At 42.3% G+C, this 288,358-nt stretch overlaps 11 protein-coding genes, 1 long non-coding RNA gene and 2 pseudogenes across 47 annotated transcripts; 9 read left to right on the forward strand and 5 right to left on the reverse strand.

Moving 5' to 3' along the window:
• The first annotated feature begins 8,918 nt into the window (after positions 1 to 8,918).
• On the forward strand, positions 8,919 to 27,633 carry LOC112261680 (exocyst complex component 3-like protein 4). 3 transcript variants are annotated; one of them, XM_024437201.2, is made up of 16 exons: positions 8,920 to 9,045; positions 13,965 to 14,305; positions 14,819 to 14,947; positions 15,417 to 15,626; positions 18,634 to 18,762; positions 18,965 to 19,177; positions 19,433 to 20,060; positions 20,182 to 20,299; positions 20,459 to 20,587; positions 20,729 to 20,829; positions 21,043 to 21,141; positions 22,479 to 22,602; positions 22,901 to 23,023; positions 25,601 to 25,753; positions 25,977 to 26,095; positions 26,985 to 27,633. In XM_024437201.2, the coding sequence occupies exons 2-16, from the start codon at positions 13,981 to 13,983 to the stop codon at positions 27,205 to 27,207; spliced, it is 2,823 nt and encodes a 940-aa protein (XP_024292969.1). In that variant the 5' UTR covers positions 8,920 to 9,045; positions 13,965 to 13,980; the 3' UTR covers positions 27,208 to 27,633. The 3 variants fall into 3 exon arrangements, with proteins under 3 accessions (XP_024292971.1, XP_024292969.1, XP_024292970.1); XM_024437203.2 differs by lacking the exon at positions 26,985 to 27,633 and having other exon boundaries at positions 8,919 to 9,045; positions 25,943 to 26,095; XM_024437202.2 differs by lacking the exon at positions 8,920 to 9,045 and having other exon boundaries at positions 13,223 to 14,305.
• Positions 27,634 to 33,297: 5,664 nt separating this feature from the next.
• Positions 33,298 to 43,465, forward strand: LOC112261682 (tumor necrosis factor alpha-induced protein 2). Of its 2 annotated transcripts, none has more exons than XM_024437204.2 (12): positions 33,298 to 33,485; positions 38,662 to 38,877; positions 39,132 to 39,783; positions 39,882 to 39,993; positions 40,852 to 40,974; positions 41,106 to 41,200; positions 41,333 to 41,428; positions 41,524 to 41,650; positions 41,795 to 41,920; positions 42,050 to 42,205; positions 42,293 to 42,414; positions 42,657 to 43,465. In XM_024437204.2, exons 1-12 carry the CDS (start codon positions 33,452 to 33,454, stop codon positions 42,802 to 42,804), a joined length of 2,007 nt encoding a protein of 668 aa, XP_024292972.1. In that variant the 5' UTR covers positions 33,298 to 33,451; the 3' UTR covers positions 42,805 to 43,465. The 2 variants fall into 2 exon arrangements, with proteins under 2 accessions (XP_024292972.1, XP_024292973.1); XM_024437205.2 differs by lacking the exon at positions 33,298 to 33,485 and adding an exon at positions 37,679 to 38,156.
• An 11,930-nt stretch (positions 43,466 to 55,395) lies between these two features.
• Positions 55,396 to 57,048, reverse strand: si:dkey-196h17.9. The gene is made up of 4 exons (XM_042330589.1): positions 56,950 to 57,048; positions 56,193 to 56,345; positions 55,931 to 56,052; positions 55,396 to 55,789 (listed from the first exon to the last, which is right to left on the reverse strand). The coding sequence occupies exons 1-4, from the start codon at positions 57,016 to 57,018 to the stop codon at positions 55,636 to 55,638; spliced, it is 498 nt and encodes a 165-aa protein (XP_042186523.1). The 5' UTR covers positions 57,019 to 57,048; the 3' UTR covers positions 55,396 to 55,635.
• Positions 57,049 to 57,178: 130 nt separating this feature from the next.
• LOC121847820 lies at positions 57,179 to 57,959 on the reverse strand. Its single transcript, XR_006084684.1, has 4 exons — positions 57,857 to 57,959; positions 57,655 to 57,755; positions 57,444 to 57,545; positions 57,179 to 57,349 (listed from the first exon to the last, which is right to left on the reverse strand). It is a non-coding gene; the product is annotated as an uncharacterized LOC121847820 (long non-coding RNA).
• Positions 57,960 to 69,514: 11,555 nt separating this feature from the next.
• Positions 69,515 to 76,272, forward strand: LOC112261683 (eukaryotic translation initiation factor 5). 5 transcript variants are annotated; one of them, XM_024437207.2, is made up of 12 exons: positions 69,515 to 69,787; positions 69,984 to 70,175; positions 71,221 to 71,497; positions 71,681 to 71,762; positions 71,912 to 72,084; positions 72,585 to 72,696; positions 72,803 to 72,924; positions 73,098 to 73,256; positions 75,033 to 75,194; positions 75,335 to 75,499; positions 75,643 to 75,783; positions 75,925 to 76,272. In XM_024437207.2, the coding sequence occupies exons 3-12, from the start codon at positions 71,426 to 71,428 to the stop codon at positions 76,021 to 76,023; spliced, it is 1,287 nt and encodes a 428-aa protein (XP_024292975.1). In that variant the 5' UTR covers positions 69,515 to 69,787; positions 69,984 to 70,175; positions 71,221 to 71,425; the 3' UTR covers positions 76,024 to 76,272. The 5 variants fall into 5 exon arrangements, with proteins under 5 accessions (XP_024292975.1, XP_024292976.1, XP_024292978.1 ...); XM_024437208.2 differs by having other exon boundaries at positions 69,984 to 70,145; XM_024437210.2 differs by lacking the exon at positions 69,984 to 70,175.
• Positions 76,273 to 77,355: 1,083 nt separating this feature from the next.
• LOC112261684 (MAP/microtubule affinity-regulating kinase 3) lies at positions 77,356 to 109,739 on the forward strand. Of its 14 annotated transcripts, XM_024437224.2 has the most exons (19): positions 77,359 to 78,063; positions 80,386 to 80,568; positions 83,134 to 83,187; positions 86,105 to 86,153; positions 86,776 to 86,841; positions 87,532 to 87,602; positions 88,165 to 88,221; positions 88,907 to 89,143; positions 89,306 to 89,446; positions 90,133 to 90,232; positions 95,039 to 95,151; positions 95,256 to 95,403; positions 95,560 to 95,777; positions 95,879 to 96,003; positions 97,942 to 98,208; positions 98,989 to 99,015; positions 106,857 to 106,936; positions 108,566 to 108,610; positions 108,995 to 109,216. In XM_024437224.2, the coding sequence occupies exons 1-19, from the start codon at positions 78,013 to 78,015 to the stop codon at positions 109,069 to 109,071; spliced, it is 2,109 nt and encodes a 702-aa protein (XP_024292992.1). In that variant the 5' UTR covers positions 77,359 to 78,012; the 3' UTR covers positions 109,072 to 109,216. The 14 variants fall into 14 exon arrangements, with proteins under 14 accessions (XP_024292994.1, XP_024292992.1, XP_024292993.1 ...); XM_024437225.2 differs by lacking the exon at positions 98,989 to 99,015; XM_024437214.2 differs by lacking the exon at positions 106,857 to 106,936 and having other exon boundaries at positions 77,360 to 78,063; positions 89,306 to 89,425; positions 108,995 to 109,739.
• A 67-nt stretch (positions 109,740 to 109,806) lies between these two features.
• ckba (creatine kinase, brain a) lies at positions 109,807 to 121,126 on the reverse strand. 3 transcript variants are annotated; one of them, XM_024437227.1, is made up of 8 exons: positions 121,101 to 121,126; positions 113,315 to 113,502; positions 113,022 to 113,176; positions 112,743 to 112,875; positions 111,040 to 111,211; positions 110,624 to 110,747; positions 110,272 to 110,461; positions 109,807 to 110,104 (listed from the first exon to the last, which is right to left on the reverse strand). In XM_024437227.1, the coding sequence occupies exons 1-8, from the start codon at positions 121,109 to 121,111 to the stop codon at positions 109,926 to 109,928; spliced, it is 1,152 nt and encodes a 383-aa protein (XP_024292995.1). In that variant the 5' UTR covers positions 121,112 to 121,126; the 3' UTR covers positions 109,807 to 109,925. The 3 variants fall into 3 exon arrangements, with proteins under 3 accessions (XP_024292995.1, XP_024292996.1, XP_024292997.1); XM_024437228.2 differs by lacking the exons at positions 113,315 to 113,502; positions 121,101 to 121,126 and adding exons at positions 114,831 to 115,032; positions 115,673 to 115,794; XM_024437229.2 differs by lacking the exons at positions 113,315 to 113,502; positions 121,101 to 121,126 and adding an exon at positions 115,673 to 115,763.
• Positions 121,127 to 121,381: 255 nt separating this feature from the next.
• LOC112261687 lies at positions 121,382 to 133,165 on the forward strand (annotated as a pseudogene).
• A 15,159-nt stretch (positions 133,166 to 148,324) lies between these two features.
• LOC112261689 (BAG family molecular chaperone regulator 5) lies at positions 148,325 to 164,174 on the reverse strand. 7 transcript variants are annotated; one of them, XM_024437243.2, is made up of 4 exons: positions 163,903 to 163,920; positions 152,715 to 152,879; positions 151,182 to 152,033; positions 148,325 to 151,058 (listed from the first exon to the last, which is right to left on the reverse strand). In XM_024437243.2, the coding sequence occupies exons 3-4, from the start codon at positions 151,997 to 151,999 to the stop codon at positions 150,521 to 150,523; spliced, it is 1,356 nt and encodes a 451-aa protein (XP_024293011.1). In that variant the 5' UTR covers positions 152,000 to 152,033; positions 152,715 to 152,879; positions 163,903 to 163,920; the 3' UTR covers positions 148,325 to 150,520. The 7 variants fall into 7 exon arrangements, with proteins under 7 accessions (XP_024293011.1, XP_024293010.1, XP_024293009.1 ...); XM_024437242.2 differs by lacking the exon at positions 163,903 to 163,920 and adding an exon at positions 161,613 to 161,754; XM_024437241.2 differs by lacking the exon at positions 163,903 to 163,920 and adding an exon at positions 156,634 to 156,862.
• A 256-nt stretch (positions 164,175 to 164,430) lies between these two features.
• On the forward strand, positions 164,431 to 172,938 carry LOC112261690 (cytochrome c oxidase assembly factor 8). Its single transcript, XM_024437246.1, has 5 exons — positions 164,431 to 164,710; positions 171,357 to 171,554; positions 172,202 to 172,265; positions 172,366 to 172,456; positions 172,787 to 172,938. The coding sequence occupies exons 1-5, from the start codon at positions 164,564 to 164,566 to the stop codon at positions 172,902 to 172,904; spliced, it is 618 nt and encodes a 205-aa protein (XP_024293014.1). The 5' UTR covers positions 164,431 to 164,563; the 3' UTR covers positions 172,905 to 172,938.
• An 853-nt stretch (positions 172,939 to 173,791) lies between these two features.
• Positions 173,792 to 221,610, forward strand: LOC112261688 (kinesin light chain 1). 7 transcript variants are annotated; one of them, XM_024437232.2, is made up of 17 exons: positions 173,792 to 173,887; positions 174,385 to 174,482; positions 196,832 to 197,102; positions 197,372 to 197,602; positions 197,715 to 197,793; positions 205,884 to 206,112; positions 207,222 to 207,309; positions 207,834 to 207,935; positions 211,122 to 211,295; positions 211,442 to 211,541; positions 211,775 to 211,827; positions 212,257 to 212,324; positions 212,416 to 212,524; positions 212,763 to 212,927; positions 216,847 to 216,977; positions 218,577 to 218,643; positions 219,549 to 221,610. In XM_024437232.2, the coding sequence occupies exons 3-17, from the start codon at positions 196,833 to 196,835 to the stop codon at positions 219,612 to 219,614; spliced, it is 1,932 nt and encodes a 643-aa protein (XP_024293000.1). In that variant the 5' UTR covers positions 173,792 to 173,887; positions 174,385 to 174,482; position 196,832; the 3' UTR covers positions 219,615 to 221,610. The 7 variants fall into 7 exon arrangements, with proteins under 7 accessions (XP_024293000.1, XP_042185933.1, XP_042185934.1 ...); XM_042329999.1 differs by lacking the exon at positions 173,792 to 173,887 and adding an exon at positions 174,074 to 174,092; XM_042330000.1 differs by lacking the exon at positions 173,792 to 173,887 and adding an exon at positions 174,074 to 174,092 and having other exon boundaries at positions 212,763 to 212,900.
• Positions 221,611 to 226,729: 5,119 nt separating this feature from the next.
• Positions 226,730 to 234,322, forward strand: LOC112261691 (zinc finger FYVE domain-containing protein 21). 2 transcript variants are annotated; one of them, XM_024437247.2, is made up of 8 exons: positions 226,730 to 226,897; positions 229,803 to 229,853; positions 230,055 to 230,223; positions 231,715 to 231,790; positions 231,982 to 232,073; positions 232,446 to 232,499; positions 233,461 to 233,591; positions 233,772 to 234,322. In XM_024437247.2, exons 1-8 carry the CDS (start codon positions 226,772 to 226,774, stop codon positions 233,805 to 233,807), a joined length of 735 nt encoding a protein of 244 aa, XP_024293015.1. In that variant the 5' UTR covers positions 226,730 to 226,771; the 3' UTR covers positions 233,808 to 234,322. The 2 variants fall into 2 exon arrangements, with proteins under 2 accessions (XP_024293015.1, XP_024293016.1); XM_024437248.2 differs by lacking the exon at positions 232,446 to 232,499 and having other exon boundaries at positions 226,735 to 226,897; positions 233,772 to 234,321.
• Positions 234,323 to 240,408: 6,086 nt separating this feature from the next.
• On the forward strand, positions 240,409 to 281,600 carry LOC112262456 (annotated as a pseudogene).
• LOC112261692 (BTB/POZ domain-containing protein 6-B) lies at positions 254,471 to 257,759 on the reverse strand. The gene is made up of 5 exons (XM_024437249.2): positions 257,378 to 257,759; positions 256,864 to 257,149; positions 256,574 to 256,664; positions 256,360 to 256,478; positions 254,471 to 255,902 (listed from the first exon to the last, which is right to left on the reverse strand). The coding sequence occupies exons 1-5, from the start codon at positions 257,466 to 257,468 to the stop codon at positions 254,870 to 254,872; spliced, it is 1,620 nt and encodes a 539-aa protein (XP_024293017.1). The 5' UTR covers positions 257,469 to 257,759; the 3' UTR covers positions 254,471 to 254,869.
• Positions 281,601 to 288,358: the final 6,758 nt, after the last annotated feature.

Below are 288,358 nucleotides of genomic sequence, written 5' to 3' on the forward strand. Positions count from 1 at the left end.
TCACTAGAGTTGTGTCTAGCAACAGAGATGTATTGGCTGTTCAGAGATTTTTTTTTAAATTGTAAAAAAAATTTAACCTTTATTTAACTAGGCAAGTCAGTTAAGAACAAATTCTTATTTTCAATGACGGCCTAGGAACAGTGGGTTAACTGCCTGTTCAGGGGCAGAACGACAGATTTGTACCTTGTCAGCTCAGGGATTTGAACTTGCAACCTTTCGGTTACTAGTCCAACACCCTAACCACTAGGCTACCCTGCAAGGAGGATGCGCAGCAATGGAGAAAGGGTTAAATACCAGTACTTGTGTGTATATGTTCCTTGTCTGTTCAGCTGCCCGAGCCTTTACGTGAATAAAGCTTTTATAGTTGTCCATCAGTTTTTACCCTGTTATTTAGAACCCAACAATGTATTCCCTTCAGCTCCTAGTGAAGAAAATGGCCTCAATGGTGCATCTCCAGCACACTCTGTTCTGGGAAGTTTTTTTGACCTCATTCCAGGTTCCTGCCTTCTTCATCGCTTCCTCATTTGTCCTTCTCCATGGCTTCTTTGGCAATGTAGACAGAATGACAGATTGAAAAGCGTTTTACTTATTGTTAATGGATTTTTTATCAATAATGACTAATTATGTATACATTTCAATCAGGACTGACTAATCAGAATACAATTATGTTACTGTATAGATGTATGAATTTTCTTTTAACCCAAGTACTGAATATAATGTGTGTAAATATAATCAAGAATTAGAACAATGACTGTCTGTTCCTTGGTAGAAATGAATGAACTATATCGCCAGACTGGCTAGAATGCTTATCTACACAGGCAGACCTTGGCTCGGATCATAAATTATCTAAATTAGGAGAGACGATGTGGGAAGGCTTGAGAACTATACTGCCATTGTACTAGAGTGGAGATGAGATGGGGTAGTACAAAAACTAATGATGTCATTTTCAGTTTATAACCTGTGGTAAACTGTATCATGTTCAGTCCTCTCAAGAATAAATGCTGCTGGTTGATTTTGAGACTGGTCTCTGCCCATTTTATGCAAATAAGAGTCTTACAAATTCTTAGGAATTGACAGAGTGTTTAATTTTAATTGGATATTAAAACAGAGGAATTTAATTCCTGTAACACTTATCCTGACAAGTGAATCACACATTTTTCTTTTACAATAAATTACTTCACCAAGTGGTGATCAAAATGAAGTGTAGAACTTTAACTCAGGGAACCTAAAACTGTAACAGGCGATTCAGGTTTCACAGTGTCAACAGATGAAAGCATTGATGTCATACAACACTGTAAAGACCTCCTCTGACAGAGAGCACTGACTAAACTATTTAAAGCTCTTACACTATGTATACAAAAGTATGTGGACAACCCTTCAAATGACTGGATTCTGCTATTTCAGCCACACACGTTGCTGACATGTATAAAAACTGTAAATGCTGTTATTCTGAAGTTGAAATGTCTAGGAGCCACAACGGCTCAGCTGCAAAGTGGTAGGCCACACAAGCTCACAGAATGGGACCGCCAAGTGCTGAAGCATGTAGCGCATAGAAATCGTCTGTCCTCAGTAGCAACACTTACTACTGAGTTCCAAACTGCCTCTGGAAGCAACGTCAGCACAAGAACTGTTCCTTCGGGAGATTCATGAAATAGGTTTCCATGGCCGAGCAGCTGCATACAAGCCTAAGAAAACCATGTGCAATGCCAAGCATCAGCTGGAGTGGTGTAAAGCTCGCCACCATTGGACTCCGTAGGAATGGAAATGCATTCTTCGGTGAGATGATTCACGCTTCACTATCTGGCAGGGCGACGGACGAATCTGGGTTTGGCAGATGCCAGGAGAACGCTACCTGCCCGAATACATAGTGCCGAATGTAAAGTTTGCTGGAGGAAGAATAATGGTCTGGGGCTGATTTTCTTGCTTCGGGCTAGGCCCCTTAGTTCAAGTGAAGGGAAATCTTAACGCTACGGCATACAATGACATTTTAGAGGATTCTGTGCCTCCAACTTTGTGGCAACTGTTTGAAGAAGGCCCTTTCCTGTTTCGGCATGACAATGCCCCCATGTACAAAGCGAGGTCCATACAAAAATGGTTTGTCTTAGGACCCATTCCCAGGCAGCAAGCCACCCGGTGCATGTTGAAAGCATGTATTTAAACCCCGGACTCATTGTACTCTCTGTTTTGTTCATTAACACAGGCGGTCCGAGGAGCCGCCACACCAACACAGAGTGACCCACCCATTACCTGAGAGGCCTTTCAGTTGTATTTCTCACCCCCCGTTCCCCCCAAACTTTATTAAAGAACGACATTTGAGCACCGCAAAATGGTCTCAGTTTTGAGCACACCACAGAGAGAGAGCGATGGCCCAAGGAGGACTGGGCTGGCAAAGTGGCCCACTTTCTGACTGGAGAAGCCCAGAGGGCACTAGCGGACGTCGGTGGACGTTGACAACTATACTGCTCTGAAAACTGTCATCATGGCTCATTATGGGCAGAACCTACCAACCTGGGCCCAACGGTTCCACTCCTGTGCCTATGATGGCCACGCCCTGGTAAGACCTCAAATATCTGAGCTGGTTAGACTAACTCGGAGTTGGCTTACCATGGGAGACGAGCCATCAGCAATAGATCGACTGGTAATGGACAAATGTTTCCGGGGCTTCCCCACCGACGCTAAACGCCATGCTGCGTGGTAGAAAGGGAGACGCCTATTTGAACCCCTCTTCAAGATGGCCTCCTTTTACTGAACCCAGATCACCCTTGAGGTGATGGCCACTAATTGGCAGGGACCAGAGAAGGTGTTATACCTGTGGCCAGAAGGGACACTTGGCCTGGAGCTGGCCATAACAGTGGGTTGTATACATGGAGACACGAAAAGTTACCCCACCTGCCATGTGGAAGTGCAAATCCCTCAAGGTAGCTTTGTGATTGTAGCCAGGGTAGTACATAAATTGCCAGTAGATGTCCTAGTGGGCTGGGACTGCTCGATTCTCCAGAGATTCTGGAGCAGAGGGGCCACAGCCCCTAGGAGAACAGCTTCGGGGAAAAGGAGAACGGCTCCCCAACGTAGAAGCGTCGTACCAGCCCTTGCCACCGCTTCCCTCCCACCTCTGCAGACTGTGTGGAGGCACCAGCCGATCCCCCTCGACTCCCCCCGGCACCGACCGAGAGGAAGAGAACTCCCCTGGAGAAATGTTTTCAGAGTTTCCCTTTGCGGAGGAGGGAAAGGGAGCCTCCAGTTTGGCACCGCCCAACTCACCGATCCCAACTTGGAGCAGGCGAGTATGTTTGTGGGAGGTGTCGGTGGAAAACCAGTAGACGGGGTGAGTGATCGTTCCTTTCCACATTTTGCAGTAAAAAATTATCAATTTTATCAGGTTGTGAAAGTGGGAGACTAAATAGTTGAACAGCTCAAAGCGACTTGCAGACTTATCTTAAAATAAAAAATGTAAGCTTAAATGAATCCTTCAAAGAGGCAGGTTTAACTTCTGCTTAGTACTGTTTGTGAGGGAGCATGGACTATTTGGAATATCTAAATGAAGACCAACATGCACTACAGAAGCCAGCCAGACGAATACTTGTCATTTTAACGATGGGTGACATTTTAAGTTCTCCACAGAATGACGTGATGTGTCCATTTTGGTGTCTGACGCATATTTACAGTATTATAAAAATATACATAAAAACACTAGACTATAAGACTTAACTTTCCTCTATTTATCAGCTTAAGAGTATTCATTATGAATAATGGGAATTTAGGGAGCTATAGAGCTCAGAAGTACCAAAACTGTGCAGAACTAAAATCAATATGCAACAATGTCAAACCCCAATAAAAGTCAAATAAACTCTCTGGCGTAATTGCGAGGGTATCTGTATTTATAAATAAAAATACTGTTGAGGATTAAAGTTGCACATTTTGGGTAATATTCAGAGGTGGAAACTTTCTGTGGGAATTAAAGGGAATTTATGCAAATTAATATTAATTCCATTTAAATGTAGATGTTTTTTGCATTGGATATATTTACCATATCATATGGAGACAGATACATAAACCTTTTACCTTATCATAAGTAGACATAATTGCAAATGGTTATATCCTTCCAAAATATATATTGTTTAAAAGATTTAGTTATGAATTGAACTTTAATTAAATGAGTTGACTCTTCACATGGGGTGATTTTACTGAACAACAAAAAATTTGAATTATTGAATGATCCCCAATGATCCATCGCATCTCCCAAAAACGTTTTTTAACATACATCTGTAAAATGATAGTCTAGAAACTAAAGCTTTGGTTGTCTTCCTCTCAGGCTTCCATGTCTTCTCCCTGGACCTCCTCAATGTCCACCTCTTGAACATCAGACTCTGAGGCCTCATCTTCACTGTCACTTTCCAACCTTGTTGAGGATGGCTCATTGTCAGGCTCAAAAAGCCTCAAATTTGCCCAGATGGCCACCAATTTTTCAACCCTTGTATTGGTCAGCCTGTTGCGTGCTTTGGTGTGTGTTCCCAAACAAGGACCAGTTGCGCTCGGAGGCGGCTGATGTTGGTGGGATTTGGAGGATGATGGAGGAAACAGGGGAAAGGGCTCAGATCCACAAAGTCCCTTCCACCAGGAGGCTGATGAGATATGTTGGCATGACTGCCATATTGCATCTCCATCCCAAAGCCCTTGCTTGAAAGTGTACTTCGCCAGACTGCCAAGAACCTTGCCCTCCTTCAGGCCAAGGTGGCGAGACATGGTAGTGATGGCACCATAGGCCTTGTTGATCTCTGCACCAGACAGGATGCTCTTGCCAGCATACTTGGGGTCCAACATGTACACTGCGGAGTCTATGGTCTTCAGGCAGAAGTCTTCACACTTTTTGATGTATTTCAGAACTGCAGTTTCCTCTGCTTGGAGCAACAGTGAAGTGGGCAGGAAAGTATGGTTTCTTCTCTTACATCTGCAAGCAGAGTGTGAACATCAGACAGGATGGCATTGTCTCTCTCAATCTGTGCAATGACTACTGCTATAGGTTTCAGGAGTTTCAGGCTGATTACCACTCTTTACCCAAATACATAATCCAGGAGGATGCTCTTGATGGGGCTGTCCATATCGGCAGACTGTGATATGGCCATTTCTTGGAGAGACTCCTTCCCCTCCAGGAGACTGTCAAACATGATGACAACACCACCCCAACGGGTGTTGCTGGGCAGCTTCAATGTGGTGCTCTTATTCTTCTCACTTTCCTTGGTGAGGTAGATTGTTGCTATAATTTGATGACCCTTCACATACCTAACCATTTCCTTGGCTCTCTTGTAGAGTGTATCCATTGTTTTCAGTGCCATGACTGCAAATGTCCAAATGAGGTGGACTTCAATCAAGAAAGATCTGAGTAGCCTGCCACCACAAGCTCAAAGTCAATACTGCAGCCTGCACAAAAAAACACAGGATTTAGTTGGGAAGCTTGTTATTGTGATGTATGATGACCAACCTTTCGTCGGCCAAGTACTTGATCTGGTGGGGAATGAAATCGAGGTGAGCTGCATGAGATAAACTTGGGGAAATAACTCATTCATGCCACCAGAAACGAGCGATGTGATCTTTTACTACATATCTGATGTGAAAGCAGTCATCTCAGAGCCAGAGCCATCCACCAATCGCAGCTCAAAACTATGCAGCCCGGGCTGGGAACATCAAAGCGATGTCATAACTCAAAGGCTCCAGCAAAAATGGGGAGAATACACCACAGATTAGGTATTTTGTAGCTTAATTTAAAGTGATGGTTATAAGGTCATGTAACAGAAGTCAAATGAGAACAGAAAATATAAAGTAAAAAAAAGTTATTAATTTAAGTTTTAAACCAACATTCCAAACGATAAACAGGTAGTGTTATTCTTTCATAGCCATCCTCAGTCTTGTCAGTTGGATAAGACACCAACCAGGATTTTGTTAATTCGATTTTCAATTCAAGTTCATCACATTTTGCTAATTTATTCAATCAAAATGTTATACTTTTCAATGTTTCAAAATGAATTGATCTTGACTTCTAATATGCCTTTTCCATGTGCCTTTTCTCCATTTACCTTACAAAAAAAAGCTGATTAAAACTGATTGACGGAGCCTCTTATTTTATATTTAGTATGTTGCTGAGACAGTCTTTTAGGATAATCCAATGTGGAGTCTCACAGTATGTCATTCAGTAAAACAATGCCACAGTCAGATGGTGTAACGCAGGTTTTTCACATCATATTACATCATTTAGTTTTGTCAAGCTGAGGATACAGTAACAATCTTTACTCCTTTACAGAAAAACCTTTTTTGAAAGTTCCTGCTATTTTCACTTTCGAGCTGAAATTGTGGGTGCTAAAATCAACAAATGAGCTCATGTTAGTAGAAAAGCCAAAATGTATGATATTAATTATAATGCAATTTCGATTTTCAAAGCAGTATTACTATCTATCAACAGCTGAATGCTAATACTGGTAAATAAACAAATAATTTGAAAAGCCATTGACGTTACACCGAATTACATTATTCATGGGAGAAATCATTTGATTCAAAATGAAAATGCATGCATTTAATTATTGGTGACTTAAACTTGTTGAAATATATACATACAACACTCTAATGAAGAACTTTAATTTGCATTTTTAACAAATAAAAAAATTATCCCATTTTGAAATGCTTATTCGTCATTGACCCTGTGAATACAAGGCTGATGTACATGCTGTACTTCTTTGCTATCAGTTTCCATTGTTCAGAAGCAATGATTCCTAAACGGCAGTCAAACTGCCATAAATAGCTTCCACCACCTGATGCTTCCTCCACCCTTTACATTCCTCTCTCCTCCACCACTACCTACAACACAGCAGGCAGCTGAGGGAGGACAGCTTATAATCATATCTGGAATGGAGTTCATGGAATGGTATCAAACACATGGAAACTATTGTTTAATGAGTTCCATTCTATTAATTCCGTTGCAGCCATTACTATGAGCCCATGCCACTGGTGTGGAGAGGAGTAGACAGGAGGCAGTCACAGGTTTAGAACTACTGAGTTTATTTAAGCACCATATATCAAAGTGGGACAAAACCCAAAAGCTGTTGTGCTCAAAATATATCTTCATAAACAAAAAGGCACAGGGCAAACCCAAAGCGCAAAACATAAAGTACTCAGGAAATAGTAGGAGAGATTCCCCTCAGGAAACCACATAACATTTGCAATGACTGACAAAGACAAATTGCAGAGGGAGATTATATACAGTGATAGAGTGGGGATTGAAACCAGCTGTGTGTAATGATGACGAGAGTCCCGGGATTGATGAGTGAAGGGCGTTTTCCAGCAGTGGGTTCGACGCTGAACGCCTGAGCTGGACAGGAGGGGGAGCCAAAGCGAAGGCTGGTGTGACACCCATCCTCTCCAACTAAGGTTTCACCAACCTCCTGTGACCTCCAAACCTCTATTCTACCACTGTCTGCAGGAAGTCATCCTCTCTCATCCTCTCTCCCTGCCTCCTCATGAAAATCTCCCACCAGGCTTTTGAATAACTGCTGTGGTACCCAGAGGCACTCCTCTGGTAGAGGAGATGGAGTAGTACGTGGAAGATAAGATGTCAGAGGAAGTGTTGTCAGAGCTCTGCATCAGCCATCAAAGCTGCATTGGCATGACACAGCAAGTATAGCCAAATCATCAAACTAACTAATCATATGATACCTTGTAGTCATGCCCAAACCCCAAGCCCTTGACCTGTAGTCCAGTAACACATTGTCTCCAAAATGTAATCCAAGGGACATCTGGTCTGTGGGCACACAACTCTCTCACGCATGTAGGTCTATACACAGACACAAACATGAACATAACAATGCTCACATATGCACACACATTCACATACACACACAGCTGAGTGATGACATTGTTTGTCCACGGACACACAGTTATTAATTCCACATCTTGGCTGGAAATATAATGTACAGAGGAGTTCTTATATCCTGACATGTCCTTGACTGTAGGAGAGACTGTTGCCCACACAAGATAATGTTTTTCAGACTACTTATCCATATGGGAGAGTGACTATTATATAAAGCCTATAATAATTTACGATATGAAACTGTTGATATGGAGACGGTTGTCTTCCAAACCATAGAATAGGTTATACACCACCCTATCGGAGAAAATACTATGGCTACACAATACTTTGGCTACAAAAATAGGTGCTATCTAGAACCTATAAGGATTTTTCAGCTGTCCCCATAGAACCCTTTTTGGTTCTAGGTAGAACTAGTTTGGGTTCCATGTAGAACCCTTTCCACGGAGGCTTCTACATGAAACCCAAAAGGGTTCTACCTGGAACAATTAAGGGTGCTACCTGGAACCAGAAAGGGTTATCCTATGGGGACAGACAAACAACCCTTTTTTTATGTTTATGTGTGTGTTTGTCTTCATGCATTTTGTAATTGTGTGTATTGTATATTTTAAGTGCTTGATGTGTTTATGCAGGACTCATCTGTAAAAGAGACCATAGTCTCAGTATGACTTTACCATCAAAATATGTTAGCAGGTGTTATGGCAGGTGCAATCAATGCAGTAAATGCCAAACAAGCACACAATAACCAACCATTCAAAAATAATCCAAAAGTTGTTTTTCTGAGCAGTTGTTTGTTATTTACAGATAGACCTGTAGCGTATCTAGTCTACTGTAGAACTCCACTTTGTGATATCTCAAAACTAAGCCTGTATGAAAGTTCAGTCTGGTTTAAAAGCATCGTCGTTCGACATCGTGTGTAATTGTTTTGCCACGGATTTAGGCCACGGATTTAGGCCTAGCTTCAACAAATAGTAATGGTAATGTAATGATTAACTTTCTAACAATATTTAATCTTTGCTTCTGTCATGCGCAGGTTGTCTCGAGCCCGCATTTTTGCTGCGATATTGTTGGTTACACAAGACTTCTGTAGCTACCTGTCACTACTGGTCGAGGTGAACATGAAAGTGAAAGCAGTGAAATCCCCAGATTGTTAGGCCTAGTCACCGCTCCAGACAGTAAAAGGTGTTGCTCAGGTGAGTGAGGCTATATTCTTTTGACATTTGAAAGGGTTTATGCTTATGAGAAAAATGTATCTGTATGTCTGTAATGCTTACCCCTATAGAAAATAAGAGCAGAGGATTCTGCTGAGGCAGATTGTTTTTACAGACTAGGTTTCATGCAAATTGGGGCATTTGTCATACAATTCAACTCTTTAGCCTCTGCATGCTAAGTATTGCTTCGAAAATGGTGACGAATGTACTATAAGGCTATGCAGAGACATACTTCAATAGATACCAAGCGTCTCTTTCCATTTTTACAGGCACGTTTTAACATGTCACTGCAGCTATCAACAAATAAGCTGTCTCTCTCATGGAAACTTAAGTGGGGAGGATGTTTATTCATCAACAGTGTTGGGGAGTAGTGAACTACTGTACATTTCAACTAGTAATGTAATTACATTTTGCAGTAGCTTGGCGGTAGTTGTACTTCAAATCTTGGTAGTGTTTCCAGTAGTATCTTGCTAGCGTTTTGTACATTTTTGCCATGTAGTGATAACTACTGGAACTACACTACTTTTATTTGTAAAAATAATAATAAAATATGGGTGAAGTAGGCAAGAATGTCCTTTCTTTTTCATCATCAAACTTGCCTAATTCTCACTTGAAACACCTTTTTGTGTGTGCCTAATTCTCACTTTTGTTTTTAATAGGCTTAATTACACATTCTGTTAACATCTGACTCAAGAGTGAACTGTTCTTGCAATTCGTAGTCTATGACATTTCATATTTAGATATGGTAATTTTTACAAAGTAGTTTGGATGTAGTTAACTACTTTTTCTAAGTAAGCTGTATTTTTCTTAAGGGTAGCTTTGGACACTCTTACTGACACTCTTACTGACAGTTGTGGCTGTTTCGCTTGATGTATTGTTGTTTCTACCCTCTTGCCCTTTGTGCTCTTGTCTGTGCCCAATAATGTTTGTATCGTGTTTTGCGCTGCTGCCATGTTGTGTTGCTACCATGTTGTCATGTTGTGTTGCTACCATGCTATGTTTTCATGGCAGATGATTAAGGGGGCTGCTTTATATAATTAACATTTCATTATTATTTATTTTTCCATATTTTCTCATTGTTTCTGTGATCAAAAAAAACGAACTTGTGGATGGGTCCTCCCGAGTGGCGCAGCGGTCTAAGACACTGTATCGCAGTGCAAGCTGCGTTGCTGCAGATGCTGGTTCGATACCTGTCTGTGTCGCATCTGGGTGGGAATCTACGGTATTGCTCTCGATTGGTTCAGTCATATTTATGTAACTTACATTTCTCAGTGAGCATGGGTGGTTGAGTATCGTCCCCAGCAACTATTCACTATGGTGTCCCTCAGGGGTCAATTCTAAGCCCCATCCTTTTTTCCCTGTACATGTGTCCCCTTGGCGACATCATTCGCGATCACAAAATTCAGTTTCACTGCTATGTGGATGACACACAGCTTTATATACCAATCAGATCCAGTGATCAAGCTAGCGTAGCTACCCTTCACAAGTGTCTTGTTGATATATGTTGGATGTCTGACAACTTCTTCCAGCTCAATGACAAGAAATCAGGTTGTTTTATTTGTCCCTCACCTTGCTAGAACCCAGACTGAGAATAACCTTGGTCCTTTGTCCACCAATGTAAAGCCTAGGGCCAGAAACCTTTGTCTTCTTTGACCCTAATCTAAATTTCGAGTTGCATGTAAAGAAGATTGTCCAGTCCTGCATTTATCGTCTTAATATAGACAAAGTATTTTATTTCAGTCACTGATCAGGACAAAGTTAATCATGATTTTATTTCCTCACTCCTAGCTTACGTTAACTCTTTATATACACATTTATTAGTCAGAAATAACTCCGTACACATATTTCAAAATGATGCAGCTTGGCTTTTAACAGGCACTAGAAAATGTACCATGTCACACCTATTTTAGCTTCAATACACTGGCTGTCACGTTCATCGTATAGAGGAGACCAAGGCGCAGCGTGATATGAATACATCTTCTTTAACTAAACGAACACTTAACTATACAAAACAACAAAACTAACGTGAAGCTAATACAACGAGTGCTGACATGCAACTACACATAGACAATAACACACAGATAAACCAAGGAATATGGCTACGTAAATATGGTTCCCAATCGCACATAAACAGCTGCCTCTGATTGAGAACCAATCCAGGCAACCATAGACATATAAACACCTAGACTAGAAAAACCCCTAGACATACAAAAAACCCTAGACAACACAAAAACCCACATACCACCCTCGTCACACCCTGACCTAACCAAAATAATAAAGAAAACAACGATAACTAAGGTCAGGGCGTGACACTGGCTACCAATCACTTTTAGAATAGATTTTTCACTTGTATTAATCATGTTTAAGGCTCAGTTTAGCCCTATCCTATATCTCAGATATTTTATCTCCTTACGAGTGGGGACGCAGCCTGAGATCTTCTAGCAAAGCACTGTTGACCATTCCAAAGTCTAAAATTGCCATTAAAGCGCCTAGACTTTGGAATGGTCTGTTAGAAGAGATCAGGTTTGCAGATTCAGTGCCCCTTTTTAAATCCCTACTGAAGACAGACTTTTATAAAAAAATACATTCATAGCAGTGACTTGTGAATTGTTTGTCCCTGGCCTAGCGACATATTAGAATATAATACTCCCTACATAGTTAAAAAAAAAACATATTAAAAAACAACATATGGAACAGCGGGGACTGTGAAGCAACACAAACATTGGCACAGACACATGCATACACACACACACACGTTAACATATGCACTATACATACACATGGATTTAGTAGTGTAGATATGTGGTAGTGGTGGAGTAGGGGCCCGAGGGCACACAGTGTGTTGTGAAATCTGTGAATGCATTGTAATGTTTTTAAATTGTATAAACTGCCTTAATTATGCTGTACCCCAGGAAGAGTCTGCTGCTTTGGCAGCAGCTAATGGGGATCCATAATAAATAGAAATACAAACTCGTCAGTCCATTCTCTTTCGGAAAAATTAAGGCTATTCAATACGAGAAATTATACGAGATCTTCAGTTTCTTGGCAACGCTGTGTAGTACTCCCTTCACAGAACAGCGCAAATTGCCTCTAACCAGAATAGAAAGAGGAGTGTGAGGCTCCGGTGCACAACTGAGCAAGAGGACAAGTACATTAGAGTGTCTAGTTTGAGAAACAGATGCCTCACAAGGCCAGCATCCCGGAATTGCCTCTTCATTGTTGACATTGAGACGGGTGTTTTGCGGGTACTATTTAATGAAGCTGCCATTTGAGGACTTGTGAGGCGTCTGTTTCTCGAACTAGACACTCTAATGTACTTGTCCTCTTGCTCAGTTGTGCACCGGGGCCTCCTACTCCTCTTTCTATTCTGGCTAGAGCCAGTTTGCGCTGCTCTGTGAAGGGAGTAGTACACATTGTTGTACGAGATCTTCAGTTTCTTGGCAAGTTCTCACATGAAATAGCCTTCATTTCTCAGAACAAGAATAGACTGACGAGTTTCAGAAGAAAGTTCCTTGTTTCTGGCCATTTTGAGCCTGTAATCGAACCCACAAATGCTGATGCTCCAGATACTCAACTAGTCTAAAGAAGGCCAGTTTTATTGCTTCTTTAATCAGAACAACAGTTTTCAGCTGTGCTAACATAATTTCAAAATGGTTTTCTAATGATCAATTATCTTTTTAAAATGATAAACTTGGATTAGCTAACACAACGTGCCATTGGAACACGGGAGTGATGGTTGCTGATAATGGGCCTCGGTACGCCTATGTAGATATTCCATATAAAATCAGCCATTTCCAGCTATAGTAGTCTTTTACAACATTAACAATGTCTACACTGTATTTCTGATCAATTTGATGTTATTTTAATGGACAAAAAAATGTGCTTTTCTTTCAAAGACAAGGACCCCAAACTTTTGAAAAATAATGTATGTCACTCCCTTTGGTTCTTTCCCTAGGCATTATTGTTTCTGTTCCTGTGACTCTGTTTGTGTTCCATGTCTGTACACTGCTTGTATTTCTTGTTTTGTTCCATGTTCGTTTATTTATTAAATTATTCACTCCCTGTATTTTCTTCCCGACTCCTCCCATCGTACACGTTAGAGAGTAACACCTCACCAAAGTGGAGCATCAGGGATTTACATTTTTTTTTTTGTGAGTGTGGGTGACGTCGGGTCCGGGTGCCGCAACCGGGGATGCCTCAGCTGGCTCGACCGGTTTCCATGCCTCAGCCGTTTCATCAGGTTTACAAGATGCGGTTGGCTCGGCAGTCTCCAACTCCTCAGCCAGGTCGGCAGGCTCCCGTGCCTCAGAAGAAGCAACCGGCCCGCTCCTTGTCCTCGGGACCGTCCTTCTGGTCAGCGTCCTGCGGCTAGAGCCGCGCATCGGGGAGGGGGTACTGTCACATACACTCCCTCTCCGGCATTCGAGGTCGTCAGGCTGCTCATTATTACGCACACCTGTCACCGCCATTACGCGCATCAGCGCCTCATCAGACTCGCCTGGACTCACTCACCTGCCTGATGACCTTCCCTATATATGTCACTCCCTTTGGTTCTTTCCCTAGGCATTATTGTTTCTGTTCCTGTTCCTCTGTTTGTGGTCCATGTCTGTACACTGCTCAGGTTTCTTGTTTTGTTCCATGTTCATTTATTAATTAAATTATTCACTCCCTGTCATTGCTTCCCGACTCCCAGTGTACACGTTATACTGTCCCTGTCCCTCTTACCTTCAAGAGAAAATAGCATGTTGTCTGTAAACAGAAGCTGTTCCTGATGACTGCTGAGACAGTCACCAAAAGCTACAGGCACTTTTAACAACACATTCCACAGACACGGCCTTACCTGACTCAAGAGATTTATTTTTTGAGACATTTTTCATCTTTCCCCTACATTTTTATTTTAGTAACCAGGGACATTCAATGGCAAGCGGTGATCAGATGGCAGAGATTGGGGAACCTGGGGACATGGAGGAGGTCAATGAAGCTCAGGGTCTAGAGGACGGATCCTCCCTCAAATCCACCATGGAGAGGAATGGGAAGACTCAACCCGACGGCCCGGTGAAGGAGAGGAAACTGGGGATGATGAAGCAATTCAGGGAGAGCATGAAGCGGGTTGGAGAGAGGAGTCCTCTGGCCTCAAACAGCAAAGGGTCAAAGGACAGACCCTATTCAGACCAGGGGGGGGACAGTATTGACCCTGAAGTGACATCTCTGACCCATCAGCTGCCGCCCACTCACTCACCAAGTAAGTTTTACTCGGGTTTATCCCTCTGTCAAATTAAGTGAGTTATGAAATATCCTCTTTAGTCAAGAAATGGCTTCCCAAGGTCATGGGAAGAGGAAGTCTCAGGAGACATAGGATGACAGTATAAATTACAGGAAGGACTCACCTATGCACTGTATTGGGGACTTGTATTTATTTATTTTCAGCCTGACATAGGCCAGACTGAGCAGGGGGTTTTCCTCATTACTCAATAACTTACATTCCTATCTTAATCAGAAAACAGCTCCCAACCAAGCAGGATATACACTAACATATCTAACCTTCGTACAATAACAAATCTGGCAGAAGGCTGCTTAACCAGTTGCCAATGTAGTATCTTTTTTGTGTTTGTGCGTGTGTGTGACTGTACGACTTTCCGTTTGTTCGCACACACACAAACAGTCAGCACACCCACTATTACACTGAAAAAGTAGTTACATTTCTACCGGTATTCATTGTCAAAGAGATCAGCAACTCTCTCTCTCTCTCTCTCAGGTTTGAGTGCTGGGTCTCCTGTGGCCTCTCCCCTGAAGAGTCCAGGTGAGTTTTTTCAAAGGAAGGAGGGAGAAGAGAGTGCAGAAGATTCACCACCATCCCAGAAAAAACACTCCAGAACACACTCAGGTACACTGCTGTTAACCCAACCGACCAGAACTTGTTCTTGTCAATGGTTGTTTTTAAAGGCTGTTTGCACTAGGCATAGATGCTGTTCAAAGACAAGCACAAATACATCTCTTTCACTGAGAGAATTCTAGAGAGCTTTGTTGGGATACCCTTCTGTAATACAGGCGTTCCTAAACTTTTACTGCACATGACCCCAAATTGACACCAGAAAATGCAGAGGACCCCATTTGGGAAAATTATATTCCCCTAGTTAACGCTGTATGTTCATATTTACAACATGTTAGGTCCCGCAGGCTGTTCCAACACATAATAATGACATGAAAGTACGTTCCAATAGTGTAAGAGGTCCTTAGTTGACACTAAAAGGTTGTATTCGTATATCTATTTGAAGATAAATGTTATTATTTTGTTTGATAAGATTAAGTTTGGGAACCACTGTCAATCTGTTTTCTACATTGGCCATCTATAGACCCATCAACCATTGGGGACTCTCTTCTGAAGAAGGGGGCTTCCATTCGACGGAGTTTGCGACTTGTGAGGAATAAGAAGGACAAGACCCTCAAACAGGAGCCGCTCCAGTCTGTCACTGAGATCACAGTGGAGGAGAAGAGGGAGAAGAAGAAAGAAGAGATCAATGAGTCATACATACTCCCAGAGATACCCCTCATACCCCCCTCAGGTAAGGCTCTGTCTGTCTCTCTCTCTTTCAGTATCAAAGTCAAAGAGATCACCCAGCTAGGACATTTGGTTACTTGGAAGTTGTGGGAATGTATGATTTTCCATTGATTCTTCAAAAAAAGCGATACTTTTCCTAACCGGTAAAACTTTTTTTTTTATGTTCTGAGAACGGAAGTGATAATTTCGACTGTTCTTGGAATGTACATTTTTAGGGTGCAGGAAGGTTATTAGAACATTTTACAATGGTTCCCTGAAAGTTTTCCTGGGAGGTTTTTATTAACGTTCCGAGAACATAAATTATAGGTTATTTGAAGGGAATTAAAACGACAATATGTAACTTTTTGGGCGACCCAACCAAATTCACATAGAAACGTGCGTTATAGATCTGTCATTCTCATTGAAAGCAAGTCTAAGAAGCGGTAGATCTGTTCTATGTGCACTATTTCTATGCTTCCCTTAAATTTAATTTTTGTCTTTTCCTTTTGTACACCAACTGAATATTTAAATGCAAGATTTTCTAGGGATTTAGATGGTATAATGATTCTCTACACTATACTTGCTTGTTTTGTCACATTAACTGAAAGTAGGCAAACTATTATACAGTGGGGCAAAAAAGTATTTAGTCAGCCCCCAATTGTGCCATTTCTCCCACTTAAAAAGATGAGGCCTGTAATTTTCATCATAGGTACACTTCAACTATGACAGACAAATGAGATTTTTTAAAAATCCAGAAAATCACATTGTAGGATTTTAATGAATTTATTTCCAGAAAATCACATTGTAGGATTTTAATGAATTTATTTGCAAATTATGGTGGAAAATAAGTATTTGGTCAATAACAAAAGTTTATCTCAATACTTTGTTATATACCCTTTGTTGGCAATGACAGAGGTCAAACATTTTCTGTAAGTCTTCACAAGGTTTTCACACACTGTTGCTGGTATTTTGGCCCATTCCTCCATGCAGATCTCCTCTAGAGCAGTGATGTTTTGGGGCTGTTGCTGGGCAACACAGACTTTCAACTCCCTCCAAAGATTTTCTATGGGGTTGAGATCTGGAGACTGGCTAGGCCACTCCAGGACCTTGAAATGCTTCTTAGGAAGCCACTCCTTCGTTGCCCGGGCGGTGTGTTTGGGATCATTGTCATGCTGAAAGACCCAGCCATGTTTCATCTTCAATGCCCTTGCTGATGGAAGGAGGTTTTCACTCGAAATCTCATGATACATGGCCCCATTCATTCTTTCCTTTACACGGATCAGTCGTCCTGGTTCCTTTGCAGAAAAACAGCCCCAAAGCATGATGTTTCCACCCCCATGCTTCACAGTAGGTATGGTGTTCTTTGGATGCAACTCAGCATTCTTTGTCCTCCAAACACAACGAGTTGAGTTTTTACCAAAAAGTTATATTTTGGTTTCATCTGACCATATGACATTCTCCCAATCTTCTTCTGGATCATCCAAATTCTCTCTAGCAAACTTCAGATGGGCTTGGACATGTACTGGCTTAAGCAGGGGGACACGTCTGGCACTGCAGGATTTGAGTCCCTGGCGGCATAGTGTGTTACTGATGGTAGGCTTTGTTACTTTGGTCCCAGCTCTCTGCAGGTCATTGACTAGGTCCCCCCGTGTGGTTCTGAGATTTTTGCTCACCGTTCTTGTGATCATTTTGACCCCACGGGGTGAGATCTTGCGTGGAGCCCCAGATCGAGGGAGATTATCAGTGGTCTTGTATGTCTTCCATTTCCTAATAATTGCTCCCACGGTTGACTTCTTCAAACCAAGCTGCTTACCTATTGCAGATTCAGTCTTCCCAGCCTGGTGCAGGTCTACAATTTTGTTTCTGGTGGCTCTTTGGTCTTGGCCATAGTGGAGTTTGGAGTGTGACTGTTTGAGGTTGTGGACAGGTGTCTTTTATACTGATAACAAATTCAAACAGGTGCCATTAATACAGGTAACGAGTGGAGGACAGAGGAGCCTCTTAAAGAAGAAGTTACAGGTCTGTGAGAGCCAGAAATCCTGCTTGTTTGTAGGTGACCAAATACTTATTTTCCACCATAATTTGCAAATAAATTCATTAAAAATCCTACAATGTGATTTTCTGGATTTTTTTTCTTCTCATTTTGTCTGTCATAGTTGAAGTGTAGCTATGATGAAAATTACAGGCCTCTCTCATCTTTTTAAGTGGGAGAACTTGCACAAATGGTGGCTGACTAAATACTTTTTTGCCCCACTGTAATTTTTGCCAGAAAATCGCAGTGAAATCTGCATAGTGCACCTTTAAAAATTGTTCTGAGAACATGTTTCAGTAATACTGTTAATAGTACTGCTAGATTAGTTTGGGTTAACTGTTTTGAACTCCAAGCACAGATGGGACACACAGAAATTATTTTGCTTCGGCATTAATCATGCAAAAATATTTATTATTTATTGCGGCATGGCGTCAGTGAGATTCTAACCTCTGATCTTCTGTCTTCTATCCAAGGAATTAGTCCTCTGCGCCACCAGGATGGAGCTAGCGTGTCATTTTTTAAACTCATATAAAACTGTTCATTTTACTCTATTCAAACAGACCCCATTTCAAAGGAAACAAGCACTCATTAAGATCAGGTGTGGCCAATTAGTGGAACACTTAAACACACTTAACAAGATAGGGGATAGAGAGAGTTTTGTTGAAGCTGAGAGTGGAATGTATATGTTTTTAAGTAGCATTCTTTGAACGTTACTAGTGTTTTCTTGTGGTTTTATTAATGTTCTGAGAACATGATTTTAAGTAGAACCATGTAGGAACCTGTAGGAAACGTTATGCTGAAATTCCCACCTAAGAAACATATGGTTTTCAGAATGTTATGTGCTACCTGGCTATCCTGCACCCTTCCCAGATCATTGTGGGTAGGTTGTATGTAAAATAACCATAGGACAACCACGCTCTCACCAAGCTGTAAGAAACATATGATTCTCCTGGCATTAGGTGCTAGCTGGGCAGCAACTCTCTCTCTCTCTCTCACTCAGGTTTGAGTGCTGGGTCTCCTGTGGGCTCTCCCCTGAAGAGTCCGGTTGGGTTCTTCCAAATAAAGGAGGGAGGAGAGATTGCAGAAGATTCACCACCATCCCAGAAAAAACACTCCAGAACACACTCAGGTACACCACTGTTTACCCAACCAACCATAACTTGTTTTTGTCAATGGATGTTTTTAGAGGCTGTTTGCAGTAGGCATAAATGCTGGTCAAAGATGAGCACAAATACATATTTTTGACTGACAGAATTCTAGAGAGCTCCGTTGCGATATCCTGAGTCTTTTTAAGGTCTTCATAATCTGATCTCTGTATTGGCCATCTATAGACCCATCAACCATTGGGGACTCTCTTCTGAAGAAGGGGGCTTCCATTCGACGGAGTTTTCGACTTGTGGGGAATAAGAAGGACAAGACCCTCAAACAGGAGCAGCTCCAGTCTGTCACTGAGATCACAGTGGAGGAGAAGAGAGCGGGGGAGGAGAGCGTAGAGATCAAAGAGTCATACATACTCCCAGAGATACCCCTCACACCCCTCTCAGGTGAGGCTCACCCCCCCCCTCTCGCTCCCACCCTTTCTCACTCACACTCTCTTTCTCTCTCACTTTGATTTGTCTCGTCCATATTTCTTTGTTTTAGCAACAGAGATCACAAGAGATCTTATCTGTGATGTAAATCACTATGCTTGTGTGTGCAGTATGTGTGTATTAGGTAAAACAGCCTGAACTTCCACAGACGGATAACAAAGTCGTCTCTCTATGCACTAAGGCCTTCACTCTGTCTGCTCTTGATTGCAGTGATGCAGATCAACGAGCTGATTAAGACTGAGGTGCTGGAGGAGGCCCACCTGAACCTCCTCTCCCTACGCCAGGAGTTCCAGCGGGAGAGGGATGAGTGCAGGGAGGAGGCCTCCCCCATGGAGCTGGCAAAGAAGGAGAAGGACCTGAGCATCCTTTACAGAGCCATGCAGGAAAAGGTGAAGGAGATAGTGCGCAACTCCAACAGCCTTTCCTCCCTCAACAAGGAGCTCCTGATGCATGTGGCCCGCATCATCCAGGAGGAGGAGAAGAGGGAGGCAGAGCCTGGGGGCGTGGTTGTGCTAGGGGACTGGCGGGGTGCCTGGAGGGAGGCTGTGAGCGAGGGGGTCGAGGCAACATTGAAGAGAGTTCCTCTGGACAGGCCCGAGCAGAATGCCTCCTGGCTGGCTATCCACCTGGGTCTGCTGGGCAAGGCCATCGTAGAAGACTTGGAGAAGGTGAAGAGAGAGCTGCAGGGCTCTTACCCACCCAGCTTCAACGTGTTCAGCACCTACATGAGCTGTTACCATGGTGCTGTCAGCCAGCACCTGAACACGCTTCAGCAGCAGGTGACAGATCTGAAGGACTACTACGCCCTGCTGGACTGGATCATCAATCGCTATGAAAGGTGAGGAAGACTAAAAGTCATTGTCTTGACTAAGAATTACAGTGTATATAAACTAAATGTTTTCTAAGACTCAAAATGGTGAGTATTATTGTATCTGAGAGACACCATCCCTGTTGAACAGTGAGACGATAATGAGCAGTCCTTCATTGAGACCAGAGATGGAGGCTGAGAAAACAGGCCTCTCACTGGAGGAGGGCTTCCTGGACCAGCTCAAGGGGAAGTACTGCATGCGGGCTAAGGTAAGGGATCGAACACTCCTAAGAGACAGATGGAAAGATGTTTAGGAGGAATTCAGATTGAAAGCAGGTACACTAGAAGAGTTTACAAAACTTTTTGTTATATTTTGCTCATCAGTCCTTTAGCCTTTATTATTCTTTTGCTTTCCATGTCTTTTCCAGGAGGACATGAGAGCTTCGCTGGATAAAATATTAGAGCTTGAAAATGAGGACATTTGGATAAAGAAACAGGCACCAGAGACCGATGATGAACACTTCTTGAACTCTGACATACACATGGATATTTGGACGGTATTGTTTTGTCATGATTTCACATGTTGCAATACTGTCGTATCTCCATTAGAGGGCAACATTGCCTACTTAGTTACATTTTGATTGTCGTGACAGGCTACAACTTTGTAAGAGTTGAAACTGATGTTGCTTTCTTTGTAGAATGTTAAGAGCAATGCTGTTAACTCCAAGAGGATTGATGTGAACCTGGAGATGAGAGTAGTCTGTTCCTGCCTAGAAGAGTTACAGCAGTTTCCCAAACGGTATGCTCTGCAACAGACCTGCAACAGCATTTCGATACACTCGCAATAACATCTGCTAATCATGTGTATGTGACCAATAAAATGTTATTTGATTTGAGTCTGCTTTTTCTATCTCTATCCTAACCATTATTCACTGGAAAAACAAAACCGGGCCTTCTCATTTGCTTGTTAATAACCCCATGCCTTATATGTTTTATCTCACCATCTCCATAGATTTGAGACTAAATTAAGGTACTGCTGTAACAGTGTGGAAAACCCTTCACTTTGGGCTGACTATCAGATAACCTACATCAACAGCTTTACAGCTCTTATGTAAGTCTGACTCCTCCTTCACTACATCCGGTAAACAACACTACCCCCGAATGCGTAAGAGGCATTTCAGTTGAATACATTCAGTTGGACAAATGACTAGGTATCCCCCTTTCCCTTTCCGCCACCCACAATGTAGACTAGAATGTCCTGGACAACAGTTGCTAGGCAGTCAGTTCAGCTTGCCAGACACTTTGGGGTACATTCACCAAAGGAAGGTGTGAATAAGCGAAACATTTGACTGCTGCCTAAAAGGTTGACCTAAGAACAGAAGTCTTGGATCAGAAGAACAGTGTCCGTAACAATTAGTTTAATACTATCTCAGTGATTTGATGCACATTTTTGTTTGCAACCATATTTTAGTGGTATAAATGTCATGCATTTAGGTACAAGTTTAACTTCACTATGTCTGATTTGAAGTTGCCACTTATGCAACAGAAGTGTGATGGAAAACTGGGACGATTTGAACAACTATAAGACAGCAGTTATTTCATGTGCATTTTCTATGGAACCAAAATATGGTAATTTAGCCTGCCTGCAAGATGCTGTTCAAGATAAACATAAAAAATACAGAAGTCATGTTGAATTATGGATAAATATGTACAGTATCTTACAAACCAACTCAAACACACTAACATGCAGGCTCAGTGGCACACTATATCATATTATTGAACAAGTGAAAGTGTATTGAAGAGCAAAGCTGTTTCCAGGTATTTCTGAAGTATATCACTGCCAGTCTAAAGAGAGAAACACCACGTGGTTTCGGGGAAACGAAGCTGCGCAAAATAACTGCCTAGGGGTTTAAGCTGTAGAAAGAGAAAGACCTCTCTCCATGCTCAAAGAGCTGGTAATGCCACTGAATCAATCCACAGCATGCCTATGCCAGTCAAAAAAGAGGAACATAGTATTAGAAATGGGCAGAAAAAGTCAGAATTCTCTCCTGCAGATTTAGTTATTCATGTTCAAGGAGACAGGACACTCAGATGGCCAGATATAACTTTATACTGTTTAGCCATATTTTCTACTATTGGCATAATGTTTGTTTGGATAATCTCATCACGCAGCTCTATCAAGACAGCATAGCCCTTCTTCCCCAGATTACCAAATCCATCTGTCACAAATGTTTCCAAACAGACTCTGAAAACCCCCCAGTTTCACAAGAAACATCACATAGTTACACAAACAAAACATAATTCTGACAACCCCTGTTGAAACCCTCATGCCATTCCCCCTTCACCCCCCCCCCTTCCCCAACGTAGTGTTCTGCTGAATTGAACATAGGTGTGTAGGAATGACAACCTGACCTGACCTCTTTCATTTCCCTCTTTCTCTTCCTCTAGGGAGCATATGGAGGGCTACAGGGAGAGCTGCCCAACACAGGTGGACCATCTCAGCAGAGAGGTGGATGGCCTGGTCCATAGACTGGTCCAGAGCCTGGAGGACCAGTTTAAAAATGATGTTAGGGTAGGTTAGGGAGGGTATTTTGATTGACCTTTGACCTTGTCCTCATTCTACAAATGCCCTGATAGCCTGAGTTGATCAGAGTGTGAGGTGATTGAGATCTGTCTTTGCTACTTGTCTCGGGTGACCTGGAAGTTACTTAGTTTTGTAGCCTACTGATTTCCTCCTTGCACATGTTTCTGTAAAGGCTTTTAAACTAAGCTCTCAATTGCTCCTGCTGTCAATGTTATAGATGGGTGATCAAACAAACAAAAAAATTAGTGAGGGAATGGGTGGGTTAATATGCGTCTGTTTCTTCCAGCCCTACCTCAGGAGAATGATGACGAGGAAGTGGCTCTCCACAGATGAGGACTTCCAACAGCTGTATAGCAGGACAGAGAAGCTGACCCATCGCTGTTCACAAATGAGACCTCCATATGTACAGGTAAGGAATCGGGAAGTGCTGTTCATATTGTTTTAAATGAAGGATATACAGTGCCTTGCGAAAGTATTCGGCCCCCTTGAACTTTGCGACCTTTTGCCACATTTCAGGCTTCAAACATAAAGATATAAAACTGTATTTTTTTGTGAAGAATCAACAAGTGGGACACAATCATGAAGTGGAACGACATTTATTGGATATTTCAAACTTTAACAAATCAAAAACTGAAATTGGGCGTGCAAAATTATTCAGCCCCCTTAAGTTAATACTTTGTAGCACCACCTTTTGCTGCGATTACAGCTGTAAGTCGCTTGAGGTATGTCTCTATCAGTTTTGCACATCGAGAGACTGACATTTTTCCCATTCCTCCTTGCAAAACAGCTCGAGCTCAGTGAGGTTGGATGGAGAGCATTTGTGAACAGCAGTTTTCAGTTCTTTCCACAGATTCTCGATTGGATTCAGGTCTGGACTTTGACTTGGCCATTCTAACACCTGGATATGTTTATTTTTGAACCATTCCATTGTAGATTTTGCTTTATGTTTTGGATCATTGTCTTGTTGGAAGACATCTCCGTCCCAGTCTCAGGTCTTTTGCAGACTCCATCAGGTTTTCTTCCAGAATGGTCCTGTATTTGGCTCCATCCATCTTCCCATCAATTTTAACCATCTTGCCTGTCCCTGCTGAAGAAAAGCAGGCCCAAACCATGATGCTGCCACCACCATGTTTGACAGTGGGGATGGTGTGTTGCTTTTACGCCAAACATAACGTTTTGCATTGTTGCCAAAAAGTTCAATTTTGGTTTCATCTGACCAGAGCACCTTCTTCCACATGTTTGGTGTGTCTCCCAGGTGGCTTGTGGCAAACTTTAAACAACACTTTTTATGGATATCTTTAAGAAATGTCTTTCTTCTTGCCACTCCATAAAGGCCAGATTTGTGCAATATACGACTGATTGTTGTCCTATGGACAGAGTCTCCCACCTCAGCTGTAGATCTCTGCAGTTCATCCAGAGTGATCATGGGCCTCTCGGCTGCATCTCTGATCAGTCTTCTCCTTGTATGAGCTGAAAGTTTAGAGGGACGGCCAGGTCTTGGTAGATTTGCAGTGGTCTGATACTCCTTCCATTTCAATATTATCGCTTGCACAGTGCTCCTTGGGGTGTTTAAAGCTTGGGAAATCTTTTTGTATCCAAATCCGGCTTTAAACTTCTTCACAACAGTACCTCGGACCTGCCTGGTGTGTTCCTTGTTCTTCATGATGCTCTCTGCGCTTTTAACGGACCTCTGAGACTATCACAGTGCAGGTGCATTTATACGGAGACTTGATTACACACAGGTGGATTGTATTTATCATCATTAGTCATTTAGGTCAACATTGGATCATTCAGAGATCCTCACTGAACTTCTGGAGAGAGTTTGCTGCACTGAAAGTAAAGGGGCTGAATAATTTTGCACGCTCAGTTTTTGATTTGTTAAAGTTTGAAATATCCAATAAATGTCGTTCCACTTCATGATTGTGTCCCACTTGTTGATTCTTCACAAAAAAATACAGTTTTATATCTTTGTTTGAAGCCTGAAATGTGGCAAAAGGTCGCAAAGTTCAAGGGGGCCGAATACTTTCGCAAGGTACTGTAACACTCAATTAAGCAAATACTCTGAATTTTACTTGGTGATATGGTGCTGCTAGTGATAGACAACATTTAGAGACAGAATACAGACACCGGAGTTTAAACAAAGTTTACATACATTATATAATACAACTAGGTAGAGTGAGCATAGAGCTACAAAATAATTAGCAGTTTTTTCAGCTGCCGCAAGTAGTACATCCGCTGGTGTTCCTTCTTGGTGACCATTGTGATGTCCTTCCACTTGCGAGAGTTCAGGAATTCAGTGATCCAATGACAGATGGTGCTGGACACATTCAGCTGGGAGAGTTTGTCTTGTAGCAGTTCTGGGATGATGGTATTGAATGCAGAACTAAAGTCCACAAACAGTATCCTTGCATATGTCTTTGGGTTCTCCAGGTGTTTGAGGATGTAGTGTAGGCCCATGTTGACAGCATCATCCACAGACCAGTTAGCTCTGTAGGCAAACTGCAGTGCGTCGAGGAAAGCATCATTGATGTTTGTGAGATGGAACCGTACCAGACACTCATTGGTTTTCATGATGACCAAAGTGAGTGCTACAGGTCTGTAGTCATTCAGACAGGAACAGTGCATTGCTCTAGTGACTGTTTGAATATGTCCGTGAAAACGGGAGAGCTGGTCAGCGCAGTGCTTAAGTATGGCTGGAGAGACCGTGTCCGGGCCAGCAGCCTCCCTGCTATTCTCTTTCCTAAAGAGTCTGTTGCTGGAAGGTGACCATGCATAGAATGGAAAATGGATTCAAGTAGCTTCTTGAGTTGATGTGGAAATGTCAGTGAACTGCCAGGAAAAGCAGTAAAAGGGAGAGGAGGATGGATGTCACTTAGTTGATTAGGATGATGTCAGTCATGTGAAAGCGAATGTAAACTGTGAAAACAGCAGACTTTCATTTCTCTTTTTAATTATTTTCTCTTGCCCCGGTGTTCCTCTGCATCAGACCTTTTTGAGCTGCTTGCACTACTACGTGGTGAAAGAGTATGTCTCCCAGCTGATGAAAAACAACTACTCCTGTAAGAACAGGAAGCATGACAAAGCCGCCACCAAGATGAGGGCGCAGTGGAATAAACTCAAGGATCTGTTTGAGGAAATGGTAGCTAACACTTCTTCAATTTACATTCACACACATTCCACTTTTCACGTTCATTCAACATTGTTTAAAATGTAGAATACTACAGTACATCGATTTGTTTCATCGTTATGTCTTTTGTGTTTTGAGGAATGTTACTTTGTATATTCAGAAAGGCTGTCATAAACAAATTACTTGTTATAACCATTCAAGACTACAAGACACACATACTTTCCTCTTCTATAAGACAACCCATGACTGGCTCCACCCAGTAGGAGACCACCTGAGTAACATCATTGGGGAAACAAACAAGAGGGACATAAAGAACCACCTGAAACTTTTAGTTGCTGACTACCCAGACATCAGGTAATACCATGCATCTTCCTGTGGTCATCTTGTATCTGTTGATTTTGGTGATCAACAGAGTATACCGGTGTAATATGCACACAGTATAAATGACCAAAAAAGAGCAAGTTAAAAAAACATCATGAATTCTACTCTGACTCTGTTATGGCCCTGTTGCTGTGAAGAGAGAACAGCAGTGGAAGATAAAGTAGGTCAGTGGTTAGCAGTGTTCATCAGACAGGGGAAGCATGTTGACTGTAGCAGATTGAGAGGGAGCAGAAAGCATTGTTGATTCCTGAGAGCAGTAAATGCATGATGTACATAGGAGGGGCAAGACCCGCCTGAGCCTGGTGAGTGGTACTTACCCTCAGATTACACAGACCCACAAAGATTTCGAAAACAAATCAATTTTTTAACAACTCCCATATCCATTGGGTGAAATACCACAATGTGCCATAACAGCAGCAAGATTTGTGACAAGTTGCAACAAGAAAAGGGCAACCAGTGAAGCATTGTAAATACAACCCATATTTATGTTTATTTTCCCTTTTTGTAACACTGTCCATAATGACATTTGGAAAGTCTTTATTGCTTTGAAACATTTGTGAGTGTAATGTTTACTGTTAATTTTTTGTTTATTTCACTTTTGTTTATTATCTATTTCACTTGATTTGGCAATGTTTCCCATGTGAAAAAAGCCCATTGAATTGACTACAAAGCAGGGTTGACAGTGGGGGGGGTGTTCCCCGATGAGGCATGTATGTTGATGAGGCCCTTGTATGTTGTGCTGTACTATCCCAGAACATTGTCCTGGTCTGGGTTTTTGTTCAACAAATGATGTCAGAGAGGTTATTTGAACTTTAGTAAACTATATATCAAGATTCACTTTATTTTTTGTCTCGGTCTGCAGTAAGAAGCACCTGTCGGCTGTGCTGTACTTCAGGGGCTTGATGCGGGGCAGGGAGAGACAGGTGATCCTGCAGCGTCTCACTGAGCTGAAGAGGGAACTGGGAACCGCAGGGAACATTGGAGATAATAGAAGAGCCCTCTTCAGTGATATGCAGGTCACCGTCACCAATACAGACCGTCTGGCTGACATTCCGTTCTTCTGCTTCCTCCTCCCAGACAGCTAATAAACGGACCTAGATACAGAAGCCTACGACAGAGATGATAACCTAACCAAACTGTCTGAGAAAAAGAACATACTGTATCACAAGTAGGATCACCTCGCACAAATCAAACTGAGAATATTGATTAATGTAATCAAAGGGATGCTTTAAGACACCTCGTTTGTTTTCTATCATGTATTGTTACTACAGCCCACTGTCGCAAAAAGAAGCTTAGGACACAAATAATAATGGGGCTGATTTGCTAAATGAAGGAACAGCTTTAATATAGCAGATTGTGGCTTCCCTCAATGTAATTGTCTGCATTTCCAATCCCCAATATCTTTATTTGTAAATATGTCTATTAAAATATATATATATATATATATATATATTTTTTTTTCCCCTAACCCTACCATCCCTCCCCTAATTGGCATAAACTAATGGACAACAACACTTAGGCTTCTACTTCCAGCTTATACATGCTATATACATTTTACGGACACAGTATATTTTACAATAGTTATCTTTTTGTTTTTAGTCCCATCCTTCAGCTCCACTCAACCCTTCCCATCGATCTCTGAACACCATCCAGTTTTGCCATATATTGAACACCATGTCATTTGCCATATTTTTGAACTGTGCTGGGATGTTTCACAAAACTTCTGAATCTTTCTATTCTCATAGATTCTACATATTGTAAATAAATAAATACTAATTTGTCTAAGAGTATTATTATAATATTGATCGATTGACTGACTTTTTGAATCACCCAGCAGTGCTATTTGCAGAGGGGGACATAACTTGGCCGGAGGTCTCGGGGCCCTCACATTTTGGGGGGCATCTAAAGCACATTTCCTGCATTTCTACACAATCTAATATGACCCATGGCACTTCTAGCCGTCTCTCTTTAGAACAACAAAAAGTAAGCAAAAATGCCCACAGTCATCAAGCTAGAAAAGAGATTATTAAATATGTTTAAGTGATTGATAAGCCTGAACTAGATCCATGATAATTCAATAATCAATGTTGTGTTGCACCTTTTAACCAATAGCCTAACAAATAAACAATGTTTAAAACTTTTGATTTTCTTTAAGACATCCTCTATATAAAATTTCAGGCAGACCACCCAGCCGACCCAAGCCGCCTACATGCCCGACCCCCACCAGTCTATTCAATAACTCAACTCTCCCCAATGCAACATCCTTCCCATCTTTTTTTTGTCTCAAGGAAAAGCTTTGGAAAACAAAAGTTGAATGAAAACACACATACACCTACACATAACAATATACCCTCCATATAATTCATATCATAGGCCTAATAGTTCTGTAGAGCTATTTTTACTTGCACACAATATAGCTGGGTCACCCCGTCCTGCCCCAAGGGATCCAATCAAATTGTCGGAAGTTTACATACACCTTAGCCAAATACATTTAAACTCAAGTTTTCACAATAACTGACATTTAATCCTAGCAAAAATTCCCTGTCTTACGTCAGTTAGGATCACCACTTTATTTTAAGAATGTGAAATGTTAGAATAATAGTAGAGTGATTTCTTTCAGCTTTTATTTCTTTCATCATATTCCCAGTGGGTTAGAAGTTTACATACACTTATTAGTATTTGGTAGCATTGCCTTTAAATTGTTTAACTGGGGTCAAACATTTTGGGTAGCCTTCCACAAGCTTCCCACAATAAGTTTGGTGAATTTTGGCCCATTCCTCCTGTAATTGAGTCAGGTTTCTAGGCCTCCTTGCTCGCACACACTTTTTCAGTTCAGCCCACAAATGTTCTATAGGATTGAGGTCAGGGCTTTGTGGTGGCCACTCCAATACCTTGACTTTGTTGTCCTTAAGCAATTTTGCCACAACGTTGGAAGTATGCTTGGGGTCATTGTCCATTTGGAAGACCCATTTGCGACCAAGCATTAACTTTCTGACTGATGTCTTGAGATGTTGCTTCAATAAATCAACATAATTTCCCTTCCTCACGATGCCATCTATTTTGTGAAGTGCACCAGTCCCTCCTGCAGCAAAGCACCCCCACAACATGATGCTGCCACCCCAATGCTTCACGGTTGGGATGTTGTTCTTCGGCTTGCAAGCCTCCCACCTTTTTCCTCCAAACAGAATGATGGTCATTATGGCCAAACAGTTCTATTTTTGTTTCATCAGAACAGAAGACATTTCTCCAAAAAGTACAATCTTTGTCCCCATGTGCAGTTGCAAACCATAGTCTGGCTTTTTTATGATGGTTTTGGAGCAGTGGCTTCTTCCTTGCTGAGCGGCCTTTCAAGTTATGTCGATATAGGACTCGTTTTACTGTGGATATAGATACTTTTGTACCTGTTTCTTCCAGCATCTTCACAAGGTCATTTGCTGTTCTGGGATCGATTTCCACTTTTCGCACCAAAGTACGTTCATCTCTAGGAGACAGAACTCATCTCCTTCCTGAACGGTATGATGGCTGCGTGGTCCCATGGTGTTTATACTTGCATACTATTGTTTGTACAGATGAAAGTGGTACCTTCAGGCGTTTGGAAATTGCTCCCAAGGATGAACTAGACTTGTGGAGGTCTTGGCTGATTTTTAATTTTTTTTCTCATGATGTCAAGCAAAGAGGCACTGAGTTTGAAGGTTGGCCTTGAAATACATCCACAGGTACACCTCCAATTGACTCAAATGATGTCAATTAGCCTATCAGAAGCTTCTAAAGCCATGACATAATTTTCTGGAATTTTCCAAGCTGTTTAAAGGCACAGTCAACTTAGTGTACGTAAACTTCTGACCCACTGGAATTGTGATACAGTGAAATAATCTGTAAACAATTGTTGGAAAAATGACTTGTGTCAGGCACAAAGTAGATGTCCTAACCGACCTGCCAAAACTATAGTTTTTTAACAATACATTTGTGGAGTGGTTGAAAAATAAGTCTGAGGACCCATGCCAAATCTTTTCAGTCTCCTGAGGGGGAATAGGTTTTGTCGTGCCCTCTTCACGAGAAAATAAGTTTTGAACGGTCATCCAACTCGGAATTGCAAGTCAGGAACTCAGGCCTTTTTCTAGAGCTCCGACCTGAAGTTTACTGAGTTCCCAGTTGTCTTGGAAGCACCATAAATTCAGAGAATGGCCAAATTTGCCCACGAAGGACAGCCGCGCCACCTTCCTGTTCAAGTGAGCACAGCACAACAAGGTGAGTCCAAACATGTATTTACGCCCAATTTCAGTTTTTGATTTGTTAAAAAAGTTTGAAATATCCAATAAATGTCGTTCCACTTCATGATTGTGTCCCACTTGTTGTTGATTCTTCACAAAAAAATACAGTTTTATATCTTTATGTTTGAAGCCTGAAATGTGGCAAAAGGTCGCAAAGTTCAAGGGGGCCGAATACTTTCGCAAGGCACTGTATGTATACTGTCGCTAAGAAAGTAATACTTAAGTGTATGTTGTGTAGTAAGCTGTTAGTGGCCCACGTGCCTCATCCTAATCATTTGGTCCCTTTCCCCCTCATAATTTAGCCTACTGTTCTGACTTGGTGGTGCACATGTAGTCTATAGCCTGTTTTAGATAAATGTAATCATTGAATATTGTAAGAGCTTTCATTGTCTGCTTTTATGCCCCCTTTATTTATCCTACAGTTCTGACTTGGTGCCCAGGGAGAATCGTGTATGAACGGTCTATGTAATGAATTCTGTTGCTGTACATTTCAAAAGTGCTGAACAATTAGTTATATTGACTACGGCCGTCCTAGCTCGCTCATTAATGTCTTAATCGAAATGACGGATTGCCTCTTATCCGCTCGTCATCCCCTTATGCCATAATGTAGTTTGTACATCTCAATTTTCAGTAGAAACCACATTTGTTTAAGCAAGTCAGCCATATCAGCTATGTTTTTTTAAGGCAGTAACTGAGGCTGAATGAACTGTTTCGCTGCCAGACAAGGCTCCGCTAATAGCCAGGTGTAGCAGTCGTAAGGTGTTGGGACTCTTCTGTTGGGACAGCTTTATGTAGGCCCTAACAGTTTGTGGGCACCGTTTGTCACAGTTATAGTTCAATTAATGTGTTATGTAGTGGTTTTGCTGGTATGCATTTAAGAGAATGAGCAGAGAAGCACGGGACAGTTATCTTTCCAAGGAAATGTACTTTCTAAATAGGCCTATGATTAGGCTATAGTTTACTACATTGCCTAGAAAATGCCTAAATATTGATCACCTATATTTTTCCACCTGAAATTCTTCCCACTCCTAAAAGGTAGGCAATACAAATAGCTCAAGAGTTAGTGCAAGTCTTTCCAACTCTGCTCTCTTCAAACTACATCTAGCACATTGGCTGATAAGGGCCATGTGAGAATCTCTGGTAGTTTAACCTATTTCTTAAATTATTTTTGCGCATTTGAAATTGCCTATAGGGCGCAAAATTGCTGGGACCATGGCTGGCAAGTGAACTGCATCACATACGCCTAAAATAACATTGCAGGACAGAGGTTGGGTTTGGGACCAGTTCTTGCGGTAGCGGGTGGGAGTCGGACAGAAAGCCAGCTGGTGCAGGTGAGAGCTGGAGGAAGAAATTGGTCTGGTGCAAACCTCTACTGTGCAGCACCATGATAGTAAAGCCTGTAACGTTAGAGCTGTTTATTACTGTTAGTGTGAAAATAAGGGAATTAGCTAGGGAAACTGACAGATCAATAACGTTACATTGACATACTGACTAATACAACCCACATTGCACTGAAAAAACATCCGAATATCAATCTTCAATCGTTTGGCCGATGGTTTCATTGTTTGAGTCAGGTCTAGTTAGATTGAGGCAAAAATAATAGCTAATGTAAGCCAACTTTTGGCCAGCTATCTCTCTATCAATTGGCAAAAGCTTGCCAAGTTAATTTACTTCTGAAACGTGACAAAACAAAGGCTACAAAACATGTCCATACAAACAACTGCTGTTTAATGTAGTAATAATAGCCACCTCATATTGCTATCTGACAGATAACTAAAGACTAGAGCTGACCTGGCTGTGGTAGCTACTCACTAGCGTAGCTTATTCATTCACCTCAGTCGAGAGGGGATGAAACATTAGCTAACGTCACATGTCAGTTACAATACTAGCTCAGCACTGTGAATAAACACAAGTTTCATTTTTTCCCTGTTAAGTTAAACAGCAGTTACCTTGCCAGCTACATCAGTCAACTAAAAAGTAGCCAGTTTCTGTTCCTTTCACAACTTAGGGAAAGAGCGTAACACGTAATCATCACGTAACTATGCTCAACTCTCCCATGTTGGTCCAGCCAACCTTCCAGAAGCTTTGCCTTCACACAGCCTGTCAGCCCGCTCTGTGGTGTCCGAGTGGTCCTAAATCCAGTCGGATAAACACTCCAAACAGCTTACCCGACCGCTTGGAGGTGTCCGTATGGTCCTAAAGCACACCGTTACCTCTTTCATGATAAAACTGGGGGTAAAAATGCAATTTCAGAATGTGGGGGGGACATGCTCCCCCCGTCCCCAGTGAAAGTTGCACCCCTGATGTTCAGTGTTGAAAAACTTTACCATTGACGAAAGTGAAAGTACAGCTATTTCCGGGCTACTTAGATGCATTTCGTTGCAGGTATTATCTAGCCTATCGTTCTTTTTTTAGGGGGGACCCCACAGTCCTGTTTTTGTGTAGTGAGGTTTTGAAATATAACATATAACATGAGAATTAAACCACAAAACAAATGCAGTCTTCTCCATTTGTTAGTTAAGTGAAAACTTTAGTTTCCTTCCTTTGTACTCATGTGTCTAGTATGAGTCCATCCCAAAGAAATCCATCCAACATCTACTGTATACTGTTCTCATAGTTCACTGATCATTTGTGTCAGCTTATTCATTATATTGTAGCTATAATGATAAGCAAATGTGTCATAAAGGTAATCATTATCTTGTACATAAAGTTTTATTTGAAGTCAATACATATTTGCCTGTTTATCATGTGAGATGCATGCAGGCCAACCCAGCACATGGTAGGATTGGGAAATATGTTTGAGACTGTTGAGACATGCTCTATGAAAACAAACTGCAAAGCATCAGATCACAGAAGCCAGCTACACCTACAGGAAAACCCATATCGTCATATGAGGAAGGAAGCAATGTTGCTAAAGAACAGCTCAACCGTCTTATAAAAGACAGCTCAGTATCCTCCTGAGCTGTCTATTTCTAAGCAACATTCAGTTCAACTGGACCACATGCAGTGGAGGTAGAACACTTGACCCATCATTAATATTAGCGCACACTGTGGAAGAATGAAGTTATTTCGAGGGTTGAGGGATGAAGCAGGTAAGGAATGATAATTTCTCAAGTCTAGAACTCAATGACATTGCATAGCGGAAAAATAAATCTAACAATTAAGCTTTCACTTCTTTAGTAGTTATTATTGACATAGCTATGCAATAGTTTATCTGTTTAAAACAGGTGATAAATTACATAGCCTCAAAGTGTTTTATGGCTGATTCAATCAAATCCGCTTTAGCCAACATCCACATAGCTGATGTTTTGACGGTGTTGGAGGTGAAACTGCGTTAAGGCAGTCAAATCCACAAGCTCTCCCCGCATTATCCCTAAAAGCGAAATTGCTGTTAGCTGAAATTGCTGTTGGCTGCACGGAATTGGATTAAAAGAAATCCCATGCAGCCTTGTTTACAAGTACGAACACTGAAATGTGAGATGTCATCTCACCTCGAATAGGCTGATATAAATCCTCATTATTTTGTTTAATAATTTTTCATTTGAGCATAATTACTGTATTTCTATATAACCTACACTTTCTCATTCTGGACTTCCACAGAAGTGGGATAGGTGTCACGTTCTGACCTTTTATTTCCTTTGTTTTGTCATTATTTAGTATGGTCAGGGTGTGAGTTGGAGTGGGCAGTCTATGTTTGTTTTTCTATGATTTGGGGATTTCTATGTTTCGGCCTAGTATGGTTCTCAATCAGAGGCAGGTGTCATTAGTTGTCTCTGATTGAGAATCATACTTAGGTAGCCTGGGTTTCACTGTTTGTTTGTGGGTGATTGTCTATGTTAGTTGCTTGTGTCAGTACAGTTCTCATTATAGCTTCACGGTCGTTTATTGTTTTGTATAGTTTGTATTCAGTGTTCAGTGCTTTCTTTAATTAAAAAATCATCATGAACACATACCACGCTGCATTTTGGTCCGCTCCTTACGACGATCGTGACAATAGGTGTGACTTTGTGAGATATTTTTTAGGTGGTTTGACACTTTATTCAGGCAGTAATGAAATAAGGAGACAGGCAAATGCTAGAAACAGTGGGAAGGTTGGAAGCAGGCAATGATCCCTGTTCTCAGGTGGAAGGTTGCATGCACCACGTGCCTGGGAATGTTACCACTACACCAAGGCTCTACACAGGAAATAGTAATAATGGTTGATGGCAGTGGCTAACCAAATCATAGTTTGCAGATTGCAAACATTTTGTATATTGTAATTTGGGTGAACTCTTTAAAATAGGGGTGGAAGAAAATCCTGCTTGCTCTCCAGGAGGGTTGGGAACCGCTGATCTATGTTTCCCAAGAGTTGAGTGTTTGAAAATGTTCTTGTTATAATAATACATTTCTCAAAATCACCAAACCTTCAGGAAGAATGCAATGAATATCAATATTCAGGTGGTTTAGGCCTACTAGTTGAAGATCCTTGACATCCTTTTACTCTACATAGACAAAATATGTGTTTATGAGTTGTGAGTGTTCCATAACTAGCATGTGCACAATACTAAAATCTCAGAAATTATATTTGATTCCTGGAGAAATGCTTATTTGTATGACTTATTCAAAACTGTCCATGAATGGCTGCAAAAATACATAGCCTCATATTATTCATTTTCAAAGACAAGTAGAAATATGAGATTTTAAACATTACACTGGCACACTGATTACACTGGCATAATTGGGAAGAAGTGGAATAACAAAGTAAGTGTGGGAATAACAGTAGGGTTCTTTCTGACAAGCACAGTAATTACCCTATATTTTAGCCAATTGTTAAGAATGACAATTGTTCCATGGACCAGACTAATTAAAGTAAATAGATAATAAAATCTCCTGAAAACAAGTTGTCATCTAAAACAGGCTATAGGCTACATATGCACCACCAAGTCAGAACAATAGGCTAAATTAAGAGGGGAAAAGGACCAACTGATTAGGGTGAGGGACATGGGCTACTAACAGCTTACTACACAACATACACTTAGTATTACTTTCTTAGCTACAGTATACATATCTCCCTGGTATGTTACATAATTTACGCAACAGCATACAATACATTTTTGGACTCACCTTGTTGTGCTGTGCTCACTTGAACAGGAAGGTGGCGTGACAGTCCTTCATAGGCTAATTTTGTCATCAAATTCTGGTATTCACTGGATTTATGGTGTTTGAAAGTTGAATCATGGGAACGTCACATATCAATGCAAAAATAACATGCAAAACAGGTGGGGCTCAAAACCCCCACCTGCCCTGAATGACGGGCTGCCACAGCGTCTTTTTACAGTTTTATAAACTCTGCAGAGAACGTTCTCTGGCTACGTTTCAAACTCATAAAAGACACACCCTCGTCTACTTACCCTTGCCTTATGCCCTTGGGGGAATCCCCGCGGCACGCGGCCATATTTGTCGTCGTTTCAAATGATTAGCCAAGCAAGGTTAAGTTTGCAACGTAAATTCCTCAGCCCTCGTTTTTAATTGTTCATCCACTAAGAAGAGTCAGACAAAACTTAAAACCTCAACGTCAATATGGTATATGGAGTCAACAACCAGCGTAAATCAAAACGAATGTAAATCAGTTAGAAATTGTGCTACTAATGCACGTAAAGGTCATTGTTTTTGTTTGGTTAGTTTTTGAAAAATGTAGAAATTAAACATTTTCCTTCTTCAGAAGTTCCAGCTAGGCAGGCTAATGTTAGCTAACTTAATAATTTGCTAGCTATCATACTGTAGGCGTATATTAATAATTATATAACGTTAGTTAATATAAGTAGACATGCAATCATAATTGACAGATGTATTTATTTTTTTCATATTTCTTTTGTCATTTGTATATTTTTAAAATTAGTATTCTTGTTTTTTATTGCAAAAAAAAACAGTATACATACAATAAGTATACAAACAGACAATTATAACATATGCTAGGGGCTACAAACAATTACAGATTATAGAAAGACTTGAAAAGATACACACATTGTTTTAACAGCTTTCTTATTAGAAGAATGTAGAATGGTCTTAATGTACTGCTCGAATTCCTTATAGACAACACGGAATTATGTTTTTTTATTCGTGAATTTACATTTGTGAATATTACATTTTATACCATCAGCACAATTAGATTCATGAGGTAAAAATGTTTCTTTATCCTTATTATAGTTAAGGAAACTGAGCAGCACATTCTCCCATAAAACAACAAGACATCAAGAATATTAACAATTATAAATACTATGAATATATTTCCATCATTTCTTTACATGTAGACAATGCCAAAATGAATGCAAAACTGTTTCTGGGTGCTTAACACAAAAAGTACAGTTAATGTTAATGTATTTTTTGTTTCTTCAGGTAATGATTTGCAGGGTAATACTTATGGATCATTCTGAAAGAGACCTCTTTGACCTTGTTATTAACAAGCAGGTATTTGTGTGGTAATAACCAGACTTTTTTCCAACAGATATTATTGACAAATGTATTCCAGTAAGTTGTGACATAAGGAATGGATAAAATATCCCTTTGAAATAAAGCATGTATAGATCTGTTGTTCTGAGGGAGCAAGGAGAAACACAGTTTTCCTATTGGAGAGTCAACTGGATTAAGCAAGGGTAGGTCAAGAAGGAGATGTCTGGTTACATCTTTAAACAACAGAGTTCCAAATAGAATAGCATCAAAGACTATGGCAAACTCTCTAGGTGTAACAGGGATATTGTGATAAGATAACAAGATAACGAGATAACAAATTCCTCATAATTGAGTAACAATCCTTCTGCATTGAAAAGTTCACTCACCAGCAGGATATGATTATTGAACCAGTTCTTAAAAAATAAAGACTTGTTTCTATACCAAATATCCTTATTGTTCAAAATGAAATACCTATGTGGGGAAAAGTATGTTTATATATTAACGACCACTCTAAGGATACTTGCCTATGAAAAGCAGATCATTTTGTAGGAATCATATGAATGTTATAGTTACAAAGTTACATACAATTGAAGCCACCTAAATGGGAGAAGATTTAATGAGGGATGAAATTCCAAATTGAATTTCGATTCTTTAAGAAATGTTTAGCCCAATTTATCTTTAAAGTAATATTCAGATTATTCAAAAAATTGAGATTTTTTTTTGTGGAATCCCTCTGGCTGTTCTGCTTTTTGTGTTTCACATGTTACTGTTTAATACAAATAAAAGTGTAAACTCGTCAGGCGTCAGGATCAGAAGTGTTCACTTAATTTGACGCTTGAGGGGAAGAGGGTGTGTTTTAAGTTTTTGGAATGCCGCCTTTCTCTCCATTCAGCGCCACTCTAATCTTGAGGGGCGTTTCTTTAAAACATGCAACCAATTATCTTGATCCCTTAGATATTTAGACCAATCATATTCTTCAATGTGTGGCCGTTGACAGTGTGTGGCAGGGCAGGACCATTATAGATGTTCCGCTCGTGATGTTAAATTGCAGGCGCATATATGCTCCGATTTCAGAATGAGTTGGAGCACAGTTGAAAAGTTAAGGCGCTGACTATATAATCGACTAATTACAAAATAAATTCAGTACTTTTCAATGCGTGAGATATAAGACGTGTGCCGTGCGAGCGTGAGAAGAGGGTCAATGCGTGTATTTCACGACCAATGCGTGAGAGTTGGCAACTCTGGTTCTACGCTATACAAGTAAAGTGGTCAGTCCTGTCGGGAGAGTAGAGCTATTCCTTTCGGTTCACACTTATTTTTCTATCAGGCTTAAGGTATGTCTATACTGAATGCTTTCTTTTACACATACTGAACGTTTGCTTATGATCTCAAAATTCTAATTAACAAAATATACATAGCAATGATATCTGCAGAATATATATCTTATCTTTTACCCACTTTTTTAGGGTAACGTTAGATAAAGATATTGCCAGATAAAAAGGCCTTACATTTTTAAATATTGTAGCGAATTTGGGGGGGTTAGCCACGACCAGGACCCAACCCTGTTCAGCGACTGTCAAACTAACACCTTAATCAAATCAAATAGTATTGGTCACATACACATTTTTAGCAGTAGCGAAATGCTTAACCGTTATACTAAACGGTCCAAACTGATGAGTTCGCTATGTGTTGTGTTAATGTCGCTGCAACATTTAACAGCGCAGCAGATTGAATACCATCAGTTTACTGCACATTGTGTCTGTAAAACACCCCCATCGGCATGCCACCTCTGATGATAATGCAGTAAGTGTCCATCTGTCTCTGACTGTCTTTCTATAGTGATGAGGACCCTCAGGACTAGAAACACAGTCTTGGGAACAGGATCCACTGAGCCAAACTCTTCAGTGGAACACAGTGGAAAGACAACATCAGATGGAAGAAAGTTTAAACCTTTAACATTGCCCCGGATCCTAAGACGGAATTCCAAGAGTAACACCAACATCACTGCTCCAGATGTCCCCAACACATCCAGTGTTATTACTGCCCCTCTGGAGGGTGAGTAAACACTGCAATGAGTTCTACCTTTTATCTGTCATTGCATCGTATTTTCAAATGATTCCTTTCTTGTCAAAGTTTATCAAAATCCCTGTGGAATTTACATTTCCCTTATGACTGATTCATTTGTTTATTTAACATCTGTAGATGGTTAGTATAACCAATATCATACAGTACATTCATATGCAAATGTTTTATGGCATATAGTTTAGACACTGTAAACACTACACAGTCTTTGTTGTCTTTCCCCTCAGAGTTGTTGACTTTTGAGCAGAACCTTGAGAGAAATTGCCTGTCTGCTGCTGGCCAACAGCTGATTGAGAGAGAGGAGCGTCTATATGGACAGATCTCAGAAGAGGTGGTTCAGTCAACCACAGAGTGGGAGAAGGAGGAAGAGCAGTTCACCAGAGATCACAAAGCCCTCCTCAGCCACATAGACCTGGTTGTAAAGAGTTCTCTCAGTCCAGATGAAGACAGTCTTGAGGCTCTGAAGTCTGCAGTGAAAGCTATCCTACAGGAGGAGGAGCAGGATAGGCGATGGCTGAAGCAGGTGGGTAAACAGCCTGCCTGGAGGCCCAGTGAGTGTAGACGTCACCACAACACTGTCCTCCAGAGCCTGGTGGAGGAGCGTATGGACAATGCCGAATTGCCTCCTGAAGAGAGCAACAAGCTACGCTCCTCCCTGCAGAGGGATATCTGTGGGAAGGGCAGGCGGCTGCAGAAGGACCTGCTGAGGGTGGTGAAGGATGTAAAGGGCTGCTACCCAGAGGACATGGATATCTGCAACTTCTATGGAAAGATGTATCACCAAGCCTTCAGCGCAGGGATGAGGAATATTGAAGAGTATGGGCTGGGCATGGATGACTGCTCTTACCTCCTGTATTGGGTGAATGTTGCCTACCCAGAGTGAGTGATGTCTTGTTTGTGTTTGGTTATTAAAATACTATATAATGAGGTTAGGAAATGTGACTGACTAGCATAGTAACTCCTGGTTTTTGTCTTAGAATTCTACAAAATCCGGAACTGACCAAGGTGATTAACCCTGAAATGTTAGGAAAGCTGTTGACTGAGGAGTTGACAACACCATTGGAGAATCAATGTCTTACTTACAAAGAGGTAAATATGATTTCAATTAAAATGTGTCCTGCAAACTGGACCACAGCTTTCTGACCCATGTGTTTATGTTTTTGTACAGCAAAAGATTAGGGGCTCTATTCAGTCTGTATTGCTGAAGAATTAAAGATTGTGCGTTAGAAATGTGAAGGTAATATCTGATTGAGCCGACATATGCAGCGTTTATCTTGAATAAAGTCTTCACTAACGCAAGAACATTGCCTTTAAATTTCAATCATGCTGTAACGCTGAACTTCCGCAATATGGTTTAAATAGAGCCCTAGATTTGCCCATCTACAGATGTAGGATCTTGCAACAACAAAAAACGATTCAGTTTAAAAGGCTTCTAAAGTTAGTAATTTCCACTTAAAATGTTCAGACTTGATTTGCCCTTACTAAAAATGTATCCACCTCTCCAAAAATGTCAATTTATAATCCACACAATAATTCACATTTCCTGTTGCTGCAGGATTATTTTCCTGCTGTCAGATGCAGGCTCAAATTAAGATCCTACATCTGGAGATGTAAAAGATGGCTTGTGGATCATTAAAAAAAGTTTATGGTAATAAGCCAACAATGTTTTTGGTTCCAGGTAGAACTATTTTGGGTTCCATGTAGGATCCTCTGGGGAAAGGGTTCTACATGGAACCCAATAGGGTTCTATCTGGAACCAAAAATAGTTCTTCTATGGGAAGAGCCAAAGAACCCTTTTGGAACCCTTTTTTCTAAGTGTCTGAGCTTATTACATTAACTTTTTTTATGTTATATTTTAGGTTATAGATAGCACCGTTTTTTTCTAAGAGTGCAGAGATAAATGTTTCCCTTGTTAGATGCATTGTTTTGTTGATGCCCTGTTTTCAGACAGAGGTGCAGACATTGATCAACAAAGTGCTGATGGTGGAGGAGCAAGCCTGGATGGAGGGGTCTGTGCCTGAGCTCAGAGACGACTGTTACTTTAGCCCCTTGGCCATCGACGTAATTCAGGTAGACATTATATAGGAAATATTTGGCATCCTCATGCCTTTATTGCTCTAACTATTCCGTTAGTCACAAATTAGGTTGTTGATTTTAACAGGGATTAATTTAATACATTTTCTATTTCACTGTCCCTTTAGTTTATTAATGCTGCAGTGAAATCAATAGAGACAGTTTTGGGAGCCATGTCCAAAGTCCAGATAATTGTGTGCCTATTGAAGGACTTCTTGAATAGGTACTACAGTATACACTTTTTGCAGGAAATAATTGCATGATCTGAAGTTACAATGCATTGTATTGTATTCTACTCCAAATACTATCAAATTATGATTATCTATTACTAATATACCAAATTACACACTTGCAGCTATAAGAAATTCCAGGAGAAAGTTCTCAAGGGAAGCAACAATGGAAACAGCAGAACTGTGATAATGGCCAATCTTGCCTGTGTTGAACAATTTAGGTATGTTTTACTTTTCTTTTCAGTTTTTTATATCCAAATTGATTGGACCACGATGACATCTAGTCATCTAATTTGATGTCTATGATTTCACACAGGGACTATATTGTAAACAAAGCCGATATCTTCCCAGTGGATGTAAAGGAATGCTGTCTGTCCATAGTAGCTGAAATGAAAAACATTGGCTACACATTTTTAACAAGCCTTATACACAAGGATCTCAAGGTAAAGCTGACTTACACAATTCATCTCTCTTTGATTTTGCGTCTGAGTCAAGTAATATAAAGTGTAATGTACCTACTTGCCTGTCCTTGCTCTTAATTCAGTACTGATCTATTGTCTATCTGCCCTCGCCACACACACACACAGTCTCAGTACAGAGATCTGGGGACGCCTGTCTGGTTGGAGAAGAAGAAACAGGTGTTTGAGAAGCTGTTTGAAGGAATTAACAAACACACCCAGGATCTTAAGGGCTTGACTAACTCCTGTCATCAGGTAAATTGATTAACAGATTGATTGAGAGATTGAATGGCTAATTTCCTGGTTGGTTGGTAGGTTGGTTAATTGATAGATTGAGAAATCAATTGGTTGGTTGGTTGATTAATTGGTCGAATGGTTATACAGGAGCTGCTGAGCCAGCTGCACTTGGAGGTGACAGTGGAGTATGTGAGGAGGCTACTGAAGAGGAAGATCAAGCTGAGAGACAAAGAGATGCAGGAGCAGGCGGCCAGGTCGGTGTGTGAGGATGGCCAGAGACTACACAAACTGTTCACTGAAGCGGTGAGAATACACTTACACACACACACACACACACACACACACACACACACACACACACAGAAGATCATATTGTGTTTGTTGTCACAGGGTTCCAGGGAGGAGTGGCTAAGTGACATCCTTCCCAAGATTGCTGAAGTGCTGAAACTCCAAGACATTTCCTCCATACAGCTGGAGATAGTGACTCTGAGTCAAGCTTACCCTGATCTCAGGTTAAACTTTCATACTTGTTATTCACATAACTGTTGTTAGACAATACTGTAGCTATGTGATTTTGTATTTCCTTTGCATATTCTAATGCAGTGATTGCTTATATTGATACAGCTGAAACAGTTCCTTTTATAATGCTAAATTCAGTTACAGTGCCTTTCAGAAAGCCAATAACACACGGCAGATGATGCTGTGTTTGCGTTGAACACCCAGTGAGCTCAACCTTTTCCACTTTGACCCACAGTGAATTCCAGGTGTCCGCCCTGCTTAGCCTCAAATCCAACCTTTCTGCCTCTGCCGTGAGGAGGGTAAAGAAGACCCTCCTGGACAACCAGGACACCACCAGCTCCCAGGATGTCCCATCTTTTTTCTCCAAGGTACAGGTCAAATGAGTGTTGAATACTCTTAATGGGTCACGTCTGCAATGCTCTTGTAAGGAAAGTACCCTAAAGAGGGGACTAGCGTGGTTCTGGTTCCGGTTCTGACTGAAATGTTCGCTTATAAATTGTTCTGTGGACACCATAGATTGAAATAGCATGCATTCAGCGATAGACCTAGATTTCACGGACTCGGGACTATATATCTTCCACCTGTATACCTCAGGCTGTGAAATCTGACATCACTTGAAGCTGGGATGTCCTGCCTACCATTTCATTCACTCTTCCAACTCTCCATCAACTCCTGGCTGAATGCTACGTCACTGCCGTTGACAAAGCACATGCCTGCAATCCTTAGATCCTAGCGTAGCAGGAGAGAATGGTTTCATCAAAGTCATCAACAATAATTCAGAGATTTTAAATAAATGTTTTTTCTGTTTGCCATAGACAGACGAGATTAATATGAGAAGAATGGCCAGTTCATAATGAGTAGAGAATATGCACATTTTCTCTAACATGAAACCTGTATTTTACAGTTATAAGGAAGTTGACATTTTATAGTTAGTCGTTTTAGAATTTGATTGTACTATATTTAGAAAGCATATCCGTCATTTCAAGCCTCATTCATACATTTGTGTAGAATAGCAAATGCATCATAAAATATTTAATATGTGTATCATATTTGTACTGTGTACTTGAGCGTGTGTCCTCGAAAGTGACTACACCTCAGCAATTTTTTTTTAAATACCAGAAAGGTGGGATTTTAATCTTTCTTGGAGTATTCTGCATTACACATGATTGTTTATTGCCATCTCATTATAAATAATTACTTGTGGGTACATAGATTATAATTTAGATGACATTTTCCCTTGAACCACATTAACAGCCTTGTCGCGTTTACACGATAGGCATTTCAAGTGAGTCAGGCTGCCAATTCTTCCAGGTTAATGTCCCTATATCCCCTGGAAGACTGTCAGTTTTGATAATAGTTTGTGATAAGGATTTAAGGGAAACACCATTCTTTGATATCCTCTGGGATACCATTGAGGAAGCATGTTGTGTATGGGACTGTCCATTGAAAAAGATCAAATAAATACCATCCTAGGTCTCTAATGGGGCCATCCAAAACGCATTCAAATTGACTTGCTGATTACTGTATGTGTTGTGAATTACTGTACATTTTGGAATTTCCAATATCGGAGTACTACTCTCACAACCCAAAAAGACTGTTAGGGATTTCCTTCTCAGCGGAAGAAGCACAATCACTGATAGCCTTACTGCCGTTGTCTCCATCTACAGGGCACTAATGGTTCTAAGTCTTTCCATTAGGCATTTTTGATGAGGATTAAAACACTTGACCTGAAAATGATAAACTTTGGGTAGTTTTAATTCCAATTTCTCTTAAGAGTAAATAATAACTTGCCATATAGTACCTTTTTAAAAAGTTGACAAAGACATGTAAACAGAGTTCCAAATATTGTGCAGTAGAGTGAGAACCTGATGGTCATGTTGTTTAGAATGGGGGTCGTTATTGTCCTCTACCTGAGACTTCCCAGTTCCCACACTCAGCAGTAAAAAAGGCAGCCATACCAGGCTGCAGACTGGTTTGGGACAGGGAAATGGAGTACACTTCCTGGCTTGCCTCGAGAACTTCCCAGGTCTGTCTCTGTGACAGTCCTCCCTTCCAATGCAGCAGGGTAGGCAGGTGCTCCATAGTACTACAAGAGAGGTAAACATATAACAATACATCATATTGGAGATATCAAGCCTGTACTCAAGCTAATCCCTATGGAGTAAATTAGTCAGTGCTGTGGATCATGCAGACTTTGGAAACCCTGTGGCATACTCATCTGTGTGAAGTGGGGCTGTTTAACTTTGTACTGCTTCTTAACGATTTTATGTTGTATTTTGCATGTTGAATTATTTATGTAATAAAAAGAGCAATTCATTACATGTATGTGAGGCACCTCTGTGTAGTTGACATTTCTCAATTTCTCCTTCATGGATTCAACAATTGTGGTTATTTAGTATTTTCTGCCTTACTCAAGGATTTCCCTTCAATTGGTTAGTCAATGATTCCAAGTAATTGTTACCATTCTGTCAATTAAAATGGAAAGTATACACTCTAAGCACTTGTCTAGCCAACCATGATTTATTTTGTGTATCAGTTCCAGGTAAACACTCACTTTACCAGTAAGCTACACTACCGGTCCAAATTTTTAGAACACCTACTCATTCAAGGGTTTTCCTTTATTTTTGCTATTTTCTACATTGTAGAATAATAGGCCAGTTCATCTGATGCAGCTCTCCATCACTCTCCGTCTTGGTAAAATAGCCCTTATACAGCCTGGAGGTGTGTTGGGTCATTGTCCTGTTGAAAAACAAATTCTAGTCCCACTAAGCCCAAACCAGATGGGATGGTATATCGCTGCAGCATGCTGTGGTAGCCATGCTGGTTAAGTGTGCCTTGAATTCTAAATACATCACAGACCGTGTCACCAGCAAAGCACCAACACACCATAACACCTCCTCCTCCATGCTTTACGGTTGGAAATACACATGCGAAGATCATCCGTTCACCCACACCGCATCTCACAAGGACACGGCAGTTGGAACCAAAAACCTCAAATTTGGACTCCAGACCAAAGGACCCGTTTCCACCGGTCTAATGTCCATTGCTCGTGTTTCTTGGCCCAAGCAAGTCTCTTATTATTGTTATCCTTTAGTAGTGGTTTCTTTGCAGCAATTCAACCATGAAGGCCTGATTCACACAGTCTCCTCTGAACAGTTGATGTTGAGATGTGTCTGTTACTTGAACTCTGAAGCATTTATTTGTCCTGCAATTTCTAAGGCTGATAATTCTAATGAACTTATCCTCTGCAGCATCCATCCTTCCATTCCTGTGGCGGTCTTCATGAGAGCCAGTTTCATCATAGCGCTTGATTGTTTTTGCGACTGCACTTGAAGAAACTTTCAATGTTCTTGAAATTTTCCGTATTGACTGACCTTCATGTCTTAAAGTAATGATGGACTGTCATTTCTCTTTGCTTATTTGAGTTGTTCTTGCCATAATATGGACTTGATATTTGACCAAATAGGGCTATCTTCTGTATACCACCCTTACCCTGTCACAACACAACTGATTGTCTCAAATGCGTTAAGGAAAGAAATTCCACAAATTAACTTTTAAGAAGGCACACCTGTTAATTGAAATGCATTCCAGGTGACTACCTCATGAAGCTGGTTGGGAGAATGCCAAGAGTGTGCAAAGCTGTCATCAAGGAAAAGGATAGCTATTTGAAGAATATCAAATATAAAATAAATGATTTGTTCAACACTTCTTTTTGTTTACTCCATGTTTCCATATGTGTTATTTTATAGTTTTGACATCTTCACCATGATTCTACAATGTAGAAACTGGTAAAAATAAAGAAAAACCTTTGAATGACTAGATGTTCTAAAACTTTTGACCGGTAGTGTACCTATGACTTTGGAAGGAGGAAGGAAACCACATTAACAGCCTGGTTGTTAACAGGATAGATGTTTCAAGTGAATCATGCTGCCAATTCTTCCAGGTTAATGTCTTTATCTCCACTGGAAGACTGTCAGTGATTTGATAATAGTTTGTGATAATGATATAAAGGGAAACACCATACTGTCCATTGAAAAAAAAGATAAGCTAAATACCATCCTACCTCTCCAATGGAGCCATCCAAAATGCATTCAAATTGACTTACTGATTACTGTATGTGTACATTTTGGAATTTCCAATATTTGAGTACTACTCTCACAAGCCCAGAAGACTGTCAGGGATTTCCTTTCTCAGGGGAAGCACAATTACCGATAGCCTTACTGCCTTTGTCTCCATCTACAGGGCATGACTCACTACCATGAAGTCTTTCCATGAGGCATTTTTGATGAGGATTAAAATCACTTGACCTCAAAATGAAAAACATTAGGCAGTTTTAATTCCAATTTCAGACACATATTTATTTTCTTCTTTAAGACATTAAATAATAACTTGCCATATAATACCTTTAAAAAGTTGACGAAGACATGTAAACATAGTTCCCAAATATTGTGTTGTCGGTTGAGAACTTGAGGGTCATGTTGTTAGAGTGGGGTCGTTATTGTCCTTTGCCTGAAACGTCCCAGTTCACACACTCAGCAGCAAAGAAGGCAGTCAAACCAGGGTGCAGACCTGGTTTGGGAGAGGTCAATGGGGTACACTTCCTGGCTTGCCTCCAGAACCTCCCGGGTCAGTCTCCATGACAGGCCTCCCTTCCAGCGCAGCAGGGCTGGAAGGTGCTCAGCAGCACTACAACAGAGATAAACATTTATCAATACATAATATTGGAGATATCAAGCCTGTTCTCAAGCTAATCCATATGTAATAAAATTACATTCAGTGCTGTGGACCATGCAGACTTTTGAAACCCTATGGTATACTCTGTTTTACCTTGTATTGGCGTTGTCCCTCAGTATCTCACTGACTATTATCTTGAGACTTTCAATGTCGCTGCACTCCAGCACTTCTCTCACTTTAATCAGTATCATGTTCCACTGTTTAACATCAGGATTCTGAAAGAAATCACTAATGTCAGTAGAAGAATGTTGACCTTTTAAAGTAATTACACATTCTGAGAAGAACCAGCTGCATCTTATCAGGTAGAAAGGCGGCATTTATAGTAATTGGTGTACAACAGGACTAGCTTTTTGTTTCATCAAAGTCATCAACAATAATTCAGAGATTTTAAATAAATGTTTTTTCTGTTTGCCATAGACAGACGAGATTAATATGAGAAGAATGGCCAGTTCATAATGAGTAGAGAATATGCACATTTTCTCTAACATGAAACCTGTATTTTACAGTTATAAGGAAGTTGACATTTTATAGTTAGTCGTTTTAGAATTTGATTGTACTATATTTAGAAAGCATATCCGTCATTTCAAGCCTCATTCATACATTTGTGTAGAATAGCAAATGCATCATAAAATATTTAATATGTGTATCATATTTGTACTGTGTACTTGAGCGTGTGTCCTCGAAAGTGACTACACCTCAGCAATATTTTTTTTTAAATACCAGAAAGGTGGGATTTTAATCTTTCTTGGAGTATTCTGCATTACACATGATTGTTTATTGCCATCTCATTATAAATAATTACTTGTGGGTACATAGATTATAATTTAGATGACATTTTCCCTTGAACCACATTAACAGCCTTGTCGTTTACACGATAGGCATTTCAAGTGAGTCAGGCTGCCAATTCTTCCAGGTTAATGTCCCTATATCCCCTGGAAGACTGTCAGTTTTGATAATAGTTTGTGATAAGGATTTAAGGGAAACACCATTCTTTGATATCCTCTGGGATACCATTGAGGAAGCATGTTGTGTATGGGACTGTCCATTGAAAAAGATCAAATAAATACCATCCTAGGTCTCTAATGGGGCCATCCAAAACGCATTCAAATTGACTTGCTGATTACTGTATGTGTTGTGAATTACTGTACATTTTGGAATTTCCAATATCGGAGTACTACTCTCACAACCCAAAAAGACTGTTAGGGGATTTCCCTTCTCAGCGGAAGAAGCACAATCACTGATAGCCTTACTGCCGTTGTCTCCATCTACAGGGCACTAATGGTTCTAAGTCTTTCCATTAGGCATTTTTGATGAGGATTAAAACACTTGACCTGAAAATGAAAAACTTTGGGTAGTTTTAATTCCAATTTCTCTTAAGAGTAAATAATAACTTGCCATATAGTACCTTTTTAAAAAGTTGACAAAGACATGTAAACAGAGTTCCAAATATTGTGCAGTAGAGTGAGAACCTGATGGTCATGTTGTTTAGAATGGGGTCGTTATTGTCCTCTACCTGAGACTTCCCAGTTCCCACACTCAGCAGTAAAAAGGCAGCCATACCAGGCTGCAGACCTGGTTTGGGACAGGGAAATGGAGTACACTTCCTGGCTTACCTCCAGAACTTCCCAGGTCTGTCTCTGTGACAGTCCTCCCTTCCAATGCAGCAGGGTAGGCAGGTGCTCCATAGTACTACAAGAGAGGTAAACATATAACAATACATCATATTGGAGATATCAAGCCTGTACTCAAGCTAATCCCTATGGAGTAAATTAGTCAGTGCTGTGGATCATGCAGACTTTGGAAACCCTGTGGCATACTCATCTGTGTGAAGTGGGGCTGTTTAACTTTGTACTGCTTCTTAACGATTTTATGTTGTATTTTGCATGTTGAATTATTTATGTAATAAAAAGAGCAATTCATTACATGTATGTGAGGCACCTCTGTGTCGTTGACATTTCTCAATTTCTCCTTCATGGATTCAACAATTGTGGTTATTTAGTATTTTCTGCCTTACTCAAGGATTTCCCTTCAATTGGTTAGTCAATGATTCCAAGTAATTGTTACCATTCTGTCAATTAAAATGGAAAGTATACACTCTAAGCACTTGTCTAGCCAACCATGATTTATTTTGTGTATCAGTTCCAGGTAAACACTCACTTTACCAGTAAGCTACACTACCGGTCCAAATTTTTAGAACACCTACTCATTCAAGGGTTTTCCTTTATTTTTGCTATTTTCTACATTGTAGAATAATAGGCCAGTTCATCTGATGCAGCTCTCCATCACTCTCCGTCTTGGTAAAATAGCCCTTATACAGCCTGGAGGTGTGTTGGGTCATTGTCCTGTTGAAAAACAAATTCTAGTCCCACTAAGCCCAAACCAGATGGGATGGTATATCGCTGCAGCATGCTGTGGTAGCCATGCTGGTTAAGTGTGCCTTGAATTCTAAATACATCACAGACCGTGTCACCAGCAAAGCACCAACACACCATAACACCTCCTCCTCCATGCTTTACGGTTGGAAATACACATGCGAAGATCATCCGTTCACCCACACCGCATCTCACAAGGACACGGCAGTTGGAACCAAAAACCTCAAATTTGGACTCCAGACCAAAGGACCCGTTTCCACCGGTCTAATGTCCATTGCTCGTGTTTCTTGGCCCAAGCAAGTCTCTTATTATTGTTATCCTTTAGTAGTGGTTTCTTTGCAGCAATTCAACCATGAAGGCCTGATTCACACAGTCTCCTCTGAACAGTTGATGTTGAGATGTGTCTGTTACTTGAACTCTGAAGCATTTATTTGTCCTGCAATTTCTAAGGCTGATAATTCTAATGAACTTATCCTCTGCAGCATCCATCCTTCCATTCCTGTGGCGGTCTTCATGAGAGCCAGTTTCATCATAGCGCTTGATTGTTTTTGCGACTGCACTTGAAGAAACTTTCAATGTTCTTGAAATTTTCCGTATTGACTGACCTTCATGTCTTAAAGTAATGATGGACTGTCATTTCTCTTTGCTTATTTGAGTTGTTCTTGCCATAATATGGACTTGATATTTGACCAAATAGGGCTATCTTCTGTATACCACCCTTACCCTGTCACAACACAACTGATTGTCTCAAATGCGTTAAGGAAAGAAATTCCACAAATTAACTTTTAAGAAGGCACACCTGTTAATTGAAATGCATTCCAGGTGACTACCTCATGAAGCTGGTTGGGAGAATGCCAAGAGTGTGCAAAGCTGTCATCAAGGAAAAGGATAGCTATTTGAAGAATATCAAATATAAAATAAATGATTTGTTCAACACTTCTTTTTGTTTACTCCATGTTTCCATATGTGTTATTTTATAGTTTTGACATCTTCACCATGATTCTACAATGTAGAAACTGGTAAAAATAAAGAAAAACCTTTGAATGACTAGATGTTCTAAAACTTTTGACCGGTAGTGTACCTATGACTTTGGAAGGAGGAAGGAAACCACATTAACAGCCTGGTTGTTAACAGGATAGATGTTTCAAGTGAATCATGCTGCCAATTCTTCCAGGTTAATGTCTTTATCTCCACTGGAAGACTGTCAGTGATTTGATAATAGTTTGTGATAATGATATAAAGGGAAACACCATACTGTCCATTGAAAAAAAAGATAAGCTAAATACCATCCTACCTCTCCAATGGAGCCATCCAAAATGCATTCAAATTGACTTACTGATTACTGTATGTGTACATTTTGGAATTTCCAATATTTGAGTACTACTCTCACAAGCCCAGAAGACTGTCAGGGGATTTCCTTTCTCAGGGGAAGCACAATTACCGATAGCCTTACTGCCTTTGTCTCCATCTACAGGGCATGACTCACTACACATGAAGTCTTTCCATGAGGCATTTTTGATGAGGATTAAAATCACTTGACCTCAAAATGAAAAACATTAGGCAGTTTTAATTCCAATTTCAGACACATATTTATTTTCTTCTTTAAGACATTAAATAATAACTTGCCATATAATACCTTTAAAAAGTTGACGAAGACATGTAAACATAGTTCCCAAATATTGTGTTGTCGGTTGAGAACTTGAGGGTCATGTTGTTAGAGTGGGGTCGTTATTGTCCTTTGCCTGAAACGTCCCAGTTCACACACTCAGCAGCAAAGAAGGCAGTCAAACCAGGGTGCAGACCTGGTTTGGGAGAGGTCAATGGGGTACACTTCCTGGCTTGCCTCCAGAACCTCCCGGGTCAGTCTCCATGACAGGCCTCCCTTCCAGCGCAGCAGGGCTGGAAGGTGCTCAGCAGCACTACAACAGAGATAAACATTTATCAATACATAATATTGGAGATATCAAGCCTGTTCTCAAGCTAATCCATATGTAATAAAATTACATTCAGTGCTGTGGACCATGCAGACTTTTGAAACCCTATGGTATACTCTGTTTTACCTTGTATTGGCGTTGTCCCTCAGTATCTCACTGACTATTATCTTGAGACTTTCAATGTCGCTGCACTCCAGCACTTCTCTCACTTTAATCAGTATCATGTTCCACTGTTTAACATCAGGATTCTGAAAGAAATCACTAATGTCAGTAGAAGAATGTTGACCTTTTAAAGTAATTACACATTCTGAGAAGAACCAGCTGCATCTTATCAGGTAGAAAGGCGGCATTTATAGTAATTGGTGTACAACAGGACTAGCTTTTTGTTTCATCAAAGTCATCAACAATAATTCAGAGATTTTAAATAAATGTTTTTTCTGTTTGCCATAGACAGACAATATTAATATGAGAAGAATGGCCAGTTCATAATGAGTAGAGAATATGCACATTTTCTCTAACATGAAACCTGTATTTTACAGTTATAAGGAAGTTGACATTTTATAGTTAGTCGTTTTAGAATTTGATTGTACTATATTTAGAAAGCATATCCGTCATTTCAAGCCTCATTCATACATTTGTGTAGAATAGCAAATGCATCATAAAATATTTAATATGTGTATCATATTTGTACTGTGTACTTGAGCGTGTGTCCTCGAAAGTGACTACACCTCAGCAATATTTTTTTTTAAATACCAGAAAGGTGGGATTTTAATCTTTCTTGGAGTATTCTGCATTACACATGATTGTTTATTGCCATCTCATTATAAATAATTACTTGTGGGTACATAGATTATAATTTAGATGACATTTTCCCTTGAACCACATTAACAGCCTTGTCGTTTACACGATAGGCATTTCAAGTGAGTCAGGCTGCCAATTCTTCCAGGTTAATGTCCCTATATCCCCTGGAAGACTGTCAGTTTTGATAATAGTTTGTGATAAGGATTTAAGGGAAACACCATTCTTTGATATCCTCTGGGATACCATTGAGGAAGCATGTTGTGTATGGGACTGTCCATTGAAAAAGATCAAATAAATACCATCCTAGGTCTCTAATGGGGCCATCCAAAACGCATTCAAATTGACTTGCTGATTACTGTATGTGTTGTGAATTACTGTACATTTTGGAATTTCCAATATCGGAGTACTACTCTCACAACCCAAAAAGACTGTTAGGGGATTTCCCTTCTCAGCGGAAGAAGCACAATCACTGATAGCCTTACTGCCGTTGTCTCCATCTACAGGGCACTAATGGTTCTAAGTCTTTCCATTAGGCATTTTTGATGAGGATTAAAACACTTGACCTGAAAATGAAAAACTTTGGGTAGTTTTAATTCCAATTTCTCTTAAGAGTAAATAATAACTTGCCATATAGTACCTTTTTAAAAAGTTGACAAAGACATGTAAACAGGGTTCCAAATATTGTGCAGTAGAGTGAGAACCTGATGGTCATGTTGTTTAGAATGGGGGTCGTTATTGTCCTCTACCTGAGACTTCCCAGTTCCCACACTCAGCAGTAAAAAAGGCAGCCATACCAGGCTGCAGACCTGGTTTGGGACAGGGAAATGGAGTACACTTCCTGGCTTGCCTCCAGAACTTCCCAGGTCTGTCTCTGTGACAGTCCTCCCTTCCAATGCAGCAGGGTAGGCAGGTGCTCCATAGTACTACAAGAGAGGTAAACATATAACAATACATCATATTGGAGATATCAAGCCTGTACTCAAGCTAATCCCTATGGAGTAAATTAGTCAGTGCTGTGGATCATGCAGACTTTGGAAACCCTGTGGCATACTCATCTGTGTGAAGTGGGGCTGTTTAACTTTGTACTGCTTCTTAACGATTTTATGTTGTATTTTGCATGTTGAATTATTTATGTAATAAAAAGAGCAATTCATTACATGTATGTGAGGCACCTCTGTGTCGTTGACATTTCTCAATTTCTCCTTCATGGATTCAACAATTGTGGTTATTTAGTATTTTCTGCCTTACTCAAGGATTTCCCTTCAATTGGTTAGTCAATGATTCCAAGTAATTGTTACCATTCTGTCAATTAAAATGGAAAGTATACACTCTAAGCACTTGTCTAGCCAACCATGATTTATTTTGTGTATCAGTTCCAGGTAAACACTCACTTTACCAGTAAGCTACACTACCGGTCCAAATTTTTAGAACACCTACTCATTCAAGGGTTTTCCTTTATTTTTGCTATTTTCTACATTGTAGAATAATAGGCCAGTTCATCTGATGCAGCTCTCCATCACTCTCCGTCTTGGTAAAATAGCCCTTATACAGCCTGGAGGTGTGTTGGGTCATTGTCCTGTTGAAAAACAAATTCTAGTCCCACTAAGCCCAAACCAGATGGGATGGTGTATCGCTGCAGCATGCTGTGGTAGCCATGCTGGTTAAGTGTGCCTTGAATTCTAAATACATCACAGACCGTGTCACCAGCAAAGCACCAACACACCATAACACCTCCTCCTCCATGCTTTACGGTTGGAAATACACATGCGAAGATCATCCGTTCACCCACACCGCATCTCACAAGGACACGGCAGTTGGAACCAAAAACCTCAAATTTGGACTCCAGACCAAAGGACCCATTTCCACCGGTCTAATGTCCATTGCTCGTGTTTCTTGGCCCAAGCAAGTCTCTTATTATTGTTATCCTTTAGTAGTGGTTTCTTTGCAGCAATTCAACCATGAAGGCCTGATTCACACAGTCTCCTCTGAACAGTTGATGTTGAGATGTGTCTGTTACTTGAACTCTGTGAAGCATTTATTTGTCCTGCAATTTCTAAGGCTGATAATTCTAATGAACTTATCCTCTGCAGCATCCATCCTTCCATTCCTGTGGCGGTCTTCATGAGAGCCAGTTTCATCATAGCGCTTGATTGTTTTTGCGACTGCACTTGAAGAAACTTTCAATGTTCTTGAAATTTTCCGTATTGACTGACCTTCATGTCTTAAAGTAATGATGGACTGTCATTTCTCTTTGCTTATTTGAGTTGTTCTTGCCATAATATGGACTTGATATTTGACCAAATAGGGCTATCTTCTGTATACCACCCTTACCCTGTCACAACACAACTGATTGTCTCAAATGCGTTAAAGAAAGAAATTCCACAAATTAACTTTTAAGAAGGCACACCTGTTAATTGAAATGCATTCCAGGTGACTACCTCATGAAGCTGGTTGGGAGAATGCCAAGAGTGTGCAAAGCTGTCATCAAGGAAAAGGATAGCTATTTGAAGAATATCAAATATAAAATAAATGATTTGTTCAACACTTCTTTTTGTTTACTCCATGTTTCCATATGTGTTATTTTATAGTTTTGACATCTTCACCATGATTCTACAATGTAGAAACTGGTAAAAATAAAGAAAAACCTTTGAATGACTAGATGTTCTAAAACTTTTGACCGGTAGTGTACCTATGACTTTGGAAGGAGGAAGGAAACCACATTAACAGCCTGGTTGTTAACAGGATAGATGTTTCAAGTGAATCATGCTGCCAATTCTTCCAGGTTAATGTCTTTATCTCCACTGGAAGACTGTCAGTGATTTGATAATAGTTTGTGATAATGATATAAAGGGAAACACCATACTGTCCATTGAAAAAAAAGATAAGCTAAATACCATCCTACCTCTCCAATGGAGCCATCCAAAATGCATTCAAATTGACTTACTGATTACTGTATGTGTACATTTTGGAATTTCCAATATTTGAGTACTACTCTCACAAGCCCAGAAGACTGTCAGGGGATTTCCTTTCTCAGGGGAAGCACAATTACCGATAGCCTTACCTCCTTTGTCTCCATCTACAGGGCATGACTCACTACACATGAAGTCTTTCCATGAGGCATTTTTGATGAGGATTAAAATCACTTGACCTCAAAATGAAAAACATTAGGCAGTTTTAATTCCAATTTCAGACACATATTTATTTTCTTCTTTAAGACATTAAATAATAACTTGCCATATAATACCTTTAAAAAGTTGACGAAGACATGTAAACATAGTTCCCAAATATTGTGTTGTCGGTTGAGAACTTGAGGGTCATGTTGTTAGAGTGGGGTCGTTATTGTCCTTTGCCTGAAACGTCCCAGTTCACACACTCAGCAGCAAAGAAGGCAGTCAAACCAGGGTGCAGACCTGGTTTGGGAGAGGTCAATGGGGTACACTTCCTGGCTTGCCTCCAGAACCTCCCGGGTCAGTCTCCATGACAGGCCTCCCTTCCAGCGCAGCAGGGCTGGAAGGTGCTCAGCAGCACTACAACAGAGATAAACATTTATCAATACATAATATTGGAGATATCAAGCCTGTTCTCAAGCTAATCCATATGTAATAAAATTACATTCAGTGCTGTGGACCATGCAGACTTTTGAAACCCTATGGTATACTCTGTTTTACCTTGTATTGGCGTTGTCCCTCAGTATCTCACTGACTATTATCTTGAGACTTTCAATGTCGCTGCACTCCAGCACTTCTCTCACTTTAATCAGTATCATGTTCCACTGTTTAACATCAGGATTCTGAAAAAAATCACTAATGTCAGTAGAAGAATGTTGACCTTTTAAAGTAATTACACATTCTGAGAAGAACCAGCTGCATCTTATCAGGTAGAAAGGAGGCATTTATAGTAATTGGTGTCCAACAGGACTAGCTTTTTCACCAGGACTGAGAAGATGGAGTGAAGGAGTTCGGCATCATGCATCACTCTTTTGTTCACATAATCCCATCTCTTCACCAGCTTCCCATGGTTACTCTGCACCAGGTGTTGGAGGTACAGAAGGGTGATGCACTGATAGGCTTTGTTAATCACAGTCTGCAGAGAGAAGGGACAGAGATGTATAAAATAATATACTGGAAAGAACAAGAGAGAAGTGTTGAGTATTTCACATTACAGTTTCGTTATAAGAATGTAATAGGTGGGGTCTCCCGGGTGGCACAGTGGTCTGTGCCACCAGAGACTCTGGGTTCTAGTCCAGGCTCTGTCGCAGCTGGCCGCGACCGGGAGGCCCATGGGGCGGCGCACAATTGGCCCAGCATTGTCCGGGTTAGGGAGGGTTTGGCCAGCAGGGATATCCTTGTCTCATCGCGCACCAGCAACTCCTGTGGCAGGCCGGGCGCAGTGCACGTTGACCAGGTCGCCAGGTGTACGGTGTTTCCTCCGACACATTGGTGCGGCTGGCTTCCGGGTTGGATGGGCATTGTGTCAAGAAGCAGTGCGGCTTAGTTGGGTTGTGTTTCGGAGGACGCATGGCTCTCGACCTTCGCCTCTCCCGAGTCCGTACGGGAGTTGCAGCGATGAGACGAGACTCTAACTACTACAAATTGGATACCACAAACGTGGGGAGAAAAAGGGGGTACAAAAAAGAAGAGGAATGTAATAGGAATGCTCTCACACCAGATGTGAACAGTGAACACACCTTTTGCGTATCCTTGTCTTTGGGAAGCTCTTGGAAAATAAATGTAATCTCTTTCATTAGATTTTCCATTTGTTCATCCTCTCTTTTGAAATACTTCTTCAAGGAAATCTGGGGATCACAAAACATTGTAACACAGTTTCCCTTAATTGTTTCAATATAATTTAATAGAAATGAAGATTACAAAATGAATGTGTTTCTAGGATGAAGTTCATATTGGAAGTGGGAACTTGTGGATTTTGAACAGATAGGCTTGTCTTGCTATAGTATTTCTATAGGGGGGGTTAACCTGTGCAAGTTGAATTGGTTTTTCCAAGAAAGAGCTTCCAACCCCTTAAGTGTTGATATGGTTTTAACACAGTCTAAGCTTGTGTCATCTTTGGCAATCCTTGAAATATACAACCTGCAACAGATACATAATCATAATGATTATCATGATTCAACAACAATACATGAGATTTGATTTCATAGCATAAATATAAACATATAAAACTTACTTGAGTTCAATGCAGGTGTTGAACGTCTTAAAGAAGTGCATTGTACCTGACGTTCCCATTCCTGCTTGTTTCTGAAGGTGCTTCTTTTCAACATTGACATACCTGCACAATAAGAACATTCATTCAACATTTTGCCTGGTCTCAGTGTATTACCAGACAAACAGCAAGACAATGAAACAGTAGAGTGGTACTTAGAAAAGGTGACAACTACCTTTCCACAAAGTCCTGTAGCTCTTGCCAACAGACTATTTGGACTTTGCGCATCAGAGTTTGGCTCATCATCTTTGCTTTCTGGAGAACAGCATTGATGCACTATGTGGAGGAGGAAGAGTCACCGGGAGAGAAAGGGCTTAGTATAGATTTACAGTGATACACTTTATTATCCCTTTACACATCACTGCTGGTTGAAGTACCTGGATGACATCCAGATGCAGTTTGATAAAGGCCTCATCTCCAGAGACACACACCTCTCTACCTGACTCCTCGTTCTGAAGGATCCTCCTCAGTGATGTGGAGATGTCCTCCTACAATGGGTCAGACAGAGAGACTGAAATATGTAAAATCTTCACAGGAACTTCATGGGTTATTATCAAATAAAATAGGTTTAAAAATCAATACATGATGGAAATCTAGCCCTCAAGAAGTGTGCTTGTTTTGAGATGACATCACATCACCTTTAGGTGATTCACCTGCACAGTGGCCAAGAGTTTCTTCTCAGCTTGTGGGATCCAGTCTGTCAGAAGGAGAAGGTCAACTGCATGTAGAGCCTCATCCCAGATGTTGGGGTGTCCTAGCAGCTCCTCACTAGAAAAACAACCCAGAAAATGTATGCCATTACTGCTTTAGTATCAGAATCAGTACTACACCATCATAGTGAGAGTGAATGAGAGAGAGAGAGAGAGAGAGAAAGAGAGAGAGAGAGAGAGAGAGAGAGAGAGTGTGTGTGTGCAGGTGGGACAGAGTACCTCAAGTATGTGCGTAGTACCCAGTCAAGAACTGTGAAGGCCTCTTTTTTTGTGTTGACATGCTGAAGGATCTGCTGTAGACAGTCAAACATACGCTGATGATAGCAAGCAATCAAATGCTTCCGCAACTGAGCCTCTTTGAGCAGGGGTGCCAACCTCAGAAGCTCCCCTTGCACAGTTATTTGCACTTTTATCAGGTAGCCCTCCAGCTGATTCACAGTGTTCCCTGCTGGCAGTTTGGGGAAGTGTTTGTCCACAGACGCTTCAATAAGATGAAAGTACCTTTGGAGCAAGACTTCTGGGTGTGTATCGTCCTTCTTCTGAGCTTCATGGCACATAATCTCTTCTGGTGGCCCCTCCAAATTAGCTTTAAGTCTCTCTTGAGGGCCAACATGGCTGACCCTCAAAGCTTCTGCAAGTACACTGAGCAATGACTGTCCCTTCTCCTGACCCCCCTGATTGCCCAACTCCTGATGATTGTTAAAGCCATTCTCCAAGTAGGGATTCCCATACCCCACATTCCCGGTTTGTTCCTCTTCTGTGAATATACCAATAATGCAATGCATTTGAATGAGTACAGTGCTAAAAACAATATGCAAAATACCATTATAAAACCATTAATGTATTCTTAGTTAATTCATTATAAATTGAATACTGTTTGTTTTGGTCATGCTATTATTACATTAAAATAACAAATTTATCCCAACAAATGTAGACATATCTTCTTGCTTATGGAACAAACATGACGAATGACAAAAACTCAGACAAACAATAGATAGACCATAATAATAATAATAATCTGGACCTCACCATCTGTAGGCAGCGTACTGTTCTTAATCAGAGGACTCCCGTCCTCTATCCCCAATGGCCTACTCTTTCTGCTCATGAAGTTTAATTTCTTCATGGTTTTCTTCTGGGTTGATTGCCTGACACACTGATTGCCACAAAAGGGACCACTGCTGAACTCAACTGGTCCTTAGTCAGAATCCAAGTAGGTGGATATGATGATGGAATATCTTGAGAGGATGTAGCAAGTACATGTACAGTAGTCCAAATGAGGAATACTGTAAGTCACAGTTTGTCAACCAACCACCAATATCCATACAATTGACCGTTTACCAAACTATATAGAGTGGTGCTGGAGCAGGAAATTTCCCATTTTCTGATTGGAGACACCACAGTCAGTGTTGCTTTCAGTTTCTGTGGCCGCATTGTATTGTCCTGCGCACCTATATACCATTACATGTTGAACAATACACTCATTGTGAAGACTTTTTTATGAGAATCCTGTTAATAGACCAACTGATCTGTTAAATGGACTAACTGATGACAGGAAACAAAACATTTTAAGGTAAACATGCTGGAGGTTATAGTCTGAACAAATTAGCATTATGCAGCACTTTCCTATCTGGGTGATGGTATGAATCAACTGTTTTGAATTCCCCAAAACTTTCCCAGGTCGGGAACGTTTTCAAAGTGTGGGGGAATATTTGGTATATTCCTTAATAACAACTGATCTACCTGGTTGTTTCATTCAACGTTTACATAATCAAATTCCCCAACCATGCCTCCTGGAAGGGGCTCTGGATAAACGTGATTGCTAATCCACTCATAACAGGCCCATAACAAGCTGTTGGTCTGGTTTCATAGGAAAAAAATATGAAATATTACTGTAGGCCTATTTGTGTCTGCCACAGTAGACATAATTATGGTTGACTGAGAAATATAATTTATTGAAGTATGAAACCAAAGGCTGTTTGTTTTATAACAGGTAACCAGAGATGTGGGTGGGGCAGTGGGTATGGTAGTGCTTGTGTATCAGGATAAAGGGAATTTTCCCAGGTGAACGCTAAACTTTTCCCCTTATTGTTGACATGACAATCATGATTATTCAAAGATGAGATAATGATGATGCAATCATTTTATCAGTACCAAAGAGGAAGAGGCAAAGCCATAGACCACCTTTGTCAGTACTAATCACAAGGGGACATGCTGTTGTGGGCACTGAGCTAGACATGTACGGTGTCTTCAGAAAGTAATCACACCCCTTGACTTTTTCTACATTTTGTTGTGTACAGCTTGAATTTAAAATGGATTCAATTGAGATTTGTGTAACTGGCCTACACACAATACTCCATAATGTCAAAGTGGATTAATAATAAATAATAATACAAAAAAAGTCAATAAGTATTCAACCCCTTTGTTATGGCAAGCCTAAATAAGTAAAAGAATGTGCTCATTAAGTCACATAATAAGTTTCATGGACTACTCTGTGTGCAATAATAGTGTTTTACATGTTTTATGAATGACTACCTCATCTCTGTACCCCACACATACAATTATCTGTAAGGTCCCTCAGTCGAGCAGTGAATTTCAAGCACAGATTCAACTAAAAAGACCAGGCAGATTTCTCAATGCCTCTCAACAAAGGGCACCTGTTGGTAGATGGGTAAAAAATAAAAAAGCAGACATTGAATATCCCTTTGAGCATGGTGAAGTTATTTATTACACTTTGGATGGTGTATCAATACACCCAGTCACTTCAAAGATACAGGCGTCCTTCCTAACTCGGTTGCCGGAGAGGAAGGAAACCGCTCAGGGATTTCACCATGAGGCCAATGATGACTAAAACAGTTAGAGTTTAATGAATGTGATAGGAGAAAACTGAGGATGGATCAACAACATTGTGGTTACTCCACAATACTAACCCAATTGACAGAGTGAAAAGAAGGAAACCTGTACAGAATAAATATACAGTTGAAGTCAGAAGTTTACATACACTTAGGTTGGAGTCATTAAAACTTGTTTTTCAACCTCTCCACAAACTTCAAAATAAATCAGTCCTCAGTCAGACCTCAGAAAAAAATTGTAGACCTCCACAAGTCTGGTTCATCCTTGGGAGCAATTTCCAAATGCCTGAAGGTACTACGTTCATCTGTACAAACAATAGTACGCAAGTATAAACACCTTTGGACCATGCAGCCTTCACCCCGCTAAGGAAGGAGACGCGTTCTGTCTCCTAGAAATGAATGTACCTTGGTGTGAAAAGTGCAAATCAATCCCAGAACAACAGCAAAGGACCTTGTGAAGATGCTGCAGGAAACAGGTACAAAAGTATCTATATCCACAGTACAACAGGTCCTATATCGACATAACCTAAAAGGCCGCTCAGCAAGGAAGAAGCCACTGCTCCAAAACCGCCATACAAAAAGCCAGACTAGGGTTTGCTACTGCACATGCTGACAAAGATCGTACTTTTGGAGAAATGTCCTCTGGTCTGATGAAACAAAAATAGAACTGTTTGGCCATAATGACCATCGTTATGTTTGGAGGAAAAAGGGGAATGCTTGCAAGCTGAAGGACATCCCAACCGTGAAGCATTGGGGTGGCAGCATCATGTTGTGGTGGTGCTTTGCTGCAGGAGGGACTGGTGCACTTCACAAAATAGATGGCATCATGAGGAAGGGAAATTATGTGGATATATTGAAGCAACATCTCAAGACATCAGTCAGGAAGTTAAAGCTTGGTCGCAAACGGGTCTTCCAAATGGACAATGACCCCAAGCATACTTCCAAAGTTGTTGCAAAATGGCTTAAGGACAACAAAGTCAAGGTATTGGAGTGGCCACCACAAAGCCCTGACCTCAATCCTATAGAACATTTGTGGGCTGAACTGAAAAAGTGTGTGCGAGCAAGGAGGCCTAGAAACCTGACTCAATTACAGGAGGAATGGGCCAAAATTCCCCCAACTTATTGTGGGAAGCTTGTGGAAGGCTACCCAAAATGTTTGACCCAAGTTAAACAATTTAAAGGCAATGCTACCAAATACTCATTGAGTGTATGTAAACTTCTGACCCACTGGGAATATGATGAAAGAAACAAAAGCTGAAATAAATCATTCTCTCTACTTTTATTCTGACATTTCACATTCTTTAAATAAAGTGGTGATCCTAACTGACCCAAGACAGGGAATTTGTACTTGGATTAAATGTCAGGAATTGTGAAAAACTGAGTTTAAATGTATTTGGCTAAGGTGTATGTAAACTTCCGACTTCATCTGTATTCCAGAACATGCACATGTTTGCAATAAGGCACTAAAGGAAAACTGCAACAAATATGACAAAGAAATTAGCTTTATGTCCTGATTACAAAGCTTTGTTTGGGGCAATTCCAACAACACATCACTGACTACCACTCTTCGTATTTTCAAGCATGGTGGTGGCTGCATCATGTTATGGGTATGCTTATCATCGGCAAGGACTAGGGAGTTTCTTGGGATAAAAAGAAACATAATAGAGCTAAGGACAGGCAAAATCCTAGAGGAAAACCTGGTTCAGTCTGCTTTCCAACAGACACTGGGAGACAAATTCACCTTTCAGCAAGACAATAACCTAAAACACAAGTCCAAATATACACTGGAATTGCTTACCAAGATGACATTGAATGTTCCTGAGTGGCCTAGTTACAGTTTGAAAATCTATGGCAAGACCTGAACATTTTTGTCTCGCAATGATCAACAACCAGTTTGACAGACCTTGAAGAATTTTATAACGAATAATGGGCAAATATTGCACAATCCAGGTGTGCAAAACTCTTAGAGACTCACAGCTGTAATCGCTACCAAAGGGGATTCTAACATGTGTTGACTCAGGGTGTTGAATACTTATCTATTCAAGATATACTGGTGTTATTTTTCATGATTATTTGTTTTTACAAATGTTAGACTTTTTCTTCCACTTATTGAGTATTTTTGTAGATCTTTGACAAGAAATTACAATTAAATCCATTTAAATCTCACTTTGTAACACAACAAAATGTGGAAAAATTCAGGGGGTTTGAATACCTTCTGAAGGCACTATATTTTGGCGTTGGGGGACTGCAGGGGAGTGATATGAGGGAGGGTCCTTCACCAAATACATTTGAATTGAAACTGCATAGAGAAAGTTGTTTTTGTTTGTGTAAACTAACTTCCAGTATTCTCAACATCAGTACTATTTCATTGAATAGTTTAACATGTGTGTTGTTTTTTTATTTGCTTGATATGGTCATTGTGTGTAAATAGAGAGAACTCTAGTGAAGGATTAGACAGAGAGGATTAATTACTTCCTCCCTGTCTCTGATGCACACTCCACTACATCAACCCCATCGAAGAAGAAGGATTTCTCCAATGGATGAAAGGGGAGGGCGGGGATAACCAGTTGTGCAGACAGTTCACATTTTGGCTACAGAGGAATTTATCCCATCAGACATAGGTCTAGCATTGAAAGAGAAGAATGAGGAGGCATTTGCAACATTTCCATGGAAACTTACTCCCCACACCAGTGTGTCGCCAGTGTTTTACATTAATGTAAATTCAAGTGTAATTGTGTTTCCAATAGGAGTGTGAAACTAAAAACTTGGGGAGAGCAAAATCAACAACCACTGCATCATCTAAATTAAATCACATTTTTATTTGTCACATACACATGTTTAGCAGATGTTATTGCGGATGTAGCAAAATACTTGTGTTTCTAGCTCCAACAGTGCTGTGATATCTAACAAGTAATATCTAACAATTTCACAACAATACACACATTACACACAAATCTAAAGTAAAGGAATGGAATTAAGGAAATATAAATATTTGGATGAGCAATGTCAGAGCGGCATAGACCAAGATGGTTATTTTGTGCAAAGGTGTTCAAATTCACAGTGAGCCATTGTTATGTAGATTTTATTTTTTATTTTATTTATTTATTTCACCTTTATTTAACCAGGTAGGCTAGTTGAGAACAAGTTCTCATTTGCAACTGCGACCTGGCCAAGATAAAGCATAGCAGTGTGAACAGACAACACAGAGTTACACATGGAGTAAACAATTAACAAGTCAATAACACAGTAGAGAAAAAAAAGGGGAGTCTATATACATTGTGTGCAAAAGGCATGAGGAGGTAGGCGAATAATTACAATTTTGCAGATTAACACTGGAGTGATAAATGATCAGATGGTCATGTACAGGTAGAGATATTGGTGTGCAAAAGAGCAGAAAAGTAAATAAATAAAAACAGTATGGGGATGAGGTAGGTAAAAATGGGTGGGCTATTTACCGATAGACTATGTACAGCTGCAGCGATCGGTTAGCTGCTCAGATAGCAGATGTTTGAAGTTGGTGAGGGAGATAAAAGTCTCCAACTTCAGCGATTTTTGCAATTCGTTCCAGTCACAGGCAGCAGAGAACTGGAACGAAAGGCAGCCAAATGAGGTGTTGGCTTTAGGGATGATCAGTGAGATACACCTGCTGGAGCGCGTACTACGGATGGGTGTTGCCATCGTGACCAGTGAACTGAGATAAGGCGGAGCTTTACCTAGCATGGACTTGTAGATGACCTGGAGCCAGTGGATCTGGCGACGAATATGTAGCGAGGGACAGCCGACTAGAGCATACAAGTCGCAGTGGTGGGTGGTATAAGGTGCTTCAGTGACAAAACGGATGGCACTGTGATAAACTGCATCCAGTTTGCTGAGTAGAGTGTTGGAAGCAATTTTGTAGATGACATCGCCGAAGTTGAGGATCGGTAGGATAGTCAGTTTTACTAGGGTAAGTTTGGCAGCGTGAGTGAAGGAGGCTTCGTTGCGGGATAGAAAGCCGACTCTTGATTTGATTTTCAATTGGAGATGTTTGATATGAGTCTGGAAGGAGAGTTTACAGTCTAGCCAGACACCTAGGTACTTATAGATGTCCACATATTCAAGGTCGGAACCATCCAGGGTGGTGATGCTGGTCAGGCGTGCGGGTGCAGGCAGCGAACGGTTGAAAAGCATGCATTTGGTTTTACTAGCGTTTAAGAGCAGTTGGAGGCCACGGAAGGAGTGTTGTATGGCATTGAAGCTCGTTTGGAGGTTAGATAGCACAGTGTACAAGGACGGGCCGGAAGTATATAGAATGGTGTCGTCTGCGTAGAGGTGGATCAGGGAATCGCCCGCAGCAAGAGCAACATCATTGATATACACAGAGAAAAGAGTCGGCCCGAGGATTGAACCCTGTGGCACCCCCATAGAGACTGCCAGAGGACCGGACAGCATGCTCTCCGATTTGACACACTGAACTCTGTCTGCAAAGTAATTGGTGAACCAGGCAAGGCAGTCATCCGAAAATGAGATGAGGGCTGAAAAGTACCAGTGGCCTGGCTTTGGCCCCAGGTGAAAGTGGATCCACCGGAGCCATGGCCCAGTGAGACACGGGTGCTGGTGGAAACAGAAAAGTCTGCCTTTTGGGTAAAACACTGGGGTAAATCCTGTATGAAAATGAGCCATCTGGGAGAATCTCAATAGCATACTCCTCAAGTCTTCTCTTCTTGCCATCTTCTCAAATCCCATTGGATGAGAAAGCCAGAAGTCCATCCCCTCTGACCTTTTCCAATGGGTTTTGAGAAGGAGGCGAGGAGAAAGGATGCAAGAGCCTTTTGTCATTTGGGAAAAAGCTTGTCAACCAGCCTCTATCTTCAGTGACCTAGAAACCAATAAGTTGTCGGTGGTTGAGGAGAAGTCGATTTGTTAGTAGTCGAACAGAAGATTGTCCTCCCCTCCTTGATAGCCATCTTTCATCAAGGATGGTCATGTGTATCCTACCGGAGTCCTTCGCGGAAGAGTTTTGATATCTGCCACACCCCCTTTGAAGCAGTTGTTGTTTTATGGAAGGAGAAGTATGCTATGTATCCTTTTATCTATAAAATGTCTTGCAACACTAGCTACATTTCTTTTATCAATATACACATTTATTTGGGGATTTCACCCCTGTAAATGTAATTTCATACAAGTGGATTTTCGTCAATGTTCCTTCTACCCGCCGCCTATCCTCGATTAGGCCTACCTTTGACCTTTTTCAAAAGGAGAGAGAGGAAGGAGGAGAGAGGACGCAGGAGTTTAGCAAATCTAATTGAGAAGGAGTATGGAGTTGAGATTCTCCCTCTGAGTGGGACCAATGGCGTTGAGGTACAGGCAACTCAGAAAGATGGCGGAAACTGGAGACGGTGATGAACTTCAAACTTATGGTGGTAAAAGCAAGGAAGATTGGACAATGGTCCAAAAGAATAGAAAACGGACCAAAGTAGTGCTGGGAAACAAAACAGGTCATTCTGCGAATGCCCCTTCTTATCTTGCAGGAGTGTGGTTTGTTGAGGAGGGGAGGATTGAGTTGCCAAACCTGAGGAATCAATTTGAAATATCCAAGCTGGTGGAAAGAGTGATGGGTGAATGCAGTGAGGATTACAATAAGTGGACTTTTTTTGATTTCGTGTACTTGATTTGAGAAGGTTACCATGTCGTGCGTAGCTCTTCAGTGCAGTGCACCTCTCAAGGGGGTAATATCTGGCGTTCATAGGAAGTCAAGATGGAAGAAATAACAAATATCCCTGGAGTGATTGATGCACATTGGATGAATCAAGTAGTTAATGGAGAGAAAGTGAAGAGTCTATCTGTAATTTGTTTTTTGAACCGGAGTCCCTACCTACCGAGGTGAAGAGCGTTTGTCCTAAGATTGTTGCAGTGTAATCACTATAGTGCCTTTGGACATGTGGAAAGTGTCTGTAGATGAAAGAAGCAAAGGAGTGAAAGTTGTAGAGATCACATTGAGTGTGGTTTGAGTTTTGATCGTGTGAAATATTTCAATTGTGGTGGGAACCATGTAGCTTCATGTTTGGCGTGCCCGACGAGGGTGAAAGTAAATGAGGTGGCTAAAGTCAGGGCCAACCAGAACATATCATATGCAGCAGCTGCCAAGAGGGTTGAGGAGGCGAATGGTCCTGAAGGGCCAACGGTGGTGGATAGGCATTCACTACAGGCAGCAGGGGTTGGCTCTCATCATCAGGACCCAGATATTCTATAGGTTAAGAAGGTGGACTTTGTCCTTATGGCTATGGTGATCAACGGCACTGCCAAAGTGGAGAAAAAGTCTTGACAGATGGACATCATTGTGGATGCGGCCGAGCGGTTTCTGAGATTGGAGGACTTCTCGGCGATGGAGTTACATGAAAGGCTGTCACGAGCTGTACTACCCCGAGTGAGGAGATATGGAACTTTGAAGGATGGAAGAAGTGGGAGTCTGTTCTCTTTCAGTTGGTCACTCTGTATAACATACTATGGGGAGTCAACAACCAATCACATTCACCTGAAGAAAACTAAAAACATGCCCAAAGGGCAGAGCCCATCCCCGGAATAATAACTACTAGTTGGCACTGCAGAGTGGCTTCCTGGCTATAACACCATGGCTAGCATTCATTTCCTCAATTCTTCGCTCTTCAGCTCACACAATTTACAAGTGTCTTAGGTGTCTGTTAGTGGGGAGAGATTATTCGTCCACCTAGATGTTGCGAGTTTGGGGTCTAGTTATTGGTTTTTGTGTTTGCTAAAAGCAAACTACTTTCTGCTCATGTAGCTAATACTTCCTTGCTTGGGTAGGATTTGTGTTTGCTAAAAGCCTAGCACTTCTGCTTTGCTTGTGTAGTTTGTGCTTCCTTGCTTGAGTAAGATGGCCAGTGGTAAGAGTAAGCCTAGGGCATGATACTCACAAGTGCTGTCCTGTTTGCCTGGGGTGGAAACACACTCAGTATCACCAGAAGAGTTCAGACTTATTTGTTCACTGACTTCTTAGAAAAATTGGGGTTACTGGAGAAGGGCCTCTCTTTTTTAAATCAGTGTTAAGGGGGCCTCCTGGCTGCAGGAGACAGGGAGAGTGTGTGGCTACTCTGAAAGGGGGGTTTGGTCGACAGAACTAAGAGCACTGCATATCAATTACCTGGAGCTACTTGCTGTTTTCCTGGCTGTGAGGAGTTTTCTTACAATAACTACTAGTTGGCACTGCAGAGTGCGTCATCAAATGGCACGAGTGATGGGAGACGCCATTTTGATATTATTAGTTAAGACATATGCAAATGTGTGTGTATGATAGCATGTTAATCTTTCTACATGGAAACCAAGTATTTGATACGATTCAGCTCCAGCCCTTACCATAAACCCGTCCTCTCCAATTAAGGTGCCACCGACATCCTGTGATACAGGCCTATATTTTCATAAGTGCAAGGTAACTGCAATAGACAGGTCGGAATGTCTTACTGAAATACGGGACAGATCAACCTTTTTGTTCTACATTAGTGGTGTTTGGTTGCGGGAGACCGGACAAAGGCCAAAATTGCGGACTGTTGCTGCGTTCACATGCTATTCGGAACTAAGAAACTCTGAAATTTCCGAATTGCTAACTGGTTGCAGTTAAACACGTGTTGCGATTAATGATTCTGCAAGCTGGACATTTCCTAGTTTCCTAGTTCCGACTATATGTGAACGTGGCATGCCCAGTACAATAAAATCATAGAGATCCTATTAAATTACTAGTTCCTAATTATATGCATAAAACCATAAAGATAATATTAAAGATACACTATGCAAATAATTTCAAACAATTTATTTTAAGCAAACCAGACAAGTTTTCTTGTTTCTTTAATTTACAGATATCCAGGGGTCACACTCCAGCATTATTAACAAACAAAGCATGTGTGTTTAGTGATCCACCAGATCAGAGGTAGTAGGGATGACCAGGGATTTAGTCTTTAAGTGCATGAATTAGACAATTTTCCTGTCCTGCTAAGCATTCAAAATGTACAAAGTAATTTTGTGTGTCGGGGAAATATAAAGTTGTATAAAGTAGACCATTTTATTTAGGAATGTAGTGAAGTAAAAGTTGTCAAAAGTATAAATATTAAAGTACAGATGCACAGAAAAACAACTTAAGTAGTACTTTAAAGTATTTTTACTCTACACCACTGGAAAGAGTGCAAATAGAAACAATATACAGTTTCGCTTCTTAGACTTGCTTTCAATGAGAACCTATAACACAAATTTATATGTGAATTTGGTTGGGTCACCCCCAAAAATGTAGCTTTAAATCCTTAATTCTATGTGTAAAACCATGCACCATAATAGGATGTATGGTGCTGCGTTCAAAATAACTGGGAACTCGGACTTCTCCGACTTCAGTGCGTTCAAGAACACCGGATACTCTGAAAAAACGAACGACGGGGAAAAATAGTTTTTAACTTGGTCATCCAATTACGAAATCTAGTTGTCCTGAAAGCACCATAGGAATTCGGCCAAATTATGAAATCACTGATCTTTAGGTCGGAGAAGTCGAAGCTCTAGGATGATCCCTGAGTTTCCGACTTGGAATTCAGAGTTGCATGACAAACTATTTTTCAAAGTCGGAACGCGTTCCCAGTTGTCTGGAACGCACGGTAAAATCTGATGTCGGAGATTCCCGAGTTCCATGTTCCCAGCTGTCGTGAACGCGGCAATAGTTTGTAAGTAAAACCCCACAGAAGAAGCAGAAGCATTGGAAAATAACCTTCGAGAGGTAAGCCATTTTACTGTCGACCATCTGACTGTTGTCTAGCTAGCAATTGTTGTGTTATCAACATGTTATATTTAGCCAAAGCTAGTTAGGCAACATACAAAACAACAGCTAAAGTTAGCGTGAGAGTATCAACGTGCTAGCTATCCGCATTATCTAGTTAGCAAGTTTATACTGACTGACTTTCGCGTTTCCTTAGGTATCCCCACTCTGAGGGCGTCCAGAATATTTTCACAATAGGGGCAAGAATCAGCTGGATCGTGTCACCTCCGACGTTCACGACACTTATTTTGCCACCACAAGCCTAGCAACACATCACAGCTATTGGCAACCGTTCACTGCGCCTCTTGGACGACCAGCGGTGTGTTTATGTCTTTGTTTTACGAAATCGGTGAGTGCATTATGACTATATAACGATTAAGGTGCTATCGTAAATGTATTTATATTTTAAAATGACATTTTCTGCGTCTTAACATCAAAATGGCGTCTCCCATCACTCGTGCCATCTGATGACGCACTCTTCAGTGCCAACTAGTAGTTTTGGCGCGTTCAAAATAACTGGGAACCCGGACACTTTACGAGGTCAAATCATGACGTCGGAGCTCTAGAAAGAGGCCGGAGGTGGAATTCAAATCTATCTTTCCCAGTCGGAGCGCGCTTTTTCTTCTCCAGATTTCCCAGTTGTTTTGATCGCGGCATGAATGACGCTTTCACGATAACTGGGAACTCGGAAACGAGGTCGAATCATGACGTCAATGCTCTTCAGTCGGAACTCTAGATAGATGCCCGAGATTCCGAGTTGGATGACCCTTAATGACAAATACCAGTCGGAACTCGGTTTTTGCCAGTTGTTCTGGACGTCCTGAAGTCGGAGATTTCCGAGTTCCCGGTTATTTTGAATTCTGCTACGCTAGCTTCATCAGTCAGGTTTTCTGGTTGCTAATCTACCCATCTTCGTTTGTAAGGGGTTTGTATATCGAAGTGAAATAATGTGTCGTTAAATGTATTAGCTAGTTAACGGTAAAGCAAAATCAATTGGCTGGCTAGCGTAGCTAGTTAACAAACCCAATGACATGTGAGATTAACTGCTCTAGTCGTGAAGATGGCTAGCTCCGTAGGTTAGAGTAATTTTTGATGCCGAATTTGATGTCTTCAACTCGTGACTTGACCACCTCTATGGCAATGCCTGGTCGGAATTGGAGGACAATGAGCTAAATGTCAGACTGCCTTTTCGTCTTGTCTAATTGTCAACGGTGATATTTTAGTCACACTATGGACACATTGGGTAGCTAACAATATACCTATACAGATTGTTATTAAAAGGTCAAGTCATAGAATTATATAGGATACTTGGGTATTCAATAAAAGCCATTGCCATCATTATCAGAATCTGTGGCACTAGAGCTGATGTCTGTGCCTTTCGCCCTTTCTTTCAGAGCTGTTGTGCAGCTGTTGGAACCTGTGTGGAAACCTAGTCTACGAGCAAGGAGCTTGCAGCCACTTTGGCAAAATATTTTTCATGTCAGAGACGGTGGATGCTTGCAGTCGTTTATGTCATCCTCTATTTTCCAGACAGAAGATTCCGAAACATCTCCATTCAATATATTTTTATCTTACTGATAGTGCTAGTAGCCAGCCAAAATGTCTGTTAATGTCAACCGCAGTGTGGCAGACCAGTTCTATCGCTACAAGATGCCCCGTCTGATTGCTAAGGTGACTATCTGGTATAGTATGATCCTGTAAGAGAAATTACTTTCATATATCAAGAATGTTGAATGACTATCTTAGGGTGTGTTTCTTTTAGTTCTTTTCCAGTGAGATGTGCAGGCCTCAAGGGTGATCTGCAAAATGATTCTTAAAATTTTGTTTTGTTTTTGTGGTCGGATTTGTGTCCAGGTTGAGGGCAAAGGAAATGGAATCAAGACCGTCATTGTCAACATGACTGATGTTGCAAAGGCACTGAGTAGGCCTCCAACATGTAAGTTGACCTCCCCACCACAAGTGTTTTCTGAAGTGCTAACATTGACTCGCACCATACATTGATACCTTGACGTGGCTAAATGTTAGTGTGCATTTACCATCCATTAGCTTAGGGGATGTTGATTTTGACTCTTATCCTCCTTGCAGATCCGACCAAGTTTTTTGGTTGTGAGCTTGGTGCTCAGACCCAGTTTGATGCAAAGAATGACCGCTTCATCGTCAACGGATCCCATGAGGCAAACAAGTTGCAGGACATGCTAGATGTATTTATCCGGAAATTTGTGCTGTGTCCTGAGTGTGATAACCCTGAAACTGATCTGGTAACTATTTCAGGAACATATTTGTGGTGTACGTTTGGGTAGTAGAGGGGAACAGGAATGAAGTGTGCCGAGCGCATTGATCTGTGGGACTTTGCAATTGTAATTTGACCATTATACCAACGTCACAGATGGTCAGTTTTCCCGGTAATGTTTTTTAAATCTTTTTATTTTTTTATATTTTTTTTACTCCGCGTAATGTTGTATCAAGGTCCCTCCTGAGGCCTGTAGATATGACAGCCCGGGTCAGGTTTTTGTATATAGATATATTTGATGTCCTGCATACCTTGTGCTACATCTGTAATTTTGGGTTCTGCTTGTTCATGCCGCAGCCATTTGGATCTAATTTTGTATGCTACATACCCTGCATTGAGTGATCAATTGTCTTTTTGTCTTGCAATACAGTTATGGTCTGTTGGGTAAATTATTACTTGTCTGTTATTGGTGGTATAGTCACTGTCATTAGGGTGAATATGCTAATTTGTTTGACCTTTTCATTGCAGCATATCAATCCTAAGAAACAAACAATCGGTAACTCCTGTAAGGCCTGTGGGTACCGTGGCATGCTAGACACACGACACAAGCTCTGCACATTCATCCTCAAAAACCCACCAGGTAAGCACACAATAAGAATTTGCCCATAATTTGTTTCCTTACTAATCCAAAAGTCAAGTCAGATATGTGCCCTATTGAGTCAAAGCGCCGGTGGCTTTTTCATCAGAAAATGAACCTGGGTCTGTGGAGAAGAAGAAAGATAAGAAGAATCGTAAGAAGGACAAGGAGAATGGTTCTGGCAGCGTTGAGGCTGGGAACCATAACGACATAGATGCCCCTGATGCCGTGGTGAGTATCCTCATTAATGTACGCAAACCATGCCAGTTAATGTTAGCGGTTGAATAGGGAGAACAACTCTCCACCTGCCTCCCAAGTTATTATTGGTCTGAGGGACTAGTTTGTCAGTATCTCAAGCCTGCCATCTAGCAGCATTTACCCAGTGATAATATGTTGTGTATCAGGACGGTGAAGATGATGAGGATTGGGCAGAGGAGACCACGGAGGAGGCACAGAGACGAAGGATGGAGGAGATCAGCTCCCATGCGAAGAACCTGACCCTCAGTGAGGACCTGGAGAAGACCCTGGAGGAGCGGGTCAACATATTCTATAACTTTGTCAAAGTAAGTTGTGCCTGAAACTAATTACAAGGCTAATGAAAGTTTGTGACTGATTGTGAAATTCTCTTTGATATGGTGTAGGTGACTTTGGTCCTAGAGTGCCATAAGCACTTCATGTTTTTGATTTAACCAGACCAGGTGTGTTGATTAGTTCAGTGACGGACTAAATGCAATTAGCTCGGTTGGTCTGGTGTGGGGCGTAGTTGGGACAAGCTCCTGTAGTACCTGCGGTAAGGGTGTGAACCTTTAAATGAAGTTGGGATCCTTAACGTTAAGAAAAATCCCTAGCTTAAAAACAATGTTTTTGTATTCCCCCCCACTTAATTGAAATCGCAGTGCAGTTATTTTCTGTTATAGGCTATAAAGGCCTGGGAAAGTTGTGTAAAACCAGAGGAAGAGGAACTTTTTAGGCTACTTTGGGGAATTTGCAAGACAAGACATTGCGAGATGCACATTACCAAAACATATTAGCATGTTTCTGCTGCCTCTCACCCACGCTGGCCTGTCTGCTCTCTTTTTTACTAATGATGCAAATGTGTGATCAGTCTTCTGTCTGTTGTGTGTAGAATATTTTCGCCTATTCATGGTACAGGGCTCCAGAGTGGCGCAGGGGTCTAAGGCACTGCTTCTCAGGGCTAGAGGTGTCACTACAGACCCTGGTTCAATCATGGGCTGTATCACAACTGGCTGTGATTGGGAGTCCCATAGGGTGGTGCACAATTTGCCCAGCGTCGTTAGGGTTTGGCTGGGGTAGGCTGTCATTGTAAATAAATAAAACAGATTCTGCCGGGATACAGTAGCCTCTTCGGGACAGTTTTGCGAGCACAGGGTAGCCTATTCTTCGTTTCTGCCTCATCTGAAATTACAGAAGGCTACCGGGAGCCTTTATCGATTTACCCTTTTCAGACGTAATGGAATGTGACCCCTTGAACGCACTGCAGCTACGGCATGTTTGTCTGCTAGGGTAGGGTACACTATGGCTTTTTAAATGCCGGCACTAAACTTCTGGAGATATGAATGGGCATTGTACTTGTCTGTAAAGGAATAAGGCTTCTGAAGCAGAACTAATGTCCATCATTAGGCAACCAGAACTGTCAATCAAATCCTGAGTTGCTGTGTGCAGCCTGCTGCCTTGCCTGCGGGCAGACTATGTCCTAAAAAAGTACTTTTAAAGTTAGTTAAATACTGTGACTAACCAAGACATTTAATAGAAATTAAACTTCTAGCTACCATGCCATAAAAAATTAAAAACACAGCAGCACATCAGTCAGCAACGTTTATTGTTGGGGAGAAAATACAGAACATTTTATGCCAGAGCAGAATTCTGTCACTTATTTATTTTCTTGGTCTGCGACGTTCACAATTGTCGCTATCGACATGTTACTGTAGCTGTGTTCTATGTCTGTAAAGGTTTGCCGTAGACTTCACATCACTTAATTGCCCGGTCCAAGCGGTCATACATGGGTAATAGAACCATTAATCTGCATTGTAAATTGACGTGGATTAGATTTTTTTTTTTTTTTTAGCATTTTTAATGGAAAACAAAGAGGAATGGCAGTTTAAACATTAAGCTAAATTGTCCATTTGTCGTGGAACTCCAGGATCAGGGTCTCCTATAGGGTAACAATGAGAGTGAACGTTTTATGACCGGGACCAAGAAGTGTTGCCTAGTAGTCCTGTTCCACACTCAAATCTTTGTTGCTAGGCTTCTTGGGGTCTATGTTGAAGACCATGGTGTTAAAAAGCGTTCTTGTTTGTGGTTACTTTCCCCGTCTCCAGCAAAAAAGGGAGGACTGCGCCGTTGATGCAGCAGATAAGGAGATCTTGGTGGAGGCAGAGCGTCTGGATGTGATGGCCATGGGACCGCTGATTCTGAGCGAACTGCTGTTTGACGAAAACATCCGTGACCAGATCAAGAAATACAAACGCCATTTCCTTCGCGTGAGTCTTCAAATCCGTATTGTTACGTTTGACCTCTGTCTTAACCTCATAACTCAGTGGTAATGCATTCAAGAGGGGACAGTTGACCAAAACCATCTCAAATTGATTATGGGTTTTGTTACTGTTCCTTATGACTTCAGTTCTGTGTGAATAACAAGAAGGCCCAGAAGTACCTCCTGGGAGGCTTTGAGTGCTTGGTGAAGCTGCACCAAGCCCAGCTGCTGCCCCGTGTGCCTGTCGTGCTCAAAGACCTGTATGATGCTGATTTAGTGGAGGAAGATGTCATACTGTCCTGGGCAGAGAAGGTGTGTGGTGAAACATGTACATTGCTCGCACACACTTCAATACATTTGAATGTCCCACTTACGTAGCTTCTTGTAAAATAAGTGATGTTTAATTTTCTGTTTGCTCGGTTCTCTAAGTCTCGTTGCTCATGACTCTCTTTCAGGTGTCCAAGAAGTATGTCTCTAAGGAACTTGCCAAAGAGATCCATGCGAGGGCATCTCCTTTCATCAGGTGGCTGAAGGAGGCGGAGGAAGAGAGTGAGGGCAGTGAGGTAGAGGAGGAAGAGGATGATGAAAATGTGGAGGTACTGGTTAGACTATCCCCTGATTTCACAGCTTTTCCAGTTTTATACTGTTTGAGTTGGGCTACTAGGATCTGTTTAGTCAAAATTGCAGCTAATGCAAGACTCACTGTAATGTAACAACTCTTATTTTCTCATACTCAGGTTGTGTATGATTCTTCTGCTCGGGAACTAAAAGTGGAGACAGTAAAACCAAACAAGCCTGACGAGGAAGAGGACGACTTCGATATTGATGCAATTTAATTAAACAAGGATGCCATTTTTGAGAAGTTGTAGCTTTGAATCACATTTTTTCATCTTGTTAAATCACCAGCCCTCCTTTCCTTTTCTCACACCCTCACTGTTTTCTGGCATGATTAACATGGCGCTATGCACATTTCCTCTGTAATTTTGAGATGTATCCGATCTGAGATATGGGTCAGTTTTGGGGGAATTACTTGACTGGCATGAATTTCTTCCCTTTTTTGTCATTAAATGTTTTACTGTCCACAACTATTTTGTTCCAATTGAATTATTAGATGGTATTCTTGATATTGTCAGCTCTGTGGTATGTGTAAACTGTGCATAACCTCTGGATGTCACTCAGTGCTCAACACACTTGTGGTATTCCCCCTCTTGACAAGTCAGCAATGCCATTGCAGCATATTTTTGAATTGATACAACTTTTTGGAATAATGAGTGCACAGAACACACAACTATATGAAGCTCATCAGGGTGACTCCTTAACCCCCCCCCTGATTTGTATTCAGTATATTGCATCAGTATCTATTATAGGCCTACTTCACTTGGATGAGGCAAATATACACTGAACAAAAATATAAACATTTTAAACAGTCCCAACAAAAATATAAACAGTCCCATTTTTCATGAGCTGAAATAAAATATCCCATTTTCATACTCCCAGAAAGCTTATTTCTCTGAATTTGTGCACATTTGCTTTTGAGGGAGAGTGCATTTGGCATTCTGAATGCAGGAATGTCCACCAGAGCTGTTCCAGAGAATGTAATATTAATTTCTCTACCATAAACTGCCTCCAATTTAGTTTTAGAGAATCTGGCTGTACATCGAACCTGCCTCAACCGCAGACTATGTGTATGGCGTTGTGTGGCGGAGCGGTTTGCTGACGTCAATGTTGTGAAAAGTGCCCCATTGTGGGGGTATGGGCAGGCAGGCGTAAACTACGAACACAATTGCATTTTACCGATGGAAAGCTGAATGCACAAAAATACCGTGACGAGATCCTGAGGCCCAATTTTTTTTTAAAGGTATCTGACCAACAGCTGCATATCTGTATTCCCAGTCATGTTAAATTCATTGATTGGGGCCTAATGAATTGACTGATTTCCTCATATGAACTTGTAACTCGGTAAAATCAATGAAAATGTTGCATGTTGCGTTCTATTTTTGTTCAGTATATTTTCTTTATGGGAGGGACCTGCCATCCTGCCATAACCCAGCTACGTTTGCAAGCACAACCACTGACTCATGGTTTCTGTAGGTAAAGGCATGAACTTGTACACAAGAGAAAGACCTGTTATTTCCTATCTGTCATTAATGTGAATCACTGAGTGGTGACTGCGCTATCACCGGCTGTATTGCGCTCCAATGAGCGCCGAGGGACGCCTGTTTCCTCACTTCCTCTGCTGTTCTGACAGGATTTGGCCCGATCCAACCCGTGAGTAGCCATTTTGGTCCCACCTAAAACACTAGCCTCATTCTGAATCGGAGATGGAAGAAATTGAGCCGAAAGCGAGTCAGAAAGATAAACGCTATTGAAACTCAGGAATACAGACGGACAGGACATCAAGGCACACAAGGATTGCGTTACAAAAAGGAGCGATTTTGGGACGGGTGACAACAACCATCTGCCGTCCTCTCTGTCCGAGTGCTATTCTAACCTAGATTGGAGCCAGTCTCTGATAATTACTTAAATTTAAGAGGCCATGTATGGAATTTTTCAAATAAAAATATAGCTTATCAGCCTTCATTCTCAATATAAATGACTATATACCGAGTGAGCGTTATAGGGAAATAGATGTCATCATCACACTTTTTCTGCGTCCTCGGGACACCTTGAGACACATTTGGATTGGATGGACCGATGTTGAGTCAGTATCCAGAACCCATGGTTTTGGTCCAGAAGCAAGAGTACAATCGCCACCCCTTGTATTGCCAAAGAAGGTGCAGAATTTAATCATCCGGGAAATAGAGGCAACATTCATCGAGAATAAAATGTCAACAAAAACTCCACTACCTACGGTCAATGAGAAAGAGGCGGAAAGCGTAAGTAAACGTATTATTAAGTAGTTAGAGGTGTATTGTGTCTGACAATACAAAATAACCACTCTCCCTGTTCCATTGTATCATACCATTTTACTTAGGCTACTGGCTACATTGTATCTGAGTGTTCGATACATTGTGTCACACGGGAGATGGGCATATGTTCCTCTACTGTGCATGCCCTGGCTGTAATCTCCTATGTTGCCTGATAACACGACATATGCTGTGTTTGGTCTGTGGACAATGATAGATCCTCATTTGTATCTCCATCCAAACCTTACCTGTTAGAAGACTGGTTTTTAAAAGTGTCGGTCAATAGAGGTGCCAATTGCTCGCCTACCAATGGGCTTACACAGTTCCCACCCCTTTCAGTTCAAAGGCAATCGTCTGTCAGTTTTCATTCTCGTTGAGAGGATCGGGCAAGCACGAGGGGATCTATGAGTTACCCCCACAAAAACGAGAGAGTTATCTGGTTAAATGGCATTCAAATTGCCAGCACAAAAATGACAGGGTCTCCGTCGATGAAGAGACCCCCCATCACCATAGTAAGTAACGATTTATTAATAAGAGAAATCTCTGCAACTCTAGGCTACCTGAAATTTTCATTTGGCTAAATGAGAACGAAACACTCTTGGAATGTCTGTTAGTGAATTTGATCATTTTATACTGTTGTATGAAGTTTCCTTCATTTGTATCTGGTTAATCTGGAATTGACATTATAGTGAAGGAACATACACTGAGTATACAACATATGTATTACCTTTTCCATGGCAGACTGTCCAGGTGAATCCAGGTGAGAGCTATGATCCCTTATTGATGTCATTTGTTAAATCCACTTCAGTCAGTGTGTAGATGAAGGGGAGGAGACAGGTTAAAGAATGATTTTTAAGCCTTGAGACAGCTGAGACATGGATTGTGTATGTGTGTCATTCAGAGTGTGAATGAGCAAGAAAAAATATTTAAGTGCCTTTTAAAAGGGTATGGTAGTAGGTGCCAGGCGCACCACTTTGTGTCAAGAACTGCAACAATGCTGGGATTTTCATGGTCAACAGTTTCTCACATGTATCAAGAATGGTCCACCACCCAAAGGACATCCTGCCAACTTTACACAACTTTGGGATGCATTGGAGTCAACATGGGCCAGCATCCCTGTCGAACGCTTTCGATACCTTGTAGAGTCTATGCCCCGAGGAATTGAGGCTGTTCTGAGGGCAAAAGGTGGGGTGCAACTCAATATTAGGAAGGTGTTCCAAATGTTTGGTATACTCAGTATATTGCCAGGTAATAATACTTTAAGTGTGATCTACTTAGAGAAGGTTTATGAGAGAGTTGAATTGTTCTCACATTTAGAGGTGTTGTGTTTAGGTTGTTGTCTAGGTTGGTAGTGGATCACAACAGAAATTAAAACATGTTGCAGCAATGGGACAAGACTGTAACTACCAATTGGATGTCACGAAATTGGGGAGAAAAAAGGGTTCCATTTAAAAAATGTTTATTATAGCATCCCTGCAAGCGATAACAGCACTGTAACCCAGTGTTATGGTTGGCTTTGTAGGAAGTCTAGCCTGATCCAACAGACTGACCAGCACAGCGATCTGTCTGGTTTACGAGGCTATTGGTCGTCTGCTGAATCTAGTGCATTCTTACTGGTAACATCCTGATCAATGCAAACATCAGAATCTTATTAGCCTATGCTTTTCCTTTTCTTCCAGTTCAGCGCTGTATATCTTTTCCCACAACTGAAATTGTCTGTGTGGCCAGGGAACCACTGATGCCCAGGTTAGGGGTGGGGTTGTTAGGGCGGAGTGAGAGCATAGAGCAGGCCCTGTTGAGGGAGCTGAATGAGGGTGGAGAGTCGATAGTGACCCATAGAAAAGTCTCTATCTGATTTTGGGATGGGGTGTTGTGGGCTTTTAACCATGGTCAGAGGATCAATACGCTGGACATACACTGGATAGTCAAACTGCACTACAGTGAGTCACCAACACTAGGGTTGCAAAATTCCCTGGTTTTCCAGAAATCCTGGTAGGAGGATTCTGGATTTCCTGCTTATTCCCTCTTCATTCCGAGGGAATTTATTAAAAGTTCCCGAAATTTTGCAACCCCAACCTACACTAACCTTTCTTTACCCTCTTGGTTTGCGTGATCAGAATCTTTTCAATAAACATGTAATAAACAGGAGAATTGTTTTGGATCCTGACAGATAATGGAATGCCCCAGCATGAGCCACTGCTAGTGCAGAGATGTTCCACTCCTGTCTGTCCATCAGTCTTTCTGTCTACAGCACACTGTTTCACTCATGTCTGTCCGTCTGTCTGTCCACAGCATACAACTCACAGCAATGGGCGCCAGGAAGTCACCACGCGCTCTGTCCGCTCGGGAGTCCGCACCCGAAACTCTGGTGCCGACGAGCAGCCTCATGTGGGGAACTATCGCCTCCTGAAGACCATTGGGAAGGGCAACTTCGCCAAGGTCAAGCTGGCCCGCCATATCCTCACTGGCAGAGAGGTGAGAGGAGAGACCTGCAGCATGACAGGCTGCTGTAGCCCCTTTCTGGTTTACCTAGCTTCACAGACAGGTAGCCTAGTGGTTAGAGTGTTGTACTAGTAACCGAAAGGTTGCAAGATCGAATCCTTGTACTGACGAGGTAAAGATCTGTCGTTCTGCCCCTGAACAAGGCAGTTAACCCACTGTTCCTAGGCCGTCATTGAAAATAAGAATTTGTTCTTAACTGACTTGCCTGGTTAAATAAAGGTAAAATAATTTTTAAAAAATAGACTCTTCTTTCCCCTCTCAATAGCGTTGTTCTTGTTGTGCAAATATGAATTGTATGTTTTTCATCAGTAAGTGACATAAAAAAAGAGAAGCAATGTACATTCACCAGCTAGTTTATTAGGTACACCCAGCTAGTACTGGGTCGTACCCCCCCCCCTTTCCTTTAGGACAGCCTGAATTCTTCATGGCATGGATTCTGCAAGGTGTCGGAAACGTTCCACAGGTATGTTGGTCCATGCTGACGCAATGGCATGACACAGTTGCTGCAGACTGGACGGCAGGACATTCATGCTGCGCACATCTATCTCATCCCGTTCTCTCTCATCCCATAGATGCTCTATTGGGTTTGGTCAGCAACAATGTTGAGATACGCTGTAGCGTTCAATCGTTGCTCGTTTATATCAAGGGACCTAATGTGTGCCAGGAAAACATTCCCCACACCAGTACACCACTGTCACCACCGCATTACCTTTGACACCAGGCAGGATGGGGTCATGGACTCATGCTGCTTACGCCAAATCCTGACTCTGCCATCAGCATGATGCAACAGGAACTGGTATTTGTCGGACTAGGCTATTTTTTCCCACTCCTCAGTTGTCCAGTGTTGGTGATCGTGTGCCCATTGAAGCCACTTATTCTTGTTTTTATCTGGTATGAGTGGAACCTGGTGTGGTCATCTGCTGCAATAGCCCATCTGTGACAAGGATTGACAAGTTGTGCGTTCCGAGATGCCGTTCTGCATACCACTGTTGTACTGTGCTCTTATTTTCCTGTTTGTGGCACACCTGTTAGTTTGCACGATGAGCTGCTTTCACCCACAGGACTTCCGCTGGATGTTTTTTGCTTGTCGCACCCTAGACACTGTCATGCGTGAAAAGCCCGGGAGGCCGGCTATTTCTGAGATACTGGAACCTGCGCGCCTGGCACCGACGATCATACCACTCTCAAAGTTGCTTAGGTCACACGTTTTGCCCATTCTAACGTTCAATTGAAAAGTAACTGAATGCATCGATACCTGTCTGCCTGCTTTATATAGCAAGCCACATGACTCACTGTCTGTACCTAATAAACTGTCCGGTGAGTGTATGTACAGTTGAAGTCGGAAGTTTACATACACCTTAGACAAATACATTTAAACTCAGTTTTTCACAATTCCTGACATTTAATCCAATAAAAAATTTCCTGTCTTTGGTCAGTTAGGATCACCACTTTTAATTTTAAGTGAAATGTCAGAATAATAGTAGAGAGAATTATTTATTTAATCTTTTATTTATTTCATCACATTCCCAGTGGGTCAGAAGTTTACATACACTTAATTAGTATTTGGTAACATTGCCTTAAACAATTTAAACTTGGGTCAAACGTTTCGAGTAGCCTTCCACAAGCTTCCCACAATAAATTGGCTGAATTTTGGCCCATTCCTCCTGACAGAGCTGGTGTAACTGAGTCAGGTTTGTAGGCCTCCTTGCTCGCACACGCTTTTTCTGTTTTGCCCACATATTTTCTATAGGATTGAGGTCAGGGCTTTGTGATGGCCACTCCAATACCTTGACTTTGTTGTCCTTAAGCCATTTTGTCACAACTTTGGAAGTATGCTTGGGGTCATTGTCCATTTGGAAGACCCATTTGTGACCAAGCTTTAACATCCTGACTGATGTCTTGAGATTTTGCTTCAATATATCCACTTAATTTTCCTCTCTCATGATGCCATCTATTTTGTGAAGTGCACCAGTCCCTGCTGCAGCAAAGCACCCCACACAATATGATGCTGTCACCCCCGTGCTTCACGGTTGGGATGGTGTTCCTCGGCTTGCAAGCATCCCCCTTTTTCCTCCAAATATAACGATGGTCATTATGGCCAAACAATTATATTTTTGTTTCATCAGACCAGAGGACATTTCTCCAAAAAGTATGATCTTTGTACCCATGTGCTGTTGTAAACCATATTCTGGCTTTTTTATGGTGGTTTTGAAGTAGTGGCTTCTTCCTTGCTGAGCGGCCTTTCAGGTTATGTCAATATAGGATTTGTTTTACTGTGGATATAGATACTTTTGTACCTGTTTCCTCCAGCAGCTTCACAAGGTCCTTTGCTGTTGTTCTGGGATTGATTTGCACTTTTCACACCAACGTACATTCATGACCCACTGGCATTGTGATACAGTGAATTATAAGTGAAATAATCTGTCTGTTAACAATTGTTGGAAAAATTACTTGTGACATGTACAAAGTAGATGTCCTAACCGACTGTTTATACTGGTATTTCGTCTTCTACACACCTTGTTTTTGCTCTCTCCTCAGGTGGCAATAAAGATCATCGACAAGACACAACTAAACCCAAACAGCCTTCAAAAGGTAAGGATCCTCCCCGTGTGGCTGCGATTCACAGTACACTTATTGAGGTGGTGTGACAAAATGTATAATTTGTGAGTGTGGCTGTGCAACCCCTGACCTTTGTAGTTTTGGCCTGGTTGTGGTTGTTGCCAGTCAGAGGCCATTATTGATCTGACTGATGTGCTGTAGCAGGCAGGGTTTTGTAGCAGGCAGGGTTTTGACTCTTCTGTTGACAACCTCCTTGTAGGTCGTTATAAATAAACCCTAGGAGTAGTCATGTTGATTTAACTCATTCATAGCAATGCAAAGCTACAAATATCATGCTTAAATGTCCCCTTTGCCAGTTGAAATTCCCTTGTCTGACAATGCTATCAGAGACTTTGATTTGTGAACAATAGAAACTCTACCTCTCTCTGACACGGACCATGTTTTGATTTATTGTCCCAATAACCGAAGCCACCCGCATTTGTAGTCTCCTCTTCTCAGTGTACATTGGCCCTTGACCTTTGTAGTTATGTAATTACAGGTGTTGGATGTGAAGTTTGTTTTTCATCCCAGTTTGGAAGAGAGGAGGCCCAGCTCACATCTGTCACAAGCTTATTGTGATTTTATTTCGCCTCCCTCTATCCATCCCTAGCCCCCCCCCCCACACACTTCACTGGAGGTCACATGACCAGACCAGGCTGTTGTTGCATAGGTTAGAGGGCAACGGTTATGGAAGCCCTTGATTAAAGGTAAACAGTTTGTTCTCAAATGTTGGTGTGGCGTCTGCTTCTACTGCTCTCCTACTCTGTTCTTCTCAAGTCACCACAGAGCAGCACTAGTCTCAGTATAGGCTAATGAGAGCAGAAGCAGTGCTCACCAGTAGATGTGGAACTGCCTGTTAGAAAGTGACCCGTTGTGACAATTAGCATTGCACAAGTAAAGATTAATGATCCATGTATTAGTGCTCTGGTATAGCTGCATTGATTGCAACAACATCTAGAAGTGTTGTGTCTCGTGATGTTTTGGCAGACTTCTTAATGCCCTGGCCTGATAGTTCCCATGTGGTCTGTGTCTATGCCTCTACGCACACTCTGGATGTTTCTTGATGTAGACTGAAGTCTAACGTGTGTGTGTGTGTGCGTGCGTCTGTGCATGCGTGCGTGTGTGAGAGTGAGAGAACTGACCAGTTCCGCTCTTTGTCACCCCATAAGCCTGTCATTAACTGCTGTAATATAGTGTTATCTGACCCCCATAGTTTTTTCTTTGGAAACAATGATACGCCTGCCTGCCTTTCCATGACATGGAAAATGGCCTTTGATTTTTTCTCTCAATATTTATGCAGAACTATGACAATATTTTGGGTGTAATAATGGGTAGAGAGATGTAATGGGAAAAGTGAGCTTAAATTTGAACCACTCCGGTCTTCATCCTCCTCTAGTGTGGCCTGTGTCTGTCTATCTTTCTGTCTGTGTTTGTTGATGGCTTAACAGTTATTTTTGTATGTTTTTAACAGGCAGATCAGCTTTAATATTGCAGATAGATTGTGGGTTCTATCTATGTAATTGTTTACAGAATTTCCTATCCCCCATATACAGTGCATTCGGAAAGTATTCAGACCCCTTGACTTAATCCGCATTTTGTTACGTTACAGCCTTATTCTAAAATGCATTACATTAGTTTTTTTCTTCATCAATCTACACAATATACCCCATACTGACAAAACAAAACAGGTTTTTAGAAAATTTCACAAATAAAAAAACAACAACAACAACTGAAATATAAATGTACATAAGTATTCAGACCCTTTACGCCTCCCTAACCCCAATCAGTTGGGACGGCCAGCTCAAGGAAGTCTTGGTGGTTCCAAACTTCTTCCATTTAAGAATGATGGAGGCCACTGTTTTCTTGGTTACCTTCAATGCTGCAGACATTTATTGGTACCCAGATCAATGATACCCTTGTTTTTAAGCCCTAGATTTCTAGCCCCTTGATATTAATGTTGGATCTGATTTTAATAGCTAACATTTCTATGGCCATAATAAATAGATATGCTGATAACGGACAACCTTGTTTTACTCCTCTTGCCCTTTTTTAATACTTTCTGAGAAGTAGCCTTTAACCCATTGTGCAACACTAAAATAGTCCAATTATATATAAGTTCTAGTCGTACTTTATCCAAGGCCTTTTCAAAATCAGCGATTAATGCCAGGCCTGGTTTCCCAGATTTTTTTTCTAGTGTTCTATTGTGTCAAGTACTTGTCTTATATTATCTACAATGTATCACCCATGTAAAAAAAACTGTTTCATTAGGATTAATATTATCTGACAAAACCTTTTTAATTCTAAGCGCTGTACATTTTTCTAGGATTTGAAGTGAACTGAAGTGCAAGTGGCCTCCAGTTTTTTAGGTGGACTGGATCTTTATATTTGCCACCTGGGTCCTGTTTCAGTTACAGTGAAATTAGACCTTCTTGCTGAGTATCTGATAGTTTACCATGTGAGTGGTTCAATTTTTTAAATAACGGACCTTTGGGTGAACAGTTAGGATATGTCTTTAAGCTGCAACTTTCAGACATGGTGATATACTGTATCTCCTCTAATGCATTGTTTATGTCTACTGCAGCACTATTATGTCTTGAATAATGCCAGCCGCACAGTAGTATGGCACAACATCAGGCATGTGTCCTGTTCCATTAAAGATGGATGACTTTTATTATTTTATGGATGGGATGGGAGCACAGCTAGCTATAGTTAAAGGGAGATCAATCAAAACACTGCACATGGCTCTGACACAACTCTGTCATGGTTATGGAGCATCTGTCTAGTGTATGTGTGCACATCCTGCTCAAATTAAGTTGAAAATGGTCAAGTCTAAGGTTCCCTACTCTCTCTCTTCTCTGACACATCCAGTCCAACACTGAAATATGAATTCATTTATTTTCTGTCCTTCCAGCTCTTCAGAGAAGTAAGAATAATGAAGCTTTTAAACCACCCAAATATAGGTAAGTAGAACACACACACACACAATTGCAGCTGGGGGAGTAGACAGGATTCTCTGCTAATTTAGTTTGATTTTGTACCCCACGCATGCCATGATTTCTAAAATCTGATTATAATGACATACACAATGATAACCATCTAAAAGAGAGAAAGAACCGCTTCTACATCCCACCTCTGCTATATATAGCCCTGGAGCTCAGCCATTCTTCATCCAGAGACTGTTAGATCAGCTCACGGAAAACACTGCAGGGAAGACGACTTTACAGTATATACCCAATAAGCATGTGTGAGTGCCCTACAGTATATGCACACGTGAGATATGGTAAGCGTTAGTCTATGACTGGGTCCCACACACAGGCATGCATGCACAAAAGGAAATTAGAAATGTCTTCAGTTTCCTCAAGGCTTTCAGCAGTAGAAAATGTAAGTTATTGGATTCCTTGCTTTAAGTTACGACAGCTTGCTATTTATACTGAGGAGCAGAAACTCCCTAGAACCATCTTGAATGCCCCGTGCGCTATCCAGGACAAGCATTTTACAAAGTTGAGCCAGAAAGATGCAATGTATTAGTTGTTATTGCGTGTGGGCCAAAGACAAATAGTTTTCTTTCTCTTTCCCCCTCAGTCAAGTTGTTTGAGGTGATCGAGACAGAGAGGACGCTGTACCTGGTGATGGAGTATGCCAGTGGAGGTGAGCAGTATTACGCCTTGGCTTCTCAGCCCTCATAACTGCTGTCATGGTAAAGGGCTTGGTGAAGAGTCATACATATCATACATACATACATGGGGGGTGGGTGGGGGGGATTATTTATTTAAGATGTTTGAAGAGGTAGGATTTCAGATGGGCAGGGACTCTGCTGTGCTAGCCTCAGGGGGAAGCTGGTTCTTCCATTGGAGTGCCAGGACAGAGAAGAGCTTGGTCTGGGTGGGAGAGCCAAGAGACACACACACACACACACGGACATGGACACACACACACACTTACTCCCTGCCTCCGGTCAACACTGAGTGTGTGTGGGAGGGTTTTGAGGATGCAGAACTAGAGGTTTTATGGGGAGAATTGTGTTGATGCAGCCCCCCCCCCACAAAGACACAGGTGCGTGGGCTGAGGAATGCCTCTGATGTTGTAGCCATACTCAGAAGCTTGTGCCTTCAGGACAGAACTACAGTATATTAATTAGAGTTCTGTTTCCCTCTGTAGGCATGAGGAACAGTTAGGCTCACATGCTCCACATACCGTTTTTCAAAGTAGTTATTGACTTTAAAAAAAACATTTACCTCATTTGATGTACTGTCTGAATGTTGACGTTTTAAAACTTTTTTTCCATTTGAAATATGCAACCTTTAATTTCAGCTCCTAACTTTTTCATTTCTCTTGCAGGAGAGGTCTTTGACTACCTTGTTGCACACGGAAGGATGAAAGAAAAAGAGGCCAGGGCTAAATTTAGACAGGTAAGTACAGGACTTTTCCCGCAGTGTGCCTGATTCACACCTTGCCTGCCTGGCCATACGTCACAAGTCAGTGTCCTGACCCACACAGGGTATGAGGTGGGGTTATGAGAACTGTGGAGTTGTGGAGTTATGAGAACTGACAAAACACAGAGCTCCCCTCATCTCTTATCTCTCTGTCACTGACGGTGAAACACTGGGGGTGTGCTGCCTACACACAGTGCTCTGCAGTGGAAGGAAAGGCACACTCAGAAATGTCTAGGCTATAGCTTCCTACTTCCCTGGTCTCACTGCAGGTTCATCTTACTGCAGCGTTTCACTGGGGGCACTGATATACTGATACATCTAGAGCAGATGCTCACACAGGAAGAGGGGACACAGTTTTCTCCCAGCTAGAGATGTCATGTCTACACCTTGTGTCTGAGATACTCTGTGTCTCTAGCTGTATCTTCTCACTCTACACCACATCTCCTCACCACATCCTTCACCCGGGGGGGAGGGGTGTGTGAAAACATTGTCAGGTGGAAGACTGTAACTGTCTGTCTATCTGTCTATTTCTATGTAGATTGTATCTGCTGTGCAGTACTGCCACCAGAAGCACATTGTCCATAGAGACCTGAAGGTAAGGAACCAGTGAGGGCCTGGCTGGGGGGTGTATGTGGGGGAGAGGAGGATGAAGTCAGGTGGCCGGAGGCAGGCTTTTTACCTGCTCCCATGTTCTCCGCTGCACAATATACTCACGTAAAGCAATCATTCCATTTAGCCAGTCTATGTTATGCTACCACATGTAGAATAAATATTGATGCTATTTTAATCACGGTTAGTGTGAGTGGGTCGACCTCGGTGGGAGTGACTCTGTTCAGAGTTCCCATCTCCTCTCCTCTCCTCTGGCGGCAGCCGCGTGTCCACACTCTGCTTCCTCTGTAGAGCTTCATGAATGATCCATGAGGACAGAGATGTGAGAGCAGAGAGCATCCATCTCCACCCTGTGTGTTTGTGTCACTGGGGAGAGGAGGAAACACAGTTAAACTTTACACGCGACACTAACTTTGACTTGCAGAGCACTTTGTTTTTGTGGGGGGGTGTTCTGTAAAGGACCCTCTTCAGGCATCAGTTGATCTTTTTGTGCCTCTGACATCTCTATATCTTATTGGAACTCTACTGTTATCATGAGTCTTTGAGTTATTCAAGTATTTGCTTTTACCTGTGACCCAGTTGGTCTGTTACCTACATCTATTCTATTTCACTGCTATTTCTCACCTCATCCTCACGTCCTTACATCTCTCCCTTCCCTCCTGTGTCTCTAGGCAGAGAACCTGCTGTTGGATGCAGACATGAACATTAAGATAGCAGACTTTGGTTTCAGTAATGAGTTCACCATGGGGAACAAGCTGGACACGTTCTGTGGCTCCCCACCCTACGCCGCCCCAGAGCTGTTCCAGGGGAAGAAGTACGACGGGCCCGAGGTGGACGTCTGGAGCCTAGGGGTCATCCTTTACACACTGGTCAGCGGCTCGCTGCCCTTCGATGGGCAGAACCTTAAGGTCAGCAAAAATACTATCACAAAAATACTTCCATCCTCAGATTCTTTGTCATTGGGAGATTCATAGTCAATGAAACATATGGGTACAATTAGAACTTACAATTTCAAAGATGCCCTCACTGCCTGTCTCATTCACTCTTTCTCCCTGTCTGTCTCTCTGTAGGAGCTCAGGGAGCGGGTTCTGAGGGGGAAATATCGTATCCCCTTCTACATGTCCACAGACTGCGAGAACCTCCTCAAGCGCTTCCTAGTGCTCAACCCGGCCAAGCGGGGGACTTTCGAGGTGAGGGACGACAGCGAAAATGTAAATATTCTACACTTCTTTATTCACGCCGCCCATGGCACTCCAGAGCATTTCTTTCCACCCGCCACCTCTCCATCCATCCACCACCCCTCGGCCTGGCATCTGCTCGACACTCTCTTTTTGTGCTTCATATTCTCCCTTCTCTTTATCTCTCTCCGCTGTTGGCACAGTACATAATTCATGATCACTCTTATTTTTTTAATCCTTTTTGGTTCTGAGAACAACACAGACGTTGTCTTAGTTTCTGTGTTCACATTGTGTGTGTAGAATCCACCCTCATCCCTTTTGTCACCAGATGTTGAGATGAGCTATAACCTTGCATTGAAAGATGTCATTTAGAATAGGTGTCGGCCTCGTGATTGTACATTTCCTATTATCTTGTAAACCCATCGTACACGACTGATCTATTGATTGGCGAGTTTGTTTGAAAATTACATTATGCAGAATTACATAAATGGCGATTCTGGTTTCAAACAGTGGAGCGTTGCATCGAATCAAAGTCTCTATCCAATCTTTTTCAAGGAAACCACAATTCACTTTATTTGAGTTCAATGATGGAAAAGTGGATTTAAGACGGTTCCTTATGCTACACACATCCATGTGTATGTATGACTGATCATGATGTTAAAACCCTGTACTAAGAGGACCCTGGCCTGTATTACAAGGACTATTTATTTTTCTTTCAGCAAATCATGAAGGACCGCTGGATCAACGTGGGATCGGAGGAGGACGAGCTTAAGCCTTTTGTAGAACCAGAACAGGACATCACGGATCAGAAGAGAATAGGTACTAAACAGGAGAAAAACTGCTCTTGTTATTGCGCTTCAGAAACTCGAGTGTGTAGGCAGCAGCAACACTGCAACAGAATCACTCTCAGCATTTAAACACTTTGAAAAGAAAAAGAAGAAATGCAGCATAAAAGCAGCCCTGTTTCTGCGAGAGCCCCTGAGAGAGGGTGAGACACATGAGACAGAGAAAGCCTCCACATCCTGCCCTGGATAAAAGCACTATGGCGGGAGAGGGAGGGGTAGAGAGGGCGTATGCTCTGAAAGATGTCCTCTGGAGTGTGGGGGTATTGCATAATAGCAGCTGGGATCTCCGTCAGAGCACATGTGTTAGAGGGAGATGCCAGTCACCTAGCGCACAGAGAGAAAGAGAGGGGGGAGATTGGATGGAGCACATGTTTCACTGAGGGCTCTGTAGTCTAGTGGGGAGAGATCACATGTTTCACTGAGGGCTCTGTAGTCTAGTGGGGAGAGATCACATGTTTCACTGAGGGCTCTGTAGTCTAGTGGGGAGAGATCACATGTTTCACTGAGGGCTCTGTAGTCTAGTGGGGAGAGATCACATGTTTCACTGAGGGCTCTGTAGTCTAGTGGGGAGAGATCACATGTTTCACTGAGGGCTCTGTAGTCTAGTGGGGAGAGATCACATGTTTCACTGAGGGCTCTGTAGTCTAGTGGGGAGAGATCACATGTTTCACTGAGGGCTCTGTAGTCTAGTGGGGAGAGATCACATGTTTCACTGAGGGCTCTATAGTCTAGTGGTGAGAGATCACATGTTTCACTGAGGGCTCTGTAGTCTAGTGGGGAGAGATCACATGTTTCACTGAGGGCTCTGTAGTCTAGTGGTGAGAGATCACATGTTTCACTGAGGGCTCTGTAGTCTAGTGGGGAGAGATCACATGTTTCACTGAGGGCTCTGTAGTCTAGTGGGGAGAGATCACATGTTTCACTGAGGGCTCTGTAGTCTAGTGGGGAGAGATCACATGTTTCACTGAGGGCTCTGTAGTCTAGTGGTGAGAGATCACATGTTTCACTGAGGGCTCTGTAGTCTAGTGGTGAGAGATCACATGTTTCACTGAGGGCTCTGTAGTCTAGTGGTGAGAGATCACATGTTTCACTGAGGGCTCTGTAGTCTAGTGGTGAGAGATCACATGTTTCACTGAGGGCTCTGTAGTCTAGTGGGGAGAGATCACATGTTTCACTGAGGGCTCTGTAGTCTAGTGGGGAGAGATCACGTGTTTCACTGAGGGCTCTGTAGTCTAGTGGGGAGAGATCACATGTTTCACTGAGGGCTCTGTAGTCTAGTGGGGAGAGATCACATGTTTCACTGAGGGCTCTGTAGTCTAGTGGGGAGAGATCACATGTTTCACTGAGGGCTCTGTAGTCTAGAAAGAGAAAAGGATGGATAGCTAGAGAGAAGGATGGATAGCTAGAGAGAAGGTTGATAAAAATAGAGAAGGATGCAGAGATAGAGAGAAGGAGTGATAGATAGAGAAGGAGGGATAGATAGAGAGAAGGATTGATAAAAATAGAGAAGGATGCAGAGATAGAGAGAAGGATACAGAGATAGAGAGAAGGAGGGATAGATAGAGAGAAGGATGCAGAGAGAGAGAAGGATGCAGAGATAGAGAGAAGGATGCAGAGATAGAGAGAAGGATGCAGAGATAGAGAGAAGGATGCAGAGATAGAGAGAAGGATGCAGAGATAGAGAGAAGGAGGGATAGATAGAGAGAAGGAGGGATAGATAGAGAGAAGGAGGGAGAGATAGAGAGAAGGAGGGATAGATAGAGAGAAGGAGGGATAGATAGAGAGAAGGAGGGAGAGATAGAGAGAAGGAGGGATAGATAGAGAGAAGGAGGGATAGATAGATAGAGAGAAGGAGGGATAGATAGAGAGAAGGATGCAGAGAGAGAGAAGGATGCAGAGATAGAGAGAAGGATGCAGAGATAGAGAGAAGGATGCAGAGATAGAGAGAAGGATGCAGAGATAGAGAGAAGGAGGGATAGATAGAGAGAAGGAGGGAGAGATAGAGAGAAGGAGGGATAGATAGATAGAGAGAAGGAGGGAGAGATAGAGAGAAGGAGGGATAGAGAGAAGGAGGGATAGATAGAGAGAAGGAGGGAGAGATAGAGAGAAGGAGGGATAGATAGAGAGAAGGAGGGATAGATAGATAGAGAGAAGGAGGGATAGATAGAGAGAAGGATGCAGAGAGAGAGAAGGATGCAGAGATAGAGAGAAGGATGCAGAGATAGAGAGAAGGATGCAGAGATAGAGAGAAGGATGCAGAGATAGAGAGAAGGATGCAGAGATAGAGAGAAGGAGGGATAGATAGAGAGAAGGAGGGAGAGATAGAGAGAAGGAGGGATAGATAGATAGAGAGAAGGAGGGATAGATAGAGAGAAGGAGGGATAGATAGAGAGAAGGATGCAGAGATAGAGAGAAGGATGCAGAGATAGAGAAAAGGAGGGATAGATAGAGAGAAGGATGCAGAGATAGAAAGAAGGATGCAGAGATAGAGAGAAGGAGGGATAGATGGAGAGATAGAGAGAAGGATGCAGAGATAGAGAGAAGGAGGGATAGATGGATAGATAGAGAGAAGGATGCAGAGATAGAGAGAAGAATGCAGAGATAGAGAGAAGGATGCAGAGATAGAGAGAAGGATGCAGAGATAGAGAGAAGGATGCAGAGATAGAGAGAAGGAGGGATAGATAGAGAGAAGGATGCAGAGATAGAGAGAAGGATGCAGAGATAGAGAGAAGGAGGGATAGATAGAGAGAAGGATGTAGAGATAGAGAGAAGGATGCAGAGATAGAGAAGGATGCAGAGATGCAGAGATAGAGAGAAGGATGCAGAGATAGAGAGAAGGATGCAGAGATAGAGAGAAGGAGGGATAGATAGAGAGAAGGATGCAGAGATAGAGAGAAGGATGCAGAGATAGAGAGAAGGAGGGATAGATAGAGAGAAGGATGCAGAGATAGAGAGAAGGAGGGATAGATAGAGAGAAGGAGGGATAGATAGAGAGAAGGATGTAGAGATAGAGAGAAGGATGCAGAGATAGAGAGAAGGATGCAGAGATGCAGAGATAGAGAGAAGGATGCAGAGATAGAGAGAAGGATGCAGAGATGCAGAGATAGAGAGAAGGATGCAGAGATAGAGAGGAGGGATAGATAGAGAGAAGGATGCAGAGATAGAGAGAAGGATGCAGAGATAGAGAGAAGGATGCAGAGATAGAGAGAAGGAGGGATAGATAGAGAGGAGGAGGGATAGATAGAGAGAAGGATGTAGAGATAGAGAGAAGGATGTAGAGATAGAGAGAAGGATGCAGAGATAGAGAGAAGGATGCAGAGATAGAGAGAAGGATGCAGAGATAGAGAGAAGGAGGGATAGATAGAGAGGATGCAGAGATAGAGAGAAGGATGCAGAGATAGAGAGAAGGAGGGATAGATAGAGAGAAGGATGCAGAGATAGAGAGAAGGATGCAGAGATAGAGAGAAGGAGGGATAGATAGAGAGAAGGATGCAGAGATAGAGAGAAGGATGCAGAGATGCAGAGATAGAGAGAAGGATGCAGAGATAGAGAGAAGGAGGGATAGATAGAGAGAAGGATGCAGAGATAGAGAGAAGGATGCAGAGATAGAGAGAAGGAGGGATAGATAGAGAGAAGGAGGGATAGATAGAGAGAAGGATGCAGGGATAGAGAGAAGGAGGGATAGATAGAGAGAAGGATGCAGAGATAGAGAGAAGGAGGGATAGATAGAGAGAAGGAGGGATAGATAGAGAGAAGGATGGATAGATAGAGAGAAGGATGCAGAGATAGAGAGAAGGATGGATAGATAGAGAGAAGGATGCAGAGATAGAGAGAAGGAGGGATAGATAGAGAGAAGGATGCAGAGATAGAGAGAAGGAGGGATAGATAGAGAGAAGGAGGGATAGATAGAGAGAAGGATTCAGAGATAGATGCAGAGATAGAGAGAAGGAGGGATAGATAGAGAGAAGGATGCAGAGATAGAGAGAAGGATGCGGAGATAGAGAGAAGGATGCAGAGATAGAGAGAAGGAGGGATAGATAGAGAGAAGGATGCAGAGATAGAGAGAAGGATGCAGAGATAGAGAGAAGGAGGGATAGATAGAGAGAAGGATGCAGAGATAGATAGAGGGAACTGATGTATTATTAAGGGAGCTGATGTATGATGGAACTACAGCTCCGGGATCTTCCTCACCTGGCATGCTCCTCTCAACGTGATGCGAGCAGCACAGCGGGGGTGGAAGTGATTGGTCGGGAGGCAGATGGAAAATGGGGAGTGATTGGTTGGAAGGCAGCGGGGGTGGCAGTGATTGGTTGGGAGGCCTGTGTGTTACCCACTCCTCCCCTCCCCCCAGCACTTTTCCTCTGCTGATGGATGGGGCGAGAGGGAGGAGGGGTGATAACACCTGAGCTGGAATGCAATGCTGACTCACTCATGATGAGGTTTCTGCTGCATTTAATAAGTGGTGGATTCGCTCTTGTCGTTATGGTGGAATAGGAAGATATAAATACACCATTGCTTTAAATGAGTCAGAGGACAAAGTGTGCATAATTGCTCATGAATTTTGTATTAACTATGTAGAACACACTAAGGATGTGGGCTGTTTTTGGTTGCTGAAACTTGTGAATAAAGATATTTTTGTTATTACGTTTGTTAACATTTTGGGTTGCAGGATTGGGGTCAATTTCATTAAAGGAATAGTCCCTGAAAATGAGAAAGTTGTTGACAATGGTTGTATAGGTGAGGGCTGTGTATGTGAACCCATGTCTCTGTACTGTTCCAGATGTAATGGTGGGGATGGGCTTCTCTCCAGAGGAGATCCAGGAGTCTCTGGCCAAGATGAAGTATGATGAGATCACTGCCACCTACCTGCTGCTTGGGAGGAAGTCTTCTGAGGTCAGAGCAACACTATAGATAGTTGTTTATATCTCCGTTCTAGTGCACAGTATATCCAGAGTCTTGTCTTTTTAACATGTGTTCTTGTGACCTTTGACCCTTAGCTGGAGCCCAGTGAGTCAACCTCCAGTAGCAACCTGTCCCTGGCCAAGCCCCGGCCCACCAGCGAGCTCAATGGCCAGTCTCCCTCCCACCTCAAAGTCCAGCGGAGCATCTCCTCCAACCAGAAACAGAGACGCTACAGTGACCAGGGTGAGACACTCACAAACATTTAGAGGCAATTCTCATCTTTGACTCATGCTTTTCAGCTCAAATGTGAGGCTAAAGATATTCAATTCTATGTAGGCCAGTAATGTTTCTTTCTATATCCTTTGACTATTTCTTCCTCGTTTTCTCTCTCTTCTCCAGTGGGTCAGAATGTTCCCCAAGGGTCCGGATACCCCAAGAGGAGCCAGACCAGCACGGCCGAAAACAACATCAAAGAGGAGGGAGGGGTGCAGCTACGCAAACCCAATACCCCCGGCGGGCGCAGTGTCCCCCCCTCCAGTCCCCTGCTGGGGAACGCCAACAACCCCAACAAAGCTGATATTCCCAATGGCAAGAAGGGTGTTACCCCCGTCCCCAATGTGAGTGTCTGCTATTCCATTCAATGATCGATTCTAGAACAAATTATGACACTTGAAGTGGGAATCCCTCATTCTGATTTGATGATGATGTGCTGAATCAGCGCTTCTGTACCACCCTGCAGAATAACACTGGCTCAGGCGGGATGACAAGGAGAAATACGTACGTGTGCAGCGACAAGAACGCTACGGACCGGCTCTCTGTCATTCCCAATGGGAAGGAGAAAAGGTAAGGAACAGGCCCGAATGTTGCAGTGTTCACTGGCTGCCTGCACTAAACCCCTAGTGGCCCCTTTCACAGGAACCCTCTACATGGCATCAGCATTCAACACAGCACCTTCACTGTCCATCCCCCCAAGGCCTCAGAGGAGAGAACTATGTGTAGTAATACTGTTATTATTATTGAGAGAAGTTATTAAAGAAAAACACAACAAGGCCTTTAGGGGAGAAATACCATCAATTTCTTGCTCTTCTTTTACTTGCCTTTCTTAGCTCCCTTTTTCTTCTCTTCTATCTATCTGGTTACCTCTTGGTCTGGTTGTGTCCCAGTATAACTGAGATGTCTGCCTGTGTGACGAGTAGTCCGTTCTCTGGCTTTGCCCCCGTGTTGGCTGGCTCGTCCAGCTGAGGTACCAGGCCTCTGGCCCTCTCTCTGCCTCCCTCTCACACTCAGACTGGGCCACACTGCCCCACTCCCACTTTACTCTGGACTTCTACAGGCCCAAGTAAGACGGCAGGCAGGGAGTCCAACTGTCTGTTTGATCTCTCCCCTCCCACGTGTAGACCACCTATTTCACTGTCTCGGGCCCTCTCTAACCCACGCAACGGCCCCACATCGACATCCATCCCTTTTATGGACTATCTCTAACCGTTGTGATGGCAACATCTCTCCCTCTCTGTAACCTCTTGTAGGAGACAGCCCCACCCTTTATTATACACACAACTCTGTTCCCTAATCTCTCCATCCTCTGTTTGGTCCTTGGAGCTTTGGTCTGACCCTGGTATGGCACTGGGTTCCCAAAAACATCTTCATTAACGTTGCACTTGAAAACGCTCGTAATGTAACGCCTGCCTATGACCACTTGTAGGACAGCTAAGTGCGATGTTTTTTTCCCCCACCCGTGTCACTTTATACACAAAAGATCTCCGCTAAACATAGAATCACATGGTTTATCTTTCTCGCTGTGACCACATATAACTTAGAACAAAGTTGCCCATGTCTTTGCAATCGATACAAACATGCGATATATGAAAAGATGCTTCAATTGAAAACCGAGATGACTGCATCAAATTATAAATACAGTAGGTTAAAGGCCTATTTCAATCATATTGAAATACATTTCATGTTCAATAAATTGTGGTTTATTTTGCTACTGTCTAAAGACTACTGTCTTTAATTTGTCTCAATATACTCTATTTCATGGTGTGTAACCTAACATGTGTGCAATGATGTGCCAAATTAGTGATTTAGTGCATTTTTTTCGGGTTAGCAATAGAATAAGCCGCCTGTCATGGATTCCCCCGGTACTGCTGCTCATTCCGTGCACCGGCTCTGGAGACTCCGTCACAATGGCCTTCAGCATCACTGAACTGTTTCATTACGCACACCTGGTTCCCATTCCCCATGATTAGTAATTGTATATATGTGCCCTCTGTTCATCATTGTTTTATCGGTTATTGTTCCCATGTCCGTTGGTCTGTGAGTACCTGTGCTTTGCTATTTCGGCTTGCGTGTATTGTGCACTAGTTATTACGGGTGTTGTGCATTTGTCATTACGGGTCTCACCCCGTGTAGTGTATTGCGGGTCTCATCCCCTGTATTTATTAGAGGTTTAACCTCACTCTTTTGTTTGGGTTACATCCCTGTGTTTTTGTACGTGTTTGTTGTGGGCTTCGTCCCCGTGCCTTTTCATGGCATGTTGTTTTCCCAAACTGTTCATGTTACCTCTCTCACTTTAATAATAGAACACTTTAGGGAACTACTAGGATTATTCTAAATTAACATAATTAACACAGGTTAGATTTAATTTGAGAGTTTGGGGCTTGGAGGTAAGGTTTTGGTGATATGGTAATGGCCCAGCTGGTGATGCTATGTATAGAACTGGTATGTACTGCCAGGTGTAGTCTGTCTTCTCTGTATCATCTCTTCCCTCCGTACTCCCTGTAGTGTGGCCGTGTCTCCTGGCCAGCGGAACCCTGTGGTGTCCACCCACAGCATCACCAGCGCCACCACGCCCGACAGACTACGTTTCCCACGAGGCACAGCGAGCCGCAGCACCTTCCACGGCGGCCAGCTGAGGGAGCACCGCACGGCCACCTACAATGGGCCCCCAGCCTCACCCACGCTGTCCGACGACGCCGCACGCCTTACCCAGACTCGCAGCCGCGGCTCCAGCAACCTCTTCTCCAAACTCACCTCCAAACTCACACGCAGGTAGGTGTCAGGGACAACGGCTCCATGCCACTCAATTCAGCCGAGTCCAAGCCCCTAAAATATACTCGGACTATATCGAGCTACTGTATATCAAATCAAAACAACAGGTGTGGACTAACAGTGAAGTTCTTACTTATATGGTTTGTTTTTAATCCTTTTAATCCTTTGAACACTGTTCCTTTTAGCATCCTGAATCACATTGTGTGGAACGTTCACAGTCCTACTAACAATAGATTGTTCCAAAAGCACTGATAACGTAGCCTGGGTGCCAGCCTAAGAAATACATATCATTACATTTATCTCAAGTGTAAACCAGCAGGGAAAACCCAATTTGAGTTTTTGTCCAGACTGACTAACACATCTCAGGCGGGCAGCCAGGCTACTGACAACAATTTAGGGATGTCCCAAGACTAACCTGACATTAGGAATAGAAATCAACATCTGTCTTTTGAACCTTCTCCTTCTCACCATTGATGATTCCAACCACCCTGCAATCTTATTAAAAAAGGGTTCCAAAAGCGTTCTTCGGCTGTCCCTATAGGAAAACCCTTTTTGGTTCCAAGTAGAATTCTATTGGGTTCCATATAGAATACTCTGTGTAAAGGGTTCTACATTGAACTCAAAAGGGTTCAACCTGGAACTAAAAAGGGTTCTTCAAAGGGTCCTGCTATGGGGACAGCCGAGTGTGATTTTGTTCACTAATTTCAGCCAATCAGTCGTATTCCTTCAGCTGTCCTTCCTCATGTTCATGTTTCTTTGTGTTTCCTGATTCTGTTGTAGAAACATGTCATTCAGGTTTACCAAAAGGTAGGACCCCCTTATTCCCTTCAGTGTGTGCAATTAATCAACTAAAACTCTCTTTAACCAATAATTAGCTGGAACTGACAAACTAACACACTGCTTAGAACCTTTGTGATTGGTCTCAGGCTTCAAAGATGGGGTATATTCTAAGGGCAGTGTTGTCCCCTTGATCAGTCAGTAAAAAAATCCATCAACAGCAAACAGAAAGCTTGCCACTAATCAATCTACAATGCATGCTGTGGGGACGGGGCTGCTTATGTAGTTGCTATTGACTGGTTTGTTTTTCACAAAGCAATGATTGGTTAGTATTGAACTGTTGTTCCAGGTAAGTTTGTGTGTTTTATGTAGACTGATATGTGTTTGAAAGGTAGACAGATTCTGGTGCTCTGTCCAGTATTGGATTTTGTTGTACGTTTATGGGTTATGCTCGACGGTCCCTGTGATAACTTGGCCGGCTTGTAGCAATGTGATCGACTTTGTGATGTGATGAGGCATGATATAGATCCCTCAAATTCAACTCTGGACCTCGAAGCCAGTTCCACTGCTTTTTTTCATTCTTCCCCTCTAATCACGTACTGATTTTAGATCGGGGACACCAGGTGGGTGCAATTTAATTATCAGGTAGAACAGAACCTGCAGGCTCCGGATCTCCAACTAAGAGTTGAATACCCTGATATAGATTATTCTGATAATAATTATTGTTTATAAGACTTTGGGAACTTAAGTTTGTGGAATATGGTTTGTGGAGTCATATGTACACTGTTAGGGAACCAAGAGGGTTCTGAAATAAATTATTGGGTAGCTTTTTGTGAACAAGTTGTACTGCTAGCAAGATCAGATGCAATTCACAAATTCAAAGGGAATTATGTCAATTTCTGAACATTTACAAGCGGATGGTCTGGCAGCTCAGGAGCAGTTTAAAATAAAAGCAAAGAAAAAGCTCTCCCAATATACCTCCTCTTCAGAGAAAACCTTCTGGTCCTCAGTCTGATTCAAGACGTGTTTACACTGCTCCTTAGCCCAGGGCTCAAATCAAATCAAATTTATTTATATAGCCCTTCGTACATCAGCTGATATCTCAAAGTGCTGTACAGAAACCCAGCCAAAAACCCCAAACAGCAAGCAATGCAGGTGTAGAAGCACGGTGGCTAGGAAAAACTCCCTAGAAAGGCCAAAACCTAGGAAGAAACCTAGAGAGGAACCAGGCTATGTGGGGTGAACAGTCCTCTTCTGGCTGTGCCGGGTGGAGATTATAACAGAACATGGCCAAGATGTTCAAATGTTCATAAATGACCTGCATGGTCGTATAATAATAAGGCAGAACAGTTGAAACTGGGGACAGCAAGGAGTCATCATGTCAGGTAGTCCTGGGGCATGGTCCTAGGGCTCAGGTCCCCTGAGAGAGAGAGAGAAAGAGAGAATTAGAGAGAGCATATGTGGGGTGGCCAGTCCTCTTCTGGCTATGCCGGGTGGAGATTATAACAGAACATGGCCAAGATGTTCAAATGTTCATAAATGATCAGCATGTTCGAATAATAAGAAGGCAGAACAGTTGAAACTGGAGCAGCAGCACGGCCAGGTGGACTGGGGACAGCAAGGAGTCATCATGTCAGGTAATCCTGGGGCATGGTCCTAGGGCTCAGGTCCTCCGAGAGAGAGAAGGAGAGAATTAGAGAACGCACACTTAGATTCACACAGGACACCGAATAGGACAGGAGAAGTACTCCAGATATAACAAACTGACCCTAGCCCCCGACACATAAATTACTGCAGCATAAATACTGGAGGCTGAGACAGGAGGGGTCAGGAGACACTGTGGACCCATCCGAGGACACCCCGGACAGGGCCAAACAGGAAGAATATAACCCCACCCACTTTGCCAAAGCACAGCCCCCACACCACTAGAGGGATATCTTCAACCACCAACTTACCATCCTGAGACAGGGCCGAGTATAGCCCACAAAGATCTCCGCCATGGCACAACCCAAGGGGGGCGCCAACCCAGACAGGATGACCACATCAGTGAATCAACCCACTCAGGTGACGCACCCCTTCCAGGGACGGCATGAGAGAGCCCCAGTAAGCCAGTGACTCAGCCCCTGTAATAGGGTTAGAGGCAGAGAATCCCAGTGGAAAGAGGGGAACCGGCCAGGCAGAGACAGCAAGGGCGGTTCGTTGCTCCAGAGCCTTTCCGTTCACCTTCCCACTCCTGGGCCAGACTACACTCAATCATATGACCCACTGAAGAGATGAGTCTTCAGTAAAGACTTAAAGGTTGAGACCGAGTTTGCGTCTCTGACATGGGTAGGCAGACCGTTCCATAAAAATTGAGCTCTATAGGAGAAAGCCCTGCCTCCAGCTGTTTGCTTAGAAATTCTAGGGACAATTAGGAGGCCTGTGTCTTGTGACCGTAGCGTACGTGTAGGTATGTACGGCAGGACCAAATCAGAGAGATAGGTAGGAGCAAGCCCATGTAATGCTTTGTAGGTTAGCAGTAAAACCTTGAAATCAGCCCTTGCTTTGACAGGAAGCCAGTGTAGAGAGGCTAGCACTGGAGTAATATGATCAAATCAGGGCTAAGGGAGATTTTAAGCCCGGGGCCAAGCGAGTGTTCATACTTGCACATTCTAAAGTGGACTAGCACCAACTTTAGCCCAGGGCTAGCTGGCCCTGCTCCGGAGCAGGTTAGAAATGACTTTTCGGGGCTAGCCCCAGAAACACGGTGCCAAAATAGCCCGTGTGAAACAGGGTCATTGCATTTTGGTACACCATAAGTACTTTGGAAGTACTTTGGAATTTCCATTGGAACACTGCGTTTGCCTTGCAGCATTGTATTGCAGTGCGTTGTGTTGGATTTACCAAAAAACAGCTTGACAGAAATGGTAGCAGAAGGTGAATGTTGAACTTTTGCTGCACACGTATCCAGATGATGCTGCGTACCATTTTATGAAATGACGCTATTGCTATGATTGAGACATTAAGCTCAGGGCCCTGTGTCTGAACCCCACCCTGTGCAACTGGTTCCTGGACTTCCTGACAGGCCGCCCCCAGGTGGTGAAGGTAGAAAACAACACTTCCACTACGCTGAACCTCAACACAGGGGCCCCACAAGGTTGCGTGCTCAACCCCCTCCTGTACTCCCTGTTCACCCATGACTGCGTGGTCATGCACACCTCCACTTCGATCATCAAGTTTGCAGACGACACAACAGTAGTAGGCCTGATTACCAACAATGACAAGTCAGCCTACAGGGAGGAGGTGAGGGTCCTGGCAGAGTGGTGCCAGAAATGATGTCAACAAAATGAAGAAGCTTCAGGAGACAGCAGAGGGAGCATCTCCACAGCGGAGATTGGAGTATCTGTCCATAGGACCACTTTAAGCCGTACACTCCACAGAGCTGGGCTTTACTAAAGAGTGGTCAGAAAAAAGACATTGCTTAAAGAAAAAAAAAGCAACACCTGACAGGGGCGGCCTGTCAGGTGTTTGTCAAAAGGCATGTGGTAGACTCCCAAAACATATGGAAGAAGGTACCTTGGTCAGATGAGACTAAAATTGAGCTTTTTGGCCATCAAGGAAAACGCTATGTCTGGCACAAACCCAACACCTCTCATCACCCTGAGAATACCATCCCGACAGTGAAGCATGGTGGTGGCAGCGTCCTGCTGTGGGGGTGTTTTTCATTGTCAGGGACTGGGAAACTGGTCAGAATTGAAGGAATGATGGATGCCGCTAAATACAGGGACATTCTTGAGGGAAACCTGTTTCAGTCTTCCAGAGATTTGAGACTGGGACGGAGATTGACCTTCCAGAAGGATAATGACCCTAAGCATACTGCTAAAGCAACACTCGAGTAGTTTAAGGGGAAACATTTAAAGGCCTAGTCAATCCAATTGAGAATCTGTGGTATGACTTAAAGATTGCTGTTCACCAGCGAAACCCATCGAACTTGAAGGAGCTGGAGCAGTTTTACCTTGAAGAATGGGCAAAAATCCCAGTGGCTAGATGTGCAAAGCCTATAGAGACATACCCCAAGGGGCTTGCAGCAAAAGGTGCCTCTACAAAAGAATTGACTTTGGGGGGGTGAATAGTTATGCACGCTCAAGTTTTCCGTTTTTTTGTCTTATTTCTTGTTTGTTTCACAATGAAAAATATTTTGGATCTTCAAAGTGGTAGGCATGTTGTGTAAATCAAATGATACAAACCCCACAAAAATACATTTTAATTCCAGGTTGTAAGGCAACAAAATAGGAAAAATGCCAAGAGGGTGAATACTTTCGCAAGCCGCTGTTTATACTGTATTCTGGTCAATTGCATCCTATTCAACCTTTGCTGAATACAGTATATACCATTCTATCCTACATATTCTACAGATATACTAAATATTCTATCCACATACCGTCCATAATGTCAATGCATTCCATAATATACTGTATATATGCAGTACCAGTCAAAGGCTTGGACACATCTACTCGTTCCAGGGTTTTTCTTTATTTTTACTATTTTCTACATTGTAGACTAATAGTGAAGACAAACTATGAAACAACACATATGGAATTATGTTATAACTAAAAAAGTGTAAAACAAATCTAAATATATTGTTTATTTGATGTAGAAAATAGTAAAAATGAAAAACCCATGAATGATTAGGTGTGTCCAAACTTTCGACTGTTTTCATAGCTTTTCTATTGACATTTAATTAGATCAATGATAATAATATTGTTGCATTATTTTTGCCTGGATCAGAAAAATGTGTCTCGTCTATGCACAGCATTCTCTGTACCGGGCAAAATCACATTTCAACAGTACAGAATAGAATTTAGAATACTATTTAGAATACTAGAATGAACCTTCTTATGATGGTCCAAAGGTCAGCCATGTTAGTCAAGGGAGTTGGTCAACCATGGTTTGCCAGGGTTGTGATAAGATATTGTGTAAAACAATGAATGTGAAGAATTGATCTGCTCTGTATGTGTGTTAGCTACCTAGGCAGACAGTTTTAGAATAATTATTCCATAAATGTTTCTAATTAAACTGCCAATATGCAAACATTCAAACAATGCATTCCATCCGCAGCCATACACTGGCGCAAACAGTTGATAGGACTTGGACAAGTTGTAAATGCAACAAGTACTGATATTTTGTCATATAATAGCGCTCACAGTTTTCCAAGAAAATAGAATCTGAGACATTTATGGTCTGTTTACATATGTTTTAGAGGCTGTTTATACAGAAAATGTCTCAGATTATAATTATATGACTATTTTCAATTGACTATAATTATTCCATTACATTAAATTCTGATACATCACATGCCTTTTATTTTCCTGCGTAAGTAAATGAGTGGTTTTGGATTTCTCCCTGACCAAGATGGCTGACATTTTGGTGCCATTATGGAACTTTGAGGGTTTATGATATAGCCCCTCTAGTAATTTAATTGGATCTGTATGAGTGAAACATTGTTTTTGAGGTCAGACAGCCAGACATCAAGGTTTACAAACCAACACTGTTGGAAATCAAATGCTAGGCTGGAAGCAAGAAGACATAATGTGTTAATAAATGTCTTACTTAGCAGAGAGATTGTTGTTCGCATGTTGTGATTGTCTGTTAAGGTTACCACAAGCTCCACTCTGTTGATCTACCTGCGTGCATTTTTTAAATTTCACCTTTATTTAACCAGGTAGGCAAGTTGAGAACAAGTTCTCATTTACAATGTGGGATTTTGGAGTTAGCGGACACCTTTTGGTAACACAATATACTCGCCGGTCCTCGCCGGTCCCACTCGTATTCACAAGGGGGCGATGACAATGTATTATCTTTTTCATTTTTTTATTTAGTGAAAACAAGGAAGAGTCTCCTTCCCTTGCTGGTAGTAGCAAGCTGGCAGCTAAAAACATAGCAAGCGAGCTAGTTTTTCTTAGCTTCCCTTATAATCAGATTTATAGTTAAAATATCCGGCAAATATTCTTATACTTGACCATGTGACCTAGAACATTATCCCAGTTTGATATGCTGCTTGAATATATTCAATCCCATATCAACTAAAATAGAATGTCATGTTTTGGTTGTGGAGAAAAAGCATATATCTCACAGCTGTTTTTACCAGTGTTGGAAAAAATACCCAATTGTAATACTTGAGTATTCAGTAAAAGTAAAATACCTTAATAGAAAATGACTCAAGTCACCCAGTAAAATACTACTTGCGTAAAAGTCTAAAAGTATTTGGTTTTAAATACACCATACTATCAAAAGTAAATGTAATTGCTAAAATATACTTAAGTATCAAATATAAATGTCTAAATCATTTCCAATTCCTTATATTAAGCAAACCAGACAGCACCATTTTCTTTTTTTATAATTTTTTTTACGGATAGCCAGGGGCACACTCCAACACTCAGACATAATTTACAAACAAAGCATGTGTGAATTGGACACATTTCCTGTCCTGCTAAGCATTCAAAATGTAAGTACTTTTGGGTGTCAGGGAAAATATATGGAGTAAAAAGTACATGGTTGTCTTTAGGAATGTAGTGAAGTAAAAGTAGTCAAAAATCTAAATAGTAAAGTACAGATACCCCAAAACACTACTTAAGTAGTACTTTAAAGTATTTTTACTTAAGTACTTTACACCCCTGGTTTTTACCAGTAGCCTGGTGTCCCTAGTTATTACATCTAAACAAAATACATTTTGGGTGGGATTCTAAAAAGGCTCCAATGTTTAAAAAACATTATTTTTTAAATATATTTTTTAGTCACTGAGATTATTATTATTATTTTCTTAATGTAAAATAGGCTACTTTGATGCATAGCCTATAGCAAGGGTACTCAACTCTTACCCTACGAGGTGCGGAGCTTGCTGGTTTTCTGCTCTACCTGATAATTAATTGCACACACCTGGTGTAACAGGTCTAAATCAGCCCCTGGTTAGAGGGGAACAATGAAAAAATGCAGTGGAACTGGCTTTGAGGTCGAGTTGAGTTTGAGGGACCTATAGGCTATAGATCAAGGAACCAAGCAAGCTTCATTGCCTACACAACCAGTGCTTGATTTGTGCAGGAGCTCACTGGAGCTGAGGACTGGCACCTAAAATGTTCTACTGCTTGAGCTCCTGTTCCTCTTGTAAAATATTAGGTTGAAAGTATTGTGGCGCTCCTGCACCTAAATATAAACTGTACTGGTACCCAAAATGAGTACCGGCACCTATTTCATTCCAAGTCAAGCACTTCACACAACACTGCACCCACGGTTTCGGAAGGAATGATATGGCGTGTTACAATTTTCATGTGGCACTGCCCCTTTTGTGATGTAAAACAACATTTCCACACTGCGTTACGCTCCGTCGGCTCCGTTTGCATATTCTGTGTAGACCCCTTTAGCCCAGGGCTTTGGAATACAAGTGTGAATCCTTAGCCCAGGGCTGAAGCTTAGCCCAATATCCCTAGGTGAACAAATGCTTGTGTGAACACAGGATAAGATAGCCCAGGGCCAGCCTTAGCCTGGGGCTAAGAACAATGCAGTGTGAAAAGGCCTTTAGTGGCACACTGAGATCAAGTGGCGACCAGGAGTTCTACATCTCAGGAAGTTCCGTCACATTTGCAACCCTCCCATCTTTCTTCCTTCACCATGTCCTTGTCACTCATTTCATTTCTCTGTCGAGTGATTCTTATTTCTGCGACAGCATCTTAGAAACGATTGGTTGAAGTATAAGGAAGGAAGTCTTAGCAGGGAATCTCTTGCGCTTTGCCCTCCCTTCACACTTCTCCTCACTTTTGTATTGCTGTGTGCCAATGTCTCCCTGACCTTTCTGTGCCCTTTAACCTTGGACCTTTCATTGCTCTTCCTCCCCTCAGGGTCAGTATTGACCCGGCCAAACGGCAGACGGCCAAATCAGGGCCTGCCATCCCTTCTTCCCAGGGAGCAAAGACTCTTAGTAAGTCTTCTGTCCACTCATCTCTCCTCTTCTCTTTTCCTCTTCCTCGTCATCCTGGCATTATCGGCCTGTGATCATGTCATTTTTTCTTACTCTCTTTTCATGTATCCGTAAAAAATACACGCTTTTCAAGAGCGGAAGATATAGAACGTTATAGGAAGTCGCAGATGGAGACCTAAAGTAAGGGATCATTTCAACCCTTATGTCCCCACAAGAGTTAGGCTCAACTTTGTATGTCAGAGTTCTGTGTGGAGAGAACAAACTCATATACAACATGGTTACATGGTCACATTCCCTTCTCTCTAGAATGTGTATGTGACACTCCCAGCCCCAGATACAGTCTCAGTACTTCTCTTGTCCCTCATCCCACTGGCTAGAGGCTTCGTTCTTGCCCACTAACTAAACCCTCCAGGAATCAAACTTTCTCTACCCTCCTGTAGACTCATTTCAGAGCTAGTCTGCATGTCTGCAGCACAAAACTCATTAGGGTCTGTGGACATGGTATGCAGTCCGACAATGGCCCTGTAACTGCTTGCCTAATTGTCTTTCAAGCCAACCCCCTCTCCTCTAAATATAACCAGTGTCACATAGAGGGAAGAAACATGGGACATGTTAGAGGATGTCTAGAGGACCTCTGTCCTGCTGTCTGTCAACCTCGAGAATAGACTGCATGAGAGCTCCCACAACAGCCCCAGTCTGCATGCACTGACCCTAATACACAATGTGTGTATTAGACGTGTGGGTGTGTGGACTATAGTTCCACTGTATGGTTTTGTTTTTGTCTTGTTTGGGTGAATCTCGTCATGTCAAGAAACGTATCCAAGCTGTCATACCGTCACTCAACACATTTCCATTCCTGTATCCCCTTGCTCTATGTGGTCTGTTGAAGCACTTTTTGTTAGTTTGAACACCGGCGAGACTGATCAGTGTGACCAGTTCAAAGTCTCTTTTCCCATTGATTCTGCACAGGGTTCATGTCAACACTTCCATATTGAGGTTATAGTTATTTGGTGGTGGCTTTCTTGTTTCTAAATACTTCTACACCAATGTGGATGCTACCATGATTACGGATAATCCTAAATTAATTGTGAATAACAATGAATCCACATGAATGTAGAAGTGTTTAAAAACATATTCTTATTTACAATAAAAGTGACTCCAAAATGACACACAATACATTATTTACAATTCATTTCTATTGGGTACTACAAAATCATCTGAAACACAACCAAAACAAACATCAAATGCATCCAACAAATGTATAGAGTCGAGCTTTGCGTGTTGTGAATTTGGGAACAATGAACTATTTACTACTTTAATATAAATAAGTGAATTTGTTCCAATACTTATAGTCCCCGATAATGGGGTGGGGAGGACTATGTACAAAACGTGCTGTAATTTCTAAACGGTTCACCCGATATGGATGAAAATACCTTCAAATTAGTCATTGTCATTTCAAATCCAAAGTGCTAGAGTACAGAGCCAAAACAACAAATGTCCCAATACTTTTGGAGCTCACTGTATGTTATATATCTCTCATCCTTGAAATGACAAAATACTCTCTTTGGAAGTCCACATGTGTTTTTTCTCTTTTTCCTAATCTTGCTCTGCTTCCTCTACAACTGTCAGAGTCTCAACCGAGTTTGAGAGAAACGGGAGATTTGAGGGCTCAAGGTGAGGTGTATGTTGTTGCTTTCGCAACCTGATATTTCTGACAGGCTTGATATCATTTCACTCCCAGCTCTGTTCTCCATTCTGTCAGTCAACCAGTAGTCCCATCTGTCTATCCATAGGTCCTTCTCCCTCACCTTTTCCCCCATAGAAGTGGTCTCTGTATGTGATGAAGGGTGTGGTTATTTTGTGGTTTCCTCATTGAGTGGTGTGCTCCTCGTGTGCTGCATGACCATCTGTTTACTGTATGCTTTGCTAATTTGATCAACACCTTGCATTAGTTTGTCTATTCATGATACCGAGCCATAAACAGATATGACAATGACTAAACCTAGGGGAAAATGCAGAGCTTTAGATAATTCAACTTCTTTTTCTCCCTCTTATCAGTCGCAATGTACCTGGGGATCAGAAAGGGGAAAGTAAAGACGGTAAACCCCGCTCCCTCAGATTCACTTGGAGTATGAGGACCACCAGCTCCATGGAGCCTTGCGACATCATGGAAGAGATACGCAAGGTGCTCAACGCCAACAACTGCGATTATGAACAGCAAGAGTGTTTCCTACTGCTCTGTGTCCATGGTGATGGACATGCTGAGAACCTTGTCCAATGGGAGATGGAGGTGTGCAAGCTGCCCCGCCTCTCCCTCAATGGCGTGAGATTCAAGAGGATATCAGGCTCATCCATCACTTTTAAAAACATTGCATCTAAAGTCGCCAACGAGTTAAAGCTATGAACGAAAGGGTAAAACTGTCTGGAAAGTATTTAAGCTGTACAATGAATAAAGTAGCAGTTTCCATTTTTTTTCCCCCCTCCACAAAAATACAGTATGTATTGAATGATAAAATGCCAAAAGCATTCCGCTATACAATAATCACTGAATTACTAATAGCTACAGTATATATTCTGGTCATGTTAGACCATCATAACAAATTGAATATAGTTGGTCATGCTGTGAAAATGGACAAAGCTTTGTCTTTATTTATTTCATTAAAGTTATCTTTGTTTTCAGTGTAAATAATGTATCTTACTTTCAAGACAGCTACACATTGTTATACTCAGTTTGATTTTAGGTGGAATTTATGTAAATGTTCATTAGGTAAGAACACCCATGTCAATAAAATTGTCAACTTGACTCAGTACATTTTAGTTCTAAATGAGGATGTGCAACATCAAATGGGGAAAGAAATAGAATCAAAACATGGAAGAAACTGTTTTTATTTTCAGATGTCCTCTTTCAATGAGAGTGTAAGTGCTGTTTATTACAGAGTACATTCCAGGATGTCACATTCAGATGACAAGGGGGAGGCAATCAAGAGTGTCACTTCTGGGCAGGCATGAGGTCATCAATAGACTGTCCCTTCTCCAGCTTCTTCTCCATCTCAACCAGCAGCTTGACACCGTCCACAACCATTTGCACCAGCTCCACCTCAGAGAAGCCCAGGCGGTCTGCGTTGGAGATGTCGAAGGTGCCACCCACAGCTGCGGTGTCCACCCCACCTGGAATGGAGACAACGTCAGAAGATGGACTTAACAGCTACAATACTCCTTCGAGAAATTACAGCTTTCACGCTAGAACTACCGCCTTAATGTGCTTGTAAGTTACCCTGAGCAACAGCGAACAAACAAAAGTAGATATCTGGTTCTGTGATGGATAAATGTTTTACCGGTTCCACGTTTCTGGAGCCTTAGCCTCTTGAGCACTTCCTCAAATTTGGCATGCTTGCTCATGTTGGGGATCTTGACGTGGACTCCAGCACGTAGCCCTGTGCCCAGGTTGGATGGGCAGGTGAGAACGTAGCCCAAGTGCTCATTCCACATGAATGAAGTGCCCTTATCTTTAAACAGGGTTTCAATCTGAGGAAAAGAGTGTCAAATTTTAAGGAAAGTAATACAAACACCATTGATTGATCATTGCCAGCATGTTTTTACACAGAGCATTTTTAATATGGCAACAGCAAATTATCCTTATTTAAATTCTCTAAACCTTGAAGGTATTCCTCAGATATTCACTCTCACCTTTGTGAGGCCAGTGCAGAAACGGTTGAACACCTCCTTCATGTTGCCACCCTTCTGCATGGAGATGACACGCAGGTGGTCCTCCTCATTGACCCAGACCAGAAAGGTCTTGGTATCGTTGTGCCTTGACCGATTAGAATAAATAGATGTTATATGGTCCTCTTACAAGGTCATGGACAATGGCTTATGCCACCACCAGTGTATAAACTTATTAACTTTTACCCTCTGACTTAGCAAAGATTAAGGTACATCTAGTTAGAGGTCATTTGAGAATTTACCATTCCCTTCCAGCAGTCATTTACTTGAATAAAGTAAGGTTGGAGAAGTGAGAAAGAGACTGGTGAGTTAGAACAAAACCAAATTCTAATACCTTTGAGGAAACCTAGAAGTGTGAGAATGAAAAACCGTCCTCTCACCAGATACCCCTGCCATCAGGCCAGTCCCGGGCCATGCCAGAGGCCAGCAGCAGAGGAGACACAGGCTTGTCAAACAGAAAGTGGTCATCAATTAGCTGCTGCTGCTCAGCATCTGTCATGTTCTTCAGGGCATAGTACTTCCCCTTCAGGTCACCGGACAGGGAGTCCAGAGCTGCAGAGGAACAAAATCAGATGTCAGATACATTGGCTCTGTATGAGCTTACTGGATGAGTGAATGTGCAGTCTTCATTACATGGCTTTCAATCTAGTTGTTTTACAACCAGAAATTACCTCAAGGAAGAAAGGATCAATTCAATGTATAGAAGTATGTCCAGACAGTGATCTGCAGTCTAAAGCAGAGGTTGTCAATGTTTCCTTGTCCAGGGACCCAGATCATGTCAAAATGTGTTTCTTTCCCCCCACGCCTTGTCGTCCGGTGAATAATAATGGAAAGGACAAGTATAAATCAACATTTTAAATTGAATGGGTTTGGTAGATAGTGTTATTATTTTGACATCCCCACATTATAATTGGAAGCAGTGTCAACTAACATTAGCTAGAAAGGTAACTCCAACTAGGGCTGTGACAACTGACATTTGGGTAACGATTGTCATGCAAATGACCATAGATAGTAATAATTGTCATTTTTGTTTAAGTGTTTTGAGCTTGTATGCATCATTTAGACATACATAAATGCAGAAGACACATTTCAGTTGTACAACTGATTAGGTATCCCCCTTTCAAATACATCGTAAGCTTACCCAATTCATACAACGCCACTTTGGTGACACTCCTTTCTCAAAAACAAATGTCTGACAAATTAGAACTTTTGGAAATTAATTAGGTCAACTACATATCCACACTTGTATATAAAGTTGGAACCCCCCTTCTCCTAAAATGTATATATTAAGACTATACCATAATTGTGCCAGCTCTGCGCCAAACATGGTCGCTATTAGCAACTGTTTAAACAAAGGTTTGCCATGTGCAAATTGATTTCCAATTCAAGAACGCTTACCAGCAGCCAGCACTTGCCGTGAAAAAAAAGCACCTGTGATTACCAGTCAAACCCTATGTCAGATACTCCATTGAATGCAATTTGCACTATTAGGAGTTGAGAAATAAAGTTTAGAGAGATGATTTACCTCTTTTCCATTTAGGTATGTAATTCAAAATGAGTCTAGTCTTGTTGCTAGTAAAAGTCATAAAACATTGAATAGTTTCCCACTTTTTTTAAATACATTTTAATATTTTTTCACAGATCCCCTGCACTACCTCTGTGGAAAAATAGATAAGTGTACAAATATGTTTTTTAAATAAATACTCCTGGTATATGATTACCCTTGGTCTGAAGTCATCTTTTGTCAGTAACAGACATATAAATTCACATAGTTCACCACTAGAGGGGACCCTCCACACAGTAATGTTGCAAGAGGGAACTGGCATCATTCTAGGCTGGCATCCACTCAGAGCCCCAGACCCTACTGCAGTACTGGATTGCAAATCTCTGCACCGCTCCACCCCACAGTTCAAACACAATTCTAGTTCATCTGTCTACAATTCTACCATGCATTAAACACACCATCCCAACCCCTCAAGACATTGTTTCTACACTTCCCATCTTCACAATTTATTGGGTAAAAACATTTAGAAAATATGTTCAGTCCATCTTGATAGACTTTTAGGTGGGTTGAGGTAAGTACCTTCGACTGACATTTTCTCAACACCCCTTCGCTCTCCACGGCTGCAGTGTGGGGGCAGGCAGAACCCACGGATGCTCCTGCCTGTTCGGACACGGGAGCTAATGACATAGTTGGGGTCCAGGTCATCTCCACCCTGTAAAAAAACAAAAACAAAATGAAAACAAAGTTATCCTCGAGTTACCTGTAACCTGACAACACTGGTCTAGTTTCCTGCAGGGTACACAGTTGAACATTTGCCTTATACCACAGTCAAACAGGTACCCATTTAGAGGGCAGTACCTTCAGGTTGTCTGGGTTGAGGTCAGTCTTGTGCTTGTCTGTAGGCTTGTATCCTCCATGTCTGTCCTCAATGATGGGATCCAGCAGCTCCTTGAAGACCTCGTACGTCTCCTCATCTCCAGCCACACAGCCCACAGTCATGATGAAGGGATGGCCTGGGGTAAAAACAAACAGGGGAGTCAATTAGGAGACAAATTGTAGAGCATGACAAACATTAACAACCTCAATAAATAATAGATAACATTTCATCAGACTCCAAAGGCGGAGTCAGACTCAGGATGGGTTCGTTTTACCAGGATTATCAATCCCCGTCTGAATGACACCATCTATGGTGAAGCCGTTGGGGGTGGCACGGTCTCGGAGTTTGGTGTACATGTCCTGGGTTAAGACCTTGGCCATGTGGTTGTTGTGCTGGCTTAGGTCAGGGAACTCCTCCTCAGGTGACAGCCTCTTGATGGTCAGTTTAGCCATTTTATCATTGCTGAACAATAACACACACATTCTACAGGGTAAGCCACCTGCTATGCTTAAATGCATTTGGACTATCTACTCAGCGCCTCAGTTCCCCTCAAAAAGGGTTGGACTATACCATTTTAGTTCAGATGGAGTCACCAGATTGTCACTTATTGCAGTGACAATCAATGATAGTGTCTGTATTGATACATTATTATGGTATGCTAGACCAACAAGCATTATTCCCAGCAGAATTTGAAAGGCTACCTGAAACGAATCATTGAACCATTGTGCTTTGGGCATTTGGTATGGATGCAGGCCAATGGAATACACGCATCCTTCTTCCTATTGATTACAGACTCATATAGAGTTATATAATCCATCAACAAGGTCACTGTGCAGAACAAAAATGTATGAGCGCCTCCCTAGAGTGTGATGCTGGAGCAAAGATGGAAACTCGAGTGAGTCAGACTCGAGTCACAAAGAAAAAGACTTGCGACTTGACTTATGATCAATTGACTTGAGACTTGACCTCTAGATGAGACTCGTGAACAATGAAGGTCAGTACTGGGATACGTTTGTTGTGCATTCTGTCAGATAACATGGAACAGGCGGCATTGTAACAGAAAGTAGTTTGATACAGAGGGCTGAAAAGTGTTCTAGAACATCTGCGTGCCACAAAAAAATATGCAGACAAGGATGTATCTATTTCAATGGGAGAATAGTACTTACTCATATTTGCACTTTGTCCTTTTGATTGAGCGGACATTGTGTATGCTACTGCTATGTAGTTAAACGACAGGAACAAGCAAACGTTAATCTTAAGTAAAGCTTGTTAAAACAAGCAAGTAACTAGTGTGTATGTTAAATCATGTCATTTAAATATGCTGTAAATTATATAATTATGACAGTGTTTGGCAACTAACTTTAAATGTATTTAATTGTTCCCAAAAATAATGTAGGGAATTATTTGCAAGACCTATGCCGTTCTGTACCATCACTCATTCATATCTTTATGTACATATTCTTTATCCCTTTACACTTGTGTATAAGGTAGTAGTTTTGGAATTGTTAGGTTATATTACTCGTTGGTTATTACTGCATTGTCGGAACTAGAAGCACAAGCATTTCGCTACACTCGCATTAACATCTGCTAACCATGTGTATGTGATGTGATGTGTATGTGACAAATATATTTGATTTGATAACCCACGGCAGGCAGAAAGTCCCTGTTGGCAATGGCTTGACCTTTACCTCAAAGACTTGTGAACATCTCTGTACTGGACGCCCTCACTAAACGCACTTTGAAGAGGCAGAACACATGGCTTGATGGTTGAACGCTGCATGGGTCTTTACCTGGGTTATCAATCCCGGTTTGAATGACATCATCCAATGTAAATCCACTGGGAGTTTGTTTGCTCCTTAGACGCTCGTAGATGGCAGGGGTCAAGATCTTGGCCATATGATTGTTGTGCTGGCTGAGATCTGGGTACTCCTCACTAGAAGCATACTTCAGCTTTAGCACGTTGTGGGTGTTTCCGAAAGGCATGGCTGATCCCTGGACGCAACACGGAGTGGAGGAAAAACGGGTGAATGTGAGCTTGAAAATAGTACAACATAACTGTCATATAGTTGTTTTATTATGCGACTGCATGGATAAATATGCGCATTGTGTAGTAAGCGAATGCACCGAAAGACAGTCACGATTATATAGGCTAGAGGAAAATATCGACAGAAAGTTGCTAAAATAAAAAAGATCCCTTTACTCTAGAGGCGGAGTGATGGAATGCAAGTCAAATGCTAAAGATTGCGCAGCAGTGTCATTCCAAGCCAACTAACTATTTCACAGAGCTCTAGTCTAGAGTGGTATTTTGCTTGTTAAATCCAAGTCGTTCAGAACAGTAAAGTAGGGTAGGCTATGCGAGATAATAACAGGTGCGGCACACTAGACTAGAGCAAGATCATCAACATAACGAGGTCTCCGGCTCGATCACGGCTACAGATATTACTTTTTTGCGTTGTCTATTATCGATATTTCCCCGAAATATGTAAAATATATGAATGATATCCTTTTAAATCTAGCCTCTGCTAAAAACGTAAAAAAGTATTTGCTAATGAGTCACTAATGTTCTGATTTGGGGTTAAAACCACTGATGCCATTCTGATCATCCTCGAGTGAGTAGAAATAGGGGTCCTACCTGCTGCCGAGGCTGGTCACTACTACTAGGGGAAGACACAAAGATCCCTATTTTTCCGACCGTGACGCGCAATCACCAACGTTATTTGGTTCTCCAGTAGAGGAAAATGGTCTTGGAGATGGTTCTTTATAGTAGGCGAACTCGGCTCCCATTGGTCAGTGTTTGGATTCCATTCATTCTATTGGTCGAACACTAGGCTATACTCCGAGTTGTATTAATGTAAAAAATAAGGAATCCCCTTCGACTGCGCCCACAAAACAAACGTTCTTTCCAATTGACCCCCAATTTAAAACAGGCAACTTAGTAGTATATTTATAGTTATACATAAATAACAAAACATTCCGAAATGCTGCTGTGTTATTCAATGTACAGGCTAATTCTGTGTGGAAGACTGGGAAATGTTGGGATCAGGTGTCCAAGTAGGCTACACATAGCTAGCTATGCATGTTGAAAACGTTTAATCACAGGTAAGACATTTAACTTGTTTAGTTTAGTCTATTTGTAACTCCTCACTACTTGTAGCTTTATAGTCAGGTTGGTAACTAGCTAGCACTCACTCACATGGCTGCTAGCATTGTCAAGAAAAGGGCATGAGAGAAGCCCTACAGTATTACGTTTTTCTAAGTAGTGAGAATTCTAGGGAGCAAGCAATGTTGAAAAGTCATATTTAGACATGTACTTTTCTTGAATGTAGTTTGTAATTGGTTAAAACAAGCAAACAAAAAGAAAACTGCATTTGAAAGTTTTTGCTGTGAGCTAATTTAGTTACCTAGGTAACCACAGATTGTTTTACCCACAGGTGGGTGGGGCCAGGAAGCTCCATCTAATACCTACTGGTACTATACCGGATTGCAGTTTTTAGATGTTCCCTTACCTTCGCCTTCACACTTTTCTCTTGAAACCTTTTATATGTAACTACATGTAATCGAAAATGTAATCTACTTAATCCCCAAAAGTAATGTGCATACTCCAAGAAAGGTTGACTTTTTTTTTTATACATTGCTGAGGTGTAGTCACTTTTGAGGACACAAACTCAGGTACACAGTACAAATATGATAAAAATATGAAATATTTTATATGATGTATTTCCTATTCAACAAAACTGTATGAATAAGACTTTAAATGAATTATATTTTGTCTAAATATAGTATAATCAATTTCTAAAATAACTAACTATAAGATTTAACCTTCCTTATAACTGTAAAATACATTAGTCTATTTACTGTTAGAGAAAATGTGCATATCTTCTGAAGGTCTCTCTTGATCAAAACGTCTGCCCCCATCGCTGTGAACATCTCATTACGATGTAAGGATTCCAGACATATGCATTGTTAGTGGCTGTGACCTAGGGTTCAGCCAGGAGTTGATGGACAGTCGGAAGAGTGAATTAAATTGTAGGAGGGACATCCCAGCTTCAAGTGGTGTCAGATTTCACATCTTGCTTCATACAGGCAGAAGAGACATGTGTCCATGAGAATCAGGGCTACTGCTCAATCTATGGTGTCCACATAACGATTTATAAGCGAAAAATGTCAGTCGGAACCGGTACCTGGACCACGCAGGTCCCCAAAACAGGGTACTTTACATCTAAGAGGTTTAAAGGCCCAGTGCAGTCAAAATTGTGATTTTCCTCTGTTTAAATATATATTTCCATACTATGAGGTTGGGATAATGTGAAAGTGTGAAAATGATGATAATGCCCTTTTAGTGTAAGAGCTGTTTGAAACGACCACCTGAAATTTCAGCCTGTTTTTGGTGAGATGACATCACCAGGCGGTAAATGAGTTAAGGGACCAATAAGAAAGAGAGTTCCAAACCTCTCTACCAGTAACAGCTAGCCCCTCCCCACTCAGACCACTCCCAGACAGTCCTAGTGAAATTCTTGCTTGAGGAATTGCTCTTTGCTAAGAAGACATTTTTTCTTCTTCTTTTTGACCATTGTTATCCAGAAATGATTTAATATTGAGATAAAAAAAATGGCTGCATTGGACCTTTTACGGTTATACATATGATATAACAATGTAAAAATGTGATTTTTAAAAATAGAGGGCTTATCTTCATATCTATGGCATGAGAGCGTCTGTGACAGCATGGGCAGTGCCATTGAGGTTACAACCCATATGAATCCCCACCCAGTTGACTACTTTGAAATTAATAAGCATGGTGGAAGCTCTCAATGGCACTGCCCAAGGCCAGGTTAATGCAGGGACTTACCGGGGCTGAAGGGCCCAAGAGGCAGCTAAAATAAAATAAAGGAAATGTATACAGTAATATGTATGTATATACAGAAATATATATGTGTATATGTGTGTATATATATATGTGTATTTATATTATATGTAATATATATGTGTAAATATGTGTATATATATGTGTGTGTATCTATATGTGTGTGTATATATATATATATATATATATATATATATATATGTATGTATATTATATATACAGTATATATTATATGTAATATATATATGTGTGTATATATATTTGTGTATATATATATATATATATATATATATATGTGTATGTATATATATATGTGTGTGTGTATATATTATATATAGTATATATTATATGTAATATATATATTATATGTACTATAAATATATATGTATATATATAATATATACATTATATTATATGTAATATATATATATGTGTGTATATATTTGCATATATATATATATATATATGTGTGAGTATATATGTGTATATATATATGTGTATATATATTATATATACAGTATATATTATATGTAATATATATATGTGTGTATATATGTGTGTGTATATATGTGTATATGTGTGTATATATATATCATATATATATCATATATATACAGTATATATTATATGTAATGTGTATATATATATATATATATATATATATATATATATATATATATATATATATATATATATATATATATATATATCTTTTTACAGCAACTGCCAACCACAGGAAGATTCAGGAGCCCACTCACAATGAGTTTAGACAGCCTGCTGCTGCCGCTCTGCTAATCTTCAGATGGGGGGGAGGAGGCCTGCCATGATTGGGTAACTGGCCCTGCCTTGATTGGGTAACTGATTATTGAAGAAAAAAAAGTTTTTACTGCATAATAATATACAGTGCATTCGGAAAGTATTCAGACCCCTTGACTTTTCCCATATTTTGTTACGTTACAGTCTTAATCTAAAATACATTTTACATGTTTAAATCCTCAGCAATCTACACACAATACCCCATAATGACACAGCAAAAACAAGCTTTAGAATTTTTTTTAAATGTATTGAAACAAAAAAACAGATACCTTATTTACATAAGTATTCAGACCCTTTGTTATGAGACTTGAAATTGAGCTCAGGTGCATCCTGTTTCCATTGATCATCCTTGAGATGTTTCTACAACTTGATTGGAGTCCACCTGTGGTAAATTGAATTGATTCGACATGGAAAGGCACACACCTGTCTATATAAGGTCCCACAGTTGACAGTGCATGTCAGAGCAAAAACCAAGCCATGAGGTCAAAGGAATTGTCTGTAGAGCACCAAGACAGGATTGTGTTGAGGCACAGATCTGGGGAAGGGTACCAAAACATTTCTGCAGCATTGAAGGTCCCCAAGAACACAGTGGCCTCCATCATTCTTAAATGGAAGAAGTTTCGAACCACCAAGACACTTTCTTGTGCTAGCTGCCTGGCCAAACTGAGCAGTCAGGGGAGAAAGGCCTTGGTCAGGGAGGTGATCAAGAATCTGATGGTCACTCTGACCATCGAGAACCTTCCAGAAGGACAACCATCTCTGCAGCACTCTACCAATCAGGCTTTTATGGTAGAGTGGCCAGACGGAAGCCACTCCACAGTAAAAGGCACATGACAGCCTGCTTGGAGTTTGCCAAGCGTCACATCTGGAGGAAACCTGGCACCATCCCTACGGTGAAGCATGATGGTAGCAGCATCATGCTGTGGGGATGTTTTTCAGAGGAAGGGACTGGGAGACTAGTCAGGATTGAGGAAATGATTAACAGAGCGAAGTACAGAGAGATCCTTGATGAAAACCTGCACCAGAGTGCTCAGGACCTTCCAACAGGAGAACAACCCTAAGCACACTGCCAAGACAACGCAGGAGTGGCTTCGGGACAAGTCTCTGAATGTCCTTGAGTGGCCCAGCCAGAGTCCGGACTTGAACCCGATCGAACATCTCTGGAGAGACCTGAAAATAGCTGTGCAGTGACGCTCCCCATCCAACCCGACAGAGCTTGAGGATCTGCAGTGAAGAATGGGAGAAAATCCCCAAATACGGGTGTGCCAAGCTTGTAGCGTCATACCCATGAAGACTCAATGCTGTAATCGCTGCCAAAGGTGCTTCAACAAAGTACTGAGTAAAGGGTCTGAATACTTATGTAAATGTAATATATCTGTTTAATGCTTTCTTAATCTGGCCCTGGCGCTGCCCCTGCTAAAACTGCATTTTTCCCCCTAGTGGCCTCAATGATTCTCTGTTTTTATCCCATGTAAAATTATATGAACTGACTAGCTTTGGGACACAACATCGAGAGTCAGTGTGTTGGTTGGACTCCCTGAGTGGTGTCAGTCCACTCAATACACAGATGTTGTCCCAAAAGCTATGAACTGACCTTCTTTGGCGCATGTAAATAGACCTAACTATTATTTGCTCAAACTGTTTGCAATTCCTAGGGATTCATTAACAAATATAGGGCTGTCGTGAAAAAGGCTGAAAGTCAATTATGATTCACTAAATTGCTTGTTCTGCCATTTTACGAAATCCTAAACGTCATCAACTTGAGCCTGCACAGCGCAGCTGTTGAAGAGCATTTAAAAAGCACCGCGTGTGCGCCTTTTCGCAGATGTATATACCACCTGAACTGCCTCATTCATTGCACGATTCAGTGGATTACTGCGAATGAACCGAAGTCTCGTCTGGTCAGTCTCAGTGGTATCTAACAAATCCACATGTGCGATCTGCGAGAGCATGTGAACAGCAAGTAAGTTAGCTAACAAGGCTGAATCATTAACCTTTCGACATATAAATCACTTCGAATATGATCTTTACTTCGCTTTTATACAGTAACGTTACTAGAGTTAGTTCCAAGTAGCTACGTTTATGGCGGGTCAAAGTTTGCTAACACGTTCGTTGCCGTGACTGTTCATTGCCTGACTTTAGCTAATGTTATCTAGCTAGCTAACTAATGAATGGCGTCTTGATTGCTCCCCCCATAACATTGAGAAGTTTTGCACAGTGAAGTTGCCGAATAGTGTACTTGGAAAAGCAATATTACATTTGTTGTCGAACCAAGCTAGCTAACGATGAAAGGTTGCTAAATTGCATTTAACTAGATTTGTTAATTTACTAATGTCTTCGCTAGGTATGTACTTTTAATATGAACAAACTGTTTTTCACTTACATTTTCTCCATGGTTGTGGCTGTTCTTAGGTGGAGGCAGTCAAATAACTGAAGTAAAGTTTCTCCACTGTTCTAATTCGAAAATAAACAACGGTCGTTTAGATTTAAATGATACTTGTTTTTAAAACAAAATATACAACTCGCACGTGCAACTGTTCTGAGTATGAAAATAAACAAACTCATTTTGGAGGGATTTTGATGTCCAGACCACCTAACTACAGGAGACAACTAATGTTTAGCTTAACACCGCTATGTCGCCCAATACATTGTACAAGCTTGTATTTTTATGCATTTGTGAATAGTGTTATGTTTGTCATGGGGGGAAATGTTCACTAGTTTCCACTCTTTTTGATAGTCTTTGTGGTGATAACATCTGGAACTCTTTACCTTGGTTCCCCCCTGTGATAGAAGACATGAGTTTTGTAGAGTATTCAGAGTTTATCCAGGAGGGTGATGTTGCCATTATCTTCCTGGGTTATGACTTATGATGCCAGTCAAGGTGCAGCAGGGTTCCCAAACACAGACACGATATGGAGTCATTTGCTACTCCAAGGACCTAGGCCAGCGCTTTGGCACAATGGTCTCTTGATCTATGTGATGCACCCCACCCCTGAGCTGTGGACCCTCAACCTGCCCCTACACAATAGACATTGCCAACATTATCATGATGCTGGAGCTCAAGCCTGGCTCTGTCGTTTGTGAAACTGGTGAGAGGGACAAAACCTGCTGATTTCCAACTTTGTGTAAGCTACTTTATCGGAGGACATGAATAATTTGAAACTTTCCCAAATGTCACCGTTTCACAGAATAACTGCTTAGCATATGACATACAGTATGGATTGCATGTTTCATGTCCATGTAGGAGAGGGTCACAGAGAGGGGACCTGGAGGAGGAATGTGTCATAGACTAGTGGGAAACCACGCACTCAACAACAAAAGGCTAAATTTGACACCAATGATTCTTGTAACAGAGGGGCCAGTTAGTGAAAGCTCTCACTCGAGCTAAGTGGCGGGGACAACATCACACTTGGCTTTTGATGATGCATGTCAAGTTGTCATGATTATCTACCTTTGAAGAAAGCCGTTGATGTCTGTTTTCACTGGGACACACCGTGTGGAGTTTTATATCCCATTTCTTAGACTTCGAGTGCCCACAGGTATCAAATTCTACTTCAGCTTTCTCTCTTGACAAATTCAGTAAAGCGGTCAGTCATGAGAATGATCTGAACTAGACGTGAGATGGAACACCACAGTAGTACCATCTAGAAATCTCCCCCGGTAAGGAGTGTCCACCGGTTGAATTAATTTCAGAAGAAAAATGATTGTGTGTGGGTGGTTAATGGATGGCTGCTGCAGCCTTGGCCGTGTGTATGTGTCTGGAGGCAGACGGCTGCTCTTGCTGCAGTGCTTCATCATGCTTTACTGCTGTTCTGTTCCTTCCCAGTCGGGCAGGTTATTGATGGAACATCGGTAAATGTGTGTGCCGACTCAACGGCGTATCTATGAACAAACTGTTTGCTCATCCTCCACTCGCCCTCCCTGGCATAATGGGGAGCCGCAACATTTCCTGCAGTGTTGCAATGAGCCTATCTGCTGATAAGCACTTATTAATATCAGGGTTGACTTATTTTGTCTTGAGCGACTTTGGGACTGAGCAATGTAAACAGGCAGTGATAGGTGATTATCAGTTGCCTGTTCTGTGTGCACCATGTGTTGTAGGGAGAATTCAGTCACTAGAGGAGTCACCTTGTGGCTAGATTGCACTGAAGTTCAGCAGGCTAGCACAAGCACAAGGTCTCCTGTTATGTTCTGCTGCCTCTCATGTTCAATTTCTTCCCTCTGCTGCCCGCTGACCAGGCTCCATCCTGCTGCCGGGATTACATGCTGACTAGACTGGGAGCGCTGTCGAAAAGCATTAAACATTCATGGCAATTTAGCTAGCTAACTCATTTGTCCTGGGATATAAAAAGAAAGTAACTCCTGAATGATTAGGTGTCCAAAAACTTTTGACCGGTAGTGTGTGTGATTATTTGATACTTTTTTTTTTACAGTGGAATATGTAAGTAATGTGTCCTCAGTGTACTCCATGCTTAGGCCTTCGTGTACCCTGAGGGAATGTTCCTGCTTGATATTACCATGGAAGGTGACTGGATGTTTTGCATACTTGCGATTTGAAGCTATCCCCATAGTGCTTAAGGATTGTCATAGTAGAACATCACACACACTGGAGCAGAGTTGTGAATGAAATTGGGGAGTAAACTACAAAGCCTGGGAAATGGCTTACCATGCAATAACACTACCCACACACAGCATCAGATTACATGCAGTAAGTAGTTACCAGGCACTTGTCTGTGCCCCTGGCTCTGACGTCAGTCATCCGGTCGGTCAAACGACGTGGCGTTTAGCAAGTCAATGTGCCGCTGTGGGGTAAACATTGCACCCATTGTTGCCATGAGAACAAAAGCAGCAGTGATGCAATGGGAGGAGAAAGGGTCACTGTAGCCCATCACCATGTCCCCCTGCACTAACCACGTGTCACAAGATCGCTTCAGACGCAATCAGACAACAGCAAGTATTGTTGTGGTCATATAGTATGATGTACAGTCCAATATTTGATTACTATTTTGATGTTTGCACAACTACACAAACTCTATGTACTGTACATCAGACACGTTTATGGAATATGACATGAAAATGGTATTGATCTGTTTTTGACATTTCTCGTTGTGAAAATGCCAGCCATCTATGACACTGCCACTCGTCGCATACCCTTTCTTAACCCATTCCCTGTTTGTTTTGTTGTGGTTGTAGGTATGGGCAGCAGGTCTCTGTCCCACGCCATCCTGCGCCCACAGGCCACCTGCACACTGGAGTTCCACCAGCAGCATGCTGAGAAGGTGGCGGAGGAGTTCAGGGAGCACCGCGTAGGCTACCGTCCGTAACCAGGACATCTGCAAGGAGGGTGATATCCCCTCTCCCTGGGAGGCCGTCCAACATGCCAAGATTGCCATGAGGAGGCAGGGTAAGACACGAGGTTGTGTGTGGAGAAAGCCAAAAACATGGTCCCAATAACATGACTTTGGCCTGTCCACTCTGAAATCCCAGCAAGCCTTTGTTCCCTGGCGGTGTAGTGCACTCTTCCATATTGTATTTTGATCTGGGTCTGCAGAGTGCTTATTAAATGGGTCCTTGGCTCGCATGGGTTCCTCCCTGTTTGTTTCTTCCATGTCACACGGACACAGAATAAAGTGACCTGATTAAAGTGCATGCAGTGTTCTCCGTGCAGACCACGCCCATGGTGCAGTGGGGGCAAGTTTGTGGCTTAGTTGGGTGGTCAGTCTCTGCGAGCGTGTGTGTTCGTGGGCTAAAGGTGGGACATGCATAGAATGCATCAGGGCTATTATTCACATAACCCTAGCTTAGTACAGTTACTTACTTTGGATCACTGGTTTATGAACTGCTTTGTAAAAGATTGAGTTGATTTTTATAATCCTGAGGCCCATGAACTGATCATCTTATTAAACGGAAGCCTCCATAAGAAATGGAATGTGGCACATGGACTAGCAACAATGCAAAGACTCCAGCACCCTTTCCTACATTTTCTCCTGCAGTAGTTGTTTCACTCCTCCCTTTTATGGTTTCACTTCTGCATATTCCTCTTTAGCTATCTGACTCCCCCTTACACACACAGCCAGATATCTGGATATAGAATTAGTCCCATGACCATACAGGGTTATGTGCTGTAGGGAGAGGTTGCATGAGTCTCCTTTAGGCAAGGCACAATTTATTTCCCTCTGTTCCAGTCTTAGAGACTTGAGTCTGGCCGGTAGCCTGACGGGTAGGAGCATTAGGCCTGTAACCAAAAGGTTGCTGGATCGAATCCCTGAGCTGACAAGGTAAAAATATGTCCTTCTGCCTTTTCCCCGGGTGCCGTTGATGTCGATTTAAGGCAGCCCCCTGCACCTCTTTCATTCAAAAGGGTTGGGTTAAATGTGGAAGACACATTTCAGTTGAATGCATTCAGTTGTATAACTGACTAGGTATCCCCAGTTCCCCATCTCGCTCTCATTCACTCTAGAGGACTGAACACTATGGAGCTGTGTCTCTGTGCTTCAGCCGAGGGTGTCCAGCAGTTGACCAGTCAATTATACTGCCCCTGTGAGCTTCACATGCTCCTGCACAGAGCTTGTATAACCACTAATAATAAAAGTGTGTTTTCCTTTCCCCTGCTTTAAATTTGGTCATGCTATCTGAGAACCAGGGTAAGGGGCAGAATGTGAAGAATTTCTTTTTTTCTCACTGTAATTCTTTAAAAAAAATTGGCCAGTGGCCTGCCCCTTTTTATTTAGAGAAGCTGTGCTCCGAAGACCCTGTATCCTGGCACAGACCCCCCCCCTCCCCTCTTCCAGGAGACATGGGGCCAATGGGGGATGTCTTTAGAGCTGTCTAGCAGGAGAAAGGCTGCTCTTGTTTGTCAATGGAACGTCCGCTATCTAAGAGATCCCACATTTCCAAGATTAGACAGTTTTTTTTTTGTGAGTGCTTGTCTAATATATTACTTTTCTTCTACTGTGTGTGTGTGTGTGTGTGTGTGTGTGTGTGTGGCACTTAATAGTAAATGTCTGCTTGTGTTGCTTGTTTTATTTGTAAGGCAAAAAAGCCACCTCACTGTTCCTACACTGTTAAATCTAAAATCAAGTCTTCTCACAGTGAGACCTAGGCTTCTGTAATAGGCGTGTGATTTAGGCTGCATGCTTTACTCAGTCTCTCCAGGTTAATGAAGATATCTTGGCAAGCTGCTCTCATACCCTGCTGTGGGGCTTGTATTTAGAGGGAAATCCTTTGCATTTTGCACACATTCTTGGATGTTAGTTAATGATGTGTGTAGGCTTTCTCTGGATGCATTATCTCAGTGGAAACGCATGCATAGTCTTGTGTGTTTGATTCTACTCATGTATTCGTACACACGTTCTGCCTCGGCTCTTTCAGTTCTGTGAAGTTCAACACTGGTCCTGTCACTGCTTCCTTGTCACCATAGAAACACACACACACACACACATTCTTCTCCCTGGAGCCTGAGTGTTGCACGTCCAGGTTTTGGCCAGAGGAGGAGATGATCCTGGGTTAAGTGGATCTGCTGTGATCCTGGTAAACTAAACTCATGAGCAGTGGTGGAAAAAGTACCCAACTGTCATACTTGAGTAAAAGTAAAGATACCTTAACAGAAAATGACTCAAGTAAAAGTCACCCAGTAAAGTTCTATTTGAATAAAAGTATTTGGTTGAAAATATACTTAAGTATCAAAAGTAAATAGAATTGCTAAAATGTACTTGAGTATAAATCATTTAAAATTCCTTATTAAGCAAACCATATGGTACCATTTTCTTGTTTTTTACATTTACTGAAAGATGGCTTCACACTGAGACATCATTTACAAATAAAGCATGTCGGTTTAGTGAGTCTGCCAGATCAGAGGCAGGAGGGATGACTAGGTGTGTGAATTTGACTTTTTTTCCCCCCCCTGTCCTGCTAAGCATTCAAATTGTAACGAGTACTTTTGGGTGGCAATGAAAATGTAGAGTAAAAAGTACAATATTTTGTTAAGGAAAGTAGTGAAGTTAAAGTAGTCAAAAAAATACATTTTAAAGTACATATTACCTCCAACTATGTTTTACTTAAGTACTTTACACCACTGCTCATGAGTGGCAGACCTGTCCCTCTCTCTCCCACTGCATTTGTTCTGCTCCAACCCCTTTCACTCAATCTGTCCCTACACAACCCTCTTAACCTGATTTAGACCTGGCCACACAACACACACAATGTCCCTACTTGAAGATGAGACAATTGGCCCAACCTTGTTTGTTACTGACCTCTCTATGCAGTGTCAGTATGCACGGCTGACCTGGCCCGTGATATATTTTGACTAGTTGTCAAATACCTTGAACAGTAGCTTTCACACACTCCTTGGATCAGTGTTGTTGACAGCCTGATCACCACTAGCTCCACCTCTTCTGCTTCTCTCAATCAATGATGGTTGCTGTTAATGTGAGTGTAGCGAAATGCTTCTGTTTCTAGTTCCGTCCGTGCAGTAATATCTAACAATTTCACAACTACCTTATACATACAAGTGTAAAGGAATTAATATGTACATATAAATATATGGATGAGCGATGGCCGAATGGCATAGGCAAGATGCAGTAGACGGTATATACAGTCGTGGCCAAAGGTTTTGAGAGTGACACAAATATACATTTTCAGTCTGCTACCTCAGTTTATATGATGGCAATTTGCATATACTCCAGAATGTTATGAAGAGTGATCAGATGAATTGCAATTAATTGCAAAGTCCCTCTTTGCCATTCAAATCAACTGAATCCACAAAAAAAAAAAAACATTTCCACTGCATTTCAGGTCTGCCACAAAAGGACCAGCATATCAGTGATTCTCTCGTTAACACAGGTGTGAGTGTTGACGAGGAGAAGGCAGGAGATAACTCTGTCATGCTGATTGAGTTCGAATAACAGACTGGAAGCTTCAAAAGGAGGGTGGTGCTTGGAATCATTGTTCTTCCTCTGTCAACCATGATTACCTGCAAGGAAACACGTTCCGTCATCATTGCTTTGCACAAAAGGGGCTTCACAGGCAAGGATATTGCTGCCAGTAAGATTGCACCTAAATCAACCATTTATCGGATCATCAAGAACTTCAAGGAGAGCACCCAGGGCACCCAAGAAAGTCCAGCAAGCGCCAGGACCGTCTCCTAAAGTTGCTTCAGATGCGGGACCGGGGCCCCACCAGTACAGAGCTTGCTGAGGAATGACCGCAGGCAGGTGTGAGTGCATCTGCACGCACATGAGGCGAAGACTTTTGGAGGATGGCCTGGTGTCAAGAAGGGCAGCAAAGAAGCCACTTCTCTCCAGGAAAAATATCCGGGACAGACTGATATTCTGCAAAAGGTACAGGGATTGGACTGCTGAGGACTGGGGTAAAGTCATTTTCTCTGAATCCCCTTTCCGATTGTTTGTGGCATCCGGAAAAAATCTTCTCCGTAGAAGACGTAAGAGCTACCATCAGTCCTGTGTCATGCCAACGGTAAAGCATCCTGAGACCATTTGTGGGGTTGCTTCTCAGCCAAGGGAGTGTGCTCACTCACAATTTTGCATAAGAACACAGCCATGAATAAAGAATGGTACCAACACATCCTCCGAGAGCAACTTCTCCCAACCATCCAGGAACAGTTTGGTGACGAACAATGCCTTTTCCAGCATGATGGAGCACCTTGCCTTAAGGCAAACGTGATAACTAAGTGGCTCGGGGAACAAAACCTTGATATTTTGGGTCCATGGCCAGGAAACTCTCCAGACCTTAATCCCATTGGGAACTTGTGGTCAATCCTCAAGAGGTGGGTGGACAAACAAAAACCCACAAATTCTGACAAACTCCCAAGCATTGATTTTTGCAAGAATGGGTTGCCATCAGTCAGGATGTGGCCCAGAAGTTAATTGACAGCATGCCAGGTCGGATTGCAGAGGTCTTGAAAAAGAAGGGTCAACACTGCAAATATTGATTCTTTGCATCAACTTCATGTAATTGTCAAAAGCCTTTGACACTTATGAAATGCTTGGTAATTATACTTCAGTATAATCACAGCCGTGTATATCCCCCCCCCACGCAGACACCTCGCCGGCCCTGAAAGAACTTCATTGGACTCTATGTAAACTGGAAACCACATATCCTGAGGCTGCATTTATTGTAGCTGGGGATTTTATCAAGGCTAATCTGAAAACAAGGCTTCCTAAATTTTATCAGCATATCAAATGCACGACCCGGGCTGGCAAAATTCTGGAACATTGCTACTCTAACTTCTGTTACGCATACAAAGCTTGCCCTCCTTTTGGCAAATCTGACCACAACTCCATTTTGTTGCTCCCAGCCTATAGACAGAAACTAAAACCGGAAACGCCCGTGCTCAGGTCTGTTCAACGCTGGTCTGAACAGTCTGATTCCACATTTCAAGATTGTGTCGATCACGTTTACTGGGACATGTTCTGGATAACCTCAGACAACCACATTGATGTACACGCAGATTCGGTGAGCGAGTTTATTAGCAAATGCATCGGTAATGTTGTACCAATAGAGACTAAAGCCTTCCCCAACCAGAAACCATGGATTGATAGCAGCATTCGCGCAAAACTGAAAGCGCGTACCACTGCTTTTAATCATGGCAAGACGAACGGAAACATGACTGAATACAAACAGTGTAGCTATTCCCTCCAAGGCTATCAATCTAGCTAAGCGTCAGTGTAGAGCCAAAGTAGAGTCGCAATTTAACAACTCTGACACGAGCCGTATGTGGCAGGGTCTACAGTCAATCACGGATTACAAAAAGAAAACCAGCCTCGTCGCGGACGCCCATGACTTGCTCCCAGACAAACTAAACAACTTCTTTGCTCGCTTTGAGCACAATAGGGTGCCACTGACATGGCCCACTACCAAAACCTGCGGGCTCTCCTTCACCGCAGCCAACGGAAGCAAAACATTTAAACGTGTTAAACCTCGCAAGGCTGCCAGCCCAGACGGCATCCCTACCCGCGTCATCAGAGAATGTGCAGACTGCTGGCTGGTGTTTACGGACCTATTCAATCAATCCCTATCCCAGTCTGCTGTTCCCACATGCTTCAAGCGGGCCACCATTGTTCCTGTTCCCAAGAAAGCTAAGGTAACTGAGCTAAACGACTATTGCCCCGTAGCACTCACTTCCGTCATCATGAAGTGCTTTGAGAGACGAGTCAAGGATCATATCACATCCACCCTACCTGACACCCTAGACCCACTCCAATTTGCTTACCGCCCCAATAGGTCCACAGACAGCGCTGTCACACTGCCCTGACCCATCTGGACAAGAGGAATACCTATGTACGAATGCTGTTCATCAATTACAGCTCAGCATTTAACACTTGGCTTCAAATCAATACACAAGTGTATATATTTTTAAACCTGCATATTTAGTTAATATTGCCTGCTAACCTGAATTTCTTTTAACGAGGAAAATTGTGTCTCTTCTCTTGCAACAGAGTCAGGGTATATGCAGCAGTTTGGGCCGCCTGGCTCACTGTGTGGAGACTATTTCTTAAAGACAGCCAACTTTGCCAAACGGGGGATGATTTAACAAAAGCGCATTTGCGAAAAAAGCACAATTGTTGCACGACTGTAAACATCAATGCCTTAAAATCAATACACAGATCTTTTTTTAAACCTGCGTATTTAGCTAAAAGAAATTCAAGTTAGCAGGTAATTATTAACCAGGTGAAATGGTCACTTCTCTTGCGTTCATTGCACGCAGAGTCAGGGTATATGCAACAGTTTGGGCTGCCTGGCTCGTTGCAAATTAATTTGCCAGAATTTTACTTAATTATGACAACATTGAAGGTTGTGCAATGTACCAGGAATATTTAGATTTATGGGTACCACCTGTTAGATAAAATACGGAACTGTTCCGTATTTCACTGAAAGAATAAACGGTTTGTTTTCGAGATGATAGTTTCCGGATTCGACCATATTAATGACCTAAGGCTCATATTTCTGTGTTATAATTAAGTCTATGATTTGATACAGCAGTTTGACTGAGCGATGGTATACACCAGCAGGCTCGTAAGCATTCATTCAAACAGCACTTTAGTGCTTTTTGCAAGCAGCTCTTTACAATGCTTCAAGCATTGCGCTGTTTATGACTTCAAGCCTATCAACTCCTGAGATTAGGCTGGTGTAAATGATGTGAAATGGCTAGCTAGTTAGCGGGGTGTGCGCTAATAGCGTTTCAGAAGTCACTCGCTCTGAGACTTGGAGTAGTTGTTCCCCTTGCTTTGCATGGGTAACGCTGCTTCGAAGGTGGCTGTTGTCGATGTGTTCCTGGTTCGAGCCCAGGCAGGAGCGAGGAGAGGGACGGAAGCTATACTGTTACACTGGCAATGCTAAAGTGCCTATAAGAACATCCAATAGTCAAAGGTATATGAAATACAAATCATATAGAGAGAGTCCTATATTTCCTATAATAACTACAACCTAAAACTTGTTACCTGGGAATATTGAAGACCCATGTTAAAAGGAACCACCAGCTTTTATATGTTCTCGTGTTCTGAGCAAAGAACTTAAACGTTAGCTTTTTTACATGGCACATATTGCACTTTTACTTTCTTCTCCAACACTTTGTTTTTGCTTTTTTTTTTAACCAAATTGAACATGTTTCATTATTTATTTGAGGCTAAATTGATTTTATTGATGTATTATATTAACTTAAAATAAGTGTTCATTCAGTATTGTTATAATTGTCATTATTACAAATTTAATAATTTATCGGCGTTGAAAAATAATCTTAAACATAGCTAGAGGATTCTCCATTAGGGATGACGTTTACATAGAAACTCAGGACGTTTACATAGAAATTGCCTAGAAGCAAAGTGTGTGAGATTCAAACAGAATAATTGACTCCCTTTTGTTTGATTTACCCTTTGTCTCCATCCTGTAATCCCCCTGTCTCATTCTCTCTCTCCCTCTGCAGGGGGACGTGTGTGTGTGTGCTCCTCCCCATTTATTGAGCAGGTGCAGAAGACGTGTGAGGCGCTGGCTGATGATGGTTTCGAGGCCATCAGCACTCTGGAGGTTCTGCTGAAGGTGCATGACGTGCGCACCGTCATGCTCCCCCTACCAGCCTTTGGTACTGACCGGCCCCTGGAGATCCCCACCGACACCCGGGGACCTCTGTTCTCTAAGACAACTTTGCCCCCCAGGGAGATGGCAGGGCACACAGGCTACTTCACCTTTGCCACCAAACCCCGGGTGTAGAGGACTGACTGCTGGAGGTTGTAGATACCGTTGGTCTAGGAGGCTATGTCAGGAGAACTCCAAGATCTAAATACATTGCTGGTGACTTGAGTCCTAACTTGACCTGGGTGGAAAACCTCTGTTCACAGACTGATTTCCTGTATTTCCCTTCCTCTCCCCTGCTCAGCTAAAACTCTACATTTCACAGTCGACATCCTCTTCGGGAGAGACGTGATTGAGAAATTGCTGCTGTTTTAGTCTTCTGTGGCCTTTGATGAATGTGTGCATACACACGTACCCACACATACTCAAACACTCTCACGGAGGGAAGAGAAAGCTAAATGGGATTTTATTAATAGGCAGCTGAGAGTCTCTACACAGGGCTGTGGAGCGCTGTCTGAGATATGCTCTTAGTCTGTTATGTACAATCACTCTTATCATGCCACCGATATCTTCTTGCATCATTCAGGATTGAAGTAATACTACCTTATTTCCAATTGATGGTTACAATCTCCCATTACTACCCAGTTTGTTTCTAAACATATTTGTTTTGTGTTTGGGAGATGGTGTTTTGTCTCAGCCTCGTTACAGCATCACCCTCTGCGGAGTAAGCACCTTACTATCCTTTCTACTGCCTTAGTTGTACTGTGATATGTTTTCTTTAACTTATGGTGTGCTATTATCTTCATTACTGGACAGAGCTGTGGCTCCAGACCAAAACAGGCAGAGGAATGGCAGCCATTCAGGCTGGGAGGAGGAGGTGCAGATGTGCTCTACTTCCCTCTCTTCCTCTGTGTGAGGGACTGTAAACCATTTTACTGTAGAAGAAACAGACTATTACACAAAGGAAAACCTCTGCCCAATGATTTTGTACATTGTCTGTACTCATCACACATGACCAATGAGTTTGTGTACAGGTCTGCTAATAAAAAAAATTAAAAAAATATCAGTGGGTTTAACACTTATTTTCCCCTAACCCTACCACCCCTATTCAAATTGGAGTAAACTAATGGACAACGACACTTAGGCTTCTATTTCCAGCTTAGACATAACTAATGTAATATATATCTTTTGTTTTTAGTCCCATCCTTCAACTACCCTCAACCCAATGTATCTCTGAAGACCATGTAGTTTTGATTTGTATTTGCCATATGTTTCAGCTGTGATGTTTCACAAAACTTCTGAACCTTTCTGTTCTCATAGTTTCAACAGATTGTAAATTAAAGATGAACATTTTTGCTAAGAGTATTATTGCTTGATTGACTAGGACTTTTCAAATCACTCAGCAGTGCTATTTGCAGAGTTGGCTCCAGGTAAATGTTTCAATTCTTCAGCCATTCCAGAACCTGTAACTAAAAACAACCTACATATGGACAGTACCAAAACAAATGATCAAATTATTCTCTCTTTGCAGCAACATCTGCAGAGCTGGGACGGTTTTGAATCAAGTGTCATTGTATCAGTTCATAAACCATGTGCCATGGAATCGGTACATCAAATCTCTTCACAGCTATTTTGCAAGCTGTATGGCACAGCTGTATATGTTTTGGTCCTTAAATGAAACTCGTATACTTCTTAATTTATCACAATTCTCTTGACTTAATTTAGGTCTTTAATGCAGGGCCGACAGACAAGTTCCTTACTTTCTCCCCCTTCCAGTTGCCTCTTCCATTTTTGCGGTAATGCTCCAATTAAGTGGTTGTAGTTTTGGATAGAGCAGACATTTCCATATCCAGTCATATTTATATGATTTTCAAAGATTATATATATTTTTTTTATCAGTTAGTATATTTGAGTTTAACCATAATATTTGTAGGCTTTAGTGAGAGGTCTAATGCTTTAATATTTAATAATTTCTGCCCTTCAAATTCATATTATATAAATCAACTTGTTTTTATTTTCTATGGCTTGCATTTCCAAATAAAATGGTATAAATAACAAGTTAGGTGTAGGCAGGGTCATAAGCAAATGTGTCAACTGGGATATAACTAAAGAATTTCTCCCATAAATAGACAGGTATTTTCCTTTCCATGGTAGCAAGGTCTTATTTTTGGTAACTTTCTCTTAATGTATTGCAGTGATATCATTTCTTTAGGGATATGAATACGGATTATGTCTACTGTCAGACCATTTTATAGGTACATTTCACAGTAATGTATAAGTTTTATTTTTGAGTGAACAATTACAATACAATAAATTCCAGTCGTACTTTATCATAATCCTTTTCAAAGTTAGCTATGAGTACCTTATCTCCAAAACTGATTTGAATGAATAATATCGTCCGTACCTTTTTTTAAATTATTTGCGCTATGCATTTTGCATCACAACACTGAAGTGTAAGGGAACTCAAATGTTAATATTACCTTTATTTAACTAGGCAAGTCAGTTAAGAACAAATTCTTATTTACAGTGACGGCCTACCCAGGCCAAACCCTAACGATACTGGGCCAATTGTGCGTCGTCATACAGGACTCCCAATCACAGCCAGTTGTGTTCCAGCCTGGAATCAATCCAGGGTCTTTAGTGACGACTCTAGCACTGAGATGCAGTGCCTTAGACAGCTGCGCCACTCGGGAGCCCAATGGACTGGACCTCCAGTGGACTGGATCTTTATACACTGCTCAAAACAATAAAGGGAACACTTAAACAACACAATGTAACTCCAAGTCAATCACACTTCTGTGAAATCAAACTGTCCACTTAGGAAGCAACACTGATTGACAATACATTTCACATGCTGTTGTGCAAATGGAATAGACAACAGGTGGAAATTATAGGCAATTAGCAAGACACCCCCAATAAAGGACTGGTTCTGCAGGTGGTAACCACAGACCACTTCTCAGTTCCTATGCTTCCTGGCTAATGTTTTGGTCACTTTTGAATGTTGGCAGTGCTTTCACTCTAGTGGTAGCATGAGACGGAGTCTACAACCCACACAAGTGGCTCAGGTAGTGCAGCTCATCCAGGATGGCACATCAATGCGAGCTGTGGCAAGAAGGCTTGCTGTGTCTGTCAGCGTAGTGTCCAGAGCATGGACGCGCTACCAGGAGACAGGCCAGTACATCAGGAGACGTGGAGGAGGCCGTAGGAGGGCAACAACCCAGCAGCAGGACCGCTACCTCCGCCTTTGTGCAAGGAGGAGCAGGAGGAGCACTGCCAGAGCCAGGTTTTGGTAGCGGGCTGCGTCAGTGCCACTGTGTTGTCCTCAAAGCGAGCAAAGAAGTTGTTTAGTCTGTCTGGGAGCAAGACATCCTGGTCCGCGACGGGGCTGGTTTTCCTTTTATAGTCCGTGATTGACTGTAGACACTGCCACATACCTCTCGTGTCTGAGCCGTTGAATTGTGACTCTACTTTGTCTCTATGCTGATGCTTAGGTTGTTTGATTGCCTTGCGGAGGGAATAGCTACACTGTTTGTATTCGGTCATGTTTCCGGTCACCTTGCCCTGATTAAAAGCAGTGGTTCTCGCTTTCAGTTTTGCATGAATGCTGCTGTCAATCCACGGTTTCTGGTTTGGGAATGTTTTAATAGACGCTGTTGGTACGACATCGCCGATGCACTTGCTAATAAATCCGCTCACCGAATCAGCATATTCATCAATGTTGTTGTTCGCCGCAATGCGGAACATATCCCAGTCCACATGATCGAAGCAATCTTGAAGCGTGGAATCCGATTGGTCGGACCAGCGTTGAACAGAACTGAGCGCGGGAGCTTCCTGTTTTAGTTTCTGTCTATAGGCTGGAAGCAACCAAATGTAGTCGTGGTCAGCTTTTCCGAAAGGAGGGCGGGTGAGGACCTTATATGCGTTGCGGAAGTTAAAATAACAATGGTCTAGGGTTTTGCCAGCCCTGGTTGTGCAATCGAAGTGCTGATCAAATTTAGGGAGCCTTGTTTTCAGATTAGCTTGTTAAAAAACCCAGCTACAATAAATGCAGCCTCAGGATATGTGGTTTCCAGTTTACAGAGTCAAATGAAGTTCGTTCAGGGCCATCGATGTGTCTACTTGGGGGCGATATATGCGGCTGTAATACATTTTTAAGATTTTCTAAAAACCTGTTTTTGATTTGTCCTTATGGGGTATTATTTGTAGATTTGATGAGGAAAAACAAAACAATGTAATACATTTTAGAATAAGGCTGTAACGTAACAAAATATGGAAAAGTCAAGGGGTCTGAATACTTTCCGAATGCACCCTATATGCTGATTATTTGATCGTCCGACTGCATTCTGTCCCCTATCAACACTTTTTTTTACTTGGAAGTTTTATGTTCTTTAAATAAAGCCCCTACCATGTTTAGAATAAATCCCCCAACCATGTTTAGAAAGTGTATATATGGGGTGGGGAGTTAATGACGCAATCCTGGCAGCTTTGTGGGTTATCAACAGCTCTATGTGGTCAGGTTGTGTCGAAGCTGACCCTGTTGTTATGAGATATAACGGTCTCACCTGTAGCCCGGGTGTCATCAGCCTGTCCCCAGCTAGAAAGGGTCTAATCTAGAGGATGGAGGCTGGGAATAGCAACTCTGAGCCCCTGGAAATTCCACTCCTAATCAGCTTGTCATCTGCCCTCCTGAGCTGAGATATGGCACAGGCACAAATCACAGAGCACTGACAGACAGGCTTGTGAAAGCAGTCATTAGGATGGAACCTAGAACGGACCTCGGATGGAAGAGAGGGTGCGTCCAGCATCCATTAATGGTTAAAAAGAGGGTTGACCCACTGTGAAGACCAGGGTTGAGCGTTTGTGGGGTCCAAGCACAGAAAATTGTGTTTTGGCCACTGTTCTTTTCTTTGATGTTGAGCTATCGTTGGAATGTGTATGTGATGGGATCTATGATTTATATTTATGCTCTGATCTTCAAGGACATCCCAAATGTGTTTCTGAGTCCATCCAGCTGTCCGGACAAAGACTACAAATGGTCCTACCACTTTGAACTGATGACTGTTGACTTGTAAACAGATCCCATCTCTCTCTTGCGCCACATCTCTGTATCTCTTGTTTCTCCTCTGTCCCCTCTCCGCACTGGGAGTTTAAACCCCATGATCTGGTGCGGCTTGGTGCTTTAAAAAACTAAATACAATTATGTAGCATTGATGAGATTACAGAGGAAAAGCTGTGTCTTCTTGTCGGTATTGTGGCTATTAACCCTCTTACAGAACCTGCTCTGGGTTAGGACAACCATCCCATATCAGCGACACTAAGTGCTCCTACCTCTGTCACAGGGTTTGCTTCTTCAACTCAAGCAATGTCAGTAGAGACCAGTCATGTTTCTATGTTTCACACATAGCTAGCTATCGCCTGTAAACTGAGCTGCAAATTATACTGAGCAAAAATATGAACGCAACATGTTAAGTGTTGGCCCCAGCTTTCATGAGCTGAAATAAAATATCCCAGAAATGTTCCATATTCAGGTGTGGCATATCAAGAAGCTGATTAAACAGCATGATCATTACACAGGTGCACCTTGTGCTGGGGACAAAAGGCAACTCTAAAATGTGCAGTTTTGTCACACAACACAATGCCACAGATGTCTCAAGTTTTGAGGGAGCGTGCAATTGGTATGCTGACTGCAGGAATGTCCAACAGAGCTGTTGCATGAGAATTGAATGTTCATTTCCCTACCATAAGCGGCCTCCAACGTCGTTTTAGAGAAGTTGTTAAAGGAGGGATGGAGGAGTGCTGAGGAGTATTTCTGTCTTTAATAAAGCCCTTTTCTGGGGAAAAACTCATTTTGATTGTCTGTGCGTGGCTCCCATGTGGGTGGGCCCCTTCCCAGTCATGTGAAATCCATAGATTAGTGCCTTATTAATTTATTTAAATTGACTGATTTCCTTCTATGAACTGTAACTCAGTAAAATCTTTGAAATTGTTGCATGTTATATTTATATTTTTGTTCAGCATAGTTCTATGGTCATAATACTGAGTCTGATAAACATATCTGAAAAGTAGTTAAGCAAATTAAGACAGTGGACACCTCTCCATGAAAAGCTGAATGTTTTGCATTACAATTCTGCACACAATAACAACATAATTATTGAGTTCTGAGCCCTTTGGTGCGGGAGAGATAGGGGGTTGCTTTAGGTTCTATTTTTGTAGGTGCTGTCAGAGGGGAAATGGAACATGATTGTAGAGCAGCCTTTTCCTATAGATAATGGACCACAGACATCAGGGTCATTGGTCATAGAGACGTTCCAAACAAAATAAAAAAGTAGGAACTGCTTGGTGACTGTCTCATCTCACAAGGCAATTAGTAAGTACCCTACTATTACTACTACTTACTTACAGTGGGTGCCTGTCAAATCCATAGATCATGAGCAACATTATTTCTAAATGTGAAATATGATTTAAATTGTAAATCTCACACACAATCACATGTTTTGAACTGCATGCTTTACATTGAACCACACTACCAATCAGAGGTGATTAGTGTGTGGTCTGTCAGGTTGAGGTCAATACTCCTGGTCACTGGATTAGACAAGCCTGATTATTCTACAGTGCTGCATTATTCTTTCTGCTGATTGGTTCTCCCAACAGGCAAACATTTGTCCTCTGTACATCCATATTTTGTATGTGAGGTCATTTTGGTTTTGGAAAGAGATTGATTTCCAAATTGATTGGTTTTGTGATGAAAGGCCAATGTCTGTTTACCCCTGCCCATAGGCTAGGGCACACTTCACACAGGCTGTGATGAGATTATTCTAAACCAAGGATGAGAGCCAAACAGATACAGTAGAAACTATTCCTGTATCTCTGTCGTAAAAATCCCCTGTCATGCTTTCATACCCTCTCCTTTTATACTTTTCAGCCCACCTCGTTGCTATTACTCTTTCCATCCCTTTTATCTTAGCTTTAATCTTACCAGCAAGTGTAAACAAAGTGCACATTCCATCTTTATTGACACAATGCCACCATGTTGAGTTCTGGCTGCCTGCATAAGAGCTGTAATAGCAAATAGATTTTTGCAGCTACTACAAGTGTCCTGTACCGATTCCCTAACACAGCATCAGTTCAGTAAAATCATCCCACGCCCATTAAACATGGCCGTGGGATGATTTTACTGAACTGATGCTGTGTTAGGGAATCGGTACAGGACACTTGTAGTAGCTGCAAAAATCAAGCACTGCTACACACAGCAGGGCATCAGGGTCGGATGCTGCTCTTGTCTTTATAGCTTAGTCAGCTGGTGACCTGCTGAGATAAAGAAAGCGAGAGAGACGCCATGACAAGATACTTTACCCAAAATGCTTCATTATTATACTTTGATCATGCAGCTGAATGCTGATAGTCCTCTAAGAGCTTAAATTAAAGGCAGTCTTCCAGCTGATGGTTCTGAGGCCTCTAGGGCACACTTCCAAGCAGGGTTGCACAGGGTTAATGTGCTGGGTTAATACGCAGGGCTGCATTACATTGGCTCAGTGATCAGGGATGGGCACCTGCTGGGTGAGCTGTGATAAGATCCTGGCTCTGCAGCAGGAGGGAAGAGGGGTGAGGTGGGGTGTGATCCATGACTCCTGTCCCAGGTGATCCCTGTGTTCTAGTGACAGTGAAGGCTACCAGTTCTCTGAAGCATCAGGAGCACCCCCTTGCCACTCCCTACCCTTCACTTTTGAAGCACCACAATGCACACACAGATTTGAGAGAGGAAATTGCCATGTCTTTAGATGTGAATGGAGACAGAGATGTCTATGTTTTATCAGTAGTCACTTCTTTCGGGGTCAGCGTCGATGCTTTGTTCTCTCTGGCACAGACGTCATGGCTAGTCTGGGAGCTGAGCAGGAAGGTGCTGAGACTGTTATCTACTCTGAAAATGTCACATTTATTCTCCACAACTGGAACGTTGCACAACTGTGCCCAGTGCAATATAGAAGACACGTTTACTGCGGATCTGAATAGCACCAAATGTTTCCCTTTTATTTCAACTATCCCTACGTTACTGTAATAACTGAAAACAGCCGACCAAGGCCCACCATTTTACTTAGGTTGTCCAATAACACTCCACAAAATGCCCACACACTGCCTGTTCCCTACCACTAAAATAGAATGCTGTGTGACTTATTTTCACCATGGGTCATATGAAACATTTGTCCACCACAACCACTTTGGAACTAACGTGATAGATTTGAAGTATAAACAGGTCACACAGAGGAGCTCTTCTACCGAGGACTTGTGGGCATTCATAATCTCAATGAGTGTTAATAAAAATAGCAAGACAATTCACTGAGTAGACCTATAAAGATTATGGTGCCCTGTGTTGGACAACCATATCTGTTGTTATATGTACACTGGCTGCCTGGACGTACAGGCTACCCAGTCATGCAGTTTGTACAGATAAGATATTACCAGTGTATTTTTCCTTTGGTTCCTAGGTCAGTGTTTTCACAAGACAGGTTTCACTATTACACATAAAAAGGGAAGATACGTTGTTATAAAGTCATTATGTCAGGCAAATTTGCTGCAAATGATGTAATAGGAATTATGGTTGAACATTGTACTTTTCAGGAGGAAAAGCCATAAAGTTTATATCAAACACGAGCCTTGTGTCACACATGCCTGGTCACTATCAGCCTAATCACAAAGTAAAGGACTTGTTTGAACGTGACCAACCTTGTGACAACACCACTGTGCTCGCCACTGGCCCTTATAAAAGGGCATTTAAGTTTGCCCTCATAACATGTGATGGGCTCACTTTTTTAGTTCTGCGGCTATGAGACTCATTACATGTGATGGGCTCACTTTTTTTAGTTCTGCGGCTATGAGACATACATACATACATACATACATACATACATACATACATACATACATACACACATACATACATACATACATACATACATACATACATACATACATACATACATACATACATACATACATACAAATACAAAAACATCACAACATACTATCCCTTCCCTCCCACACTCTCATTTCCCCTGTTGGCCAAATTTATTACTCCTGATCAATAGAAGGCAACTGTTCAGAAAAGGAAATTAAAGGCTGGCATCTCAAGAAAACGTTATCAGTACAACCTCTCAAAGTGTATTTAATTTTTATCTAACTGTAGAAAATACATTAGATCTTTCAACCAGGCTGATACAGTGGGAGGTTTGGAGGATTTCCAATTAAGCAAGATCTGCTGGCGGGCTATGAGGGAAGCAAATGCTACAACGTCTGTTTTACTTTTAGTGAGACTAGGAAACAGAGATGGAACTCCAAATATAGCTATCAAAGGACAAGGCTGCAGGTCAATATTGACAATGTTAGAGTATTAAAAAAGGATGACCAATACTCAGACAGCTTAGAACATAAATAAAACATATGGGTGTGGTCTGCTGGAGTGATTGAACATCTGTCACGCCATTTGTGTCTGGGAGGAATTTACTACGTTTTCTTTGGTGTAGTGAATTCTGTGCAAGTCCTTGAACTGAATTAAACTTAACCGAGCACATGAGGGTGTGGAGTTAATCCTAAGAAGGTCAAGTTCAAGTTCGCGACTACATTCTGTCTTCATTTTGTTTATTGGAGAGGGTTCAGAGGAAAGTATAATGTGATATAATCTAGAAATCAGGTTAAATCTCTTCTAGCAACGTCTTGGGAGGTAGTTTAGGAAAGGTGGAAAAGAGCGAACAAAGAAAATAGCAGAAAAGATTAGAATGAGCCAGATTACATTTAGCTACGAGATCATTAAAAGTGTCAAACTTCCCATCTAAAAATACATCTTTGAAACATACCAAACCTCTCTCTCGCCACAAAACAAAAGCCTGGTGGAGTTTGGAGGGTAAAAATAGGTGATTGTTACAGATAGGGCTTAGAAGAGAAAGGGCAGAAAGTCTAACATGTTGACCAAATTGTCTCCAGATCTTCAGAGCAGAGAGCACAATGGGGTTTCCAGTATACTTTGAAGGACTCAAGGACAGTGGGGCACAAGCAAGAACAGAAAGGGAGTATGATTGGTAGGAGTGTGCTTCTATTGAGCGCCAGTTCTTACTTGGAGCATTACCACAAGACCATAATCTAGTAAAGCAGTACATTTGGAAGTGCCAATCCTCTATCTTGTCTCCTTCTTTGAACTATTGCTCTACGTAACCTAGGTGATTTGCCTGCCCAGATAAAATGACTGATGAGCCTATCCAACTTGGTAAAAAATTATTTCGGCATTAAGATCGGAAGACATGGGAAAAGGGTATAGAAACCTAGGTAAAATTGAGATTTTAACAGATTGGATTCTGCCAGCTAAGGAGAGAGGCAAACTATCCCAGCATTGTAAGTCTGCTTCATCTCATGTGACTAGACTTGCAAAATGTGTTTTATGGAGGGTAGCCTGAGAATGTGTTATATTCACACCTAAATAGGAAAAACCAGAGGGAGACAGATGGAAATGCAGGGCTCCAGGGGAAATTTGCTTGGTTGATCGGAAAACGTTAACTTTTCTGGATGTTCAATTTGTAACCTGTGAATGATCCAAATGTGTTTAAAATATGCAGTATGTTATTGACAGAGTTGACAGGGTTAGTGATCTATAATGTTAGATCTGTCACGTGTACTCCCTCTCCAGCCTCTAGTGTCATCAGGCTGCTGATGATCCTGCACATCAGTCACCATCATCAAGCGTACCAGCACCTCATGACACTCACCTGGACTCCATCACCTCCTTGATTCTCTTCCCTATATCTGTCACTCCCCTTGGTTCTTTCCTCAAGTGTTATTGACTCTGTTTCATGTCAGTGCGATTTGTATTTTGTTTTTATTGTTTTGTTTATTTATTGAAGCACTCACTCCATGTACTTGCTTCCTGACTCTCAGCGCACCCGTTACAAGCTCATCTGCATACAGTGACACCTTGTGTTCTTCACCAGCTCAGTGGATTCCAGTGAATGATAATTTTAAGACCAAGGAAAGCGGTTCTATCACAAGTGCAAAAAGGAGCGGGGACATAGGGCACCCTTGACGGGTCCTTCTGGAGAGGGGGAAGTATTTTGAATATTGAGAATTGGTGTGTACGCTAGCCGTAGTATCAGAATAGAGCAGACATATCCATGAGATGAAATTGGACCTAAAACCAAATCTTCCCAAAATCTTAATCTATTATGATTCTTGTGTAAGGACGTTGGTACTGTTCTATACTCCCTACAGCCACCCAGTGGCTGTGGCAGCCCCTCTGGTACCTCCGTGATGGATGTTGTTTACTGGGTACAAAAGTTGCTTTTTTTGCCCAGGGACCTTGGAGCAGAAAAATGTATATTTTTATTGTCTTGTCCCCATACCCACAACTCCAGGCTGTCACAATATCTGTTGATATGGTAAGGCAGGGGTTGGTGGACTTTAGCCTGCTGTTTTAATATGCCATTTGCTCCAGGCAGCTCCTCCCTTGCCACTGGGTTTATGAGGAAGTCTACCACTGGTGAAGTCTGAAGGGCACCTGCCAAACTGCACGTAACTGTTCTAAATACTGCTTCCTCCAGTTAGTGAAGTAGCCAGTGTGGAAGGCTGGATGGACCACATCTCATCAGAGACAGACAGCTATGTAGACATGAATGCAGTCACTGAGTCATTGTTTGTCTCTGTGTTTCCTTTCTTCTGAGAACAGCATAGTCGCTGGATACTCTAAGTTCCAACTTGGTAGGTTTGTCCAACAGATTCCACACTGAGACAGCTAACCCCTTGCTAAGAATAGAACCACTATTTGTTTAGCACGGGTAGTGGTGAGAGTTGGGGTGTGGGTTTCTATTTTCTACTCCATTTGAGCATTTCTCCATTTGAACAGAGACCAAGGTGTGCCACATTCCTCTTAGTATTCCTAGACAGACAGTAGGCTATGCCAGTGTCCAACAGAACGTGCTGAAGGGCAGGTGAACACTGTAGAGAGAAGGAGAATCTGAAACCTGGACAGATCCTTTGAGACGAATGAGAACACTTCAGGTTGGGGGAACAATGGCCCCTGAAATACAGTAGCTAACACATCAAGACACTGTGTTGCTTTCTCCATTCCAAAGCCCACTGTCCAAGGTGAAATGTTCGCCCTGGCCTGACCGTGGTAGGGATGGCACAATGATTGACTGCCCCCTGGAGCATGAATGAAGATGTGCCATCCTCTAAGATTAGACACTACCCAATGCCAGATACAGTGTAAATAGATGTGGCATGTCTTGTATGTGTTCTCAGCCTTAAGCATGGCTTTTAAGGGAACTGAGAATGTAGGACTTGGTTTTGAGCTTGCCGCAGAAGGGATCTGTTTACAAAGGTTTCAAACATAGATTGATGCTTACCAGAGAGTGTAAACACAGCAAAATATGCAGTTGAAACAAGACAGGCTGTGTAGAGCCACTGAAGAGTCCACTCAGAAGACAGTTATGTTGTTGTAGAGCTGAGCTCTCTTGTCCAATGGAATAATGCTTTGCTCTGTTTTGAGGGTGATTTAATGACAACAGTAAATATGTGGAGATGCCTTACCCTATCTTTAGGAGCTGTGTATGTCTGCATGTGTGTACTCTGAGTCCCTGAGGTTGGGGTGAGGGATGGGCATCAGTACATTTGTGGGAGTGGAAAAACAGAGCAACATCCACAGTGCAAACAAGGGCCAGTTTCCTTGGAGGAGTGAGTAATTCCCGCTGCTGTGGCAACCAGCCAACTGCTACTCTACTCCCATCATTTATGAGCCTTGCAGCTCTGTCCTGAGATTATCCCTATCAGTGAATTGAACCGGGATATAACAGACGTCAGCAGTCCTTGTTGCTCCGGATAGTTTCTGGCTTCCCTGCAGCTGGTTAAGTTATGTACATCAGAGCAGAATATCTTCCCTCTGACTGGCTGCCTCTCCTCCAACTGTCTCCTTCCAGCTCCCCACTCTCCTCCAGCTGTTTCCTTCCAGCTCCCCCACTCTCCTCCAGCTGTCTCCTTCCAGCTCCCCCACTCTCCTCCAGCTGTCTCCTTCCAGCTCCCCCACTCTCCTCCAACTGTCTCCTTCCAGCTCCTCCACTCTCCTCCAACTGTCTCCTTCCAGCTCCCCCACTCTCCTCCAACTGTCTCCTTCCAGCTCCCCCACTCTCCTCCAACTGTCTCCTTCCAGCTCCCCCACTCTCCTCCAACTGTCTCCTTCCAGCTCCCCCACTCTCCTCCAACTGTCTCCTTCCAGCTCCCCCCTCTCCTCCAGTCTGTTCGCTGTGACTTCACCGTTGGAGGTGTAATCATTTCTGGAAACCCACAGAATTTCTCACAGGGACCATGTGGGGGGATTAATTTCACAGCTGTCGTCCTTGAGTTACGTGGTTATTTGTCGAGGTCCGGCGCAAACTCAATTCACCATAACCTACTTACAGACAGATGGGGCTCAGACCCGGGCCAATGAAGAGAATCCACTGGACGATCATGAGACCTCACGTTACCCTGTCTTTCTATATAGAATTATAATACATTTCATGTATGTAACTACTCTAGCGTCACATTACATGACATGAGTCACAAAATACAGTATAGAATGCTCCAAACTGTTTATAAACACACATAGCAAACAAGAGCACCCACATACTACACTATTCATTCAAGTGAGGCCAAGCTCTCCAAGATCAATATCAGGCGGTGTGGTAGGAAGAAAAATCGTTAAAGACTCCAACCACCCAAGCCATAGACTATTCTTTCTGCTTCTGCAAAGCAAGCAGTACCGGTACCGGTGCAAGTCTGGCACCAACAGACTCCAGAAAAGCTTCTATCTCCAAGCAAAAATATCTGATAAATAGCTCACAAAATAGCTACACAGACTATCTGAGTTAACCTTCCATTTTGGTACTGTCTCTATGAGCACTCACAGGGCCTGACACACTCACACACACACACTCACTCCATCACCTGCTCACTCACACATAATATACTCATACATTTATACTGACTCTACACACATGCACACCCACTCACATACAAGCTGCTGCTGTTTATCTTGTACCCTGTTGCCTAGTCACCTTACCCCTATACATATCTACAGTACCTCCATCACTCCAGCATCCCTGCACATTGTAAATATGGTACTGGAACTGACCCTGTATATAGTATGCTTACTTACTTACTTATTGTTTTCTTCATATTTCTTCTTATTTCTAGTTTTTTTCCCTAGTATTACATTGTTATTGATTATTGGGTGGAGGGAGGCAGGCAGGCAGGGGGATTGATTTGACTAAGCAGCTAGCATGCCCAGACCGTGGAGTCAGTAGCCTCATCATTGACAGGTTGTTGCACATAGCGTTACCGTGTAGCAGCACTGAACCATGTTGTGAGGAACCGAAACGCTTGGCATGTTTTTACGTGAGTGCGACACACTAATGCAGTCCACATAGAGACACCAAGTTTATACACGCTGCAGGGTGCAGTCCATATGTGTGAGTGGGCCTCGCCCTGATTAACAGCACACACACCCTCTCTCTGGGAGTTGACAGGGTCACTGGGTGTGTGCGTGGCCTGTTATCTGGCTCTCTCTAGTGGCCATAAGTAAGAACAGTTGTGCCCTATGGGAGAAAGAAAAATATAGACAAAAAATAACTTGGCACAGTACCTATGAAATTACCCCGTGTTTAAGTTGGCAGGCACTCTCAACTGATACTGTAGTAATGCTATAGTGATACTGTACAGAGTTGCAGGTGATGGAGCGGAAGTGAGCCGGTGCTGAAACACCCTGTCGTGTGAAAGGTCATGACCCCACACATGGGGTTTACATTTGGACGTGATCCGTGTGGCCAGTCACCCTGTCCCTCCCACAGTTCTGCTTCTGAGCTAATGCTCTTAAAAGCCTTTATATGATGGACTTTTAATGTAGAACGCTGGGGGCTTTTCTGAAATCCATCAGTCAGCCTCTGTGTATGTGTGTGTGTTGAGGCCAAGGTCACTGACGTCTTTATGAAGTGTGGGCGTTGGGAGGAATCTCGGACTATGGTTGATTGGATACTTTGAGTTCAGGTAGAGGTCAAGGCTGGGCAACAGGCACTTTAGTGCCCCAAAACTCATACCACTTAACGGTCTACACCTCAACTCAAGCTTCTTTAATCAATCAATCAAATGTATTTATAAAGCCCTTCTTACATCAGCTGATGTCACAAAGTGCTGTACAGAAACCCAGCCTAAAACCCCAAAGAGCAAGCAATGCAGGTGTAGAAGCAATGCAGGTGTACCCTTAGTTCCTATCTGTCCTTATGCAAAGCTATACTATAACCTGATGGAATGTGACCATATACACTACCTTGCAAAAGTTTGGGGTTCAACAGTTAAAAGTTCAACAGTGAAGAGGCAACTGCGGGATGCTGGCCTTCAAGGCAGAGTTGCAAAGGAAAAGCCATATCTCAGATTGGACAATAAATATAAAAGATTAAGATGGGCAAAAGAACACCGACACTGGACAGAGGAACTCTGCCTAGAAGGCCAGCATCCCAGAATTGCCTCTTCACTGTTCACGTTGAGACTGGTGTTTTGCGGGTACTATTTCATGAAGCTGCCAGTTGAGGACTTGTGAGGCGTCTGTTTCTCAAACTAGACACTCTAATGTATTTGTCCTCTTGCTCAGTTGTGCACTGGGGCCTCCCACTCTTTCTATTCTGGTTAGAGCTAGTTTGCGCTGTTTTGTGAAGGGAGTAGTACACAGCCTTGTATGAGATCTTCAGTTTCTTGGCAATTTCTCAAATGGAATAGCCTTAATTTCTCAGAACAAGAATAGACTGACGGGTTTCAGAAGACAGTTCCTTTGTTTCTGGCCATTTTGAGCCTGTAATCGAACCCACAAATGCTGATGCTCCAGATACTCAACTAGTCTAAAGAAGGCTAGTTTTATCGCTTCTTTAATCAGAACATTTTCAGCTGTGCTAACATAATTGCAAAATGGTTTTCTAATGATCGATTAGCCTTTTAAAATTATAAACTTGGATTAGCTAACACAACGTGTCATTGGAACACAGGAGTGATGGTTGCTGATAATGGGCCTCTGTACGCCTATGTAGATATTCCATCAGCCGTTTCCAGCTACAATAGTCATTTACAAGATTAACAATCTATTCACTGTATTTCTGATCAATTTGATGGTCTAAAAAAAAAAAATTGGGGGGGGGGTCACATTTCTAAGTGACCCCAAACTTTGGAACGGTAATGTATGTACATACATAAATGGGTGATACAGTGGGCTTCATTTGGGTGGCCTTTCAAATCTGTAGCAGACTAAAAGCAGATAAAAAGTACATTGGCAGTACAAATCTAGCTAGATATACTACTCCCAATGGAAACTCTTCTAAATATATTATTGATATTTTGAAGGTTAACAAATTGTAGTTGTTTTTATACATGGAGTTTTGTAACCTGTCTACTCATATGATAGTGTTGTCATGGGAATGGAAAAACCGGGAATAAAAAAAACAAAAAGGTCTTTACACAACTAGATCCGGGACACACCTTTTTTTATTTATTTTGGAGTGGGAATAAAAAGTCAAACAAACCTATTATTGAAGCATTCACACATCATTTAAACCTCAGTGTGCGTTTGTACACGTGCATCTTGTATGAGAAACACAGCAGAGCCTGTCACAATCCACTTAGTCAAAGGCGACTGGAGAAACAGATCGTCAAATTAAAACATTTAATACTGTACCCCACAGACACATTCCTGCCATTTGCAAAATAAGCAAACCAAAAGGTCCACCACAGAGTAAAGAACATAAAAAAGTTTCCTTGAAATAAATCAGCTTTGGTATTCTTCACTGACAAAATTATACATTCTACCCCTAAAATGTTCAATGCATTTTCAAACACTGGATGCAACTGATGAATATGTAGTTCAGATAGAACACCTTGCATTGCTTTCAGATAAGAGGTGTGTTCAATTTTTGCAAGGTTGTGTGCAACTGTGTGTTGATAATCACACCTACTGGTACGTGAGCAGATCCAGAGGAGAATTATAACAGTAGCTAGTGTTAGCCTCTGATCTGGCAGGGTTGGTTGTTTTGAGACAGCATTAGGTTTGCTGTGTGAACAAACACCCATTACATGAAGGCCACGCTGAACACTGTCTAATCGAATCATTATCTCACTTATGAGTCAGACATCCCATGTCTGTGTAGCTGGATTTCACTGTTTTTGTGCCATATGTTTTTCAACAGCAGCAGGGGAAGGGTTGAATAACCCCTGTCATGTTGAGAGTCTGGGAGTTCTGTGGGAGTTAACTGAGGACTGTTTATGCTCTGTTAGTACTTAGGGCTATCTACCAGGCATGCAGGGGTCCATTTACAAACAGTTGAGGTATAATACTGAAAATTTGTAAAAAGTACAAATTTCTCACGGTGACAATAGCCTAGGCGCTCCTCAGTCACCCATTTAGTGCTTTTTCTGGTCTTTGTGCAGGATCAGGTTCAGGATTCTTTTGTAAAAGGTAGCAGCCAGTCCCTCCCTAGCTTGTGTGTGGAGTATGGTGGGGGTTGCTTTGTTTGGGATAAAAACACCAGAAGGGGGGGAGACAGATTTTTTTTTTTACTAATAGCTCCCTACCTCTGCTGAAGCGGTTTTAGACTGCCCTGTCCACTGTGATCACTGTCAACAGCTATAATAATAGTAAGGTAAAAATCAGTGACCCTGACCAGGGCTCCCAGACATACTCCTCTGACAATAGAAAAGTCACAGACAAAAACAAAACCACCTCCACACTCTGTTTTTCCCCTTCACTAAATTCAATGCAGACAAGATATAGCCTCGCAAACACACAAGTCACAATCAACATTTAGCTACAAATTACAGACAAACATAGTAATTTATCGTGTCTACAAATATTCATTCTTTATAACTAGGCCTTTAACTAACCCTCCAAGTTGACAAAGGATCTCACAGGCCGTTTAACTTCACTGAGTTCCATGCCCATGGAGGACAGTGGGTAAAGCCATGAAGAAGCTCTCCTTTTCATTTGTCACCTGAACAGTTGCCAGAGACTGGTGTGTCCAGCCATGGTTATGGGGAGTTTGCCTCAGAAGTGTTGATTAAAGGAAGAAAGAGAGCAGAGGATAAGCAAAATGAACAGGTGAAGATCTTGTCTCACAGTGCTGATGTACACTCTCTGTTCATCTCGGTAAAGAAGTATTTTGAGACATCACAGACATCGTTTGGCTGAGTTAATTTACAACTGACCTCCAAAGTAGTCAAGCAAAACATGGATACCATTGAGATGTAATTACTCTAGTCCCACTCCTGCTTTTGAAAAACAGACGACGTGACTGGATCTTAACTACTCTGACCACCACCATAACAGGCTTCAATGCTTTTGGCCGCAGGCTTTACAACCACACAACAACACTGATCAAAACTCATACACATACAGTAGATTTCAAAAAGATGCTCAATAAACTTTCAAAAGCACGTCATAACACTTTTCTCCAAATTGTATTTCACAAAATGTTTCTTGGGTTGTTGTTTTTACCCACAGGCCAGCGACAATGACAACAAAGAGACCAAAAGCGCTGCTGCAGTGCATTCTGGGATTTAGTCAAAATGTACAGACCCCAACTCTTAAGAGTGATGATACACCAATGTATATATACAATTTAATAGGTTGGCGTACGCATACTTCAGCTATGTATAGTCTTTTCCAGTGGATCAGTATTCCCACTCGTCTGTCTTCATGTCCAGATAGCTGAGGATGTTCTGGGCAAACTTGACTGCCTGCTTGCGGGCCACTTTGGTCATCTCATCACCCTGTGGGTCAACTGCATCCAGGGCCAGCAGCTGTTTAGTTAGAAGCTCCTCAAGCAATATGTAGCTCTTGTCGGCCCGCTTGCCGTTGAAGCAGAGTACCTGGGCCTGGAGGTCTGACAGGCTGCCCAGGACCATCCACACAGCCCTGTGTTGTGGGGGCTCGTTGGAGCCAGGCTGGCGGCAGATCAGGGCCTCACGGAGGTCCAGGAAGGTGATGACAGCCTGGACCTCCAGCACAGCACGTCGGCGGGCCTCACGGATACAGGGGTTACGGGCCGTGTCCACCTGGTCCAGGTGTGTGAGGAGACTCTGGAGCTCAGGCTTGGGCCTGAAGAGGTCACCCACCCCACAGTGTCGCAGGACCTCCCCGCGCAGCTGGCCCACCCGACCCCGCACAGCCTCAATCTGACGGATTGAGTCATTCTGCGCCAAGTCATACCTGAAAAAAGATGTATACAACATCACATTTCTGAGCTAAGATGTACCTGAAAGCATGTATACACACATGCATACTGTATTTCCTTTCTGTACTATTATTTGTAATTGTAGTAAAGCTGTGTACCTGCGCGTGTCGTCTCCCTCTCCCTCCAGGTCCAGGTGTTTGAGCAGACCGTTGATCTCCTCCACCACCTGTTTGCGGTAGTTCCGGACCGCTGCGTTCCCCGACACATCGAGGGCATCCAGCTCCACCAGGAGCTCAGTGAGCACGCGGGACAGGTGGGCACAGCTATCCCTCCCACTGAGCCCCATCAGCAGTGCCACCAGCTGGCTGCGCGCCCCACTCACCTGCATCATCACCTGGTTGATCCTCTGCACGGCCACGTGTGTATCTTCTGACAGGGGGAGGGTCTGCTGGCGCGTGCGCCCCTCGATCACGTCCTGCACGGCACACAGTCGTGTCAGGGCCCGATAGCGAGCCTTACGGAGGGGCACCCTCCCTCCTGTCTTCACCTGGGTGAGCCTCAGTATCAGCTCCTGCACGGCATCCACTAGCTCATCACTGATCTCTGCTGTGCCCCCGGCCCGCTGCGGTTCCACCACCCCCTGCTCCACCAGCCCCTGGGCCTCCCGGCTCAGCTCCTCGATAGCCAGGCGGGATGGGTGGGTGGCGTTCTCCTCAAGGTAGCGCAGCAGCCCCTCCACCTCCTGGGCTGCTCTCTTGCGTGCCCCCTGTAGGTCTGCCCTGCCCTCCGTGTCCACCTGGTCGACCTCCAGGAGCAGCCGGGTCAGCTCGCGCTCCAGCCGCCGATACTCCCGCTCGTTTTTCAACCCGCTGAAGGTGCACACCTGAGGGCCCAGAGACTGGACCTCCCGCTGGACCTCATAGAGCCGTATCATGGCTGGGTGCTGCTGCTGCTGCTGCTGGCTGCCATGGTCCATCCTCTTTCCACCATCAAAGGGCTTTCCAAACAAGCTGCAAAACAGGCAGAGCACAAATGCAATAACAAAAGTTCATAACTAAACACATTCATAGGCAAAATCTACACTCTTTAAAATGAGTGTATGAGGCTTATCCAATTCAGTATGTTAGGCCAGGTGTTCTTGTTTCCATTATGTAATGTTGACCTAAGCTGCCTGCGGTTTTCCAAGCTCCACCCAAAATAAAAACAAGAGTGAACAAGACGCTTTTGTACACTGTTATTACCTCAAAGAACAAATAGTTACTGGAGGTTTAAATGAACTTGATGCACTTGATCAAAGTACAATACCAATTTGTTAGTGTGACCGTTTAACCAACAAGAATTATGCATGCATGTCCTAAAAACAGGCAATAAATTAATTAAAACATTCAATGATAACACTAGCATGACAATCATTAAACACCTTACTGAAAGTAGGCTACAGCTCCAGACACAGTGCTGGCTACTATTTCAGCTTATGTCCAAGGCTGTCTAATGAACACCACTGAACTAAGTCTGATTACTGCAGCGACAACAATGTCATTTTACACCCCAGGTCCGAAATAACCATAATTGAGTTGCATTCTTCAAAGAACGTCTGAGCGGACTGAAAATGACACCCAACAGAACTAATTCCTCTCACTCAAAGATGACTGTTTCCTTAATTGTATAAAATAGTCAACAACACTACTTACAAAAACTCCAGAGGGAAAACTCAATGAATAAGATCAAGCTGGCTCAGAAGAACACACCAGTAGCCTAACTTCTGCACCATCGGCATCCAGACACTGCAGTTTGAGAGGCTCTCAAAATATTGTATTTGCAGGCGGTTCCTCTGCTGCTATTCCACAGTGATGTGTCTGTAATGTCACAATAGACAGGTCATTCTTCTCATTCTTAAAGAGACAGTGTGTCACTGTTGTTCACCATATGAGAGATTTTTCCAAAAGGGGATTATGGTGAGAGAGAGTGCCGATTTGGCAATCATTATGGGATTACTAGGGTCCATTTAAACCATATTTAGACAGTCTATTATTATATTTTAATATTTTAACATGTCTATTGGTTACATTGCAAGACCACTCAGATAATAAACCCAAATGAAAAGCCTCAAATAATGTCAGTGTGACATAGACAATACTACATATAGGCTATAGTCAAAACCTAAGGAGAGCCATTGGAAAAAGTCAGTTGAGACAATATAGGCCTCGGGCTTATAGTATTCTCCTACACGCCACACGATTGTTCTGAAACCTATTTTGTTGCTAGTAACGGATAAGATTAGCATTCAAATTGGCAATTTTAATTTAATTGTATTATATTTAATAAATATAGGAACTAACATTTGATTTGGACCAAACTTTTTTTTCTAACAATGAGTAAGACATGAAGAATCCAAAGAAATTGTCAAAAGCCTCCCACGGACCCGCCACACCAATCCCAACAAGGACTATACAGTATCAGTTCTCTGTGTTTGACAAGCAGTATGGAGCTGCAGCTTGGAGTATTGTTTCTTCATCCTATGTAATGTATTTTCAGTGAATTTGTTTTGGTTTGTTTTTCCCTGTTCAATTAGTCATTGACGTTGTTAGGTTTATGTCCCATCCTACATCCTGATAATACCAGGTTCTGACCACTAAATGGTGCTGTTCCAGCTTTTAAGTTTTTTTTTTAAGAACCCCTCAATGTTTAAGGGATAGTTCACCCAAATTCCATATTGATTTCCTTACCTTGTAAGCAGTCTATGGACAATGTATGACAGCAAGCCATTATTTTGTTAACCTGGCCACTGTTTCAAATGCTAACTTTTTTGCATTTGTGGCAAACATGAAGTGTGAAAATGCTAATATAGGTACCATTGACATGAATTGGATTTGTGCCACAAATGCTTAAAAGTTAGCATTTGAAACCATGGCCAACAAAACCAAAGCATGGATTGATGTCATACCTTATCAATTCATTGGTTGCATGTTTTGTCAAAATATTGTTTTGAACATTTGTTTTGGACTGATACCCGACTGAGCATTCTACGCAATGCATCGTCAATGAGTGCTGATGAAGATTTAATCAAAAGTGCATTACAGTGGCTTGGAAATACAATGAAATTCAGAAGGATGCAAATAATTAGTAGGAAAACCTTTTGTCATCATTTTGAGGTCAACATATTGACTTTAGATGCAGTAGAACATTAGCTAGCTAAGATTGAGGGGAGGCCACTGGATTTTAGCTGGATAAAGTTAGCATTGTTAGCTCTGTTTGACAAACTTTAATAGCTAATGACAACATTACCATCTGTCTAAATTAAATTTGATGACATGATAATGCTGAAAAAGTTGTTCCCTACTAAATATGACTACTTTTGCAATGCCATTGTATTTACAGGCACTATAGTGTAATTTAGATTAAACCGTTAGCCTCCATCCAGAATGAATGGGCTGATCACCACTTTAGGGCACCACTGAGAGAGCGGCTTGAGAACGTTCATAACGCGACTGAGTGACGGAGGTGCAACCTATGAGTAGACTGCTTACAGGGTAAGGAAACCAATGTTATTTTGTCATTTGGGTGAACTATCCCTTTAACATTGAGGGAGGAATCTTCCAACCCTTTTCACCTATTAGCAGGAGCAACGTCATCTAGTGGTCAGACCTTGCAATATGAGGATGTAGGATGGGACAAACTTAACTTCAATGACAAATTTCTCTGAACAAGGGAAGAAAACCATCACCGAATTCACTGAGAATACATTACATAGGATGAAGAAACAATACTCCGAGCCGCAGCTCCATACTACTAAACATAGAGAACTGATACAGTATACTCACTGTTGTGTTGGGATTGGAGCGGGGTGCGTGGGATCAGTGGGTAGCTTTTGAACAAAAAAGTTGTCAAAATAAGATGTTAGGTATTATATTTACTGAATAGTATATGAATCCTATAAATTAAAATGGTCAATTTGGGTGCAATTATAGCTCAATTTTATATCAAAAATAATGTTGTAGGAATCTTATTTTTGTAACTACAGAAACGATGAGAATAATGTGAGATCAAATCAAACCAAATTTATTTATATAGCCCTTCGTACATCAGCTGATATCTCAAAGTGCTGTACAGAAACCCAGCCCAAGACCCCAAACAGCAAGCAATGCAGGTGTAGAAGCACGGTGGGTGGGTGTCATGGCTTGCTGAATTGAAATGGATTGACACAGAAAGGACAAGAGGTATTTAAGGGTTAAACAAGAAATGAAAGAGAAAATGATTTCATTTTTCCAGAACAGGCCTCAGGAGAGAGACAGACACTAGGCTACTTGTTGTCTTTTGAATTAATATAACCAGACACAGTAGTATGAAAGACTATCTCAAATAATACTGTGCTGCTATTGTACTCCTACCTAAAAGCATGGTGACGACCATGGGCTGAATCCACACAAATCGACAACTAGACCTTCGCAAACAAAATCCTATCTACATGAGGTACATTGAATAAAACAGCATACATTTAATTTTGCTGTCAGTTTAGGATGAGTAATAAATAAAACCCGAAAGGCTAGTCAAACCTCCCAGATATGTAACCTCACTCTGAATGTCAGAGAGAGGTAGCCTATCAGGAAGGGACATTGTTATGACCACATTCTGAGTCTCCGGAAAGGTCTCCAAACCAGGATGCCACCGACAAATGCCCCTTTTCTGGCCACGGCTTAGGTTACCTGTGAGACCAACAGTTTACAAATCAAAAATCGCCCGACACAGAACCCGATAAAAGCAAACAGATCAAACTTGATGTCTTCTGTGGGCTGCCAACATGGCTTATATGTTTACATATCATAGACCCAGGTCATCAATACATTGATACCTGTAGTCTACAATTGAGCTGTGTAAGGCAGGGATCATCAACTAAATTCAGCTGCGGGACCATTTTTGGGGGAGCGATGGTCAGGGGACCGGAACATAATTACAAATAATTTGTAGACTATAAATTGACCGCAAGAAGCCCACACAGGCATAACATTTGACTAAAACAATCGTTTCAAACCTTGCTTACGTTTGTATACGATCACATCCATTTCTCTATTATGCGTGGGAAAACTTTCCTTTCCTTTCCTGGTGATTTTACTATTTTTTGTCCAACAATGAAACAAAATTAAAGGGGGGGCAAATAAAATCACCAGTTGAGGGAACCCCGGTGTAAGGTGATGCTCCGTGAGGCTTATTGTCTGAGAGACCCCATTCTCCAATACGAGTTCTAGAACAGTCCCTCTTCAAACGCAGCAAACCAGTGAGCAAATACTTTGCACTGCATGCATGCCTATCTACAGTAACGTTACTACATGCCTACTACAGAGGGCTTTAGGCATTATGTAATCGTAAGCAGCCGATCTAATAATTTACTTACCGACCGAATGGCGATAGAAATAGCAGTAAACACAACAGTGTCACCGCAAAGAATGCATGCACCAACTCACATAAACCGCCACATAGGCTTGCAGTGCTGCCTCTGGCCTATCTCTCAGACAAAACGTATTTTCAAAACTGTCAGTTGCTAGGTTGCTGTTTCAATGTAACAGACGCCAGCAATGTTTCACCACCTTCCCAGCTGCGCATGAAATGTCTCACCTTTTCAAAGCGCCAAAGACATTCGCGCACATTTCTAAAGATGTCCGTTTCCATCAGCTAGCCAACAATGATCATAATCGATGTTGTGTCATCCAAATACGTATCTTTTCTCTTTATGTAGGTATGTAACGATAATTTGTTTTCAATGGCTGATTCTCCTCGGTACAGTCCAACAGCACTATGCACTGCGGTGTTGCCCCTCCCACGCACCAATTCAGAGGGTTTGTTCACGCGCGTCATAAACTAGTCTTCAGTGGACTGTACAAAGGGATCGTATACAGAGTTGCGCAGGAGTTTGACGTTATAATTCCCATTAAAAACAATTTGAAATGTATTGTATTTCCATGGGATATAAAGCACTTGGCATCTCTGGCAAAAACGTGAGACCAACTAAGGTGTTGATGGAATACCACAATGACATAGATTCAATTTTTGCAAATATTTTATGCCAACTTCCATATCCATACAGGATTTAAGAGGTAAGACTGCCTGTACACAAAATGGATTAGTTACAGCCCAGGGGCTTACATTCAGGAGTACATAATATTGCAGGACATTCAGACAGAAGTGTATAGCCTAGAACAGACTACAAGAATTGGTCAGCCAAGACATATAGAAATCAATTTTTGCAAATATTTTCGGAAAATTTGACCATGATTCATAACCACCTACTGGCAAAGTGTGGTTGACCACTGAAGGACCGATGGTCGGTCTTGGGCCCCCTACATATGGTGTGTAATGCAGAATGACAGGTAATTGTGTCAGTTCATATTTAGCCTGTATCTGCAACATTTGAACCTGAATAGGTCCCATGTATCTTCTCTGTTTGCTGCCTACTGAATATGAGATGGTGTGACCCTGAATAAATCCTTGGCCAATGGCCATATTTGTAAACACTATGACCAGTGGTTTAGTGGAGGGTAAATGCACCACAATCAGCGTTAATCCACCCATTGTTTTACCATTGCATCACTAACTGTGACCTAGGAGCATACAGAGAAGGAATTGCAAATTGCATCAAAATAGCCCGGAAGTAAAGACACACTGGGAGACAAATTTGATGTAGCAGGGTGGGACAAAATTGCATTAAAACACAATTTAAATGTACACTGAATAAAAATATAAATGCAACATGTAAAGTCTTGGTCCCATGTTTCATGAGCTGAAATAAAAGATCCCCAAAATTTTCCATGCGCACTTAAAGCGTATTTCTCTCAAATTTTGTGCACAAATTTGGTTACATCCCTGTCAATAAGCATTTCTCCTTTGCCAAGATAATCCACCTACGTGACAGGTTTGGCATATCAAGAAGCTGATTAAACAACATAATCATTGGACAGGTGCACCTTGTGCAGGGGACAATAACAGGCCACCTAATTGTGCAGTTGTCACACAACACAATGCCACAGATGTCTCAAGTTGAGGGAGTGTGCAAATGGCATGTTTACTGTCCACCAGAGCTGTTGCCAGATAATTTAATGTCAATTTCTCTACCATAAGCCACCTCCAACTTCATGTTAGAGAATTTGTCAGTACGTCCAACCGGACTCACAACCTCAGACCACGTGTATGCCGTCGTGTGGGGGCGAGCTGTTTCCTGATGTCATTGTTGTGAACAGAATGCTCCATGGTGAAGGTGGGGTTATGTTATGGACAGGCATAAGCTACAGACAATAAACAGAATTGCATTTTAATTGATGGCCATTTGAATGCACAGAGATATCGTGATGAGATCCTGAGGCCCATTGTTGTGCTATTCATCCACCGCCATTACCTCATGTTTCAGCATGATAATGCACGGCCCCATGTCGCAAGGATCTGTACACAATTCCTGAAGCTGAAAATGTCCCAGATCTTTCATGGCCTGCATACAGTAACTCACCAGACATGTCACCCATTGAGCATGTTTGGGATGCTCTGGATCGATGTGTACAACAGCGTGTTACAGTTCCCGCCAATATCCAGCAACTTTGAACAGCCATTGAAGAGGAGTTGGCCAACATTCCACAGGCCACAATCAACAGCCTGATCAACTCTATGCGAAGGAGATGTGTCACGCTGCCTGAGGCAAATGATGGTTACACCAGATACTGACTGGTTTTCTGATCCACGCCCCTACTTAAAAAAAAGGTATCTGTGACCAAAAGATGCATATCTATATTCCCAGTCATGTGAAATCCATAGATTAGGGCCTAATGAATATATTTTTGAAATTGTTGCGTTTATATTTTTGTTTGTTATATCTGGAGTACTTCTACTGTCTTATCCGGTGTCCTGTGTGAATTTAAGTATGCTCTCTCTAATTCTCTCTTTCTTTCTCTCTCTCTCGGAGGACCTGAGCCCTAGGACCATGCCTCAGGACTACCTGGCATGATGACTCCTTGCTGTCCCCAGTCCACCTGGCCGTGCTGCTGCTCCAGTTTCAACTGTTCTGCCTGCGGCTATGGAATCCTGACCTGTTCACCGGACATGCTACCTGTCCCAGACCTATTATTTGAACATGCTGGTCATTTAGGAACATTTGAACATCTTGGCCATGTTCTGTTATAATCTCCACCCGGGACAGCCAGAAGAGGACTGGCCACCCTTCATAGACTGGTTCCTCTCTAGGTTTCTTCCTAGGTTTTGGCCTTTCTAGGGAGTTTTTCCTAGCCAATGTGCATCAACACCTGCATTGCTTGCTGTTTGGGGTTTTAGGCTGGGTTTCTGTACAGCACTTTGAGATATCAGCTGATGTACGAAGGGCTATATAAAAAAAATGATTTATTAAATTTAAAGGTGCAATATGCAGAAATTGCTCTGCCATTTCCTGGTTGCAAAAATTCAAATAGTTTGCCTAATTTCAGTTTGTGACAAAACAAGTAATGTATAGTGTAGAGAATCATTGTACCGTCTAAACCGCTGTGAAATATATTTTCAATAACCCAAAATATTGTTTTTCAGCTTTTTAAAGTTGGTGTACAAAAGTAAAAGAAGCATAAACTAAACTTAAGAATGGGAAGCATAGAAATAGGGCACATAACATATCTAAAACTTCCTATACATGCTTTCAATGAGAATGACAGATCTAAAACTCACATTTCTTTGAATTTGGTCAGTCCCCCAAAAAGTTACATATTGCAGCTTTAATACGTCTTATGGTAGTGGAGCTATTTTATATTTTTTTCACAGGTCCATTATTTTCCCATTTACGTCTTATAGCAACCCTATATTGTTGGCAGCCCTGGTTTGAAGGAGAGGAATGGCAGAGCAGACCGTCATATGACCCTAAATACTTTGGTATGCAACTTGGAATTAAAATCTAAGAGGCCCAGTGCTTCTATAGTGAAAAGAAACTCACATCTGTGCCATTTGCGAGCGATGTTGTTTGGCTACATTGTATTGTATTAACAGGACCACAATGGAAATACTTTTCTAAACTTTGTTGTGTTATCCTGAATGATTTTTAAATGTATTGGATCAACATGTGTGGTTATATATATATATATACAGTGCCTTGCGAAAGTATTCGGCCCCCTTGAACTTTTTGGCAACAATGCAAAACGTTATGTTTGGCGTAAAAGCAACACAGCTCATCACCCTGAACACACCATCCCCACTGTCAAACATGGTGGTGGCAGCATCATGGTTTGGGCCTGCTTTTCTTCAGCAGGGACAGGGAAGATGGTTAAAATTGATGGGAAGATGGATGGAGCCAAATACAGGACCATTCTGGAAGAACCTGATGGAGTCTGCAAAAGACCTGAGACTGGGACGGAGATTTGTCTTCCAACAAGACAATGATCCAAAACATAAAGCAAAATCTACAATGGAATGGTTAAAAAATAAACATATCCAGGTGTTAGAATGGCCAAGTCAAAGTCCAGACCTGAATCCAATCGAGAATCTGTGGAAAGAACTGAAAACTGCTGTTCACAAATGCTCTCCATCCAACCTCACTGAGCTCGAGCTGTTTTGCAAGGAGGAATGGGAAAAAATTTCAGTCTCTCGATGTGCAAAACTGATAAGAGACATACCCCAAGCGACTTACAGCTGTAATCGCAGCAAAAGGTGGCGCTACAAAGTATTAACTTAAGGGGGCTGAATAATTTTGCACGCCAAATTTTTCAGTTTTTGATTTGTTAAAAAAGTTTGAAATATCCAATAAATGTCGTTCCACTTCATGATTGTGTCCCACTTGTTGTTGATTCGTCACAAAAAATACAGTTTTATATCTTTATGTTTGAAGCCTGAAATGTGGCAAAAGGTCGCAAAGTTCAAGGGGGCCGAATATTTTCGCAAGGCACTGTGTATATATATAAAAAAAAAATTAAATGGTCAAATAAATCATATTATTCTTTCCTCTTCAGAGAGTACAAGTGATACATTGTATAATTTTGCTTGACCGTGAGAACCATGAGTTCTTTCAAGTTTCGCAATGTATGTCCTGGAGGTTTGCATAAAAATAAAGTGAATAGGGTATTACATGTCACTGGAGTAGCCTATAGGCTTACTATTTCCTTTTTTCACAACATCTAAACTGATTGAAAGAACACACTATACAGCGCAAAGCCCGCAACATGATCTCCAGGACAGACAAGCCACTCCACCACTGCTTTGATTAACATATGTAGGATATGATGGGTAAAGGGTCTTCTCAATTCGCTACAAAAAATTATAAAGGAATAATGTTAGGAAACAAGTACAGCGGTCAACTGATTTGGCATAAATAGAAGCAAGCACCAACAGCTTGATAAAAAGTGTAAAACACACATGTGAAAGCTTAATTATAATATCAGGGGAATAGGTCCATGGTAAAAAAAACAGAGAATAGAATACAATTGGATGAATTAGAAAAAATATTTGTTGAGATGCAGCCATGTGGATCGTGGTTTCAAAAATCAATATGGGCAGCGCCCAGTGCTGAAAGTTGAGTAGGCAAATTTACTAACAAGAGGGATTTGTTGGACCACTATTTAAAAAATAAGAGGTAGGCTTACCTGTGGAAGGGGAATTTTAGTCAAACCTCTTTAATGCTTGTATAATGAATGATATTTTTAAGGCTGTATAGCTTCTTGCATTTAAAAATGGGGAACCGTTTATCTACTTCAGAGAAACAGTCTAGAGTGATTTCCTGTTGTTTTGACTCACTAGACTAGAATAACTAGCTGTTGCCACAGAACGAGACGCCCAATTCACATCTGTACCTTTTACCCTAGTTTTGTCTCTTTCTCCACACACATACACATACCAAGATAACGTGTTTTGTATATGCTTGCATAAGACAGTTTATCTATATAAGGCTTCACTCGTGTCATCGAAACTCTTGGCCGTACACATCAGAGTGCATAACTGACCTGCTTCGTTATTGCAATTGTTATTAATAAAGATTGATTGTTTGAAGAAATAACAGTCTCTCTAACTTGGTGAGAATTTTCCACCACACCTGTTTGACAGACGTAATTATGTTATCAATATATTTGTCACTATAGCTATTTCCTCAAAATACTGTCACCATGTACTCCTTAAATAGGCCTACCTGCTTTCTGTGTCAGACTTTGGCCTCATGTCTGGGGTTGAAAATCAACTTCTGAAAGTACCATGCTTAGATTCATAATGACATCTCAGATTGAATTATTTGCAAACAGCAACAGTTTCGTTGCAAACAAGGCACACTGGTTTGGCATTGGAGAAATACATTTAAGATTAATATATTTTAATAGAGTAGGTAAAGGCCTATTAATAGAGACATTGGTGAATTAACCACTGTAATCAGATAGAAATGATCACATTGTCATTTAATTGATTATCCCACTAACCATGTGTTAAATGTGTAGTGTGGGGATATGAATTGGGCAGATAGTAGGCTATATGTTCTGGCCCACCGAGTAGCTACAAGCTCAGGAACAAATTCGTTAGAGGCCAACCCCAATTGTATATTGTAAATTCAATCACCCCCTTCACCATCATCTTCATTCAGATCATTCAAAAATGTGTGGATATTGGCTAGTGCTAAAGTTGAAGAACCCGTGTTGTCTCTGTGAAATGAAATTGTTATTGCCAGTGCACTCTGAAGAAGAAACAACGATACAATGTAGCCTAACATCGCTCACAAATGGCACCAATGTGAGATTTGTTTCACTGTAGAAGCACTGGTGCTATTAAATTTAATTCCAGGTTGCATATCAAAATATTTAAATGCATATTTGATGGTCTGCGCTGCCCATAACAGTCACTCCAAGAATATGGTTGCTAAAAGATTGAAATGGGAAAATAATGTAGGCCTACCTGTGAAAAAAACTATGAAATAACTCCCCAATTCAGTCTTATGCAGACTATATATTTAATGTATTACATGAATGGTGACCACAGTTCTTCCAAAAATACATTTAAATGGTTTTTTTTAAATGCGATTTTTCCACTCTGCTCCATGTATACAATGTATTGCATTTCAAATTTGGCTCCCAGTGTGGCTCGTTCCAGGGGTATTTTGACTCATCTGACAGTTCCTTCTCTGTATGTTCCTAGACTGTTACCTTCTAGCTCCCATCTCAAATGAGCATCATCTACAGGCCTATAAGACCTCCATCTGAGTCACCTTGGAGTCTTTTTCCCACTCATGGATTGTGTTCAGTAGTGCACAACATTGCCAAATCTGTTTTCTTATTGAACATATTCATGTAATTCTGAGCAGGAAGTCACTCGCTTTTATGATGTCAAACTGCTAACTCTATCTTCAAAAGTCCAAAGGCATCATTACAATTCCTTTAAAGTGCACCTTTCCTTCCTCAGTAATCACTGACTGATGACACATGATTGGACATGTCAACACACCGGCTCCACCAGATTACTTTTACCTGTCCAGTTATTTTGAAGTTCTAATCAGTGATGGAAGGGGAAAGGAAAGCTGTAGCTAGCTACTTTTTGTAGAATTTTAACGTGGCTCCAAATGTTGGAGAGGACAATGATCCTCTTTGGAACAAGTGCACCGCTGGTCAACAAAGGACTCCCAGTCACCTCACCTGTCCCCTGACAGCAATTTTGCTCTCTGAGAACATAACATGTCAGTCAAAGTGCAATAAATCCACACATATGAATGAAAACATTACTGTGGCGTATTTTCTTGTTGTCTTTTAGGTACAAGCTAAATGTAAACTAGCATGTAAGCTAGCTATCTACGTTGTAGATATCTTAACGGTGTTAGCTAAATAAATATATTTGAAATAATAGGGATAGCTACTATTATAATTTTTCAGGAATATATGATAAGCTACATGTCCTCATGCTTACCTGCATAACCAACGTACAGCCATAATAGGGAAAAGATCGATATAATGCTAAACATTACCAAGCACAACCACAATCGGATATTTAGCTACCAGCTAGCTGGCTACTACTAGCTTTTTTTCAAGGCGAATGCGATCACGGCTAGATGGTATACGGTTAAGGTCAAATTGATATATAAAGTTGTAAAAATTTGGCATTTTCGTTAACCCAAATCCTTTTCCTAACCTTAACCTAATTCTCCTAAACTGCTACGTTAATTCTCATAACCTGATACGAAAAGTACATTCTGGACAATTCTGACTAACTGTAGCCTGTCTAGTCGATATCGTGGAAAAACGAAGAATGACAGGCTGGCCAAAAGAGATATATATAAAAGCCGTGTTGGGCGTTACATTAAATACACATGTGGACAATGCTAATAAATTACACTCGCGCTTCCGCAGACAAATGGTTATGTTAAATGTTTGACTAAGTAAACAGAAAGATGTTGTGATATATTTTGGTCGTCCAACCTAATTTAAATACAGGAAGTACATGGAACGTTCTCTGTCACGTGGTAGCGTTGCAAGTTGGTCACAGACGAACTAAACAGTGGCTATTTTCATGTTATTTACGTCTAGAATGTCGACGATGCTGTAAAACACATTGTAGAAGAGGCCTTGAAATGAGTGGCAAAACGACAGGATATTTTCTGCGGAGGTCACTATGTCCTTGTAATCTTTTAGGTCCATTGCATATGCGGCGCATATCAGCGAACGCCAGTCGTCCGTGCAGTTCGAGTGAACCAACAAAGCAAGGGAACTCAGTGAAGGTGCGTGGGCCACTCACTAGCTAGTTTCTCATCAATGAGTTGATTTCATGTGCTTCTTTATTGCACGTCTCTGGTCTGAGTTTCAGAGACCTACCCCCAGAAGCATTGTTTGCTAATGTTGGTTGATGAGAATTTGTATTTATTTTATTAAACTAGGCAAGTCAGTTAAGATCAAATAATTTACAATGATTGCCTAGCAAAAGGCCTCCTGATGGGACGGGGGCTAGGATTAAAAATATAGGACAAAACACACATCACGATGAGAGACACCACAACACTACATAAAGAGAGACCTAAGACGACAACTGCATGGCAGCAACTCATGACAACACAGCACAACTGTCAGTAAGACAGTCTTTGAATGAAGAGATGGAGATAAAACTGTCCAGTTTGAGTGTTTTTTTGCAGCTCGTTCTAGTCGCTAGCAGCAGCGAACTGAAAAGAGGAGACACCCAGGGATGTGTGTGTTTTGGGGATATTTAACAGAATATGACTGGCAGAATGGGTGTTGTATGTGGAGGATGAGGGCTGCAGTAGATATCTCAGATAGGGGGGAGCGAGGTCTAAGAAGGTTTTATAAATAAGCATTAACCAGTGGGTCTTGTGATGAGTATACAGAGATGACCAGTTTACACAGGAGTATAACGTGCAGTGATGTGTCCTATAAGGAGCATTGGTGGCAAATCTGATGGCCGAATGGTAAAGAACATCTAGCCGCTTGAGAGCACCCTTACCTGCCGATCTATAAATTACGTCTCAGTAATCTAGCATGGGTAGGATGGTCTACACCCTCAGAGGTACTAATCACACCAGTGGGGAGAGGGGCATTAATCTTATCAAAACCACATAACCTTGTTCTGAACATCTCCAAAACAAAGGTTAAGGGCAGAGGATGCTTGTTGGATACTAAGAAAGCTTTGTTGTAGAGCGTTTAACACAAAATCCGTTGAGGGGCCGCTGAGTACAAGACTATCATCTGCATATAAATGGATGAGAGAGCTTCCTACTGCCTGAGCTATGTGGTTGATGTAAATTAAGAGTGTGGGGCCTAGGATCGAGCCTTGGGGTACTCCCTTGGTGACAGAGAGTGGCTGAGACAGCAGATGTTCTAACTTTACACACTACGCTCTTTGAGAGAAGTAGTTAGCAAACCAGGCCAAAGACCCCTCAGAGACACCAAAACTCCTTAGCCGGCCCACAAGAATGGAATGGTCTACTTTATCAAAAGCTTTGGTCAAGTCAACAAAAATAGCAGCACAACATTGCTTAGAATCAAGGGCAATGGTGACATCATTTAGGACCTTTAAGGTTGCAGTGACACATCCATAACCGGAGCGGAAACCAGATTGCATACCATAGAGAATACTATAGACATCAAGAAAGCCAGTCTGTTGATTATTGACATGTTTTTCCAACACATTTGATGAACAGGGCAAAATAGAAATTGGGCTATAACAGTTAGGATCAGCTTGATTTCCTCATTTAAATAAAGGATGCACTGAGGCTGCCTTCCAAGCAATGGGAAACTCCCCAGAGAGGAGAGACAGGTTAAAAAAAGGTCAGAGAGAGGCTTGGCAATGATAGGGGCAGCAACCTTAAAGAAGAAAGGATCTAAACCATCTGACCCAGATGTTTTTTTTTGTTCAAGTTTAAGGAGCTCCTTTAGCACCTTGGACTCAGTGACTGCCTGCAGGGAGAAACTTTGTAGCGAGGCAGGAGCATCAGGGCTAGTTGCATTAGAAGGGGTGGGAGATGAGGAAATGTTTGATGGGCGAGGAGGCATGGCTTAGTCAAATGGGAATCCTGACTTTATTAAGTGGTGATTAAAGAGCTCAGCCATGTACTCCTTGTCAGTAATAACCACATCATCAACATTAAGGGACATGGGCAGCTGTGAGGAGGAGGGTTTATTCTCCAGGTCTTTAACTGTTTTCTAGAACTAACCCAAGTGCACTTATTTCTCATTTGCCTGAATGAGAGCCAGTCAGCCTGAGTATGTGTGTGCTACAAACACAAGCATTTCGCTACACTCGCATTAACATCTGCTAACCATGTGTATGTGACAAATAAAATTTGATTTGCTAGGGCTAGGCAATATGGCCAAAATATTATATCACAGTATTTTAAAAAAAAGAATTGGACGGTATTTTTAGTTTTTGAATAATACAAGTTTTACATATGCTTTATGATTTGTAAGTGATCCTAGGGTGGCAACACATACATTCTAAGTGATTTCAATGAGTCTTTCTCCTTTCTGATTGTTTTATACTGTTCAATTCAACTTCAACCCAAACTAATTTCAGCACTTATCATTTCTGCATTTCCTGCAGTGGTGGAAAAAGTACCCAATTGTCATACTTGAGTAAAAGTAAAGATATGTTAATAGAAAATTACTCAAGTGAAAGTCAACCAATAAAATACTACTTGAGTAAAATTCTAAAAGTATTTGGTTTTACATATACTTAAGCATCAAAAGTAATTGATAAAATATACGTAAGTATCAAAAGTAAAAATTATTTTAAATTCCTTAACCAGATGGCACCATTTTTATTTTTTATTTACAGATAGCCAGGGGCACACTCCAACACTCAGACAATTTACTAACCGAGCATTGGTGTTTAGTGAGTCCTCCAGATCAGAGGCAGTAGATGACCAGGGATGTTCTCTTGACACGTGTGTGAATTGGACCGTTTTCCTGTCCTGCTAAGCATTCAAAATGTAACAAACTTTTAGGTGTCAGGGAAAATGTATGGAGTAAAAAGTACAGTATTTTCTTTAGGAATGTAGTGAAGTACAAGTAGTCAAAAAATAGTAATGTATAGATACCAAAAAACGATTTAAGTAGTACTTGAAAGTATTTTTACTTAAGTACTTTACACCACTGCTCAATTGAGATAATTTCCACACTGCCACAGGGCTGCACAATATGGGCAAATAATCTAGGACTTATTTTTAACCAAATGTTGCAAATTAGAGCAAAACTGTTGGACTCAAGGAAATATAACTACTGTTCTAATTCTATAGTTATAATAAAATGGTGGGAAATTTGAATACAGTTTGAGATGAAAACGAATTCAAATACCAGGGAGGAGTTATTGTGACAGGGTAGGAACTAAATTGTTGATACGTGTTTCCTAGGGGACCCTATAAGCTTTGGCTACCTTGCATGTTTTCTCTTAGCTACTTCATATAGCTAACATATTCCTCTTTGATTTAGAACATACTGTTGCACAAAAATGCTAGTTTAGGTCAACACCATCACTGGTATTATCAGGTTGTATTAGCTAGCTACGTTTGCTTTTACTCAGTGAATGTATTAGCTAGCTAGATAGCTATTAGCATTAGCGGCTAGCAATTAGCGTCTTACAAGATTTAGGGCAACTAGCTAAGAAAATACAAACTAGCTGTTTGCTGATGTAAGAAACATAAACGAATAGTGTCATTATAGAACGATAATATTAATCAACTAAGAAGCAAAGTGAAAACAGCATTGTCATCAACATTTTTTCATGTGCTGCATTGACCATGCAGACTGAACGCAAGTATCTCGTTGAGGAACAACAAATGCGCTCCTTGAGTGACAGGGGGCGTGGCTAGGTCTGTGGAAAGTAGCACAGAGAGAAAGAGCGAAGAGAGATGACTCGAGTAGCGAAGTAAACTATACAAATTGACATGACACATGGCGTATCACATTTAACAAACCAAACATTCAAATACCAGTATAGAAGGTAAAGTAAAAACCCAAACTGGTCCCTGCATCAATACCAATATATCATAAAATACGGTATACCGCCCAGCCCTAGCCGATCCTTTATCCAAATGGAATTCTTGAAGGGGAGTCGGTCGAACCAGGGGATGAACCTGTTTTTTAATTATCATTTTCTTTATGGGGGTGTGTTTGTTAACAATACCACGGAAAATATAAAAAAAGAAGGTACAAGCGTCTTCGTCAGAGGGGATAAAGCTGATTCTATACCAATTTACAGTGGCCAGGTCATTAGGGAAGGCTTGCTTATTAAAGTTTTTTTTTTTTTAGCAAGCGTCTAGGACAGGTCGTTTCACTGAGCAGCCATTACGAAAACAAGCTGTAAAACAGTGATCGCGATTAGGATTCTTTGTAAGGATAACATCAATGAGAGTAGCCTTTTCTGGGTGTTTGGAGTCATGCCTTGTGGGATTGGTAATAATCTGAGAACGATGTAGGGAGTACCATTGCTTTAGGATTTGGTAAAGTGGTTTAAACACGTCCCAGTTTAGGCCACCTAGCAGGACAAATTCAGAGTTCGTGTAAGGGGCCAGGAGAGAGCGTATTCCTACTGCTAGTAACAAGTCATGACGTCATCATACACAATAGGGCGATTAAAAACTATTTTTTTAAAAACAATAGGGTGACTTCCTGCTTACAAAAATATTTGCCGAGACTCCTATTGCCTCTTCCTAATGTGAACATGCCTAACGAGAGGGTGCAAATTGGTAAGGCCAATAGGGGTTGACAGAATTGAATTGTTGATTTCTGTATGCAGGATGTCACTCTGCTTTATACAGTACCAGTCAAAAGTTTGGACACACCTACTCATTCAAGGGTTTTTATTTATTTAGACTATTTTCTACATTGTAGAATAATAACACATATGGAATAATGTAGTAACCAAAAAAGTGTTAAACAAATCAAAATATGTCAGATTTCAGATTCTTCAAAGTAGCCATCCTTTGCGCACTCTTGGCATTCTCTCAACCAGCTTCATGAGGTAGTCACCTGGGATGCATTTCAATTGACAGGTGTGCCTTGTTACAAGTTCATTTGTGGAGTTTTTTTCCTTAATGCGTTTCAGCCAATCAGTTGTGTTGTAACAAGGGGTAGTATACAGAAGATAGCCCTATTTGGTAAAAGACGAAGTCCATATTATGGCAAGAACAGATCAAATAAGCAGAGAGAAACTACAATCCATCAGACATGAAGTTCTTTCAATCTGGAAAATGTCAAGAATTTTGAAAGTTTCTTCAAGTGCAATCGCAAAAACCATCACGCTCTCATGACCGCCACAGGAATGAAAGACCTAGAGTTACTTCTGCTGCAGAGGATAAGTTCATTAGTTACCAGCCTCAGCAATTGCAGCCCAAATAAATGCTTCACAGAGTTCAAGTAACAGACACATCTCAAGATCAACTGTTCAGAGGAGACTGCGTGAATCAGGCCTTCATGGTAAAATTGCTGCAAAGAAACCACTACTAAAGGACACCAGTAATAAGAAGAGACTTGCTTGGTCCAAGAAACACGAGCAATGGACATTAGGCCCGGTGGAAATATGTCCTTTGTTCTGATGAGTACAAATGTGAGATTTTTGGTTCCAACCGCCGTGTCGTTTTTATGAGACGCGGAGTAGGTGAAAGGATGATCTACACCTGTGCGTTTCCCACCGTGAAGCATGGAGGAGGAGGTATTATGGTGTGTGGGTGCTTAGCTGGTGACACTCTGATTTATTTAGAATTCAAGGCACACTTAACCAGCATGGCTACCACCGCATTCTGCAGCAATACGCCATCCCATCTGGTTTAGTGGGACTATCATGTGTTTTTCAACAGGACAATGACCCAACACACCTCTAGGCTGTGTAAGGGCTATTTGACCAAGAAGGAGAGTGATGGAGTGCTCCATCAGATGACCTGGCCTCCACAATCACCCGACCTCAACCCAATTGAGATGGTTTGGGGTGAGTTGGACCACAGAGTGAAGGAAAAGCAGCCAACAAGTGCTCCGCATATGTGGGAACTCCTTGAAGGTTGTTGGAAAAGCATTCCTCATGAAGCTGGTTGAGAGAAAGCCAAGCGTGTGCAAAGTTATCATCAAGGCAAAGGGGGCCTCCTTTTAAAAAAAAAAACAGTTTTCTTCTTAATTTTGTGGTATCAAATTGGTAGTTAGTCTTGTCTCATCGCCGCAACTACCGTACGGAATTTCGAAAGGTAACAGTCAAAAGCCGTGCATCCTCCGAAACACAACCCAACCAAGCCGCACCGCTTCTTGACACAATGCCCATTTAACCCAGCCTCACCAATGTGTCGGAGGAAATACCATGCACCTGGCGACCGTTTCAGCGTGCACTGCGCCCAGCCCGCCACAGGAGTCGCTAGTCGTCCCATCGCGCACATCCCTGCCGGCCAAACCCTCCCCTAACCCTCCCCAATTGTGCGCTGCCCCATTGGTCTCCCGGTTGCGGCCGACTGCGACAGAGCCTGGACTTGAACCCAGAATCTCTAGTGGCACAGCTAGCACTGCGATAAAGGCTTGATACTTTGAAGAATCTAAAATGTATTTTGATTTAACACTTTTTTTTTGAATACTAATGATTCAATTTGTGTTATTTCATAGTTTTGTCTTCACTGTTATTCCACAATGTAGGTGTGTCCAAACCTTTTACTGGTACTCTATAATGATGTCATAAAACAAAGCTCAAAAGATGCAAGGCGCTACCAGGCTATACTGTCACCTAATAACCAAACCCCCTCAATAAGAACATTGCCTGGCTTTAAATATTGAATTGATATGAGGGGATGGTTAAAATACATCCTATGTGTCATCCCCTTTGCTGTGTACTGTCTGTTTATAGAAGTAACATGATTTAGGATGTCTTATTTATCTTTTAAACAGAGATCCCAGTTCATCCCAGCTGCTGAATCTAAGCATGACTGGGTTGGTCCCCCTCACAGGCTGTCAAACCTGCGACCAATCATATACCACATCCCTGAGAATGAGACTGAATTGGAGAAGCAGCTTAGAACCTTGAGGCAAGAGACGGAGGATTGGAACCATGCATTCTGGACCAATCAGAATATCACTTTCAACAAGGTTTGCTTCCTTAATTATCCATTTACTCAACAGTATCCTTAATTATCTGTTGACTCATCTCAGAGACACCTAAAGCAGTAGTGCAATCACAAATGATTTACTACTTAGCTCAGCTGTTGTTTATACACTTTTCTGTGATTTTCTTGTTGATTTTACTTAATTTCAGTAGTCTCTGGCTAGCATAAGCCTCATTGTACCCAAAATGAAATGTAATCGAAGTTGTAACTGCCAAGCTAAGCAAAAACCCTTCAGTAAATGTGTATTGAGTTAGCTATAATAGATTATAAACTGGGTGGTTCAAGCCCTCAATGCTGATTGGCTGAAGGCTGTGGTATATCAGACCGTATATGATGGGTATGGCAAAAAATGACTTTGTACTGTTGTAATTTCATTGGTAACCAGTTTATAATAGCAATAAGGCACCTCTGGGGTTTGTGGTATATGGCCAATATAGCACCGCTAAGGGCTGTTCATAGGTTAGAATTTAGACAACACATTTTGTCCACCAGAGGGCAGCACTTCACTGATCTCAAATATTGAGGTAAATATATATATATATTTTTTCCCAGTACTGTAGTAGTGTAGACATTTTTTAAATTATTATTTTTTACTTTGTGTTCAAAGGCTATTTCTGTTTTCTCATTTAGGAGAAGGATGCCTTTGTCCTCTCACAACTGAAGGAGAAAGGCTTGACTGAGAGAGATGAGAAAGGTTAGCTGATATTGTGATTTGAAATTATGAAGGATATCAAACTGATGGATGACAGGGGGGTGGTTGGAATGTGTCTTAATGTTTGTTGTTCCTTATTCAGGAAGGAAAAGGGCTTTAAACAGTGAAGAAATGGCAGTCTTTTACAAACATTTCCTGGATGAAAACTGCATAAGACATGCCAATTACAATAAGTAAGTTTGGGAACTATTGCTTACAGTTCATCAAACAGGTGCAAAAGGATGCCCTGCATCTTCCTACTGTTTAATGGGGGGGTTAGATAGCAGGTCATCAATAGCAGGTCTTGAAATATCATTATTAATTAATGTGATATAACTCATGCTCAGAGTCAACATTTTTTTTTCATTGACCCTTTATTTAACCAGGCATTAGCCAGGCATTAGGTATTGCTGTATATGTAAAACTAGTATGTGCATAAGCAAGCCATTCTGTGAATATAATGACTTCTCTCCTATTTATTACGGTATTGTTGTCTCTTTTCCCTCCCTTCATCTCATTGACAGGGATTGGTACAGACGTAACTTCACAATCACCTTGCTTATGGGCAGAGTGGCTTTCCACAGCGTCTGGAGAACGCTTGCTGAGAGAAGAGGCTGGAAGAAAGGCGGCCCTACCACATGATACTCCATTAAATACGTTATCTTCTATTCTCTCACCTTAGTGTTTGTCTTTTATTTGATTTGGTGCAACAGTTGAGTGAGGAACTCCCACAACACTCCCCCCACCTGTCATGATAATACTTTTACTCTCCCGGTCATTTGTTCTAGGATCGGGAATGAAAAGAGAACAGAAGAGGGTTAGACATCTAATAAATAGGGGGGTGCTTATATTTGTCCTGTTTCACATATGTGCAAGTGTGTAACTTGTTCAAGTGTATGTGTGTGGTGTGAAATGTAAAAGTTTTTATTTATTTTTTGCATATCCCTCTCCCCCTGAGACACCCTCAGAGAGTGGCGTCACACCCAGGGCTCAGACATTATTGATGGTGACATTGGCACAATTAGGGTAAAGTGCCATGCACAAGGGCATATCCTCAGATTTTTCACCTTGTCAGCTCAGGGATTCGAACTAGCAACCACTAGACTTCCTGCCACCCAGTTTTATATTGTGGTTTTGATTGAATGACAGCACTTTTGTGCATACAATCATTCATTCAAATTGATGGCAATACTGTATTACTCTAAACAAACCTGGCCTGAAGTAAATGAAATCCCTCACGTGATATAATCGGTGATGCTAGCCAGAGACGGTATAGAAACCATCTAAAATCTCTTGAGTTTGCTATCACAATAAATGTCAGTGTCACTGCCAGTTTAATCTGAACTGGATGACATCATGATCCATGAAGGGGAGTTGGGGCGCGAGGACTGTGACGCTAAAGACAGTACAGTGTGAAGATAGGCTAAAACTGCTTCTCCAAAAGAAATCCCGGTTCACGCTTGTAGGCGACGTTGGCTAGCTAAACTCATGCGTAGACACGTCACCGGGTCTACAGTCGTCTAGCGTCGAACTGCGCATATGTTGGCCGTTAAATCAAAGGCACTCCTTCAATATAAAGCTGTTTTGACGAAAAGGAGAACCTGTCAGTTTATCACTTTCACGAGGTTGGAGTAATATAATGTTTAACTACGTAATACATTGGCTCGAATTTAGGTTGTGCCTTTTATATTTTTAGAAGATTAATAACTAAGGAAGATTTTTTTTTCGCTTCTCTTATTGACTTCTCGAACCCCGGCCTGGGCTGTTAGGTCTGTTTCGCAAGCGTTCCCAAAGTCTCGCGATGTTGCGCCTCTGAGTTTAGAAACTATGGTAACGCCATTTTCGCCCAGCAGTTCAGTAGCCAACAAATGTGTTTCTAGAGATATAAGACCTAGTTAAATGAAACGTATATTTAACATGAAAGATCATGTCATATTTTTTTGGTTCAGATATCACTTCCCGTACATGTAGCTAGCTAGTCACCGATGATGCAGCGATAAGCAATAAAGCCGTGACAGCTACCTGTGGTCAGTCAGGAAGAACAGCGTAAGAGACAAGACAGTGAGCTTCGTTTCTGTTCTCGCAAAGTCGATCTAACAAAAAAATTAACTTGTTCTTTCAGAATATATACAACATTTCAGTGTTTTCAATCGGAAACTGCATTGAAGTCGGACTAACTCCTCACTGTACTGTGTTGGGCAACGGATGTCCAACAGAACGGTAAGGTTTGACTACCTGCGACTGGGAGTCTGTCACTGGCAGCTAATTAACGTTAGCTAGCTACGGACTGATGCCGAGATTGCGTCTAAAACAATCTTTTTCTGTTAAATTCACACAAGTCAATTTTTGTAATTCATCTGACACATGTTTTCTTGTTGACACTTGCTATTGACTTCTCATGAGATTAGGTTGCTAGGACGATTGAGGAAGCTTTTTATGCTAGCTAGCTAACGTTAGCTGCTATAACGTTATTAACCAGTAATAACCACGCACTAGGCTGAACTGCGGCTAGGTAAGTTTGAGGACACTGAACTGGTTCTACAGGTTCATCTTTTCATATAATTGTTAACTAGAAAACTGAGGAGGGGACCTTACTGAAAACACCAGTTCAGTTGGCCAAATAGTTGGCCAGTTTTCAGTTGGTGTTCTCACCCAGAGCTACTTTTATTTCGATGCCTGCTTGCCTAGCCTAGTGTTGATGGTTTTCACTGAAATTCTCAATTTATTTAACCAGGCAAGTCAGTTAAGAACGAGTTCTTATTTACAATGACGGCCTAGGAACAGTGGGTTAACTGCCTTATTCAGGCTACAGAACGACAGATTTTTTTACTTTGTCAGCTCGGCGATTCGATCTAGCAACCTTTTAAACTAGGCTACCTGCCATCCCAATGTTCTATCGCTTGGAGGACTCTTGTGCCCTCTGAAAGCGTGCCTATGTTGATGAGGGGGTATCGTACTAAACTCCACTTCATTGTAAAAGGAAGTTTCACACAACTACAGAGGACAAGCATAGGTACAAGGTGGGCGTTTCCTTATATATTATTATTGTTATTATTTCTTTAAAAAAATATTGACCTTAGGTGAGTCGATGTAGTCGGAGCTAGAGTCAACAAAGCCTGGTCTCGGCTCCACTCCTTGGTGAAGTTACTCAGAAAGGAGGATGCAGACAGCTGTGTTGGCCAGGGATACTGAGACCAGTGTATTTGGGCTGACAGCTGGGGGTTTGAAAGTCGGGCCCTGCTGAAATGTGGCAGTGAATGTTAATTATACTAGGCTGCTCTTCAGTAGGGGAGGCATGCCAACGGTCAGGTCTCTGCTCCCTTTCCCCTGGTTGGTGGTTCAGACTTCACTCTGTGGTTATTTCTGGTTTGAGGTGAATATGTTTCTGGCTGGTGGGCGTACACACACACATGCTGCAGACCCAGAGGAAGCTGCCATCTATAACGTTAAAATGTGGATGCTGTGTTGTGCGTGAGATGTGACTCTCTCTGTTTCTGTGTGGTGTCTGGTTGGGTGGAGAAGTTTCTCCCAGCAACCTCGCTCCTGAGTCATAGTTGATGATTATCAGCTTTCACATCGCTGACTAACCCTCTGAGTAGTCTTACAATATCTACATCTTCATGCAAGAATGTCTGTACAAGCACTGGTTAGTTCCTCTTTTCTGCAGATTTTTTTTCTTTCTGTGCCTATTGGGTAATGAGTAAGGGTGTGTGTGCATAATCTTAACTGTCACCTAACTTGCTGCAAGGAAAATGTTGACATGCTAAAGCAAAAAATGTTTTTACATTTAAAACCTTAAGACTGAGAAACTCTGAGATGATGGTGGTGGTAACTGTCGGTGATTTCATGCAGACAGGTCTGGAGGTGCCTTCCGGGCAGCTCTCTCACTTTGGCTCATACAGCAGCAGCTTTGATACCCAATTAGTATGACGAAAACTTATGTTGGTCACCTGTGGTCTATTTGCATTCTAGACATAGGCTACTGTATTCATTCATTCCTTAAATCCATTCAACAGCTTGTTCTGCAGTATTGAGCAGGGAATCGGTTGAGGATCCCACCGCTTCTCTGAATCTCCATAACAGCACAAACCTGACTCCAGGGAAGTGCTTGAATGAGTTTAACATCCCTTTGAGAGCACCCCCGGGCTACGCTTCAAGCCAGATATTTACATTTCAAACGATAACATCAAAATACTTCCCTCTCCTTCCCTACGGTGCTTTTTGTTCTGGGTTTCATAAGAAGAAAGTAACAAAAACTAGACCATGTAAATAGAGATCTGCATGGGACTGATTTCTTAATTCAGCTCCCTCCAGCACCAGCAGCATTTCATACTGCACCAGCCCACTCCCTCCTGCTCCCGCAAGAACTGGTCCCGAACCCATCCCTCTTAGGAGCTGGCCGATTTTCAGATGGAGACAAATATGGATGATAAATATTTATTTCTATGCAATGTAGTAAACTATAGCCTAATCATATTTAGGATAGAGCCTATAAATCGGTTGACCGATATTATCGGCCGCTATTAGCCTTTCACATAAATATTTGTCGCAGTATTATATATGTAACAGTATAACTTTTAAACCGTCCCCTCGCCCATACCCGGGCTCGAACCAGGGACCCTCTGCACACATCAACAACAGTCACCCAAGAAGCATCGTTACCCATCGCTCCACAAAAGCCACGGCCCTTGCAGAGCAAGGGGAACCACTATTTCAAGGTCTCAGAGCAAGTGACGTTACCGATTGAAACACTATTTAGCGCGCACCACCGCTAACTAAGCTAGCGTTTCACATCCGTTACATATACATAGAATAAACAAATCCGTCTGCTCATTTGCAGCCATTAAAAAAATAAGTTCAATGGTTGCCTGAAGAGGGTGCTCTACGAGCTGTTCATTGAACATAATTATTAAGCCCTATGTCACAACGTGAGAGAGTGGTCATGGTGGTTTGACTGTGACTGGTTTGCCACAGCCAGCCTATTCAAATAAGTAAATAATCAAAAGTACACTTCACCAAGCAAGCAACTCTGCCCTCATGACATTCTCATTTACTTAACGTTAGCTAGCTAGCAAGCAAGCAGTCTGTGCTACTTATGTGCTGACAGTGGACTGGCGCCAAAGAGATAAAGAACACTTACTGTCTGAGCCTATTATGTTAGCTAGTGGGCTTATTTAGTTTTCTAAAATATGCAATCTGCAAAAAGCAAGAAAGTTGGCACAGATCGATCATTCAGGCCATGTGCTTGCATTAATGATGACTTAAGTAGTTAACATTACCTAGCTAGCTAAATTGAAATGTGTGACTAAAACCAGTGCTGCAAGGATTTGCCTGTAATCTTAACAGAACATGCAAATCGAGGATGCAATGACGTGTGTCCTTACCGCGCACTTTGAAGATGTTAGTATAACTGTCGATTTTACTTTTCCTCAGCCAACAAGACGAGTAACGGACAGTATGCATAGGCGGCGCGTCAGTTTCAAGTTTGGCGAAGCACATTTTCACCACAAGTTCACCTTTATAATAAAGAATTCCATGCATCATTGCATTTGTAGACTTTTATACGACAATAGTCGTATTGTGATGAGTAGATTGTATAGTCATAACTTATAATAATATAATTCAATCACTGTTTCGCAAAAATGACTGTTCAATGCATGGCTGAGCGCGTATTGCGTAGAGGCCTGAGCTATATCAGATACATTTTCTTTGCATGGGAGAAACACATTTCATGCAATTCTACTTCACTTTCTGCTCATCTTTCCAGTCATAATCTTTTTTAATATGACAAATTAAAGAGTAGCCTGCTACGCTGACACTGACAAACAGATCAATAAAAACGATGTTAACCATGATAAGACTACGATAAGGGGAGACACAAATATAATATTACGTCCATCTAAACTGGAGGAGGAAATTATTATCCAAAAACAAACTTTTAAGTGGCACTGACCCATCAATGATAGCCTAAATAGTGAATATGCGCAGTGAGCACTCACCGGGGATATGGCCGATGCTCTCTGTTGGTGCCAATAAGATGTTTTTCGCTCAATTAAGTTCCGAATTTTGTAATGTTAGTGTTCAAATACTGGAGAGTCGAGACCAAATCACGGACGCTGGACAGAGTGGATTTCAGTTGTAACAAAAGGCAGTTTTAATGAGTCAAAGATATCTTGTCCTGCAGTTTAACGTGCACAGACCTATTCTCATAACTCAGTAGGGAGTTAGGTGAAAAAGGGACCTAGACATTGGTTACAGCAGATTTTATACATGGAATATGTAGGTGGAGTCTTGTCGTGTTGGTCTTCTGAATGGTCCCGAAGGGTTGGAGGCGGACCTGCTCTAGCCAGAGCAGGAGCCCCTTTGGTGCAAAGCAGAGTCTTCGGCTCTGGGCACCCGACCAGTAGAGGGGGTATAATGTGTGTGTGTTTATGCAAGAAGGTATTTGTGTGTCAGGAAATCGTGAGGCAGGACAACAGAGAGGGGGCAGTTTTATGGCTGGGTGTATGTGTTCGTGCGATGGAATGTCTGTGTTTCCTGGGGTCGTGAGACAAAAGAGCTGAGGGGGGTAGTTTTAGGGGGGTAGTTTTATTGCTGGGTGTGTGAGCTGGTTCCTGTTTTAGCAGGGGTACGTAAGATGACTTGAGTCAGGCGGTTTGGCTTGGCGCTGTATAATATATGAGCTATGTGTATGAATGTTTACATATATATATATATGACAAATCCCCCTCTTCACGTCTACTAGACGTGAACCATAGAACCAAAAATATGAAGCAACCAAACAATTTGGTAGGAACCAAAACTTTGAGTCCCCCTCTTCACGTCTTTTAAGACGTGAAAACTATAGTGCACTGGTGGTGGTTGCATTCGTGGGTATACATAAGGTGGTGCTTCTAATCTTGTCTGGTGTGCATGGTGGGTCTGTAGGTGTAGTGCTACGCTTGGTGCGTGTGAGATTGAAGGGAGTGATATCAGGAATGGTATCAGGGATAGGGGTTGGGGTGAGAGGGGTTGATGCTTTAGTATGTGTTTGTTGTTCTATTAACCATGTGAGAGTACCTAGGGTTACTCCAAATATCAGTAGGAATATCACAAACAGTGGTTCAGATATTCCTAGCCTTGCCCAGGGAGAGAGAAATATCCCTTTAACTGGGCGAGGTTCCTTTTTCAGGGGAGGCGGAGTTTGATGCCGCATCACCTGAGTCAGGAGTGTCTTCATTTGGAATCAAATTTAGGCTGTTCAAATCAGCTCTGAGTTCAGTCAGTGTTCTAGAAGGAATTGGGGCTGGGGTGCAATGTGTAAGGTGGTGCCAAGGTGCGCCTGATTTACCTTTGACCTGGACTGAGTGTGAAGTAACCTCCTTCACTTCGTACGGTCCAATCCACCTGGGTTCCAGCCACTTTCTCTTGTGGACTTTAACCCTCACCCAGTCACCAACCTTTACCTTCAGTGGTGGCGTGTCCCCTGGCAGCTCCCCCTCCTGGACCTTGTGAACCTGGGTAGAGAGTGCTGCAGAGAGAACCGTCAGTTTTTTCACATAATTAGACATTACAATTTGTTGTACATCAAGGGCGGGCATATGACCTCCCTCCCTTGGTGGACCAGGCATGACTCTTCCAGGCACTTTTGCTATCTTAGCTTTCAAAGTCTGATTTGGCGTTACATCAGACCTTGGGACCGGGGGGTGGTACACAGAACCAAATCTGTGTGTTATGCCAAATCTTTCTTCCACTTGTCTTAGGTGTTTATTTCTGAAATGTGAGCCATTTTCAGATCTGATTTGTCTTTAGATGCCATACCTGGGTATTAGTTTGGATTGTAGCCACTTAACGACTGACCTAGCATCCCCCTTCGCTGTTGGTATTGCTTCTACCCATTTGGAGAACCTATCTACCATAACTAGGAGATAGCGTTTGCCTTTAGATACATTTTCGGGGCCCATGTCGGTGTAGTCTATACTAATATCCTGAAAACATGCATTAGGTACTGGGTGTGAGCCCATTGGTGTTTGATATGGTTTCTTTGGGTTGTGGCTGCCACATATGTTGCATTCGTCACAAAATAAGTCAGTCATTTCTTTCATGTGAGGGTGCCACCAGATGTGCGAGACCTTTTGAAGAGTCTTTAGTTTGCCTTCGTGTGTGTGGCTATGTGCTTCTCGTAAAAGTTCTGGGTCCATCAATGTGGACTGCTCCATGGGCATAGGCTGAGTCTGTATAGATATTCACAGTCTTTCCTTTTCCTCTGATGAGGGCCTGCGTCAATCCGATGATTTCAGCTAATTGGGCAGGTGCTGGTTGAGGGATGATGGCTGATTCAAGGGTGACATGTGAGCCGTCTGGGAGTTGCTGTACCACCGCATAGGCTGCTATGTTTCCTTCTTCTCCTTTGTAGCAGCAGCCATCAGTGTACAGCCAGTGGTCGGGATTAGTCAGTGGTTCATTCTTCAGGTCACACATCACGAGGTGAGCTGTTTTTTCCAATAGCTTTTGCTACTGCAGCAACTTATCTGGAGCATGTTGTCTGTCCTACCTCAATGTGGTGAAGTTTGGAAGAGTGGTACATCAAGACCCTTCTCTCCCCCTCTTGTTTCTGGAATAGGACGGATGAGGTGAATCAGGTGGGGTCAGGTGCATCATGTCTTCGTCCCAGTCTTCAGTGTAGGGGCAGTCATCAGTGTCTCAGCTTGGGGAGTCTTATACGGGTGCAGAGTGTAGATTTGAGCGTTCAGTTGGTTGAACTTAAACTGGATGTGAGGGGTGGCAGGCCCTGTGGGTAGGCATTTTTAGCCAGTACACTTCTTGGGTTTCAGACAGCGTGGGCGTCGGCAGGAGTGGCATCATCATAATTCTTACTGGGCGATCAGGTGTTGAAGAGGGAGGGTTGGTGGATACTTCCACTCCACTTTCAGTAAGATATATGGTGCACCCCATTTTGCATAAGAGGTCCCATCCTAGCAGGTTGATCGGGCATTTTGGACAGTACGGGAACTGGTGTTTCAACTGAGATTTCTCCCAGGAGAATGTTAAAGGGATAGTGCGGCTTTGAGCCTCAGGTGATCCCGTGACCCCTACCACCGATATGGAATCAGATGACAGCATTTGAGGGAACTTGATAGTAGAATAGGTGCATCCTGTGTCTACCAGGAACTGATGGGGGACACCCTCAACTTCGCATATCATTGTTGGTTCAGTGTGCTGTTGAAAGTGTTGTCTCCCTTCTCCTGCCGTGGGTGGTGGGCATCTTCATGGCCAGGGCATGGTGTTCCCTGCCATTCCCTGGAACTGCGGTTGGTTGTATCCTCCCTGCTGCTGTTGCATGTGAGTAGGTCCGGGGTGGTTGTATGCAGGTGCTGACTGCTGCGGGTAACTGGGTCCTGGTTGATGGTGTTGCAGAGGTGGGTTTCCCCCACTTCCTCTTCCACATCCCCTACCTCTCCATAGGCGTTGCTGAGTGGAGAGTGGCTGTTGACAATCCCGTGAATAATGGCCAGGAGTTCCACAGTTGTAGCACACCCCTCTGGGTGGACCGGTATTGGTGCCCCGTTGATGCCATTGTGGCTGTTGCTGTTGCAGGATATACTACTGTGGGGGAGGATATTGGGGTGGTGGCTGCAGATATTTTATCTAATTCGTCTGATAATGTGTATAATGCGTTATCTAGGTATTAGTCAGTCCTTTGTGTGGTGTTTATTTCTATCTTTGTATACTCAGCCCGTCCTTGATCGAGACCAGGGATGTACTGCGGTGCTGGCTCAGGCTTATCTTATGCGCCTCCACCCTCGCACAGAAAGATTTTATCAGTAATGTGGTGGCAGTTACGTGTGTGCCTCTCCGGCATGTAATTTGAATTTGTTCAGCGATTTATTTAGGTATTCTCTAGAAATGATTCGGCAATTTCCTTTTGGATTAGTATATTAGTGAATTTAGGCGGTTCTAGTACAAATGTCAGAGTAATTCTATCTCTTTAGGAAATACCAATTAAAAATAGAAAACTAAAAAATTGTTCAGCGAATTATTTAAATACTTTCTAAAAATAATTCTGCCATCACCTCTTGGGACAATATATCAGAAAATTCAGGCGATTCTATAACAATTGTCAGAATAATTCTAACACTTTAGGCAATACCAGCAGAATTGGGAAACTGAAAATCAAATCAAAATCAAATCAAATCAAATTTATTTATATAGCCCTTCGTACATCAGCTGATATCTCAAAGTGCTGTACAGAAACCCAGCCTAAAACCCCAAACAGCAAGCAATGCAGGTGTAGAAGCACGGTGGCTAGGAAAAACTCCCTAGAAAGGCCAAAACCTAGGAAGAAACCTAGAGAGGAACCAGGCTATGTGGGGTGGCCAGTCCTCTTCTGGCTGTGCCAGGTGGAGATTATAACAGAACATGGCCAAGATGTTCAAATGTTCATAAATGACCAGCATGGTCATATAATAATAAGGCAGAACAGCTGAAACTGGAGCAGCAGCACGGTCAGATGGACTGGGGACAGCAAGGAGTCATCATGTCAGGTAGTCCTGGGGCATGGTCCTAGGGCTCAGGTCCTCTGAGAGAGAGAAAGAAAGAGAGAATTAGAGAGAGCATATGTGGGGTGGCCAGTCCTCTTCTGGCTGTGCCGGGTGGAGATTATAACAGAACATGGCCAAGATGTTCAAATGTTCATAAATGACCAGCATGGTCGAATAATAATAAGGCAGAACAGTTGAAACTGGAGCAGCAGCACGGCCAGGTGGACTGGGGACAGCAAGGAGTCATCATGTCAGGTAGTCCTGGGGCATGGTCCTAGGGCTCAGGTCCTCCGAGAGAGAGAGAGAGAGAGAATTAGAGAACGCACACTTAGATTCACACAGGACACCGAATAGGACAGGAGAGGTACTCCAGATATAACAAACTGACCCTAGCCCCCCGACACATTAACTACTGCAGCATAAATACTGGAGGCTGAGACAGGAGGGGTCAGGAGACACTGTGGCCCCATCCGAGGACACCCCCAGACAGGGCCAAACAGGAAGGATATAACCCCACCCACTTTGCCAAAGCACAGCCCCCACACCACTAGAGGGATATCTTCAACCACCAACTTACCATCCTGAGACAAGGCTGAGTATAGCCCACAAAGAACTCCGCCATGGCACAACCCAAGGGGGCGCCATCCCAGACAGGATGACCACATCAGTGAATCAACCCACTCAGGTGACGCACCCCTTCCAGGGACGGCAAGAGAGAGCCCCAGTAAGCCAGTGACTCAGCCCCTGTAATAGGGTTAGAGGCAGAGAATCCCAGTGGGAAGAGGGGAACCGGCCAGGCAGAGACAGCAAGGGCGGTTCGTTGCTCCAGAGCCTTTCCGTTCACCTTCCCACTCCTGGGCCAGACTACACTCAATCATATGACCCACTGAAGAGATAAGTCTTCAGTAAGGACTTAAAGGTTGAGACCGAGTTTGCGTCTCTGACATGGGTAGGCAGACCGTTCCATAAAAATGGAGCTCTATAGGAGAAAGCCCTGCCTCCAGCTGTTTGCTTAGAAATTCTAGGGACAATTAGGAGGCCTGCGTCTTGTGACCGTAGCGTATGTGTAGGTATGTACGGCAGGACCAAATCAGAGAGATAGGTAGGAGCAAGCCCATGTAATGCTTTGTAGGTTAGCAGTAAAACCTTGAAATCAGCCCTTGCTTTGACAGGAAGCCAGTGTAGAGAGGCTAGCACTGGAGTAATATGATCAAATGTTTTGGTTCTAGTCAGAATTCGAGCAAAATCAGTGTTTAGCCCGCCGGCTGTCAATCAAAGCGTCACGGTGATTCGACTACTAGGTGGCTAGACTATCAGTACGAGTACATAATAACCCAGTTACGTAACACAGCCACGGCGGTTACTCCGCAACATACGTTTCTTTCAATTTAATTTCCCCGGTCTCAAGATCGTGGAACGTCAAACCTGGTTCATATATTTTCTCAATACTACATTCATTCGTACGAAATTCACATTGAATTTCCAACATCCATAATTGTGTCCTTTACATGTTAAAACACAGCCACTATTTAATGTCACCTCTATACACAACCCAATATATATATAATTAGGACAGTTTTCTATGCAGATTTCAGAACAAATAGGGTCCCGAAGGAATTTAACACATTGGTCAATCACAATTCACACATTCCTATTAAAATAACTCACACATGTTTTACTACATTCATTCATACGAAATTCACATTGAATTTCCAACATCCATAATTGTGTCCTTTACGTGTTAAAACACAGCCACTATTTAACGTCACCTCTATACACAACCCAATATATATATAATTAGGACAGTTTTCTATGCAGATTTCAGAACAAATAGGGTCCCGAAGGAATTTAACACATTGGTCAATCACAATTCACACATTCCTATTAAAATAACTCAGTATAGGCCAATTAATATATATATATATATATATATATTTTAAAACAAGCAAAACAAGATCTCTTTGATCAATGCCTTAGGTTCTTATGTAAAAATAATTTGGCAACGATTCATACTCACGCTCAGTACTTTCTGATAAAAATTTGGTTTAGACTATAATACAATATGCAGATTTCGATTTAACAGGCTCTGCTTACCTTATAAGTAGAGCGCTCTGATCAGGTTTTCTGAGGCAAGATGAATGGCTGATTGTCTCCTAGACAGATCACTCTTCCGTCTGATTTTGAGCCGTGATCAGTTTCGTCCTCTCACACCAACTTATCATAGATCGAATTCAGGAATAACCATCCTCATGCTACCAAGTTTGTTAGTGTTCAAATACTGGCGAGTCGAGACCAAATCACGCACGCTGGACAGAGTGGATTTCAGTTGTAACAAAAGGCAGTTTTAATGAGTCAAAGATACCTTGTCCTGCAGTTTAACGTGCACGGACCTATTCGCATAACTCAGTAGGGAGTTAGGTGAAAAAGGGACCTAGACATTGGTTACAGCAGATTTTATACATGGAATATGTAGGTGGAGTCTTGTCGTGTTGGTCTTCTCAATGGTCCCGAAGGGTTGGAGGCGGACCTGCTCTAGCCAGAGCAGGAGCCCCTTTGGTGCAAAGCAGTCTTCGGCTCTGGGCACCCGACCAGTAGAGGGGGGATAATGTGTGTGTGTTTATGCAAGAAGGTATTTGTGTGTCAGGAGATCGTGAGGCAGGACAACAGAGAGGGGGCAGTTTTATGGCTGGGTGTATGTGTTCGTGCGATGGAATGTCTGTGTTTCCTGGGGTCGTGAGACAAAAGAGCTGAGGGGGATAGTTTTAGGGGGGTAGTTTTATTGCTGGGTGTGTGAGCTGGTTCCTGTTTTAGCAGGGGTACGTAAGATGACTTGAGTCAGGCGGTTTGGCTTGGCGCTGTATAATATATGAGCTATGTGTATGAATGTTTACATATATACAGTGCCTTGCGAAAGTATTCGGCCCCCTTGAACTTTGCGACCTTTTGCCACATTTCAGGCTTCAAACATAAAGATATACAACTGCATTTTTTTGTGAAGAATCAACAAGTGGGACACAATCATGAAGTGGAACGACATTTATTGGATATTTCAAACTTTTTTAACAAATCAAAAACTGAAAAATTGGGCGTGCAAAATTATTCAGCCCCCTTAAGTTAATACCACCTTTTGCTGCGATTACAGCTGTAAGTCACTTGGGGTATGTCTCTATCAGTTTTGCACATCGAGAGACTGAATTTTTTTCCCATTCCTCCTTGCAAAACAGCTCGAAACTCAGTGAGGTTGGATGGAGAGCATTTGTGAACAGCAGTTTTCAGTTCTTTCCACAGATTCTCGATTGGATTCAGGTCTGGACTTTGACTTGGCCATTCTAACACCTGGATATGTTTATTTTTGAACCATTCCATTGTAGATTTTGCTTTATGTTTTGGATCATTGTCTTGTTGGAAGACAAATCTCCGTCCCAGTCTCAGGTCTTTTGCAGACTCCATCAGGTTTTCTTCCAGAATGGTCCTGTATTTGGCTCCATCCATCTTCCCATCAATTTTAACCATCTTCCCTGTCCCTGCTGAAGAAAAGCAGGCCCAAACCATGATGCTGCCACCACCATGTTTGACAGTGGGGATGGTGTGTTCAGGGTGATGAGCTGTATTGCTTTTACGCCAAACATAACATTTTGCATTGTTGCCAAAAAGTTCAATTTTGGTTTCATCTGACCAGAGCACCTTCTTCCACATGTTTGGTGTGTCTCCCAGGTGGCTTGTGGCAAACTTTAAATGACACTTTTTATGGATATCTTTAAGAAATGGCTTTCTTCTTGCCACTCTTCCATAAAGGCCAGATTTGTGCAATATACGACTGATTGTTGTCCTATGGACAGAGTCTCCCACCTCAGCTGTAGATCTCTGCAGTTCATCCAGAGTGATCATGGGCCTCTTGGCTGCATCTCTGATCAGTCTTCTCCTTGTATGAGCTGAAAGTTTAGAGGGACGGCCAGGTCTTGGTAGATTTGCAGTGGTCTGATACTCCTTCCATTTCAATATTATCGCTTGCACAGTGCTCCTTGGGATGTTTAAAGCTTGGGAAATCTTTTTGTATCCAAATCCGGCTTTAAACTTCTTCACAACAGTATCTCGGACCTGCCTGGTGTGTTCCTTGTTCTTCATGATGCTCTCTGCGCTTTTAACGGACCTCTGAGACTATCACAGTGCAGGTGCATTTATACGGAGACTTGATTACACACAGGTGGATTGTATTCATCATCATTAGTCATTTAGGTCAACATTGGATCATTCAGAGATCCTCACTGAACTTCTGGAGAGAGTTTGCTGCACTGAAAGTAAAGGGGCTGAATAATTTTGCACGCCCAATTTTTCAGTTTTTGATTTGTTAAAAAAGTTTGAAATATCCAATAAATGTCGTTCCACTTCATGATTGTGTCCCACTTGTTGTTGATTCTTCACAAAAAAATACAGTTTTATATCTTCATGTTTGAAGCCTGAAATGTGGCAAAAGGTCGCAAAGTTCAAGGGGGCCGAATACTTTCGCAATGCACTGTATATATGACACTAACTAAAATACAGATTAGTATTTTCATTGACTTCACTTTACAGCAATAGCCATTTGTTTTCCAAACTATATTTTCCTATGATTGAATTTTTAAATAATGCGATATGCCTACTTTTCACTGAAAGTCGCTACTCTGCAGTCATCTATTTGGTATTTGCCATGCATGCTTCCCAAATTGTGCGTGCTGCCTTTCCATCCAATTGTAGGCGACGCAATTAAAAACAATCCACACCTTAGAGGAAGCTAATGATCCGCTGTGTCCAAATCATGCTTTAGTAGCCTATTGTGAATTATTTTTATTGATTTATGTATAGACAGTTGTATGCTAATTAGGCTATAATAATTTTGGCAATTGGAGATAAGATGAAGATCAGATCAAATTTTATGACCAATTTATGCAGAAATTCTGGTATTTCCAAAGGGTTCACATACTTTTGTATATATAGTGTACAGTGGAAAGAAAAAGTATGTCGACACCACTGCTATTTCAGCCACACCCATTGCTGACAGGTAAATACAATTTTATGCACTGCCATGCAATCTCCATAGACAAACATTGGCTGAAGAATGGCCATTTTTTTATGTTTGAAGCCTGAAATGTGGCAAAAGGTCGCAAAGTTCAAGGGGGCCGAATACTTTCGCAAGGCACTGTATATATTTTATTTTCCAAAAACTCAACTTCAAAATACTCTCCTGCAATCCGCCTCACCAATTAAAAAAAAAAAGTCTTTATTTACCTCAAATCTGAAATCCACAATAGAAGCTAACCAGAAACTAACCAGAAACTAACCAGAAGCTAGCCAGAAGCTAACCAGAAGCTAGCCAGAAGCTAGCCAGAAGCTAGCCAGAAGCTTGCCAGAAGCTAGCCAGAAGCTAGCCAGTTTAGTGGCTAACGTTAGTATTCAGATAACCACGGTTTGTGGTCATCAGCTATCCTTTAGCTCGAAAATCTATCGCCAGTTTTGTACAATGCGACTCAGACCAGAATATACCGGACCTATTTTTCTCTCCATATCCCCGGATTTCAACCACAAGCTCTGGACATTTACACCTGGATCTCGCAGCTAGCTAGCTGCTATCCATGTGATTATTGGCTTACGTCGATCCCGGAGCAAACATCAATTATTCCGGAGCTAGCCAGTTGAAGAGTTCCATCAGCCACTCCTGGGCTACAATCACCTATCCGGACCCGTTTTACTGCCGATGCGGCGCCCACCGGGCCTTCATGACTGGACTACCGACGTTATCTGCCCGAGGGAGTTATCCAACTGGCCCCTCGGTCGCGACGTTACCTGAACGCCCATCTGCGGCCCGCTAATCGTTAGCTGTCTTATCGGCTGCTATCTGAATAGGTCTATTCAGACAATTTTTCTTGGGTCGTTATAACTATCTATTTTGCCAATTGGATTGATCCCCTCTACCACACGGAACCCCACTAATCTACCGACGGAAACGCACGAGGTGGCTAAAAACAGACCTCCGTCCTATGCTAGCTTGCTACCGATTGCCCGGCTAGCTGTCTGAATTGCGCGACCCCAACCAACCTCACTACTCACTGGACCCTTGTGATCACTCGACTAAACATGCCTCTCCTTAATAATGTCAGTATGCCTTGTCCATTGCTGTTCTGGTTAGTGTTTATTGGCTTATTTCACTGTAGAGCTTCTAGCCCTGCTCACTATACCTTATCCAACCTTTCAGTTCCACCACCCACACATGCGATGACATCACCTGGTTTCAATGATGTTTCTAGAGACAATATCTCTCATCATCACTCAATACCTAGGTTTACCTCAAATGTATTCACATCCTACCATACCTTTGTCTGTATACCTTGAAGCTATTTTATCGCCCCCAGAAACCTCCTTTTACTCTCTGTTCCAGACGTTCTAGATGACCAATTCTCATAGCTATTAGCCGTACCCTTATCCTACTCCTCCTCTGCTCCTTTGGTGAGGTAGATGTGAATCCAGGCCCTGCAGCGCCTAGCTCAACTCCTATTCCTTAGGGGCTCTCTTTTGATGACTTCTGTAACCGTAATAGTCTTGGTTTCATGCATGTTAACATTAGGAGCCTCCTACCTAAGTTTGTTTTATTCACTGCTTTAGCACACTCTGCCAACCCGGATGTTCTAGCCATGTCTGAATCCTGGTTTAGGAAGACCACCAAAAATTCTGAAATGTTCATCCCCAACTACATTTTCAGACAAGATAGAACGGCCAAAGGGGGCGGTGTTGCAATCTACTGCAAAGATAGCCTGCAGAGTTCTGTCCTACTATTCAGGTCTGTACTCAAACAATTTGAACTTCTACTTTTAAAAATCCACCGCTATGAAAACAAGTCTCTCACTGTTGCCGCCTGCTATAGACCACCCTCTGCCCCCAGCTGTGCTCTGGGCACCATATGTGAACTGATTGCCCCCCCATCTATCTTCAGAGCTCGTGCTGCTAGACGACCTAAACTGGAACATGCTTAACACCCCAGCCATCGTACAATCTAAGCTTGATGCCCTCAATCTCACACAAATGATCAATGAACGTACCAGGTACCACCCCAAGGCCGTAAACACGGGCACCCTCATAGATATCATCCTAACCAACTTGCCCTCTAAATACACCTCTGCTGTTTTCAACCAAGATCTCAGCGATCACTGCCTCATTGCCTGCATCCGTAATGGGTCAGCGGTCAAACAACCTCCACTCACTGTCAAACGCTCCCTGAAACACTTTAGCGAGCAGGCCTTTCTAATCGACCTGGCCGGGGTATCCTGGAAGGATATTGATCTCATCAGTAGAGGATGCCTGGTTATTTTTTTTAAATGCCTTCCTCACCATCTTAAATAAGTATGCCCCATTCAATAAATTTAGAACCAGGAACAGATATAGCCCTTGGTTCTCTCCAGACCTGACTGCCCTTAACCAACACAAAAACATCCCATGGTGTTCTGCATTAGCATCGAACAGCCCCCGTGATATGCAACTTTTCAGGGAAGCTAGAAACCAATATACACAGGCAGTTAGAAAAGCCAAGGCTAGCTTCTTCAAGCAGAAATTTGCTTCCTGCAACACAAACTCAAAAAAGTTCTGGGGCACTGTAAAGTCCATGGAGAATAAGAACACCTCCTCCCAGCTGCCCACTGCACTGAAGATAGGAAACACTGTCACCACCGATAAATCCACTATAATTGAGAATTTCAATAAGCATTTTTCTACGGCTGGCCATGCTTTCCACCTGGCTACCCCTACCCCGGTCAACAGCACTGCACCCCCCACAGCAACTCGCACAAGCCTTCCCCATTTCTCCTTCTCCCAAATCCAGTCAGCTGATGTTCTGAAAGAGCTGCAAAATCTGGACCCCTACAAATCAACCGGGCTAGACAATCTGGGCCCTTTCTTTCTAAAATGATCTGCCTGAAATTGTTGCCACCCCAATTACTAGCCTGTTCAACCTCTCTTTCGTGTCATCTGAGATTCCCAAAGATTGGAAAGCAGCTACGGTCATCCCCCTCTTCAAAGGGGTCACACTCTTGACCCAAACTGCTACAGACCTATATCTATCCTACCCTGCCTTTCTATGGTCTTCGAAAGCCAAGTCAACAAACAGATTACCGATCATTTCGAATCCCACCATACCTTCTCTGCTATGCAATCTGGTTTCAGAGCTGGTCATGGGTGCACCTCAGCCACGCTCAAGGTCCTAAACAATATCTTAACCGTCATCGATAAGAAACAATACTGTGCAGCCGTATTCATTGACCCGGCCAAGGCTTTCGACTCTGTCAATCACCACATCCTCATCGGCAGACTCGACAGCCTTGGTTTCTCAAATGCCTCGCCTGGCTCACCAACTACTTCTCTGATAGAGTTCAGTGTGTCAAATTGGAGGGTCTGTTGTCCGGGCCTCTGGCAGTCTCTATGGGGGTGATCAATGATGTCGCTCTTGCTGCTGGTGAGTCTCTGATCCACCTCTACGCAGACGACACCATTTTGTATACTTCTGGCCCTTCTTTGGACACTGTTAACAACCCTCCAGGCAAGCTTCAATGAAAAGGGTTTCCATGGCCAAGCAGCTGCACACAAGCCTAAGATCATCATGCGCAATGCCAAGCGTTGGCTGGAGTGGTGTAAAGCTCGCCGCCATTGGACTCTGGAGCAGTGGAAACGCGTTCTCAGGAGTGCTTCACCATCTAGATATATCTGGGTTTGGAGGATGTCAGGAGAACGCTACCTGCCCGAATGCATGAAGCCAACTGTAAAGTTAGGTGAATGAAGAATAATGGTCTGGGGCTGTTTTTCATGGTTCGGGCAACTCCCTGTGTTCCAGTGAAGGGAAATCTTAACGCTACAGCATACAATGACATCCTAGGTGATTCTGTGCTTCTAACTTTGTGGCAACAGTTTGGGGAAGGCCCTTTCCATTTTCAGCATGACAATGCCCCTGTGCACAAAGTGAGATCCATACAGAAATGGTTTGTTGAGATTGATGTGGAAGAACTTGACTGGCCTGCACAGAGCCGTGACCTCCACACCATCAAACACTTTTGGGATTATTTGGGATGCCGACTGCCAGACAGGACTAATCGCCCAACATCAGTGCCTTACCTCATTAATGCTCTTGTGGCTGAATGGAAGCAAGTTCCTGCAGCAAGGTTCCAACATCTAGTGGAAAGCCTTCCCAGAAGAGAGGAGGATCTTATAGCAGCAAAGGGAGCCCTTGATTTTGGAATGAGATGTTCGACGAGCACGTGTCCACATTCTGTTTGTCATGTAGTGTAGTTGCTTTTTGATGGATATCCTGTAAACCATAAATAAAATGTTCGTAATGTATAGTACCGGTCAAAAGTTTTAGAACACCTACTCATTCAATGATTTTTCTTTATTTTTACCATTTTCTACATTGTAGAATAATAGTAAAGACATCAAAACTATGAAATAACACATTTGGAATCATGTAGTAACTAAAACTCTTGGCATTGTCTCAACCAGCTTCACCTGGAATGCTTTTCCTACAGTCTTGAAGGAGTTCCCACATGTTGAGCACTTGTTGGCTGCTTTTCCTTCACTCTGCGTTCTGACTCATCCCAAACCAATTTGGTTGAGGTCAGGGGATTATGGAGGCCAGGTCATCTGATGCAGCACTCCACCACTCCCCTTCTTGGTAAAATAGCCCTTACACAGCCTGGAGGTGTGTTGGGTCATTGTCCTGTTGAAAAACAAATGATAATCCCACTAAGTCCAAACCAGATGGGATGGCGTATCGCTGCAGAATGCTGTGGTAGCCATGCTGGTTAAGTGTGCCTTGAATTCTAAATAAATCACAGACAGTGTTACCAGCAAAGCACCCCCACACCATAACACCTCTTCCTCCATGCTTTACGGTGGGAAATACACATGCGGAGATGATCCATTCACCCACACCGCGTTTCACAAAGACACAGCGTTTGGAACCAAAAAGCTCCAATTTGGACTCCAGACCAAAGGACAAATTTCCACTAGTCTAATGTCCATTGCTCATGTTTCTTGGCCTAAGCAAGTCTCTTCTTATTATTGGTGTCCTTTTAGTAGTGGTTTATTTGCAGCATTTCGACCATGAAGGCCTGATTCACAGTCTCCTCTGAACAGTTGATGTTGAGATGTGTCTGTTACTCGATCTCCATGAAACATTTATTTGGGCTGCAATTTCTGAGGCTGCTAACTCCAATGAACTTATCTTCTGCAGCAGAGGTAACTCTGGGTCTTCCTTTCCTGTGGTGGTCCTCATGAGAGTCAGTTTCATCATAGCGCTTGATGGTTTTTGCGACTGCACTTGAAGAAACGTTCAACGTTTTTGAAATATTCTGTATTGACTGACCTTCATGTCTTTAAAGTAATGGTGGACTGTCGTTTCTCTTTGCCTTTTTGAGCTTTTCTTGCCATAATATGAACTTGGTCTTTTACCAAATAGGGCTATCTTCTGTATACCACCCCTACCTTGTCACAACACAACTGATTGGCTCAAACCCATTAAGAAGGTGAGAAATTCCACAAATTAACTTTTAACTTGGCACACATGTTAATTGAAATGCATTCCAGGTGACTACCTTATGAAGCTGTTTGAGAGAATGCCAAGCGTGTGCAAAGGGTGGCTATCTGAAGAATCTCAAATATAAAATATATTTAGATTTGTTGAACGCTTTGTTTTTGGTTACTACATGATTCCATGTGTGTTATTTAATATTACTACATGATTCCATGTGTGTTATTTAATAGTTTTGATGTCTTCACTATTATTCTACAATGTAGAAAAGAGTAAAAATAAAGAAAAACCCTTGAATGAGTAGGTGTTCCAAAACTTTTGACCAGTAGTGTGCATTTTTATAATTTGTTAAGAAATCATAATTTAGTGTGTCTGTTAATCCATTGGAGCACAATTTGTCAAATATTTTTTTATGTATTTTTCATTCCACCTCTTAAAAAAACTATATATTGGCAGATATAAATCAAATTGTATTGGTCACATACACATATTTAGCAGATGTTATTGCAAGTGTAGCGAAATGCAATATCGGTAATCACTACTTTTGCCGGATCCCTAAAACCTGATCCTTAACCAGGCTCTAATTTAGGAAGTTAATTTCATTGGAAAGATAACTGCCCCGTGCCTCTCCGTACATGCATCGGCCTACTCTATTTAATTGAGAACATTTGCGCACCTGATCTCGCACGCCCAACTAGGAGAGGAGAGATAGGCTATAGCCTATCTTTTTAGGAGTGTGATGATTTGCAGGCAGAGACAAGTAAATGGGTAATCAACATTTATTGAAAAGGGCAACGCTCGCTCAACATGGTATGTGTGTGTTGCGCCTTTTCAAGTATATATGATTGCACCTCGACTTATGTTGGTTGAGCGCCCTCCACTTCTTTCCATTATCAATATTTATTTACAGACACTGTAGTAAACTATAGCGTGAAATTTAAAGCTGCAATAATGTAACATTTTGGTCGAACTGACCAAATACCTATAGAAATATGAGTTATAAATCTGTCATTCTCATTGAAAGCAAGTCTAAGAAGCGCTAGATGTGTTCTATGTGCGCTATTTCTATGCTTCCAGTTTCATTGAGACCACATATACTGTATAAGAGGTTGGCTCATGAACTTGAAGCGGCGAATGCTGAGTGTGCGAATAAAGTGACAGAGGTGTTTTTAATACAATAGGGAGGCTAACGCGGAAAGACGACCGTTTCCAAATAAAACATTTTTTATCCCAAAGTTGTGTGTCTGACTGCCCCGCAGCATGACAAATGCAGACTGCGCAGCAATGATTTCTACTTGGAAGTTTGATACAGAGAGATGGTGTTTGTTAGTTTCATGTGTGTTTTACGACTCCAGGGGTATATGTTGTTTCAATTTACCATGGTTGTTGGCAGTTTCTATCAGTGAATAGCGCCTTATATAAACGTGCCATAGTGTTTCTTATTCATTTTAGTACCATAGTGATTGGCTAAAATGAAGAGGACCCCAGGTCAATCCATTTGGTGATGAGGAGGACCATGACTAAGATGAGTAATTCCACCTCAAAAAACACAAGAAAGAGGATTTTGACACGGACCATCTCAGATTGTTCTGAAATCGTTTATGTAGTTAGAAACGGATTAGCTCAGCGTTCCTGAAACATTTTGTTGAAATATAATTTGATCTCTGAGAAATTAAGCTAATTAATTATACCCAAATTGGCCATTTTAATTTACAGGATTCATATAATCTTAAATAAATATATTACCTAACATTCGATTTGGACCACAATTCTAACCTAACAATGAGTAAGACATGAAGAATAAAATGGTCAAAAATCTCCCACGGACCACCCACACCCCCTGCCAATCCCACCCCATCAACCAATATACACCATTAGTTCTCTGTTTGACAAGTAGTATAGCGCTGCTGCTTGGAATATTGCTTCTTCATCCTTTTAATGTATTCCCTGTGAATCTGGTGGGTTTTTCCTTTCAGAAAAATGACTATTTAAGTCGCTTGCATTATTTACCATAAATGAATGTGAATGTATCAAGTTTTGTCCACTAGATGCTGTTGGTCCTGATACTTTTATTAATTTAGCTGGTCTCTTGTGTTTTATTAAATGGATCACAATTTCTTTGCAACTTTCAGTAGGAAAGCAATAGATTTTGCTCATGATGAAAATACACTAAACAAAAATATAAACACAACATGTAAAGTGTTGGTTTCGTGCTCTGAAATAAAAGATCTCAGTAATTTTCAATATGCACCAAAAGCTTATTTCTCTCAAATTTTGTACATTTCTCCTTTGCTGAGGTAATCCATCCAATAGACAGATGTGGTATATCAAGAAGCTGATTAAACTGCATGATCATTACGCAGGTGTACCTTGTGCTGGGGACAAAAGGAGACTTTAAAATGTGCAGTTCTATCACAAAACACAATGCCACATATGTCTCAAGTTTTGAGGGAGCGCTGCGTGCAATTAGCATGCTGACTGCAGGAATGTCCACCAGAGCTGTTGTCAGAGAATTGAATGTTCATTTCTCTATCATTGCTTTTCAAGAATTTGGCAGTAAGTCCAACCTGCATCACAACCGCAGACCACATGTAACCACACCAGCCCAGGGCCTCCACATCCAGCTTCTTCACCTGTGGGATCGTCTGAGGGGGGGGTGGGGAGTGGTTGCTGAGGAGTATTTCTGTCTGTAATAAAGCCATTTTTGTGGATTAAAACTCATTCTGGTTGACTGGGCCTGGCTCTCCAGTTGGTTGGCCTGGCTGCCAAGTGGGTGGGCTAATGTCCTCCCAGGCCCACCCACCCATGGCTGCACCCCTACCCAGTAATGTGAAATCTACAGATTAGGGCCTAATGAGTTTATTTCTGACTGATTTCCTTCTATGAACTGTCACTCAGTAAAATCTTTGAAATTGTTGCATGTTGAGTTTTATATTTTTGTTCAGTAAAGGAAGAGAACATTGAACAGAACAAGGTTATGTCAATATGTAGATAGAACATTCTAGACCCAAGCACTTGATCTGTCCAGGCATATCTACATTGTCAACACCTCAGCTGGGCTCTGTTTAAACTGACAGACAGACAGGCAGCAGTCAGAGCAGAAGGTCTTCCAATACATCGCCCAAGCACTCCTCTTTCTTTTTTAACAGCCCTGCTTGCATGTGTGTCATTGTTTGATAAGCACACTTTGTGCAATAAACCTAGTGATTTTACCACGCAGAAACAGGTACACTGAGGCGCATATTGATTAAGAAATGCTCAATAGATAAGAGTAGGCTGGATGCTGGAAAGGCTGTCTGATGATAAAATGTAATATGCCACACAACTGTGAGGACGGAAGTTAAGATCAAGCAGAAGTTTATTAGTCTGTAACACATTGGGATACAGCCAGGAGTAAACTGATATGCATATGCATTTAGCAACAGTGAAATAGAGGGCTAGGGTATTCATACTTCTACTTCTACATTTTTAACTAAATCCATTCCTCTTCTGTGTGACTGCTACAGGATGCGTGAGAACATGTCTGCCATGGTGTGTGTGAAGGAGGAGGAGGAGGACCCTGGGGAGAAGCTGTCCCAGGATGAGATCATCTCCAGGACCAAGCAGGTGATCCAGGGCCTGGAGGCTCTAAAGCAGGAACACAACTCCATCCTGGAGGGCCTTCTGGACACGCTGCACTCCTTGAAGCAGGATGACCAGGGAGTCCTGGTGGAGGAGAAGTCCCTCATGATCCACAAGTCCCTGGAGATGCTGGAGCTGGGCCTGAGCGAGGCACAGGTTAGTACACTGTATAGGTCTAGGCTACACGCCTCAGGCTGGGGGAGAGCTAGAGCCCTCTGGGATCTAATCTAATGAACTTTCAAATTAGACAGCTAGATGGAGAACACACAGGCACCTACCACCTAAATTACCTGTGTCAGTAAATCAGACTACAACCAAGGATTATCCATGAATTATTTACTACTAGTCTTTCAGTGTTCTTCCGCACCCTTTGAACCTCTTGCCCAGTTGCCTCACCCCTAACCCCCTCGCTGTGTTTGGTCCAGGTGATGATGGCGCTGTCGGGCCACCTGAGCTCGGTGGAGTCGGAGAAGCAGAAGCTGCGGGCACAGGTGCGCCGGCTGTGCCAGGAGAACCAGTGGCTGAGGGACGAGCTGGCAGGCACCCAGCAGAAGCTGCAGAAGAGCGAGCAGAGTGTGGCTCAGCTGGAGGAGGAGAAGAAACACCTGGAGTTCATGAACCAGCTGAAGAAGTACGATAAGGACCTGCTGCCATCGGTGAGTTAACCCACACACACACACAAACTGACTCACACCACCGCATTTCATTTGCCTGGTTTACACTGAATGACAATAACAATCATCTGTCCTACCTGTTTTCCTCTGTTAGGAGGAGAAGGACTCTGACTCCAGTAAAGAGAATCTGGATGATCTGTTCCCAGACGACCAGGATGACCAACCTCCAGGCAGTGAGTCTTCTTCTTGTACCCATGTCTTTCTCTGTTCCTCACCTCACGTTTCCTCTCCTTGTTCCTACTTCCTACATTCCCTCCCACTCCCTCCAATACATTAACTAGTCCATTTCTCCTCTTGTTGGTCTGAAAGTACGTATCACTATGAGCTTTAAAGTGCTATTAGTCAGAGCTGGTTGAGTGTGGAGGCAGGACAAATGGAAATGGACCCAGTGAGCCAGATCACACAGTCACCAGGTTGGGTTCACTCCAGCAACCAGCATGTACATGAGAGGATCTCAGGCAGAGGGACAACACCCACTCCCCACTAAGCTGGGCATTTATTGACAAATTTAAGCAAAGGGGTCCTACGTACAATATCGTATAATGATCCTACACAGAACCACTTCCAGCAAATGGGTAAAAAAGCATCATTCATCTGCATAAGTAACATATTGCAGGGATTTAAAGGGTACATCTCCAGTAATTGCTCCACCACATAGAGAGCTAATAAGATGCAGACAGGGATATGGAGGAGGGAGAGAGAGAGAGGAGCAGGATCTCTCTAGTCCTTTGTTGTGTTTGTATTGGGCTGTTAATACTTTATTTTATTCCAAGTTTCTGCCTGCTTAATGAGCACAATCTGAAGAGCGAGAGGGAACGAAAGAGAGGATCAAAGGAAAGAGTGGGTCGTGCCAGGAAGCTCTCCAGAATGCGGGGGAGGCAAGCGTCAAATGCTCCTGAGTGCGCTCACATTAATCCTGCCCCCACATGAAGCAGAGCTGACTGAGACAGGGCTCTGTGTCTGTCTGTGTAGTGTGAAGTGGATTAGACTCTTCTCCTGTCCTGACTGGTACCTCCCTGAAATACTCTTATGTCTTAGGTCCCTCTCACTGCAGTGGTGGAGATGGTTTAATTGCTTGTCTCCAGCTACACTAGGATTACAAAAGTATGTGGACACCCCTTTAAATGAGTGGATTTGGCTATTTCAGCCACACCTATTGCTGACAGGTGTATAAAATCGAGCACAAAGCCATGCAATCACCATAGACAAACATTGGCAGTAGAATGGCCTTACTGAAGAGCTCAGTGACTTTCAATGTGGCACCGTCATAGGATGCCACCTTTACCGTCAAGTCAAGTTTGTCAAATTTCTGCCCTGTTAGAGCTGCCCCGGTCAACTGTAAGTGCTGTTATTGTGAAGTGGAACCGTATAGGAGCAACAACGATTCAGTGGTTGGCCACACAAGCTCACAGAACGGGGCCGCTGACTATTGTATAAAACTTTTTTTTTTAAAGGTCTTAATTTGAGTTTGTAGCGCATAACAGTTGTCTGTTATTGGTTGCAACCCTCCCTACCGAGTTCCAATCTGCCTCTGGAAGCAACATCAGCACAATAACTGTTCATTGGGAGCTTCATGAAATGGGTTTCTATGGCCGAGCAACCGAACACAAGCCTAAGATCACCATGCTCAATGCCAAGCGTTGGCTGGAGTGGTGTAAAGCTCACCGCCATTGGACTCTGGAACAGTGGAAACGTGTTCTCTGGAGTGATGAATCACGCTTCACCATCTGGCAGTCTAATCTGGGTTTGGTGGATACCAGGACAGCGCTATCTGCCCGAATGCATAGTGCCAACTGTAAAGTTTGGTGGAGGAGGAATAGTCTTCTGGGGCTGTTTTTCATGGTTCGGGCTGGGCCCCTTAGTTCCAGTGCAGGGAAATATTAGTGCTACAGCATACAATGACATTCTAGACGGTTCTATGCTTCCAACTTTGTGGCAACAGTTTGGGGAAGGCCCTTTCTTTCATGTTTCAGCATGACAATGCCCCGTGCACAAAGCGAGGTCCAGAGATTGATGTGGAAGAACTTGTCTGGCGTGAACAGAGCCCTGACCTCAACACCATCGAACACCTCTGGGATGAAATGGAACACTGACTGCCAGCCAGGCCTAATCGCCCAACATCAGTGCCCGACCTCACTAATGCTTGTGGCTGAATGGAAGCAAGTCTCCACAGCAATGTTCCAACATCTAGTGGAAAAACTTCCCAGAAGAGTGGAGGCTATTGTAGCAGCAAAGGACGACCAACTCCATATTAATGCCCATGATTTTGGAATGAGATGTTCAGGTGTCCACATTTTTTGTCATGTAGTGTAGATGGAGCATAGCTAGTTTTTTTTTAGGTAGTTACAGTATAGTGAACGTTTGTTCCTGTCCTCGCATATATGAAGTGAAAAGACCATGACAAGTGACGTGTTTGTGAGTGACCTTTTTGCCAAGCAGCGCTACCTTTTCACGTCTATTGGATATGTTTGGTTTGCCTAGGGCTGTGACGATCATGGAATTTTGGATGACCGTAATTGGCCAGCCAAATGAAGTAATTAATGACTGTAATAACCGTTCCTGACTGCATGTGCTGCCATAGAAATAATATGATTAGAACGGGAATTCCCATTCAAGTCAATAATGGGTCAATAATGGGTTGGCAGTTTGTCACGAGTTACCACAGCCACAATGTCAGGATTGGTTATATGAGTGAAGGGAAAGCAGCCAACAAGTGCTCAGCATATGTCCCGGCACAGCCAGAAGAGGACTGGCCACCCCACATAGCCTGGTTCCTCTCTAGGTTTCTTCCTAGGTTTTGGCCTTTCTAGGGAGTTTTTCCTAGCCACCGTGCTTCTACACCTGCATTGCTTGCTGTTTGGGGTTTTAGGCTGGGTTTCTGTACAGCACTTTGAGATATCAGCTGATGTACGAAGGGCTATATAAATAAATTTGATTTGATTTGATGTGGGAACTCCTTCAAGACTGTTGGAGAAGCATTCCAGGTGAAGCTGGTTGAGACAATGCCAAGATTGTGCAAAGCTGTCATCAAGGCAAAGGGTGGCTATTTGAAGAATCTCAAATATAAAATATATTTTGATTTGTTTCACACTTTTTTGGTTACTACATGATTCCCTATGTGTTATTTCATAGTCTTGATGTCTTCACTATTATTCTACAATGTATGAAAAAGTAAAATCAAGAAAAACCTGTGGTGTTCTAAAACCTTTGTGTTTTAAGAAGTTCCTTTGTATAAATAGGTGGAGTTTAGCCATAATCATGACTTTGTGGCTGTGCTAACTATTGACAACCTGTCACGCCCTGACCTTAGTTATTTTGGTTTTCTTTATTATTTTGGTTAGGTCAGGGTGTGACAAGGGTGGTTGGTTTAGTTTTTTTCTAGGTGTTTTTGTCCTGCCTATGGTTTTTGTATATCTATGGGGTTTTAGTATGTCTAGGTATATGTAGGTCTATGGTGGCCTGAATTGGTTCCCAATCAGAGACAGCTGTTTATCGTTGTCTCTGATTGGGGATCCTATTTAGGTTTCCATTTTGGTTTTGTGGGTTATCGTCTATGTGTAGTTGCATGTCAGCACTCGTGTTTACAGCTTCACGTTCATTTTGTTTAGTGTTCTTCGTTTAAATAAAGAAGAATCTATTCATCTCACGCTGCGCCTTGGTCTCCTCGTTATGACGAACGTGACAGAATAACCCACCAAACAAGGACCAAGTAGCATGAAAAGGAGGGACAGCGCTTAATGGGGAAATGGACCTGGGAGGAGGTATTAGATGGAGCAGGACCCTGGACACAGCCGGGGGAGTATCGCCGTCCTAAGGAGGAGATAGAGGCAGCGAAAGCGGAACGGCAATACTACGAGGAGAAATACAGGAGAATAGAGGAACAGCAACGATCGCATGGAAGCCCGAGAGGCAGCCCCAAGATTTTTTTTGGGGGTGGCACACGAGGAGATTGGCTGAGTCAGGCAGGAGACCTGAGCAAACTCCTCGTACTTACCGTGGGGAGTGTGTAACTGGTCAGGCACCGTGTTATGCAGAGATGCGCATGGTGTCTCCAGTGCGCTATTCTAGCCCGGTGCATTCTATTCCAGCTCCTCGCATTTGCCGGGCTAGAATGGACATCCAGCCAGGATGTATTGAGCCAGCTCTATGTTCTGGATCTCCAATGCGTCTCCACGGTCCAGTGTATCCTGTGCCTCCTCCCCGCACTCGCCCTGAGGTGCGTGTCACCAGCCCGGTACCACCAGTGCCGGCATCACGCACCATGCCTCCAGTGCGCCTCCAGGGTCCAGTACTCCCTGTTCCTGCTCCTCGCACTCGCCCTGAGGTGCGTGTCACCAGCCCGGTACCACCAGTGCCGGCACCACGCACCAGGCCTACAGTGCGCCTCGGCAGTCCAGAGCGTCCGGCGACAGTACCCAGTCCAGAGCGTCCGGCGACAGTACCCAGTCCGGAACCTCCAACGACGGGCCACAGTCCGGAACCTCCAACGACCTTCCCCAGCCCGGGGTCTCCAGCGAGGGTCCCCAGCCCGGGGCCTACGGCGAGGATCCGCAGTCCAGAGCCTCCGACAATGATCCACGGGTCAGTGCTACAAGCGCGGACTCAGTGTAAAGAACGGGGGCGGCGTCCAGAACCAGAGCCGCCACCGAGGTAGATGCCCACCCAGCCCCTTCCATATAGGTTTAGGTTTGCGGCCGGGAGTCCGCACCGTTGGGGGGGGTACTGTCACGCCCTGACCTTAGTTAATTTTGCTTTCTTTATTATTTTGGTTAGGTCAGGGTGTGACGAGGGTGGTATGTGTGTTTTTGTCCTGTCTAGTGTTTTTTGTATTTCTATTGGGTTTTAGTATGTCTAGGTAAATGAAGGTCTATGGTGGCCTGAATTGGTTTCCAATCAGAGGCAGTTGTTTATGGGGATCCTATTTAGGTTGCCATTTTCCATGTTGGTTTATCCCCTTACACTGTGTATGACAGTAGTTTTTTTTTGGGAATTGTTAGTTAGATTACTTGCTCGTTATTACTGCATTGTCGGAACTAGAAGCACAAGCATTTCGCTACACTCGCATTAACATCTGCTAACCATGTGTATGTGACAAATAAAATTTGATTTGATTTGGTGGGTTATTGTTTATGTGTAGTTGCATGTCAGCACTTGTGTTTATGGCTTCATGTTCATTTTGTTATTTTGTTTGTTAGGTGTTCTTCGTTTTAAGTAAAGAAGAATGTATTCATCTCACGCTGAGCCTTGGTCTCCTCGTTATGACGAACGTGACACAACCAGAACAGGCTCAACCGCACGAATGCCCGGCAGTCCCGTCTTCAGTTAGCTGTTCGTTCCTCACAAAAATAATAGAAATATATAGTGCCTTCGGACAGTATTCAGACCCTTTGACTTTTTCCACACTTTGTTAGGTTACAGCCTTATTCTAAAATGTATTCAATTGTTTTTCCCCCCTCATCAGTCTACACACAATACCCCATAATGACAAAGCAAAAACTGTAAAAATAAATAAATAAATGAAAAGGTTTGCTAATTTAAAAAACGTATTAGATTTAGGTATTCAGACCCTTTACTCAATACTTTGTTGAAGCACCTTTGGCAGCGATTACAGTCTCCAGTCTTCTTGGGTATGACTCTACAAGCTTGGCACACCTGTATTTGCAGAGTTTCTCCCATTCTTCTCTGCAGATCCTCTCAAGCTCTGTCAGGTTGTTCGGGGAGCGTTGCAGCACAGCTATTTTCAGGTCTCCAGTAGAGGATGACCGATTAATCGGAATGGCCGATTTATTTAGGGCCGATTTCAAGTTTTCATAACAATCAGTATTTTTGGACACCAATTTGGTAGTTGTATTTTTTTTTTTTTTCACCTTTTATTTAATCTTTATTTTACTAGGCAAGTCAGTTAAGAACACATTCTTATTTTCAATGACGGCCTAGGAACGTTGGGTTAACTGCCTCGTTCAGGGGCAGAACGACAGATTTTTATCTTGTCAGCTTGGGGATTCAATCTTGCAACCTTACAGTTAACTAGTCCAACGAGTTGCCACAATGTTACAATGATACTCCCCCGGCTGTGTCCAGGGTCCTGTCAACTGTGGGACCTTGTATAGACAGGTGTGTGCCTTTCCAAATCATGTCCAATCAATTGAATTTACCACAGGTGGACTCCAATCAAGTTGTAGTTACATCTCCAAGATGATCAATTGAAACCGGATGCACCTGAGCTCAATTATAGCAAAGGGTCTGAATAATTATGTAAATAAGGTATTTCTGTTTTTAATTTTTAATACATATGCAAACATTTCTAAAAACCTGTTTTCACTTTGTCATTATGGGGTATTGTGTGGAGATTGCTGAGGATTTATTTTTAATCCATTTTAGAATAAGGCTGTAATGGAACAAAATCTGGGAAAAGTTAAGGGGTCTGAATACTTTCCGAAAGGCACTGTATATACATACACTCAAAGGCCGTTTTATTAGGTAGACCCATCTAGTACTGGGGAGGACCCCCCTTTGCCTCCAGAACAGCTTGAATTCTTTGGGCATGGAAACATTGCTCAATTGGTATTAAGGGACTTAACGTGTGCCAGGACAATATTCCCCACACCATTAGACCACCGCTGTGCCATTGACACCAGGCAGGATGTGGCCATAGACTTATGTTGCTTATGCCAAATCCTGACTCTGCCATCAGCATGACACAACAGGAACCGGGTTTCATCGGACCAGACAGAATTTGCCCGTGCTTAGCTGCATTCCGTTTCTTTTGTATCCTGAAAAACTCCCAAGTTCTTAACGATGACAAGCATACCCATAATATGATGCAGCAACCACTTTGCTTGAAATTATGGAGAGTTATACTCAGTCATGTGTTTTATTGGATTTGCCCCAAAACATAACATTTTGTATTCAGTTTTTGCAGTATTACTTTACTGCCTTGTTGCAAACAGGATGCATGTTTTGGAATATTTTGATTCTGTACCGGCTTCCTTCATTTCAATCTGTCAATTAGTTCAGTATTGTGGAGTAACTATGTTGTTGATCCATCCTAAGTTTTCTCCTATCACAGCCATTAAACTGTAACTGTTTTAAAGTCACCATTGACCTCATGGTGAAATTCCTGAGCGGTTTCCTTCCTGTCATGCAACTGAGTTAGGAAGGACGCCTGTTTCTTTGTAGTGACTGGGTGTTTTGATACACCATCTAAAGTTTAATTAATAACTGCACCATGCTCAAAGGGGTATTCAATGTCTGCTGTTTACATTTTTCCCATCTACCAATAGGTGCCCATTTTTGCGAGGCATGGGAAAACCTCTATGGTCTTTATGGTTGAATCTATGTTTGTTTGAAATTCACTCCTCAAATGAGGGACCTAATAAATACTGTAATTGTATGTGTGGGGTGCAGAGATGAGGTAGTCATTCAAAATTCATCTTAAGCACTACTATTGCACACTGTCCATGCAACTTATTATGTGACTTGTTATCAAATGTTCAACTCCTGAACTTATTTAGGCTTGCCATAACAAAGGGGCTGAATACTTATTGACATTTCAGCTTTTCATTTTTAATCCATTTGTAAACATTTCTAAAAATGATTGTGAGGTATTGTGTGTAGGCCAGAGACACACACAATCTTAATTTAATCAATTTTAACACAACAAAATGTGGAAGAAGTCAAGGGGTGTGAATACTTTCTGAATGACCCTGTGTGTATATATTTATTTTGACGGTTATTTTATTTCATGACGGTCTTCATCCATAACCGTCGGTTACACAGTAATTGTGCCAGCCCTAGCTTTTCCATGCTTGTCAATTAGAATTTGTCATTCCTGTCGCGAACTTGCAAACAGTCTTAGCTCTATGGAACACCTGGGATCATTTGTTACTGGAGACATTTTTGGTACTTTGGGTGTGGTGGTGAGGGTTATTACTGCAGAGGACCACTGCTTCTTCAGCCCATTGGCCCTCCTTCAGAGTCAGTACAGAGCTGTGGGCCTCGAATGAGAAACCCAATCAGGTGGTTTCCAGACCTCTTGCTTATAACACACACACCTCAACCGTACATATTTTCACATAATCTCTCATGCAGTGATATGAGACATTTGGATGGTTTCCCGACCCAACATACTTCATATGTGCCTGTACAGTGTCTCAGTTTCTCCACTCTACCAGTAATTTTGTGTGTGCGTGCGTGCGTGTGTGTGTGGATAGTCTATGTTATGTTAACCCCTCGCCCATCCCCCTCCTCTGTGTGTCTCCAGTCCAGCAGCCCCACGGTAGTGCAGCAGCAGCCGCCGCCCAGCAGGGTGGCTATGAGATCCCGGCTCGCCTCAGGACCCTTCACAACCTGGTGATCCAGTACGCCTCCCAGGGCCGTTACGAGGTGGCCGTGCCCCTCTGCAAACAGGCCCTGGAGGACCTGGAAAAAACCTCCGGACACGACCACCCCGACGTGGCCACCATGCTCAACATCCTGGCCCTGGTCTACAGGTCAGCCTGGGGAAGGGGCTCTGGGGTGGGGAGGTGGGTCGTGGTGGTTGGTATTGGCTGTGGATCAATTATAGTCAATATACACTGAGTGTACAAAACATTAGGAACACCTTCCTAATATTGAGTTGCACCCCCTTTGCCCTCAGAACTGCCTCAATTCATTGGGGCATGGACTCTACAAGATGTCGAAAGCGTTCCCACAGGGATGCTGGCCCATGTTGACTTCAATGTTTCCCATAGTTGTGTCAAGTTGGCTGGATGTCCATTGGGTGGTGGACCATTCTTGATACACATGGGAAACTTTTGAACGTGAAAAACCCAGCAGTGTTGCAGTTCTTGACACACTCAAACCGGTGCGCCTGGCACCTACTACCATACCCTGTTCAAAGGCACTTCAATCTTTTGTCTTGCCCATTCTCCCTCTGAATGGCACACATACATTCCATGTCTCAATTGTCTCAAGGCTCAAAAAGTCCTTCTTTAACCTGTCTCCTCCCATTCATCTACACTGATTGAAGTGGATTTAACAGGTGACATCAATAAGGGATCATAGCTTTCACCTGGATTTACCTGGTCAGTCTATGGCATTCCTAATGTTTTGTACACTTGGTGTATGTTTGATCCTGATTCGACAAGATGTCAGCTTGTATAGTAAGAATTGTCAGCTGCTAGTTCTGGGAAATGGGAAGAATCATTGATTGCAATGCATGTTTTTAAACCTGACAATACTTAATATGGGTCTATCCAAGACAAAACATTAGTCCATAACAAAGGGTTGTGTTGGACAAAATGGTTATTTATGTGGGGAGAGACTTGGTTATGATCCCCAATGTTGTCAAACTTGTACTTGAGACCCGGTGGCAGTGATGTAGTCAAGTCACTAAACCTCGAGGTCGAGTCCGTGGTGTCCGAATCATTTATACTTGAGTCCCTTGGTAGTGCTAAAAGTAGCTTTCCAACAATATGAAAATCACGACTTTAGTCCGAGTGAAGTCAGAGTCCTGGACTCAAGTACTACAACACTGCCCTGTGGTAATAGGCCTCACTGTCAGAGAAACCACAGTAACATGCCCCATGAGTCCTCTCTCTTTTTCTCTCTCCTCTATCAGGGACCAGAACAAATACAAAGAGGCAGCCAACCTGCTGAATGACGCTCTGGCGATCAGGGAGAAAACTCTGGGCAGGGACCATCCAGCGGTGAGTGTGGTTTCTCATCACTCTGTGTCTCAGCAGTATTTCTGTAACCAGCCAGCCAGGAAGGTCCACTAACTGTGCCGACCTCAACAGGCTTGTGTCTCTGACTCTCCCTGGACCTCCAGTTCCCTCAGTGCAGACTCAGAGCAGGAGAGGTTAGGCTCTCTATCACCCCCTCGTGTCTGTCACATGTGGGCCCCAGACCACCCTAGTCTAAATCAAAGGTCACTGTGGGTCCCTCTGTGGTCTCAGTGGTCTGGTGGTCTGAGTGAAATGCACGTGGTGGAGATTCATCCTGCTGATTGGGATATAATTAAATAGCAGTAATCACTTCGTGCCTCCCCTCTTTGTCTTCCTCTCATCTGTCGGTTACACCTCTAATTGGTTAAATTCACCAGATCAGTTGCACTCTGCTGCCGTGGTTGAGCCTTGTGGACACTCAATTATACATGCACAGATGATTTAAGGCTGTCCTAAGAGTGTTTTCTTTCTATTTCTGTGTGTGTGTGTGTGTGTGTGTGTGTCAGGTGGCTGCTACACTCAACAACTTGGCCGTGCTCTACGGGAAACGGGGGAAGTACAAAGAGGCGGAGCCACTTTGCAAGCGGGCTCTGGAGATCCGGGAGAAGGTGGGTCAGAGGGCGCTGGTCACTACAAGGCATTGTGGGAATGGAGTGCTAACACTGCAGAACGCTCCTGATTCCCGCTCCTCTCCAAATATATCTTGCTCAAGTTTCAAAGAACTTTGCTGTTCCTTCGAAAGTTTTCCTCTTAGTTAAACACAACTTTTAAAACTTATTTTCTGTCTATATGTTCTCCCCTGCATTCACTCCCGCCTCCCTATAGCTTTGTGTTGTTCAGAGGAACTGTGACTTTGGAGAGAGTTAAGTCCTGGGAGGGTTCATTATTTTTGGCTGCACAAAATGGGATGCTTATAAAGGAGAAGCTCAGCAGTCCTGGAGATGCAAAGTGCAGTGTCTCTATTTATCCATCTCCCTTTCTGTTTCACTCTCTCCCTTTGTGCCTTTTCCTCTCATTCTCCCTCTGTGCTAAGAATGACACGTCTACTCCCTCTGTGATGTCGTCTGTGCTAGAGCTTAAGGACAGCGGAGACATTTTATTTATATTCTCCACTTCTTAAACTGATGATAAAGCTCTCTCTTGAGCTTAGAGATATGCCACCCAGCTTTCGGCAACAGAGGAAGGAAGAAGGCTTTGCTGATGCAGGAGGAATTTTCCTGCAGTTCTCTCTTTTAATAGCAAGCGCTTTTCCCACTGTGTGAACTGCCTCAGTCCTTGGTTTATCCCTAGGGATGAAGATTAGGAGGAGGAGGGAGGGACTCTCTGAAAAGTTCCCCAGTAACATGCACTAGCCTGGTCTGGAGTTCAAAGAAGCACTCCTCAATAAAACTCTCTCAATATATCATCTAGACCTAGCAGTTGTTTCCTTTTTGAAATCCCATACTTCTAATGATGTTAACAGTAAACCCTTTAAATCCACGTTGAAGCTTCACAGGAGAGAGGGGGAGTGAGACTTGTATACATTCAGGTTGCTATTGATAATTCAGAGAGAAACCGTCAATCAGAGTAGAGCTGGACGACATGGACAAAAATCACAATAAATTGCCTGAATTGATACGATAAACAGAACGATAAGTTTATAGTATTAATCTGCACTACAGTTTTTTTTAAATGATCCTTTAAACTACTACTACTAGTTTGATGGTTGTAGCCGTCAATTGTCCCATTAACAATCACCCGTATTAGTAAATGTATTTCTTTTAAAACTTCTCTAGTATAGTCTACTTATCATAATAAACAATATCAGCAAAATGCCTGCGATTAAGTGTTCATTATGGTCGGTATCGAGCATTTTTTGTTTATCTTCTCAGGTCTAAGTCAGAGAGACTACCTCCAAATGACTACCAACCCGTAGCACTCACGTCTGTAACCATGAAATGCTTTGAAAGGCTGGTCATGGCTCACATCAAAGCCATTATCCTAGAAACCCTAGACCCACTCCAATTTGCATACCGCACCAACAGATCCACAGATGATGCAATCTCTATTGCACTCCACACTGCCCTTTCCCACCTGGACAAAAGGAACACCTATGTGAGAATGCTATTTATTGACTACAGCTCAGGGTTCAACACCATAGTGCCCTCAAAGCTCATTACTAAGCTAAGGACCCTGGGACTAAACACCTCCCTCTGCAACTGGATCCTGGACTTCCTGACGAGCCGCCCCTAGGTGGTGAGGGTAGGTAACAACACATCCGTCACGTTGATTCTCAACACGGGGGTGCGTGCAGAGGTGCTTGCTCAGTCCCCTCCTGTACTCCCTGTTCACTCATGACTGCACGACTCCAACACCATCTTTAAGTTTCTTGATGACACAACAGTTGTAGGCCTGATCACCGACAATGATGAGACGGCCTATAGGGAGGAGGTCAGACCGTGTGGTGCAAGTACAACAACCTCTCCCTCAACGTGATCAAGACAAAGGAGTTGATTGTGGACTACAGGAAAAGGAGGACCGAGCAAGCCCCCATTCTCATCGACAGGACTGTAGTGGAGCAGGTTGAGAGCTTCAAGTTCATTGGTGTCCACATCACCAACAAACTAACATGGTCCAAGCACACCAAGACAGTTGTGAAGAGGGCAAGACAAAACCTATTCCCCCTCCGGAGACTGAAAAGATTTGTCATGTGTCCTCATATCCTCAAAACGTTTTACAGCTGCACCATCGAGAGCATCCTGACGGGTTGCATCACTGCCTGGTATGGTAACTGCTCGGCCTCCGACCGCAAGACACTACAGAGGGTAGTGTGAACGGACCAGTACATCACTGGGGCCAAGCTTCCTGCCATCCAGGACCTCTATACCAGGTGGTGTCAGAGGAAGGGCCTAAAAATTGTCAGTCTCCAGTCACCCAAGTCATAGACAGTTCTCTCTGCTACCGCACTGCAAGTGGTTCCGGAGCACCAAGTCTAGGTCCAAGAGGCTTCTAAACACCTACCCCCAAGCTATAAGACTCCTGAACAGCTAATCAAATGGCTACCCAGACAATTTGCATTGCACCCCCCCTTCTACGCTGCTGCGACTCTCTGTTATTATCTATGCATAGTCACTTTAATAACTCTACCTACATGTACATATTACCTCGACACCGGTGCCCCTGCACTTTGACTCTGTACCGGTACCCCCTGTATATAGCCCCGCTATTGTTATTTACAGCTGCTCTTTAATTATTTGTTATTCTTATGTCTTGCTTTTTTTTGTTGGTATTTTCTTAACTGCATTGTTAAGGACTTGTAAGTAAGCATTTCACTGTTGTATTCGGCGCATGTGACAAATAAAACTTGATTTGATTTCATTAGCAAGCCTCTCCAACCCAGGCCTCTGTCACTCACTGTATAGAGGGAAGGAAGATCATAATTTCTCTGCTAATGAGCAGTGAGCCTCTCACTCCTAACTCCCAGTCTCTGTGTGTCTTTCTCTCAGTGAGTCAGTCAGAGAGACAGAGTTAGCCCTCAGCTCTGTCCTCCTTCCTCACCCAACCCCTTAATGATACCTCTCCTCTCCACCAGCTCTGCTCTGACTTCACCCACCTATCTAATGGTCCAGCCAGATCACATAAAGGACAGAACTGAGACTATTATTCTATCCAAAGTAATGGTGATGGGGTCTCTTTCTGTTGTTATAATTATTCCCTTTTCATCCTTTCGCTTTGATTAGCGTGAACCATTCTTGCTTTATTACTCACTGTTTTTGTTATATTAACATGGCCTCCCCCCATCTTCTCCTGCCCAGGTTCTGGGTAAGGACCACCCAGATGTGGCCAAGCAGCTGAACAACCTGGCCCTGCTGTGTCAGAACCAGGGCAAGTACGAGGAGGTGGAGTACTACTACCAGCGGGCCCTGGAGATCTACCAGACCAAACTGGGCCCTGACGACCCCAACGTGGCCAAGACCAAGAACAACCTGGTGAGAGGGTCACATAGGGGTTAAGAGATCACTGGCTTTGTGTGATGACCGCACATTTTAGAATGAGTTATGAGAAGAAGAGTTTCTGACGTTTTGAAGGTCATATTCTTACATATTCATATTCGGTCTCTCTCATCCTCTCACAGGCGTCCTGTTACCTGAAGCAGGGGAAGTTCAAGCAGGCTGAAACTCTGTACAAAGAGATCCTTACCCGTGCACATGAGAGGGAGTTTGGCTCTGTAGACGGTAAGACACACACAGCAATCAAGTATCGTCTGTCGTTTGATGTAAAGGTGAATGTTTTCACGCTGCTGTCATCATTTTAGTTGAAAAGCTTCTGAAAACAACAATGACCTTTCAGTTGAATGCTCTAATGGTTTGAGCCAGACCATACCCTGCTGTCTGCCTGAATGTCAGTCAATATTTTATTTTGACCTGCGTGTGTCTGATGGTTGGTTGTTGTTTGTCTTTGACTGCAGATGAGAACAAACCCATTTGGATGCATGCGGAGGAGAGAGAGGAACAGAGCAAGGTGAGAGAGAGTGTGTGTGTGTGTATGTGTGGTGTGGATGATGGAGAGTCCACTTTCACTAAGGACCATGGTATTAGTCACTGCTGATGCTGTGGATTAACTTTCACAACTGACAGGGGAAAGTGTTTATCGATTTAGACGGCCGAAGAAGAAATCGTGACCGACCGTAATTTCTCAATTTACCACCTCTAAACACTCATGTATTTTGGTGCCGCATTAACGATCTCTCAAATCAGCTTAATTTCATATTTTCATATCTGATGTAATCCAAATCTCCTTTCATGGTTCCGTGTCATTTGTCAAGAATTAGCTGGGATATTTAGGCTGTTAATTAATGACCAACCATTTTACTATGGTGGTAGATTTCTGTCATTAGCGTTTCAAGTCCTTAAATCCTGACAACTGATGGATGTGGTGGTTCATCTCTAGGGAAAGCAGCAGGACGGCTCCCCGTTCGGAGAGTATGGAGGCTGGTACAAAGCCTGTAAAGTAGACAGGTCAGTATTAAGTATGGAAACTATAGTGGTATGCCTATGGTCCTGTATGTGATTACATTAGTTCATGATGTGTTTATAATGTCTGCCCCAGCCCCACAGTGACCACCACCCTGAAGAACCTGGGCGCCCTCTACAAGCGGCAGGGTAAATTTGAGGCGGCAGAGACCCTAGAAGAGGCCGCTATGCGTTCCAGAAAACAGGTGTGACCACTGTCCTCTTCTGCCACTTACCTGCCTGAATAATAGATTTGCCAGCCCAGGGTCATGTGAAACCGGGTATGTGAACAGACTGGAGGAGAATCGTTGGTCCAGCTGTCTAAACTGAAATACTAGCAGATCTTGGTTTTCATCTGTTGTAAACCAATCCATAACAAAATCCAACACATGATGCGATGTTGATCACTGAGAGTGTGTGTGTGTTTCCTGTCCACATGGCCAGGGTCTGGACACGGTGCACAAACAGCGTGTGGCGGATGTTCTGAGTGAGCCAGAGGCGCGGGAGAAGCAGTGGAGCCGTGAGAGCCTGACCTCCGACGCCACGGTCAAGTATGAGAGTGGCCCGGACGGGGGCGAGGAAGTGAGTATGAGCGTGGAGTGGAACGGGGTAAGTACAGTACACAGCCCAGGCCACACACAGGGAGTAGGAAGGGGTACAAACACACCCCTTAGATCCTCCTAGAGAAAAGCCCAATTGGGATGGAAAATATTTGATATGATTGGCTTTGTGATTAATATCTCATCTGATTTCTCAATTTGCTTTGAAAACGTCTCTAGAAATGATCAATGTTAAGATTATACATTACAATTGATGATTTATTTAATCTACTAATGAGCAGTGAACAGTGGCTTCTGTCAAGGAGGATATTACTGAACATTTAAAGTTATTTCTTACCTACTCTTAAAGTGCATATCCTCTACAACCTGTCAATTATTTGATGAGGACTGAGTTGCCAGTGGTAACCTTGGTGGTAAATGTCCTAGATTCTATATGACTCCATATTATTTGTGTGATAGCTAAGGTTATAATGCTGATTGACTGTCTGGCCAGTTTGTAGTTATAATCACCTCCTCTGTTCTACACTCATGCTTCTAGTCTACACTCATGCTTATAGTCCTCAACTGAGTGAACACTCCAGCTGCTTACATACAATTACTTATCAGACCTTTGTGCCAGCAAGTTACTGTGTCTAGTATAGAAGCCATATGTTTTGTATGGTTCTATTTTGTTTTCAGCAAACAGTATATTGCACACAACAAACTCGTCCTTTCCATGCATTAGTCTGACAACTGTATGCTATTCTCACTGGCTCTATCCGATTACTGCAGTAAAGTCCTCTTGGTCACAGCATATGTTTGCAAATCACACTACACTCTCTGCTGTAGTCTGCTATTCAGAACTGCCCTGCTCCCATAGCAACAGTAGCCGTAGTGCCCAAGACAACCAATCAGCATCTCCTCCTTGGAGTCCCCTGCCTGCCTGGTCTGCCCTCAGCTCAAGGCTCCGGGGAGACTGGGCTCAGGCACATTCGTAACCTGTGTTCTCTACTGTACTGCTCACCTATCGGACTGTCTCAGTCAGACACTAACCTGTGTGTTAAACAACACCTCTGTCGCCATGGTGACTCATTCATGTTCTCATCACTACTGATGCATGTGGGCTCTGTACTGTACATCTTCAATGTCCCTCTGACACTTTCATCATGTGTGTTTGTGTTTACTGTACTGTCTGTACTCTGTGCCTCTCCTGCCCATTGTGTGTGGGGCGTGTAGTGCTGAAACCTCTGTCAGACACACATAGTACATACTGGTAAGGATGGATGGACAGACTTAAACATGTATGATGATTGTGATACAGTACCCCTGCTGTCTTTTTCTCTGCATCCAGTGGCAGGTTATTACCAGTCAGAGTGGTGGGACAGCATTCAACCTGTACAATCTGTCCCATTATTCTAGCTGATTCTGAGTGTGTATTTACTGTCTGCATCCCTTTGTCTGTGCATACAGTGCTGTGGTGGGCTAACTTGTTGTTTCCTCTCTGAGTAAAACCTGTACTACTGTGTGTGTAAGTATGATTTAAGTGTGCTAGAAGACAGACTGTTCCCCAGACACAGTATCTCTCCAAGAATACCCCCTTCACTTCTGCTTTGTTTGGGTGGGTTCTATCACCCACTTTAGTCCTATTTTCCTTTTGTTTGTTGTCTTTTTGGGGTTTTCCGGAGCTTTGATTTGATTTGCCCATGGATGAGCCTCAGGTCCTCTGAACTTGGCAGTGGAAAATGGCTGATGGCTTTGTACAGGGAATTGACTCATGTTTATTATAGAAACCTAACTGGGTTAGAACACACATGCAGTTGTTTTAGTTTATTTTGGGGTTATAGTCACATTGTTGGTTGTTTTGTGGATTAACTTCACAGTTTTTTAGATCGGCTGAAATTAGCCTGTTATATTCATTAACTATAGTTCTATTCATTCACTTTCCAAATTACACAACTACTGAATTTACCATCATGACCAGGACACTGGTTAGCTCATACTGGCTAGGACCTCAGTGTATTGAGAGATACTTTAACTGACCATTTAGGCTCTGAGGTCATATGAGCAATTCCAAATCCATGCTGCCTTTGCATCAGTTGGATGCACTTGATAAGGGATTCAAGTGCCATAAGGACTGATTTAATTCACTCCTCAATTAGTTTTTAGGCTACTGTTTTTACTTTACCCTTGGTCCCTGGATTTGTGTGGTTGCTTATAGTTTCCTTTGCCCTATAAATCTCTTTAGCTTTTGCTAATTTTGAGCGCTGATGCCTTCTGCAGTTGTAAAGCACCGCCACAGCCCTACCTGGAGAAATACTGTCTCTGTAGGGGAAACACTGGCTGACCTCTGCTGTCTGTCTGACATGCTCTGCTTTCCTTCTCTTCCTCATTTTCTCACTTTACTCTACCTCATCTTCATCTCTGTTTTTCAATACCCTCTTCTGCCTCTCTTGGTATTCCTTTTAATTTGTCTCCCTCTCTCTTTCTTTTTTCCTCCCTCTCTTCACCCTGTCTGACCGGCAGGCATAATCCCAGATGCCTTGTTGTGGTTCTAAGTACTTGTCTTCTGCATGACGGACGCCAGCTCGCCTGCCACCCCTCCAGCTTTGCAGTTGTGTCTTCTCTTCAGGCTCTTCTCTCCTCCTCTGGGCTGTCTGTCTGGTGACTCTACTGGGCCAAGCTGTCCCTAGTTCTATCCTCCTATCCACTGTCAATGGGACCAGGGGGGCTGGGCTCTATGTCTCAGAACCAAACCAAGCCACTTCTGCCTCCTGCCATTACCTTATCTTGCTCTTTGCTGTACTTAAATACTCTGTCTCCTCACTCTATCTGTTCTATCTCTCAGTAGGGTGTGTGTGGTGTTGCGTTTCTAGCATTTACTAGAAGTAATGATGCATACCGGTCTGCTTTTGCTCGTAGTGATTTAACTAACATACTGTGAATTCTATGAGTTGGTGGCATGATCATCATCCTGTATGCTCCCTCAGAGTACCGTGGTGGCTCTAGGCTGCTGTCGAGTTTCTTTAGTAGTGTTTGATCCTATGCTCCATATGGTCCTATTGATGTCAAACTTAACGGTGTTGTCATGTCCTGATCAGGAGGGAGTGTCAGAAGACAATGCAGCTCCTGTGTATACAGAGCCAGATGGTGGGAGGGGATTCGGAGTGTAGAGGGGGGTATAGGACAGAGGAGTGGGACATGCCTCACTCTGCAGAGTGGAATCTGGACACTTCTCTTCATGGCTCCTACTAATCTACTCTGTCCTGTCTGTGCTTCTTATAGTATGTATCTCTTAACTTCTAATAAAACGTAAGTCTTTGCTCACCCACATCTTTGCCTGTAGCCTCTTTGTGTGCTCTCTCTTTCTCTTTGTGTGTGTGTGTGTGTGTGTGTGTGTGTGTGTGTGTCTAAATCTTGATGGTAGAGGTCAACTCCGGGACCATGGTAAAGTGACCCGTCCTTTTCCTTCTCTTCTCCATGGTGGTGTCCTAGTGGACAGGTCAGAGGTTAGGGGTCAGAGCTGTGTGAATAACCACAGAGGATGAAAAGCTGTTACTTCAAGATCTGATCAAACATAGCAGGATGGATATTGCTACCTTGAATGAATAAAGCATGAAAACCTTTAGAAGGAATTTACATTGCTCTGCTCTGTTGACCCAAGAGAACTATTGTGAGCATAACTTTATACAATGTTTTTGGAGGGCTTCTCTAATTTCTTTATAGCATCATTTCTGAATAGCGCACGGATGAGGCCGACATGTTTTGTCTCAAGAGAGTCTAATCGGATGCTCATGCAAAAACAAGCACATGCACAGTCCATCACATATGCAGACAATAGAAGTTGCTGAGCCAATTCTCTTTTGATTGTGTGCGTGCGTGCATATCTGTACTGAGTGTGGGGGTGTGTGCAACTCTGCATGCATGTTTGTCTCTATCTGTGTGTATGCAAGATGTGAGTGTGAAAGTAACCCTCTGACCTCTCTCATCAGGACGGTTCCGGCTCTCTGAAGCGGAGTGGCTCCTTCAGTAAACTCCGTGCCTCTATTCGCCGCAGCAGTGAGAAACTGGTCCGCAAGCTGAAGGGCGGCAGCACACGGGAGTGGGACCCCAAAAACTCTGGGTAACTATTCTCCTCACCTTTGACCCCTTCATGCACAGTTAGTTAAATAAAGGTTACAATAAAGGTTATAAATACAACAAATATTTTTTGTATCTAACCTTTATTTAACTCGGCAAGTCAGTTAAGAACAAATTCTTATTTACAATGATGGCCTACCCCAGCTAAACCCTAACCCAGATGATGCTGGGCCAATTGTGCTCCACCCTACGGGACTCCCAATCACGGCCGGTTGTGATACAGCCTGGAATCGAACCAGGGTCTGTAGTGACTCCTCTAGCACTGAGATGCTGTGCCACTCGGGAGCCCCAGAAAAGACTAAGCCACCCTGCTTCTGGAGGGATCTCTACTCTGCTGTGGGTTAACTCTGGTGTAACTCTGAGTCCTGTTTGGCACAGCTAATGAACCACTGGGGGTTGCACTAACTAACACATTCAAGAGCCTGTTACTTGTGCATTTTTACTTTCATACACTATGAATGCCACATACTGTGACTGGTACAGACTTTTACTGGCTCAATGTCACGCTCTAGAAACAGGGTACTATTCCAGACTACATTGCCTCTGTGGATATGTCCAGTGAGGGAAGTGCTTTGAGCTGACAGGCAGAGCAAGTCGGACTGATTCTGAAACTACAGAGGACTCTGACTCCTAGTGCCTCAGTCAGCAGTGAGCTTCTCTATTTTATGTCCTTATAATTTGTATAAAAAGTAACATCTGCTTTAAAAATAATAATAATTGTTTTTCCACAAAAATAGTGAACTAGGCCATTATTACTCCTGTATGAGCGGAGAAAAATACTCACACACGCACAACACAAAACAACTTCCCGCGGCCATGTGTACACAGAGTACTCTCAATCAGCTGTGAGGGACAATCTGGCCTAGAGACAGAACTAAATAAAGAATGATTAAGAGCTCTAGATGACCAAACTACTACTAATTGCCTGCTTTGAAATGCCTGCATATGAAAGCCATATTTTATTTGTTTTCCTTTTTTCACAATTTTTAAACTACATTTTCAAAACAAGGTGCAAATATCAGAGTTTTTTTGGTGAATTTATTTTTGTCTGCATGGGCATTTTATTTTATTATTCTAATACATATCTATGCTGTGTTTTTATTTCTGACTAATAAAAGTGAATGGCTACTGCATGCCTCATCTGTTTGTTGACATTCTGTTTTCTGACTCATTTTCCTCTCTTCTGCTCTTTCTATCCCTCAGACCATTTTAACATTCCTAACTCTTTATCAATTACAATTTAACCCCATTATGATGACCTTTCTAATCTAGTAGAGCGCTGTATCAATAGAATTCAATGAATTTGGCACCAAATACTACTCCCTTTAATCAATTTGTTGTCACACTCTCTTCAACTTTTGTTAAGTGTGTCCTTTAACCCATATGTTATGATTTAGCTCATAGAGATGGCTTTATGTATTTGTGTCGGGGCATTGTCTGAGGAAACTAACCCGTGAGGGAGTCTCATTTTTGTTATTAATCCACATACCATCTTCATGGGCCACATGTCCCTCTCCTCACTCTTGACCCCTCAACCCGGTTCTCACTGACATCTCCTTGCATGCCACTGTTCTGGGTGCAGCATGAAGCGAGCCAGCTCACTGGGTGTTCTAAACGTGGTGGACAAGGCTACCGGAGACCTCTACCAAGTAAGGAGCCTAACTGTCTCTCTCGCTCCATCTTTCACGTCACTCAATCTTTCCCCATTTTTTTTCTGGGTCTCTTCTCCCTCACCATCCCCTGTGTTCATCTTCCTCCCTCTTTCTTACACACTACTCTCTGAGACTTTATGAAACAACAATTCCCCAATGGTCCTCTTGGTTGTGATCTGTGGTCAAGCTGTCCCTTGTCCCTGTCCACCTGTGCAGTCATCTCAGAAACTGGTCACTAATGTAATGACTAACATGTTTCTCTTTGTGTGTACACTAATCTATAACCCCTTAGTCACAACTCACAGTAATGAATGATGTGCACGGTAGATGTAGTGATAATGTAGTGATAAAGGTAATGATACCTTTTGACAGTTTATTTATGTGGCTGCAATGAGGAAATTAGACTTAAGGTGAACCCTGTATAGTAGTCTGTAACCAGATGATCAACAGCAACCATTCAAAATTCTACTTGCAACGTTCTACATGAATTGACTCCAATGTTAATCCTTTTATAAATTGACTGCTATCGATTGTTCACCACGATAAATCTGACTGGATTTATTTGAGACTATGCATCACTGGACCATGGTACCATTCTACATGGTGGGATATTGGTTCTGCCAACCTACCATACGATAAGGGTGTCACTGCAGAATACAGTAGTGCACCAGATTTCAGCATATTGGCATCTCATTTATATTGTATACTACATTCCCCCAAATACTTCAACAGTAATCAATCATGAACCCTTCATGTCTGTATTCCATATTCAAGCAAAACAGACCTTTTCTCCATGGAAATGTGAAGGATATTTTGTCTGTGATGTGGACCGTGTACATGAACTTTCTCTTTAGTTCTTCAACCTATTCTGAACCCTATGCCCTCTCTGCTGCCCACTCTAGGAGCGAAATAATCATCTGAGAAAGAGTCGTGACCTGAGCTCCAGCCACACTGACCTGGCGCATTGAAGGTCGGAACTCAGAATGTTCCAGTGGAGAAGTGACAGAGGTCATGGGGTCAGTCTCCTAAACAACCCCCTCCATGTTGTAGGTATACAGCTGGCTGCAGTACGTAGGTTTCACAATCTCATTGCACTTTGATCTCATCACTGGTTTGCTTAGGTGTTTTCATTGAAATGTTTTCTCTTTTTTTCTATCAATATATGTCGAACAACATGAGATTAGTTATAATGAATGACAAATGTATAACGCTAAGTCAAGTGTAAATGCGTGTGTGTGGATGTAAGTATGCACCTATATTTTATAGTTAAGTGCTCAAATGAGAGAATGTTCATTTTTGTATTTTCTGTGTGTGTGGTTGCTTTGTCCTACCTTACCTCCACAGATCTAAATCGTATCTTAAATCACTTGAATGGAATATGTGTGCAGTTCAGGAGGTCCCAATAGGGTACTTAACTCTGCTGTCTTACCCCCTTTCATCCAAATTGATGTCCTGTGTGTTCTTATTGAAGTGCTAGATGTGCTTGTTGTATTAAGTTTTATGTTTTACATTTGGGTTGTGTAAATTATGGTTTATTTTATTTCCTATGCTGATCTGGGGAATCTTATTTCTTTGTATCAGAGGTCTTGAAATGGATAGCTCTGCTTCTAGTTTCATGATGTTACTGCAATTTCAAGAGACTGCTCAAAATGTATGTGAAGTTATGAGTCAGGATCGTTCTGTTGGCACATTAAGTATATCTGGTGGATTTCTCAGGATTGTCACAGAACAGAAGATGGCTAGCGAAGCTAGTTTTGATATACACTGACTGCACTAGTTATTTAACACAAGAACCTGTTACAATCAAATGCATTTTCCAGTAATAGCATGAAAATATTGTTACAATCTGGAGTAAAGACATTGTTTACTAATTTGTACCAATCTGTTTCTGTATGTTGAATGATGAATCAAGAGTAAGACTATGTATAAAGAGTGAAATTAAGCTGAAGTACTTGGACTTCATTAGATTAAATATCCAACCAAAAATTTCAACAAATGTTTTTATTGATCCATTATAGGACTTGCTGTCACTCCCACATTTACATTGTTTTACTTTGTTCTCAAAACTTTCAAGTTAACGTTTGCTCGTTTCCGAAGCGTGCCTTTTTTAGGTCCACAGACATGATCCTACTAACATGGGTTTGGATTGCTTGTTGGGTGGACTGTTAATGTGGTCTGTTGATGGGGATGTGTGATAGCGTTCTCTTATGTAAGGAAGGTGACTGTTACATTTGACTTCAGACATCATAGGCCCAGGAACTTCCCCAGTCCCTCACCAGGATGACTTAAAGAGGGGTGAAACATTACTAATTAGGGTTAAATTGACCAGACCGGTTACACTATTCAAGGAACAGGACCTATTTTTATGATAAACAAGCAAGTTGTCATGAGCAGAGGGAACCATGGGGTAGTGAGTAATTTGCAAGTAATCCTATGAGCAGTGATACAATGGTTGCGTTTACACAGGCAGCCCAATTCTGACCTTTTTTCCACAAATTGATAGTTTGGTCAATCACATCAGATCTTTTTCAGGGCTGATCCGATTGGTCAAAAGACCAGTAAATAAAACAAATATCAGAATTAGTCTGGCAGTGTGAACGCAGCTTCTGAGTCACTTGAGGTGGTGCACAGAATTATGGAGAAGGACAACACGCCCTGAACTAGTGAAACACTGCTGGGAAATGTTAATGATGACATCACCCTATTATTTGTGACACAGTCAATGCACCAGACTGTCCAAGTTAACTTTTTTTTGTTTGGGGTTGGGCTTGAGTATGTTTGGAGATGTCCTGGGCTAGACTGGCAATAGGAACACAATTGGTAACTATCCAAACTTCCAGCCCCTTTCCCTTAGGATGACTGCTGTGCTGGCTGGATCCCTTTAGCCTGAACTGTGGTGAACTGTTTGTCCTGAGAAAATATATTATATGGTATAAATTGTTTGAATAAAACTATACAAATGTTTTTCTTAGTCTCTCTATCATTCTTTGGTCTGATAAATGAGCATGGTCACGGAGCAGAGCATGGCAGTGGAGGAAGGAGAAACACAGGAGAATTATTGTTCTCTCAGCGCCCCCTACAGGATTTTCATTCAATCCAACGACTATGAAATACCCTATCTGTAATCATCATACAAACACTTCAAAAGTGATCATGTTTTAGGGAATCTAAAATCTTGAATGAGTCTTGAACAAATAGAAAAAATATACAATATTAGAATGCAGGTGGATTGTTTGGGATGAGGTGGCCGGGAGTACATCAGACACTTCCCTGAAGTATGTGTGGTGCCTCCACTCATCTCACTTCAGTCTTTCGGTGGACCCAAGCTCCCCAAGTAGAGCCCCACCAGCCACTATACTTACATGTAATTAACAAGGTATTACACACTGACAACAGTATTTAAGTGGCAGTCTCCAATGTAAACTCAGCAAAAAAAGAAATGTCCCTTTTTCAGAACCCTGTCATTCAAAGATCATTTGTAAAAATCCAAATAACTTCACAGATGTTCACTGTAAAGGCTTTAAACATTGTTTCCATGCTTGTTCAATGAACCATAAGCAATTAATGAACATGCACCTGTGGAACGGTCATTAAGACACTAACAGCTTACAGACGGTAGGCAATTAAGGTCACAGTTATGAAAACTTAGGACACTAAAGAGGCCTTTCTACTGACTCTGAAAAGCACCAAAAGAAAGAGCCCCAGGGTCCCTGCTCATCTGTGTGGATGTGCCTTGGGCATGCTGCAAGGGGGCATGAGGACTGCAGATGTGGCCAGGGCAATAAATTGCAATGTCTGTACTGTGAGACGCCTAAGACAGTGCTACAGGGAGACAGGACGGACAGCTGATCTACCTCGCAGTGGCAGACCACAAGTAACAACACCTGCACAGGATCGGTACATCCGAACATCACACCTGCGGGTCAGGTACAGGATGGCAAGAACAACTGCCCGAGTTACACCAGGAACGCACAATCCCTCCATCAGTGCACAGACTGTCCGCAATAGGCTGAGAGAGCCTGGACTTAAGGCTTGTAGGCCTATTGTAAGGCAGGTCCTCACCAGACATCACCGGCAACAACGTCGCCTATGGGCACAAACCCACCGTCGCTGGACCAGACAGGACTGGCAAAAAGTGCTCTTCACTGACGAGTCGCGGTTTTGTCTCACCAGGGGTGATGGTCGGATTCACGTTTATCGTCAAAGGAATGAGCGTTACACCGAGGCCTGTACTCTGGAACGGGATCGATTTGGAGTTGGAGGGTCCGTCATGGTCTTGGGTGGTGTGTCACAGCATCATCCTCCCCCCTCATGTGGTACCCTTCCTGGAGGCTCATCTTGACATGACCCTCCAGCATGACAATGCCACCAGCCATACTGCTCGTTCTGTGCGTGATTTCCCGCAAGACAGGAATGTCAGTGTTCTGCCATGGTCATCGAAGAGTTATGTTCATACAAATATTTACACATGTTAAGTTTACTGTAAAAAAACGCAGTGTTTATTTACAATGTATCTACAATGACATAACCCACAGACCTTTGGTACATTAGGAGTGGAGTTGGCGCTTAAAAGCCCTAAAAAGGCACAGTGCCTCAAAGTACAAAGAACTTGCTTTATGTTTTTTTTGTGTCCTCTGTAAATGTTTGCTCAGCCTACTTATTCACACTTTCTATATATGTAATGTATACAATAACTATGTATTCATACTATGACTCCCATATCCATGAGATGTTCACCGTGCTCTTTTGACAGGTCTGATAAAACAGTTTATCTGATTCTTCAAAGATGGACGGAACAGACAAGGTTAACTTTGATTCTATTTAAGTAAATGCCAACAACTCCAACATATTACATGGAATCTGCACGGGCTCCATGATGGCAAAAAAAAGCATAAGATTCTTGAACATTTAAAGAGATTGTAAGCAGTTGTGGTCTTCCTGCAAGAGTTACACTTTTTTAGCTATAAATTTTTAGTTAGATTTCAAGCTACAGTATATCAAACCCAGAAAGGAACTATTATTTTAGCAGGAGACCTAAATCACACATTCGGCAACTGACATAGCAATAAAAAAGGCAAATTTAAGGAGCCTCCAAAGAGGCTGAAAAATGTAATCTCTACAAATAATTTACAAGACACCTGGAAATTACTATTCCCAACAAAAGACTACTCCTTTGTTTATATATATTTTTATAAGAAAATCGATTCAGTAAGTGACTACATTTTTATTTCCAGAAATGCACTCAACAATATACTGAGTTTAAAAAATCCAGGACATAGTAATATCGGATCATTCTCGGGTATCATGCTTAGTTACAGCAACAGAAAGTACACTAACTGACAGGATATGGAGAATGAACAGTGTATCTTCAAGACCAGACATTCATCAAATAAATGAACGAAAAAATAAAAGACCTTTACCATTACAAATGTAGACATAGAGGACAGATATAATTTGGGATGCTTTTAAGGCATACATTAGGGGAATGATAATTTAATCCAAGTTAGAAATTAATAATTAAAGAAAAACAAATCACTATCTTAGAAAATAAATAAATAATTATTTACAAGGTAGAAGAAAATACAATGTCGGAAATTAAGCAGGAATATGATAGTTTACTTTTGAAGAGAGCCAACAACTACAGGTTAAACTCAAATAAAGCATACTATTTAATGTCAAATAAACCTGGTAAACACCTAGCAGCCCTTACAACATGAATACACGATGAACTGGTTATACATTGAAAAGATAAGGATACAAATGCTTTAATTAGAAACAACACTATTAATAAAATTCTTAAAAGCCTTATGAAAATCAATATAAATCAGAATTAAACAACAGTTGGACTGATCCTACAGCCTTCTTAGGCTCATTAACCCTGAAGCAACTATCAGCAGACAAAAAATGATCACTAAAATAGAAATCACCCGAAAATAAATATTAGAGACTGTTAAAACATTAACCGGGGGAAAAGCACCAGGTATGGACAGCGTTCCCATAGAATTTTATTTGACAGCCTGGGACAAAGTAGAGGCTGTATACTCAAATGGCAACACACGTCACTCAATTCAGTGCTTCTGAGTTCCATTTATCAACCAGTTATATTAAAACCATGAAAATCTGGAGTCCCCTGCAGATTACAGACCCATAACTTTCCTAAATTGACAGTAAAATAACAAACCTCATAAGCAACAGAATAGCAAAATCTTACCAGACTTGATATATATTAATCAAACAGGATCTATTAAAAATAGGCACTTACAAACAAATACAAGAACATGTTTCAGTATAATGAAATATGCTTAAAAACAAGATGTAGACTTATCAATAATGGCTGTTGATGCCAAATAGGCTTTTGACTGTCTTGAATGGCCTTTTCTATTCAAAATTTTGGAAGTCTTTAACTTTACAGCTGAAATAATACATTTCATATACAAATATTATAGAAATATCCTAAAGCAAAAATATACACAAATAATAAATTATCTGATTAAAAAAAGGGCACAAGACTGGGATGTCCTCTCTACCCCTCCTTGTTTGCACTGGCATTTGAACTGCTTGCAGACAGGACACAAACGCAACAGGTATCAGTGTTGGTAAACATAAATATAAACTAAACTTATTTGCCGACGATCTTCTGATATAATATTGAAAACTCTATGCACCTTTTAAGAAATATTTTCAGTATACTCTAAAATCTCAGTAAATAAAATTAGAGTGGGAAAACTGAAATAATGGCAATAAGGGGGAAAAAATCATGATCTACAGCAATCCCTTAAGTGGACCACAAAAAGTATGACATATTTAGGATGCTTAGTAAGTGACGACAACAAACAACAACAACATATATAAAGATAACTTTATCCCATTAATCAACAACATGAAAGCAGATATAATTAAATAGAACAATCTTCCCATGAATCTTACTGATAGAATAAACATCTTTAGAATGCATGGCTCCCAAAGTTTTTATATTTCATTTATTTTTAACAGACTATATGGCCAAATAAAAATATGAATAGCCAAGTTTTACATATCAACTCGCCACACATGCCCATGCTTATCCCCAGAATCTTTTCACATGTCTGTTTTCAACGGATGGCACTAAGAACAATAACATATGAATCGTTAGAACACTATAACAAATGGAAGAAAAGAAACGGATTCTAGAATGCCCAAAAACCACACCCCATGGAACAATCCTTGCATAGTTTTTCAGAATTCACTGATTGGCCCACATGGAAAACTACAGGCATAGAAACCGTAAATTGCTTTTTTATTTATTGGTTGAATGTATGTCTTATAATCAAAAGAGCATGTAGGATTTTCTATTGCAAAGAAATTGTTTCATGAGCAAAAACAGGACTTTTTTGACTGGCACAGCCAATGGTTGGCGTCCTAAAGCCAAACAACATCACTTTGCGTTTGCTCCAGTTTTTTTTGTACCTTTATTTCAACAAGGAACACAGACTGAGACCAAGGTCTATTTTACAGTTGGGCCCTGCGTATACATGTTTACACATACAGTTTATGCACAATGATTATGAAACTACACAAGACAAACAAAACGATCACAGATAACACAAAAAAATACAGCAACAGATTACATTTACACATAGGTTATTCCCTAACAGCACAATAACTTGCATTACCCGAAACAGTTACAAGCAATACAAAAATAAAATCCTCCAATAAATATTTAAAATGGGCAAGGGGGACAAGAGTTTAAGTTTAGTCTGCAGGCTATTCCATAGGCAAGGAGCGTAACAGGAAAAGGCAGCCCTACCCAACTCTGTGGAAATCGCATGGGCCTCAAGTGTAATCCATGCTTGAGACCTGGTTTTAGGAATTCTAATTCTAATATTGATGAGTGATGATAAATAAGAAGGTAGTTTATTCAGAAGTGCTTTATAGACAAACACGAGAGCATGTTGTTCTCGTCTCACGGACAGCGAAGTCCAACCCACATTTTGATATAAAACACAACACAGTTCATCACATGACATCCGTGATTTTACTCCACGTCTTTATATTGGATAACGGCTATGTCAATCAATTAAATGGGCGTGTCTTTGGCGTATGGGCGGATTTTTAATTTATTTTTATAATTGCCAGTTGTGGAAAAATGTCTTCAGTGCCTGATGGCAAGAAATTGGTTCGAAGCCCAAGTGGACTTCGAATGGTCCCGGAGAATGGAGCGTTTAACAGCCCTTTTTCGTTAGATGAACCTCAGTGGGTCCCGGACAAAGAGGTAAGTGACTATTAGGGCTGAAATAACAAGAGGGCAACGCCGCTCAGACAAACGGACTTGGCCCCTGAACTGGGCGTTGCATACTTGCTTGCTGCTGGCCACTGTCAGTACAGTAGGGTCAAATATTTGTATAACTAGCTAACCCAAGTTAGTAGACCAGACTCATTGTGCAATCTGGTAGGGTTGTTACTAGCTAGTTACCACAGTCACAATTGTCTATTGTAAAATAAATAATGAAAACAAATTTGTTTAGGCATAAGGATAACGTTAGCAGTGTGGTTAGGGTTAGGTTAAAATCAAATTTTAAGAAGATAATTGTAGAAATAGCGGGGTTTCATTTTAACAGTGCTCTGCAGTTTGCTAACTGTAAATGCCAAGAGCTACCGGTAGCTAGCCACAGTTAACGTTCTAAAGTAGGGAACATGGAGCCATCACTAACGTTACAGGAGCTAACGTTAGCTAACAGTATTTTGCAACACCAACAGGGTCTGCCAAAATACAGAACAAAAGCTGCCACCTGCCTCGGCAAGTAATTGCTGTTCATATGACGGCAAGTTAGCTTAAAACCTTATTTCTCGCCTTCTCTGCGAGATGTACACATGCCAGTGGTCCATGATCATGGGTCTACATTTGAAAGCACTGTTTACTGTCAGTGATGCTGCTCTGGACTGCAAGAGAATGTCAAAGAAAGGGAACAATGGAGGGTGTGAGTGAATGAATGTGGGGGATGGGCTTGGGACATGGCTGTGTGATGGACTACAGTAAATCCATCCCAGCAGCTTCACACCTCACTGCCTCTACACCTATGTGTGTTTGAATGGTCACAGCTTTAAGATGCGGTGGTATTAAAGTAACTATTGAGTGTTTCCACATTTCTATGAAATATGATCGATTAATTAACTACAATTCCTTTTTTCCCCCTTCCAGATAATGGTAATTAACTATGTTGAATAGTAATGGGGGGGGGAATCAAAACAGTTACTCTGGATTGTTTTAGTCAAAAGTATTTGATGTATTGACAATAACAATTATTTTTGTGCTAGTTGGCTGTACCTGGACCAAAACTCCAGTATTTTTTCTAAATAGCATGTTCTCCATCTTTTTAAATAGGGAGACAATTAGTTTTCAGCACTTATTTCCATGACATCAAAACTTGTTTTCTCATGAAATATGGTGAGTAATATGTTTGGAACATTGAATTGCAATAAAATCAGTGTCGAATTAGGGATGCACCAATGACATTTTTGGCCTATTCTGGTATTTTCCTTGACAAAAAAAACGATACCGATATTTACAATTTCAACAGCCTTTTAAGCATTCTAGTACAGTTAAATAGTTAACACACACACAGCAGTCTAAGACACTGCTTCTCAGTGCAAGAGGTGTCACTACAGTCCCTGGGTTGAATCCAGGCTGTATCACATCCAGCTGTGATTGGGAATCCCATAGGGCGGTGCACAATTGGCCCAGCGTTGGCCGGGGTAGGCCGTCATTGTAAATAAGAATTTAACTGACTTGCCTAGTTAAATAAAGGTTACACACACACCACACTGACCAAAAAGTTATTTTGTTGACATTTCTGCATGTCCCCATTACCAGTAAATCATAATCAAAACCTATTTATTTCACTTACTTGCTGTGCTGTTTCATTGTTCATTTGTTCAGTCTCAACCAGGATTTCATCATACATGTCAAGCAGTGAAGCTTCAGCTCTGTCCGTCCTCTCTTCTTCTGTGCGATTTTCTTCGGTCCGTTTCCATCTTGTCCAGCTGTGTATGTAACATTTCACGTAAAACCTGTTTCTTGTCTGCATCGAATCGCTTGTTCACAGCCTCGAGTACTTTTGTAAGTTTTAACCCCACAGTCTGTCGGCAGTTTTGTTGAGCAGGCCTTTCAATGCCATGACAGAGGGTATCACGTCTGCTGCAGATGCAGTTGAGCTTATTTCTCAAGTCAGTTGTTCAAATGGCGCTAGGAGGGTGTTCATGTTTCCAAGTTTCAAACATGTTCTCAAATGCCATTGAAATGGCAGCAGCGGTATGAGAAATAGCACATTCTTAAACATGCAATACGACTTTCCTCTGTACGAAATCCTCGTCGACCCACTGTGCGACAGACTCTGCATGCTCATGGGGCTGACGTCGCTGGTCCAAATGTCAGTCGTGAAGCTAATACCAGTGACACCCATAACAAGTAGCTCATAGATGTGCATTATAACAATACTGTGTAACTCCGGTAGGACAACATCTGAAAAATAGTGCCTACTTGGTAGTGTGTACCGGTGCTCGACCAGTCGGCGAAAGCCAACATCATCCACGACAGATCGGTTGATTGTCAAGGGCAATGAATTCCATTATCTTGCTGTTAATGGATTTCGCCTTTGAGTTGTCTCACTGAAATTTTCTTACTCTTATATATGACTGCTCGACTTTAACTTGTTTAGTTGTTGGAAGTGTGCGCTTAGTATTTTTCTACTTTTGTTCTGTTGCTCATGTCATGAAAAAATCCATGTAAGTAGACTGATGATTGGCCAGCTCTTCCTGAGGAAATGGCAAGCATTTTTTAAAACATCTGTCTGAGATATGTGTTTGAGTTGGGGGGGGTTTTCCTCCAATTTCTGCTTTGGCCACATATGAGTAAATGATGAGTCAACAACATTATTTGGGTATGAGTTAACAGAATATTAACATTTTTTAAAGTGATATTTTCATTGGACGGTTACTTTAAAACAGTCAGTGTTACCTTACAGTCTGGGTTTATGCTACTGTGAGGTTTGTGATGATTATGTTATTGGAAGGGAGAGGTCTTTTGGTAATCCATTTAAACTGTGATTGAGGTTGTTGTGTCCATGTTTGAATTTGAGTGAACCAACTAACTGTTGGCTAATGTCCTGTTCCTCTTACAGTGCCCAAGCTGTATGCAGTGCACCAAAAAATTTGACTTCCTTACAAGAAAGGTTTGACTTGCTTTACTATGATCCCATAATATCAGATAAATTACAAGTTATAGGCCTAGGCTTTACCTGACTGTGGACCCAAAATGTTTGTAGCCCTTAAATACTTTTGCACAGTTAAGATCTCTGAAATGTATGGGACTGTGCATTCCTTCTTTACCCTCATCACTCCCTCTGCATTCCTTCCTCTGTTCTGTTGTTCAGCACCACTGCCGGCGGTGTGGCCGGTGTTTCTGTGATAAGTGCTGCAGTAAGAAGGTGACTCTTCCCCGGATGTGCTTCGTTGACCCGGTCCGGCAGTGTGGAGAGTGCAGCCGGGTCTCCCAGAAGGAAATGGAGTTCTATGACAAACAGCTTAAAGTGCTTATGGGAGGTGAGTTTAAAGGGAAGAATCAATCATGTCAGGAGGACACCCAAACACACAGACCTGTCTATGTTAATTAACAGCTGTATGTGTATAGGGTGGTTAGTGAGCCGGGCTAGCCAGTGTGGTTCTAAATAGACTCCTCTACACTGCATCACCCAGCCAGGCCCGTAATGAAAAATCCATTAGCGGCATGACAAGATCCAGGGCAAGGGCTGGTTGCAGTGGCAGGGACATACTGTGGGGAGGGGGAACTGTAATCAAAGCCTTGTAGCATGTTGGACTAATGGGGTCCTGTTAGCATGGTCACTCAATGCTGTATTCTTAGTATAAATCCTCTTAAGGAGGCTGCGAATTTTCGCAGCTTTTTGTTAAAAATCGCGCAACGTTTCAGCGTCCTGCTACTCATGCCAGGAATATAGTATATGCATATGATAAGTGTGTGTGTATAGAAAACACTCTGAAGTCTCTAAAACTGGTTAAATCGTGTCTGTGGCTATAACAGAACATGTTTAGGAGTCAAAATCCTTCGAAAAACTGGTCACAAATAATAAAAAAACACACAAAAAAACAAAAAAACACACAAATAATATCCATCCGCCAGTCAATGTATTGTCTAAGGCTGAAGAAAATACATGGCAATCCCCTGTAAATGCCTACAGCTTCCACACGATGTCGCCAATGCTGTCATTTAGGGGTGGCTTTATCCTTGGTTTGGTAACGTGACGCATTTCCTTTCTTTGGGCTCACCACAGGATGTTTTGAATGTGAAAACATGGACGATGATTTCAAGACTTGCTGCTATCGAATACAGATCGCCCCGTGATCAATTTAATAGATTATTAACGTTTATTAATACCTAAAGTTGGTTTAGAAAAGTAATTTGAAGTGATTTGTAAAAGTATATAGGCAACTTTTGTAATTTTAAAAAGTGACGTTGCGTCTTGTAAAGGGGCATTTTTCTGGATCAGACCGGTCTTCAGCAAATCACATTTTGGGTATACAATGACGGATTTAATCGGGAAAAAGACCCAATTGTGATGTTTATGTGACATATAGGAGTGCCAAGAAAGAAGCTCGTCAAAGGTAATGAATGTTTTATATTTTATTTCTGCGTTTTGGGTAGCGCCGGCTACCGCAAAATCTGTTGTTTTGTTGACGGTCTGGTATTCTGGGGGGTGTATGCTATCAGATAATAGCTTCTCATGCTTTCGCCGAAAAGCATTTTACAAATCTGACTTGGTGGCTAGATTCACAACGAGTGTAGCTTTAATTCAGTACCTTGTATGTGTGTTTTAATGAAAGTTTGAGTTTTATCGAAAACTTTCGGTGGCGCTCTAAAATATCCGCTGATTTGATCCCGCCACAGGGACATCCTCCCTAACAAGATACACCAGTGGATTGGGAGGTATCGACAGTTTGATGGATTCTTAGTGATTTTTGATTGGCATGCTTTTTTGATTTGACTCATTGGTAACATTACTACTTTGTCAAACGCAGGTGGTACATTTATTGTCACTTTGGGCACCTCCGAGAAGTCTGAGACCATGATGTGTCGTCTCTCCAACAACCACAGGTATCGTGAGTGTTTTATATTTCACACAGGCACACAGGAAAAGTATCTAGAATGGAGTTATTTAGGTTAATGCTGAAAGTACATGCTTTGATAGAACCACTAGAAAAATACACATTTTTCACCTGAAAGACTTTCAGTACATCCCTTTGTCTCAACTCCTCTCTTGCTCTTTTATTTCTCCCTCTCCTCAGGTACCTCTTCTTAGATGGGGAGAGCCATTTTGAGGTGGAGCTGTCTCGGATCTCCAGTATGCAGGTGTTGACAGAGGAGTCCACCCCCGAAGGTAAGGCTCTGGATCAGATGTCCTCTGGTTGGTAACACAGCCTGGCTTTATCTCCCTCAGTATGAGAGTACAGCAGTGATACAGTGCAGCTTGTTGAAAGCTTATTGATCAAGAGACATTATGGCTTCCTGTGGGTGGAGGAACTAGCTCTCTCCTATTTATGACCAGAAGTTTAATCATAAGTCCACAGTAAAATTCTGATGACTTTGTCTCATCATTGTATTGATTTGAAACCCCATAACTGATCCAACAGCATGGTAAGTACAGTAAGTTGGTGTTGGTACATGACTGTTTCCTCTCTGCTATATTATTAACACTCTCTCCCTCTCACCCTGCCACTGGGCGGGCTGGCTCTTCTGCTTTTGGCCTTAGAGAATGACATTCACACTTACACCAGTCTGCTGGACAGTCAGTCTATCTCTGAAGGTTAGCACTGTTATATTCCCTTGCCCCCCACTCTCCCTTATTCGTCCCCATCTTATCTTCATCTGCCTGCAGAGTTTGTGGCCCTGCTATTGCTAAGGATGCCTTTGCCATCATTGTACATGCATTTGATATCAGTGGTAGAACAAAGGCAACATCCTTAAAATCCTTGTGGTATGCATGCTTCCATGGGGGGATATAATGTGTGTGATTATACACCCAGAGTGACTCTCATTGCCCCTCTGCCTGTGACCAGGATCATGTTCATTAGGGCACACCATAGCAAACGTACATTGAGTGTACAAAACATTAGGAACACCTTTCTAATATTGAGTTGCATTGACTTTTGCCCTCATCAGAGGATGGACTACAAGGTGTTGAAAGCATTCCAATGCCTCCCACATTTGTGTCAAGTTGGCTGGATGTCCTTTGGGTGGACCAGTCTTGATACACACAGGAAACTGTTTAGCGTGAAAAACCCAGCAGCGTTGCAGTTCTTGAGACTCAAACCTGTGTGCCTGGCACCTAATACCATACCCCGTTCAAAGGCATTTAAATATTTTCTTGCCCATTCACCCTCTGAATGGCACACATACACAATCCATGTCTCGAAGGTTAATAAAGCACAACTTTTTAAGCCGTTTCCTCCCCTTCATACACTGATTGGAATGTAGATTTTTAACAAGCGACACCAATAAGGGATCATAGCTTTCCCCTGATCAGTCTGTCATGGAAAGAGCAGGTGTATCTAATGTTTTGTACACTTGCTGTAAGTTCTCATTTTGTTAAGTCTATTGCTAGGTTTCTTTATCATTTTGTTTGTTATTATGTACGTTTCTCGCAAAGTTCATTAGTTTGAACATCCGGTAGCTGTTTTGGTTTCAATCTTTGCTAAAGCCTTGAGTCTATGCAAGTATAGTGAGTGTGTTACTGAACCTGGCCTAACTTTGTGTTTTGTATCCAGGTGGAAACTGCAGGGCCAGTGGCATGTTGCTCCACTACAAACCAATGGGCTCTCAGGACCCCAAGCAGCTACGCATGGAGGCAGCAGAGGACAAGAAAACCGCCTCCTCATGGCTTGCTGCCATGCACAAGGTACACCACCATAACAGTCTGGCTTGTTTTTTAATAGGAATGTTATATTTGACTTAAAATGTTACTGGACTGTATGGTGTGATATCCAAGCTTCAGACCCGCCATTGCGTACTGTGTGTGTATATGGCTGAAATAGTTATTTTGTATAGCTCTGCCTGTACTACATCTGTTCCCTAACAGGGTGCCAAACTGCTGTATGAAGCTCGGGACCAGTGACTGGGTTAAATGCGGAAGACACATTTCAGTTGAATGTAATCAGTTGTACAACTGACTAGGTATCCCCCTTTTCCCTTTCATTGCTAAGATGACTAGAGAGTGAGATGGCACAGACCAAGTGTTTTCTTTCCTACCCTTAAGTCTCTCATTCTCTAAATGTAGACATTGGATTTTAGCCACACTTCACTTGAACTATTTGGCCAATAACCCATCCTAATACTGCCATCTATGTAATGCTGTAATAGACATAAGACACTTGGCATAACCCTTTCCCTTCACCACTATTAATGTGACAAATTACCTTAAAAGCATTATGTAGGGTCTGTGACACATAGTTCAAGTGAAGTTTCTTTATATATTCTGTCTATGCTCTGCTTTCAGTGCTGACAGATTATTCACTGATTCTAGTGAAATATATACTACCGGTCAAAAGTTTTAGAACACCTACTCATTTAAGTGTTTTTCTTTATTTTACTGTTTTCTACATTGTAGAATAATAGTGAAGACAAACTATGAAGTAACACCTATGGAATCATGTAGTAACCAAAAAAGTGTTAAACAAATCAAGATGTATATGAGATTCTTCAAATAGCCACCCCTTTGCCTTGACGGCTTTGCACACTCTTGGCATTCTCTTAACCAGCTTCACCTGGAATGCTTTTCCAACAGTCTTGAAGGAGTTCCTATATATGCTGATTTGGTTGAGATTGGGGAATTGTGGAGGCCAGGTCATCTGATGCAGCACTCCATCACTCTCCTTCTTAATAAAATATCCCTTACACAGCCTGGAGGTGTGTTGGGTCATTGTCCTGTTGAAAAACAAATGATAATCCCACTAAGCCCAAACCAGATGGGATGGCGTATCGCTGCAGCATGCTGTGGTAGCCATGCTGGTTAAGTGTACCTTGAACTCTAAATAAATCAGACAGTGTCACCACCACACCATAACACCACCTCCATGTTTTACGGTGGGAAATACACATGCGGTGTGGGTAAACGGATTATCTCCGCATCTCAAAGACATGGCGGTTTGAACCATCTCCAATTTGAACTCCAGACCAAAGGACAAATTTCCACTGGTCTAATGTCCATTGCTCGTTTCTTGGCTCAAGCAAGTCTTTTCTTCTTTTTGGTATGGCTTTCTTGGCAGCAATTTAACCATGAAGGCCTGTTTCACACAGTCTCCTCTGAAGAGTTGATGTTGAGATGTGTCTGTTACTTGAACTCTGAAGCATTTATTTGGGCTGCCATTTCTGAAGCTGGTAACTCTAACTCTACCTCTGCAGCAGAGGTAACTTTGGGTCTTCCATTCCTGTGGCGGTCCTCATGCGAGCCAGTTTCATCATAGCGCTTGATGGTTTTTGTGACTGCACTTGAAGAAACTTTTTGAATTTTTCCGGATTGACTGACACGTCTTAAAGTAATGATGGACTGTAGTTTCTCTAAGCTTATTTGAGCTGTTCTTGCCAAAATATGGACTTGGTCTTTTACCAAATAGGGCTACCTTCTGTATACCCCACCACCTTGTCAAAACAACTGATTGGCTCAAAAGCATTAACAAGGAAAGAAATTCCACAAATTAACTTAACAAGGCACACTTGTTAATTGAAATGCATTCCAGGTGACTACCTCATGAAGCTGGTTGAGAGAATGCCAAGAGTTTGCAAAGCTGTCATCAAGGCAAAGGGTTGCTATATTTCAAATATAAAATGTTTTGATTTATTTAACACTTTTGGGGTTATTGCATTATTCCATATGTGTTATTTCATAGTTGATGTCTTCACTATTATTCTACAATGTAGAAAAGTCAAAATAAAGAAGAGTAGGTGTTTTAAAACTTTTGACCAGTAGTGTATATGTATGTATACACAGTTTATGAAATGCTTTAAATTTAATCCCATGCATTGGATTTTTGTATAAACTATTTTGTTAAATATTCCTATTTTAACACATGCTGTGTATGTACTTTTTACTGCTAAAGTATTTATAGTTTTTGTAGCACTTGTATACTTTGTTTTTTTTCTTACAAGATGACTTAAACATTTTGTTCTCATGTTGGCTGGCTTTGCTTATAAATGAATTGCACAACCTCAACAAACTAGCCCTTTAATATAAGGGTAAACTAAAGTGTGAAGCAACACTTTTACTCTTCAGTTTTGTTTGCTTATATCCAACTTATTATGCTTCACATACCAAACAAAATACTTAAGAGGTTTTCATTTTTGACCAAATTTAGAAAGTTAGTGGTATTCTATGGTTTTACCATTTTGGATAAAATGACAATTTGACATGAGTACTGCTCACATAAGAAGGCTACACTCCTTAATCAATTGTATTAATTTGGTAAGAGGCATGTTGAAATGGTGTTTGCTGGATGTGTTTGAGGCATTGTGTGTTGAGAAATGGCATTAATATGGTAATTCACATTAATAAGGACCTTTTGTAGTCTTTGCTTAGTTCACAAGGATGTTCTCTAGGATGCATTTATTATTTGAAATTGTGTAATCTTTTATACATCCTTGCCCTATGGTTCTGAAGTGATCTACAGGCCTATTTGAATGCCCTGATGCTGGACATGGAATCTGTTGCATGATGCAGCAGTATTTGAGATAGCTAGACTCAATTCTTTCTGTTCTCTACATTGTGTTCATTCAAGTTGAAATTGGAAGTTTTGCACTAAATGGCATTGTCAAATTGATACATTCAGAAGTTATGAAGTACCACTGCACTTTATGGTCTCCCTTTTTACAATCACTGACCTAATAGTAATTATATTACCGTTTCTAATTGTGTGTCAATGTTCTCTTATTGTTAACTCAATAAATGAAAGTGTTTGTAAAGGTATCTTCTCATAACATTTGTATTTATAAATCACAGAACCCATGACAATGAAAAGTGCATTATTAAATGAAAGGTCAGCAATTAATTTTGAAACACCAATTTTTTTTATATACAAAAAGTGTTACAAGAATATTGACATCTTGATATTTGTCCAATGTAGTGGTTAGCAAAATCTAGTAAATTATTAAAGCACACTTTCTTTAACCTTCATTCTTATGGCTAGGCGTTCTGCTAGCGGCACACTTCGACAACATTCCGCTGAAAAGGCAGAGCGCGAAATTGAAAAATATTTTTTTGAAATATGTAACTTTCTTACATTCACAAGTGCAATACACCAAATTAAAAATAAACCTCTTAATCTACCCATTGTGTCTGATTTCAAAAAGGCTTTACAGCGAAAGCACACCATATGATTGTTAGGTCAGAGCCTAGTCACAAACTGTTGGAGGAAATTATAGTTGAAATTATTATGTATACATTTAAATTAGAACCATTTATTTTAATACTATTATGTTGTGGTATGAAATGTATGGGTTTTTAGTTAAACTAGGACTGAAAATGTAGTTAAAACGAATGAATTGTCTGTACCTTGCGGGTTTAAGGGAGAAGGAGGGTATATCTCTTTAGACAGATAAGAATGTTCTTTGATGTTCCATTAGTGGAGAAGAGTATATCTTTTAGACAGATTGGAATGTTTGCTTTATGAGGGGAGTAGGAGACAATCTCCAGACCTGAAGACACTGCGCTATTGTGTGGATCGGAGAAGGTGTGAGAACTGATGACGTCATTTTGATCTTCTCTTTAAAATGAAATGTTCTTTGTATTTTGGATCAGTACTCATCAAGAATAAATGCTGAACTTGTTTTTAAGACTGGTCTCTCGCTATTTCATGCAAATAATCTTACAACTTATTATGAAATAGTGTGAATTTGGTTTTGGCTACAAAACATATAGGAATTTAGAATTCCTCTAACACAAACACAGCTATTTTCCAGCCAAAGAGAGGAGTCGCAGAAATAGAGAAACAATTTAATCACTAACTTTTGATCTTCATCAGATGGCACTCATAGGACTTCATGTTACACAATACATGTATGCTTTGTTTGATAAAGTTCATATTTATATCCAAAAATCTCAGTTTACATTGGTGCTTTATGGTCAGTAATGTGCCTCAAAAATATCCAGCGAATTGTCGGAGCCACATCAATTTACAGAAATACTCAAACTTTGATAAAATATAAAACTTATGCACAGAATTATAGATATACTTCTCCTTAACCTGTTTGGGATAGGGGCAGCATTTTCACATTTGGATGAAAAGCGTGCCCAGAGTAAACGGCCTGCTACTCAGTCCCAGTTGCTACTATATGCATATTATTAGTAGATTTGGATAGAAAACCCTCTGAATGATGGCTGTGAGTATAACGGAACTCATATGGCAGGCGGAAACCTGAGAAAAATCCAACCAGGAAGTGGGAAATCTGAGGTTTGTAATTTTTCAACTCTTGCCTATCGAATACACAGTGTCTATGGGATCATATTGCACTTCCTAAGGCTTCCACTAGATGTCAACAGTCTTTAGAACCTTGTTTGACGCTTCTACTGTGATTGAGAGGGGAATGAGTCAGAGGTCTGCCAGAGAGCCATGAGCTGGCCACGCATGTTCATGTGAGAGTTAGCTTGAGTTCCATTGCATTTCTGAAGACAAAGGAATTCACCGGTTGGAACATTATTGAAGATTTATGTTAAAAACATCCTAAAGATTGATTCTATACATCGTTTGACATGTTTCTATGAACTATAATATAACTTTTTGAACTTTTCGTATGAACTTTCGCCTGGACTTTGTTTACCAAACGCGTGAACAAAAGGAGGTATTTGGACATAAATAGACTTTATCGAACAAAACAAACATTTATTGTTGGACTGGGATCCCTGGGAGTGCATTCTGATGAAAATGCTAATTAGCATCAAAGTAGACATGCAAGACTACAAATCCCTGCAAGCTCCCGCACGTCATTTCTAGCTGACACCTTTGCTAACAGGTATTGTGTCTATTTAAAACTTGCACAGGACAGTTCACAGAATTTTGGCAATTTATTCATTACTAAATTTAGCTAAAATTAGTTAATCCAGAGATTCTTACCTTCAAATTCGGCAGTCTCGTCCAGACCACCGTGGCATTTGTACTTGTTTATGATAGCTACATCCAGGCTGTATCACAACCGGACGTGATTGGGAGTCCCTTAGGGCGGCGCACAATTGGCCTCGTGTCATCCGGGTTTGGCTGGTGTAGGCCGCCATTGTAAGTAAGAATTTGTTCTTAACTGACTTGCCTAGTTAAATAAAAATACAAAACTTAGCTAATTAGCATTCCATTTTGTAGGGGAATATATTGATAAGTCACTTTGTCCTAGAGATTTACACGGTTATCAAAACGTCATGCCAGGATAAGCCTACACGAAAGTGTTTCTAAAATCCCCTATGGGAAAAGTGAATGGTGGAAAAACGATTGGAAGCAGTTCCTCCTCCTATGATATAATGGTAGTCCGCAAACAAACGTTAAAGGTGCATGCCGCCACCTACTGTGCTGGAGGGTGTGGTCAATCACTGTTTACATCATTAGCTCCACATTTCTAAATCCTCCTACCCAACTCAGTACTTCTAATAGACCCTTCCCCATTCTCAAAATCCCTACCAACCTCAATGACCCTGCACTTCAATCTTTCCCTCTCTTTAAGATACTTACAATATAACATCACATGCTCCACCGTTTCATCGACTACTCCAGACACAAACTATTCACAAGCTTGCCAACCAGATGTAATGACAAATTCAATGTACAAAGTCGTAGATGCAATCGAGCAAACTTTCTTCCTAATCTGACTTTTGAATATTGTTCTACTGACCTTTCTTTGGAGGGCATATAAATGCTGGCCCTTGGGCTCAGAGTGCCATCTCTTCTGCCACACGTCTATCAAAATGGCTCTCATCTTACATTTGGCCTCACCTTATTAATATCAATCATATCTCATTTCAAAGCTCTTTTGGTTATCTGGTCTACAATTTAATCCCCTTTGGAACCATTTCCTTGTTTGACCATTAAGTTTTATGGGTATTATGACTCATTCTGCACTACTTGATTGCATAGTTTGTTTTTGTTTTAAGAACTAGAAGCATAGAAATTGCATACATAGAACAGACCGCTTCTTAGATTTGCTTTCAATGAGAATGACACTTCTATAACTCAAATGTCTATGGTGAAATTGGTCTCTTACTCAAAAAGTTACACATTGCAGCTTCAAGTGTATAGATCTATTTTGGATCTCTTTTTTTTTAACAGTTTTTTTTAACGCTTTCAGGCAATGCGATTAATCACCATAAAAACATTCGGGGCGGCAGGGTAGCCTAGTCGCCTTGTCGTTCTGCTTCTAGGCTGTCATTGAAATTGATTTGTTCTTAACTGCCTAGTCAAGTCAGTTAAGGTTAAAAAAACTCTGACAGACTCTGCCTGTCACAAGACAATGATTTAGGGTCCTGTCTCTTTAAAATGTCAGAACGGTGTATTCAGTGACGTAGTTCGTACCTTGGACAGGGGTCGCTATCATGTGTAGCTAAACGCGGCGTTTGTAGTAGCAGAGTCTGATATATGTTTTAAATTTGAGCATAATGAGTGTTGTTTTTTTAATATATACTCAACAAATAGTTGAGGTCAACAATAGGTCAACAAATATAATTGAATATCACGTATAAGGTAGGAACTAAATTATCTCATGACATTTCTCTAATAAAAGGATAGAGAATTATAAACGCTGGGGCATATCACCCACAAGTTAGCTTGGACCAATCCATTTCTCAAGTATGAAAACGCACATGTTAGCGATGTGGATTGATCAATATTTGTATGGTATTTCACTGGCTAGTTTCATAGGCGGAAATCCCAGGGGGACGGGGGGGACACGACGCCCCCATCCTGGGGAAAATATGATTTGTCCCTCCCCAATATATCACTGTAAACATAACTATGTAATTTCAATAATATTAATAATACTCAATGAAAGCACTTGTGCTGATTAGAGACACTTAATAGCGCGTTTTTAAGTTTCAAAAGATTACGACCCCCCCGCCCTTTGCCTCACAATGGTTTGATCCACTGCCAGTTCTTTAGCTGGCAATGTAGTAGGCAATGTTCGTATCTACTGTCTGAAAGCCACTCAATGTACGTAACTGACGCGAGGATAATCAAGTCAATCGCGCCATAGCAATGTTTTTTTTTAATTTTTATGTTTGCAGGGTTCACACACACACTAGCTGAATTTGCAGAGCTAGCGCGCAAACTAAAGCAAACATTAACTATCAAGCTAGCTAGTACCTATTCCATTTATGTGGCGTCGTCAAAGATGGAATCTTTGCTATCGTCAGTTTATTCCAAGATCAGCATTCAGCTATAGTGCTTCAAAGTCCCTGTGATAAGGTTAGCGATAAACTGAACAGAACTACACTCTCTTCTACCATTGTCTTAAATATATTTAATGGTCTCGCTGCAAAAGCTAAATTGTCGCTAGTGAACTTTTAATTATTGTTATTTTTTATTTAACCTTTATTTAACCAGGTAGCAAAGATTATAGCAAACACCACAGAAACGAAATTGGTGCTCGCTAGCTTTACAAATTCAGCTATAGTTGGGAGCCAGCCAATATGAAACAAACTATATTAAAATTACAAAAGTTTGCAGCATATGTCGTGTAAATGTGTGTGTGCAGCTAGCCAGCCAGCCACACAGGTAGAAAAATGGCAGAAAAAAAGTAAAAAGACGGACATCAGAGTATTTTTCAGTACACTAAAACGCAAAGTAAGAACTCTAGTAGCCTAATATCTCAAAGACTAGTTGATAAAATGTTCAGAAGAAATAAGTGAAATGCTAATGGAAATGTCTCACAATGATGTCATTAGGCAGAGCAGGCAACAGATGGCACACAGACAGCAGAGCTGGGGACAGACTGGCAGAGACAGGGAGTCTCAGGTAAGTTTGTTGAGTCTTTGTTTGGCAACATTATGAAAGGTTCTCCATTTTTTTAAATAGGGACATATTTGGAAAATGCCATGGATACCCCCACTCTCAACTTAAACTGGTGACTAAACTAAGATTTGTTTAAGACAATGGTATTGCTGTTGTGATTAATTGTGTAGTTTTGGGTAGCGGTAGTTAGGAGTACAGCAAACACCTTATTTATTTTCTAGGAGACAGACTGTGAGGGTGGTGAAAGGGAACGAGCCAAGGAGAGCGACTTCAGAGGACAGTGTCACAGCCACGGCAGGACCAGGTGTCAACCTTGTTGCCAGCTGCACCAGTATAGGGGACAGTGGCACAGCATTGTCCAGTTACCTCAGTGATGGCACAAAACCATATCAGCCACAATTTATAGAACCGCAAACTCTTGCCAACAGAGTGTTGACGTTTCAAGAGAGATGGTTTGGCGATTTCCCCTGGCTACATTATAATCCATCAATAAAAGGAGTGTTGTGTTTTCACTGTAGCCAAGGGTTTTCAAGCCAGCCATCTTTTGGCCAAAGAGCAGATGCTGCCTTCATTAGCGCAGGATTTAGGAACTGGAGAAAAGCCATTGGAAAATTCACAGCACATCAAAACTGCCAAACCCACCACCACTTTGTAACTGTAACAGCACACCAGCTAAATCCAATCAGTGTCCAGTTATCCAGTGCGGGGGGTAAACAGCAGGAAGACCTAAGGCATTGCTTGATGAAAATTGTTAGTTCGGTGCTGCATGTAGTAAGACAGGGACAAGTCTTTAGAGGCCTCACGGATGACAGTGGGAATTTATACCAGCTTTTGAAACTTAGGGCAGAAGAGGATGACCCCATTTTACTGAAGTGGTTAACAGAGCGTACCAAAGTGTACACAGGCCCCAAAGCACAGAATAAAATTCTGAACATCATGGTCGTTCGAGGCATTGCAGCTGAGATCAGGTCTCTTCCGATTGTACAATTTTCATTAATTGTTGATGGTACTCAAGATGTCTCTGGTGCTGAACAGGAGAGTGTCTGTCTGCGTTATGTTGACAATGACCTTGTCCCTGTGGCAACTGATGTGTTGTTGAGGCTCAATTTGCCCATGTCTGGCTTACGTGGGAAGAGTTACAATGGTGCCTCAAACATGGCAGGAAAATATACAGGTGCACAGGCAATTGTGAGGAGGCAGCAGCCATTAGCCCTCTATATCCATTGTGGAGCACACTGTGTAAATCTGATTACACAGGCCGGCTGCTCTGCCTCCCCACTGATCTGGAATTCCCTTTCCTGGGTCCATCAGTTAGGTGCCCTCTATGGCCAGCCTCTGCTGTTCTTGGAGAGCTTGAATGTCTAAACATTTCACTGCAGAAGAAAACTCAGACTGTCTCTGGTATGCAGGCTGCAGTCGAGTGTGTGCGGTCATCTCTTAGGGGCACGAGAAATGACGAAAGCTACCTTGCACTGTATGAGAAAGCGACAACATTGATTGACTCTATTGAATCCATTGAGACGCACTCAAGACGATTTGCTGGCAAACCAGTGGATCATTATAGGGCAGAATTTTTTTACATGTTGGATGGTGTGAAGGTTCAGTTTGGTGACCGTTTTGACCAGGACAGTCTAAACGTCCTGCAAAAGTTGGAAAGAGCGCTTCTCACGGGAGAGTTGGATGAGTCTCTAGATCAGTACCCAGAACTGAACATAGATTCTCTTTCAGTGCAGATCCCTCTCTTTCACAACAACTATCCCTGTAGCAGCAGGCGAGAGGCAGCAGAGGTCCTCAGGAGGCTTCCAGTGGAGATGCAGGGGTTGTTTGGCCAAGTTGAGGTGCTGATCAGAATTTTGTTTGTGGTGCCAGTGTCTTCATGTGAGGCTGAGAGGAGTTTCAGTGCACTCCGCAGGTTAAAGACTTGGCTACGGGCTAGCATGGGCCAAGAGATACTGAATGGCGTAGTTGTCTGTAATGTACATAAAGACAGGCTGGACAGTCTCAAGAGGGAAAATATCTGCCAGCAATTTGTTGGATCCATTGAAACCTGCAAACATATGTTCTGTTTTTTTGTTCAGTAGTGTGTATAGCAGTGGTTCTCAACCTTTTTGGGGTACTGGAACCACTGCATATTTTGAGACAAGGCAGGCAAGGTTTTGAGCTGTCCTCAGGGACCTCCACCCCCACTATATTATATGTAAACTTACTGGAAACCTTGTGGTACTGAATACATTCATTACACTTTTTTTTATTTCACGGACCCCTTGCAATTAGTCCATGGACCCCTGTTTGAGAACCCCTGGTGTAATTGATATTTCTTCTTTTGTTTAGTAGTTTTCAGTTTTTAGTACATGACAGTACACTGTGGTCATCCTGTCTGGGTTGGCGCCCCCCCTTGGGTTGTACCATGGCGGAGATCTTTGTGGGCTATACTCAGCCTTGTCTCAGGATGGTAAGTTGGTGGTTGAAGATATCCCTCTAGTGGTGTGGGGGCTGTGCTTTGGCAAAGTGGGTGGGGTTATATCCTTCCTGTTTGGCCCTGTCCGGGGGTGTCCTCGGATGGGGCCACAGTGTCTCCTGACCCCTCCTGTCTCAGCCTCCAGTATTTATGCTGCAGTAGTTTATGTGTCGGGGGGCTGGGGTCAGTTTGTTATATCTGGAGTACTTCTCCTGTCCTATTCGGTGTCCTGTGTGAATCTAAGTGTGCGTTCTCTAATTCTCTCCTTCTCTCTTTCTTTCTCTCTCTCGGAGGACCTGAGCCCTAGGTCCATGCCCCAGGACTACCTGACATGATGACTCCTTGCTGTCCCCAGTCCACCTGTCCTCCAGTTTCAACTGTTCTGCCTTATTATTATTCGACCATGCTGGTCATTTATGAACATTTGAACATCTTGGCCATGTTCTGTTATAATCTCCACCCGGCACAGCCAGAAGAGGACTGGCCACCCCACATAGCCTGGTTCCTCTCTAGGTTTCTTCCTAGGTTTTGGCCTTTCTAGGGAGTTTTTCCTAGCCACCGTGCTTCTACACCTGCATTGCTTGCTGTTTGGGGTTTTAGGCTGGGTTTCTGTACAGCACTTTGAGATATCAGCTGATGTACGAAGGGCTATATAAAAAATAAAAATAAATTTGATTTGAATTTGATTTAACTTACAAATGATTTATTTCATGTTATTTTATTTAAAATTGCAAACTTTGTGCGACATACTTGTCCATAGCTGCTGTTTGAAGAGTTGAGACACTGACTGAAGGATATTTTGGTTGATTTGTTTGGGTTTTTCATTGAAGTACTTATTTTGCTTTTAGAACTGTACTTATTTTAAGCTTTTTGTTATTGTAAAGATATTGTAGTAGACTCAGGCCAGTGGCACATATTTAATGACTATATAAATGTATCCGAAAAAGTCAATTCAATACGGAGACCAACTTAGTGATTGTTCTCAATGGAGATTCTTTTAGATGTGATCACACCATGTTCATTGTATTTATGAAAACTACACCCATACAGTGTACAGTACCATTGCCACCTACTGGCCTTTCTTGGTATTGCTGGTTGTAAGTAAAAAATACCTGCATACATACTGGACTGATAAGGAGCACTGCTATAACTATTATTATTATTAGTATTATAATGATTTAAACATTTGAACAAGTTGGGACAACCCTTCAGTTAACTACTGTACCTATCAATTATCCAGTTGTAGGAATTATTGTTACCCAATATACATTTAACATATTACAACGTATCCTGTACATGACCATCTGATCATTTATCACTCCAGTGTTAATCTGCAAAATTGTAATTATTCGCCTACCTCATGCCTTTTGCACACAATGTATAGACTTTTTTTCTACTGTGTTATTGACTTGTTATTTGTTTACTCCATGTGTAACTCAGTGTTGTCTGTTCACACTGCTATGCTTTATCTTGGCCAGGTCCAAGTTCTAAATGAGAACTTGTTCTCAACTAGCCTACCTGGTTAAATAAAGGTGAAATAAAATAAAAAAGGCTATATGTTACATCACTACTTTTGGTGTCCCTCTAAGGAATTGCTCTTGAGAAAATTTAATGTAATTGACCCCTCCAAGGTTAATATCAGAATTTCGCCCCTGGTTATGGCATGACAGTAAATAATGTGCGGTTTAGAACCCAAATAACAGTACATTTGGGGAGATACATTCTTCAAGACACTACAAAACATTTACATAGATATAGAAGGCTTGGGAATGCTCATAAGAAGCTGATTCGCTGGCTTGGAATTCTGCTCGGGAAACTTGCTAGTCACCTCCTACTAGATCACATTGCGGTCAGCATCGCCTCTGTATTGCTATTTGATTTGGCTGGTGCGTATTCATTATCCAGTATTTTCTCAACAATTCACCACACTATGGAAACCATGGTTACCCATGAGCTTACACAGGCAAGCTAACTTAGTTAATGGAGTCTAGCAACCTTGCTGCTAGACAAGTTCCAACCCTCACTTCAGATGAAGGGTTGTGTGTTTATACAGCAGCTAGCTGCCACATTAGACATGCTGAACAATCATTGCAGTGCATCCTACAGAAATGTCTAAATGTACAATTAGCTAGCTATATTACCACACCAGGCTTTGCCACGGAGCAGGGTTGTAGTGGTGGAATTATCCCCCAAGCCCTGATCCAGGGTCAGGTTACAGAGAATTTAAGAAAGTGTTCACTTCTCCGGCATCTTTTTATTGTAATAGTCAATTGTTATTACTTCCAAACTCACTCATAGACGTCATGTCATGCAGTTTGAGTGTAGGACACTGTTGTGGTAGTAGTTTATGCCTGCTTGACCACAACCTTTTGGCTGGAAGAGTACAATACATTTTTATGTATCCAATAAATGCAACATTTCATATGTCGACAGCATTTCTCATACAAAAAATGTGACTTGTCTCTTCTCTTTTCTCTAGGCTGTGCTGTGTGACCAGATCTCACCAGAGTGTGTAATAACTGGGAGCACGGACATCGATGTGGACCAGGCCAGAGGTGATGCCGTGTGCATGGGCTGTGGCTCTGTCCTGGAGTACAACGTCATTGTGTCTGAGGTCCAGTTCATGGAGACAGGAGGGGGAGGCTCCTCGGCTGTGGGACAGTTCGTAGCTGGAGACGGTGGGTGCAACTGGACTGTCAAGACATGAAATAATGACATGCCATAATAAAATGAATCATAATATTCTGAGAGGTTGGTTATAAGGAGTATAAGAAACTCATATATCCCATTTTTCATAAAGTTATTCATGACATAATGAAGTTAGTCAATTGCATTGCAAAATGACATTTTAGCAGGGTGCATGACATTCCCCACCCTCTCCCAGACCCTTGCACAGACCTTGTAATCTGCAGTCCCAAACGTAACCCAGTGATGTGGCCTGGCCCATAGCCCCTGGATAGCCTCTCAGCTGATTGTTCAGAGAGGACAGTCACTTGTTAACTGGCTTTCTGGTGGGGTTGGATTTTTCTGGCACATCTGTTTGAAGTTCTCGTGAATCCCCACTAGAGTGCAGTGTTGTATTAACTTTAGTTTGAGATGAGCTCACTGTCTTTGACCAATTTGTTGTCATGCGGTGTTGTCACACTGAAAAAAGTTTGCTGACTACACTCAAATCTACTTTTGTGTCCAATAATATAATACAATGCTGTATTAACATTTATATTACCATTTTTGTAATTGAACTATAGCAGATGTTGATGAATGCCTGTTTTGTAAATGTTAAGATTACACTCTTGGGGTGTCATGTCTCTTATTCTCCTGTATCTATAGCCTCTGGAAGGAACCCTACTTTTGGAGAAGGGTTCTATAAAGGTGTTGGAAGGGAGTCCCGGGCCCAGTCCCTGCAGAACAGTGAGTCAACATTAAGGGTCAGCACTTGCTAAAGCATGGGTGTGCATGCATCATGAGGACTAATTGCACTTCCAACAGGCCTAATAACAAGTAAATATAGGTGTGCTAGGAGATTAACCTTTGTTTTAATGTCTTTCAATGTCTTGGGGAAAAAACCTTTTCGCCTCATGCTAGACAGACTAAACTGATACCATCTGCTTTACATGGGCCTCTGCCCCTCTGTAAGTGGCTTCCTTATCAGCACTTTATTTCAAAAGCACTTATAAAGTGGTTTTGCCTTCACCAACAATCTTGGTAGGGACAACCCATTTCCTTTATGTCCAATAGGAGGTAAACAGGGTGTGTCTACAGCAAATCTTGGTTGGCAAAGGCAAACATCCATTGCGTGCTGGAATGCCTCAGGAAAGGGCTGATGATGTAATTTCCTTTGTCTGGTAAGACACATTCAATTAGTCTGTGCTCCCTGGTTTGATGATTTCCTGTCATTTTTGTTTAGTCATGTCTATTTGGAAGTTAAATTCTTTTGGCTGAATAAAAGTATTGTACTCAGTTATCTCCCAGTCACCTGTAGTCATCTGATGTGTCTCCTGCTGATGATCAATGCTGTTAAGTGCTGATGATGAGAGAGAGAAAGAGCGAGACGTGGATACAGCTGTGTGTGAGTGTGAAAGGTCTGTCATGCTGTGTGGATTGTCTGTGAGAACAAGAGTGGTGCTGTGATGGAACGCTCTCCTCCATAAACATCCACAGTGTCTCTGCTCTTTCTCACCCACCAACACTCTGATTAATGACTGGAATCATCCCTCCCCACCGGCACGGCTCCCCGTCACCCGTCCCCCGCCCCAACTCATCACGTCTCCTCACAATGACTAACAGGTTGCTTTTCCTATTGCTGGAGAACATCCCATATGTCCTGCGGTTGACCCATATGGCCTCAATATATCTCCAGTGTGGGAGCTTTCCAACTTCTCCCTGGCAGGGTGGTTAGATTTTATCCAGCTGTCACAGTAAATGTACCAGATGGTAATGCTGGTTGGTGTTCGGAAGAAGTTTAGACAAGGCCTGTAATAGAAATCAGGGTCTTTAGTTTTTCAGACAACTTGATGAGATGAGGGGAATGAGGAGGGAGTGGTATGAGTAATGCTGGTGGTGTGCGGATGCCCTGTAATCTCAAGACATTTGTTCAGCAAAGCAGGGGGAATATTTTAGCGCAGTAAGATTTTGCATTACTTCAACAGCAGCAGTAGTTTCCCACACACATCTCTCAAGTACTTGTGTGTATTGACTGCTTGTGTATAATGTCTTAAGTGTTTGCATGCAAAATTCATCAGGCGAACAGAGGACACATGGTTCTGGAAACAACCTGTTACAGTAATTACATGCCCTGTCAGTTGTGTGTATATTTGTCAGTCTACTCTGTTTATTGTGCACCTGAGGGTGCGTCTGAGTGTAGGTGTGTACGAATACGACATGCATGTGTGGGCTATGTAATGACATGCCTGTGTTTGTGTGTCTCCAGGGAGACGTCAGATCAACACGCTGGGCCACCAGCTGCAGCTGAACCAGCACTGCCTGGACACGGCCTTTAACTTCTACAAGATGGCTGTGTGTAAACACCTGACAAGGGGCCGACGGGGGGCCCACGTGGTGGCTGCATGCCTCTACCTTGTCTGCAGGACAGAGGGGACACCTCGTGTCCTTTCACACTGCAGAGGGGGGAGTAACAGAGGAAGGAGATGAGTGAGGTGAAAGGGGAATGCAAAATGTTTATACAACAATAAAACCTTTTTATATTTGTAACTTTAGCTGTAGCATAAATCTCCAGGCGTTGTAGTAGTTTTGGGCATGAATTGTGTTATAATGCCCTGGTTGTGTTGTGCTCAATACTAGGGCTGCACAATATATCGGTGAGTATATCGGACTCGGCCAATATTAGCTAAAAATGCCAACATCGGCCCGATGTCTAGTTTAACGCTGATGTGCAAAACCGATGTCTAAGCTGACGTTCATGCCTACATAATGTAAGTAGATGACTTAATGACACCACAAATACAGCGCAACACAGAACAAAAGCAGATAAAATACTAAGCGCACACTTCCAACAACTAAACAAGTTCAAGTCGAGCAGTCATATATATATATGAGTAAGAATTTCAGCGAGACAACTGAAAGGTGAAATCCATTAAAGCAAAGATAATGGAATTCATTGCCCTTGACAATCAACCGTTCTCTGTCGTGGATGATGTTGGCTTTCGCCGACTGGTCGAGCACCGGTACTCACTATTTTTCAGATATTGCCCTACTGGAGTTACACAGTATTGTTGAAACTCACATCCATGAGCATCACAACTGACATTTGGACCAGCGACGTCAGCCCCATGAGCATGCGGAGTCTGACAGCACAGTGGGTCGACGAGGATTTAGTCAGGAGGAAAGTCGTATTGCATGTTTAAGAATGTGCTATTTCTCATACCGCTGCTGCCATTTCAATGGCATTTGAGAACATGTTTGAAACATGAACACACTTCTAGCTCCATTTGAACAACTGACTCGAGAAATAAGCCAGTCGACTGCAGCAGACGTGATACCCTCTGTCATGGCATTGAAAGGCCTGCTCAACAAACCTGCCGACAGACTGTGGGGTTAAAACTTACAAAAGTACTCGAGGCTGTGAACAAACGATTCGGTGGCATTCTCTCTGAGCCTCTTTATGGTGTCGCCACCATGCTCGATGCTAGGCACAAGGACCACTACTTTGATGTAGACAAACAGGTTTTAGGTGAAATGTTACAGTCAGAGCTGGACAAGATGGAAACAGACACAGTGACAGTGGACACAGAAGAAGAGAGGCCACAGACAGACCTGAACCTTCACTGCTTGACATGTATGATGAAATCCTGGTTGTGAATGAAATGACTGAACAAATTAACAACGGAACAGCACAGCAAGTAAGTGAAATAAATAGGTTTTGATTATGTTTCTCTGGTAATGGGGACATACGTAAATGCCAACAAAATAACTTTTTCTGTGTGTGTAACCTTTATTTAACTAGGCAAGTCAGTTAAGAACAAATTCTTATTTACAATGACGGCCTACTTTGGCCAAACCCGGACGAAGCTTTGCCAATTGTGCGCCGCTCTATGTGACTCCCAATCCCGGCCGGATGTGATACAGCCTGTATTCGAACCAGGGACTGTAGTGACACCTCTTGTACTGAGATGCAGTGCCTTAGACTGCTGTGAACAATTTAATTGTACTAGAATGCTAGAGCAAATCCTTCCCTATTTACATTGTTTACGTGTGTGTGTGTGTTTCAGTGTTTGTTGGAGATGGAGTATTTGATAAAGTAAAAATAGCTCTACTTCCTTTTCCACAGCTGGGGAACAGTCTGTAGTACTGTCACAGAGGACTGACATGATAAATTGAGAATGAGGACACGAGTCAAATCTTGTTCAGTGTGTCTAACGGCTGATGTAGCTCAGCGGAGGGACGTCTTGATATTTGTCATGGAGGCTCAGGGAACCATCAATTAATACATTTAGTGGGATCATTCCCACAGGTGCTGTTGTTGGTAAAGGCTATGGTCACATCCATGATCTTGATGAATGACAGCCAAGTTTTCACATCATAATGAAACCATCACATTTCACGGGCAGGGCTTGGAAGTAAGCTCCCTCCCTCCTTCCCCATACTACTGAAATGGTATTGCTTTAAGTGACTGTTATTATCTCTGAGGAACTTATTATTATGATGACCGATTTTGAGGGAGTCGTCCGTAATCTCATCTCCAGACTGTGTGGGATTATTTTTTTCCCATTTCAGTGGTGACCATAACCCCATTGTGAGGCTTTTTAAAAAAGGGTTGTCTCAAAATCTACTTTGGCTGCCGTTGGATGGGTGCACCTGTCGCCACAGAAACGGATGCAGGGTGTGTGTCGGTCGCAGGAGACGGGTGTCTCTAGAAGCTAATGGGGGTGAGTGCTGGGGGGAGTTCAGAGGTCACGGGGTGGTTGATTCCCCCAGAAGCTGAAGCTAAATATATTTACAAATGCTGCTGGCCTGAGGTGACACTTTATACTATCTTGTGGTTTTATTGATTTATAAGCCACCCCATTCACAGACATGCTGCTTGACCTCAGCGAAAATCACATTGTAGGATTTTTTATGAATTTATTTGCAAATTATGGTGGAAAATAAGTTTTTGGTCACCTACAAACAAGTCCTCTACTCGTTACCTGTATTAATGGCACCTGTTTGAACTTGTTATCAGTATAAAAGACACCTGTCCACAACCTCAAACAGTCACACTCCAAACTCTACTATGGCCAAGACCAAAGAGCTGTCAAAGAACACCAGAAACAAAATTGTAGACCTGCACCAGGCTGGGAAGACTGAATCTGCAATAGGTAAGCAGCTTGGTTTGAAGAAATCAACTGTGGGAGCAATTATTAGGAAATGGAAGACATACAAGACCACTGATAATCTCCCTCGATCTGGGGCTCCACGCAAGATCTCACCCCGTGGGGTCAAAATGATCACAAGAACAGAGTGCAAAAATCCCAGAACCACACGGGGGGACCTAGTGAATGACCTGCAGAGAGCTGGGACCAAAGTAACAAAGCCTACCATCAGTAACACACTACGCCGCCAGGGACTCAAATCCTGCAGTGCCAGACGTGTCCCCCTGCTTAAGCCAGTACATGTCAAGGCCCGTCTGAAGTTTGCTAGAGAGCATTTGGATGATCCAGAAGAAGATTGGGAGAATGTCATAGGTCAGATGAAACCAAAATATAACTTTTTGGTAAAAACTCAACTCGTCGTGTTTGGAGGACAAAGAATGCTGAGTTGCATCCAAAGAACACCATACCTACTGTGAAGCATGGGGGTGGAAACATCATGCTTTGGGGCTGTTTTTCTGCAAAGGGACCAGGACAACTGATCCGTGTAAAGGAAAGAATGAATGGGGCCATGTATCGTGAGATTTTGAGTGAAAACCTCCTTCCATCAGCAAGGGCATTGAAGATGAAACGTGTCTGGGTCTTTCAGCATGACAATCTCCAGATCTCAACCCCATAGAAAATCTTTGGAGGGAGTTGAAAGTCCGTGTTGCCCAGCAACAGCCCCAAAACATCACTGCTCTAGAGGAGATCTGCATGGAGGAATGGGCCAAAATACCAGTAACAGTGTGTGAAAACCTTGTGAAGACCTCTGTCATTGCCAACAAAGGGTATATAACAAAGTATTGAGAAACTTTTGTTATTGACCAAATACTTATTTTCCACCATAATTTGCAAATAAATTCATTAAAAATCCTACAATGTGATTTTCTGGATTTTTTTCCCCCCCCTCATTATGTCCGTCACAGTTGAAGTGTACCTATGATGAAAATTACAGGCCTCATCTTTTTAAGTGGGAGAACTTGCACAATTGGTGGCTGACAAAATACCTTTTTGCCCCACTGTACTTTTTTCAACCCTGTGATTGAGATTTTGCACTTTGACATTTATCCCTAATTCTAGAAATGAAAGCGTTTCTGAATATGATTGAACAGTCGCATGAATATGATTGAACATCAAAGTTGTTTCCTTATTTTTGTTGTAAAATTATACATGATCCCATACCCACATTGACCATGAGTAGTACATCCAACAAGATGGATGTTGGCCCGTGCAGTATGTTGTGCTTTGTAATTAAAGCCAGGGACTGTATAAATATAGGTCCATTTTTATGCATATAAAGTCAGTGTTAGGGTGGAGGGACATTTCTCAGAGACACTGCTGGTCAGTTTTATTTTTATGCTCCCAGCTGTCCTTGAAGAGCTGACCCACCCCTCTGGTATTTGAAGGGTAGGAGTGGAATGGGGGTGCCTGTCCAGTCTATGGTCAGTGTGCTATGTGTAGATATTCCACTAATCCCCCATTTGTGGAGCCTCACCCAGGCCAGTGCAGTAGTCACCCCCCTCCCATGGGAATGCATGGTGATCTACATCCCCATCATCTGAGGCGTGTGCTCTCTAATCCCTGGGGACACTATGAAATGGACAGGGTCCCAGTGGAGGCTGCTCCAGGCTCTGTCTGGATTGACATGTGACACCTCCACTGTTGGTTGCTATGGTGCTTGGCTAACAATGTATTTGTTGTGTGTACAAATGTTTAATCGGGACCCATCTCCTAAAATAGATCAGACTGTGGCTGCCATAGACCCAAGAGTGAAAGCTTGTCTGTGTCTGGTAGAGACCTAAACCCCCTAAGGTCTGGAGTGTTAGCCTGGAGGAATGAGACGGAGCTGGGCTAGAAACTAGAGCTTTAGTCATCCCCTGGTCTGGAAAATCACTGGGCTTTCTAGATAGTATGCCAGCTAAGCATTAAGTTACACTTACTATACCAGATTTGATCACGCGCTACTCATGTTATGTAACTCTGGATCATGTATCCTTACGAGGACATTGTGGACTTGACAGGGTGGGTTTCAGTGACAGTTGCACTACCTTCATGTATTTCTGGTCTTAATCTCTTCCCTGTCTTTCCCCTACAGGTAAATGTTTACATCCTGGGTAGAACCTTTCTGGTGCTGGCCAGAGAGCTCTGCATCAACGCCCCTCGCCATAGGTACCTATCATCTGCCTCCCATACTCCCTTTGTTCTGATTGTAAACAAAGAACTATACAGTTGAATGAGTGTTTTCAGACAAATGCTGTTGGTTGAAGTGTTGTCTTTTTTTGCTGAGGAAACCTACAGTATTTACCATTCATTAAAAGTCTGAGCTAAAATTGGTCACTTCGCTACAACAAATATTTGGAAGCAAAGTTGTCATGATGACATCTTGACCACATCACTTTTACCAGCTTGGTTCTAGCACTCCTCAGTGTACCTAGACACTGAATAATCCCTTGAGTAATAATCCCACCAAAACAACAGATTTCACACATGCAGGTGAGTTGTATAATAATGAGCAGCAACATCTGTGGCTTCTCACAAAATGTTTATGATTTTCTGCAGGTTCGTAAGCTCTCAAACAGGAACATCATGGTTGATCAGCATCAAGCTGCAAACCATTTAACTGTGTTTTATGTACAAAACAACATTGCAGAGACTGTCCACAAGTGCAATATGACTTTTTACAAGGGACTGCTTTTTGCAGCGTTAATTAAAATAATACAAATAACATTTTTATTTTAAATAAATAAGATAAAACGTTCCTTGACTTAAAAATAGTATTTTGTTTAGTCTGACACTCTAGTGTCTTAATGCTACATTATTTATAAGGCTGCAACATATGGATGTACAGTATGGTCTATATGTTCTCTACCTCTCCTTTTATGACCAATCCAGTTTATGCATAGAACACCAGCTCCGGGATCTGTCCCCCCTGCACCCCAGTCCCGTTGGTACTGTCCGAGGAGCACTGGAACTGAAAAGTCACTTTTCCACACTGCACCTCCGTCATGCCCTCCTGGCCAAAATAGCTCAGCTCATTCCCGTCCAGCACGACACTCACCGTATAAAAGGCATCCTGCTCCACTTGAACTGGGTGTTCAAACCACACAGAAAATGTACTGCTTGATCCGTCCGACACAAACTTGGTCAGGTTCTGTGCTAGGGTCACCCCTTGCCGCTTCAGTTCAATCTTGACACTGTACTCAGCCTTTCCGCCACTTGACCCGTACAGACCCAGTCCAGCGATAAAGATCCGCTTGTCCACTGCAAACTGGATGCTGTCACAGCGGCCCCTGTAGCGCCACTGGTTGCTCCGGTAGGCTGACGACTGGAAGCGGTGGCACCTCTGGGGCGCCAGGCCCTGCCTCTGTGCCAGTGGGAAGTCCAGTTTGGGCTTGGTGGCCGCTGTGTACCACAGGAAAATGTCATGCGTCTCCTCCAGTGTCAAGATGTCTGACTGGGCCGCCCCATCAGCAAACTCCTCCAGGGTCATAGTGGGGATGCGCACCAGGTAGAGTGCCTTGCCCAGGACAGATCTCTTGTTGTGGGTGGTTGCCCTCAGTCCTTGCCTCTTACACTCAGCTGTGGCCCAGCTCATCATGGCATCAAAGACCACCACCTCCTTGGTGTTGAGAGTCTCTCTCTGCAGGATGATCTTCAGGGTCTGCAGGTCGATCTCACAGAAGCCCTCGGAGCCCAGGGCCAGCTCGGCCTGGGCGTCAATCACCTCCCAGCAGCGCTGTGTCAGCTCAGGCTCCTCAAACAGACGGCTCTGGGACAGCAGCACACAGGCGTTCTTGGCCTCCAGGCTGGTCTCCAGGAAGGTGACGCAGGCCTTGGCCAGGGCTGGTACAATGTACTTCTTGGCAGCGTACAGGGTAGCCAGCACGGTGTCCGCCTCCAGGTCTATCGCATCACTGTACATGTAACTGAAGGGAACAAAATGGAGGAGGAGAATGAGATTCTGGTTTAGTAAAGAAGGCAGACCAGCATGTGGAGAATAGGGATAGATATTCTTTTGAAGAAAAGAGGTAGAGGACTTGGCACAGCTTGCCCTATTTTCTCAAGGGGATAAAAAAGAAGCAATGTCTCATTGCATTGGTTTCGGATTACATTGTTATAGAATCCACAACAAAAAGAGCCATTTTATGTTCTCTTCTGCCTATTACCTTCGGGTAAATCATTGGCTTTGAATATTTTCTTCAAGATGAACAAAGAGCAAAGAAACCTGAAATTACAGTGCTCTACACTACTGCCCATGCCCTTTGGTGCTCTAGCATTTTGGCACTTAACCAGTCTTGCTTTGGCTGAGTAATCATTTATTTTGAAGTGACATTGTGCTTGTCATGTATAGTATTGGTTTAGTTTGAGGAGCGAGTGGCTTACTTCAGCAGAATTAGAAAGGCAGCAGGTTCCACGTCTGGGATATGGATTTCGGACTCCTCCTCTGCAAGATCCCCGTAAAACATGGCACAGAAGACGGAGCTACCCACTGCCAACACATACTGGAGGGAAAGACCAACGGACACATTAGTCACTCATCATATTTGTGATGTTTCTGAAAAGTAAACTTATTTTTTCAACTGGAGATGGAGCTTACCTTGTGCACTGGTACTTTCTGAGATTCACCAGGGGGACCAACAATTAAATGTATATCGGCCATGAGTTCATTGTTGAACATCAAGGCATTCCTAGAAGGGAGAAGATTAGGTATAATGATTAGGTATAATGACAACTTGGGATATTCCATATAGGGCTTGTTTTTTTGCCAGTCATACATATATTATAGCCTGCACGATGTGATTCTAATTATGGACATAATAGGCTATTGTAAACCAAGTCAAACTTTTACTAAATAGAAATAATTAATAAGTAAATAGTTGAGACTACCTCTCCCGTAGCGTGGGGTGAGAGGACTGCCAGCTGGGAGGATCGACGTTGTTGTTGTTTATGTTTTGCTGGGTGGTCGGTGTTGTTGCAGTGGTTGTTGACTGGGTGACCTGCACATCGCTTTTCTTGTCACTGGCGGTCACCGTAGTACCGTTGTTGGTTAGATTGGTGGTCGCAGGGTACAGTTCTGCAGCCATCTTCTTCTTCAGGGACAGGGTTAGAATCTCATAGCATACTGGTAACCTGCCTGTGTGTTTCCCAGTCTTTTTAGACTTTTTCAGTGTTTCTGGAAGTAAGAGTAAAAAAGTCAAACACTTCATGATCCGACCATGATGGAGCAACCTGCAATCTGCTGTTGGCATCGGCACACAAAGCGTTGATCCCTTTCCTATAAATAAACCACGAACTCTGATCTACTGTAGTAGCTATTATTCTGCGTTGACAATTGATACACAAATCGTGTCATTTATAGAACTATGCTGCATAAATTCAGCGATTATGAAGTCTTACTAACCCCGAATCAATTGTAAGAGCAACATAAACAATATCCGTCCAATTGGGTTGTATTCCAACTTAAAGCTGAATACTTTTTTTCTCTTTCTCATTTCATCCTCTTGTTGCCGCTGAGTTGTCTCCCCAAAACGTATTATGTTCTCGCTTTTCGAGCAGATGGTAAATCCATATAATCGTTGCTCGCTTAGAGTCCGCTGTTTTCCTGAGCAAATACTGGCAGATGTTTTTCTCCAAAAGCTACTTATCAACTAGGACAAGGCGTGGGTTACTCATTAGCTGCAGTCTGGATACGTTGTGAATGGTCATTTTTCGGGGCGAGAGTTTTAGTTGCTGTCTATTTTTTTTTATATATTTGGTGTAATCCTCTCGGACGCCCAGCTCGCTGCCAACAAATCAGATTTACACATACCGTCAACGTCAGAAGCCCAGAAGAGCCTCCCCCAAGCCACTCACCAGATAAAAAAATTAAGGAACTCACCAGCTCCCACTGAAATTCACTGCAGCTTCCGACTGATATAAACTGTTACAGTGAAAATAACCCGGTCATTGTTTCTGATGTAATAATAGCCTAAAATGTTTTTAAATAACTGATTATAGTTTGTGTAATCACTGTGTCATTTTGCTTTAAACTGTTCATGTCATATCAGATTGATTTAGTTGTGTAATAGCTCCACTCGTCAGAAATTAGACAAAGTTTGGGATGTCGCAAAATTAGTTGAGCTTTAACCTTTATTCCTTTTTTGTATTGCTGAGTTAACATCAGCCGCACCACTTTTTTTCTTTTTTATTGGATGCATGGCACGTGCAAAATCTGAGCGCACGAGACCACACTGGTGTTTACCTTGGGTGAATGTGGGCGCGTTAGATCATAGAGGGGATAGTTCCTGAAGTTTACTTCATTAACTTGAACAGAGCCAGCCCAGCAGCCATGTTAGATTCGAAGTTGGTTGGTTAGGGACAGGGGTTGGGGTCTGGCCATATCCTATTACCAGTCATAGGGCTCTGCTGCTGCCAAAGGGATCATTTGTCTTCTTGATGTAAATTTTTGTCAGACTAGACGCAGGTTGGGGTGCGGACTGCACATTTTGGTCACAAACAAAAGGGGAATAGGGAAAATTGCACAGTCATCTAACCCTATACCTAAACACTATCCACAAACACCCACCACACCATCCCAGTACTTTGGCCCTAAATGATCCCATCCATCTGCCTGGGAGAATGGAACCCCTTCTCTCAACTTCCTGTAGATCTTCTGTACTAAAATTACTTGCACCAAATATTTATCTGCTATTTATCTCCCTGTCAAATCACTCACCTTTGGGCTATCCTCTACTCTCTTCACTGCCTGAGCATAGGAAACTTTCTGCCCCACTCGAACTCTGGCGGTCTTTCTCTCACAGGGCACTTCGGATCCCCAGCTCCACTGGGAATGGTATGACGATATCCAGTACTTATTATATTTTCATTAAAGAAGACATACCATTTTCTGATCAATGTAGTCTACACAGAGTTGTAAACCCTGTATAACATTGAGACATCTGCAATGTATATATTAGCATATTAATATTGCTTGTCTTGGTTGGATCTTGAAGAGTGTATCATTCTCATTCTAGACCCCTGCCTGTACATCCCTTGCTTTGCTCACATGCTGGAGTTTGGCGAGAAAAACCATGAGGTGTCCATGACAGCACTGCAACAGCTGCAGAGGATGAAGAGGGACTGGATTCACACTGGACGGAGGCCATCAGGACTGTGTGGCGCAGGTAACCATGAGCAACAGTTAAATCACACCACACGTTAGAACCACAATCACAGGTAGGCTAACTCTCATCATAAATAACAGAAACCTCAGGGGAACCATGTCCACTGGTATCCCACACTACAGGGAACTGTAATCCTAAATCAGAATTTGCTACAATCACAGGTGACCTTTGTTAATAGGTGACCACTAATCACAAGTAATGCTCATAAGTAACCACAGCCTCCAATTAGCGTCAGTGTATACTGCAGTCTGTTCCCTACTTACTGGACCTGAACAGAACCCTGCTCGGATGTATTGCTGGCAAGACATCTTGAAACTGAAGAGCCAACTTCCCCGGGCATGTGGACATTTACGCTCCTATTTTCACTTTTCTCCCTTTCTCTCCTCTGCAGCTGCAATATCTGAATAATTAATTGCTTATCATTAATCATTGAGAGGATTCGCTTACATGAAGGATGGAAAAGTTTAGATGAGCTTCTTACTCAATAGGAAGTGAATGTGTGAGCGAGACTGTGGGATTGCTAAAAGCCAGCTACTAGAACGTCAGATGATTCAAACTGCTTGTGTAAAAACGGAATCGAACATCCGTCTTTAAACAGACATTACGTTTTGTAACTGACTCCATGCACAGTAGCATGGGTTACTGTAAAACTGAATTGATGATTTATCTAATGACTTAGATTATCATTAATAGGGTATTATGACGTTATTACATGAATATTACACTACATTTGGTTAGTACATTTGTAAATATAAGTGTTGGCAAGGTGTGTGGGATGGATAGTGTGTTTCACCTGTGCGTTTGTTTGTGTTCTCAGCCCTGTTGGTCGCTGCTCGCATGCACAAGTTCCGCCGTACCATCAAAGAAATCATCAGTGTAGTGAAGGTGTGTGAGGCCACACTAAGAAAGAGGTGAGAGCTGCTTGAGAAGCACATTACAGCATCCTCCAAAGGAAATCTGATTAGCCTTGCGTGTTCTCACTAATCTCTATGAGGAGTACACTAACACTATTCTTTCTCATGGTTCAGGTTGAATGAGTTTGAGGACACGCCCAACAGTCAGCTGACCATTGAGGAGTTCATAAAAGTGGATCTCGACCAGGAATGTGACCCACCCTCTTTCATTGCTGGCCAGAGGAATAAAAGAATGAAGCTGGTGAGGAGGAACTGCCGAGAGGATACAACTGTACCAACCTTGTTTATTTATCTTGTCCTGTGTTTTAACCTGTGTTTTGTCCCAATGTGGTACGGTTGTCTTTTTTTCATTCACATGCTGCTCTTTTTTTGTGTCTTTTTTTTCTTCTAGCTTGAGGAAGAATTGGAGAAGAAGATTGGTGATGTTCAAGGTACCATTATGATCCGTGTCTAGTCAAGTTTGAACTAAACTCTTCATAAAGTTCCAAAGAGTATAAAGTTAGAGTGGAGTCAGCAGAGTTGTTTGGGTTTTATCTCAACAGGCGAGATCCATGAATACCAGGATGAGATTGAGATGGAGCAGAGCCGGCCCAAGTTGAGAGTGATGTATGGGTCCCATGCAAAAACAGGTACGGCACAGATGGGTCCTGTTGCGCTCGCCAGCCATGCCAGTCCTCCAGCTAGAACCCCCTGTGGAGGAGGGAATATCTCCGTATTCTGCCAGTCTATTGTCGCTAGAGCCTGAAACTTCTCTAAATACACAGAAATTGTTTTTTTAGGTGACCAAATTTGATGTTCACTCAAAATGCAAATGAGAATGTTATGACGCACCTTTGCTGTCTAACTGTAATGGGCTAAACTCTCTAACCATCTGCACCCCTCTAGCTGGTTGTGTTGCATTTTTGTCCACTGCATGGCCTTCAGCAGGGGAGGCCTCTGGCTGTCTGACTTGCAGGCCTGTTGCTTCTCTGCCTGGGCTGGGAGTCCAAATTTTAAAACACACACTGGGCTTTTATCAACACTAAGATGGCTGTCATCATGATGATACTTTGACAGCTTAATAGTACCATAGGATTATTGAAGAAATAATTTTCTGCATCATGTCAGATAATTTAGCTGTCAGTTTCATGACGAAACGGAAGTACATGTCTTGTTCTTTTTCTCCCCCTCCTAGATCCCCTGGAAAAAGAGGATGAAGATGATGAAATATCTCTTCCTGGCTGGCAGGAGAGGGAGGACGAGGAGCTGAAAGCTGTGGCCCAGCATCTCAACAAGGACCTGTGTGACCAGGTTCTCCCTGGAGAGGAAGAGGAAGGGTATGGAGAGGCACGAAGAAAGACCTCCACGCAGAGGCCCATCGCTGGTCTCCCTCCTAGGGCCCATGCCCACCGCAGCCAACCTGGGCCTCCCAGAGTCCATCAGCAAGTCCCCTGAAGAGGATAAGGAGAACGGTGAGCAAACCTGTCGCTTAAGGCGTCCGCATGCTTCAGTTCGGCTGGCGGCTAGCCGAAGTTGGCTAGGTGAACCGAACAAGTGTGCTCGCATCATAATATATGCACAAACTCTTCCGAACTGTTTCGGCTGGGAAGCATGCGGAAGCCTTTTCTGTAGAGGCTTTTTTTTATATATATACTGTTTGTTGCATAGGAAATATTCCTTACTGCTACTTTCTCATTTTGATATTCCACTGTCACTCACTTCACCCTATCTTCTATTTCTAGAAATGTCAAGATGTGGGGGTTTTCATAGGTGTGAGAGATGAGGAGTATGTTGACTCTCTCTGATGTGGTGAAGGGGATTGATTTTCATGGGAGTGGGCATCTGGGGAGTGTAGAGAGAAGGTGAAAGGTGAAGTGTTAGTCGAAGGAGGGGATGGGTTAGTGTGCGGCCACTAAGACAGAAACGTCATCTTGACCTTCTATTGTCAGAAGAATGGATTATAAGATGGGGTTTGTTTTAAAAGACGCACCATTCCGTGATCAAAATCGTCTTGAAACATATTCTTTCAAATTAACGGATCAAAAGGTTTTATTGACTGACGTTAGTTTGTTGTTGTACATTTGTCATGTGGATCTCATCCTCCATGTCCGGAATGGGAAAAATCAGTATTAGCCTACATTTTGACTCGTTTTTATGTTAGGCTTTTAATATGCTGCTCTTTTAACATGTGGCTGATCTCGTAGTGAGAGGATGATTAAAGGAAACCAGTGTTGGTGTGTGTGTGTGTGCCTCTTTTGTTTTCATTTGGAGCTGTATCGCTTGAAGATGGCAGGCTGCCAGAGGTCTCTCAGGCCTGGCTAATTGTGGTGGGATTGGGAGGGGCAGAGGTTCAAGGGCTCCCCAGCTCAATCTTTAAAGCATTAAGTGGACAGAGTAGTACCTTGTCATTAGTGTGGTGTCTTTCATCCCCTGTGTGTGTGTGTTCTGTTCTGTTTTCGTGCACTGTTGGTTTGGCCACTACTTAAGGGGGGAGGGGGTGCTTTGAGAGCCTGTTCGTGCGTTTAAGACACTAAAGATTGTTTTAGTCCACTCAATCTGTCATCCATCCGTCAAGCCTGGATTGAAAGGTGGAAACCAGAGGCATGGCTAGAAAGATTGTTACAATTTGAAGTGTTCCTCTAGTCTAGATTCCTTAGTCTCTACACTTACACTTTACACTTGAGTCAGGAGAGAGCAGCTAGTCTTGGCGAAGATTTGTGACTCGGCAGCCTGATGTCTATATCAGAGGTAGCACCACAGGTCTCAGAGTGGTGGGGAGATTTTTTTTATCCTGATGGTAACCAGCTAAAATTCTGGAACCTAAGTTGTAGAAGAGACATTGAGGGTTGCCCTATTGCCTGGTGCAAACTGAACTGAGCAGTCGGGCAACTTGAGCCCGCTCTAAAGTTTCCCCTGGTGATATTGTTTTCTGGTTACCGTTATTCCCATTTTTAAAGTGAAAGGCGGACAATTTATGACAAGTGGGCAAGTTGACCCTGCTCTGTGGTTACCCCATTAAGGCAGGTGATTAAAAAAAATGTTATACCTGAAAACAATAAAACTGCAAATAATTCCAGTGACCTAAGTGCTCACCTATTGCGTTTGCTGGCCAAGATTACTTAGCACCTCTGAACGTTATTTGTGGACCGAGTGCGTACCGATTTTAGAATCATGTGAAAAATGTTGGTGGTCAGATGTCACATTTGGTGCTATGTGTGCGAGTCTTAATAAAGTCCTACCCTGGGGTGTCGCTAAAGCTGTATGTCTTTTACCTACTATACCGAAAGCCTAAGTTTGCTCAGGACGAGCAGCTTGCAAGCCACTATCCTATTGCGCTTGAGCTGTGATTCAATATTTAAAATAGAACCAAAGCGTAATTCCTCCCTGTTGTGTAATTAAGTGACCGATAAGTTGTGGCATTTCTGCGTGTAAACAACTTATCACATTTTTGGGCAAGTAACCATAATTATGGGCAGCCAAAAAATACTGCTGACTTGCCTGATGGTCAAGTGCTTTTCAGACCTTAATGTCAATCCCTGTGTAGGGTATGACAGTGATTAATCACAGGGTTCGCTCAAGGTGCTAGAAGTGCTTGAAGTACTTGAATTTGGAGCCCCTGAAAATCATTTCCTCAATTTGGTGGTTGAAAACTCATTGCAATTATTGTATCTGAGTTATTCTGCTCCAATTATAATTATCTGTGATTTTCATTTGTGATCAGTTTTTGTGAGAGATGTTGCTGCTTTCATTTGTTTCCCTACTGTTTCAGTTGACAGGTGTTAGGCTACTCTGTTGCATTTTTTTGCGTGAAAACCAAGTGCAGCTATTATGAGGATGACAACATTGAATGTTGGTTTCAACTTGGCTTTCTGTACAAAACCTTCCTTTACAAAAATGAACCTCTTTTTTCGGTCATTTTGTTGTTCTAAAAACATGATACAATAACCCTTCATGTGAAATGGTGAGATGAATGCTACTGCTACATGGACATACAGTGCATTCGGAAAGTATTCAAAAGGAATGTATTCCCCTTCACTTTTCCACATTTTGTTACATTACAGCCTAATTCTAAAATGGATTAAATATTCCCCCCCCCCATCAATCTACACACAATACCCCATAATGACAAAGCAAAAACTGTTATTTTGAAATGTTAGAAAATGTATACAAAAAAAAAATCACATACATAAGTGTTCAGACAGTACTTTTTGAAGCACATTTTGCAGAGATTACAGCCTTGAGACTTCTTGGGTATGATGCTACAAGCTTGGTACAGCTTTATTTGGGGAGTTTCTCCCATTCTTTGCAGATCCTCTCAAGCTCTGTCAGGTTGGATGGGGAGCCTCGCTGCACAGCTATTTTCAGGTCTCTCCAGAGATGTTCGATCGAGTTCAAGTCCGGGCTCTGGCTGGGCCACTCAAGGACATTCAGAGACTTGCCCTGAAGCCACTCCTGCGTTCTCTTGGCTGTGTGGTTAGGATTGTTGTCCTGTTGGAAGGTGAACCTTGGCTCCAGTCTGAGGCCCTGAGCGTTCCGGATCAGGTTTTCATCAAGGATCTCTCTGTACTTTTCTCCGCTCAACTTTCCCTCGATCCCAGTCCCTGCTGCTGAAAAACATCCCCACAACATGATGCTGCCACTACTATGCTTCACCGTAGGGATGGTGCCAGGTTTCCTGCAGCTGTGACGCATAGCATTCAGGCCAAATAGTTCAATATTGGTTTCATCAGACCAGAGAATTTTGTTTCTCATGGTTTGAGAGGCCTTTAGTTGCCTTTTGGCAAACTCCAAGCAGGCTATTGTGCCTTTTACAGAGGAGTGGCTTCCGTCTGGCCACTCTACAATAACGTCGTTATTGGTGGAGTGCTGCAGAGATGGTTGTCCTTCTGGAAGGTTCTCCCATCTCCACAGAGAAACTCTGGAACTCTGTCAGAGTGACCATCGGGTTCTTGGTCACCTCCCTGACCAAGGCCCTTCTCCCCCGATTGCTCAGTTTGGCCGGGCGGCCAGCTCTAGGAAGGCTTTGTTTTTGCTTTGACATGCACTGTCAACTGTGGGACCTTATATAGACAAGTGTGTGCCTTTCCAAATCATGTCCAATCAATTGAATTTACCACAGGTGGACTCCAAGTTGTAAAAAACATCTCAAGGATGATCAATGGAAACAGGATGCACCTGAGCTCAATTTCAAGTCTCATAGCAAAGGGTGTGAACACGTATGTACATAAGGTATTTCTGTTATTTTAAAATCTGTTTTCGCTTTGTCATTATGGGTGTGTGTGTGTGTGTGTGTGTGTGTAGTTTGAGGGGGAAAAATAATTGAATCAATTTTAGAATAAGGCTGTAATGTAACAAAATGTGGAAAAAGTGAAGCGGTCTGAATACTTTCCGAATGCACTGTATATACTGTGTGTGCTTGCATCGGCCACATCTACAGGTAGGAAAATCACCAATCATGAATCCAATCTATTTACTCATGAAATGTCCACATTATTCTGACATTTTAGAATGTAATGATAATTTAAAATCCAACTTGCCAATGTCTGTACGAACCCTGAATTAGTTGTAAAATGGTTTTAATATGGGCTATGATGATGGGATCAGAGTGTTTCTAACCAGGTCACATAGTTTTTTTTAAATCCTGGACCAAGGGAGGATGAAACCCCTGTCAAACTGCAGCAGCCTTGTACTTATGAATTCTATTTAAAACGAGACTAACTGAGGGGATTCCGTTACAGAGACAACTAGGTTGTTCCACAAATGAGTGCCTTTTGCATCCCTTTGATATTTTAAGTAGAGATTGTGCACAACTATTGAAAAGCCGATATATTAAATGAAGTGCACTTCTAATATAGACCACATGGAAAGTGCAGTAAATCACTTTTTTTTTCTATGAATAAAGACTGCGTTTGACAGGTCCCCCTGCACCCTGTAGGAAGATTTTAACCTGCGTAAACCCCAACATTTCTCCATGTTTACACCATCACAGTCATTTCTGGCGATTTATTTATTTGATGGAGAACAAATATTCTAATTTTAAGGTCAATACTGTTAAATGAACTGAACTCTCGTTTTAATATAGTGAAACTATTCCTTTAAAAAAAAATCAAAAGAAACATTATCTTATAGTCAAGTCCTAGTGTAAAAGGCAGGTGAGCTTGTTTTACTCTTTTTTTGTTGCCATTTTCTGGTGTTTTATTTTGGAAAACTGAGTGGGTTGAGCATAACACGTCAACCCCATCTTGAGATGGGAAAACAACATGTTTTATTAAGATGAATATTTTTGCTTTTTATGACCATGTTAAAATTGGGTGAAACAAAATGTTAATCAAAAAGCACCCAATTTGGTGGAATGACCCAACTGCGACTTGAAACTATAATTATCATGGCTGAGCTTGCTTTATGCAGGGTTGCATCATGTAGACCTATGCATCTGTAATTTAAAAGTTAACACAGTCTAGCCTATTGGATTGAAAAGACCTAGGTAGCCTAGCAAACCTAAGTTTGAATATTAACCAAATTTGATCACATTCACATTTTCTCAACGCAAATAAAATGGCTTAGGTTAGAAATGCCTAACGTTACCGCTTAATTTCCACTGGCCAGATGGGACAGTGCACATACTGTAGGGAGGCTACAGTTCAGCAGACTGAAAAAACCCTCTACTTCTATTCGAAGTGAAAATGATGAATCGGACACCTTATCGATCGCAACAGCTCATGGTCCTCCTGGAATCAGAAGTTTTTTTTGACTCAACGGAGGAACATAGTTCGAGAAAGGCTGATGAATGTCTTGCACGAGCTGTGCATGCAACTGGTTCACCTCTGATGCTCACAGGCAATGTGTATTGGAAGAGATTTCTGAATGTTCTTTGCCCAGCATACACCCCTCCAACCAGACATGCTTTATCTACTCAGTTGCTGGATGCAGAGTTCAAGTGAAGGTCAAGCAAATCATAGCGAAAGCAGACTCTATTGCAATCATCTTTGATGGGTGGTTGAATGTTCGTGGGCAAGGAATAATTAACTACATCATCTCCACTCCTCAACCAGTATTCTACAAGAGCACAGGCAAGGGACAACAGACACACCGGTCTCTACATTGCAGATGAGCTGAAGACAGTCATCAATGACCTTGGACCACCTCAGTCTGATGTTCAAGAGGTGGACATTGAGGAGGTCCAGGGAGAAGACATGGAAGCCTGAGAGGAAGACAACCAAAGCTTTAGTTTCTAGACTATCATTTTACAGATGTATGTTGAAAATGTTTTTGGGCAATGCGATGGCTCATTGGGGATCATTCAATGTTCCCTTTTGTTGTTCAGTGAAATCACCCCATGTGAAGAGACAACTCATTCATTTAAATTTAAATTCATAACTAAATTGTTTTATTTCTATTGGAAGGATTTAATCATTTGCAATTATGTCTACTTATGATAAAGTAAAACGTTTATCTTTCTGTCCTCATATGATGTGGTAAATACAGTTGAAGTCGGAAGTTTACATACACCTTAGCCAAGTACATTTAAACTCAGTTTTTCACAATTCCTGACATTTAATCCTAGTAAAAATTCCTTGACTTAGGTCAGTTAGGATCACCACTTTATTTTAAGAATGTGAAATGTCAGAATAAAAGTGATTTATTTCAGCTTTTATTTCTTTCATCACATTCCCATTGGGTCAGAAGTTTACATACACTCAATTAGTATTTGGTAGCATTGCCTTTAAATTGTTTAACTTGGGTCAAACATTTCGGGTAGCCTTCCAGAAGCTTCCCACAATAAGTTGGGTGAATTTTGGCCCATTCCTCCTGACAGAGCTGGTGTAACTGAGCCAGGTTTGTAGGCCTCCTTGCTCGCACATGCTTTTTCTGTTCTGCCCACAAATGTTCCATAAGGTTGAGGTTAGGGCTTTGTGATGGCCACTCCAATACCTTGACTTTGTTGTCCTTAAGCCATTTTGCAACAACTTTGGAAGCATGCTTGGGGTCATTGTCCATTTGGAAGACCCATTTGCGACCAAGCTTTAACTTCCTGACTGATGTCTTGAGCTGTTGCTTCAATATAGCCAGATAATTTTCTTGCCTCATGATGCCATCTATTTTGTGAAGTGCACCAGTCCCTCCTGCAGCAAAGCACCCCCACAACATGATGCTGCCACCCCCGTGCTTCACGGTTGGCATGGTGTTCTTCGGCTTGCAAGCCTTCCCCTTTTTCCTCCAAACATAACGATGGTCATTATGGCCAAACTGTTCTATTTTTGTTTCATCAGACCAGAGGACATTTCTCCAAAAAGTACCATCTTTGTCCCCATGTGCAGTTGCAAACCGTAGTCTGGCTTTTTAATGGCTGTTTTGGAGCAGTGGCTTCTTCCTTGCTGTCGATTTATAGAACTCATTATACTGTGGATATAGATACTTCTGTACCTGTTTCCTCCAGCATCTTCACAAGGTCCTTTGCTGTTGTTCTGGGATTGATTTGCACTTTTCGCACCAAAGTACATTCATCTCTAGGAGAAAAAAGCGTGTCTCCTTCCTGAGCTATATAATGGCTGTGTGGTCCCATGGTGTTTATACTTGCATACTATTGTTTGTACAGATGAACGTGGTACCTTCAGGCGTTTGGAAATTGCTCCCAAGGATGAACCAGACTTCTGGAGGTCTACAAAAAAAAATATATATATATATATTGGCTGATTTCTTTTGATTTTCCCATGATGTCAAGCAAAGAGGCACTGAGTTTGAAGGTAGGCCTTGAAATACATCCACAGGTACACCTCCAATTTGACTCAAATGATGTCAATTAGCCTATCAGAAGCTTCTAAAGTCATGACATAATTTTCTGGAATTTTTCAAGCTGTTTAAAGGCACAGTCAACTTAGTGTATGTAAACTTCTGACCCACTGGAATTGTGATGCAGTGAAATAAGCTGTCTGTAAATAATTGTTGGAAAAATTACTTGTGTCATGCACAAAGTAGATGTCCTAACCGACTTGCCAAAACTATAGTTTGTTAACAAGAAATTTGTGGATTGGTTGAAAAACTAGTTTTAATGACTCCAACCTAAGTGTATGTGAACTTCCGACTTCAACTGTATATCCAATGCAAAAAACATCTACATTTTAAATGGTATTAATATGAATTTGCATATATTCCCACAGTTTCCACCTCTGGATATTCCTCAAAATGTGCAACCCTACACACACACAACCTGCAGCACTCTGATGGGAAGGACAAATAGGCTACTAATTGTGCGTGAGTTGATGAATCATTAGGTAATGCAAGTCTTTTTTTCAAAGCTTCTGCGTCTATTTTTATTAAACCAAAACTGCCCCAACTGACTGAGGCGGCAGGTAGCCAAGTGGTTATTTAATTTTTTATTTTACTAGGCAAGTCGGTTAAGAACAAATTTTTATTTTCAATGACAGCCTAGGAACAGTGGATCTAGTCCCTTGTTCAGGGGCAGAACGACAGATTTTTACCTTGTCAGCTCGGGGATTCAATCTTGCAACCTTTCTGTTACAAGTCTAACGCTCTAACCATTAGGCTACCTGCCACCCGTTAGAATGTTGAGCTAGTAACTAAACTCAGCAAAAAAAATAAACGTCCCTTTTTCAGGACCCTGTCTTTCAAAGATAATTTTTAAAAATCCATAACTTCACAGGTCTTCATTGTAAAGGCTTTAAACACGGTTTCCCATGCATGTTCATTTAACCATAAACAATTAATGAACATGCACCTGTGGAATGGTCGTTAAGACACTAACAGCTTACAGACGGTATGCAATTAAGGTCACAGTTATGGAAACTTAGGACACTAAGAGGCCTTTCTACTGACTCTGAAAAACACTAAAAGATATATGCCCAGGGTCCCTGCTCATGTGCGTGAACGTGCCTTAGGCATGCTGCAAGGAGGCATGAGGTCTACGGATGTGGCCAGGGCAATAAATTGCTATGTCCATACTGTGAAACGCCTAAGAGAGTGCTACAGGGAGACGGGACGGACAGCTGATCGTCCTCGCAGTGGAAGACTACGTGTAACAACACCTGCACAGGATCGGTACATCCAAACATCACACCTGCAGGGCAGGTACAGGATGGCAACAACTGCCCGAGTTACACCAGGAATGCACAATCCCTCCATCAGTGCTCAGACTGTCCGCAATAGGCTGAGAGAGGCTGGACTGAGGGCTTGTAGGCCTGTTGTAAGGCAGGTCCTCACCAGACATCAACGGCAATAACGTCACCGATGTGCACAAACCCACTGTCGCTGGACCAGACAGGACTGGCAAAAAGTGCTATTCACGTTTATCGTCGAAGGAATGAGCGTTACACCAAGGCCTGTACTCTGAAGCGGGATCGATTTGGAGGTGGAGGGTCCGTCATGGTCTGGGGCGGTGTGTCACAGCATCATCAGACTGAGCTTGTTGTCATTGCAGGCAATCTCAACACTGTGCGTTACAGGGAAGACATCCTCCTCCCTCATGTGGTACCCTTCCTGCAGGCTCATCCTGACATGACCCTCCAGAATGACAATGCCACCCGCCATACTGCTCGTTCTGTGCGTGATTTCCTGCAAGACCGGAATGTCAGTGTTCTGCCATGGCCAGCGAAGAGCCCGGATCTCAATCCAATTTAGCACGCCTGGGAACTGTTGGATTGAAGGGTGAGGGCTGAGGAACTTGCAGGTGCCTTGTTGAAAGAGTCGGGTAACATCTCACAGCAAGAACTGGCAAATCTGGTACAGTCCATGAGGAGGAGATGCACTGCAGTACTTAATGCAGCTGGTGGCCACACCAGATACTGACTGACTTTTGATTTTGACCCCACCCCCCTTTGTTCAGGGACACATTATTCCATTTATGTTAGTAACATGTCTGTGGAACTTGTTCAGTTTGTCTCAGTTACTTAATCTTATGTTCATACAAATATTTACACATTAAGTTTGCTGAAAATAAACGCAGTTGACAGTGAGAGGATGTTTCATTTTTGCTGAGTTTAAAAGGTTGCTAGATCTAGTCCCCGAGCTGACATGGTAAAAATCTGTTGTTCTGCCCCTGAATAAGGCAGTTAACCCACTTGGTCCTAGGCCGTCATTGTAAACAAGAATTTGTTTTTCACTGACTTGCCTAGTTAAAAAAAAGTTTGAATAATTATTATTATTATTATTTTATTTTTTTAACTGAAAAGTGCTGTGGCAAATGCCTGCTCGCATTTGCCGGCGGCCCTGGTCTACATAGTTTTGTCTTAAGGGAGCACTGTCCTGTACCATTTAGAGCAGGCATTGATTGAAGTGCTTTCATCCAGGCACTTAATCCAATCGATGACTTTTGGCTGACCTTAACTGCCTCACTGAGCAAAGTCAACCTCTGGCACTTTTTAAACGGCTCTGCTTTTATGGGCTGGGAATGTCAGCGCTCCGCAAGGGCTGTTTTAAAAGTGTTGGCTTCTGAATGTAGGTGAATCTAGCTAGGGTTGCAAAGGGAGGGTATACAGTATTACTGGTGACTTTCTATGTTTTACCAGTTAACTATCAGAACTTTTGTAACTTGAATGTTTTTTTATTTTATCACATTACATTTTGGGTACTTCAGATTAACACAGGTGTCTGTAATGATCTATGGCCCTCTGTGTGGCCTTTATATATTTAGTATCATCAACTTAGTGAATACCATTGGTGTTTTAATATGAGGGTTTCAGCATGATTTTTTATTTTTTAAACTTTTGTAAAAAAGTGTTATGTCCATATGTCTGTTTTGGCACAACTAGTGGCAGTTGTGAAAAAAGTAAGTAGTTGGAAAAGTACATTTCTGACAAATGCCATTGTTGATTTAGATGCTTTTATTCATTAATTAGGCTATTTCCTCTTGAACCATATGACCTATCCACTGCAAACTCATGGACAATATGGACACAGATATAAAACGTTAGCCTGCCTTCCTTTCCGTTTTCTCTCTGTTTCACCTCTATTCTCTGAACATTCTGGTAACTTTGGTAAATTACCGGTAGTTTTGCAATTCTAATCTCAGCACTTTAATTTCAGTTGTTGATTGCCCAGAAACCAAACTCACGCCTCGTTTCCCCACATCTGTCAGGTGTTGATAACCATTAGTCACCCAAAGACTGAAGTTGTGCATTGCTGCCAGTGCTTAAAGCCATTTGTAAATAGACTCACCCAAGCAGAAATCCTGCCTCTCCAATTCTAAGACTACAACTACTACTCTGGACACTTATAGCTAAACCTACCAATTTATAACGACCTGTGTGTGAGAATGTCTTACAGCAGATCTAACTGAGCAATGATGGGATCACCGTTTATTCATTTTGGCTGTTAAAATATATGTTTAGAAGCTATTAAAGGTGGAATAGAATCAAATGTTTACTGCATCCGCAGCACCACACTCTATCCATGTGACCAACCTACCCGAGCTAGCCTTTAAAAAAATGTAGTCCATTGTAAACACCACAGCTTTTCTATCCTCCTTCCATTTAACAAAAAGGCAATCATAGAGAGGTCAGACGGAGCTAACCTCCACCCACACATACACACACCCATCCTCCGTTTAGTCATTACACTATGTCTCTGACAGCTATGGATGCCTCAATTCCACAGTGAGGAGGCGGGATGTGGGGTGTTTACAATGCTTGGGGGCGGTACAGTAGAACTGGGGCCAGCTTAACAGATGGCTGGATGGCCAGCCACTCTGAGAATGGTGTGGTGGGGTGATGACTGATGACAACACAGAGATATACTAAAATGTGGAAGAAATAAAAACATTCTAGTATTTATTTTAAGCCTCTGTCTCTACAGGCCTACTATACTTTTTCAGCAAGTCTCACAAAGCCCTTTTTTGAATGTGAAACCAGGCTGAAATATGTGTGTTTTCTGAAGAGCTGTAGTAGTATTTCCTAGGCTTGGTGAGATGCTGCATCATAGTCTGACATGTCATCTGATAGAGTCCTGACTGGACATGATCCGTCTCCCTGGCCTGGGGAGGGAAGGGCAACGGTGTGTCTGCAGCTCCCAACCTGAGTGGAGATGACGGCAGCCGTTTACCATGCGGCCTCAGGCTGTTATATCACGCACGCCACGCATGCCACACACACAAGGCACCAGATTGATGGTTTTCAGGACATTCACCACAAAATGTACTTGATGCAGTATAGGGTCAGAAGTAGGACAGTCCCCAACAACAACAAAAAATATTAGTTGACCGAGAGTCGACTGTTCTTTCAATCAGTCAATTGTTCAACATTTTTAAATGTGTATTTTTCCATATATAAAGACTACTATACTGAATAAAACTACTATGCTGAGCTTGTCTGATGCTTTAAGCACTGCAATTAGAAATGAAGACTCACATGTTACTAAAGAGGTAGCCAGATATCAGTATAGCCTAACCAGAAGGGGAAAAAACCCTGTTCCCGACGGTCCCCCTGACCCTCCTCCTCCAGCTGTTTGCCGTTAAGCTCCTGAATTTGCCTGTAACCGGCTACACCAGTGGTCGGCAACCTTTTCCATTTGGAGTGCCAAGTTATTGTATAATTTCTATTGATCTGCGTGCTAGCTATGATTTTCATAAGCACATTTTTGTGGAACAGTTTAATTTGGAAGTCTTCATCTCAAAGTCAATGTCATGTGGTTAATCAAAATTATATCTAAATGAAAATGGTACAGATCTAAAATTGACTTCTATTGCCATTATGTGAAAATAGCTGACATAAAGCCAACAAATAAATACATTGCAGCCTGGAGGTAGAAAATATCCGGATAAAAAAATAAGTATCCTTTAAATCACATTGGCTACGCATAGCCTGTCTGCAAGGAAGCCTTTGAAACGATCTTTTCATCAAATTGATTTTTATCAGAAAAAGATAACATATCTGAATTCTGTGTGGCTTGGGAAGGATAATGAAGTGGGCTGTAATGCCTGGTGGATCCCTGTCTCCCAAGGTTGAGTACTAGAGATGCGCTCAATATGATGAACCAGCACAATGCCCTGCCCCCAGCAGCACTATCTCTCACTAGCTCCCTTTCGATCTCCCTCTGTCTCGATCTCTCTTGCACTCCTTCCCTCTCTGGCTCAGTGCAGGGGCCCAGGCATGAGGAGCAGGTGGCTGAGTGGGAGTAGGGTCTGTCTGGGCTCTGTCAAGGTTAGGGAGGTCACATTTTAATGGGTGCACTTCTCCTCGCCTCAGCCTGGCCTGCCCCTGTCAGTCATAGAGAGTATTACACTTCTTTTTTTCTCTCTCTCTCTGCTCTTCTTGTTTGGCTGTCTTCAGGGCAGAGCTGCCATGTAGTCTATTTGATACGATTGCTGGTTCTGAATGGTAACTTTTGAGAATGATGAGGCTTGTCATGTTCTCAGGTTAAGGGAAAGGCTGTGTTTGATATGCTTGGAGCAGTGTTGTTGGGAACATCAAGGTAGTCTTGAAGTCTAGGTAATAGTGATCCACCGTGAGCAGAACCATGTCACTAGCTGATTCATCCCGAAGGATCACACAAACTCTGGAGAGTCTTTTGTTTGTGGAGAGTGGAGAGGGGAGGAGGATGCAGGTGAGAAGGAACGGCAGACACCAGCACCGATGGTCCCTGTCATTTGCTGAACCACACTTTTTTTCCCCCCGCTCCTCTGAAGACTGAAATGAAATATGGGCTCAAGGAGATCAATGAACTTCAGCGATGCTCTTCTTCTTTCTCTTTCTCTCCATCTTCAAAAGGCTCTCTCCACCTGCTAGGGTTTGTTCCTGAGGGCATGTTTCTTTTCTTTATTTATATCAGTGAAGCTTTGCGGTGTAGCGTCTAATCTGACCACATCACAGGCAGGCCGCCTGAGACCGAGCCGTGCGGGAAATGGGGATGGGGGTGAGCCATCAGTTAGGCTGCCTGAGACCGAGCCGCGCAGGGGAGTGGGGATTGGGGTAGGGGTGAGCACGAGTCAGGTTACCCATATCTGAGGATCTGGACAGAATGGGGTGTTTTTAACTTGCCCACACAATTGATGATCTGACAGTGGTCTATTCCTCCGCTTCCTCCTCCTTGCCTCCCTCTCCTCTGTGGTGGATTGAGAGTGCATTCCAGAGTGCTCCAGGGGGATGGGGAATCTGCTGGAAAATAAATGTTCCCTGGAAAAGGAAAGGCCCAAGAAATCCTGGGGCTCATGGCATTGATATGCAGGGTGTGCTGTGCCTTGTGCTGGGATCTGGGGGTACTTGAGATTCTGCCAAAACTCCTCAGGCTCCCGTCAGCCAGCCCAGGACTAGGTGCTGGGGAGGGGCAGAGCGAAATTCTAGAGATGGAACAATTCACCGAAATACATCAGTCCCTGTTCAAATGTATAAGATATGGTCTGCGGGACCCCAAACCGATTCAATTGTAGCATGCATTGGTCAGAAAATCGATTCAAACGTTATGAATCACCGGTTCACTTTTTCTTTTTTGTTGTTACTCAAATTACTTTCTTTCTACCTTCTGAAAATAGCTATTTTGTAACAACTGCGTCCTCCAGTGTCGAAGGAAGCATGTAATTGTGTTGACACTCATTATTCTAGAAGTAATTTTGCATGCATGACAACCTCAGTTTCGCATGCTGACCAACGAGCAGTAGGCTTATTCCTAATCTGGCACAGATGTGCGTCACCTTAAACATTCAAATGTTTGTAGAAATGGCTTGCGCAATATCAGGCTTTATTTGTTGTGTATGTAAATTAGCTACGTTATTTTAATCAAATTCATTGTTAAATTAAAACCCCTTTATCTCCAATTTTGTAATATCCAAATGGTAGTTAGTCTTGTCCCATCGCTGCAACTCCTGTACGGACTCAGGAGAGGCGAAGGTAAAGAGCCATGCGTCCTCTAAAACACGACCCCGCCAAGCCGCACTGCTTCTTGACGCAGCTGGCTTGGAGGAAATACCATACAGCTGGTGACCGAAGTCAGCGCGCATTTGCCTGGCCGCCACAAGGAGTCGCTAGAGCGTGATGGGACAAGGACATCCCAGCCAGCCAAACCCTCCCCTAACCCAGACGACGCTTGGCCAAATGGTGCGCAGCCTCATGGGTATCCTGGTCGCGTTCAGCTCCGACACAGCCCGGGATCGAACCTGGATCTGTAGTGACGCCTCTAGCACTGCAATGCAGTGCCTTAGACTAAGCTAACAAACCACTGTAGCTAGTATTGACATTATAATTAAATTACAATGGATTAGCAAGTTTCCATGAAACAGCTGACAAGTTAGTGCAGTGTAACTGTTGTGCAAGCTAGCGAAAATGCTAACGTTAGCTAGCTAGCTAGCTAGCTAAACATTTGGCAATGGGCTGGCAGTATGGTATTATTGAGAGTGAATTCAATTGTTTCTAAGTCATCTTTCTAGGTAGTTGTCTAGCTTTGGCCATCTGGCTAGTATCAACAAGGGCTTTCTACAAAATAGCAACATTTGAGTTGATGAGTGGCTGACGCCTTCCACGTTTTTCTGTGTGAACACAAAAGAGCTTGACTGCCGACACTGTTCAGAGCTGCTAAGTACCATTCTAGCATGTAAAGATGCAAGGCTATTACACAACACAAAACAATACATTAATGAAAGCTCTTACAATATTAAATGATTACATTTCTCTAAAACACGACCAAGTCAGAACAGTAGGTGAAAATAAGAGGGGAAAAGGGACCAAATCTATTATGGTGAGGTACATGGACTGCTAACAGCTTACTACACAACATACACTTAGTATTACTTTCTTAGCTACAGTATACATATCTCCCTGGCATTTTACATCATTATGCAGCAGCATACAATACAATTTTGGACTCACCTTGTGTTGTCCTCACTTGAACAGGAAGGTGGTGCGGCGGTCCTTGTGGGCAAATTTTATCATCAAACTTACATCAAAGTCTGGCATTATCTGGATTTGTGGTGCTTTCAAGACAACTGGGAAATTGGGGGAAAAAACAAGGTTGAATCATGACATCAGTAATCTTCAGGTCAGAGCTCTTGTAAGAGGCCAGAGTTCCCAACTTGAAATTGTGTGCTGGATGACCATTCAAAATGTATTTTCCCAGTCGGAGATCGTTCCCCCAAAGAGCTGTCAAAGGACACCAGAAACAAAATTGTAGACCTGCACCAGGCTGGGAAGACTGAATCTGCAATAGGTGAGCAGCTTGGTTTGAAGAAATCAACTGTGGGAGCAATTATTAGGAAATGGAAGACATACAAGACCACTGATAATCTCCCTCGATCTGGGGCTCCACACAAGATCTCACCCCGTGGGGTCAAAATGATCACAAGAACGGTGAGCAAAAATCCCAGAACCACACGGGGGGACCTGCAGAGAGCTGGGACCAAAGTAACAAAGCCTACCATCAGTAACACACTACGCCGCCAGGGACTCAAATCCTGCAGTGCCAGACGTGTCCCCCTGCTTAAGCCAGTACATGTCCAGGCCCGTCTGAAGTTTGCTAGAGAGCATTTGGATGATCCAGAAGAAGATTGGGAGAATGTCATATGGTCAGATGAAACCAAAATAGAACTTTTTGGTAAAAACTCAACTCGTCGTGTTTGGAGGACAAAGAATGCTGAGTTGCATCCAAAGAACACCATACCTACTGTGAAGCATGGGGGTGGAAACATCATGCTTTGGGGCTCTTTTTCTGCAAAGGGACCAGGACGACTGATCCATGTAAAGGAAAGAATGAATGAGGCCATGTATCGTGAGATTTTGAGTGAAAACCTCCTTCCATCAGCAAGGGCATTGAAGATGAAACGTGGCTGGGTCTTTCAGCATGACAATGATCCCAAACACACCGCCCGGGCAACAAAGGAGTGGCTTCGTAAGAAGCATTTCAAGGTCCTGGAGTGGCCTAGCCAGTCTCCAGATCTGAACCCCATAGAAAATCTTTGGAGGGAGTTGAAAGTCCGTGTTGCCCAGCAACAGCCCCAAAACATCACTGCTCTAGAGGAGATCTGCATGGAGGAATGGGCCAAAATACCAGAAACAGTGTGTGAAAACCTTGTGAAGACTTACAGAAAACGTTTTACATCTGTCATTGCCAACAAAGGGTATATAACAAAGTATTGAGAAACTTTTGTTATTGACCAAATACTTATTTTTCACCATAATTTGCAAATAAATTCATTACAAATGAAAAAAAAAAAGATTTTTCTGGATTTCTTTTCTCATTTTGTCTGTCATAGTTGAAGTGTACATATGATAAAAAATACAGGCCTCATCTTTTTAAGTGGGAGAACTTGCACAATTGGTGGCTGACTAAATACTTTTTTGCCCCACTGTATCTGTGTAGCTCTTTTGAGAGGCTAGCTGCTACTCAACTGAACTCGACTGGCTGGATTGCTTCTGTAGTATTATTGCAATTCACTATACCCCAACCTTGAAGGTGTGTGGTGTGTGTGTGTGTGTGTGTGTGTGTGTCCTGTGCACCTGTCTCTCCTTAATTAACTGGGAAGGCTGCCTGTGGATGCTTTTGGCACGGCTTTGAAGTGTGAACCCGGGGAAGGAGGGCTCTCTGAACACGTCAAAAGACCGGGAGCTGACAGAAGTTAAACGACTCCCATAAACCTGCAACATATTGCCTCTTAAGACGCGATTCTCCTCTTCCCTTTGACTGGGACTGTGTCTGATGTCTTTAGGCAGGTGACGGAGTCCTACTTTATTGGAAAATGGCTAATCAAGGAGAAGAGTGTGAAAGCTGTTGTATTTATTTTTCCATTCTTTCCGAAGTCAAACCCTCCATCCTTTTTGTCTCCATTATCAAAGGTAATCAAAACTTTCCCTTTGTGGAACTAGTTTTTTTCCCCCCTTCCATCGTTGAAGTGTTGAGTGCGCTGGGATTTGAACGATCTCCTGTCTTGTCTCGGCATAAAGGTGGCTGTTTCTTCTCTGACAACCTGAGTAATCATCAGAGGAAGGAGGGTAAAAATGGAAATGCAGCTCAGGCATCCATTGTCTCACATCAAAATGCAAATTGTTGTTTCAGCAACAAAATAAAGTGTATTGCAATCTTGAAAGCACATCGTAATTGAAAAGAAACTCTGTACAGGCAGATCAACTTAAAGCAGAGTTAAGCCTATTAGTTATTGTTATCAGAAGTTGCTGTGCTTATTATTTACTGATACAAATCCAGGCACAATTTTCTTTGCAGAAACACAATTGATGAGTGTTTTGTAAAGTGTTATCTGTTGCAATTTCTCTCTTTCTCCCAGAGTGAGTTGACTTACCTGAGAACCTACAACAATAATAATGATGATGATGAAGGTCTAATTTATTTTTCAGATGGGGACACTGAAAATGGAGAGCTCGACCTAAGTGGTATTGATGAGATTGAGCTGGTATGTACTGCATTTTGACATTTAGAGGGCAACTTCTATTGAATCATCTACTCATTCTGAAATGACAGTATTGTCAGTGAATAAAAACTGGAAATGCATAACTAAGGTAATTTATGTACTTCCCTTCACTGCAGTATCTCCTGAATGACCGAGGTGAAAATCAAGACTGAGCTTTGGATGAAACAGAACGAAGACTACTTGAATGGTTCAGCCACACCATGTACATATTGTAATATACTGTTTTGTCTTGACTCTCCTTACTGATAATTACAATCCCAATTTAATCCCCAATCCACATTTATACTTTCAGGAAAGGAAGAGAGGATAGCGAAAGAGAAGGAGCTGGGGATTTACAAGGAGAAGGTAAATCAACAACATCCTGCCAGTCTAAAGAAGCAATGAGCTTGGGATGGCCTGGGTTTGCTAAAGCCCTCTGAGCACTCTCGCTGCCAAACAGACAGACACTAAGCTCTCGTGTGTCAATGTGTGTGTGCATATTTTCCCCTCCAATGGGTTTCTCTCTCATTTCACGTCGGGGTTTGGCAAGGCCCAGGCCCTTTGTTAGGTCCAACATCTGCTCTCTGGTTTTAACTAGCTAGATTAACTGCAGCGCAACATATAGCTAATGAGGTGTGGAGGCTTTGAAAGCACTGATCCAACAACCGTATGCCATGCTGTCCAATGTCACAATCAGCCCCATCCCATATACTGTAGCATAGCTAGAGCATCCCTTCATTGTGCAAAGTATAGTTAAAACTGTACAGTGAGCTAAAGAACCAATGTGTCCTAAGTAATTGCAATTGACATGGTACTGGGTGATTTGAAACCCCATTGTGTGCCCTGCAGCCCAAGAGTTCGGCCTCCAAAAAGAAGGTTCTGATCCATGCCAGCACGGCAAACGAGGCTATAGAGAAGATGCTGGAACAGAAGAAAATTTCCACTAAAATCAACTACGACATCCTAAAGGAGCTGAACGTTAAGCCCAGCACCAGTCCAGCCCGCCAGATAGCACAGTCCCCAAAAGGAGCCACCCCTAGAGCCCAGAGGCTGACTGGACAATACCGAAAACCTACCAATGTCCCTCTGAGCCTGGGCACACCACTCAGCACCTTGGGAAAGAGGTAGGTGGAGCAGAACCACAGTGCGACTCAGTATATTTAATAATCCCACTGCTGTTCACTGTCATATATTATTCAGTATCGGCTGAATAAGCTTCAAGACTGAATTACGGCAGCAGTGTAGAATAAAGGGCAGATGACTAGAAATGTGAGTGAGGCTATCAGGATTACAGTGTTCTGAATGAGGCAACAGTACTTTGTCCTTCTCCATGGCTCCGGTCTGTCACTGGGGGCAACATGCCCACTTCCCAGCCTGTTGAAGCAATGTTGCTGCTGTTCTTAATAATGATGAGGCGGCACTTTTCCCCTGGCCTAGAATGATCACCAGCAACAGGCAGACAGATGATTCCATTTCCTTTTTTTCCCTGGAAGGCTGTGGACTCTCAGCCTGCCACTCACTCCCGTGGGACTCTACTTCCCTGAGAATTACCTTCTCTCTTTCCCAGGATTTGCTTGAGCTCTCATTTGCTCTCTCTTTTCCTCTCCCTCTTTCTCAACACGCACACATTCAGTACGCTATGATCCACTGAGACTTTCTGCTGAAATTAATCTGTTTCTTCAGCTTTGAGAAAAGTCATTTGACGTTTTCTGTTTGCTTGGTATTACTGAAATTGGTTTCCCAACTATCCCGCTTTTAAACCTCTTACACTAAATCTAATTTCGGTGAAACCGTCTTGCAGGTGTACGAGTCTTAGACCCAGCCCAGCCTAGACCTAGCCTTTTAGTGGTGGAACCAGGTGAGACTCCTCCCCCTTCCCAGTGTGGTCAGTATTACTGGAGTCATCTGGTTGCAGTCCCTCCCTCCCTCCAACCAGCCCAACCCTCAACCCTGTGTATACTCTGATCTTACAGGCTTTAGAAATAACCCAGCGAGGGCCGGAGTGGAGGGCTATGGTTTTTTTAACAGCACCAGTCCACTACTAGTGGCTCCAGTCAGTGGCCTAGCACTTCCTTGAAAAGTTGACATTTACTGGCCTACACATTGAAGACATATCCAGTTAAGAATACTTTCCGTTATTGAAGAGGCCGTCATTGACAAATCTTTTCCACCTTTAAGAATGGCCATTTTCCCTCTAACTGTCCGCTTGTTACATTTTTAAAATGCATTTATGTCGTGTCAATAAATATTTCATGTACATGGTTTTTGAATCATTTATTGTACACTTTCACTTGTTTTTGCTGAATGTGACTGTACTTTTGCTAGCAGGTAGCTTTTTAGAATCACATCCACTTGCTGAGAAAAAGCTGAGCTTTGCACTTTAGTGTTGCTTGCTCAACAAGTTTTTTTTTTTTAACCACAGGACGGTGATCACACCATGTGCTAGGTGTGTTCCACGACTCGCTAGTGGAGTGGAACTGACCTTCCACGGAGTTGCATTATTTTCCAGACAACACATCAAGCCCCATGTGGATTATCATTTTATACCATGGTTATAATTTAACACATTTTGACACTAGAAATGTGTTAATTTGCCGGTAGAAATGTGTTCAACATCCGCTGAAGTAGCTAGCAAGTTTATTAGATAGCTACATTAGTTGCCAAACACAGACTTGGTCGTTTAACTAACCAAACCATTAGTCCTAGCTTTACATTAGGAAAATCAAATTCAACAATGCCAATAATGTTTTCAATTCGACTATTAACTTCAAAAGCAGCTCGAACATGCCCTTCAATCAGAAACAAGGATTCAACAAATCCATGGTATAATATGTTGATAATTTGGTATCTTTGTGCACATTGTACCTTTTTTGTAAATTTTGACATTTTAAATGAGAACATGACTGACTGTTGACAGTAGAAAGAGACCTTTCACTGGTTGGTTGAGGAGCTGACTGTTACTGGAGGTCTAAAAAGGTTGTTTGTGTGGTTATTTAAAAGGGGAGACATGGTGTCAGGGAGACCTAGGGAAGTGGAGGAGAGCGGTGGCTGACAGTAATTCCATTGTGCTGCCTGCTTCCGGGCCTTACTGACTGCTACACTGAGGCGTTGTGCTCCTACTCCCCTTCCTCCAACCACGGCTCTGCTCCCCACCACGGCTCTGCTCCACTTCACTTAAGAGCTCTCCACTGTAGGAACCGGCCCCTGGTCCTGTCTCAGGCCTGCTTTGTACAGTGTCTCCCCTCAGTCATGGCCAGCCTGGCCCCCAGCCCTTCACCCGGTCACAGGCCTGTACTTTACAGGACCCTCGCTCCCACCTGCCAGTCCCTCCATCCCTCTCCCTCTCTCCTGCCATACCACTCCATGCCTTTCCAGCCAGCTGCCAAACAGGGCCTCCCTGTTCCCTCCATTCCTACTGGAGGATGGAAAAGCACTCTTCCATAAATAGCCCAGATAATTGCCCTCAAGTGCTTTTTTTCTTCCCTCCTCCATCTGTTCCCTTCTTTTTCCATTCAAAGCTGATTTTCTTTCTTCTCACTTTTAAAGCCCTTTGCCCATTCCACACTTTTTTTGGGGGGGGGGGATTCTTGACTGCATATTTTGTGGGGGGGTTCAGTCTGTTTCAGAAGTGTAAATCTGACCCTAAAGTTTTAGACCAGATTCTGGATCAGAGCTTCCACTAAGGGAGTGGGCTGTGGTGAGTTTCTGACTATCGATTTTCTCTCTGCTGCCTGTGAAGGAATCACTTTCTCTGCATTCCTATTCAGCCTCTGAGCCGGTGTCATCAGCAGAGTAGACAGCCCATCACCCCCACATAGACCACTACGCTTCTCACTTTATTTCCAGTCCACTCAAAATATATATATTTTTTGTAAGATAGCAGCTGTATTACATTTACATTTTAGCAGACACTCTTATCCAGAATGACTTATTTTTGATTTAACCTTTTATTTAACTAGGCAAGTCAGTTAAGAACAAATTCTTATTTACAAGTCAAAAGGCCTCCTACATAAAAGGACTCCTACATAAAGAGAGACCTAAGACGACAACATAGCAAGGCGGCAACACATGACAACACAACATGGTAGCAACACAACATGACAACAACATGGTAGCAACACAACATGACAACAACATGGTAGCAACACAACATGGCATCAGAGCAACATGGTAGCAGCACAAAACGTGGTACAAACATTATTGGGCACAGACAACAGCACAAAGGGCAAGAAGGTAGAGACAACAATATATCATGCAAAACAGCCACAACTGTCAATAAGAGTGTCCATGATTGACTCTTTGAATGAAGAGATTGAGATAAAACTGTCCAGTTTGAGTGTTTGTTGCAGCTCATTCCAGTCGCTAGCTGCAGCGAACAGAAAAGTCGAGCAACCCAGAGATGTGTGTGCTTTGGGGTGTTGTATGTGGATGATGAGGGCTGCAGTAGATATCTCTGATAGGTGGGAGTGAGGACTTACAGTAGTGAGTGCATACATTTTTCATACTTTTTCAAATTGGTCTCCCGTTGGAATCGAACCCACAACCCACGCCATGCTCTACCAACTGAGCCACACGGGAGAGTGTAATCTCCTTCTGGTTTCCAGCCTCTCTCTGACTTCTCCCACTGCACTGCACCCCCCTGACTGACTGACCACTAAGCATTTCCATAGGATGCCTCTGTTTGCTTCTCACAGGAACCAACAGAGAACTCTGGGTACCACTGCCTGGTTGAGGCTCCATCTGTTACAATGCTACAGACTCAAAGGCTATCCACCCCACTCGAGGTGGCATACATTGGCCTAGACTGCTGGGAAATGACATTTCCTTCTCTGTGGATATCCTGCTCCTCTCCCCCTGGTTTTTGAAACTGCCATTAACAGCAAAGCCTTTGTTCTTCTAATGATTTCCCACTGTAACTAATGGTACAATGAAGAGTGGAATTTTTCAGACAAGCTCCAAAGTGAGCCGTTTGGACTCCATCCCAGTGTATATCCATCCACAGCCCAGGAAGCACCACGGGAACTGTTGAGACAGACAGAGTTGATATTGCAGTCATAGTTCATGGCTCCGTAGCCTGCCCTGAACCAGTCAAATAGTCTCTCTTGAGTAAGTAAGAAAGGGACTGATGACTGCACTTACAGTATACAGTGCCTTTCTCACTGTACATTGTTTTATAGTCACCACTTACAGTGGGGCAAAACAGTATTTAGTCAGCCACCAATTGTGCAATTTCTCCCACTTAAAAATATGAGAGAGGCCTGTAATTTTCATCATAGGTACACTTCAACTATGACAGACAAAATGAGGGGGAAAAAATCCAGAAAATCACATTGTAGGATTTTTAATGAATTTATTTGCAAATTATGGTGGAAAATAAGTATTTGGTCACCTACAAACAAGCAAGATTTCTGGCTCTCACAGACCTTCTTTAAGAGGCTCCTCTGTCCTCCACTCGTTACCTGAATTAATGGCACCTGTTTGAACTTGCTCTCTGCACAATTGGTGGCTGACTAAATAGTTTTTTTGCCCCACTGTATGTATAGCACCTGCCTTGGTGACAAAAGCAGCTATCAAGGAATTACAACACTCAGACGATCAATCTGTCAGTGCTGTAAGCACAGGAACCTACTAAACAGTGGAAGTGTCTGAACCAGAGTGGTCTGTCTGGAGATCCCAAAGGACAAGGACTGACTGTTGGCACCAGCCAACTCCTTTTCTCACTACTGCAGCTTTCTCACCCTCTTCCAGTGTGATGTGCTCATCCCCTAGTGACAGACTTGGTTTTGTGAAAATCTCTGATTATGCTTTTATATGAAGAGTTAATTGACCCTTGTCTAAGCCCCGCCCCAAAATGTTGGGCAAAATATCACAGCGTTCCAATGGATAACTGTTGATGAGTCCGACACCTCAGGCAAGCGCACGTTTACATTGATTGAGAGCCAGTGAGGGCTATGGCAAAAATATAGTTTTCTTTAAAACAAATAAATACACTTAAATTATTTTGCAATTTATCAGGAGGACATGCTTCTGTGATTCTTGAAATGCAGAGCCTGATGGAGTCATTTTTTAAAACCTGAAATGTTGGTATTTTTTTGTTATATTTTATTAGGATCCCCATTAGCTGTTGCAAAAGCAGTAGCTACTCTTCCTGGGGTCCAACACAAAACATGAAACATGATGTAATACAGAACATTAATAGACAACTGCTCAAGGACAGAACTACATTTTTGTTTTAATAAATTATTATTTTTTAAAGTCAAATGTAGCCTACATACAAACTATCTAGGTCAAATAGGGGAGAGGAGTTGTGCTGTGAGGTGTTGCTTGATCTGTTTTTTTTTAAACCAGGTTTGCTGTTCACTTGAGCAATATGAGATGGAACAGAGTTACATAACACTGTAAGCTTTCTTGAATTTGTTCTGGATTTGGGGACAGTGAAAAGACCCCTAGTGGCAAGACCCCTAGTTGCTTGCACAGCTGGTTAGCTATTGACCACCAAATGTTGCTAACGCTAGCTAGCCAATTAATAGAACATGTTTTCTCAAAATGTATGTAAGTTAGCAATGACCTGAATACAACTCCCATCTGCTGTCGACATCAGGATACGCTAATTTTACGAAGTTCCTGTGAAGCAATTGTAATGACAGCCCATCACAACATACCTAAGGGTTTCCTGATTAGCAAGGGGTAGTTTGTGTTTAATTTCATTTTGTATTAGAAACACAGTTTGGATCATTGTGAGGGGATTTTTGCTAGTGGTTGAATGGGGAATTGGGCTTCTCAGGAAAATGTCAGAGGTTGCAACAATAATCAAGGGGGGTGGGGTTTAGCGAAGGGGCAATTGCCTTCTCTTTGTTTCTCTTTAATAGTCTCCATTTCTTTTGTTATATTACTGATTTGATGTAACATTATCCTTAAGAGTTCCATCTCCTTTTCATCTTCACACTGTCTTAGTCTCACTCCACTCGTTCTTAGCTTGAATGATTTTCTTCTAATTTCATAGTTGCCATCCCCCAGCTCTAAGCAGTCACTAGCCACTGGCTAAACACTCTCCGTCAATCGCCTTTTCAGCTCAGGCTTAGTCTCATTGGCAGTAAGCTGATTAGAAACATGCCGTTAAGCCCAGCATAGACTAATAGTCTAACAGAGAGGGAGAGTCTGAGAGGAGTGGCAGACGGAGAGCGGTGATGCTGGGAAAGACAGAGAGGGAAAGAGTGAGTGGCAGTTGGAGAAAGAGAAGAGTGATGGAGTGTCTCCTGTCTGACCTTTTTAGAGAGGTGGAGGCAGTCAGTATGCGGAGGGGTCGTCACAACAATGGAGTGCTTCATATGTCCCATTGTACTGGGAGAGGCGATTTTATACATGTCACATGACTACACTGTCAAAAGAGGCACTCCCCACTGCAGCTAACAATGCCCAGGGGGAAGTGGGCTGCAGGCTCAACTTTGAACAGCAGATCTACCTCTGAACTTTAAGGCAAGATGTGTCCCCTTGCAGGTACAAGGAGGCGCTAGGAGGGGATAGCGCAAGGATATTTGGGGGAAGGGGAAGGGGGATACCCAGTCAGTTGCACAACTTGAATGCATTCAACCAAAATGCTTCTTCCACATTTAACCCAACTCCTCTGAATCAGAGTTAGTGATGATTTAAAAGTGGTCAATGCTTAATCAGTATCAAGCAGCATTACTTTGGATATAAAACTACAGACTATTACTATGGCGATATTGACACACTAGGGACTAACGAGTGGTCCCTAGTAGTTTGGATGTACGTTTTAATGGAATATCTGTACCCTTAGATTTTAGCTTTTTCTGGGAAGTTTAGAAGCAATAACTACTTTTGATGGTTTCAGGGCTTTCTCAAGCCATGTATCGTTTTGGCTCTGTGACATCTATCAGTGTGGTGTTGTTACTAATGTTCCATTAGGGAACTGTGATACTGTGTCACTCTACCGGAAGGAGCTGTGTTACTGTGTCGCTCTACCGGGTTGAGCTGTGTTACTGTGCACTATACCAAGGTATGGGCTCATTCATGGTGGCTGAGGTGGGAGAGGGAACAGGCAGGGGGAAGGAGGATGGAGGGGGACTGGGCTGGCATCTCTGTCACTCCTGTCACACCGGGCTGAGCTGTGCCACCTGACCTTATTACCGGGTTGAGCTGTCAGAGCTGTTTACTTCTGTCACTCTCCAGTTTGAGCTGTGTTTGGAACACTTCTACGGGTTCTAGCTGAAGTGAGCTGTGTCGCAATAATAAGTACTTGGACTGCTTTCAGAGAATACCAAATGGTGTTACTGACTGCCTGCCTTTTTGACCGCACTATGTGATCCTCCTTGTCAGGTGGTGTGTTACTGTGATCCTCCTAGGTTGAAATGTGTTACTGTGTGATCCTCCTTGTCAGGTTGAGATGGTTACTGTGTGATCCTCCTAGTCAGGGTGGTAGGTAGTGTGTGATGCCTGCACTTGTCAGGTGGTAGTATGGTGGCTGTGGGAGAGGGAACAGTCAGGGTGGTAGGATGGAGGGGGACTGGGCTGGCCTCCTCCTGTCAGGGTGGTAGAGAAATGTCAGACATGTTTTCTTCTGTGAGGGAGAAGTTGACTTTTGGAACACTTCTACTGTTCTAGCTGAAGTGGTGTCGCAATAATAAGTACTTGGACTGCTTGTCAGAGAATACCAAATGGTCTCTGACTGCCTGCCTTTTTGACCGCACTATGTGATCCTCCTTGTCAGAGTGGTAGTAGTGTGTGATCCTCCTAGTCAGGGTGGTAGTAGTGTGTGATCCTCCTTGTCAGGGTGGTAGTAGTGTGTGATCCTCCTAGTCAGGGTGGTAGTAGTGTGTGATCCTCCTTGTCAGGGTGGTAGTAGTGTGTGTGATCCTCCTTGTCAGGGTGGTAGTAGTGTGTGATCCTCCTTGTCAGGGTGGTAGTAGTGTGTGATCCTCCTTGTCAGGGTGGTAGTAGTGTGTGATCCTCCTTGTCAGGGTGGTAGTAGT

Source organism: Oncorhynchus tshawytscha, linkage group LG11 (genome assembly GCF_018296145.1).
Source record: "Oncorhynchus tshawytscha isolate Ot180627B linkage group LG11, Otsh_v2.0, whole genome shotgun sequence".
Lineage (NCBI taxonomy): Eukaryota > Metazoa > Chordata > Actinopteri > Salmoniformes > Salmonidae > Oncorhynchus > Oncorhynchus tshawytscha.

Bases quoted from the DNA above. Each gene is read 5' to 3' on its own strand.
- LOC112261680 (XM_024437201.2), top strand. From the start codon at position 13,981: ATGGCAAGCGGTGATCAGATGGCAGAGATTGGGGAACCTGGGGACATG. The intron at 15,627-18,633 runs GTAAGGCTCTGT...TCTCTCACTCAG, and splicing joins ACCCCTCATACCCCCCTCAG to GTTTGAGTGCTGGGTCTCCT. The intron at 18,763-18,964 runs GTACACCACTGT...GGCCATCTATAG, and splicing joins ACACTCCAGAACACACTCAG to ACCCATCAACCATTGGGGAC.
- LOC112261682 (XM_024437204.2), top strand. From the start codon at position 33,452: ATGAAGTTATTTCGAGGGTTGAGGGATGAAGCAG. The intron at 41,651-41,794 runs GTAAAGCTGACT...ACACACACACAG, and splicing joins TTATACACAAGGATCTCAAG to TCTCAGTACAGAGATCTGGG. The intron at 42,206-42,292 runs GTGAGAATACAC...TTGTTGTCACAG, and splicing joins ACAAACTGTTCACTGAAGCG to GGTTCCAGGGAGGAGTGGCT.
- si:dkey-196h17.9 (XM_042330589.1), bottom strand. From the start codon at position 57,018: ATGGAAAATCTAATGAAAGAGATTACATTTATTTTCCAAGAGCTTCCC. The intron at 56,053-56,192 runs GTGAAAAAGCTA...GATTTTTTTCAG, and splicing joins ACTCCATCTTCTCAGTCCTG to AATCCTGATGTTAAACAGTG. The intron at 55,790-55,930 runs GTAAAACAGAGT...TCTCTGTTGTAG, and splicing joins AGGGACAACGCCAATACAAG to TGCTGCTGAGCACCTTCCAG.
- LOC112261683 (XM_024437207.2), top strand. From the start codon at position 71,426: ATGTCTGTTAATGTCAACCGCAGTGTGGCAGACCAGTTCTATCGCTAC. The intron at 71,763-71,911 runs GTAAGTTGACCT...TCCTCCTTGCAG, and splicing joins ACTGAGTAGGCCTCCAACAT to ATCCGACCAAGTTTTTTGGT. The intron at 72,925-73,097 runs GTGAGTATCCTC...GTTGTGTATCAG, and splicing joins TAGATGCCCCTGATGCCGTG to GACGGTGAAGATGATGAGGA.
- LOC112261684 (XM_024437212.2), top strand. From the start codon at position 78,013: ATGTCAACAAAAACTCCACTACCTACGGTCAATGAGAAAGAGGCGGAA. The intron at 95,404-95,559 runs GTGAGACACTCA...TCTCTTCTCCAG, and splicing joins GAGACGCTACAGTGACCAGG to TGGGTCAGAATGTTCCCCAA. The intron at 98,209-98,988 runs GTAGGTGTCAGG...ATTCTGTTGTAG, and splicing joins ACCTCCAAACTCACACGCAG to AAACATGTCATTCAGGTTTA.
- ckba (XM_024437227.1), bottom strand. The intron at 113,177-113,314 runs GTAAAACGAACC...TTTTTACCCCAG, and splicing joins GACGGGGATTGATAATCCTG to GCCATCCCTTCATCATGACT. The intron at 110,105-110,271 runs GTAAAACATTTA...TCTCCATTCCAG, and splicing joins GCTCCAGAAACGTGGAACCG to GTGGGGTGGACACCGCAGCT.
- LOC112261689 (XM_024437238.2), bottom strand. From the start codon at position 156,665: ATGTGCGCGAATGTCTTTGGCGCTTTGAAAAG. The intron at 152,034-156,633 runs GTGAGACATTTC...CCTGTTTTGCAG, and splicing joins GTCTTTGGCGCTTTGAAAAG to CTTGTTTGGAAAGCCCTTTG. The intron at 151,059-151,181 runs GTACACAGCTTT...ATCTTTTTTCAG, and splicing joins GAGGGAGACGACACGCGCAG to GTATGACTTGGCGCAGAATG.
- LOC112261690 (XM_024437246.1), top strand. From the start codon at position 164,564: ATGAGTGGCAAAACGACAGGATATTTTCTGCGGAGGTCACTATGTCCT. The intron at 172,266-172,365 runs GTTAGCTGATAT...TTCCTTATTCAG, and splicing joins GACTGAGAGAGATGAGAAAG to GAAGGAAAAGGGCTTTAAAC. The intron at 172,457-172,786 runs GTAAGTTTGGGA...TCTCATTGACAG, and splicing joins AGACATGCCAATTACAATAA to GGATTGGTACAGACGTAACT.
- LOC112261688 (XM_042329999.1), top strand. The intron at 206,113-207,221 runs GTCAGCCTGGGG...CTCCTCTATCAG, and splicing joins ATCCTGGCCCTGGTCTACAG to GGACCAGAACAAATACAAAG. The intron at 207,310-207,833 runs GTGAGTGTGGTT...TGTGTGTGTCAG, and splicing joins TGGGCAGGGACCATCCAGCG to GTGGCTGCTACACTCAACAA.
- LOC112261691 (XM_024437247.2), top strand. From the start codon at position 226,772: ATGTCTTCAGTGCCTGATGGCAAGAAATTGGTTCGAAGCCCAAGTGGA. The intron at 232,074-232,445 runs GTAAGGCTCTGG...TTTTGGCCTTAG, and splicing joins AGAGGAGTCCACCCCCGAAG to AGAATGACATTCACACTTAC. The intron at 232,500-233,460 runs GTTAGCACTGTT...TTTTGTATCCAG, and splicing joins CAGTCAGTCTATCTCTGAAG to GTGGAAACTGCAGGGCCAGT.
- LOC112261692 (XM_024437249.2), bottom strand. From the start codon at position 257,468: ATGAGAAAGAGAAAAAAAGTATTCAGCTTTAAGTTGGAATACAACCCA. The intron at 256,479-256,573 runs GTAAGCTCCATC...CTTTCCCTCCAG, and splicing joins AGAAAGTACCAGTGCACAAG to TATGTGTTGGCAGTGGGTAG. The intron at 255,903-256,359 runs GTAAGCCACTCG...TGTTCCCTTCAG, and splicing joins GCCTTTCTAATTCTGCTGAA to TTACATGTACAGTGATGCGA.